Source organism: Lissotriton helveticus, chromosome 5_1 (genome assembly GCF_964261635.1).
Source record: "Lissotriton helveticus chromosome 5_1, aLisHel1.1, whole genome shotgun sequence".
Lineage (NCBI taxonomy): Eukaryota > Metazoa > Chordata > Amphibia > Caudata > Salamandridae > Lissotriton > Lissotriton helveticus.
Window position 1 is genome coordinate 890543902 of NC_136065.1, and position 288358 is coordinate 890832259.

General features: G+C 42.8%; 1 long non-coding RNA gene across 1 annotated transcript; it reads left to right on the forward strand.

Annotated features, from left to right (window-relative positions):
• The first annotated feature begins 62288 nt into the window (after positions 1-62288).
• On the forward strand, positions 62289-190628 carry LOC144753438 (uncharacterized). The gene is made up of 3 exons (XR_013594360.1): positions 62289-62351; positions 107626-107658; positions 190449-190628. It is a non-coding gene; the product is annotated as an uncharacterized LOC144753438 (long non-coding RNA).
• The last annotated feature ends 97730 nt before the right edge of the window (positions 190629-288358 follow it).

The window sequence follows — 288358 nt, forward strand, 5'->3', positions numbered from 1 at the left end:
GGCAAGAAAGGCGAGTTCAAGTTTCTCCCCGCAAGTGTGACCGTGTCCTTACACGGGAGCGCACATATATATATATATATATATATATATATATATATGTATATATATATATTCACAAAAAAAAACATAGGTTTCACAATTGATATAGTTAGGAATTACCATTTAAAAAACCTTTGAAATTCACAGAAAAAACCATAGGTTTCACACCAGTTATAGTTAGCTGAACATTTAACTCATACAAAACCATTGAAATTCCCACGTTATAGTTAGTTGGACTCACTATAACTCGCGCATCCGCAATCCACTGCTGATGATGTCACATATTACATAATTCATGACATGGTCAGTGACATCACTGATGACATCACTGATGACATCTCAAATGACATCACTGATGACATCATCCATGTGATAATATAATGCACCTCCTCACACTCTAATCTAACCTTTGATACAACCATTGTTGAAAACTGACTACCATTCCTGAAACCATTGACACACCAATAATGCTAATTCCTAACTATACCAATTGTGAAACCTATGTTTTTTTTAGTGGAGTTGAGAAGTGTGGCTCAATGGTTAGAGCGGCAGACCCTGATGCAGAGGTCTAGCCCAGGACCAGGGCTCAAAAATTTCACGGACCTGATCATTCTCGCCTCGGTGCCTATTCCAATCATGTAGTCCCACTCTGCAACTCTGGGCAATAGCTTGCTTAATCTCCACAACGGCCCCACAACGCTAAGGATGCCTGGCCTCCACCTTGGGGGTGCCCAGGAGTGGACACCTCACAGGGAAAGCCAGGATGGGTTCCACAGCGGTATACGTACAAGCGCCTTTAGACCCTTGCGGGTGAGTAGTGCGCTATACAAGTATCAATTTACATTTACATTTTAGTGAATTTCAAAGGTTTTTTAAATGCTAATTCCTAACTATAACGATTGTGAAACCTATGGTTTTTTCAGTGAATTTCAAAGGTTTTTTAAAAGCTAATTCCTTTGTATATCGAGTTTGTAACCTAAAGTGAATTATTATTTTTTTTAGTAGCTGTTTTTTATAACTATTAATTTTTTTTTTTTTGTTTCAAAAATTAAGTTTTTCAATGTATTTTTCATGTAGTTTTTTTTTTATCATTTTGTCTCGGAGCGCTCAGGGTGCGCGCACTGGTAAGCTCACCCGAGAGCGAAGCGAGAGCGCTATTTCCGCGTGCGAGAAAAAAAAAGTTGTATTTAAAGTAAAAAATAATGCAAGACATTTAGTGACATAGTTATAAAAGTAATATTTGTGATTTTAAATACCCGTATTTTAACTTTAAACTTATTTCCGAAAACGTAGCAAAACGTCATTTAGGCGTGCCGCGTAAGCGCCCCCGGAAGCGCCTATGTTCGTGCCGCGTAAGCGCCCCCAGAAGCGCTCCGTGGGCTCAGCGTAAGCGCGTCAAGTCATGTGACCTTAAAATAACACTTTTCATTGGTTCTTTACAGTTTTTTTCAACTAATGAAAACCCCACCCATTTCCTTCACTACCTCTTTTACTTTGGAGAGAGCAAGACCTGTTTCCTGTTTCTCTACATTAGTTTTGAAAGAATGGCTGCAAGACCACCTAGCAGCAGTGAAGACTCGGATGAGTTTATCCAGGAGGAGCCTCCTCAACCTAAGGTGAAGGAGCACTTTATATGGAAATGTTTCACAATTCCACCAGGGGAAAAGAAGGTTAATGCTCCTAAGGTGGAGTGTAAAATTTGCCAAACAGTTCTTTCTCGGGGTGACCCTAGAAGGAAATATAGTTTTGGCAACTCAACTATGATCAGGCATGTTCAGAGGAGGCACCCCCAGAACTATGCCCATGAGAGTGTGAGGGACCTGGCACGTAATCCCCCAAGGGATGGTGCCTCAACATCCACCGGAGGAGCAACAAGAGCAGGGAGAGGAAGAGCAGTGGAGCTCATTCCTAACATTCAACCTGTATTTACAGATATCACCATCAAATGTAAGCAGTGTGATGAACTGCTTTGCTACGGAGAGCAAAGTATCATGCTCATTGTACACAAAAGAGAAGACCATCGGTGCCCTCCCCAGCCTTAATTTTTCCCCTTTTTTTGCTCCTATTGAGCAGTTTTGCATTCCCTATTTTTGTTTTTGTTGAGAAAAAAAAACAAAAAAAGAAGAAAAAACTGTTCTTTTTAGAACTACCTCCAATTTTCCAAAAAGAGCTGTATTCTTTACAAATTCAAAAGGACTGAGTGAAGTGGAGTGTAGTGAGAGATGAAAGGAAAATGAGTGAGGGAGCTAAGAAAGGGACGAGAGGGGAAGGGAAGTGAAGTAGGGGGATTGAAAGAAGGTGAGTGTGGGAGTTGAATGAGGGGAAGGGGAGTGAACATGGGGAATGAGGATAAGTGAAGAAAGCGGAGTAAGGGAGCGGGGGTGAGGAAAGGTAAGAGAAGAGCAGTGAGGTTGAGGAAAGAGGGGTGATAGAAAGTGGATAAAGGCAAGTGAGCGTGAGACAAGGGGAGTGAGGGAGTGAGGAGACAGAGGAAGTGAAGGAAAGAGTGAGAAAAGAGGACTGAGTGAGAGAGCAAAGAAAGATATGTGAGGGAGTGTGGCTGAGTTATAGGGAGTGAGTGTAACAGAAGAGGAGTGAGAGACTAAGAGGACGGAGAGAATGCGGGTAACAGAGAGAGAGTGACGGAAGGGGAGTGAGTTAGTAAGAGGACAGAGGGATTGAGAGAAGGAGTTTTTGAAGTGGAGTAACAGAGTGTAAAAGAGTGAAGGAGTGAAGGAAGGGAAGAGACAGGAAGGGAAGTAAAACAGGAGATCTGAAAGAAAGTGAGTGAGGAAGTGTGGCTGAGTTTTAGAGAGTGAGCGTGACAGAAGAGGAGTGAGAGACTAAGAGGACGCAGAGAATAAGGCTAACAGAGAGAGAATGAGAGAAGGGGAATGTAGAAGTAAGAGGACAGAGGGAGTAAGAGAAGGAGTTAGTGAAGTGGAGTAAGGAGAGTAAGTGAAGGGAAGAGAGTGAAGGAGCGAAGGAAAGAAAGAGAAAGGAAGAGAAATGAAGGAAAAGGTCCAAAAGAAGGTGAGTGTAGAAGGGGAGTGAGGAAAAGGGGAGTAAACATGGGGATTGAGAATAAGTGAGGGAAGCGCAGTAAGGGAATGGGGGTGTGGGTGGGTGAGAGAAGAGTAGTGAGGTTAAGGAAAAGAATGTTGAGAAACTACATTTTGTACGTCAAACTTACCTTAAAGGTAATGTAAATTGACTTACCTATTTTTAGTAAATTTAATATCTGTGGAAGTGAAAAAAAAGTAAGTTATAAAATGTATAATATATATTTTACAATACAAGAGAGAAAGCAGGAGATTAAAAGTCATAAAAGGGTAGTAAGAGATAAAGTAGGAGTGAAGGACTCAGAAAGTAAAACAAAGGAATGGTGAAGGTTAGAGAGGGTGAAAAAGAAATATAGGGAGAGCAAATTACAAAGAGGATAATGGCATTGATACATTCAATGAACAAGAGAAGGAGAGAGAAATGAAGTGAAAGTGAGTAAGATTGTAAAGGAATGTGCATTAGAAAAACTAAAGAAAGAAAGGGAAGTAAAAAAAGGAGAGTGAGTGACAGGGAAGCAGGAGTGAGTAATGGTGGATTCATGACATTGAGGGATGGAATGTGAGTGAGGGTGAATGTAGGGTCGTAAGACAGTGAGGGGACAATGGGAATGACAGTAACAGAGAGGGAGTGAGGGAAGACAAGTGAGAATATGAGAGAAGAGAGGGAGTGAGAAAAAGAGTGAGTAAAGGGGAGTTAGGTGAGTGAGGGAAGGGGAATGACTGAGGGAGCAAAGGAAGGAAAGAAGGGGAAGAGAAGTGAAGCAAAGGGACTTTGAAAAGATGAGTACTTGAGGAGAGAAAGAGGAAGGGGAGTGAAGGATGATGAATTAGGATAACTGACGGAACCGGAGTAAGGGAACAAGGGTGAGGGAGGGTGAGAGAAGAGCAGTGAGGTTGAGGAAAGAGGGAAGATATAAGGAGGATAAAGGCAAGTGAGAATGAGACAAGGGGAGTGAAGGAGTGAGGACATAGAGGTAGTGAAAGAAAGAGATACAAAAAGAGACCGAGTGAGAGAGCAAAGAAAGGTAAGTGAGAGAGTGTGAGTGAGTTATAGGGAGTGAGTGAGACAAAAGAGAAGTGATAGACTCAAGGGAAGGAGAAAGTAAGGCTAAAAGAGAGGGACTGAGGGAAGGGGACTGAGGAACTGAGAGGACAGAGAGAGTAACTTAAGGAGTGAGAGAATTTGAGTAAGGTGAGTAAAGGAAGAAGAATGAGTGAGGGAGCAAATAAAAGAAAGAGAGGGGAAGGGAAGTGAAGAAGGGAGACTGAAAGAAGTTGAGTGTGGGAGGGGAGTTAGGGAAAGGGCAGTAAACATGAGGAATGAAAATAACTGAGGGAAGTGGAGTAAGGGAATGGGGGTGAAGTAGACTGAAAGAAGGGTAGTGAGGTTGAGGAAAGACGAGTGATAGACAGTGGATAAAGGCGAGTGATTATAAGACAAGGGGACTGAGGGAGTGAGGACATAGAGGTAGTGAAGGAAAGAGTGAGAGAAAAGAACTGAGTAAGGGAGCAAAGAAAGGTAAGTGAGGGAGTGTGGGTGAGTTATAGGGAGTGACCGTCATGGAAGAAGAAAGAGATAGTGAGGGGACCAAGAGAGTGAGGCTAAGAGAGAGGGAGTGAGGTAAGGGGAGTGAGGATGTGAGACGACAGAGGGAGTGAAAGAAGGAGTGAGTGAAGTGGAGTAAGGTTAGTGAGACAACGGGAATTATTCAGGAAGCAAAGAAAGAAAAAAGGGGGAGTGGGAGTGAAGTAGAGTGACTGAGAGCTGGAAAGTGGTGGATGGGAGAGAGGGAAAGGGCAGTGAAGAAATAGAGAATGGGGATAAGTGAGGAAAGTGGAATAAGGAAAGGGAGGTCAGGGAGAGTGAGAGAAGGCTAGTGAGGGTGAGTTAAGAGGAGTGATAAAGGGTGGAAAAAGGTGAGTGAGCATAAGACAAGGGGAGAATAATATATATTTGAGAATACAAAATACAAAATAACTTGTACAACATGTTATATGGTTTATTTTTGCTGTTCTCAGAATATATTGAATTTCACTTAAAACAGTGACTTCAATACTACTCATCATAAGACAGCGGGCAAAAAAAAAACCCACAATCAAAATGATTGTGTTTAAAAAAATGTACACGGTTTCACTAAATAATGTAAAATTTAGAAAACACTTATCTTAAGTCACTTTTGATCCACGTACTTTTCCACGAGGCCAAATAGTATATGGAAAGTCCTTTTCTTTGGAAATTACTCAAGAGTGTTCTTAATCTCCCATTTACCCGAGTTTCTGAAAGAAAAGCACCAACATCTTTTACATTATGAAACAATAGTTTTATTTCCAACTCCTCGCTTAGTTTTCATTAATATTTCCTACAATACTCACATCACACACTACGTGATACACTTATACTACCTCTATGACAACTACATGTTTTTTATTATCTTCAGTACTCTCACTCGGAAAGTAATTTTTAACATCAAACTAAATTTTATTAACTGCTCCAATCTTCATAGGCCAATTACCTTCCCTAAAATTTCGGCTGTAAGAACACTAGGTAAGAACTTTGTAAGTCAGAAGGCAAACGTTTGAAAGTCAATTGAGTATCATCACAGCTACTCCAGCCTTTTTGACATTTTAAATAAGCTGTGTAATGTCCTGATGTTGTCGATGGACCATCATGGTAAATAATTGCTGCAGTTGCAAAGGTTCTTCCTGAAATTGACAATTGAGAAGCCACAACATTTTTAATTAAAGTTGTCAATTTAGTTCCATCAGGTCTACATCGTTGGAACATTAAAATTACATACTGTCCATAACTTTGTATAAATAATGTTGATAGCATTGCAGATTTACATCGAGTACAGACGATGTTTTGATTTTCTTCTCTAACTAGATTATTAAAAGACACTGATTTGCAGTCTGGTAAAGTCAAATATATAAATCTTTCAGTATCTATTGTAGTACTACTTGAAAAGGAGCAATTGTCGCAGTCATGTTGCCATTTATAAGAAAGGCCAAAAAGATTTTCTACATCTACACCTTCATCTTGCAATACAACAAGCATATACATTAGAAATTCCTGACAATCTTGCTGAATATTCTGTGAAAATTAATTTAGACCAGAACATATGTCTAAAACATTTCAAATTTCAGAAACACTTTGTATTTTTGTTCTATCACTGCTACATTTCTCAAACACAGAATTCAACAAACAACAAAATCTTTGATCTTGATTTTCAGCAATCTGCTCTTGTACAGTTTGGAGAAAAAAACAACATTAACCACTACATTAGCATAGCAGTTGACACCAGAACTGTTTTCAAACTGAAATCCAACAACATCTTTAACTGAATCCTTTTCCTTTCTGCTTACAATTATTGGTTCATCTACTTTTTTTCTTTTTGCTACAACTTCACTACAATTTTTCTCATTTCTTCTTTTTCGGCCTACTACACGCTTTTCAAATAGGATATTGAGGTAAATTTGGAGCATACTCACTTCTTAACCTATTATATTCTTTTACACAATTTAGATCTGCACTAATCTTTGTGTCATCAAAATCAATCAAGTACAATACAGATAAAGTTCTAACTCGAGATAAAGCAACATATGCCATACCCTCCTTGAACACAGAACTTGCAATAATCACCAAAGCACTATCTACACTTAAACCTTGAGATTTATGAATAGTCACTGCATATGCCAAAGAAACAGGAAACTGTTGTCTGCGGACATATAAATCTTTCACAAGCAAAAATCGGGCAGAACAACGACTGATTTGTTGTACTTCTTCAATACCATCAAATTTAATTTTTATAAATTCTATTCCATCTCTATTTCGGTAATTCACAAAATCCACAACACGACCCAGTGCTCTATTTACTAAACCTCTTTCCACATGTAAATTACATCGTAAAATTATACGACAATTTAAAGATGCATACAGAGTCTTTTCCATACCAGCAGTTTTAGATATTGTCTTCTCTAAAGAATCCAATTTTGATTTCAACTTTTCTGACAAAATAATAGTTGCTCCTTCATGTTCGATTTTATCTATAGCTTCCAGTTACACAATCTTTCGATTTTCCAACTTTAACATTTTTTTGTTGAAGATTGAACATTCTTGCAGATTTGGCATCAAGCATATGACAGATTTGTTTTCAGGAATTTTCATAAAAATATGCTCTGGGAAAATATTTTCATTTGGAAACAAATTTGAAATTAATCGTCCGTGTAAAGCTTCTTTGCCATGCTCAGTTAGTTTTCCAATTCTTACATCTTGTAGAATATTTTATAATCTTCATCCTTTGCCTGTCGCATATTTTGAAGCAGTTCTGCATATTTGAAATTTAACCATATGTTAACATTTCCAATGCTTCCTAAGCACTTCCTGGTATCTTCATGCGTAAGCATTTTAAACACTGGCTGTCCTTTCACTGGAGTTAGTTGCAGTAGATCTCCAAAAACAATGATGTGTTTGCCTCCAAATAACACATCATAGTCTGTTTTAAGAATTTCTTGCATTCTTAAATGCACAAAAGCAAGCATTACATTTGATACCATGCTTACTTCATCAATGATAAGAAGTTTCATTTTCTTTAGGACTCTTGAAACTTCACAACAAGCTTCTCCAGATAGCTTGTGGTATTGTAATTTGTTATCATGCTCTACTGGCAGCATCAATAAGCGATGTAAAGTAATCCCTATAATGTTGTGTGCTGCCAACCCAGTTGGAGCAGTAACAACACAAGAGAGCGATGACTCCGTTCTTTTCTGCAGATATGTTGCAATTGCTTTAATCAGGAAACTTTTTCCAGTTCCTGCTTCTCCACTCACGTACAGTCGGACAGGTATAAATGATGTACATGAGCACTCTTTTTTCTCATGAGATAAACCATGCTCAATGTGTTCTGTGACTTTGTCATATATTTGTCTCTGCTCAACGTTTAGTTCTTTTGCCAAATCTTCTAAGTTAACTCCATCCTCCTGAGCTTGTTCCATGGCTCTTTCATCTTCATCCATGGCAGTGGCAGCTTAATTATGTATAATTGGTCCTCCTAGTGGATCCTGACTCAATGAAGCAGAACTCTGACTATCTTGAGAACTGTCTCTAGCAATCTCTGCTGCAATTGTAGCTTCTTGCTGTATTTCCTCGTTCAACATTTGCAGATAATTTGAAAAAACAGGACATTCTATGGTATCCTTGGTTGCATTGAACGAATCTTCATAAGTAAGAAAATCTCCAAGTAGTTCCTCTTCTGTACGCCAAGGCTTAAAGAGTTGCAAAAGAGCTAAGTAATAAAATTCCCTATTGTCTGGAGATTCACAACTCAATTTTCGATGATTAATCAAATGGCCTTTTCTTTGTTTCACTAGACAGCCTTCATATCCAATTACAGCATATACACCTTTATTGAAGTCTTCTGTGATGTTCCTTTTAAAAGTATAGGTTTGCAGTACTTCATAGAGACAAACGTTCTCAAGATGAGTACTTCTATTTGGATAGTATGTATCCAACATGTTTGTCTTCAAAATATCTGTACTGTCTGGTTCTTTCTCCGCCAAATACTCGATTTCTTGTACAGATTTCAAAACTCGGTTTCGTGTTGCAGCAAGACCTAGACTCACCCAAATGATGGTTCTAGATTTGGCATATAGACTTGCTGATGATAACCGATCAGAATATTCATATGCTCCAATTTCTCGATGCGACAACATCTTCAGACTATAACTGTATAATTTCTTGCTTAGACTCTTTCATGTGAAATTTCCTCCCACATTTCCTTCAGTTCCGTCTTTTCTGATTTTGTGATGTAAGACGTCACATATCGAGCCACAGCAATAGAGTTGTCAGCCACATATTGAATATCCATGTTAGCATTCCACATGGACAAAATGACTGGGTTGTAGTCATTTATGTATTTGGACTCCTCATTTCTCCTTAGGTTGTATGTATTTTGAGGTGATTTTCTTGTCACAGTATGTCGCAGAGAAGACATAAAATTGTTCACTCTTCCTTTCGATGTTACTGGACGTGAAAATGTCCAAGGACAGTTCTACACGATATGAAACGACATTTCGTGTAGAACTGTCCCTGGATTTGTATTTACGGCGACAGTATTTTCCACAACGATGGGTTTGAAAGCGTAAAACTTGATGTCTTAAATTGTTTTCTTCTGTACTTTTCGGAACAGCACATGTAGAATACTGCTCAATGAAACTCATCACTTTCTCATCTGAATCTGTTCCAAATTTTGGTGCATCTTTAATCCATAGCAGCATATGTAAGTGAGGAGCACCTATTGCTTGATACTCCTTTCTCCAAAAGAAATCCAACACCTCTCCAAGCGGAGGATTTTTTTTGTTTGTGATAAAAGACATCATAGCTTCAAACCTATGATTGAAATACCTGCATACATTAACTGGATCCAAAGAGCACAGTTCTCCAGGTGTCTTGTATTCAATATTTTCAATGTTTTTATTTGCCTCTCGTAGAAATTCAAGTAAGTCTTCCCAAGCATACTCAGCACAGCTAATAGTGAGGAACCATGTAGGAGTTCCTAAGTTTCTTAGCATACATTTCGATTCCCCATGACAACTGTACCAATACTCGTTAGTACCACGCTGACATGCCATGAGATTAATTAGCTGAGGTTCCAAAACACTGTCTTGCAGTTTCACTTTATCTATAAAGTCCTTTGCCGAAACATTTTGTAGATGTGCTCCACTTTTCAGTATATGGTTCACTGCATAAGAAAGTCCAGACAAGTCACTCTCAAACAGTAAATGGAACAAATATGGAATGCATTGACGAAACCTTGGATCTTCTGCATATAATCCTGAAGTCTGGTATTCAGATGCAGGTACTTGTACAGGTCGGTCGTCATATCGTCCACCTTCACCTGTTGGAAATAACTGTGGAAAACAACGAGCTTCCAAACTTTCTTCCCCTACACTAATGGGACTTCCTTTTGCTTCTTTCATTTGAAACAAGTCAATAGCATTCCCCATTACTTCTTTGGAATGCAATGGATGAACACTATAATGTTCATAAATTTCTTCACTTCTAGAAACATCTACTTTTTCTATTTGCCCAGCGAAGAAATCACTGTCCTCTTCTACAGTTGTTTCCTCTTCTCCCACATACACATTTTTATAGTACTGATTATTTTTTACCAGATACAACGTTGCCTTTTTGACTTTCCTAACATCCACTAATTCTTGCCAGATTTTCTTACTCTTTGTCGGAACTCCATTAACTAGAATAACCAGAGGTTCCTCCTCTACTTTTTCTACACCAATTGTATCAATATTTTTCTTAAAATCTAGAGGCAAATAAACAACTCTTCCCTTTAATCCTCTCTGTAAATCTGAAGGAGGCAATTTCCCTGTCTTAGGCTCCATGCGAACAATAGCCTGAAAAGGATGCACACATTGAATCAGAATAGACTCATAGGTATTTAAATCCATCAATTCAGAAGGAATGTCTACCAACTCCAGATTATTATGAACAGCTCGAGCAGGCATTCTGTTTTCATTTAATTTATTATAACAATATTTACAAATACGTTGATCAGAACCCAAATCAAAACAATTTTCTTCCAACAAATGTATTTATTTATTTATTTATTTATTTGCGGGTTTATAACGCGCTCGAATCGACTCCCAGAGGAGTATCTCTGTGCCCAAAAAACACCAGAAGCACAATCGAAAACAGTCAGTAAGGAAGTAGATTAGTAGATTAGTTCTGAAACAAAAATGTTTTGAGTTGTTTCCTAAAGCTCAGATGTTCTGAGCATTGCCTGAGCGCCAGAGGGAGCTTGTTCCATAAAGTAGGCCCGACTACGGACAAAGCCTTGCCACCCTGTCTGACCTTCCTTACAGCAGGCACTCTCAGGAGAAGCTGGCTGCTGGACCTAAGAGACCTAACAGGGTTGTATGGTATAAATGTACCTGTCCAGTATGATGGCCCTAATCCATTTAAGCTCTTATGAATTAAGCAGCAGATTTTGAACTTTACCCTATTTCGAACTGAGAGCCAGTGTAATGTATCCATGAGGGGTTTTGACGGCGATCTTAAAGGGGCATTTAACACCAGCCTAGCTGCTGTGTTTTGCACCACCTGGAGTTTAGCTAATACTCCATCATTAGCTGACAGCAGGAGCCTGTTACAGTAGTCAAAACGACTAAGTATCAGGGCCTGCACCAAGGTTTTTCTGGTGAAATCAGGCAGCTGGGGAAAGACTTTCCGCAAAAGACCAATGACGTGAAAGCAGGAGCCCCCCACAAAATTGCCATGCTGCTTAAGGGAGAGCTCACGATCTCGGCGCACCCCTAGTTTTTTCACAAACTGCTTAGGTTCAGGCACTGGGCCAAGGTCCTGCGGCCACTAATCCGGGGTCCACATGATCCTAGCCTCCCCAAAAAGCATGACCTCCGTCTTGCCTATGTTACATTGGAGGCAGTTAGATGACATCCACTTAGCCACTGCCTTCATGCCCTCGGAAAAGGACGTCCTCACTTCGTCGGTGAGATCTCTGAATGGGAACAAGAGCTGAGTATCAGCCGCGTAAGATACCGGGATGAAACCGAACTCTCTCAAGATTCTAGCCAGGGGGGCCACGTAGATATTAAAGAGAGTTGGGCTCAAACAAGAGCACTGTGGCACCCCCTTGGTGATCTCAGTCTCTGCCGATCTAAATGTACCCATGCTGACAGATTGGGTGCGGTTAGATAAAAAACTCCTTAACCAGGCCAATGCTGTATTCTCGAGGCCGATCTAAGCAAGCCGTCCGAGTAGGATATTATGGGATACCGTATCGAACGCCGCCGATAAGTCTAGCAGTACCAGGACAACAGAATGATCCCTGTCCTGGTACATATGAAGGTCATCTGTCACTGACAGTAATGCAGACTCAGTACTATGTTTAGGCCTGAAGCCAAATTGAGAGTGATCTAGACTGCCGGCCTGTTCGATAAAGTTCGATAAGTGCCCATTCACATGTTTTTCTGTGAGTTTTCCCATGAATGGAAGCAGTGATATCGGTCTAAGATTAGACAGATCAGTCCAGGGGATAGCAGAATTTTTCCTGATGGGTCTAACCAATGCCTTTTTCCACTCCCCGGGAACCCGGCCTTCGGTCAATGAGAGATTTACAATGCACTGGATCCCTGGGCCCAGTGTATTCCCCACCCCCGCATCATTCTAGCCGGAATGGTGTCTGAAGGACTGACACTCTTAATCTGGCTTACAAGGCATTCAACCTCTTCCAGGGAGATAGGGGGGAATATACTGAGGGTGGTCAGGCATGGTTCTTCTTCCTCACCTAGGGGCAAAAATACACCTCCTATGGAAGACAGATTAGCATTGGTAATGCTATCATATATCCTGTCTATCTTGTTTGTGAAAAACTGTGATACTTCATCACACAGTTGCTGCGAAGACAGTTCAGGGCTTTCGCACACAACTGGTTTCACAAAGGACTGCAGGATTTGGCACAGAACCCTAGGGGTATTGCCCGCAACTGAAAGTAGGGACGCAATGTGATTCTTTTGTGCGCGTCGGATAGCCTTATGATAGATGGTGAGGGCCACCCAGTAACGGTTCTTATCGTCTTCACTGTGGGTTGCTCTCCACACCTTTTCCAGCTTTCTGGCAGACTGTTTAAGAGATCGTAGGTGTTCAGAGAACCATACTTCCTGCTTGTGTGCTGGACGTGGTTTGAACACTTTCATAGGAGCAATAATATCCACAGCAGCGAGGATAGCTTGATTGAAATTGGCTAAGGCCATTTCCACTCCCTCCGAGGAGCTAATAAGGGGCTCAACAAACCTCTCCTGAAAGGCTTCCGGGGTCACCTTATGCCATTGCCTCCGTCTACTGGGCAAAACTAGTGTCTGAGAGGGGGTTTTACCTAAATACAATGTATGGAATTCCATGACAAAATGGTCTGTCCAATTTACTTGTGTAGGGGGAGAGCACTTAATGGTATTGGGTTTATTAGAAAAGATTAGGTCCAGGGTATGTCCTGCCTGATGTGTGGCACCAGTGTTCATCTGTGTTAGGCCAAGTAATGAGAGATCAGTCAATAAAGACTGTGCCTCCCCACATTCCTTCAGTTCACTATGAACATTAAAATCTCCGAGGAGAATGAATTCGCTCTCCGAATTAATATGTCTAGCCAATGCCTCCAACAGCGAGATAGAAAAATTAGCACAGGGGCCGGGGGGGCGATAAACTAGTGCCCCTTTATGGCTGATCTTGATGGAAGTACAGACCTTAAAAATCAGAAGTTCCAACTCAGGAGTGCTACATTCCTCTAAAATAGAGATCGATAGATCGCTTCTATAAACAATTGCTATACCTCCCCCAGTTTTAACTTGGCGATCTAACCTAACTATTTTGTAGCCCTCCGGAATCCCTAAGGTGATAGCTGGGACCGAATGGGGTTATAGCCATGTTTCGGTTAGAAAACAAAGGTCTGGTTGTAGCGATGAAACTAATTCCCAGACCTCACTATAATGCTTAGGCAAGGATCTGATATTGCACAACAGGTTCCTACCACCTAGTTGCGAGTTTGGTCCTACCCCCCTTATGGGAACATGATAGTGGTCACAGGGTATTCTGTCGTGTTGAGCCTGAAAGTGACAGTTTTGACATGAGAAGGGGCCCTCCGGGGGTGCTCCCCCCTCCCCTGAACACCCCAACTGAAAGGGCGTCCATAAACCTAAAAGGTCCAATGATGAGTAGCTTACCCGAGGTGTGACATGGCAGGCTAGATCAGCAGATGTAAGAGCCATAGCCCCTTGCCCCGTCCGGTCGCGGATGGGCGCAGACGGGCTTCTCTTTGGCTTGTCTTAGGCGCGTCCTTAGGCGCATCCCTGCGCGCGACCGCTGCACACTCAGAGCGACAAGAGGGCTATGTAGCCCTCGCAGTTGGGAAAGCTAGAGCGCTAACAGCTCTTGAGGCAGAAGTGTCTGGCTCTGCCTGTCCGCTCTACGGTGGTAATCACTGAGTCGGACCGAAGCGTGCAGGCTAGTGATTGAGCTCAGACTTCCTTGAGTGATCCGTGAGAGTGAGTAAGTGAAATAAATTCAGATTACCATACAAGTTAAAAAAATTGCATCAGTTTTTAAAATTACATTAAAATGTAAATTGTGCTACTGCAATCACTTCCACTGAGTCTGGCTTACAACAGCGCTTGCTGGTGTCTAAGCGGGTCAGGGGAGACTCTGCCACTGTCCACACCTTACCGCAAAGAGCCCGCCGCTCCTCGCTGCCTATATAGCCCTCGCAATTGGGAAAGCTAGAGCGCTAACCGCTCGTGAGGCGGAAGTGTCTGGCTCTGCCTGTCCGCCCTCCGCTCTACGGTGGTAATCACCGAGTCGGACCGAGGCGTGCAGGCTAGTGATTGAGCTCAGACTTCCCTGAGTGATCCGTGCGAGTGAGTAAGTGAAATAAATTCAGATTACCATACAAGTTTAAAAAATTGCATCAGTTTTTAAAATTAAATTAAAATGTAAATCGTGCTACAGCAATCACTTCCACTGAGTCTTGCTTACAACAGCGCTTGCTGGCGTCTAAACGGGTCAGGGGAGACTCTGCCACTGTCCACACCTTACCGCAAAGAGCCCGCCGCTCCTCGCTGCCTATGTAGCCCTCGCAGTTGGGAAAGCTAGAGCGCTAACCGCTCGTGAGGCGAATAAGTTGCAAAATCCTTCCACTCATTATTATTTACCTTTTCGCTTTTTACATATAAATCAACTAGTCTAGTCTGATGCTTATAATGAGTTCGTCGACAACATACACAAGTAAAATTAGGCCTTTCACTTGAATTCACCTTAAACTTTGTAATTTCATGTTCAAATTGTTCTGTACTTGAAATCTCTACATTCTCTTCTACATTACCTTCTATTACTGTATCAATTTTTGCACTGTCCTCTTTTTCACCAAAGTAACAAAACTCAATTTCTTCACAAATGTTTTTCACATCTAATTCAGTCCCATGCAAAAGAGCACTATTTAACTGTTTTAGTTTAAGTGCTGGACTTTTTGCATAATACAACCTTCTCACTAATTTCCTCACTTTATTATGATGCACTGCTAACATCCTAAAATGGTGAAAAACACTCTGACATACTTTTTTCGAAAGACAAGCCAGTGAATGCCCTTGCAAACCTGTTTTTCTCTCACTCTACAAGGATCTAACTCTTGCAAAATTTTCATTTTTTGTTTTAGACTTTTCTCAGTATATGTCCGTAAGAAACTGAGAAACAAATCAATTGAATCCTGTCGCACACTACAAATACTACTACAATTCCAAGTATACACTGGAGCCTTAGGACATCTCCCTAAAACTTCACCAGCTAACACCTCTTCTGTATTTCTAAGCACAATCTTTTCTTTTTCAACCGGACAACCGTCCTTCACCTCATATGCTCGACCACTGGTGTCAACTGCATGCACCACATCATTATCCTGAAAGTAACTTTCTTCATAAAAAAATGGCTCACAACTTGAACTATGCTTCCATTCTCCAGAAAAAACACCACAAAAATTAGTCCAATTAATTATTCTTTTCCACTTACATTTTGATTTGAACACATTGATTACCTTATCTACTGTACGTATTCTATTCATTACTAATCCATATAACTTATTTTTGACTTTAAATGCTTCATCCACAATCTTTACTATGTTTTTTTTCTTGTAAAAAGCGGTCTTTTTTTGATACCTCTTTACTTTTTTTAATAAATTGAATACCATTCTGTTATAAAACATTTGTCAACAAATTTCAATAAATTGATTTCTCCTTCATCTCCTTTTACATGTCTAACATTTTTTGAGGAGCACAATTTCTTCTTTCTAATTGAAGGTGTAATATTCTTCTTAGAAACATCATCCTTTTTTTGACATTTCAATAACTTCCTGAGAAAATTCTTAGTTTGCTTACCAGGAGCATTATTTTTTTTCACTGAAGATTTTGTTTTGGATGAGTCTTCTATTTCGCTTTTCTTGGACCTTAAATCTTTTTTATATTTTTTCTGACGTCGTTCCTTGGATGGCATATTGTTTGATCAATGTATAGATGATTATAATCTGTGGTAAAGAAAAAATAACATATTATAGACCACTACAAACATATTACATAGCAATTACAATAAGTAAACAAAATAAACATTAGCTTACAACATAAGCCTGATTTATATTACATATACTGTGCTTTGTGTAAAAAACGATTTACTATGGAAAAAGTTTTCTGGTAAAATGTCTGGCTTTTAAATTTTGGTCAAGGTTCACACTGAGTGTCTGTTTGAAAGAAGGAATTACATTTTCAAATTTTTCAATAATGTCACTTGTACCTTCTAACAGTTTGCCTCTCTTAGCTTAAAGGGTACTCTGTGTCTGTGTCTCATGTCACTTTGCACGTACATAGTCTCTCTTTTTCTGTGTGTCATTTCTCTCTTTGTGTGTGTGTCATGACATGTGTCTCATGTGCCTAAGATCACACTGTGAGTCAAGCTTGATTTTAAATGGATCTGGGTGAATAATACGCTTAGTTGATGTCTTTAAAAATATGACAGTACATGTTTTTTTAAATTCAGTTGGGCTTTAGTATATGTTCTAGTGGGGAATCTTAGGCAGTGTCTGTGTTAGGCCTCTTACTTCAGAAATAGGCTCTAAGCTGTGCAATCAAGATCCAGGGTGTGCCTTTCAAATGAAAAAGAAATGTTATGTGTTGCTTATATATATGTGGTCTGTTTTTTGACAGTAGAGTCAGTGAGTTAGTATTACCAGAGACACACATATTGCATGCAGAGACAGACATGGTAGATTACATGTAACATCCTGGTTATGTGCCTAAGATTACACTGTGAATTAAGCTTGATTTTAAATGGATCTGGGTGAATAATATGCTTAGTTGATGTCTTTAAAAATATGGAAGTACATGTTTTTTTAAAGTCAATTGGGCTTTAGTATATGTTCTAGTAGGGAATCTTAGGCAGCGTCTGTGTTATGCCTCTAACTTCAGAAATAGGCTCTAAGCTGTGCAATCAAGATCCAGGGTGTGCCTTTGAAAAGAACGAGGAATGTTATGTCTTGCTTATATATATGTGGTCTGTTTTTTGCCAGTAGAGACAGTGAAATAGTATGAGCAGACACACACATATTGCATGCAGAGACAGACATGGTAGATTACATGTAACATCCGGGTCATGTGCCTAAGATCACACTGTGAGTCAAGCTTGATTTGAAATTGATCTGGGTGAATAATACGCTTAGTTGATATCTTTAAAAATATGGAAGTACATGTTTTTTTAAAGTCAGTTGGGCTTTAGTATATGTTCTAGTAGGGAATCTTAGGCAGCGTCTGTGTTAGGCCTCTAACTTCAGAAATAGGCTCTAAGCTGTGCAATCAAGATCCAGGGTGTGCCTTTGAAAAGAACGAGGAATGTTATGTCTTGCTTATATATATGTGGTCTGTTTTTTGCCAGTAGAGACAGTGAAATAGTATGAGCAGACACACACATATTGCATGCAGAGACAGACATGGTAGATTACATGTAACATCCGGGTCATGTGCCTAAGATCACACTGTGAGTCAAGCTTGATTTGAAATGGATCTGGGTGAATAATACGCTTAGTTGATATCTTTAAAAATATGGAAGTACATGTTTTTTTAAAGTCAGTTGGGCTTTAGTATATGTTCTAGTAGGGAATCTTAGGCAGCATCTGTGTTAGGCCTCTAACTTCAGAAATAGGCTCTAAGCTGTGCAATCAAGATCCAGGGTGTGCCTTTGAAATGAACGAGGAATGTTATGTCTTGCTTATATATATGTGGTCTGTTTTTGCCAGTAGAGACAGTGAAATAGTATGAGCAGACACACACATATTGCATGCAGAGACAGACATGGTAGATTACATGTAACATCCTGGTCATGTGCCTAAGATCACACTGTGAGTCAAGCTTGATTTGAAATGGATCTGGGTGAATAATACGCTTAGTTGATATCTTTAAAAATATGGAAGTACATGTTTTTTTAAAGTCAGTTGGGCTTTAGTATATGTTCTAGTAGGGAATCTTAGGCAGCGTCTGTGTTAGGCCTCTAACTTCAGAAATAGGCTCTAAGCTGTGCAATCAAGATCCAGGGTGTGCCTTTGAAATGAACGAGGAATGTTATGTCTTGCTTATATATATGTGGTCTGTTTTTTGCCAGTAGAGACAGTGAAGTAGTATCAGCAGACACACACATATTGCATGCAGAGACAGACATGGTAGATTACATGTAACATCCTGGTCATGAGCCTAAGAACACGCTGTAAGTCAAGCTTGATTTTAAATGGATCTGGGTGAATAATATGCTTAGTTGATGTCTTTAAAAATATGGAAGTACATGTTTTTTTAAAGTCAGTTGGGCCTTAGTATATGTTCTAGTAGGGAATCAACTTCCCTGCTGACTCGCCATATTCAAAGTGGGAGAGTTTACTGGCCTGCCAACATTTGTTTAGTCTCTCCTGTAGTAATGTTTCTAGCTTATCTTTTATCTCTCTTTTCTTTTCTAAATTATTAGAGGGCGCTTGATCTACCTAATCCAGCCTTGCCAAATCTTGCTCTATTGACAGTAGTTCCTCTCTGTATTTCTTTTTTCTGTAGGATGCCCTATTGGTGATCAGCCCCTGATGTACGCTTTCCATGTCTCCCACACGCTGACCAAAGGGGCAGAGTCTAAATTCAGCTCTAGGAAGGCAATGGTTTCAGATATAAGGTATTCTCTTTCCGTTTCCTCTAATAATAGAGTACGGTCAAAAGACCATGAGGCAAAAGTATGTTCGCGATCTAGTGTTAACGAGAAAATGATGGCAGAATGATCCGATAAGTGCGGTGGTAGGTATGTAATGTTCATTATCAAGTCTTTTAGAGAGAAACTAAATAGAGCGTAGTCTATTCGGGATTTATGCTTGTACTTGTAATTGTGGTAGGAGACCCCCAATGTTTTCCCGGCACACCCTGGATCTTGGTGCACAGCTTAGAGCCTATTTCTGAAGTTAGAGGCCTAACACAGACGCTGCCTAAGATTCCCTACTAGAACATATACTAAAGCCCAACTGACTTTAAAAAAACATGTACTTCCATATTTTTAAAGACATCAACTAAGCATATTATTCACCCAGATCCATTTAAAATCAAGCTTGACTCACAGTGTGATCTTAGGCACATGAGACAGATCTCATGACACACACACAAAGAGAGAAATGACACACAGAAAAAGAGAGATTATGCACGTGCAAAATGACACAGTGTGATCTTAGGCACATAACCAGGATGTTACATGTAATCTACCATGTCTGTCTCTACATGCAATATGTGTGTCTCTGGTCATACTATTTCACTGTCTCAAAAGGCAAAAAACACACCACATATATATAAGCAAGACATGACATTCCTCTCTCATTTCAAAGGCACACCCTGGATCTTGATTGCACAGCTTAGAGCCTATTTCTAAAGTAGGAGGCCTAACACAGACGCTGCCTAAGATTCCCTACTAGAATATATACTAAAGCCCAACTGACTTTAAAAAAATGTACTTCCATATTTTTAAAGACATCAACTAAGCATATTATTCACCCAGATCCATTTAAAATAAAGCCTGACTCACAGTGTGATCTTAGGCACATGAATAGGATGTTACATGTAATTTACCATGTCTGTCTCTGTATGCAATATGTGTGTGTCTGCTCATACTATTTTACTGTCTCTACTGGCAGAAAACAGACTACATATATATAAGCAACACATAACATTCCTCATTCATTTCAAAGGCACACCCTGGATCTAGATTGCACAGCTTAGAGCCTATTTCTGAAGTTAGAGGCCTAACACAGACGCTGCCTAAGATTCCCTACTAGAACATATACTAAAGCCCAACTGACTTTAAAAAAAACATGTATTTCCATATTTTTAAAGACATCAACTAAGCATATTATTCACCCAGATCCATTTCAAATCAAGCTTGACTCACAGTTTGATCTTAGGCACATGAGACACATCTCATGACACACACACAAAGAGAGAAATGACACACAGAAAAAGAGAGATTATGCACATGCAAAGTGACATGAGACACAGACACAGAGTACCCTTTAAGCTAAGAGAGGCAAACTGTTAGAAGGTACAAGTGACATTATTGAAAAATGTGAAAATGTAATTCCTTATTTCAAAGGTGTGAACCTTGACCAAAATTTAAAAGCCAGACATTATACCAGAAAACATTTTCCATAGTAAATCGTTTTTTACACAAAGCACAGCCCATTTAAATGACCACTACAAAACAAAGCAGAAACCTAGCTCATTTCCAAAATACATTTCCAATATGCACCATTCAATTTTTAAACAGCATTACAAAAAAACATGACACACAATACTAGAATTAAGAAGCACACTATGCTTCTTAATCTTCCCCATAGTACATACAGCAGTCTATCTCTATTAAAAGAATCATTACTCACCTTTAAAAATGCTTTGGAAGATGGAGAACAGTGTCAGTCACACACACCAGATTTTCTTAAGCAGAATCTCTGAATAATGCTTCTGTCACTGGAGCCTTTCAATAATGGCACAGATTCCCTCTCATTTCAGACCCATATTCTTGTACATAACCAATCAAAATTCTTCCCACACAAATTCAAAACCAAACTGCACATTTTAATTTGTTGTATATTTCAACACTTTGAAACTCACATAATATTCACCCATCCCCCCAGTGCTCATTCAGCCTGTTACCATGGTAACTCCCACCTAACCCAGCAAACAGTTCAAAAGTTCATCATAGAATGTTGCAAAAGAATCCAGCAAGGGTGTTTGACCTCTCAATGTACTAGCTAATCATGTGCAATGTTTCCTTAAATGACCTTTTCTCAACCATTAAAATGACACAAAAAAAGCATAAACCCTAATTTTCAGTGGTGAATTTTAAGAAAGCACCAATCATTTCTTGTTTTTCAAGTGCACTGAATCTCAACCACTTTTTTTCATAATTCCTACTTTCAAACTGCCATTTCATTTCCACAACTCATCTGACTAGAAGCACATCTACCTTCAAGATGCCAAAAGTCGGGTTTGTGGGTCATAGCTTTGTCTACTGGAGTGAAAAATCTGCAAGTAACAGAGGTATTTACAACCTTGATTTACCAAATGTGGACATTGTGTGGATTGGACAGAGAGGATTAAGAAGTCACCAATTGATACCATTGATAAAATCCTTTATGCATCTACCACAGCCTGACCTCATAATTGTGCACTGTGGTGGAAATGACCTGGACACTTTGACTGGGCTAGGTCTGGAAATGCTTTTAAAGGACATCTTTGGGCAATTGATGTCACTTTTTCAAAAACTGCCTTGGTATTTTCTAATATATGCCAAAGGCAAAAATGGACCTGGTCCAACCAATTTTGTCCACAGATTGAGAAAGCAAGGAAACATGCGAATAAATCTGTTTCTGCTTTCCTCAGAGACTATGGTATGGGTACCATTTACCACAACAACTTGCATTACAACATGCAAGGCATCTATATGAGGGATGGTGTACATTTTACAGATGAGGGGAATAGAGTCTTCCTCTTGAATTTGAGACTCTGCATTGGTACCTACTTGTAGGTACATAAAACACCCACATAACACAACAGCTCTTTCCAGAGCTACTCTATCTCTAAGCACTCTAAATTATTTTTTACTTTAATTTTTTACACTGTTTTTCCCCGTGGTGCGCTCAGGGTGCGCGTACCGGTGAGCGTACACGGGAACGCACCCAGCGCTCACCCAGCGAATTAAAAAATATATATATATTGTTTTTTTGCCCTTCAGGGTTCTTCTAGGCCCCCCTCAGAAAACCTAGGGGGTCAGGGGGTGTCTACCCTGCCCCCTTTAATATTTTCCCACTTTTTATTATCACCTCTTGTGTCTCGATTCTACCGAGACACAAGATGGCGGACTCTCCGGACTGTTTGCAATGTTGACAGACCCCCGGGAGCCAATCAGCTTTCAGCTCGCGCACTTCCGTGGCACGCCGGGTGCGCTCCCCGGTACGCATACCGATGAGCGCTCGGAGCGCGCCTACAGATATATATGTGTGTTTTTCAAGTTCCTTTTCATTAAAACCACTGGAGCAATTTCAAACAAATATGGAAAAGGCCCTACTACGTACCAGTGCCTATCATTTTACCAAGTTTGGTGTACTTACATTCAGCCATTCGGGCTGTAGCCGTGTCTAAATGTCCTATAGAAAATTGCATGAGGAAAACACATTTGAAAGTATTGAAATTTAGAACCAATCAAAAAGTTACTTTCATTTTGAATTTGTGTGTGATGAAGTATGATTGGTTATGTATATATCTTAAATGAGAGGAAAACACGGCCATTTTGTGATACTCCTGTCTGAGGTACTTTTGAGAGGAATTTTGGGTGCTCAATTTCTAGAGTTTGATTTACACAGTACTAACTCTTCTCCTACTTTCAAAAAGGTGAGTTGTTAATTTGTAAGAGGAACTATGTTGTACACTTTAAGATAATTTGGAAAATGTTTTCTGTTAGCTATTTACAGTCATTCTGTTATAATTATGGATTAAGATATGCTTCATCACATGCAGTTCTTTATATTTCTAGTTCCTGCCTGATACTATACACTGCCCAAATAATTTTAAAGAACTAAATACTTTATTAATCTACTTTTATATTATGTATTACTAAAAACAATAAATAAAAGTGATTACTTTTTTCTGCAATTTACAGCAAGAAATTTCAAAATTAAATGAATCAGAATGAGGAGACCAAGGAAATTTCTTTTGAAATTTCAACTACGTTTATTGAAATTCAAAATGTCACGGATATCGACACCACCATTTTATCACAAGGAGGAGATGACATAAATAATTTTTGGGATGAATCTCTTGACGAAGAATTAATCGAAGGTTTGGATACAATAGAATTCCAACAATCACCATGGCACACTTATAATGAGGACATTCCTGATCATATGATTGAAGAGGAAATTCCAGATGAGGACATGCTACAAATTCTATTAAATTATGAAAATTCTAAACAATAATTTAATATTTACAAATTAAAAATTAGTTGACATATTATTCATTTTTATTTCTAATTTATGAGGTAGTAGCGAAGTGATTGTATTGAAGTGAATTTTAGACTCTGCATCGGTACCTACTTGTAGGTACTAATATCACCCACATAACACAACAGCTCTTTTTAGAGCTACCCTACCTCTAAGCAATCCAAATTCTTATTTTAAACTATTTTCTTTCAATGTTTTTTCCTGTGGTACGCTCTGGGTGCGCGTACCGGTGAGCGTACATCGGAACGCACACAGTGCTTACCCCGTGAAAATTGCAAAAAAAAATAATAATTTTTTGCCCTTCAGGGTCCTTCTAGGCCCCCCTCAGAAAACCTAGGGGGTCAGGGGGTGTGTACCCTGCCCCCTTTTAATCAGTTCCCCCTTTTTTTGTCAACTCTTGTGTCTCGATTCGACCGAGACACAAGATGGCGGACTCTCTGGACTGTTTAGAATGTCGACAGCCAATCAGCTTTCCGCTCACGCACTCCCGTAGCGCGCCGGGTGCGCTCCCCGGTACGCATACCGGTGAGCGCTGGAAGCACGCCTATAGATATATATGTGTTTTTGAAGTTAATTTTCGAAAAAACCATTGGAGCAATTTTCACCAAATATAGCAAAGGCACATCTGCGTACCAGTCCCTACAATTTTGCAAAGTTTGGCGTAATTCCATTCAGCGGTTCGAGCTGTAGCCTTGTCAGAACGTCCTATGGAAATTAACATGGGGAAAACATGTTTTGGGACCCCACTTCACGAATCGACCCGAAACTTTCAGGGAAGGAACGGAGCGGAGCGGGCCAAACTTTTGGAAATTTACACACAAATTCCTCAACCGGCGCCAGAGTTATTCCCAATAGAATGTTGCAGATTTCCTATGGTAGCTAGGTCCTAACTATAACTACCTACTGGCGACTGCCAGTAGGTAATATATATATATATTTATATATATATATATATATTCACACACAAGGTTGCCCAAATGGAGAGAGCTGACTAGCAGATAAGTATTTCAATCCTTTAATTGGAAAAGACTTGCATAAAGGCTGCAGCATGAGTATCAGCATCCGAAATAAATGCCAGGCCCGACGCGTTTCGGGAACAGGGTTCCCTTCCTCAATGGCTTGTATTGCTGGATTGAACAAGTCTTGTTCAATCCAGCAATACAAGCCATTGAGGAAGGGAACGCTGTTCCCGAAACGCGTCTGGCCTGCATTTATTTCGGATGCTGATACTCATGCTGCAGCCTTTATGCAAGTCTTTTCCAATTAAAGGATTGAAATACTTATCTGCTAGTCGGCTCTCTCCATTTGGGCAACCTTGTGTGTGAATATATATATATATATATATATATATATATATATATATATATATATATATATATATATATATATATATATCCAGCAGGATCCTGTCAAAAACATTCATATCCCCTCGAGCATTCGAAGAAGGAAACAGGTACAGACCACAAAATGGCTCATGAGTAGGTGCTATTTTATTTTCACCATGACCTTCCTTGCATGACGTGATCATATGACGTGCCTATACATAGGTGAGTCTTAAATAATGCTTAAAAAACAAGTAGCCACTCCTACAGGAATAATAAACATAGAAAACATCTTGTTGTGTAAATACAAATGATAGCAAAAAATGCATTTAAAACTGCAACATAAATTTTAAAACATTACAGTTAACAATGGATTCCTCAGCAAAAGTACTGTCAGTAAATACAGTGACAAACTGCAGCATCAATGAAAATAAGGTAAGGCCAAGTGGCTTCAAATTCATAATGCAAAAGGAGAAAAAAATAGATTGTAAACAAACGCTTGCTAAATACACATAGCCAATTAAATACAGTCATATTCATAATATAGGAGTACAGGCTAACTAAGTGCATGTGCTGAAATTGTGCTAAAAACGTGACACAAATTATGTAATAAAAAATATATAAGATTACGGGAAGTCTTACTGTTGACATAGTGCCAGATGTCAAAATAGACCATAGGAATCAGAGGATAAATCCATATAGGTAGATGACAGATACTAAATAAATAAACTGCATGTAAACTGCATGTAAATTGAGTGGTAGTTAAAACATGAGTGGTGTTAAAACCAGTCATGCAGTGGGCTCAACAATGTTGAGGACGCAAAACAGAAAAATCTGCCAGATTTATGAAGTTGAATAGTAGCATAAATGCTTGTTGATAATCTGTCCGTGTCTGAGGATATAAAATATGCATAAAGTGCTTCAATGCCTAAAGTGCAAAGATGTGCAAAGGTGTGCAAAATCAGGCAAAATCAGGCAAAATCAGGCAACATATTACAATACCAACATAATCACTAAATCTCCTTATGGCAAAAGCATCTAATTCATAGCAGCAATATGGTGAATGATAAAGTGAATTGTATAGTATCCATAGATGGAATCATGATGTATGGACATAAATTCGAAAAGATATATGACTATAAACATGTGATGACATAAAATCCTAAATAAGATCAGGCTAAAATCTAGGTATGCAGATGTATATCAAAAATTGTAATAAATATAGATAAAAATCTCCTATATCTTGAAAGTCGGGAAGAAGCACCATACCCTAGTAAAACTTGATAAAAGGCCAAAAAAAATCCATGTTCCTTCAAAACAGCTAAAACCCCCCAGGCTATAAAACTGTAAAATTAGGACTTGGACCATGACTTAAAATCTCTGGAATATAAAGATTGCTAAAACCTCCACTTAAAAAACTGCCTTACATAAAACATGTAAAATACCTAAAGAATATATGTAACATACCATCATAAATAAATTAAACATCCAATGCATTACAGATAGTTGTGCAAATCTTCACCAGTGTTCATACCATTAGGCCTCATTGTATCTAGCTTCAAGATGTAGTATGACTCTAGATGCCGCAGCTGTCTCTCTCTATTACCACCTCTTTTTGATTTGGGAACTGCATCAATAACATAGTACGATAAATCATTTAAGTTGTTCTGGTGTACTAGGTTAAAGTGCCTGGCAACCGGGTAATTGTGATCAGTGTTGACAATGGCCCTTAAATGTTGAAGGATGCGATTATATATCTGCAGTTTTGTGCTTCCCACATACCTCAGATGACACGTGCACTTTAAAACATATACTGCACACTCAGTGCGGCATGTGTACCGGCCTTTAATCTGAACAGGTAGCGATTAAAAAGCATCAATGTATTCTGTTGAGTTCGTGCCAAATTTACACGCCCTACATACATTACATTTAAATAAGCCGTTTTTGGTAGACAACCAGGTGGCAGGGACCTCAATTACCTCAGGACAGGTTTTTACCAGAGTGTCCCGCATAGATGGAGCCCTTCTGAATGTGATGGAGGGACTGTCTGGTAGTAATTGAGAGAGTGTTAAATCAGTTTTAGTGATGTGCCTGTTTTTGAGAATGATTTTCCTGACCTGATGTTGTTGATTACTATAAGTAGTAATAAGCCTGACTGTTTGGGCTCTGTGATCTCAAATTCTGCTGGCTCAAGATCATGCTCCCTCACACTGGAGTCTGCTGCATTGGCCTTAGCTAGTGCTGCCGTCAGGTCCTGAGCCTTATGCCTCTCTGTAGAAATCTCTCAAACGCTTCTAACTGGCAAACGTTACAATCTGATTGTAAGCTGCAAATTCTCTTAATCCTAAGGAATTCTCCATATGGAATACTTCCTATAAGGTGATGAGGATGACTACTGTAAGCATGTAGAGTGGAGTTGCCAGCCGTGGTCTTTCTATGTAACTTGGTTTGTATAGTCTCATTGCATATATACACCTCCACATCTAAGAACTGAACTTGCAACTCACTAATGTGGGCGGTAAACTGAAGGTTGGAATCATTCACATTAATAGTGTCTATAAAGTTTTGTGCAGATTCAGCAGACCCTTTCCATATAATGCAAATGTCATCAATAAACCGCCACCATTCGACAACGTGTGCCCCATACACCTGCCCATGGGTGTGTCTGAGGAAGTGCCCCTGCCACCTGCCAACATGTAAACATGCGTAACTGGGGGAGAAGCACGCCCCCATAGCCACCCCGCGCACCTGCCGTTACACTTCCCTGTCAAATTGGAACAGGTTATTGTGTAAACAGATTTCAATCATTCTTAGGATCATGGCATTGTGATTATAGAACTGGACATTCTTGGAATTAAGGAAATATTTGATAGCTTTTAGTCCGTCACTATGATTGATACTAGTGTACAAGGAACAAATATCTATAACGATTAACAAATAATCATTTTGCCATTTGACTTTTTTTAGTTTGACAAGAAATGCCCAGTGTCTTTAATATAAGAGGGAAGTGTTGTTACCAAATCTTGTAAAAAGAAGTTCACATATTTACTCATTGCTTCCAAGAGGCTCCTTTGTGCCAAAAAATTTGGACGCCCTGGTACTGGTGTTTCATTTTTTTGTATTTTGGGTATCAAATAAAACACGGGAGTAATAGGATGGTCATTCTTTAAGAATTTGTGTTCGTTTTTGCTTAAAAGTCCCTCTCTTTTCCATTGTGCCAATGTCCCATGTACCAATTCCTTTGTGTCTATGATAGCCTTGTTGGTAACTTTGACATAACATTCTCTGTCTGCAAGTTGGCGTGTAGCTGCTGCCATATACATTTGTCGTGGCCAAAAGACAATGTTGCCCCCTTTGTCTGCTTTATTGATTATGACATCCTTTGCTTTTCTCAGTTTGTTCATTAGTTTAGAGTATTGATTGTCCCTGTAGTTGTGTCTCATTTCTTTGCCTAAAACATGTTTTATGCCTTAAGTTCTAGTGTGACCACATCGTGGAACGTGTCTATGCAGTCTTTAGGCATCATAGGGACAAAGGTTGAAGCTGGACAAAAGGGACTACAAATAGCACTATTGCAGGATATATTCATCTCTTGGAGCTCCGTTTGTGTATCCAAAATGGAATCATCCAGGTTAGAATAGAGTGAGTGAACTGTCTTCAAAGTAGAGATGTCTGATACCTGAACTTTAGTGCTTGGTTGGTTTGTTATAGATATGGTAGTTGCTGATTCAGCTGCACTATTTAGTTTGAAAAATGTCCTCAGTTTTAATTTTTGAATGAATTTGAAGACATCAATGCGTGTTTGTGCATATTTAAAATCATTCTTAGGGCAATACGATAAACCCAAGGACAGGAGTTGTAATTCAGCTTTGTCCAGATTTATTTCAGACAAATTGATGACAGTGTTATCTGAGCTAGAAACGGTTCCTGATTTGTTGTTAGCTAGTTCTTGTGGTAGGCTCTTTCTCTCCTGTTGTTCTTTTTTGCGACTGAGTTTGCGCCTATGTTTCCGCTGCTTTTTCCCCCTTCTCCTGGTTTCTCTTGGACTGGTCTCGGCCGCAATGTCTGGCGGAGGTCCTCGATTAAAAAACCGAGCTTCTCTGAAGGTGTGTAATTAGTTGGCACTAGAGAGTCTTGCCTACACCGGATATTATCCTCAGAATCTGACCTGGTAGGTATTGAGCTCAGATCCGTGTTTGAACCATCTTCATTAGTGATAACAATTCGTTGGCGTTTGTTCTGGTTGTAAGCCAAAACCTTCCTTTTTACAGTATCGAACTTGCGAGAGAAGGTGAAAATGCGACCGCATTCATAATCTTGTTTATCTCTTGCAAACCTGTAGATCTTTCTTGTTTTTATTGTTTCTTCATGTTTGCTGAGCCTTGCCTTTATCTCTTCTATGCTTTTTTTAATTATGTCCTTGTCCTTCGCATGCCTCTAACTCCTCATTGAGTTGCTCAATCTGTTTAACTATCTCAGCAAGAATTTTAACCATGTTCATTGAGGCCGCGAGATTGTTAGAGGCCCACTCTTTTAACATCGCTGGATTGGGATTTTTAAATGAAGGTGCTATGATATTTATATAAAAATACACACATATATATTACCTAATGGCGGTCGTCAGTAGGTAGTTATAGTTAGGACCTGATTTCCATAGGAAATTTGCATTTTATTCCGAATAACTTTGGCGCCGGTTGACGAATCTTCGCGCAAATTTCAAAACTCATGGGGCGCTCTGGTCCGCTCCTATTCTGAAAGTTTCGGGGTGATTCAGGATGTGGTGGCCGAGAAAAAAAGGGGTCCGTAAATGTGTTTTCCCCATGCAATTGTCCATAGGAAACTTTAGACACGTTACAGCCTGAACTGCTGGACGGAAATACACCAAAGTTGGCAAAAAGGTTGCCCTTGGTTCAGAGAGATCCCTTTTTGTTGTTAAATGGTATAAATCCGTTCAGTAGTTGCTGAGAAAATTGAAAATAAAAAGGTTTAGATATCTATGGCCGCGGAGGATCCACGCACCCTACAGATTAGTATCCATGCACCCTGAAAAGTACAATCCGTGCACCCTGCGGATTCCGAGCTGCATTCTAATTGGCTGGTACACTCTAAACCAGGACCTGTTGACAGCCATCTTGTGCCCTGACCCCGTAGGTCTGCTTAGGGGGTCCTAGAAGGACTTCTAGGGCTAAAAAAGCATTTTTCTTTTTTGTTAATGCCGTGATGCGCGCAGGGTGCATGGATCCAGACGCGAAAATGAAAAAAATGAAGCGCGGGCTCCCGTGCTTTGTTCAATTAAAGCACCCGGGTGGGCCAAGTCCACAAAAGTGTGTGGGGCCCCATTCCCTCCCACACTGCTCCGGGGACTGCCACCCCCTGGGGCAAAGTATGAATATTTGCGGGGTGCACACGCCCCTCCTGCAGCCCCGGGGACTGCCACCCCTGGGGCTTGATGGTTTAAAGATCAAGGGCCTCTAAGGACCCCCAAGCACCAGGGACCACTACACCCCGGTGCTCTAATTAATTATTATTGCGGGGTGCACGCTGCCCACTGCAGCCCTGGGGACTGCCACCCCCGGGGCTTTTTTAAAATAAATTTAACAGGTGTGGAGGGGCTCGAGCCCCCCCACATGCCCTGGGGACCGCCACCTCCCCGGGGCACTAAATATTCAAAATAGGAGGTCTGTTATGGACCCCCAAGCCCCAGGGACCACCAACCCCCCCAGGCTTTGCATTAAGTGGGAGGGGAGCAACGCAGCCCCCTCCTGGAGCCAATGATGGCTCTGGGGACCACCACCCGCCAGGGCTGGCTCCTGCAGTGTCTCGGGGTGCCCACCCTGGGACACTGCTGTTTGCTATGGCAGGGCAGGAGCCTCGCTGCTTCTGCCCAGCCATAGCAAACTTGGTTTGGATTTTGGAAGAGAGAGCAGGAAATCTGCTTCTACTAAAGTCCAGGGAATAGTCGTGCCTGTCTGCAATCACACTTTGAGACTGTGTCTTGTCTTAGAATCATCCTGACAGAACCATGTGCTTATTTAATCTCTCTCTGCAGAGATGTAACTGCTTATAAACATATTGTGATGATAACTATTAGCACTATGAGAATTCAGTCACTGTGTATGCACTTGGAGAATGAGCCAGGCATTTAGGAAAGCTGTGGTACAGTGAAATGCGCACAATGTATGCCATCCCCAAACCCTCTGCAGACTACTGAGAATCTTCTACTAAAGTCCAGGGAATAGTCTTGCATGTCTGTAATCACACTGTGAGTCTGTGTCTAGTTTTAGAATCATCCTGACAGAAGCATGTGCCTATTTAATCTCTCTGCAGACATACAAGAGCTTATAAACTTATTGTGATGATAACTATTAGCACTATGAAAACTCAGTCACTGTGTATGCACTTGGAGAATGGGTCAGTCATTTACGAAAGCTATGGTACAGTGAAATGAGCACAATGTATAGGGTCCCCAAACACTTTCCAGACTACTGAGTGTCTTCTACCAAAGTCCCGGGAATAGTCATGCCTGTCTGCAATCACACTGTGAGTCTGTGTCTAGTCTGAGAATCATCCTGACAGAAGCATGTGCTTATTTATTCTACCTGCAGATATATAAGTGCTTCTAAACGTATCATGATGATAACTATTATCACTATGAAAATTCAGTCACTATGTATGCACTTGGAGAATGAGTCAGGCATTTAGGAAAGCTATTGTACAGTGAAATGAGCACAATGTATGCCGTCCCCAAACCCTTTCCAGACTACTGAGTCTCTTCTACCATAGACCTGGGAATAGTCTTTTTTCTTTTTTGTCCCCATTTGCCTTGCCCTCCTCTCAAGTAGCCGCCAACCACCTAGCGTGTCATACTCCGAGATACGAGGTTTTTACTATCGCCCACTTGGTGACACGATTTCTGAGGATTGGCAGTAGATGAACTTTAAGAGGTAGAGGGAGTGAATGGGAGCCGGCTTATGCTTACTCCATCTTGGTATTTTTAACCTGTAGGACCAACCATGAAACGAAGGAAAGGGGCCCTGGTCCTTGGAGTAGATAGGCATAATCATAGGACTGGGGGGAAAAAAAAGAAAAAAAACCCTGGCAGCTATTTCCATTGAACCAACAGGTCCCAAATAGCCAAGTTACGTTTACTGCAAGTTCTGGCCATATCCACCTTAGATGTTTCGTACATAGATGACAGCCAGCTTGCGTGTGATGGCACCGTATTTTCAGCCCAGACTTTACATATCTGCCTCCTGGCCAGCAAAACTGCGTAAAACAGAAAAGACCTTGCATGGCCAGTTATACTAGCATCCAAGCCAAAGATAATAAGTGGCAGTGTGATGGACAAGGATATATTTAAGATAGAATCTAAAGTTACTTTCACTTTCTGCCAACACTGGGCAGTGTAAGGGCAGTCCTTGAACATATGCACGTCCGAGGCCTTGATGAAGTTACACTTATTGCATTTCTTGCCTGGGAAGAATTTAGACAATCTCAGGGGTGAGAGGTAGGCTCGGTGTATCGTAAAAAAATGATTACGTCTCAGCCATGCTGGTTTAATAATTTTGTATAAGAGGGTACAATATCTTACCCAAGTTTCTACACATTGGCCGCCTAACTCTTCCCCCCACAATTCCTCCGGAACAGTAAACTCACCATCAACCTCCTCTAGCAAACTCCAGTACCACTGAGCCACCTCTTTACCCCCCCTTGTTGTTCGACCAACTGTTGTTCCAGGATACTAATCTTGCAAAGTGGTACCCCTTTCCAACACAGAGCCTTGACCCAGCTGTCTAATTGTAGGAACTAAAATCTAGAGAACCCAGGGCCCAGCTGTTCCTGTAACTCCTCCCAAGACCTCAACGACCTTCCTGCCATCAATTCTCCCCATCTTGTTATATCTCCATCCATCACCGGGATTGCTAGCCTGTCTTTCAGACATAGTGGCAGGCCAGGGGAGTCCCAGATAGGTGCATAGTTTGAAAAATACGGCAAACCTAATCTTCTCCTTATCTGTACCCAGGCTTTCGCCTGAGACATAAGAATTTTTAACTTGACTTTTTTAAAGAATTTTTGGTCCCCAAATTTAAACAGGTATCCGTCGGTTGGTAACGCAGCCCCTACTAGCATGGCTTTAAACATTGTCCCGGCAGGTGTATTTGATGGTGTTTTTAAAAGCATTCTAGAGTGGGACAACTGAAAAGCCCATGCATAGTATTGCAAATCCGGCAAGGCAAGCCCCCCCTTTTCCCTCCTCCTCCTCAACTTCTTACATGCCACCCTCGATGATTTATATTTCCAAATGAAGGAATGTATCTCTCTCTGGCACTTATCCAAGGTTTTACCATCAAAGGCCAGGGGGATGGTATTAAAAATGAATGTAAATTTCGGGAGGATAGACATCTTTATCAGACTCACTCTGCCCAGTATGGTAAGTGGAAGATTGGACCAAGTTTTTAGAAATTTCCTACATTCATTATAGACTCTCTCTAAGTTAGCTTGAGCGATGCCTCCTACTTCTTGAATCACCCGAATTCCCAGATATCGCATAGAGTTCGTCACATCCAGCTGTAAATTGGGGATGTTCCATGCCATGATGTCAGTTTTACTGGCATTAATCTCATACCCCGAGATGCGACCAAACTCTTCAGCCCTCTTGATAACCACAGGGAATGATGACTCAGGATCGGATGTTAGAATAAGGATATCATCTGCATAGAGTGCGACCCGCCTCTCCCACTCCCCGAATCTGAATGATGGAATGTTTTCATCTCCCCGTAAGATCTGAGCAAACGGTTCGATGTACAGATTAAAGAGGAGGGGAGCGAGCGGGCAGCCCTGCCTCGTGCCCCTCATTATTTTGAATGATTCTGTCAAGGCACCATTAATTAGCAGCCTTGCCGATGGGGCATTATACATGAGGGTTACGGCCTGACAAAACTTCTCACCGAAGTTAAACTTCTTCAGCACTGCAGCCAGATAGGGCCAATTGACCCTATCGAATGCTTTGGTCGCATCTAGGGTGAGTGTTGCCAATGGAAGAGAAAAGGTAGAAGCAATATCTATTGCCCCCACCAAATCGTACGTCAGGTCAGATAACTGACGCCCTTTAAAAAGAAAAACCTCTGATCTTGGTGGACAATTTCCCCTATTACTGACCCCAATCTTGCTGACATAATGGAAGCGAAAATTTTATAATCGCTATTCAATAACGATATCGGGCGATAGGACCCACACAAGGTTGGGTTCTTTCCTGGTTTGGGGATCAAAACTATGGTCACCTCACCCCAAGACTTTGGGGGATGTTGCCCCTTCCCTAGGATCCCATTGAAAAGAGCAGTCAGTGTAGGGGCGATAACATCCCCCAAGGCGCGATATAGTTCACCTGGTAGCCCATCTGGGCCTGCCGCCTTCCCATGCTTAAGTTGCCTAATAGTTTTTCAAACTTCGGCCTCAGATATTTCCATCTCCATACATTCGCTCTGTACTGATGAGAGAGACGGTAGGGAAATCTGGTCCAACCATGTATCCCTTACCAGCTGGTCGTTTGGGGTATCTTCCCTATAAATCCCCTCGAAAAACTCCCTAAAAGCAGTACCTATCTCCTGGTTAGAAATCCTGGCTACGCTCTCACCCTCAACCATGATTTCTATGATGTAATTTTGGGCTTGGTCAGCCTTAACCTTCCATGCCAGTATCCTGCCCGCTGCCTCCCCGAACTCGAAATGGGAGATCTTACTCGCCTCCCATCTCTTCGTGACTCTTTCTTGTAAGATGTTCTCTAATTGAGTCAGTGTCTAGTCTCAGAAAACATCCTGACAGAAGCATGTGCTTATTTAATCTCTCTGCAGACATATAAGTCCCTATAAACTTATCGTGATGATAACTATTAGAACTATAAGAATTAAGTCACTGTGTATGCACTTGGAGAATGAGTCAGGTATACAGAAAAGCTATGGTACAGTGAAATAAGCACAATGTATCTGGTCCCCTAACCCTTTCCAGCCTACTGAGGCTCTTTTACTAAAGTCCTGGGAATTGTCTTGCCTGTCTCCAATCACACTGTGAGTCTGTGTCTAGTTGTAGAATCATCCACACATAAGCATGTGCCTATTTAATCTCTCTGCAGACATATAAGTGCTTCTAAACTGATTGTGATGATAACTATTAGCACTATGAGAATTCAGTCACTGTGTATGCACTTAGAGAATGAGTCAGGTATAAAGAAAAGTTATGGTTCAGTGAAATGAGCACAATGTATGCGGTCCCCTAACCCTTTCTAGACTACTGAGTCTCTTCTACTTATTTCCAGGGAATAGTCTTGCCTGTCTGCAATCACACTGTGAGTCTATGTCTTGTCTTAGAATCATCCTGACAGAAGCATGTACTTATTTAATCTCTCTCTGCATACATATAAGTGCTTATAAACTTATTGTGATGATGCCTATTAGCACTATGAGAAATCAGTCACTGTGTATGCACTTGGGGAATGAGTCAGGCATTCAGAAAAGCTATGGTACTGTGAAATAAGCACAATGTATGCAGGCACCTAACCCTTTCCAGACTACTGAGTCTCTTCTACTAAAATCCAAGGAATAGTCATGCCTGTCTGCAATCACACAGTGTGTCTGTGTCTAGTTTTAGAATCATCCACACATAAGCATGTGCCTATTTAATCTCCCGGCAGACATATAAGTGCTTCTAAACTGATTGTGATGATACCTATTAGCACTATGAGAATTCAGTCACTGTGTATGCACTTGGAGAATGAGTCAGGTATAAAGAAAAGTTATGGTTCAGTGAAATGAGCACAATGTATGCGGTCCCCTAACCCTTTCTAGACTACTGAGTCTCTTCTACTAAAGTCCAGGGAATAGTCTTGCCTGTCAGCAATCACACTGTGAGTCTGTGTCTAGTCTTAGAATCATCCTGACAGAAGCATGTGCTTATTTAATCTCTCTGCAGACATATGAGTGCGTATAGAATTATTGTGAAGATAACTATTAGTACTATGAGAATTCAGTCACTGAGTATGCACTTGGAGAATGAGTCAGGCATTTAGGAAAGCTATGGTACAGTGACATTAGCACAATGTATGCAGTCCCCTAACCCTTTCCAGACTACTGAGTCCCTTCTACTTAATTCCAGGGAATAGTCTTGCCTGTCTGCAATCACACAGTGAGTCTATGTCTTGTCTTAGAATCATCCTGACAGAAGCATGTGCTTATTTAAACTCTCTCTGCAGACATATAAGTGCTTATAAACGTATAGTGATGATAACTAATAACACTATGAGAATCCAGTCACTGTGTATGCACTTGGAGAATGAACCAGGCATTTAGGAAAGCTATAGTACAGTGAAATGAGCACAATGTATGCCGTCCTCAAACCCTTTCCAGACTACTGAGTCTCTTCTACTAAAGTCCAGGAAATAGTCTTGCATGGCTGTAATCACACTGTGAGTCTGTGTCTAGTCTTAGAATCATCCTTACAAAAGTGTGTGCTTATTTAATCTATTTGCAGACATATAGGTGCTTATAAACATATTGTGAAGATAACTAATAGCACTATAAAATTCAGTCACAGTGTATGCACTTGGAGAATGAGTCAGGCATTAAGAAAAGCTATGGTAGAGTGAAATGAGCACAATGTGTGTGGTCTCCTAACCCTTTTCAGACTACTAAGTCTCTTCTACTAAAGTTCAGGGAATAGTACTGCCTGTCTGCAATCACACTGTGAGTTTGTGTCTAGTCTTAGAATCATCCTGATAGAAACATGTGCTTATTTAATTTCTGTGCAGACATATAAGTGCTCATAAACTTATTGTGATGATAACTATGAGCACTATGAGAATTCAATCACTGTGTATGCACTTGGAGAATGAGTCAGGCGTTCAGAAAAGCTGTGGTACTGTGAAATGAGCACAATATATGCGGTCTCCTAACCCTTTCTATACTACTGAGTATCTTCTACTAAAGTCCAAGCAATAGTGTTGCCTGTCTGCAATCACACTGTGAGTCTATGTCTTGTCTTAGAATCACCCTGACAGAATCCTGTGCTTATTTAATCTCTCTCTGCAGACATATAAGTGCTTACAAACTTATTGTGATAATAACTATTAGCATTATGAATATTCAGTCACTGTGTATGCACTTTGGAGAATGAGCCAGGCATTTAGAAAAGCTGTGGTACAGTGAAATGAGCACAATGTATGCGGTCCCCTAACCCTGTCCAGACTACTGAGTCTCTTCTACTAAAGTCCAGGGAATAATCTTGCCTGTCTGCAATCACACTGTGTGTCTGTGTCTAGTCTTAGAATCATCCTGATAGAAGCATGTGCTTGTTTATTCTCTCTCTGTAGACATATAAGTGCTTATAAACTTATCGTGATGATAACTATTAGCACTATGAGAAATCAGTCACTGTGTATGCACTTGGGGAATGAGTCAGGCATTCAGAAAAGCTATGGTATTGTGAAATAAGCACAATGTATGCGGGCACCTAACCCTTTCCAGACTACTGAGTCTCTTCTACTAAAATCCAAGGAATAGTCATGCCTGTCTGCAATCACACAGTGAGTCTGTGTCTTGGCTTAGAATCATCCTGACAGAACCATGTACTTATTTAATCTCTCTCTCCAGAGATGTAAGTGCTTATAAACGTATCGTGATGATAACTATTAGCACTATGAGAATTCAGTCACTGTGTATGCACTTGGAGAATGAACCAGGCATTTCGGAAAGCTATGGTACAGTGAAATGAGCACAATGTATGCGGTCTCCTAACCCTTTCCAGACTACTGAGTCTCTTCTACTAAAGTCCAGGAAATAGTCTTGCATGTCTGTAATCACACTGTGAGTCTGTGTCTAGTCTTAGAATCACCCTTACAAAAGCGTGTGCTTATTTAATCTCTTTGCAGACAGATAGGTGCTTATAAACTTATTGTGATGATAAATAATAGCACTATAAAATTCAGTCACAGTGTATGCACTTGGAGAATGAGTCAGGCATTCAGAAAAGCTATGGTACAGTGAAATGAGCACAATGTGTGTGGTCTCCTAACCCTTTTTAGACTACTGAGTCTCTTCTACTAAAGTTCAGGGAATAGTATTGCCTGTCTGCAATCACATTGTGAGTCTGTGTCTAGTCTTAGAATCATCCTAACAGAAGTATGTGCTTATTTAATCTCTCTCTGCAGAAATATAAGTGCCTTATAAATTTATTTTGATAATAACTATTAGCACTATTAAAATTCAGTCACTGTGTATGCACTTGGAGAATGAGTCAGGAATACAGAAAAGCTTTGATACAGTGAATTGAGCACAATGTATGTGGTCCCCTAACCCTTTCCAGACTACTGAGTCTCTTCTACTAATGTCCAGGGAATAGTCTTAACTGTCTGCACCCACACTGCGTGTCTATGTCTAGTCTTAGAATCATCCTGACAGAAGCATGTGCTTGTTTAATCTCTCTCTGTAGACATATAAGTGCTTATAAACTTATTGTGATGATAACTATTAGCACTATGAGAATTCAGTCACTGTGTATGCACTTGGAGAATGAACCATGCATTTCGGAAAGCTATGGTACTGTGAAATGAACACAATTTATGCGGTCTCCTAACACTTTCTATACTACTGAGTCTCTTCTACTAAAGTCCAAGGAATACTGTTGCCTGTCTGCAATCACACTGTGAGTCTGTGTCTTGTCTTAGAATCATCCTTACAGATTGATGTGCTTATTTAATTTCTCTCTGCAGACATATAAGTGCTTATAAACTTATCGTGATGATAACTATTAGCACTATGAAAATTCAGTCACTGTGTATGCACTTGGAGAATGAGTCAGGCATTTAGAAAAGCTGTGGTGCAGTGAAATGAGCACAATGTATGTGGTCCCCTAACCCTTTCCAGACTACTGAGTCTCTTCTACTAATGTCCAGGGAATAGTCTTGACTGTCTGCACCCACACTGTGTGTCTGTGTCTAGTCTTAGAATCATCCTGACAGAAGCATGTGCTTGTTTAATCTCTCTCTGTAGACATATAAGTGCTTATAAACTTATTGTGATGATAACTATTAGCACTATGAGCATCCAGTCACTGTGCATACACTTGGAGAATGAGTCAGGTATACAGAAAAGCTATGGTACAGTGAAATCACCACAATGTATGCGGTCCCCTAACCCTGTCCAGACTACTGAGTCTCTTCTACTGAAGTCCAGGGAATAGTCTTGCCTGTCTGCACTCCCACTGTGTGTCTGTGTCTAGTCTTAGAATCATCCTGACAGAAGCATGTGCTTCTTTAATATCTCTCTGTAGACACATAAGTGCTTATAAACTTACCGTGATGATAACTATAAGCACTATGAATATTCAGTCACTGTGAATGCACTTGGAGAATGAGTCAGGCATTTAGAAAAGCTGTGGTACAGTGAAATGAGCATAAATGTATGCGGTCCCCTAAACCTTTCCAGACTACTGAGTCTTTTCTGCTAAAGTCAAGATAATAGTCTTGCCTGTCTGCAATCACAGTGTGAGTCTGTGTCTAGTCTTAGAATCATCCTGACAGAAGCATATGCCTATTTAATCTCTCTGAAGACATATAAGTGCTTCTAAACCTATCCTGCTGATAACTATTAGCACTATGAAAATGTAGTTACTGTGAATGCACTTGGAGAATGAGACAGGCATTTAGAGAAGCAGTAGAACAGTCAAATAAGCACAATGTATGCAGTTCCCCAACCCCTTCCAGACTACTGACTCTGTCCTACTAAAGTCCAGGAAATAGTCTGGCCTGTCTGCAATCACACTGTGAGTCTATGTCTTGTCTTAGAATCATCCTGACAGAAGCATGTGCTTATTTAATCTCTCTCTGCAGACATATAAGTGGTTATAAACGTATTGTGATGATAACTATTAGAACTATAAGAATTCAGTCACTGTGTATGCACTTGGAGAATGAGTCAGGTATACAGAAAAGTTATGATACATTGAAATGAGCACAATCTATGCGGTCCCCTAACCGTTTCCAGACTACTGAGTCTCTGCTTCTAAATCCATGGAATAGTTTTGCCTGTCTGCAATCACACTGTGAACTGTGAGTCTCTTTCTAGTCTTAGAATCATCCTGACAGGAGCATGTGCTTATTTAATCTCTCTCTGCAGACATATAATTGCTTATAAACTTATTGTGATGATAACTATTAGCACTATGAGAATTCAGTCACTGTGTATGCACTTGAAGAATGAGTCATGTATACAGAAAAGCTATGGTACAGTGAAATGAACACAATGTATGCGGTCCCCTAACCCTTTCTAGACTACTGAGTCTCCTCTACTAAAGTCCAAGGAATAGTTTTGCCTGTCTGCCATCACACTGTGAGTCTGTATCTTGTCTTAGAATCATCCTGACAGAATCATGTGCTTATTTAATATCTCTCTGCTGACATATAAGTGCTTATAAACGTATCGTGATGATAACTAATAGCACTATGAGAATTCAGTCACTGTGTATGCACTCTGGAGAATGAGTCAGGCATTTAGAAAAGCTGTGGTACAGTGAAATGAGCACAATGTATGCGGTCCCCTAACCCTTTCTAGACTACTGAGTCTCCTCTACTAAAGTCCAAGGAATTGTCTTGCCTGTCTGCAATCACACTGTGTGTCTGTGTCTAGTCTTAAAACCATCCTGACAGAAGCATGTGCTTATTCAATCTCTCTGAAGACATATAAGTGCTTATAAACTTATCGTGCTGATAACTATTAGCAATATGAAAATGTAATTACTGTGTATGCACTTAGGGAATGAGACAGGCATTTAGAGAAGCAGTGGAACAGTCAAATGAGCACAATGTATGCAGTACCCTAACCCCTTCCAGACTACTGACTCTGTCCTACGAAAGTCCAGGGAATAGTTTTGCCTGTCTGCAATCACACTGTGAGTCTGTGTCTAGTCGCAGAAACATCCTGACAGAAGCATGTGCTTATTTAATCTCTCTGCAGACATATCAGTCCCTATATACTTATCGTGATGATAACTATTAGAACTATAAGAATTAAGTCACTGTGTATGCACTTGGAGAATGAGTCAGGTATACAGAAAAGCTATGGTACAATGAAATGAGCACAATGTATCTGGTCCCCTAACCCTTTCCAGCCTACTGAGGCTCTTTTACTAAAGTCCAGGGAATAGTCATGCCTGTCTGCAATCACAGTGTGAGTCTGTGTCTAGTGTTAGAATCATCCTGACAGAAGCATGTGCTTGTTTAATCTCCCTGCAGACATATAAGTGCTTCTAAACTGATTGTGATGATAACTATTAGCACTATGAGAATTCAGTCACTGTGTATGCACTTGGAGAATGAGTCAGGTATAAAGAAAAGTTATGGTTCAGTGAAATGAGCACAATGTATGCGGTCCCCTAACCCTTTCTAGACTACTGAGTCTCTTCTACTAAAGTCCAGGGAATAGTCTTGCCTGTCAGCAATCACACTGTGAGTCTGTGTCTAGTCTTAGAATCATCCTGACAGAAGCATGTGCTTATTTAATCTCTCTGCAGACATATGAGTGCGTATAGAATTATTGTGAAGATAACTATTAGTACTATGAGAATTCAGTCACTGAGTATGCACTTGGAGAATGAGTCAGGCATTTAGGAAAGCTATGGTACAGTGACATTAGCACAATGTATGCAGTCCCCTAACCCTTTCCAGACTACTGAGTCCCTTCTACTTAATTCCAGGGAATAGTCTTGCCTGTCTGCAATCACACAGTGAGTCTATGTCTTGTCTTAGAATCATCCTGACAGAAGCATGTGCTTATTTAAACTCTCTCTGCAGACATATAAGTGCTTATAAACGTATAGTGATGATAACTAATAACACTATGAGAATCCAGTCACTGTGTATGCACTTGGAGAATGAACCAGGCATTTAGGAAAGCTATAGTACAGTGAAATGAGCACAATGTATGCCGTCCTCAAACCCTTTCCAGACTACTGAGTCTCTTCTACTAAAGTCCAGGAAATAGTCTTGCATGGCTGTAATCACACTGTGAGTCTGTGTCTAGTCTTAGAATCATCCTTACAAAAGTGTGTGCTTATTTAATCTATTTGCAGACATATAGGTGCTTATAAACATATTGTGAAGATAACTAATAGCACTATAAAATTCAGTCACAGTGTATGCACTTGGAGAATGAGTCAGGCATTAAGAAAAGCTATGGTAGAGTGAAATGAGCAAAATGTGTGTGGTCTCCTAACCCTTTTCAGACTACTAAGTCTCTTCTACTAAAGTTCAGGGAATAGTACTGCCTGTCTGCAATCACACTGTGAGTTTGTGTCTAGTCTTAGAATCATCCTGATAGAAACATGTGCTTATTTAATTTCTGTGCAGACATATAAGTGCTCATAAACTTATTGTGATGATAACTATGAGCACTATGAGAATTCAATCACTGTGTATGCACTTGGAGAATGAGTCAGGCGTTCAGAAAAGCTGTGGTACTGTGAAATGAGCACAATATATGCGGTCTCCTAACCCTTTCTATACTACTGAGTATCTTCTACTAAAGTTCAAGCAATAGTGTTGCCTGTCTGCAATCACACTGTGAGTCTATGTCTTGTCTTAGAATCACCCTGACAGAATCCTGTGCTTATTTAATCTCTCTCTGCAGACATATAAGTGCTTACAAACTTATTGTGATAATAACTATTAGCATTATGAATATTCAGTCACTGTGTATGCACTTTGGAGAATGAGCCAGGCATTTAGAAAAGCTGTGGTACAGTGAAATGAGCACAATGTATGCGGTCCCCTAACCCTGTCCAGACTACTGAGTCTCTTCTACTAAAGTCCAGGGAATAATCTTGCCTGTCTGCAATCACACTGTGTGTCTGTGTCTAGTCTTAGAATCATCCTGATAGAAGCATGTGCTTGTTTATTCTCTCTCTGTAGACATATAAGTGCTTATAAACTTATCGTGATGATAACTATTAGCACTATGAGAAATCAGTCACTGTGTATGCACTTGGGGAATGAGTCAGGCATTCAGAAAAGCTATGGTACTGTGAAATAAGCACAATGTATGCGGGCACCTAACCCTTTCCAGACTACTGAGTCTCTTCTACTAAAATCCAAGGAATAGTCATGCCTGTCTGCAATCACACAGTGAGTCTGTGTCTTGGCTTAGAATCATCCTGACAGAACCATGTACTTATTTAATCTCTCTCTCCAGAGATGTAAGTGCTTATAAACGTATCGTGATGATAACTATTAGCACTATGAGAATTCAGTCACTGTGTATGCACTTGGAGAATGAACCAGGCATTTCGGAAAGCTATGGTACAGTGAAATGAGCACAATGTATGCGGTCTCCTAACCCTTTCCAGACTACTGAGTCTCTTCTACTAAAGTCCAGGAAATAGTCTTGCATGTCTGTAATCACACTGTGAGTCTGTGTCTAGTCTTAGAATCACCCTTACAAAAGCGTGTGCTTATTTAATCGCTTTGCAGACAGATAGGTGCTTATAAACTTATTGTGATGATAAATAATAGCACTATAAAATTCAGTCACAGTGTATGCACTTGGAGAATGAGTCAGGCATTCAGAAAAGCTATGGTACAGTGAAATGAGCACAATGTGTGTGGTCTCCTAACCCTTTTTAGACTACTGAGTCTCTTCTACTAAAGTTCAGGGAATAGTATTGCCTGTCTGCAATCACATTGTGAGTCTGTGTCTAGTCTTAGAATCATCCTAACAGAAGTATGTGCTTATTTAATCTCTCTCTGCAGAAATATAAGTGCCTTATAAATTTATTTTGATAATAACTATTAGCACTATTAAAATTCAGTCACTGTGTATGCACTTGGAGAATGAGTCAGGAATACAGAAAAGCTTTGATACAGTGAATTGAGCACAATGTATGTGGTCCCCTAACCCTTTCCAGACTACTGAGTCTCTTCTAATAATGTCCAGGGAATAGTCTTAACTGTCTGCACCCACACTGCGTGTCTATGTCTAGTCTTAGAATCATCCTGACAGAAGCATGTGCTTGTTTAATCTCTCTCTGTAGACATATAAGTGCCTATAAACTTATTGTGATGATAACTATTAGCACTATGAGAATTCAGTCACTGTGTATGCACTTGGAGAATGAACCATGCATTTCGGAAAGCTATGGTACTGTGAAATGAACACAATTTATGCGGTCTCCTAACACTTTCTATACTACTGAGTCTCTTCTACTAAAGTCCAAGGAATACTGTTGCCTGTCTGCAATCACACTGTGAGTCTGTGTCTTGTCTTAGAATCATCCTTACAGATTGATGTGCTTATTTAATTTTTCTCTGCAGACATATAAGTGCTTATAAACTTATCGTGATGATAACTATTAGCACTATGAAAATTCAGTCACTGTGTATGCACTTGGAGAATGAGTCAGGCATTTAGAAAAGCTGTGGTGCAGTGAAATGAGCACAATGTATGTGGTCCCCTAACCCTTTCCAGACTACTGAGTCTCTTCTACTAATGTCCAGGGAATAGTCTTGACTGTCTGCACCCACACTGTGTGTCTGTGTCTAGTCTTAGAATCATCCTGACAGAAGCATGTGCTTGTTTAATCTCTCTCTGTAGACATATAAGTGCTTATAAACTTATTGTGATGATAACTATTAGCACTATGAGCATCCAGTCACTGTGCATACACTTGGAGAATGAGTCAGGTATACAGAAAAGCTATGGTACAGTGAAATCACCACAATGTATGCGGTCCCCTAACCCTGTCCAGACTACTGAGTCTCTTCTACTGAAGTCCAGGGAATAGTCTTGCCTGTCTGCACTCCCACTGTGTGTCTGTGTCTAGTCTTAGAATCATCCTGACAGAAGCATGTGCTTCTTTAATCTCTCTCTGTAGACACATAAGTGCTTATAAACTTACCGTGATGATAACTATAAGCACTATGAATATTCAGTCACTGTGAATGCACTTGGAGAATGAGTCAGGCATTTAGAAAAGCTGTGGTACAGTGAAATGAGCATAAATGTATGCGGTCCCCTAAACCTTTCCAGACTACTGAGTCTTTTCTGCTAAAGTCAAGATAATAGTCTTGCCTGTCTGCAATCACAGTGTGAGTCTGTGTCTAGTCTTAGAATCATCCTGACAGAAGCATATGCCTATTTAATCTCTCTGAAGACATATAAGTGCTTCTAAACCTATCCTGCTGATAACTATTAGCACTATGAAAATGTAGTTACTGTGAATGCACTTGGAGAATGAGACAGGCATTTAGAGAAGCAGTAGAACAGTCAAATAAGCACAATGTATGCAGTTCCCCAACCCCTTCCAGACTACTGACTCTGTCCTACTAAAGTCCAGGAAATAGTCTGGCCTGTCTGCAATCACACTGTGAGTCTATGTCTTGTCTTAGAATCATCCTGACAGAAGCATGTGCTTATTTAATCTCTCTCTGCAGACATATAAGTGGTTATAAACGTATTGTGATGATAACTATTAGAACTATAAGAATTCAGTCACTGTGTATGCACTTGGAGAATGAGTCAGGTATACAGAAAAGTTATGATACATTGAAATGAGCACAATCTATGCGGTCCCCTAACCGTTTCCAGACTACTGAGTCTCTGCTTCTAAATCCATGGAATAGTTTTGCCTGTCTGCAATCACACTGTGAACTGTGAGTCTCTTTCTAGTCTTAGAATCATCCTGACAGGAGCATGTGCTTATTTAATCTCTCTCTGCAGACATATAATTGCTTATAAACTTATTGTGATGATAACTATTAGCACTATGAGAATTCAGTCACTGTGTATGCACTTGAAGAATGAGTCATGTATACAGAAAAGCTATGGTACAGTGAAATGAACACAATGTATGCGGTCCCCTAACCCTTTCTAGACTACTGAGTCTCCTCTACTAAAGTCCAAGGAATAGTTTTGCCTGTCTGCCATCACACTGTGAGTCTGTGTCTTGTCTTAGAATCATCCTGACAGAATCATGTGCTTATTTAATATCTCTCTGCTGACATATAAGTGCTTATAAACGTATCGTGATGATAACTAATAGCACTATGAGAATTCAGTCACTGTGTATGCACTCTGGAGAATGAGTCAGGCATTTAGAAAAGCTGTGGTACAGTGAAATGAGCACAATGTATGCGGTCCCCTAACCCTTTCCAGACTACTGAGTCTTTTCTACTAAAGTCCAGGGAATAATCTTGCCTGTCTGCAATCACACTGTGTGTCTGTGTCTAGTCTTAAAACCATCCTGACAGAAGCATGTGCTTATTCAATCTCTCTGAAGACATATAAGTGCTTATAAACTTATCGTGCTGATAACTATTAGCAATATGAAAATGTAATTACTGTGTATGCACTTAGGGAATGAGACAGGCATTTAGAGAAGCAGTGGAACAGTCAAATGAGCACAATGTATGCAGTACCCTAACCCCTTCCAGACTACTGACTCTGTCCTACGAAAGTCCAGGGAATAGTTTTGCCTGTCTGCAATCACACTGTGAGTCTGTGTCTAGTCGCAGAAACATCCTGACAGAAGCATGTGCTTATTTAATCTCTCTGCAGACATATCAGTCCCTATATACTTATCGTGATGATAACTATTAGAACTATAAGAATTAAGTCACTGTGTATGCACTTGGAGAATGAGTCAGGTATACAGAAAAGCTATGGTACAATGAAATGAGCACAATGTATCTGGTCCCCTAACCCTTTCCAGCCTACTGAGGCTCTTTTACTAAAGTCCAGGGAATAGTCATGCCTGTCTGCAATCACAGTGTGAGTCTGTGTCTAGTGTTAGAATCATCCTGACAGAAGCATGTGCTTGTTTAATCTCCCTGCAGACATATAAGTGCTTCTAAACTGATTGTGATGATAACTATTAGCACTATGAGAATTCAGTCACTGTGTATGCACTTGGAGAATGAGTCAGGTATAAAGAAAAGTTATGGTTCAGTGAAATGAGCACAATGTATGCGGTCCCCTAACCCTTTCTAGACTACTGAGTCTCTTCTACTAAAGTCCAGGGAATAGTCTTGCCTGTCAGCAATCACACTGTGAGTCTGTGTCTAGTCTTAGAATCATCCTGACAGAAGCATGTGCTTATTTAATCTCTCTGCAGACATATCAGTGCGTATACAATTATTGTGAAGATAACTATTAGTACTATGAGAATTCAGTCACTGAGTATGCACTTGGAGAATGAGTCAGGCATTTAGGAAAGCTATGGTACAGTGACATTAGCACAATGTATGCGGTCCCCTAACCCTGTCCAGACTACTGAGTCTCTTCTACTAAAGTCCAGGGAATAATCTTGCCTGTCTGCAATCACACTGTGTGTCTGTGTCTAGTTTTAGAATCATCCTGACAGAAGCATGTGCTTGTTTAATCTCTCTCTGTAGACATATAAGTGCTTATAAACTTATCGTGATGATAACTATTAGCACTATGAATATTCAGTCATTGTGTATGCACTTGGAAAAGGAGTCAGGCATTTAGAAAAGCTATGGTACAGTGAAATTAGCACAATGTATGCAATCCCCTAACCCTTTCCAGACTACTGAGTCTCTTCTACTTAATTCCAGGGAATAGTCTTGCCTGTCTGCAATCACACAGTGAGTCTATGTCTTGTCTTAGAATCATCCTGACAGAAGCATGTACTTATTTAATCTCTCTCTGCATACATATAGGTGCTTATAAACTTGTTGTGATGATAACTATTAGCACTATGAGAAATCAGTCACTTGGGGAATGAGTCAGGCATTCAGAAAAGCTATGGTACTGTGAAATAAGCACAATGTATGCGGGCACCTAACCCTTTCCAGACTACTGAGTCTCTTCTACTAAAATCCAAGGAATAGTCATGCCTGTCTGCAATCACACAGTGAGTCTGTGTCTAGTTTTAGAATCATCCACACATAAGCATGTGCCTATTTAATCTCCCTGCAGACATATAAGTGCTTCTAAACTGATTGTGATGATAACTATTAGCACTATGAGAATTCAGTCACTGTGTATGCATTTGGAGAATGAGTCAGGTATAAAGAAAAGTTATGGTTCAGTGAAATGAGCACAATGTATGCGGTCCCCTAACCCTTTCTATTTATTTATTTATTTTGTGCATTTATATGGCGCAACAGCTACCCGGAGGGTTTCCCGGCGCCTTGGATTTAATTAAAAAGAATGCGTCTTAAAGGAGGAAGAACTATTGATCAAAAAGCCAAGATTTAACTCCCCTACGAAATTTAAGGTAGTTCGGTTCCAGCCGCAAGTTAAGGGGAAGGGTATTCCACAGAACAGGGGCCAGGTAAGAAAAAGAGCGTCCACCCATGCGTACTCGCTTAACTCTAGGAACAACAAATTTGGCTTGCGTCATGGATCGGAGAGCTCGTGAGGGTGTATATTTCAAGGCCAATCTACACAAATAGGATGGGGCCTCATTCGCACTAATCTTAAACATAAAGCAGAGTGCTTTAAATTTCACTCTGTTGGTGAGTTTCAGCCAATGTAATTTCTTCAGATGGTTAGATATACTGGTACGTCCTGGAAGATGAAGAAGCACCCTCGCTGCGGCATTCTGCACAATCTGCAGACGATTAACAGTGCCTTTATTGGCTCCTAGGAGGAGGATGTTTCCATAGTCCAATCGTGACCCTATTAAGGCCTGCATTACAGTCCGTTGTGCCCCATCAGGCAGTTGCCACAGAATTTTCCTTAACCATTTAAGGATGGCAAAACAAGTTGCGGCCGTTTTAGTAACATGGGCGCACATCGACAGTTTGTTGTCAATAATTATACCCAGATTACGGGCCGATTGGACCGCAACTGGGGGCGGGCCCATTTCGACTGGCCAGTGAATGGGGCCCCATAAGTTCTCCTGATTGCCAAAGATAAGAAGCTCCGTTTTTTCAGCGTTCAGCTTCAATTTATTATCATAAAGCCAGTTAGCCATTTTCAAAAGTCCAGAACGAATGGGAGAGGAATCAGATTTATCCGTCGATGCTAAGGAAAACACCAATTGCGTATCATCCGCATAGGAATAAATAGTAAGGCCCATTTCTTCCGCAATCTTAGCTAATGGGGTAACGTATATATTAAATAAAAGTGGGCTCAATATGGAGCCCTGAGGTACCCCATAAAAAGATTTATAAATGTCAGAGGAATTATTTTTTGAGAAGACTTGGAAAGTACGGTGGAACAAAAATTGTTCCAGCCATCTGAGGGCATCACCTTGTATTCCGATGTCCTCCAACAAGTGAATCAGGATCTGGTGGGAGATGGTGTCAAACGCAGCACTCAAGTCTAAAAGAATGAGTGCCGCTGTACCCCCTCCATCTAATTCCTTGCGGATGATCTCAGTGACTCCCAGTAGGGTAGATTCCGTAGAGTGTCCCTTCCTAAAGCCAGACTGTGAAAAGTGCAGCCGATTGTTGTCATTGACAAATTTGGATAGCTGGTTGTTGACATGCTTTTCCAGAACCTTCGAGCAAATAGGTAGCAATGATATTGGGCGAAAGTTTGAGAGAACTTCCGGGTCCCCCCCTGCCTTTTTTAGCAGAGGGACGACCATAGCGTGCTTCCAGTCATCAGGAATTACAGCCTCCGCTAGTGAAGCATTTAGTAGAGATCTAATTACATCCAGAATAGGGGGATCCAGCTGCTTTAAAATGGACGCAGGAAGAGGGTCCAGCGGAGAACCAGATTTTATGCTTTTAAGGATATTTCCAAAAGTCAGCATGTCCATGGGTTGCCACTCTGTTAGCACATTCAGGTTGGAGGTTACCATGTGACTTTTCTCGCCAGAGAGGGAGGTATTATTTATGGGGACTGTGTCCTTTTCCTTATTACTACTAAACTGAGAATAAATATTGGTAATTTTCTCATTGAAGTAAGTGGCTATATTATTACATCGTAAGGTAGATAGGATCGGTGGTTCTGGTTGGGAGGATGCTCCAGCCAAATTTTTTAAAACTTTAAAAATAGTACCAGAGTTACTCTGTGCTGCTAAAATAGTAGTTTTAATATGAATCCCCTTAGCTGTTTTACAAGATGAATGGTAAGCGTTAAGCGCTTGCTTGTAAATCTCTTTATTGGTGGAGTTATAATCTTTCCTCCACAGCCTCTCTAATTTTTTACAGTTTCTTTTTTCCTCACATAATTTTTGAGAGAACCATGGGGCTGGGGGGTGACAGGAGGTGCGTTTGCTTAATGTAAGAGGGGCTGCAGTCTGTGCAGCAGTCGCAAGCCAGGTATTGACGATTTTATAGTCACCAATTCTAAGATTACTTGAGGCAATGTTAGGGCTTGAATGAGTAAGCTGAGTGTTTAGATCATCTATACTAACTCTTTGCCAGTTCCGAAACCTTTCTTCTGATCTAACCAAGTTTTTTGTACTATGAGCCCAGATGATGAAATGGGTGAGAAAGTGATCTGACCATAATATCGGAATGGCAGGCCTACAAATAATTTGATTAAAATTGGTGAGGATCGGATCTAATAGGTGGCCCGCAGAGTGCGTAGGACCATTATTCCTCAAGTGTACATTAAGTGCTTCTAAGTCTGCGAGGAAGTTGAAGATCATAGGACAACTACTATCCTCCAGATGCAGATTCAAATCTCCAAGGATGGAGAACATAGCGGCCTCCATCGAAAGTGGGGCAAGTAGGTCAGGCAGGGCTGACATCCAGTCACCAGCCGCTCCAGGTGGTCGATAAATCAGAATACCCGAGAAGGTAATTTGGGGCGTTAAGGAGAGTTTAAAAAGGCCGGCTTCACAATCGGGCCAATCAAGTTTTGTCCATTTGCATTGATAGCATTTTTTAAATATTATCCCTATGCCACCTCCGACTTGATTAACTCTATCTCTCCTTACTATAGCATAGTTAGGAGGAAGAGCTGAGGCAATATCTGGCCCTGAACTATCATTCAGCCATGTTTCTGTTAAGAAAAGAGCATCTGGCTGTACATCAGTTAAGAGATTAAAAAGATCCTCTTTATGCTTAGGCAATGACCTACAGTTAGTGGTAAGAAAATGGAACTGTTTGTCACAGACAATGTCCGCGACGGCAGTCTTAATCTGTGCATTCCCATTTTCCCCAGTAATGCCTAAGTGCATATGTGAAGGGGAAAACATACACATAGAACAACAAGCTGTGGTATTGTCTAGAAGGAATGGCTCTTGGTTCAGACAGTGTTGAGATCTGAGTCTGAGAAGCTCCTCACTAGAATAACCCTGAGCAAATCGCAAACGGGAAGGGGAAATAGCCCCATGCCCCGTCCTGGCGCGGACGGGCGCAGACGGGCTTGCCTTTGGCGCGCCTTCGGCGCGCCGCCGGCGCGCCCGCTGCGCTCGCCCGCTGCGCGACGATCCCATACCAGTTTAAATGGTGTTTCTGCAGGGTAGTTCCCGCCCCCCGACCTCTGCCCCGTGACTCGAACCTAGTCCCGCCTACGCTCCCTCCACGTCAAGCGGGAGAACCCGTGGTGGAACGGGGAGCCGGCGGACTGGTCAGTGGGCGTTTAAAAGAGGTGAGGTTTAACACATTTACAAAGTTAATAACACTTTAAAAACATAAGCAGCGTTTTTTGTGTTTGTTAAAAATTGCTGTTTAAAAAATGCTCGTGCCTCCTTAAGGTTTCAGTGCAGTTCAAGGTGTGCAAATCAGCAGATTATCGTCAGTCAAAACCCGCCACCTCGCACCCTTAACAAACATTAAATCCAGCGAGTGCCTCCGAGATCCACTCCTAAATGGTGGTTCTGCAGGGTAGTTCCCGCCCCCCGACCTCTGCCCCGTGACTCGAACCTAGTCCCGTCTACGCTCCCTCCACGTCAAGCGGGAGAACCCGTGGTGGAACGGGGAGCCGGCGGACTGGTCGGTGGGCGTTTAAAAGAGGTGAGGTTTAACACATTTACAAAGTTAATAACACTTTAAAAACATAAGCAGCGTTTTTTGTGTTTGTTAAAAATTGCTGTTTAAAAAATGCTCGTGCCTCCTTAAGGTTTCAGTGCAGTTCAAGGTGTGCAAATCAGCAGATTATCGTCAGTCAAAACCCGCCACCTCGCACCCTTAACAAACATTAAATCCAGCGAGTGCCTCCGAGATCCACTCCTAAATGGTGGTTCTGCAGGGTAGTTCCCGCCCCCCGACCTCTGCCCCGTGACTCGAACCTAGTCCCGCCTACGCTCCCTCCACGTCAAGCGGGAGAACCCGTGGTGGAACGGGGAGCCGGCGGACTGGTCGGTGGGCGTTTAAAAGAGGTGAGGTTTAACACATTTACAAAGTTAATAACACTTTAAAAACATAAGCAGCGTTTTTTGTGTTTGTTAAAAATTGCTGTTTAAAAAATGCTCGTGCCTCCTTAAGGTTTCAGTGCAGTTCAAGGTGTGCAAATCAGCAGATTATCGTCAGTCAAAACCCGCCACCTCGCACCCTTAACAAACATTAAATCCCTAGACTACTGAGTCTCTTCTACTAAAGTCCAGGGAATAGTCTTGCCTGTCAGCAATTATACTGTGAGTCTGTGTCTAGTCTTAGAATCATCCTGACAGAAGCATGTGCTTATTCAATCTCTCTGCAGACATATGAGTGCGTATAGAATTATTGTGAAGATAACTATTAGTATTATGAGAATTCAGTCACTGAGTATGCACTTGGAGAATGAGTCAGGCATTTAGGAAAGCTATGGTACAGTGACATTAGCACAATGTATGCAGTCCCCTAACCCTTTCCAGACTACTGAGTCCCTTCTACTTAATTCCAGGGAATAGTCTTGCCTGTCTGCAATCACACAGTGAGTCTATGTCTTGTCTTAGAATCATCCTGACAGAAGCATGTGCTTATTTAAACTCTCTCTGCAGACATATAAGTGCTTATAAACGTATAGTGATGATAACTAATAACACTATGAGAATTCAGTCACTGTGTATGCACTTGGAGAATGAACCAGGCATTTAGGAAAGCTATAGTACAGTGAAATGAGCACAATGTATGCCGTCCTCAAACCCTTTCCAGACTACTGAGTCTCTTCTACTAAAGTCCAGGAAATAGTCTTGCATGTCTGTAATCACACTGTGAGTCTGTGTCTAGTCTTAGAATCATCCTTACAAAAGTGTGTGCTTATTTAATCTATTTGCAGACATATAGGTGCTTATAAAATTATTGTGAAGATAACTAATAGCACTATAAAATTCAGTCACAGTGTATGCACTTGGAGAATGAGTCAGGCATTAAGAAAAGCTATGGTAGAGTGAAATGAGCACAATGTGTGTGGTCTCCTAACCCTTTTCAGACTACTAAGTCTCTTCTACTAAAGTTCAGGGAATAGTACTGCCTGTCTGCAATCACACTCTGAGTCTGTGTCTAGTCTTAGAATCATCCTGACAGAAGCATGTGCTTATTTAATTTCTCTGCAGACATATAAGTGCTCATAAACTTATTGTGATGATAACTATGAGCACTATGAGAATTCAATCAGGTTTTAAGTCTTTATTTCGATATCAAAATCATAAAAAGACAATATTTAAAACACATTACATTATAATAACATTTTTCCTTTTAGAAATAGCAACACCATTATCATAAAAAGTTATTAAACATACAGAAATACAAAGACTAACCTGAACGTGGCATGTTAAAAGTTATAACACAAACAAAAGTATACAAAAGACATACCTCATACTATATACAAATTTTTCCTGAATTTGGTTAGAAGAAGCATGGGCAAGCCTTTATGAGCGGATTAAGAGGCCCTGATGAAGGTTTTGTCTGCTTCTTGCCCTGATAGCCCAGGCCCACCCTAGGAATTTAGCTGTACTCACCACAATCAACTCTGAGGTATTGGTTTTAAAAACCTAAATAGCCTCCGAAGACCTTCTAAAAGAGAGGTGCTGGAACAAAGGTTTTAACCATTTTGTTCGAGGCACAGAGTAGATCGGGCAGGCAAACAGAAAATGACCCTCAGTTTCTTTATGACTTGTGCACCAACTGCAAAATTCAGTTACTCCATTAACCCATTTTTTTGTGAAGGAATTCAATGGCAGAGATCCTACCCGAAACTGATGGTAAAGTTCTTGTCCAGCGGTTTGGTGATGATATCCCAGTACGTCTCGCGGGAGGGATCCAACTTAATGGTCAGAAACCTTCCCGTAAGACCAACAGAGCTGGAGGCCGTTATTAACAATAAACGGACCGAGGCCCAGTATAATGCCTTGAAGTCCTGTTTGGATGGAAAAGCATTGGTGCTTGGAGATATCCACAGATGTTCTAGTCCCATTTCAATCAGAATGGTTTTTACGCTTTTTAACCAAGGGATTCTCCCTAATCCCCCAATTGACCTAACTTCTGTCAGTTCCTTAGCAAAAAGGGTACGGTCAGGGGATGTCCATATGCGCCTCCAAAGGGCCACCAGTCTAAATCTTGCCATCTCATTGATTGGGTAACATCCCATATCCAAACATAGGGGTATGGAAGGTGATGATTGGGGTAGCCCAATCAAGCTCCTTAAGAACTTACACTGAGTTTTGAATAGGCTGGAGAGGTCGGTGTATCCCCAGAGATCAGCACCATATAAAATTGCGGTGTTGATCTTGGTGTCATAGATTTTTAGCGCTGGGGTAACCCGTTTAGTAATTGATCTCCTTTGCTCATTCAGAAGGCAACCAGTGAGTCGGGCAAGTTTAAGCTGTTGGGCACCAACCTGATCTTTCCATCCCAAGCGACGATCCAAAGTGACCCCCAAGTACGTCATGGTTTCAACCTGTTCCAAGTTGACTCCACTCAAACTTACGGAGCTACGGACAAGGTGCCTCCTATTGAGAACCATGAACTTGGTTTTACCAACGTTTACCTTAAGGTCGTTGATGGCACAGAACTCCTCAAAGCGGTCCAGCGCCCGCTGCAAACCACTGCGTGTTTTTGAGAGGAGTAGGGTGTCGTCAACAAAGATAAGCATCGGAAATCTTGTCCCTGCCAACAAGGGGGCATCAGTGGGGGTGTCTGAAAAGAATTTGACCACTTGATCAATGAATAGCAGGAAGAGTGTTGGGGCCAGGACACAACCCTGACGTACACCACGGGTCACGGGGAAGGATTTTGACACTTGTCCCTGGCTTCCCCACCTCACCCTTGCGTGATTGTCCTCGTGCAATTTAACTATCAGATCAAGTAGTTCCCTAGGTAGGCCCAAGTCCCTCAGGACACACCACAATGTATCCCTCGGCACAAGATCGAAAGCAGACTTCAGATCGATAAATGCGGCAAAGATGGTACCACCGCCGAGCAGGACCACCTTCCAGTAGATCAGACAAAATCTGAACACCTGATCGATGGTGCTCGTTCCAGATCTGAAGCCTGCTTGCATGGGAGATAAAATATCCTCTTGTTCAATCCAGCCTTGAACTCTACTCAAAACCATGCGTGCAATAATTTTTTGGAGGGAGTCGATGAGGCTAATCGGGCGGTAGTTGCCCGGATTAGACCTGTCGCCTTTTTGTGGATTGGGAGTATCTCCGCGCCCTTCCACGACCTAGGGATTCTTGCCCCTTTAGCTATTGCATTAGCGATCTTTGTTATGTAGGGCACCCAAAGAGCGGGGTTGGCTTTAAACAGGTCAACAGGGATTAAGTCCATCCCTGGTGCTTTTCCCCGCTGAGTCAGGCCAAGTGCTAGCTCTACCTCAGTCTCTGAGAAGATAAGTTTCTCCCCTCGAATGGATGGATGAGGTGCCTCGTCCAGTTTAAAGGGTGGTTCAGATGTTTCAGCACTAAATTGAGCCGAGTAATGGGTCACCCAAACTTCGGGAGAAACATGGTTTGTGGGGGTACGTGAGTCAGGGTCCTTGCCCTATTTCACTAAATTCCAGAACTTGAGCTGGTTATTTGAGGTGGAGGCGTCCAGAAGATCGGACCAATACATATCCTCCCACTCCCGTTTGGCTTCCCACTGGGCTTTCTTATATCGCACCCTTGCTGTCTTAACCGCACTCATGTTCCGGGACTTAACCACATTAACAAGATGTCTGTGGGCCTCCCTGCACTTTTTATTATACCATTTCTGGCGGGTTGCATTCTGTTTAACAGTACCCTTCTGACCTGGTAGAGAGAGAAGGAGTTTGAGCTCATTAAAACAGCGCTCATGAAGGTCAATAACAATGTTTACAGAGCCACCCCCCTGTAATTCCTCGCGCATAATTTCATTAAACATGTTTGAGACCACGATCTCAACGCTCTCCTGGAAGATCTCATCCCCCGCTAGCCTGGACCATTTTAGCCTCCTGCAATCATTGGTCAGAAGAACGTCCCCTGTCCGGGGGGTGTCAGGTTCTTTTAGTCTCTTCAAACCTGGTAACCTTAAATTAAGTGCCAGAGGGTTATGGTCGCTTTCTGGGCGGGGTACCACTTCCATATCTACCAGCAATGACCAGTATTCCAGCTTTAACAAAAAATAGTCAATCCGGCTTTTCCTTAATCCGTTGTCAAAGGTGTAATTTGCACCCAAATCCGATCTTGACCGACCATTTATTGCCCTTAGCCCCTGGGTAAGACACAGAGCCATCCAGTTCAATGCGGCCTCAGTAGCTTTAACAGTTTTATTTAGAAACAAGTCTGGGATGTTCCAAGCTGCATCTTCTGCAGAGCCCCAACTGTCTCCGGCTACATATAATGGCTCAAAAGTGCAGTTTAAATCACCTGCCAGGAGGATAAGGTCTTCTCTGACCTGTCCTACGAGAAGGTGGTCCAATACATCCAACACAACAGGGCAGCGACCCCCTGGCAGCCCTCGTGCATATACATTAATAACAATCACGTCCCGATGGCCATCTTTGCTCAGTTTGATTACCAGGAGGTCCGGATTGTCTACAGGTATCTCAGATGGGTGGTATCCGGATGACTGCTTCACCCAAATCAGCAGACCCCCTGAGGCTCGCCCTTTACCACCACTTATAGCTGGTTTGAAAAAATTTATGAAACCTACTCTATGAACTGGGTCAGGTGCCCAAGTTTCCTGTAGCAGGATAATATCAAATTTGTCCACAAACTCCAGCCAGTCTTCTGAATTCATGCTTCCCCTGTCCCCTGCAACATTCCAGGACAGAATGTTAAATATTTCCGATGGGGGAATTGCTAGGGGGATCGTTAGTACTGGCGCAACAGGGGGCGGTAATATACATCCCCTTAGCCCAGCTGTGTCACGGGAAACCACCATGGGCAAATTCACTAAATCTCTAAAAGGTGTTACCTCTGATAAGCCTGCATCTTCAACCCTAGTCTCAACGAAGCCAATTACAGGTTTTGGGACGGATTGTGGGCCTTCCAAGGGTGTATCACTAACAACATATGTTTCAGGTGGATTAGAGATGGTGAGACTAATTGCAGGACTTGGAACAGGACGTGCTCCTTCAATGGGAGCAACATTTTCTACGCAAACTTCTGGAGGGGTAGAGGCAGAAAACACAGGGATAGGGATGGAATCAGGATTATAAGCTGGGACATTAGCCCTCCGAAGTCAATCGACCTCATCCAGACAACCAAACCTATTCGAAGTGGGAACCCCTTCCCACCAGCCATTATGACCCTGCCAACCTCCCCTTCGTCCACCCCGCGTAGTATTATGGACTATGGACCAGTTCCCTCCTAAGTTTGTGTGTGGTCGTGGGGGGTAAAAGAATGTAAGTGGCTTAACAATAATACCAGAGTTATCGCCACATACATCCCATGAGCATAGATGGTGAGCTGTCCTTGGATCTGCAAAGGAAATAACAATGCAATCACCCGAGATAGACTTAGATGAAGGGCCTACCCAAGGTACCCTGCGAACCATTAAGATGTTACTTCTAAGGTGGTTCGGTAGTTGTCTATTTGCATTAAGCCAATAAATAACCTTGTTCTTTAGTGACCAGTGATCCTCTTGGGACTGTGGCTCCAAAGCAGGCACACCTGCCAATACTACAACAAAAGGCCTGGCATCTGGTGGTAAGTCAATATAGCCCCCACGAAAGTTATGTCTGTTTCCATTTCTAGATCCCTGGAAGTATGTACGTGGGTTCTTGCTCTTATTTGGTTGTTGGACAATAACCTGAGAACCCATTTTTATAGGTGCTTTATCTTGTGGAGGACAGGGGATTGGGACAATGGATGGGGGCTTAGTGACTAAAGGGTTGCAATCCTTAGTGCGAGGTTTAGGTATAGGTTTAGGGTTAGGCGGGGCCGATGTAGGTACAGCTGGGGCCTGTGGGATGCTCTCAACACCCTGTAGGGTATTTGCCTCCATCTGCTTTAGGCTAAGACTAGCTAGAGTGACAATTGTCTTATCCATTTCTAATAGATTATTTTCAATGCGTGAGAGTCGAAGTTCCAGGGGGGATAAAAGCCTCTTCAATGTGTCCCATACAATTTTAAGAAAATCTTCATCACCCCCCTGTAACTTACCAGACTCACCTAGCAATACCTCAGGGACTCCCTCAACAAGATTTGGGAGTGACTCCCCCATTTTTATATCTAAATCTGTACTATCTATACTGATACCAATGTCCACACCAGTAAGGCAGGTATTGGCCAGCGAAACACTAGTACCTGCTTTATTTGGGGCCAGGAGACGACGATTATTGAAGAAATGTGCCCTCGCAATTTTGGCCTTTTTCCGGGCATAGGCTGATCTGGCAAGACGTTTTCTTATATGTGCAGCATCCCTTTTATTAACACTAGCTGGCTGCTTTAGCATGTCGAATTGTTTGGGGATACCTAAGTTTGCGCCTTGGGTTTTAGACAACAAAATCTGGGTGGGCTTAGGAGATATCAACAGAGGAATAGATGGTAGCTCCGGTGGAGGGGTTGGTGAGGAGTGATGGATATCCGCCTTTACTATCAAGGGCTGGGGGCCTGACAGGCGTTCAGGAGTTTTGGCCGAGGCAATGTTGCCTAAGGATGATTTTTTAGAAAATACTAAATCCTGAGATAGTCTTCGCGCTGCCTCTAAGTCCAAAGATACTCTATGTTGCATTTTAGAGATTTCATTGTCAATGGCTATGTTAGTCTTGACAATGAAATCATCGAGTGTCCCATTAGGTTTTAGCCCTCCCTTAGCAGTTTTGCTACGAGTCCCCCGTGAACACATGATAAATATCAGAATAAAATACAGTTAAAACCTGTACATGTGATTACAATTTAAACAAGGGGGGTGGCCCAGTCCAGTCCTCTCAGTCCTCGAACGGCCTCAAACGGCCCGCTCTTTGCCCGGTCTTCGCCCCGGGCGCTCCCGCGCGCTCCCGCGCAGCGGTACTGAGAGACACTGATGAGGAAATAGTAAGGCTGGGGCGGGGCAGGCAGGGAGAGCGACCCAGATGTTACGGGTCTAGACCTCACGCAGGGACTCCTGGTACTTTGAGTCCCTGCGGGTCTGCTCGCAGCCCTGCGGTATTTCCCACCACACACACAGCAGTTGGCAGTTCCAGGCCCCTCCGGTGATGGTTCGCTCACCCCAACAGGCGAGGAGCTGCGGCGGTCCGCTGAGGAAAAACAGCCGAGCACGCAGAGGATCAGTCAGTGGGTCCAGGGGTCACAGCATGCACAGAAGGATTCCGACGAGGATTGCAGTCACCAGGTATTTCAATGCTGAGGCTGGGGCGGGGCAGGCAGAAAGAGCGACCCAGGTGTTACGGGTCTAGCCCTGCGGTATTTCCCACCACACACACAGCAGTTGGCAGTTCCAGGCCCCTCCGGTGATGGTTCGCTCACCCCAACAGGGGAAGCGGGACCCGCGCAGCGGGTCCGGCGAGGAGCTGCGGCGGTCCGCTGAGGAAAAACAGCCGAGCACGCAGAGGATCAGTCAGTGGGTCCAGGGGTCACAGCATGCACAGAAGGATTCCCATCAATCACTGTGTATGCACTTGGAGAATGAGTCAGGCGTTCAGAAAAGCTGTGATACAGTGAAATGAGCACAATATATGCGGTCTCCTAACCCTTTCTATACTACTGAGTCTCTTCTACTAAAGTCCAAGCAATAGTGTTGCCTGTCTGCAATCACACTGTGAGTCTGTGTCTTGTCTTAGAATCACCCTGACAGAATCATGTGCTTATTTAATCTCTCTCTGCAGACATATAAGTGCTTACAAACTTATTGTGATAATAACTATTAGCACTATGAATATTCAGTCACTGTGTATGCACTTTGGAGAATGAGCCAGGCATTTAGAAAAGCTGTGGTACAGTGAAATGAGCACAATGTATGCGGTCCCCTAACCCTGTCCAGACTACTGAGTCTCTTCTACTAAAGTCCAGGGAATAGTCTGGCCTGTCTGCAATCACACTGTGAGTCTATGTCTTGTCTTAGAATCATCCTGACAGAAGCATGTGCTTATTTAATCTCTCTCTGCAGACATATAAGTGGTTATAAACTTATTGTGATTATAACTATTAGAACTATAAGAATTCAGTCACTGTGTATGCACTTGGAGAATGAGTCAGGTATACAGAAAAGTTATGATACATTGAAATGAGCACAATCTATGCGGTCCCCTAACCGTTTCCAGACTACTGAGTCTCTGCTACTAAATCCATGGAATAGTTTTGCCTGTCTGCAATCACACTGTGAACTGTGAGTCTCTTTCTAGTCTTAGAATCATCCTGACAGAAGCATGTGCTTATTTAATCTCTCTCTGCAGACATATAATTGCTTATAAACTTATTGTGATGATAACTATTAGCACTATGAGAATTCAGTCACTGTGTATGCACTTGAAGAATGAGTCAGGTATACAGAAAAGCTATGGTACTGTAAAATGAGCACAATGTATGCGGTCCCCTAACCCTTTCTAGACTACTGAGTCTCTTCTACTAAAGTCCAAGGAATAGTTTTGCCTGTCTGCCATCATACTGTGAGTCTGTGTCTTGTCTTAGAATCATCCTGACAGAATCATGTGCTTATTTAATATCTCTCTGCTGACATATAAGTGCTTATAAACTTATCGTGATGATAACTAATAGCACTATGAGAATTTAGTCACTGTGTATGCACTCTGGAGAATGAGTCAGGCATTTAGAAAAGCTGTGGTACAGTGAAATGAGCACAATGTATGCACTCCCCTAACCCTTTCCAGACTACTGAGTCTTTTCTACTAAAGTCTGGGGAATAGTCTTACCTGTCTGCAATCACAGTGTGAGTCTCTGTCTAGTCTTAGAATCATCCTGACAGAAGCATGTGCTTATTCAATCTCTCTGAAGACATATAAGTGCTTATAAACTTATCGTGCTGATAACTATTAGCACTATGAAAATGTAATTACTGTGTATGCACTTAGGGAATGAGACAGGCATTTAGAGAAGCAGTGGAACAGTCAAATGAGCACAATGTATGCAGTACCCTAACCCCTTCCAGACTACTGACTCTGTCCTACGAAAGTCCAGGGAATAGTTTTGCCTGTCTGCAATCACACTGTGAGTCTGTGTCTAGTCTCTGAAACATCCTGACAGAAGCATGTGCTTATTTAATCTCTCTGCAGACATATCAGTCCCTATAAACTTATCGTGATGATAACTATTAGAACTATAAGAATTAAGTCACTGTGTATGCACTTGGAGAATGAGTCAGGTATACGGAAAAGCTATGGTACAATGAAATGAGCACAATGTATCTGGTCCCCTAACCCTTTCCAGCCTACTGAGGCTCTTTTACTAAAGTCCAGGGAATAGTCCTGCCTGTCTGCAATCACAGTGTGAGTCTGTGTCTAGTGTTAGAATCATCCTGACAGAAGCATGTGCTTGTTTAATCTCTCTCTATAGACATATACTTGCTTATAAGCTTATTGTGATGATAACTATTAGCACTATGAGAATTCAGTCACTGTGTATGCACTTGGAGAATGAGTCAGGTATACAGAAAAACTGTGGTACAGCAAAATCAGCACAATGTATGCGGTCCCCTAACCCTTTCCAGACTCCTGAGTCTCTTCCACCAAAGTCCCGGTAATAGTCTTGACTGTCTGCAATCACACTGTGAGTCTGTGTCTAGTCTTAGAATCATCCTGACAGAAGCATGTGTTTTTTTAATCTCTCTTCAGACATATAAGTGCTTATAAACTTATCGTGATTATGACTATTAGCACTATGGGAATTCAGTCACTGGGTATGCACTTGGAGAATGAGTCAGGCATTTAGGAAAGCTATGGTACAGTGAAATGACTGAACTCCTTCCAGACTACTAAGTCTCTTCTACTAATGTCCAGGGAATAGTCTTGCCTGTCTGTAATCACACTGTGAGACTGTGTCTAGTCTTAGAATCATCCTGACAGAAGCATGGGCTTATTTAATCTCTATGCCGACATATAAGTGCTGATAAACTTATTGTTCTGTTAACTATTAGCACTATGAGAATTCAGTCACTGTGTATGCACTTGGAGAATGAGCCAGGCATTTAGAGAAGCAGTGGAACAGTCAAATGAGCACAATGTATGTAGTACCCTAACCTCTTCTAGACTACTTATACATAAGCGCTTCCCAACTTATCTTGCTATCAACTACTAGCAGTCTGAGAACCTGTTCACTGTGTATGTATTAGAAGAAAGAGTTAATCTTCCAGACAAGCAGTGGGACAGTCAAATGTACATAATGTAATAATTTTATATATATGTATTTTTTACAGATAATATTTATCATCATTAAAATATACTCCTCATGACTAAAAAAAACAGAAAAGAAAAAAGAACGGAAATAGGACTATTATTTGAAGAAAATTCAACAACAAGTATTGGATGACCAACAACATGTGGGGAAAAAGAAGAAGTCTTCAGGTAAGAGAACAAAATAATTTATTAAAAAACTTTCAAAGCCTACAAGCAGTGTGCACATTGAGGAAAGAGGAAAGAATGCCTCAACAACGAAAAAGAATAATAAGAAAAGAGAAGTACATAAAAGGAAATTACATTCAAAAGACACATAGAGGTCGATTCCGATCCTGGAAAAAATTCTGCCGTACGAATCGTATTCGTTGCCGAATCCGTACGAATGGAAAAATTCCCTCCGAACTGCGAAGTACAATCCATTTCCATCTTTCTCCGTACGATTATCAGCGATCCGTATGAACCGCAGTCGAAGACGCGTACGAATAAGCATCGGAAATCAAACCGTACGATTTGTAAACCTGCCGTACAGACATTCAAGTACGATGCACTGCGGCAACCCAGTACGCGATTTGTACGGACCAAAGTAGTCGCGTATGAAGAATGATTCGTATGGAAAATATCGCGTTTCAGCAAGCCGCATCAACATATACGAACCGTTTACCCCTCGATCAAGCGGACGCGAACCCCCCCACCTCCCAACGGCCCGTATAAGTCACCCGCACCTACAAGTACGACACGCACACACCCCAATCAAGCGTACACGAACCCCCCCACCCCCAACGGCCCGTATAAGTCACCCGCACCAACAAATACGACCTGCACACACCCCGATTAAGCCTAGGCGAACCCCCCCTACCCCCCAACGGCCATTATAAGTCACCCGCACCTACAAGTACGACCTGCACACACCCCAATCAAGCGTAAACGAACCCCCCACCCCCCAATGGCCCGTATAAGTCACCCACACCAACAAATACGACCCGCAAACACCCCGATCAAGCCTACGCAAACCCCCCCGACCCCCAACGGCCCGTATAAGTCACCGGGACCTACAAGTAGGACCCGCACACACCTCAATCAAGCGTACACGAACACCCCCACCCCCCAACGGCCCGTATAAGTCACCCACACCAACAAATACGACCTGCACAAACCCCGATCAATCCTACGCGAACCCCCCCTAATCCCCAACGGCCCGTATAAGTCACCCGCACCTACAGTACGACCCGCACACACCTCAATCAAGCGTATATGAACAGCCCCACCCCCCAACGGCCCATATAAGTCACCTGCACCAACAAATACGACCCGCACACACCCCGATCAAGCCTATGCGAACCCCCCTACCCCCCAACGGCCCGTATAAGTCACCCGCACCTACAAGTACGACCCGCACACACCCCAATCAAGCGTACACGAACCCCCCCACCCCCAACGGCCCGTATAAGTCACCCGCACCAACAAATACGACCTGCACACACCCCGATTAAGCCTACGCGAACCCCCCCACCCCACAACAGCCCGTATAAGTCACCCGCACCTACAAACGACCCGCACACACCCCAATCAAGCGCACATGAACCCCCCACCCCCCAACAGCCCGTATAAGTCACCCACGCCAACAAATACGACCCGCGCTCACCCCGATCAAGCCTACGCGAACCACCCTACCCCCCAACAGCCCGTATAAGTCACCCGCATGTACAAGTACGACCCGCACACACCTTAATCAAGCGTACACGAACACCCCCACCCCCCCAACATCCCGTATAAGTCCCCCGCACCAACAAATATGACCCGCACACACCCCGATCAAGCCTACACGAACCCCCCCACCCCCCAACGGCCTGTATAAGTCACCCGCACCAACAAATACGACCCACACACATAACAATTATAAAGCGCACGTGAACCCCGAAACCAGCACAAGGAGGTCGCAAACGAGTCGCACAACAACACAAAACATGTCTCCTGTGTACACACCATTGGGAAACAATGTCCTGGCCACATGCAAACAGGCAAACAGAGGGCCCAAGTAACACCCACCCCATATAACACACCCACCACTAATACAAAATAAGCCACACCCACAAATGGACCAATAAAAGGGTCCACACATACAACCCATCACCCTTTGCAACACACCTATTTGCAAAAAGAAGACACTGCCCGCACATCAACAACTGCACCCATTAACCCTCACACATATACCCTATCTCATCTACACCCACAACACCCCTTCACAATCAGACCCACACACCCCCATCCATACACACCATCACCCCCTCAATCACATACACCCCACACCATGACCACACCAAAGAATCCAAAGTTCACTAACCCGGAGATGGAGGTCCTTACAGTTGAAGTCATCAGAGTGGAGCCACAGCTGTTTGGCGCATTGGTCAGACAGACCAGCATAGCTGAGAAAACACGCCTGTGGGAGAGGATCCTAGACCGGGTCAATGCTGTTGCACCCATCAAGCGCACCAGGCAGGAATGTCAGGTCAGGTGGTATGATCTGCGGAGGATGGTCAAGAAGAAGATGGACCAGGACTACCTCCACAATACCATCCCTGGGAGGAGAAAGTCATGGCCCTGCTACCACCGGTGGGAGTTCGCAGAATCGAAGGAGCTGTGGAGCCTGGTGAGTATACAAACAACTTATGTAATATGGAGGGACACCCACAAGTGCCCAACAGTATGGGGGTGGGATGGATATGATTCCCAGCAGTGCCCAACGGTATGGGGATGGGTGGCCATGAGTCCCAGCAGTGCCCAACAGTATGGGGGTGGGTGGCCATGAGTCCCAGCAGTGCCCAACAGTATGGGGGTGGGTGGCCATGAGTCCCAGCAGTCCCCAATGGTATGGGGGTGGGTGGCCATGAGTCCCAGCAGTGCCCAATAGTATGGGGGTGGGTGGCCATGAGTCTCAGCAGTGCCCAACAGTATGGGGGTGGGTGGCCATGAGTCTCAGCAGTGCCCAACGGTATGGGGGTGGGTGGCCATGAGTCCCAGCAGTGCCCAACGGTATGGGGCTGGGTGGCCATGAGTCCCAGCAGTGCCCGAAAGTATGGGGTGGGGTGGATATGAGTCCCAGCAGTGCCCAATGGTATGGGGGTGGGTGGCCATGAGTCCCAGCAGTGCCCAACGGTATGGGGGTGGGTGGCCATGAGTCCCAGCAGTGCCCAACAGTATGGGGGTGGGTGGCCATGAGTCCAAGCAGTGCCCAACAGTATGGGGTGGGTGCCCATGAGTCCCAGCAGGGCCCAACGATATGGGGGTGGGTGGCCATGAGTCCCAGCAGTGCCCAACAGTATGGGAGTGGGTGGCCATGAGTACCAGCAGTGCCCAACGGTATGGAGGTAGTTGTAAGTGGGAGGGTGATTGTGTGGAAGGTGTAGGGTAGGAGGCTGCCCTCATCCCATATGTCCAAGGTACACACCCAAGCACCATGCCCAATGCACAGGGAGTGTGAAATTATGCACAAGATAGCAGACAATGGGCCCTGGTGTAGGCAGCACAAGGCCCTCCTGTGACCAGTGCAAACACAAACACCAGGACGAGGTCAGACATCCTGTGCAGGAACCCACAACCACGATCATGGCAGCATGCTTCATGGGGGCACAGCCTAACCACGAAGGATGGACGCTTGCAAATCACACTCAAACAACTAGCATGGCCTGTCACACACACCCCTTACAGTAACTTATCCCCTGGGGACAGGCAATGGAGTGCATCACTGTCACAATTGTCATGTAACAATAAAACAATCACTGATATGATTACACATCCAAATTTAACATGCACAGTGCTGATTCTCAATTCCATTGTACCTCTCACACAATGCACTTGACCCATCTCATGAACGTTGTGGATGCACTAAAGTTGCACCATGGACATGGGTATTGACAAGGTGATGCGTCTTGGAGAAGTGCCACGTTCTAAAGCCATGAGCTAGAAGTGGGTGTACAGGTCCAGGGGGGTTGGCATCGTTTGGCCATCATGGAACAGCAACACCTATCAAAAGTAGCTGAATTGAATCAGAACAATTCTGCTCTGTCTCTTACATTACCATGCTGCATCTAAACCCTGTGCATGCTTGACGCTGGCATAAGGATTGACACTGTATTGTGAATATTGCATCAAACAGAGCACTGCTGTATCTGTGTCGTGCCGGCAACACAAGCCACAGCAATGGCTGTGTCAGTCATTGTCAAGAAAATGGAACATGGCTAATACCCCTGAGCACATGTTAATTGGATCCCACTACTGACACATACACAAGTGAACAATGACAACAATATAAAGCAGGTTGAACTGTGATTCTGACAATGGAGAACAAAATAAGATGTGTCATGATAGTGCATTAACAGTGTCTGTCTCTCACACCCACAGGGCAACGTGTGGAAACCACCCCCAACAAGGGGGAAGAAGAATCCCAGTCCCAGGCTCAGCAGGACCCTGACCCCACCGACAGCGACGCCTGACAACACACCGTGGATGACCCCAACCAACCTGGCCCCTCTGGATCCCAAACCCCTGCAGCAACTGGATCAGATACATCTGTGCCAACCACCAGACCCATTCCCACCACATCCCAGCAGACAGGTCAGAGCCCTGCCCATAATCCACCAGAGAGCCAGTCTGAAAATGAGGGACACCCTTCGGCGGGCACCCTGGAGGTGGCAGATAACATCCACCCTGCCAACACTCGGGGGTCCCGTTGATCCGATGTGCCCACAAGCGCAGGCCGTGCTCATGTGGGTCAGGGTGGTGTGAGTGGCGCAAGCGAGATTCTGGCCAGGTAGCTGCAGGCACCGGTATGTCTCAACTGAGTACCATCCTGGAGGCATACCGGCGGGACACCAAGGAGGTCAGCCAGGTAGTGGAGGCCCTCAACGAACTGAAACAACAGCAGGCTAAGCAACATGCCAGGCAAGAACGACATCATGGACGGGTGGAGGTAACACTGGCTGAGCTCTTGACGGTGCATCGGGATATAAGCCAATCTCTCCATCAGATGTCTGCCAACATGCAGCACCCTCCCTGTGTCACCAGGCCACAAACGTCAAAGCAAAGTTCTACTCCAGCCACAGGGAGGGAGGAGGAGGAGGAACAGTCTGACAGAGCGGCCCATGCATCGTCAAGGCCTGCATGTGAGGGTCCCCTAAGGAAGGTGGGTCGTCCACGGCGAAGACGTTGAGTGGCAATGGGCCATGCACAACTCCCAGGACACCTGGCCTGGCATATTGCCCTTGGGTGCAACAGCATCACCTATTTGACTCTCCCACATGGACTTGCTGGTCACAGTCTGCCCAATGATGCCAAGCACTGTGGCCTGGACTCTGTTGACTGAAACTGTAAAGCATCTCATCTCCAGCTGTGAACTTTGGATTCCCCCATTTTTGTACAGCACCTACTCACCTTTCCTGCACAAAATCACCAAATAAATCTAGGAAACATCATACACATTGGTGTAGTAATCTTGTACCCAGAGTCTAAAACATATGTGTGTGGAAATGTATGAAATGCTAGAGTATTTAACAAACTGCAGCCATCCACACACTTGGATCTGAGTCCGGTTGAGGACACACATAGGTCAACATTTTCAAATAACTAGATACATGGATGGCAATACACACCCGTGATGGTTACTAAATGCTGTAGGGGGGTTTGGCTTGAAATACTGCAATTACAGACAGGCACAGGAGAGTCACTTGTAGGTGTATAGATCAGGGTTAAAATGTAGGTGTCCACGTAGGGAGTACCAACATCTGTATCCTGATGTATGAGAACAATCATCAGCATGCAGCTATACTGTGGATGTGATGAATGGTGCACAGGCCAAGGGTGGCAGGACAAACTGTGGGCAATGACCTGTTGCACTCTCTACAAGCTCACCTGATCACGTGACCGCCCCCTATGCAGCTAAACAACCAAACTCATGTGACGGGTGCAACGCATCCAGAACGCCTTGCCACGTCTGAGAAATCTCTTCACCAGACCGGCCACATCACACCACACCCAAGAGACGTGGTTTTGGTGTGAGTTCCTGGTGGCTATTTGACTGTCTGTGATGGCCATGTTAAAGTGGTGTTCTGCCACGTTACTGTATGGAAGGCGAGGTGTGCTGCTGTGGTGTTGACAAGGTAACACAGTACAATATTGTGCTGCTGGAAGGTGTGTGTGTGCTGTACGAGGCACAAGACCTGGTTGTACGTAGACACACTGTCATGTAGGGCAGCATAGTCTTGCCAGTATGTGTTGCACACACAGGCAGAGAAGCTGTTATGGGTGAGTTTGAGGTATCGTGATACCAGGTGGATGAATGTCTGGTGTTCTCTGTGTGTAGGCTGGCTGGAGCATGCTCTACAAATGGATGGAAGGAGGAGTATCCTGTAGGCGTGTGGGGTCCAGGATCTGGCCACTCGGTGCTGCATTGTGGCTGTGGATGTGTCTGGGTGACTCAGGGTCACTGCAAGCAAAATGGCAGAGTAATCACCAAATATCACGGTCACAGGATCAGGCCCCTTAGGGCCAAGTGGGGCACAGGGCACACAGCATCAGCAGGTGTAGTCTGCACGTAGTGGGTAGCAAGGTAAAACAGCACTTACACAGCCATCTACCTCACGCACAATATTGAACTTTTGTCTTTACCAACACCATGCATGTTGTCACTGTACACGTATCCACATATGAACAATTAATTTACATTAGGCCATATTGAATACATGCACATTAGAAAGACATGTGCATTGACAGCAAGGAGGCACAATGTTCTGTGGAAATCACACGTCATACACAACATGATGAAGTTCCTTGGGAGGCCATGCAGCATTATCCAATGTACATGGCCAGTGGCATTTCCCTGAACACAATAACAGTCATGCAATGACGTCACCTGTAATGCTGCAGAAAGATTCTCCACTCGACTGCCAGGGACTGTCCGTACCTTTGATCATCAGAGTGGTGCGATGCTGAAAGGGTTCCACCTCCAAATAGCCCCTTGGTCTGAGTACAAATGACAGACACAAAAGGGTGATCAGGCGAGGGAAGGAGAGGATTGGAACTGCAGGGAGGGAGATCTGAAACAGACGCAAACAAGCATTAGGATTGCATTCTTAAGTCACTGATTCTACAAATACCTCATGAGATACACTGTACCAGTCACACCTGTGAAGTGTAACCACTGTACCCTATTTGAGATCACAGATAATGCTATGACATAAGATCAGATGCATGTACACAGACACATAAAATATAGTCCAGTCTGTCACCTATTAGAATCTTGTGTAACGCTCACAAGTCTGCTACTATGCAATGAGATCCATGTTGACAAAAACTAAGTCACAGTGTATGATGATGTGTCCCAAAACAACAAATCAAAATGTATGGCAGTGCTACTTACGCAAAGTTAAATATCTGTATTTGGCCCTGTGTATCCGTAAGGGCCATGAAGGCAAACTTGACATCACCCACAACAGCTGTAAGCATCTCATATGATGAGGAAGCTAATGACCTAAATCCAATGAAGCCCCTCTGGAGGCAGTCTGTTGCTCTTGCAAATGAGCCTCACTGTGCTAAACATGACAAGCAGGTGGAAATTAAGTCAACAGCAAATAATGAGGAGCTAGGCCACATAAAGAACCCTACCGTCACCATGAGATGCTGCACGGGACTGGAGAATCATGTGATTAACCTCGCTCCACTGGTGCCACGGAATATTTTACATGTGATTCAGCCGACCATTCTAATGTCATCAGCCCAACATACCTGGCATCATGGGAATGGAAAGTGAACTTCAACTCGCTCTGAAAGCAAGCGTAGCAGTATTCTCAACCTGCACTGAGGTAATGACATGCCAGTGACATGACATACTGGCACAAGGGGCAATGCATCCATGCAAACAGACTCACACGACAGTTGTCTTAACATGAGGGACATACACCGGCCCACACCTACACGACATGGTTTTTGGGAAAGCAAAGTGTACTAGCCCACAGAGTTGAGGGGATTATCCAGACACATCCTGCTGCACACAGTGAGGCTGCAATCCCCCACAGAGTCCGTGGTTGTGATCTCCCACACAATGTCCAACCATGGTATATGCAATGTTTCAGTGTCAATGTTTACACACATTGATGCATTCACCAGAGTTAAAACTCAACGACAGATGACTGTCAGATAAGGTGACTATCCTGTCATGGGAGTGGGCTACATGGAATCGGAAACCTGATGTTGTTGCATGTATGCATGGTCCAACAACTTGCGCATGAACATGTACCACACAATTGAAACCATACCAAGACAAAAAAGCCTTATATGAGTCCTTACCCAGACTGACATTTCCACATGTCCGTGCATGGTTAGTTGATTTGGCTGATGTTGCTATCATCATGAGCAATAGCAGGCTGACCAAGATGACACCAAAGGACATCAGGCAGCAGGACCTGGGAATGAAAGGCACACAAGGGGTTAAGTACAGAATAATTTCATTCAGACATGGTCATGTTGAATAGACTAAGGTTGTACTACACTTGTACATTCCAAGTTCACACATAGCACGTCTGTGTGTGGCATTACATCTGCACCTGTGTGACCCTGCACAACAAACATCAAAGTGACATTGCATACAGTCAGCTGGACACACAGCATGCTACCCATTCAACTCTATGGTACATGTGTGAACAAAATGCACCTAGGACTCACCATTATGAAAAGAAGTTGCGGATGAGGTGACTCCGGATATCATCTTCAACCTCCTCGTCACTGGCATCCTGGCCAAGTCCTTCATCCTCCATGGGCAGATGTTCCAGCTCATCAGGATCTAGGATGAGTGGCACGGCCTCCTCCACTGCCATGTTGTGTAGCATGCAGCACACCATGAAGATGTTACACACCTTGACTGGGGTGTATTGGAGGGCTCCGCCTGTCTTGTCGAGGCACCTGAACCGGCTCTTCAGGAGTCCAAATGTTCGCTCTATCACCCGCCTGGTCTGCCCATGAGCATTGTTGTACCGCTGGTCTGCAGCTGTTCTGGGGTTGCGTAGCGGAGTCATGAGCCACGGCATGTTTGGATATCCGGCGTCTCCTGCAAATTGACATCATTGAAATGAGTGTGTAATATGATGCAGATAAGGAAATAATGACATACAGACATACATGAGTAACAGAGTTTACCCACCAACAAGACATGCCCGATGGTTGCGCAGCTGCAGCATCATCTGTGGTACCCTGCTACGCCTCATGATGAATGCATCGTGGCACGATCCTGGAAAATGTGCACAAACATGGGAGATCAGCATGTTGGCAAGACACACCACCAGGGCATTTATCGAGTGGTAATATTTCCTGTTGCGGTACGCTTGCTCCTGAGCCTGTGGTATTATACAAGACAAGGGAAACCCAAAGTAGGAATAGGTCTGGGACCTTGGGATTATGCAGTATTACAAGAGACAGTGGTCCCAAACTTCAGATCAAATAGCAAGGCAACAATAAATATAGACCAAGATTGGAATCTATATTAAATGTCCAGCCGGACAAATTTAATAATTGTTATATTCAAATGTAGTAAAGGTATTCAACAATTTCCAAGTAGGACACAGCCTGTGTCCAACTACTAGATGAATACAAACAAGAAAACATATAAATGCAAGGCAAAAGCAAACGGTCTGTAAATAGGTTCACAATAAAAACAGACAATTAAGAACGCTTTGTGTGATTTCGTGATAAACAGATTTTGAAATCATCAAGTGTAAGTTGTCGACGACGTTTCGATCCCTGGTTAATATGGGATCATCATCAGGACATATAAATTAATGCCTTTACTCGATGTAAAACGGCCAAATCTCTAAATACATGGCAACAAGGGCCAATGTATACAGTAATCACTAATGCGATCCAAGCAGTACTTAATGATTAACGAGGTAGGATCAGGAATGGTCAAGAGATGCCAGCCGTAGTTGCATGTGACTCCTAAATCAAGTCCGAAAAATCTGCAAAGCAGCTAAAAAATCGGGAGTCTGACGCGCCGTGTGAGTAAATGCTCATTAAATCCACCGGTAAATTCAAGAATGGACGCGACGCCTGAGGCAATGCTCGATAGCGTCAGAGCCTGTGGTGGCACCAGAGAAACATGTGTTCCATCAATAGCACCAATTACATGTGGCATGCGTCCCAGGGCATAGAATTTCCCCTTGACATCTGTCAACTGTGCAGGAGTAGGGAATGTTATGAATTCATCTATGTGCACCAACATGGCTGCCAATACATCACGTAAATCCCTGCTGAACATTGTTTGGGACATCCGCCCCACATCACCTATGGTAAATTGGAACGTACCTGTGGCAAAGAAATGTAGTGCTGCCGTCACCTTTACCTTGGGTGTCAGCGCAGTTGGATACCTGTGTCGTGATTGGAGATGTGGTTCCAGCCTGTCCGTCAGGTCCTGAATCAACTTTTGTGTGAAGTGGTAACGCCGTATGCAATCACTTTCCCTCATGGCATCCAAGTCTGGCAACGGCCTTGCCAGAGGGGATGCCCTGCACAACATATTAAGAAAAAAAGTGTACAACTGTCAGACAAAGACAATTACAATGTACATGGCACAAGCAACACTGCTTCAACGCATCTAATCAATTTTGAGTCTGGCATGGGCAACACATTGAGGACACATGTGCCAGCTGGCTGCCACTCCTCCATGATAACTGATAGACCTGTTGTCTGTGGAATGGACATGACATGCATACAAATGATCTGCTGGGCTGGTCTGAGTGAGCAGGACCATGTATCATGTCAGTGACACACATCACGTGAACTGCATGAGGAGGTTGTCTGCACATCCAGACAGCTGACAGCAATGCACACGCCCACATCACATGTGCCATAATTTGCACATATCCGACATATTGTGCTGGAGGTGTGCATTTGCAACAACTACAACATGGACATTATCAGACTGCAGATATGTATGTTTGGGGACAAATGGTCTATAATGCCATCACACATATGAGCGGATGATTTGCACCAGTGGCATGGTGTGCGTACATGTGTAACCCTGTCATCACGGCAAAGACCCATCATAGATGCTCCTACAGCATACAAACAGCATGCACAATTTTGTACATGGCACACACATGACGTGGTCACACACGGTCATGCTGGGCGTCAATTTTACATCTGTGACAGTGGGCATGTTGCTGTCATCATGTGACAGATGCCTGTACTGAATGGTGTGCCATACCAGTGTTGATGTGCATCACAATATGTTCAAGATGTAACTCAGGTGAGAAGTGTTGAATGTATGTGGAACACATGTACACCGTGATTAATTACATGTCTGAACAGCTCTTCCCACATCAACTGTGCCACAATATCACATTCCCTGTGCTATATCACCGTCTGCCACACCTAGGGCCTGCAGATGTAAGGATGCCATGCAAATCTATACATCCACATCCTCAACATGAGCCTACACCTACATCCCTGCCATGTGATTTCCTGGTATCACTCTCCCAATGTTGCCATGAATGAGCTTATGAACGCAGCCTACAGATGCATTCATTTGAGCATGTCAAACGCACAGTACCCCAATTGAACGTGCGTGTGTACGGTTCGTTTCCCTATTGCATTGTAGCTATACGCGAGCAGAGCGTACCTCGATTGAACGTGCGTTTTGTACGGGTCGTTTCCCTATTGCATTGTAGCTATAAGCGAGCAGAGCGTACCCCGATTGCACGTGCGTGTGTACGGGTCGTTTCCCTATTGCATTGTAGCTATACGCGAGCAGAGCGTACCCCAATTGAACGTGCGTGTGTACGGGTTGTTTCCCTATTGCATTGTAGCTATATGCGAGCAGAGTATACCCCGATTGAACGTGCGTGTGTACGGGTCGTTTCCCTATTGCATTGTAGCTATACGCGAGCAGAGCGTACCCCGATTGAACGTGCGTGTGTACGGGTCTTTTCACCATTGAATGAGTTGCAATCGCGACGGAAATCGCACCGTATTTGTGCGTGGATACCAGAAAATACATAGGAAACATGTAGGGGAACAGTGGAATGGGCAGAATGCAGCCTGGTTGTCAAGGAAACAGAGATTTGAGAGTGTTCTACAGGTGTTCTGGAAAATTCAGTTGGGCAAAACTATACAATGTAGCAACAGTTGTTGTTCAGCTCAGGCTCAGTTTTTAAACCATGCAAATGTGTGTCATGTCCTCATGTGTCATGGGATTGGATGAAACATAGGATGCAAACTATTCTGGCCTATCACACAGTACTCCTTGGACTCACATACCCTCAGCAGCACAGATATAAGGCAACATGTGGCTGTGAGAGGGCACTTGCCTGTACATCATTGGAGTGGACAACACAGCTGCTGTCTCGGTATCCTCTGGACCCTCATTTTGCTGAGCATGGGGAGGGCACCTGCATTCAGTGAGGGGGAGAACAATGCCCTGCTGGATGCCCTCCTGACTAACTACAGCAAGCTGTATGGGAGAGCAGAGGAGCAGGTGAGTGATGAGTGCACTACCTTGGACTGTGCACCTGTTGTGTGTGTGACACTACAGCCATTGTGTATTTATTGTAAAGAGATGCTATGTTGTTTGGAGTGAGTGCCGGTGTGTACAGTGTGGTATCTCACATGCAGTTAATGATGTGGTGTAATAGTGTTTACTGCTCCTCAGCATTGTGCTAACTGTGACATTAACTGCAATGTGAATCACACTTTCTGCTGTGCCACACCTTGCATGTTTTTTTTTAATGGTTTCCTGAGCTGTTGCAGTGTTCCCCCCCGAATGACAGATGAATGTACTCAGTGTAGATGGATTTGTTCATGACCTGTGTGCTTGTTGGACAATAGCATGCTTTGAAGTGATGTACATTGGAGAGTGTGATTGATCTTTGTCACCTGGCAAATAGTGTAGGTGATGTTTAGCAAGACTGGTGCATGACGTATGCCACAGCTATACCCATGTGATGAGACATGTATGCAGCGCCGTGTGCATGACTTGGACAGTTAGCATGAGGCCTGTGTCACATCTTTCGAAGATATGACATGTGCTAAGTGATGTTGTATACACTGTTGACAATGACAAGCAGATGAGCTGTGCCAGGGTGTGCATGTGTGGTCTGAAGAGGGTTCTTTGGTGTAGTGGGGTATGTGATAGCATGTCGCGTGCTGCAGTGCACCCTGAAGTAGCATATATTGCTCAGTGTGTGCCATGCTCAAAGAGTGGTTTGCACCCCTTATGGCATCTGTGGCCTTTCAATGGCATGTAGTGCATTGTTGTTTGCTCACAGGCCACATACACATGGACAATGATGCATGTCTGCTCAGCATCCTATGCCCTGTTGTCATAGTCTATTTGGTGCAAGTGTGTGTCTTTGGGGCATGGACCAGGTGTACTGATGTTGTATCACTTTATATTCGTGACAGGTATCTGCCTATGAGAAGGCTGACATCTGGCTGGACATCGCCAGGGCTGTCAGGAGTGAGGGGGGCCTCGCAAGAGGCTCTGTAACATCAGGAAGAGGTGGCAGGACATCCGGTGCTGGACCCGCCGCATCACCAGGGTCCAACTCAAGCTTGAAGCTCCACGCAAGCATCGTGGCACCCGCCCCCTAACCACCCACATGCTCCGGGTCCTGTAAGTGGTGTTCCCAGACCTCCATAGGCAGTTGCAGGAGGGGTAGCAGCAAGAAGGGGGTAGGTACATGTCTGTTTGTTATCATGTGTGTCACATGCTACCTGCAGTGCTCCGAGGCATGATAACACTCCCACAGTTGGGGTGGTGTGGTCAGACAGGCACTTAATGCATTGGCATTAGAATGGCCCATATTCAGCAGGTGCTAGTTTACATGCCTTGCCCTACTCCACATTTGTCCAGCGCTTTGGTTATGTATTGTTTTTCACATGTACTCCTATGGTGCTATGTCTCAGTATGCATATTCCTTGGCACATCATCATGTTGGAGGGAGGTCTGTGACACCTGTTGGTACCTTACCTGTTGCACCACCGGTGCACTGTGTCTGCCATTCTTCATATTTTGGCACTGATCAGGAGTCTCAACATGTTTTTCTGCACGAATCAGCCTCAGTGGCCTTTGTCCATGGTAAACTTTCTAATTCTCATGTGTTAGCTACAGGTGCACACTGTCCATGTATACTAAATTTAGCTTGTGCAAACTCACTTTGGGCAGTGCGTGTGTACATATTCACAAAATATATTGCAGGTTGTTTGGTAATAATATTGATGGTCAGCTACACAATGTGAGTTTGGGTGTAGACAGCTGTGATGCCAGTGTGAGGTGATGGAACACTTGTTTCAGGTCCCAGGATGGCATCACTTGGCAGTTCGGGCAGGACTTTTCCCATGGGGCACAGGGTCAAACCGATTCAAACATGACCAGGTCTGGATTTGGGTGGCAGGGTGGGCAAATGAACAGTGATTTATCATCAGCTATCCTGTTGTCAGGCAGTGGCTCATCATTGTGACTCTCATACAAGTTGTGTCCTTGCCTGTTACTTGTATCCTACTATACATTGAGCGTTGTGTCTCTTACAATTGCCCATTACTAGGCTTAGCATTGTGCAGAGTTCAGTGGCATGTGACTCATGATGCATGCCATGTTTAGAAATGCGCCCAAATGATTTGTAGCTGACATGTCTGATGTGTACAGGTGACTGATATATTTTTCTTATTCTCCTTTCCAACCGCATCATCACCACAATCTGGAGGAGACACAGGCGCGGACGAGCCAGAGTGACCCAGCGACAGTGCCACCAGCTTTGAGGAGTCGGAGGAAGGCAGTGGCACAGAGGGTGAGGAGAGTCAGACGGCCGGACCTCATGGGCACGACACCTCCTACCATGCGGACGGCTCAGAATCAGACTCTCCGGAGGAGGGGGAATATGCAGCTATGCCATCTTCTACATCTTTGGCTGTCCCCTCCTCATCCAGTACCATCTCCACCCTCCCAGTTGTTAGGGTCCCTAGGGTCCGTGCTAGCCCCCGTGTCTCCATTGTTCCCGGCACCTCAGCCTCTGCCCCTGTCTCCCCTGCTGCCCTCAGTGCTGAGTCTGTGGAGCTACTCCGGCAGATTCAAGTAGGTCAAACATCCATGTTGACTGTCCTCCATGGACAAACAAAAATCATGACACAGTTGTTGTCGTTCATGGAGGGCATGTCATCTGCCATGTCTGATCTACATCGGCGTGTGGCTGGTATAGACTCAACACTGACGGCAGCAATGTCCATCCTGCAGCATCTGCCCCCCCCCCCTTCAGACCCATCCACCTCAGCCACTCCCATTCCTGCCCAACGTACACGCAGACGCCACAGGTCAGACACCACAACAAACACACCCAGCACACCCACACGGTAAGCATGGGCGTAAAATCCGCTCCGATCGCGGATTTTTCGGATTTTCGGCAAATTCGCAATCCGCGAACTCTCGCGAATTTGTCGAAAATCCGTGAATCCGCTCGCGGCGGATTTTTTGCTTGGTTGCGGCGCGCGGCATGGTGCACGGCATTCACTTTCCGTCATTTAGCGTTTGCCGAGTTGTTTTTCTTTCCGAGTGCCGCTCAATTTTGGATCTTGCTGCGTGATCCCGCGGGAGTTTGGCGCCCGCGAATACGTAATCGCGGCTTGCCACCTTGCACAGCACACCTCGCGAGAGTTCGCAATTGCGAACACGTAGTTGCGGCGGAAAGGAACAATCTCGCACTCGCGAAATAGAGATTTTGCAATTCTGCACAAGAAAATCACCAGCAAACAGGATAAACCTTCAGAAAATTATGATTTTTATCAGAATCACTGCTCAGGCTGACATTTGCATGGCCTTTTTTTTGCAAGGAGTCCATTTTTGGGGGGGGGGGGGAAGGAAGTGCCCCACAGTCTCCAACTTCCTGTTCCTGTCCAGCAGGCTCCTCCCAGTGCTTTGTCCATCTCCTGGTCACTTTCATTTGGATCTGGAGCTGGAAGGATTACTTTTTGTGGGTGCTGCTGGATATTTGAATTTGAGGCCTTTTTGACTGTCTTTGGATCACTTTTGGATTAGAAATCAACTTTCACAAGTAAGTTTGTTTGGGGCATTACAGTTGCTGCAAGTACAATTTTGGAACTTTTTCAGAACATTAAATTAATTATATTGTGGGTAGCCACAGTATCCAGTAGGACCAGGGTTGGTTAGGGGTGCATGATACAACTGTTTTGTTGAATTTAAACACCATTGAGGCCATGGATGGGCTGGGATTGTGCTGATTTTATTGTTTTTTGTCGTTTTTTGGGGGCTGCTGGTGTGGCCTTTTGCCCAGGGGTGGTGGTGCATGGACTGAGTGTGCCTGTGGTGTGGTCTCACTCTCTTTAATGTAAACATCATGGATGGCATTGGATTGTGGTAATTTCTGGCTGTTTTTCTGTTTTTTGGGGGTGTACTGTTGATGTGGACTGGCCATGTGGGTGGTGGTGGTGGCCATCTTGAGTGCTGCTGGCTGGTACAGGCAACATGTGCTTGGGGTGTAAGGGGCCATTTTGAGGAGAGGCAGTGTCTGAGGCCTGCACTTATTTTGCCTACTTTTCATCCATTATGCCCAGGGGTAGTGAGTGTTGCATGGGCCTAGTGTTTCTGAGGGGTGTCTTCTTGAATTTAAACACCATTGAGGCCATGGATGGGCTGGGATTGTGCTGATTTTATTGTTTTTTGTCGTTTTTTTGGGGCTGCTGGTGGGGCCCTTTGCCCAGGGGTAGTGGTGCATGGACTGAGTGTGCCTGTAGTGTGGTCTCACTCTCTTTAATGTAAACATCATGGATGGCATTGGATTGTGGTGATTTCTGGCTGTTTTTCTGTGTTTTTTGGGGTGTACTGTTGATGTGGACTGGCCATGTGGGTGGTGGTGGGTGGCCATCTTGAGTGCTGCTGGCTGGTACAGGCAACATGTGCTTGGGGTGTAAGGGGCCATTTTGAGGAGAGGCAGTGTCTGAGGCCTGCACTTATTTTGCCTACTTTTCATCCATTATGCCCAGGGGTAGTGAGTGTTGCATGGGCCTAGTGTTTCTGAGGGGTGTCTTCTTGAATTTAAACACCATTGAGGCCATGGATGGGCTGGGATTGTGCTGATTTTATTGTTTTTTGTCGTTTTTTGGGGGCTGCTGGTGTGGCCTTTTGCCCAGGGGTGGTGGTGCATGGACTGAGTGTGCCTGTGGTGTGGTCTCACTCTCTTTAATGTAAACATCATGGATGGCATTGGATTGTGGTAATTTCTGGCTGTTTTTCTGTTTTTTGGGGGTGTACTGTTGATGTGGACTGGCCATGTGGGTGGTGGTGGTGGCCATCTTGAGTGCTGCTGGCTGGTACAGGCAACATGTGCTTGGGGTGTAAGGGGCCATTTTGAGGAGAGGCAGTGTCTGAGGCCTGCACTTATTTTGCCTACTTTTCATCCATTATGCCCAGGGGTAGTGAGTGTTGCATGGGCCTAGTGTTTCTGAGGGGTGTCTTCTTGAATTTAAACACCATTGAGGCCATGGATGGGCTGGGATTGTGCTGATTTTATTGTTTTTTGTCGTTTTTTTGGGGCTGCTGGTGGGGCCCTTTGCCCAGGGGTAGTGGTGCATGGACTGAGTGTGCCTGTAGTGTGGTCTCACTCTCTTTAATGTAAACATCATGGATGGCATTGGATTGTGGTGATTTCTGGCTGTTTTTCTGTGTTTTTTGGGGTGTACTGTTGATGTGGACTGGCCATGTGGGTGGTGGTGGGTGGCCATCTTGAGTGCTGCTGGCTGGTACAGGCAACATGTGCTTGGGGTGTAAGGGGCCATTTTGAGGAGAGGCAGTGTCTGAGGCCTGCACTTATTTTGCCTACTTTTCATCCATTATGCCCAGGGGTAGTGAGTGTTGCATGGGCCTAGTGTTTCTGAGGGGTGTCTTCTTGAATTTAAACACCATTGAGGCCATGGATGGGCTGGGATTGTGCTGATTTTATTGTTTTTTGTCGTTTTTTTGGGGCTGCTGGTGGGGCCCTTTGCCCAGGGGTAGTGGTGCATGGACTGAGTGTGCCTGTAGTGTGGTCTCACTCTCTTTAATGTAAACATCATGGATGGCATTGGATTGTGGTGATTTGTGGCTGTTTTTCTGTGTTTTTTGGGGTGTACTGTTGATGTGGACTGGCCATGTGGGTGGTGGTGGTGGCCATCTTGAGTGCTGGCTGGTACGGGCAACATGTGCTTGGGGTGTAAGGGGCCATTTTGAGGAGAGGCAGTGTCTGAGGCCTGCACTTATTTTGCCTACTTTTCATCCATTATGCCCAGGGGTAGTGAGTGTTGCATGGGCCTAGTGTTTCTGAGGGGTGTCTTCTTGAATTTAAACACCATTGAGGCCATGGATGGGCTGGGATTGTGCTGATTTTATTGTTTTTTTGTCGTTTTTTTGGGGCTGCTGGTGGGGCCTTTTGCCAAGGGGTAGTAGTGGTGCATGGACTGAGTATGCCTGTAGTGTGGTCTCACTCTCTTTAATGTAAACATCATGGATGGCATTGGATTGTGGTGATTTCTGGCTGTTTTTCTGTATTTTTTGGGGTGTACTGTTGATGTGGACTGGCCATGTGGGTGGTGGTGGGTGGCCATCTTGAGTGCTGCTGGCTGGTACAGGCAACATGTGCTTGGGGTGTAAGGGGCCATTTTGAGGAGAGGCAGTGTCTGAGGCCTGCACTTATTTTGCCTACTTTTCATCCATTATGCCCAGGGGTAGTGAGTGTTGCATGGGCCTAGTGTTTCTGAGGGGTGTCTTCTTGAATTTAAACACCATCGAGGCCATGGATGGGCTGGGATTGTGCTGATTTTATTGTTTTTTTGTCGTTTTTTTGGGGCTGCTGGTGGGGCCTTTTGCCAAGGGGTAGTAGTGGTGCATGGACTGAGTGTGCCTGTAGTGTGGTCTCACTCTCTTTAATGTAAACATCATGGATGGCATTGGATTGTGGTGATTTCTGGCTGTTTTTCTGTGTTTTTTGGGGTGTACTGTTGATGTGGACTGGCCATGTGGGTGGTGGTGGGTGGCCATCTTGAGTGCTGCTGGCTGGTACAGGCAACATGTGCTTGGGGTGTAAGGGGCCATTTTGAGGAGAGGCAGTGTCTGAGGCCTGCACTTATTTTGCCTACTTTTCATCCATTATGCCCAGGGGTAGTGAGTGTTGCATACTTGCATGTCCCTAGTCTTTCTGTGGGGTGTCTTCAATGTAAACATCATGGATGGCATGGGATTGTGCTCATTTTTCTGTGTTTTGTCGATTTTTTGGGGTGTATAACTGAACTGATGTTCCTCTGTCTTCCATTGCTTTTAGGTGCACAAGACTCAAGAGAACCACCAGTGCCAGGAAGAAGTCCTGCAGCGGTGTGTGTGTGCAGCATAACGTCACGCGACGTCACGTCTGGACACAGACAACTCTGCAACTCGTGCAACTGCTGCCTGCTGTTCTGACCTGCTCTGAAGAAGATGGCCCCAAAAAAAGTAACCCGTAGCTCCTCTAGCAAGAAAGGTGCCAGTAAGGAGCAGAAGAAGCAAGTTACCAAGGAGACTGGTGTGCCGCCCGCCCCTTTTTTTGGTGGTAAAAAAAAAAGTATGCCTGCAGCAGCAGCGGGATCTGCTGGGGACCAAGCTGGCAGCAGCACCCCCGCTCCATTGGGCTCAGTGCCACCACCACCACCACGCCAACTTAAGTCCAAGCCCTTGAGTGCTGCAGAGGCAGCCAGTATAGTTGTTCAATCACCATCGACCAGTGATGTTGGCTCATCGCAAGAAAGCAGCAGCAATGTCCCTCAATCAACACAGGTTGTTGTAGCTCATCTGACGAGTGTTGAACAACCACAGCCGCAACAACAATCACATGTGCAAGTACAAGCCCAAGTACATGTGGAAGGAGAGGCAGCGCAAGGAGATGCGCAAGCAGAGGTGCATGGAGGGTCACAAGTGCCCACAATAGTTGTCCCTCCCGAAGTAGGGGCACATCAGGAAATCGACAATCAAGGCGAGGTATCATTTGAGGAAGCCACTCCTCCTGATGATCCTTCATTGTCTTCCACACCCCTAGCAAGGAAGAGATCAAGGGTGGTGTCTACATCTTCTTCAAGCACACCTCCTTCTGATGATACGGATCAAACTTGGGGACCAGCACCACTGCCGTCTGAGAGTGAGGCACACCATGATCCGACAAAGGTAGTTAAGCGTAAAAGGAAGCTCGTCCAAAGTCTCAGAGTTATGGAGTGTGATGAGGCTCAACAAGAAGTGGCGGATACTGCTGCTGATGAAGACTCTGCCAATGACGACCCAGTCATCATAAAGGTCACTGCAGCCCCAGCGGGCATGCAGCAAACAGACATTTTGACCCTAGCCCGAAGAGCTGCTGAGCGTGATGATGATGATGTTGTCGATGAGGAGGCAGTGGAAACACCACAATCATTGGAGTTAAGTAGTACACCAACTCGTCCCGCTTCCATATTTCTTTCTGGCAAGAAGAGACCTCCATCCACCTCGACCTTAATTAGTGGCGGTGAAAGTGCACAACGTACAAAAGTTGGGCAATCCAGATCCTCCACTTCATCTGGCATTAGCTTCATGACCACCACCACCAGTATCGCCGCCTCCTCCAGGTCCCACAGACACTTCAAGTCCCCAGTTTGGGACTTCTTTACTGTTTGTCAAAAAAATCCAAAGTTTGCCATTTGTACCCTTTGTAAGCTTGCAGTTAGTCGTGGTAAGCCAGGTACCAACTATGGTACCGGAGGCCAGAGAGGTCATCTTAGGAGACAGCACACTGTCCAATGGTTTGCGCACCTAGATGCGATCAAGAAAGGCCGAATTCAAGGAAACGTTGATGTTGCATCTGATGATGACGAGGAGGAAGAAGACGTGTCAAACACTTCCCTTACACCCAGTACCCCTGTCAGCAGCACACCCAATGTGAGGCACACTAAGAGTGTTGGAGCGAGTGAGACACCAACGCACAAAAGTTCACCAGCGAGCAAAATTGGGTCAACGAAGTCATTATCAGCCCGTAAATGCTTGGTCCAGGGCAACATTAGAACAATGCTTACTTCAGACGTGCCATATGAACGCAACCACCCACTGACGCGTCTGTATAACACTAAGCTGGCTAAAATGATAGCTGTGGACATTCTCCCTTTTTCTTTTGTAGAAGCGGTAGGTTTTCTAGAATTAGTGGCAACGCTCTGCCCTAAATGGAAGGTTCCTAGCCGGTTCTATTTTGCCAGAGTTGCGGTCCCAGCACTACATGAAGATGTGCTGGAGGCGATTGGGGCAGCTTTGCAGAAGAGTGCTGTTCACACAATACATCTGACAACAGACATGTGGACCAGTGGCGCAGGCGCTGATTACATGTGCATCACTGCACACTGGGTCTCTTTTTCAGGTGTTAAAGCAAAGCTAAACGCAGGTGTTGACCCGGACAAAGTTTTCAAAGCTGCTCGGAAACATGCAACACTAGCCATGTTTGGCTTGGAGAAAAGTCACACATCCCAAAACATTTTGGACGAGTTTGACAAAAAGGTCTTGAAAATGCTATCTCCAATAAAACGCAAGATTGGTTATGTTTCCACGGATAATGGCGCCAATATAGTTAAGGCCATGTCGCTGGGTGACTATGTTAGAGTGCCGTGTTTGGCGCACTGTATCAACCTGGTAGTTCAAAAATTCTTGAGTGATAGAGACAGTGCAGCGTTCGCGGTAATGGCCACCTGCCGCAAAATGTGCAACCATTTCAGCCATTCTTTTAAGGCCCGGAAGCATCTGAGGAGGCTGCTACTTCAAAGTCGAATACCAGTGAAAGCACTCATCCAGGAGGTGGCAACACGTTGGAACTCAACCTTCTACATGCTTGAGCGTCTGTATGAGCAGTATACGGTACTCGATCACTATTTCTTAACAGAGGGTACAACTCAGAAGGAGGACCTGCGGATGGCTGCGGCGCAATGGGACATAGTTAAAAGCCTGACAGACATGCTTCGTCCTTTTGAGTTCTTCACGCGTGCAGTCAGCCAGGAGGACTGTAATTTGGGAAAAGCTATCCCATTGTTGTGCATGCTGGAGCACCAACTGATGGCGGTGTCTTCTGAGTTTCAAAAAGATGTACAAAAAAAGACCATTTTATTTTGTCTGAGAAATTATTAGAGCGCCTACGTGGTGATGAACGTCTTCAAAAGATCAAGTCAGATCAGCATTACATTTGTGCTACTATTCTGGATCCACGCTACAAAAAGGCGCTGGCAGGTGAAGCATTCTTTCCTTTTGCTGATGCAGATGTTCAAAAGTACAAACATTGGTTAGCCTGGTCAGCCAAGAGGTTTGAAAAAGAACGGCAGGTTATTGAAGGAGAAGACAGTACATCAGCATCAGCAGGCCATCCCCAGTCACAAGAATCCACTTCTGCACCTGTGGCTGGGGCACAAGTGACCTCTCAGCCGTTAAAGACACCGGCAACTGGATCATCTGCACCACACACAACACTAACAGTGGCTGCTGAGGAGGATTGGCTAAGTTTGCTTGGCTATGGTTCTCGAAAAAATGTCAAAGGCACAGCAAAAAGTAAGCAAAGTGGAGGAACCGTTGATGACCTTGAGTCGATGGTGCAGGACTATATGAATGACTCAACAGAGGTCTTTCTTAATGATGAGCCATTGCAGTATTGGCATGGCAAAAAACAATTGTGGCCACAGCTCTCCAACCTGGCTATAAACTATTTGTCTTGCCCACTCGCAAGTGTGTCTTCTGAACGTGTTTTCAGTGCTGCTGGTGGCATTGTAACTCCCAAACGGAGCCGCCTCTCGCCCAAAAATGTGGAGCGGCTGACAATGATCAAGATGAATCAGCACCTCATACCACCAGATTACAAAGTACGAGAAAGCACGCCGCATGAAGACGAGGAGGACGGCAACGTAGATGAGGGGATTTGTTCTCTGTTCGGTGGCACTGACCTCATCCTGCCTGAATTCGCAGAGTATGATGACGAAATCTTCTTCTTATTCCCTGACACCGAGCCCTGAAAATGAGACAATGAATAAAGAACTTTCTTTTTCGTCCTTATTCACTTTTATTCCTGTGTGTCTCTCTTTCTTTGTTTTGCACAGTTAATTTAATTCAAACTTTAATCACCTAATCCCAAAAACAAGACCATCAGCAGAACTGTCTTCACTTGTTTGCTTATTGATTTGAAGGTGCCGCAGTCTACATTCCTCAGGTTCACAAGTTCTGAAGAACATGCTCCTCTATCCTCCTCCTCCAGACTGCGATTTCCCTCAAAGCAGAGTGCTGGATTACGCCCAATGAAGAAAGACTCAGCACTTGTGGGGGTGTTGTACTTCTTTGCGGGTGAGTTGACGGATTTGGGCCCATTGCTGTGAAGCTCTAATAATGGACAAAAGTGTTTTGGACCAAATATGAGGTGGAAATTTCTTGCCGTTTTTGCTGACTTGCTTGCCTTTGAGGTGCTCTTTGGCGGGGTTCCGGGTGTTTGTGGGTGATTTTTGGTGTCTGGGAGCACTGCTGCGACAGTCTAATCTTGACTGCATTTTCTTTTCAGGAAATCCGTGGTGGAAAACAGGAGTTATGATGATTGATGATGATGACCTAGCTGCACAGCGCCGCGTTTGGACCGAAGGCCGAGAGATATTGTAAGTATGAGATTTAGCATTTTCGCTGTTTGGGGGTGTTGTCGGGTGGTTTTTTGCAGGTGGGTTGGCGGGTCTTGCCTGGGGCATTCCTGGGAAGGCCTAATACCGGATAGAAGTGTTTTGGACAAAATCCTTAAGGAACAGCCTTTTTTTTGCTATTTCTTCTGACATCTTGCTCAATGTAGCGTTTTGGGGGGCTTCCTGCTGTTCGTGGGTGGGTTGCGGCCGGGGTCTCTGTCGAAGCACTGCTGCGACAGTCTAATCTTGATTGCATTTGCTTTTCAGGAAATCCGTGGTGGAAAAACAGGAGTTATGATGATTGATGATGACCTAGCTGCACAGCGCCGCGTTTGGACCGAAGGCCGAGAGATAATGTAAGTATGAGATTTAGCTTTTTCGCTGTTTGGGGGTGTTGTCGGGTGGTTTTTTGCAGGTGGGTTGGCGGGTCTTGCCTGGGGCATTCCTGGGAAGGCCTAATACCGGATAGAAGTGTTTTGGACAAAATCCATAAGGAAACACCAGTTTTGGCACTTTTTGTAAGTTAGGATTCGTTAGGGTTCGCCCTAGCAGCAGGATTGCATGTGTTTCGGGGGGTTCTATTGCAACGCAGTTCTGGGGTTTTAGAGCACTGTTGGAGCGATGCTGGCTATGGATACTTTTGCTTGCTTGCAAGTGGTTTGAATACAATCCACGGTCTGTATTTGGGCCTACTGTTACTTTCAAAGTACGTTTTGTCACCCTCACCATTTTTCTGCTAGGCATCGTTTTTGGAGATCTGATTGGGGGTCTTCTACATTTTTGCGACTGGCTTTAGTAAGGGTCTTGGTGGGAGCATTGCTGGGAAGGTCAAATTTTGTTCTAAAACACAGTTTACAGTACACCTACCTTGAGGGGAAAGATCCGCTATAATATTTTGGCCATACTTATTTATCCTTAAAAAGGTGACTCAGACAGAGCACGCAATTTCAAAAATATTGTACTGTCTATTAGGGAAATCAAAGTGTCACTTTTTGCACCACACAGCGTACATACCTTTCATTTATTTATCAGTGGTATTGTAATAGCACTTCCTGTTTTCCGTTCAATAATTACAGGCCGGGTTTCAGTCAACATCCGCCAGGCAGGCAGTGGACAGGGTGTCTTCTGTCAGTGGTCACCAACATTGATGGACGAAGCGTCAGCTGGAATGGAGGAGTGCCGCCAATAAGAGGAATTGTTTGCTGCATGCAACTTACTTACCAAATTCAACAGGACAACTCCAACAACATACGCAATACAGATACAGTATCCATTGTTTTATTCTATGAGTGTGACTGCATGTGCTTAGCTTTAGTTTGTACCCAAAGATTCTCTTTATCTTCAATTATTGTTTGTCCATGCTGTGCTTTTTTTTTCTTCTCTCAACAAAACCTACCCAAAAAGAAACCCCCATTCCCATCCATTTTCCAAACCCTAACCCTCTTCCCCCGGGCTGTGTTGTTTTGCTTGATGTCTGACTAAAATGACATCAATAATTCCACACACTTGCTGGGGAGGATAAGGTCATAGCAACAGGCTGGTGAAGGAATACGAGGATATCTTCTAGACTTACTCAGCTTCAGTACTATATCTTCTAGTAGTAGGAGCCAATGTCAAATAAATTCAACGCAAGTACTAGTTATACTTGCAAGCAAATACTTTACCATTTGTTAGGCTACATTATGGCACTGTTCTAGTGTACTGTCACCTGCTATATTCTCGATGGTACCGTAACCGTTGTAATGCTACAGTAAGGACAAACCAGGTTTCGTTTTCTTTTTTTCCATAGGCATGCAACTGCCACTGTGTCACACCACTAGTACCACCGCAATGAGGAAATTTCACCCGCCCAGGATTGCCAACGTTAATCCCCATTTCACGTGGATCCAGCCCTGGGCCTAGCCCTAATTTCTAACACAAATTACAGGTAAGATAAGCGTTTGGTGGGAGGTAGTATAATGGAGTATTATTTAGGACTAGACGAGAGATTGACGGTAGTACTACTAAAGTCCTACGACTGTTCAGGAAAACAAACTTACTGTTACACCCCCGTCCCTCACCCACCAGACTGAAAAGCAGTAAAAAACAGGTATGGTCAAATAAAGTTTAAAAATGTATATTTATGTAGCCCTAACAAAATAATCTCCCTCAAGACCCACCCTAACCCCAACGATTGTCTTTGAAAAGTCCCAAAACGATCCCAACTCCCAAATCCCACCCCCCAAAAGTCTATAAAAAAAGGGCAAGGGACACTCCACTACTGGAGGGTGCTGGACCTGGTGCATTTTGCGGCATGGGCATCATACTCCTTGCGGAGGGTGGCAAGCTCGAAGCGGAGGCCCTCTACCAAGTTCTTATAGTTCTGGACCTCCTGCTCCAGGTAGGACATTCGGACTCCTAGGCGGCGTTGGCATGCCTTGCAGCTCCTGTGGGGGGCAGCTGGTCTTTCTGTTGCTTGGCGGTGACGGTTGTCTTTGTTAGCCCGGCTCGGTCCCGCTGGAGCACTGCGCATGCTGGCGTCCCGTGGGGTCACGGAGGAGGATGCAGCGGTCCCAGTCGAGGATGTTGTTGTTGCACCGGTCGACTGTGTGTCCTCCTCCTCCTCCAGGGCCACCAGCCGCCGATATTCGGCGACAGTGGCATCCAGCCTCCGTTGCCGGGCCATTCGCGCCTGCTCCCTCCGTGATGTTGATTTGGAAGGAGCAACTATATGAAGAAAGAAAGACATAGTCTGTAACCAATGCTCCTTAGCATTAATAACACAAAGTGATTGAGCCGAAAGTTGGGTCACAGTACAAGTAGCAAATTGAAAGCACAGTACATAACTATTGAGGACAGTATCTATGTAACCTCCCACTTCTGCATCCTTGCTCTAACATTAGTGGTAGTTTAATGAACAAATTCTACGACCACTATGGACTTCCATTACAGTCGACTATGACAGTACACCAGTCTTATTCTTCTTCTTCTCTCTTGTTTAGGAAAATTGGTACGTTATCTTATGCAAGCCGGCAGAATGGCAGCACAGTGAACTTGCACCCGAGAAAAACAGTTGCACACCATGATGAGTGAGACAGACTTGCGTTACTGTACCCGTCCAGTACATGCGGGTGGTGAAGCTATTACTTTTCTATTACGGGTGGCACTGAGAATACTCTGTTACAAGGGCTACTGCTTAATTAATTTACCTTTCACCCTACAGTGCAAATGAGTACTAGAAAAGGAAAATGAAGAAGATAAATAATTTGATTATCTATCACTTCACATGGGACGTATTTGATGACATATGGGATGACTTTAGGTGCTTTGCTTAATATTGAGTGAACAGTGATACACCCACACATGAATGACGCACTACAACTAAACTAAAGTTATTAAGAGAGGTACGGAGTGTCCACCGTAATAACCAGATATATGCTGTGCTTGCAGTTGCAATACAAAGTACAGCTACTATTCATGGTAGTATTGGACACATTTACAATTTCTTTTCCTTGCCTTCCCTACACTGGAACGGACGTGCGGGTGCGGTGGTACATGCTCTTCAAGGTAACACTTAGTTCATCCAGCGACCATCTACTCTCTATAGATACACATGTGCTATCTAAGAGTCAGAGAATACCATGCTCCAGGCATCCATTCATTCAAAGTATACGCACACATACAGTTTCTGTTTCACCCACCCAGGCTGATGTCCTTCAACCCATCCTTGCTTCATCATTGACCCAGCCATGCACCATACCATATTCTTTCCTTCCCAGCCACCTCGGGGGCCAAGCAAACACATATCGATCTTCTTTGCCAGCCATCATACAATTTCGCGTCCCACTTACTTACACCCTTCTTTCGCTTTTCGTTCATCCCATCCATCACGTTCGTCTAAGAACTTATTGGGATTCTTCTCACCAAAAACTTCACAGCTAAGTCGAAGTACATTTTGAGGAGGCTACTACCTGGTTGATTTGTAATACACCCGTGCAGAAAGCACACTATGCAGTCTTCAATCTCAATAAGTAAGGAATATATAGCTTACCTGTTCCCGCCACCACCGTGCGAACCCCCACAGGACCGTCCGCCGGCTCTTGCACCGCCTCCTCCCCAGAGTCCTCCGAGTCCTCGCCCAACACCGCCACCTCCGCGCTGGCCCCGTCACCAGATGTTACACCTACAAAGTACATTTAAGAATGTTAGAATACACCACTCACTACTATATAATATTTGGTCTAGGAGAAATGTTAAAAAAACAGAATACAATGTAATAATTTGTGACTGTCTACTCTAAAGTAAAAATGTCCCTTTTTCCAGGGAAGGCTGTTGTCTTGCTGCACTTTTATGCACAACTGATGAATGCTTGCTTTTTATTTTTAACACGCACCACTTTTTCTCCTAACAGACAGAAGCTTGACTCCTAAGAACACGACCAGGATCAAGTTCAAACCAGGTGAGAGCTCGTCTCGACCACAAGAAATGTGTCCAATTAATCGTCAGCACTAAGCACTTTTCCGTTTTCAGTTAAATAGTTTTATGACAAAGTAGATTTTAATAAATGTGTTTACTTTTAATAAAGCTTTTAAACTTAAATAGACTCTGTGGTTTTTGGTCCTCCAGACTAGAGTGGATGAGCTAAAGGTTTTGGAATTTTTGCAAGCATGAGTGCCTCTGACACTTCTTGACTGTGCTGTGACTCCGTACTCTCTTGTCCTGCGTACGATAATCTAGAGATCATTGGGGATCAATCATCGGTGACTTCGGGAGCTGAATGACTCTGCCACACTATCTAGTCAGTAAGGAGACAGTGCATAGAGCTATTGCTGAATAGAATGGGAGTCCAATGGAATTGCCAAATGTCCAATCTTAGTTAGCTACACAGACAGACTAATAAGAATAATCGGATAAGAATTTATATCCAGTCTACAAGAAGATCAAAGACGATTTAGAAAAAATCGAATGAGGAACGCTAGGAAAAAATAGGTACTCTTTATTACAATTAAAACTTACTGGGGCCAGCAAAGGAGCCCTCGCCTGCCCGATCCTGGCCTGCATCCTGAACAGCACCCTCCTCCTCCTGTGTCCTCTTGCCCTTGGGGGGAGCTGATGTACAACATGAAAGAAAGAAAGACCAGAAAACATGGATGAGATTTGTCAACCAAATCAACCATTTCAAAAGAACAATAACAACATTTTTTGGAGAAATAGCAAATAGATAGACAACTATTCCACGGGATCTATCTCATGTGGTATACTACGTTATTCGTATTGCCTGATTTGCGGACCGTTGACTTAGAAAGTTCCTATGTAACTCAATAAACAGACTACTAAAGAGGTTTGCCTAGGCCTGGCACTGCAGGCAGCAGTCCGCAGCACGCGAAGTGACAGACAAAGTCCATCCTGCTTGCACATCAGTGAATACTCAAACTATCAATCCACCCACCACCACCACTATTTCTTCTTATAGCCATGTGTCTAAAGGAAGGACTGGACTTCAGTCTGTTGGGGCTGATTTAGAAGTCCCTTGCGGCTCATTTTCCTCCATTGCTGCGTGACTTTTGTGACGCAGCGGCAGAACAAAAGACTCGCCATGGTGTTGGTGCGGCGTATATATTAAAAAAAAAAATTATGGGCGATGCATCACGTTGTAAAGCCCTGCGCCATCAGGGGGCGTTCCGGCGCAAGGGAGGGCGTACCTGCACAGGGACGAATCCTAAAAGTGGCTGAGGGAAATCTACAAGATGTCAATCAGTCACTTTTAAGACAATGATGCATGAGTCAAACCCTGCGCGCTTGAAGCCGACGTACGGCTTGATGCAGCATTGGGGAGATAGGGTACCCCAGAGCATTGCTGGAGCTGCGCCATCGTTGGCACGCAACTCCAGCAATGCGCCGCCTTTACGGCACAGATGCGTAAGGCTTCTGTGACGTTTTGGGCCAATGGGTGGTGGTGGCATGGCACACAATTACTGCCGCATCCCTGCTACTTTGCAGGGATGCGCCGGTAATTGAAAAAATGACCCTTAGTGTCTAGCATTACGCAGTTCTTATCTTTACACTACACTCATACATAATTTCTCAGGCCAATGAAATGAACACAATTTAAAAAACAAATAAGCATAGTAGCAAGCAAGGCTACTGAGAAGGAGAGCAGTGCACCTGAAATGCATAGAAGATTTTGAAATATAATTTACCTACAATGTAATCGGCAGCATTATTGCTCTTGGTAAAGAACAAAGATTTGCAAATAACAGAGCCGGATAAAACAGAGTAGTGATGAATAGCTACTACTACTCACCAAGCCCGGGGACCTCTACGCCGAGTGCGTCCAGCAAGTCCCGTTCCCGGTCCATGACATCGGTCCAGCGGTGGGTGGCCTGGTTATATGTGCGCCGGACCCCAGAGAGCTTATACATGGCCCGGCACACCTTCTCCCACCGCTTCCGGCGCTCCCGGATGCCATAGCCAGTTGCAATCTTGCCGCCTCCCAGGATCGTCTTGGGGAGGCGGCGCTGGACGTGGAAGATGAGCGCGGCCACCTCCTCCGCGCTGAAGATCTCCCGTGGCACCACTTGCTCCCCCCTCAAACGCCCGCACGGGAGCCGGGCACGGGGTGCGGGACCCTTCCCCTTCTCAGGGTGCTTCCCGGCTCCCTTTACCATGGTCTGGGCAGAAATAAACTTAAATGATAAAGAAGAAATAGAATAGTGAAGAAGAAAAGAAAAGAGTTTAAAAAAGTAGTTTAAAAGTAACTAAAAGTAGCAGAAAACACAAAAATATACAGCTAGAAAAATAGAGGGATAGATAATAAGTAAAATAGATTAAATAAACTTCAAACAAGCAAAGGATGGCAGAGATTCAGCGAGGATACAGAAAGCATGCCCAGAACCATAGCAATGAATGAGAAACAAGATGGCCGCGCCCGTTCACGACCGCGTGGGTAAGTTCGCGCGAGATTTTCCTCGCGAGCACGCGCGAAATTGTACTAGCGAGCAGCACAGTTTGCGAGATTACACATAGCGGCCGGAAACGGAATTACGTCACGCAAACAAGATGGCCGCGCCCGTGTACGACCGCTAGGGTAACTTGGCAAACGTATAGCTACAAGCGCCTCGCGAACACGCGCAAAAGCACGCGAACATACACGTCGCCAAAAAAAAATTAGTGTATTCGCAAGCATTCGCGGATCCCGAAATCGATCTCGCACGGATTCGCGCCCCAAAAAACGCGCGAAATTGCAGAAAAAACGATTTTTGCTAAACTGAAAGCAATGAGCAGGTGCAAAAGTTCAAACTTAACATTTGTAACATTCACTGTAGTGCTTCCTGAGGGGCCCCTCCAGAGTTTGCAACTATTCTATGACCCTGCTATGACCCAAACAGCAGGCTCATAGAATAGCTACAAGTAGACCATAAAGGTCCTGTGAAAAAAAATTTCACTGCAACAGAAAGCAAATTACAGATAAGGAAGGAAGCAGGTGCCAGCCAGACTGGAACTTTCTAAATAACTGACACATTAATCAACCCCAAATTAATTCATGGCAGTTGAAGTAGGGGAGGTGTGCTTGCTTTTTTCACCCCCCATAAACTACAGTGATAAACAAACCTAATGGGTGGCAGTGAGGATGTACCAGAGGGTGGCATGGGTGTCCCAGAGGGTGGCAGTGGTGAAACAGAGGGTGCTGTGAACCTGTGATGATAAACCAGACGTAGAAACAACATAGTCGCGGCCGTTGCGTGCCGAAAAGTAAGTTCGCAATTGCGAAATTGTCCCAAAATCGGCGCGAACGCTCGCCAACACAAAAAACGGGAAAATCCGCGAGAGTTCGCGTATCTTCGCGGATTGCGAATCCGTAAATCCGCAATTTCGCGTACGCGAGATCCGCTAGATCCGCCCATGCTTACCACACGGCAGACTAAGCGCAAATCTCCACGCACCCAATCTCAAGGGGATGTAGGCACACCCACAGGGAGAGGATACAGATGTCACACACGCATCCACAGACCCACAACAACAGACTCACAGCCCCCACCTCCACCCCCAATGTGTCCCCGGGTTCAGGTGTTAGTTTGTCAGAACTGGCTGAAGTGTGTAGCCAAGAATATTTACCCACATTCAGCGAGGCAACGCCTCTCCTGTCCCTGCGGTGCCGGAGGATTCCCCAGATGATACCCCCACTGTTTCCACGGACAATTGAACTCTATGTGCAGGCAAGTTTGGGTGTGACAGCATCCAGAATGCCACAACCTTTTTTCCCCGTTATTTGGACTGGCCATTGGCCTTCTGTGAGAATGGACTCATACCTCCGTTTTATCTTTTGGTGCAGCTGAATAAAGCTTTTATTTTTTGCTACTGTACTTTTGCTTTTCTGGTAATGGCTTAGACTGCTGTGTGCCTGGGAGATGGTGTGATGTTCATATTTGGGTATTGTAACATGTGTCTATTTCCTGATGGTAATGAGGTTCACCATGGTATGTTTCTGCTTTAACTGCTGGGCACTGCTGGGCACTGCTGGGGGTCTTAGTCACAATCACCCTCTACTGATGGGCACTGATGGGCACTGCTGGGTGTCTTAGTCACACACACCCTCTACTGCTGGGCACTGCTGGGGGTCTTAGTCACACACACTCTTTACTGCTGGGCACTGCTGGGCACTGCTGGGGGTCTTAGTCACACACACACTCTACTGCTGGGCACTGCTGGGGGTCTTAGTCACACACACCCTCTACTGGTGGGCACTGCTGGGGGTCTTAGTCACACACACCCTCTACTGGTGAGCACTGATGGGCACTGCTGGGGGTCTTAGTCACACACGCCCTCCACTGGTGGGCACTGCTGGGGGTCTTAGTCACACACACCCTCTACTGCTGGGCACTGCTGGGCACTGCTGGGGGTCGTAGTCACACACACCCTCTACTGCTGGGCACTGCTGGAGGTCTTAGTCACACACACCCTCTACTGCTGGGTACTGCTGGGGGTCTTAGTCACACACACCCTCTACTGCTGGGCACTGCTGGGCACTGCTGGGGGTCTTAGTCACACACACCCTCTACTGCTGGGGGTCTTAGTCACACTAACACTCTCTACTGCTGGGCACTGCTGGGCACTGCTGGGGGTCTTAGTCACACACACCCTATACTGCTGGGCACTGCTGGGGGTCTTAGTCACACACACCCTCTACTGCTGGGCACTGCTGGGGGTCTTAGTCAAACACACCCTCTTCTGGTGGGCACTGCTGGGGGTCTTAGTCACACACACCCTCTACTACTGGGCACTGCTGGGCACTGCTGGGGGTCTTAGTCACACACACCCTCTACTGCTGGGCACTGCTGGGGGTCTTAGTCACACACACCCTCTACAGCTGGGCACTGCTGGGGGTCTTAGTCACACACACCCTCTACTGCTGGGCACTGCTGGGCACTGCTGGGGGTCTTAGTCACACACACCCTCTACTGGTGGGAACTGCTGGGCACTGCTGTGGGTCTTAGTCACACACACCCTCTACTGTTGGGCACTGCTGGGGGTCTTAGTCACACACACCCTCTACTGGTGGGCACTTCTGGGGGTCTTAGTCACACACACCCTCTACTGGTGGGCACTGCTGGGCACTACTGGGGGTCTTAGTCACACACACCCTCTTCTGGTGGGCACTGCTTGGGGTCTTAGTCACACACAGCCTCTACTGGTGGGCACTACTGGGCACTGCTGGGGGTCTTAGTCACACACACCCTCTACTGCTGGGCACTGCTGGGCACTGCTGGGGGTCTTAGTCACACACACCCTCTACTGCTGGGCACTGCTGGGGGTCTTAGTCACACTAACACTCTCTACTGCAGGGAACTGCTGGGGGTCTTAGTCACACACACCCTCTACTGCTGGGCACTGCTGGGGGTCTTAGTCACACACACCCTCTACTGCTGGGCACTGCTGGGCACTGCTGGGGGTCTTAGTCACACACACCCTCTACTGTTGGGCACTGCTGGGGGTCTTAGTCACACACACCCTCTACTGGTGGGCACTTCTGGGGGTCTTAGTCACACACACCCTCTACTGGTGGGCACTGCTGGGCACTACTGGGGGTCTTAGTCACACACACCCTCTTCTGGTGGGCACTGCTTGGGGTCTTAGTCACACACAGCCTCTACTGGTGGGCACTACTGGGCACTGCTGGGGGTCTTAGTCACACACACCCTCTACTGCTGGGCACTGCTGGGCACTGCTGGGGGTCTTAGTCACACACACCCTCTACTGCTGGGCACTGCTGGGGGTCTTAGTCACACTAACACTCTCTACTGCAGGGAACTGCTGGGGGTCTTAGTCACACACACCCTCTACTGCTGGGCACTGCTGGGGGTCTTAGTCACACACACCCTCTACTGCTGGGCACTGCTGGGCACTGCTGGGGGTCTTAGTCACACACACCCTCTACTGCTGGGCACTGCTGGGGGTCTTAGTCACACACACCCTCTACTGCTGGGCACTGCTGGGGGTCTTAGTCACACACACCCTCTACTGGTAGGCACTGCTGGGGGTCTTAGTCACACACACTCTCTACTGCTGGGCACTGCTGGGGGTCTTAGTCACACACACTCTCTACTGCTGGGCACTGCTGGGGGTCTTCGTCACACACACCCTCTACTGCTGGGCACTGCTGGGGGTCTTAGTCACACACACCCTCTACTGCTGGGCACTGCTGGGGGTCTTAGTCACACACACCCTCTACTGGTGGGCACTGCTGGGGGTCTTAGTCACACACACCCTCTACTGGTGGGCACTGCTGGGGGTCTTAGTCACACTAACACTCTCTACTGCTGGGCACAGCTGGGGGTCTTAGTCACACACACCCTCTACTGCTGGGCACTGCTGGGGGTCTTAGTCACACACACCCTCTACTGCTGGGCACTGCTGGGGGTCTTAGTCACACACACCCTCTACTGGTGGGCACTGCCGGGGGTCTTAGTCACACACCCTCTACTGCTGGGCACTGCTGGGCACTGCTGGGGGTCTTAGTCACACATACTCTCTACTGCTGGGCACTGCTGGGGGTGTTAGTCACACACACCCTCTACTGCTGGGCACTGCTGGGGGTCATAGTCACACACACCCTCTACTGCTGGGCACTGCTGGGGGTCTTAGTCACACACACCCTCTACTGGTGGGCACTGCTGGGCACTGCTGGGGGTCATAGTCACACACACCCTCTACTGGTGGGCACTGCTGGGGGTCTTAGTCACACACACCCTCTACTGGTGGGCACTGCTGGGGGTCTTAGTCACACACACCCTCTACTGGTGGGCACTGCTGGGCACTGATGGGGGTCTTAGTCACACACAGCCTCTACTGGTGGGCACTGCTGGGCACTGCTGGGGTTCTTAGTCACATACACCCTCTACTGCTGGGCACTGCTGGACACTGCTGGGTATGTTTTCCACACATCACTTAGATGTGACGCAACATACACATACATTTCTGACGTATGTCCCACACGTCTCGCCATTCCACTGGTGATATGCGGTAGCGTGTGGCGCACCGTACCCCAAGGTTGATGACGTAGGTGCGGCACGTCTCACTATTACACTGGTGAGATGCGGTGGCGTACCGTACCCTGACGTTGATGGCGTCGGTCCGGCACGTCTCACTATTACACTGGTGATATGCAGTAGCGTGTGGCGCACCGTACCCCGGCATTACAGGCGTGCAATGGTGATGTGCGCGTGTGGCGCCACATACAGGTATACTTCAGTTTTTGGGGTTCGTTGTACTCACCTTCTGTGCCGTCGTCGGTTTCTATGTATGAGGTGGTGGGCGTACAGGACTGGGATGACACGGACGATGGGGTTCATGTCTTGTTTGTCGCGTACCGGGGTGAGGTTCGGGCCGGACTCTGTTTTTATGGCAGTTTTCAGCTCTCGTAGGAAAAGAGCCGTACGGAGTGTCTTCAACACAGATCGTACTTCCTGGTACGGATAACGTGGTCTATTTACATTCGGACGTTGCGTAAAGCGTCACCCGGATGCAATTCGTATGTACTTTCGATTTGTACGGAGTTTGTTACGAGTCGTACGGAGTGACGCATTGGGTTGAAATCGTACTTGCAGATTCGTACGTGGACGTTTACGAGTACGATTAGTACGGGGATAAACGCTCCGTACGAAGAATCGGAGCGCTTTTTACCCGATCGGAATCGACCCCATAGTGTGGTAAAAGGCGGCAGAGTCAGTATGAGGAAACAAGAAAAAAGATGTTTTACAATAGAGTTGTCTTTAATTTGTTAAAAGATGTGAAGAAATACAAAAAAATAGCACTATTTTATAATAAGAAGATTGAAATAGAAATTATTGTGGAGAAGGCTTTTGAATTAAAAAAGAAATTATTCATTTTAGTTTTAAACAGAATTCGATCACTAGATAAACCAATTAATTTTATGACGGCCAAGATTAAGAAGAAAAGAGTAATTATCAGAACTAATTTTTTGATTTTTTTGGGGTGAATGGAAACACAGTTCAAGTTCAGAGCCTTTCTTTAATGAAGAGAGTCATTTTCAGACCAATAATTTATTACATGCAGGTGATACCAGTGGTGGAGCTCATGAGGTTAGAAATGGTTGTTCAATTGAGAAAGAGAAGATGGTTCCTAGAAATGTAGAAGAAGTGATAGCTGATGAAGTTCTAGGGAGATGTCCTTAAGCCCCAGTGTATACTTGGGACTGCAGTAATATTTGTAGTATACGACAGGAATCTATTGATATTTTACGCAATTTCTTACGAGAATATGCTAAAAAAAGTGTTAAACAAAATATTAAAATGTTGCAAGGACTAGATCCTTGCAGAGTGAGAAAAATACTTGTTTGCAAGGTCATTCTCTGGCTTGTATTTCTAGGCAAGTATGTCAAAGTGTTTTTCATCATTTCAGGATGTTAGCAGTACATTATTCTCAAATGCGAAAGTTAGTCAGAAGATTGCATTATACAAAAATTCCAGCACTAATGTTAAATGAGTTGTAAAAATGCTCTTTTGCGTAGGTCAGTATCAGATGTGAAGAAGGTTTGTGAAGAAATTGAGTTTTGTTACTTTGGTCCTGAACAGGAGAGTTTAGAAACTGACACATTAATAGATGAAAATGTTGAAGAGAATGTGCAACATAGTACTACAAAACATTTTGAAGAACAAATAACAAATTTTAAGGGGATTTCAGGTGAAAGGCCATATTATTCTTAAATTTGTTGCCGGCGAACTCACTATAAAAATCAGACCTGGGCTGTTGACCTGTATTTAAAAAGTAAAAGAGAAAATAATGATAAGTGGAAGGAATTTGCAACTTATTTGTTGGCAGAGAATTGTTTTGATTTGGGTTCTGTTCAGGGTATTTGTAAATATTGTTATAACAAATTAGACGAGAATAAAATGCCTGCTAGAGCTGTCCATAATAATCTAGAGTTATTCCTCCAGAACTGATAGATTTAAATATGTATGAGTCTATTCTGATTCAATGTGTGCACGCATTTGAGGCTCTTGTTTGTGTGGAGCTAAAACATGTAAATTGCCTTCTACAGATTTACAGAGAGGATTAAAAGGAAGAGTTGTATATTTACCTCTAGATTTAAAGAAAAATATTGAAACTATTGGTGTAGAGAATGTAGAAAGTGAACCACTAGTTATTCTAGTGAATGGTGTTCCTACTAAGAATAAGAACATCTGGCAAGAGTTAGTTGATGTTAGGAAAGTGCAAAAGGCAACATTATATCTTATAAAAAAACAATGAGTACTAAAAAAAGTGTATGTGGAAGAAAAAGAAATACTTTCAGGAGATGATACTGAAACGTCAAGTGGTCAAATTGAAAAAGTGGACATGTCCAAAAGTGAAGAAATCTATGAACATTACAGTGTACATCTATTTAATGTGAAAGAAGTGAATGGGAATACTATTGAATTATTCTAAATGAAAAAAAGGGGAGTCCCATGAGTGTATGGGCAAAAAATTTTGGAAGTTCATTGTTTTCTGCAGCTGTTGTCAACTGGAAAAGGTGGACAATATGATGAACGATCAGTTCAGATTCCTGCATCTGAATATCGGACAACACGATTGTATGCAGAAGATTCAAGATTTTGACAATGTATCCCATATATATTTAATCTTTTGTTTGAGAGTTACTTGTCTGGACTTTCATATGCAGTTAACCACATATTAAAAACAGGAGTACATCTTCAAAATGTTTCTGCAAAGGAATTTATAGATAAAGTACATCAGAGAGACGATCATTTAGAATCTCAGCTGATTAATTTGATGACATGTCAGCGTGGTATTAATGAGTATTGGTACCTTCATCATGAAGATCTTAAATGTATGATAAGGAACGTCCTGTAATATCCAAAGGAAGAGTAAACAATTTTATGTCAGCTGTGAGACATACCATAAGTAGAAAATCTCCCAAAATACATACAATTTGAGAAGAAGTGAAGAATCAAAATATATCAATGATTATAATCCAGTTATTCTCTCAATGTGGAATGCTAATATGAATATTCAGTATGTTGCGGATAATTCCATTGCTGTGGCCCGATATGTGACATCTTATAACAAAACCAGAAAAGACGGAGTTAAAAGAAATGTGGGAAGACATTTCTCACTAGAAGAGTCTTAGTAAAAAATTGTACAGTTTCAGTTTGAAGATGTTATCCCATCGAGAAATTGGAGCATATGCATACTCAAAATCCAGAAGAATCATTTGGGTGAGTCAGGGTCTTGCTGCAACGCGAAATCAAGTACTTAAATCTGTACAAGAAATCGAATATTTAGCAGAAAAAGAACCGGGAAGTACAGATATTGTCTAAACAAACATGTTGGATACATATTATCCAAATAGAAGTCATCATCTTGAGAACATATGTCTTTATGAAGTGCTGCAATATTACACTTTTAAACGGAATACTACAGAAAACATAATTGAAGGATAATATGCAGTGATTGGTTACGAAGGATGTTTGGGGAAACAAAATAAAGGAAATTTAACGAATCACAGAAAACTGAGCTGTTATACTCCTGATAAAAGGGAATTTTACTATTTAGCACTTTTGCAACTCTTCAAACCGTGGCGTACAGAATTGGAATTACTTGGAGATTTTCAGAACTATGAAGATTCCTTCAATGCTTGTAACGATACCATAGAATGTACTGTTTTTCCAAATGATCTCAAAATGTTGAACGATGAAATTGATCAAGAAGCTACTATTGCAGCTGAGATTGCTAGAGACAGTTCTCAAGACAGTCAAACAGTTCTCAAGACAGTACAGCACTAAGTCAAGATCCACTAGGACAACCAATTCTTGAAAATGAAGCAGCAATCGCAATGAATGAAGTGGAAACAGCAATGCATCAAGCCCAAGAAGATATTATGGACTTAGGAAACTTGGAAGAACAACTAAATGTTGAACAGAAAGAAATATATCACCAAGTGAGACAACAGATTGACCATGGATGTTTCATGGAAAGAATGAAGGAGAAGTCTTACCAAAGAGTAAGAAGCTGTCCTGAGCACTCTTTGAAGCACGATCGTGCGTAGTATAAAGTTAATTGTTAGGAAACTGATGAGTTTTTGGAAAAAGGTTTATTCCTTATTGTAAATCCAAATGCAGGTTCATGGTAACAAAAAGCTTATTTTCATATTTCATAAATCCATTTTAAAGCAAATCCATTGTAAATTCATGGGATAAAGTTAACAGATGGTAAGATGGAAAAACCCCAATGCATTTCGTTCTACATTAGAACTTCTTCAGGGGGATATAGTTTCTAAAAAGAAAAGAAGAAAAAAGACTTTGTCGATCGCTGTAATGTACAGGAACTTGAAAAACACACAAAAGTGCGCCCAGTGAAAAAAGAAGAGTTAGGAGGGCCACCACCCGTCATGTGATCAAAACACCATGTGAAAACGCCAAGTTAAACCGGTAGAATAGGTAAATAAACTGGATAAATATGAGAGTAGACATCAAAAGTGACAAATAAGGGTTGTAAACCACAGTGTATGAAATGTTAACAAGTGAAACGGCAATTATTAATAATGTGCAGAAAATAGTCAAAAAGAACCAGGGGAACGCGAAGTTGACAAGAAGCAAAGCCCAAGAATTACACCCGGTGATATTGGTAACTCACCACCATGAAATAACAAAACGCGTGAAGAAACTTACCCATTACCAAAGACGAACGCGCGTGTATAGAAGAACACGTCGGTAGTGCGGGACACAACCCGGAAGACGCCGGTGAAGGACTAGCATCCGTAATCAAGAACCCCAGGTGAGTAATCAAAATAGAAGTAGGACCAGAAACAGTGACACGAGATGACTTGAAGTAATAATAGAAAACGGACCAGAAATACAGAAACAAACCCCCATGGGTGAAAGAATAGACAGAAAAGAAATACTCTAAACAAAAGGAATGTGGGCACTCACTCGAAACGCCAAAGGAAAATATGTGTGAAAAGGATAAAGAATATAAAGAAATGCATAATCAGTATCTAAATAACCACTATAGGTCTTATATACAGTAAAAACGAAATCATCAATAAACAAAGTACTGGGCACAGTAAAAACAGTATAAACAACACACAGGTCAAAGAGAGATCTCATGACTCATAGATTAGAGATGGCAACTAAGTTCAATTTTATCATTTAGCCCCTTCGGTTGAAGGGCTTGTAAAAAGTAAATCCAGTGTAGCTCACGTTGCAGCATGTGCTTGGTGTTGTCTCTGTGTGGAATTTTTTCGACCATTTCCAAAATTAAGTAGCGGATTTGACTGGGATTATGCGAGTGTGACACAAAGTGAGCAGCCAGACTTGATTTCAAGTTCTTAGTCCTGATGTTGCTGCGATGCTCATTCAGTCTGATTTTGATTTTTCTTTCAGTTTTTCCCACATATGGGAGGCCACACGGGCATTTAAGCATATAGATGACATTAGCCGAGTCACAGGTGGCAGAGACTTTAAGATGAATTGGTGTTCCTTTAGAAGGGTGACATAGTATATTGCCTGGTATGATGCTATTGCAATGGCCACAGGAAAGCAAAAATAGGAGGTTTGCTTACCAACGGTCAAAAAATGTACAATCACTATTGAAACATCCTCCGTTGCAAAACGTAGTGACATACAAAGGCACTATTCCTTGCCACAACTGTGGCCATTGCAATAGCATCATACCAGGCAATATACTATGTCACCCTTCTAAAGGAACACCAATTCATCTTAAAGTCTCTGCCACCTGTGACTCGGCTAATGTCATCTATATGCTTAAATGCCCGTGTGGCCTCCCATATGTGGGAAAAACTGAAAGAAAAATCAAAATCAGACTGAATGAGCATCGCAGCAACATCAGGACTAAGAACTTGAAATCAAGTCTGGCTGCTCACTTTGTGTCACACTCGCATAATCCCAGTCAAATCCGCTACTTAATTTTGGAAATGGTCGAAAAAATTCCACACAGAGACAACACCAAGCACATGCTGCAACGTGAGCTACACTGGATTTACTTTTTACAAGCCCTTCAACCGAAGGGGCTAAATGATAAAATTGAACTTAGTTGCCATCTCTAATCTATGAGTCATGAGATCTCTCTTTGACCTGTGTGTTGTTTATACTGTTTTTACTGTGCCCAGTACTTTGTTTATTGATGATTTCGTTTTTACTGTGTATAAGACCTATAGTGGTTATTTAGATACTGATTATGCATTTCTTTATATTCTTTATCCTTTTCACACATATTTTCCTTTGGCGTTTCGAGTGAGTGCCCACATTCCTTTTGTTTAGAGTATTTCTTTTCTGTCTATTCTTTCACCCATGGGGGTTTGTTTCTGTATTTCTGGTCCGTTTTCTATTATTACTTCAAGTCATCTCGTGTCACTGTTTCTGGTCCTACTTCTATTTTGATTACTCACCTGGGGTTCTTGATTACGGATGCTAGTCCTTCACCGGCGTCTTCCGGGTTGTGTCCCGCACTACCGACGTGTTCTTCTATACACGCGCGTTCGTCTTTGGTAATGGGTAAGTTTCTTCACGCGTTTTGTTATTTCATGGTGGTGAGTTACCAATATCACCGGGTGTAATTCTTGGGCTTTGCTTCTTGTCAACTTCGCGTTCCCCTGGTTCTTTTTGACTATTTTCTGCACATTATTAATAATTGCCGTTTCACTTGTTAACATTTCATACACTGTGGTTTACAACCCTTATTTGTCACTTTTGATGTCTACTCTCATATTTATCCAGTTTATTTACCTATTCTACCGGTTTAACTTGGCGTTTTCACATGGTGTTTTGATCACATGACGGGTGGTGGCCCTCCTAACTCTTCTTTTTTCACTGGGCGCACTTTTGTGTGTTTTTCAAGTTCCTGTACATTACAGCGATCGACAAAGTCTTTTTTCTTCTTTTCTTTTTAGAAACTATATCCCCCTGAAGAAGTTCTAATGTAGAACGAAATGCATTGGGGTTTTTCCATCTTTCCATCTGTTAACTTTATCCCATGAATTTACAATGGATTTGCTTTAAAATGGATTTATGAAATATGAAAATAAGCTTTTTGTTACCATGAACCTGCATTTGGATTTACAATAAGGAATAAACCTTTTTCCAAAAACTCATCAGTTTCCTAACAATTAACTTTATACTACGCACGATCGTGCTTCAAAGAGTGCTCAGGACAGCTTCTTACTCTTTGGTAAGACTTCTCCTTCATTGTTTGTGCCACACCTCACGGAACCGGAAGGTGTTATCCTGAGCACCTAAAAATTATTTTCACCTGGTTTTACCATTTGACAATTGACTTACCTATTGGAGTGCAGCGGTTTGCTCTTTTGCTACCCTCATGGAAAGAATGCACATGCACATCATTTTAACCTATCCGAATGTATGTCAGTGGTCAAGCTGGAACAGGAAAAAGTTTCTTAATTAGAGTATTGACCAGTTATCTACAGAAAAAAACCTGACTCACATTTGTCTTGTGTTGTAACTGCTCCAACTGGGTTGGCAGCACACAACATTAAAGGAACTACATTACATCATTTACTTATGCTAACTGTAGAGCATGAAAATAAATTGGAATATAAGAAACTGTCTGGAGAAGCTTGCTATGAAGTTTCAAGAGTGCTAAAGAAAATGAAACTTCTGATTATTGATGAGGTAAGCATGGTCTCAAACCTAATGCTTGCTTTTGTGCATTTAAGAAGGCAGCAAATTCTTAAAACAGAGTACGAAGTCTTATTTGGAGGAAAACATGTAATAGTTTTTGGAGATCTACTGCAAATTACTCCCGTAAAAGGACAACCAGTATTTAAAACACTTGTGCATGAAGAAACTAGAAAGACTTTGGGAAGTGTTGGAAACTTTAACATTTGGTCATATTTTAAATACAATGAACTCATTAAAAATATGCGAAAAGCTAATTATGTTGATTATGGAACTATTCTTCAAGATATAAGAATTGGAGTACTGACAGAACATGGAAAACAAGCTTTGCAAATTCGACTACTTACAAACTTATTCCAAATGAAAATATAGTTCCTAAAAAAATATATATGAATATTGCAGAAAATAAATCTATAATCTGCTTAATGCCAACCCTGCGCGAGTGTTTTGTATTCAATGGACAACTTTTGAAGCTAGAAAATGAGCAAATAATAACATTGAAAGATATTGATAAAATAGAGCATGAAGGGATCACTATTATTTTGATGGGAAAATAAAAAAAAATGGATCCTTTATCTAAAACTGCTGGTTTAGAGAAGAATCTATATGTATGTGTACACTGTCAGGTAATTTTAAGGCATCATTTGGATGTGGAAACAGGTTTAGTAAAGGGAGCAATGGGTAAAGTTGTTGATTGTGTCAATTATCAAAATAGAGATGGAAAAATCAAATTTGATCAAATTGAAGAAGTAAAACATATTGGTTGTTGTTCAGTTCATTTTTTGCTTGTTAAAGATGTATATGTTCGTAGAAAACAATTTCCACTTTCTCTGGCATATGCGGTGACTATTCATAAATCTCAAGGTTTAAGTGTAGACAGTGCTTTGGTGAACATTGGAAGTATCATGTTGAAAGAGGGTATGGCATATGTTGCTTTGTCCCGAGTCAGAACTTTATCTGGATTGTATTTGATTGATTTTGATGAGAGAAAGATTAGTGCAGATGCAAACTGTGTAAAAGAGTATAATCGGTTAAGAAGAGCGTATGCTCCCAATGTAGGTTAATATCCTGTATTTGAAAAGCGTCTAGTAGGTCAAAAAAGAAGATATGAGAATATCTGTTGTGAAGTTATAGAGAAGGAAAAAAATCAAGATAATGTTGAGATTGCAAGCAAAAAGAAAAAGGACACAATTGAAGAGATTGTTGGGTATCAGTTAGAAAATAGTTCAGGTATCAACTGCTATGCTAATGTAGTGGTCAATGTTGGTTTTTTTCTAGAAAGTTTGCAACAGCAAATGATGGAGGATTGTGAAAAAAGATTTTGTTCCTTGTTACATTGTATTTATGAAAAATTAAGAACTGATAAAAGGAAAATAGAAAGTTTTTCTGATATTCGTAATCTTTTGGATGTATGTTCTGGTTCTCCACAATTTACTCAGAATATCCAACAAGATGTTCAGGAATTTCTAATGTATATACTTGCAGTATTGGAAAATGAAGGAATAGAAATTGAAAATATTTGTAGCCTTCGTTATAAATGGGAAAATTGAATGTGAAAATTGTATGTTTACATGTAGCACTAACATATATACTGAAAGATTTATATATTTGACATTACCAGACTGTAAAACAGTGTCTTTTAAGAAACTAGTTAAAGCAGCAAATCAAAACATGGAGTGTTGCCAATGCAAATCAGAAATGTTATCAACATTATTTATACAAAGATTTGGACAATATATCATTTTAATGATACAACGTTGTACAGCTGATGGAAGAAAATTGGAAACTTTAATTAAACATTTTGTATCAAGTCAAGTATCAATATCAAGAAGAACTTTTGTGGCAGTAGCAATTATTTTCCATGATGGTCATTCTACAACAACTGGACATTACACTATTTAAAATGCAGTAAAGGATGGACCTATTGTAATGATGCTCAATTGGTTTTTAAAGAACGTTTTCCTAACGAATTACCAAATCCTACCTAATATTTTAAAAGCCAAAGTTTTAAGAAGATAATTCGGCCTATGAGGAATTTATTTACATTTATTAATACGATTACTATTGGACAATTTCAGTATAAAGGATTTCAGGAATACCATTTGGCCAAGAGGAAAGTTATACATTTGAATTAAGGACTTTTTCTTGGATATTCTCACAGCATATCTTTTTAACGAACATCATTTACAGTATATGGAAATTATAAAGAATTGCTCATTGAATTATTATTTCAGTTATTTCATATTCAAGTAAGAGAATTCTCTTAGAACGAAGCATTTTATACATGTGTGATTTGTATAATATGGTATGTTATTGAGGATATTGTTTTCCTGGAATGTTGAGAAATAGTGGAGTATATTAAAAATATTTTTGACACAGATTTGTTTTTTATAAATAATCTTATTGATTGGTTTTTTTGCCCCCTGTTATGTGATGAGTAACATTGAAATCACTGTTTGTGGTGAAATTCAATATATTCTGAGAACATCAAAAAAGGCAAACAAAATAATTTATATAAAGCTAAAATTATGTTGTGTTGTAAAAAATATAATATTATATATTATAACTGTATTTTCTCTTCTCTTTCACAGCTCCTAATTCTAAAATATGAAATTTTCAGAAATGTAAGTTATAAAAAACAGCTAAAAATGTTTAGCATTTTTTCATATCTACTACTGTCAAGGTAAGATTAACTACTTATTAAAACACACAATGGGCTGCGTTTGCACACTGGTGAAGAAAGGGAGGACTGAGTTGACATGTGTGCAAACACGCTTTGTGGGTGTTTTAAGTTAGGGGATATAGTCCCCTTGAATCCTGAGGGTCCCTGGGGGGCAAATAACCCATCAGGTATGTGCACTAAGTGTCACAGAGTTGCTTTGCAGAGAGGTGTAAAATGGGGCAAGGCCTTGGACCACCTCTCTGCAACACAGCTCTAGGATGTTTAGTAGAGGGACATGGTGGGCTAGTAGGACCCAGGGAAATTCAGTATTAAAGGGGACTTAATTTTTCAACTTAAAACACGCACAGGGTGTGTTTGCACATGTCACATCAGGCCCCATCCACTCCCTTCACCACTGTGTAAACCTTTATATGTTGGGAGATTAGGTCACATTGAATCCTGAGGGTTCTTAGAGACCAACTAGCCCACTACGTATGTCCAGTAAGCACCACAGAACTCTGTTGCTGAAAGATGTAAAAAGGAGCACGACCTAGACCACCTGAATGCAACGCGGTGCAGTGATGCTTACTGGAGGCATGTATTCACTTTGAAACAATGACATTATTTTTATTATCTAGTCAAGTATCAAAGGAATGGCCCAAACATACAAATCAGTACACCTACAATATTCTGTGCAGTATGTATGCATAGAATTGATACACTCTTTTAAATACTCAGTTAGTAACTAAGCAGTCTAGGAAACCTTCTGCATTTCCAAACCACTTGTCCATTCATCCATCCAGAACTATGTATGTATCCTATCACTTTGCCAAAACCTAAGTACTTATAAATGTATCTTGTACTCTCTTTGCAGTACTGAAATTACTCTAGTTATTAGTTATATACTTAAGGATTGGCCTAGCCACTGACCCTAGTACAAGTCAATTTCTTTATATACTGTGCATGCAGACCTGCAAAAAGCTTCAAGGTATTGATACACTCTTCAAAATACCCAGTTAATATCTATGTAGTGTTGCAATCCTTCTGTCATAGGATCCCATGTGACCTGAAAAAAAGATTTGATTGGTTCATAACATTTCCCATTGCACCTATTGAAGGACTGCAACCATTTCAATCATTCTTCTGTGAGCATCTTTGGAGAGATATCTCTGTGCTTACCTCCTGTCACTCTCATGCAAGTCTTTAATCAACCAACTAGCAATACCTAAGCACTTATGGGGCAGATTTAGAAGCATCCTGTACCATTTTTATGTCACTTTTTGTAACATAGTGATGGCGCCAGACACTCCTTCATATTTACAAGGAGAGGAAAAGGCACCCTGTGTAGCTTTTCTTCTCCTTGTAAATACGACCTCTTCATACACACCACTTTGCATTGAAAGGGCGTTCCATAGGTGTTGCTCTGGGTGTTTCCACACAACACTCAGAGAACAAGACACATCTCCAGATTTATCATAAATCTGGAGATGTGTGAATGCTGCACCATTCTTCAGTTGGTGTAGCAAGGCACAAGAAGGAGAATTGTTTTAATTTCTCCCCATGTTTTCTCTTTCAATATATGCTGCATTGCACAGCATACTGATTGTTTTAGTGCAGCAAGGTGTCCCTTCCTGCACAAAATTTAAAAGTAATATAAGTTTATTACAAGTAAAAATATATTGATTTTATGAATACCTTCGATAATGTCTTGCCCTACTATATATATTAAAGACATATAGGGTGGTGGCAGCACTCACGAGGGTCCGCTTGAGCATTTGGGGACAGATTGCGAGCTGTGAGAGGCGCGGAGCTCCTCTGTTACCCATTTTACCACTGTACCTCATGTTGCTTTTTAAACTGAATTTACTACTGTTTTGTACTTTTTAAAAAACTTTCCACTCCCCTCACTTTATCTGCCTGACTTATTCCGGGATACAGCGCAGGTGATTTACTACCTGCCTCCTCTCCAGGGTGTGCCTCCCTGCCCCGTTCCACCACGTGCCGATTGTTGTGGAGGGCAGGCGCCATCTTGGGTGAGGACCCGGATCCCAGCGGTGCCGCTCGCTGCGGTCTAGCTGGGGGTGGGGTTAAGTCATAAATTGCAATGGCCTGCCGGACGCGCAGCGGACGCGCCGCTGGCGCGCCAAAGGCGTGCCAAAGGTAAGCCCGTCTGCGCCCGTCCGCGGCCGGTCGGGGCAGGGGGCAGGAAACCTTGCCAATGTTATCTCTTACCCTGCCTCTGAACTGATATGTCTCCACGACCATTGGCCTCTCTGCCCCACCATTTCTTTCAGATTGGATTCAATGGGACTTCTCTGCCCCCGGAAGGCTTTCCTGGAATTCGATTCCCCTCTGGCCATGGCACCACCACCTGTGATGCAGTCCTCCCGGGCTGCTCCTTTCTTTCCGACCAAAAGAGCTGTAAATGCCAACTTTAAGGTGAGCTACCTGAACACCCGCTCGCTGGTCAAACATCAGTTGGAGATCTTTCAGCTCCTGGAATCAGAGAAACCCGACATAATGTTTGTTACCGAGACTTGGCTTAACGAGGAGTCCTTCCCGGATATTCTCGCGGCGGTCCCGCTTGGCTATTACATCCTTCAAGCCAATAGATATTCGGCCAAACCGGGTGGTGGGGTTGCAGCCATTATTAAACACCTTATTAGATTCTCCTCAATGGATGTTGCCAGTATCCCTATGGTTGACTGCCTTATTCTTAGACTTGAATCCTCGGTGGCTTCTTTTATTTGCACCCTCGTATACCGGCCCCCTCAGCCTATGCCTAGTTTTCCGTCAATGTTCGGCGACATACTCTCTCAGCTGGTAATAAACAACTCAAAAATTCAGATTTTAGGGGATTTTAATTATTGGCCTTCTGACGCTAGAAGTGTCAGTTCATCCACCTTTACCGACCTATTAGTCGGTATGAACTGCTCTCAACATATCCACTCAGCCACCCACGTCAAGGGGCATATTATAGACCAGGTCTGGACTTCTAATCTGGATATTTCTATTTCCCTTACTCTTCCCTGCCCTTTGGTCGGACCACTTTATTATCACTTTTTCCTTTGTCATTACCTCCCACGCAAGTCGTAACCTGGAGGGAAACCTCTTGGCTAGGAACTGGAATAGGGCCGATCTCAATGAATTTGTCACCTTACTCAGGGCGTCCCCCCGCTGAATGTGATTCCCCAGACACCCAGGCCTTAGGCTTAAAGCAATGGCTCAAATCAGCAAAAACGCGTTAAGCTAAAGCGGCCTCATGATGCGCAAAGATGGTTCTCAGAGGAACTCAAAGTAATGAAACTTAAGCTCAGACAGGCTGAGCGCTGCTGGCGGCGAGACTACGCCCCCCGAGAAGAAGCTGGTATTCGCGGCTCTGCTCAAAGGTTATAAGCAAGACATTATACAGGCAAAAACTGCTTACTTTTCTAAAAAAATCGTAGACTCAGCCTCTAAGGCAAAAGATATTTTTTCCATTGTGGAAGAACTTTCGCACCCAGATAGGGTCACTATCAAACCCCTTCCCTCTCAGGCACTTTGTGACTCCCTCCCTCAATTTCTTTTTTGTTGACAAAATTGCTAAAATTAAAAATAGCATCTCCTGCCGTGCCCCCTCAGCCTTACCTATTCCAACCATTACCCCTGCCATTCCCAACCCCCATTCAGTCACACAGATACCCTCGATTTCGGAGGACGAATTCCTGGTCCTGTTAAAGAAGGTTGCCTCTGGTTCCCCCACTGATTGCTGTCCTCCCCACGTCCTACGCGAGGCCTTCACTGCCTGCCCTATACCCCCTCTGACACTTCTCAATAACTCACTTAGAGTGGGCTTGGTTCCTAGCTCTTTCAAGACCGCTGAAGTAGTGCCTATCCTAAAGAAACCCAATGCTGACCCGTCCCTTATGAGTAATTTCCGTCCCATCTCCCTGCTCCCCTAACTCAGCAAAGTACTGGATGCCCATGTTACCAACTTTCTGAGTTCATTCATCGAACGCACTCAGTTTCTCGATTCCCAACAGGCCGGTTTTAGACCCGCCCACTCAACTGAGTCTGTCATCCTTTCGGTGATGGAGGAGTTGCGGAGGGGGGCGGACCTCAAGATCAGCTAGGCTCTGGTGCTCCTGGATTTGTCGGCTGCATTTGACACGGTCGACCATGATATTCTGGTCGGCCGTGTTGGGGATGCAGGCATCCAGGGGCCGGCCCTTGAGTGGGTCCGCTCCTTCTTGAGCGACCGTCACCAGGCTGTCCGTCTTTCCCACTTCTCTGCTGATAAAGTTAGGTTGACATGTGGCGTCCCCCAGGGCTCTTCCCTTTCCCCCCTCCTTTTTAATTTGTACCTCACCCCCCTCATCCGCTCCCTACGAGGCAGTAATGTCACCGCGTTTAATTACGCGGATGACATTCAGCTGATCTTTGACATTGATTCCTCGGACCAATCCATCCGCAATTTTCAGTCCACCCTGTGTCTCATCAGTGACTGGATGGGAGCAAACCACTTGAAGCTCAACCCCGACAAGACCGAGCTGGTCTTGATCGGGGGTGCCTCCAACCCATGGAGCTCCAATTTTTGGCCTCCATGCCTGGGCCCTCCTCCTCGCCCTGCTGATTCTGCCAAAAGCCTTGGGGTTATCATTTGTAAAGACCTCTCGATGAAGCCCTACATTAACACCGTGGTCTCCTCTAGTTTTTTCCACCTACGTAAGATTCGCAATATATCTCACTTTCTCACCACGGAAGCCCTCACCCTAGCACTCCTGGCCCTTGTAATTTCCAGGATAGATTATGCCAATTCCCTCTATGTTGGTATCCCTGCCAACCAGCTGAACCGTCTGTAGCTGGTACAGAACCAGGCTGCAAGACTGATCTTTCACCAGCCCAGGCACCAGCATGTTCTCCCTCTGTTAAACACTCTCCACTGGCTCACGGTAGCCAAGCGCTGCAAATTTATACTGGGTTGTATCATCTTTAAAGCCCTGGCCGGGCTCGGCCCTGTCTTCATCTCCTCCCTCCTTCATCATTACTCACCATCACGCAACCTTTGGTCTACCCTCCTTGCTCTGCTCACGACGCCCACCTTTAAACGCAAGAAGCATGGTGGGCTCAGATTCTCGTTTCTTGCTCCTTCCTTCTGGAATGCACTTCCTTTGGAGTTCAGACTTATCGCCTCCTATGTCTACTTTAGATCTCTTCTGAAAACCTATCTGTTCCGCAAAGCACATGATTAGGTTTGTTCCTTTCCCCCTCTCTGTTACCCTCACTTCTTTCTGTCCGTCTCCTTTTGCCCATAGCACCAAGAAACCGTTGGGTGTATGTGCGCTTTACACGAATTTTAACATACATACATATATATATCATTTTAGACATTTAAAAAAATGTACGGAACTCACGCACCCACCGCGCCCAACACATATATGACGTCAAGCGGAACTTGTCACCGCGCAAGTGTCGCGTACAGTAATGCACATGTGTCTCAAATGCACGGGAGCTGGATCGCGTACCGGTCGCATAGCTATCGCGCACATCTCGGAAAATACGCACCCGTCGCACACGTGGATCCTTCACAACATTTTTACAATGGCGACTAGAATCCGAGCACCGATCGTGAAAGGTACGCTTCGGGTGCGCTAATCGGAAAAAAAATTGGAAAAAAAATAATACAGAAAATAATATAAATATATTATAATAAAAATATAAAACAAAAAACAAAACAAGATTTCAGTTTCAATATTTTTTAAAAGTGTTTTCCCTTTATATTAAATGTATATAATGTAATTTAAAAAATAAAATATGAAAAAATAAAAAGTAAAAAAACTGTAGAAAATCATTATAAAAAATACACATAACTATTATTAAATTTATAAATTATCATTTAAAAAACCTTCTAAATTCACTGAAAAAACCATAGGTTTCAGACATGTTATAGTTAGGAATTAGCATTTAAAAAACCTTGAAAATATACTGAAAAAAACCATAGGTTTCAGGGCTGTTATAGTTAGCTGGACATTTCAGTCGTACAAAACCATTGAAATTCATCCGTTCTAGTTAGTTATGCTAACTATATCTCACGCGCCCGCAATGCACTGCTGATGATGTCACATATTACATCATTCATGACATGGTCAGTGACATCACTGATGACATCACTGATATATGGGGTATGATCGCTGTTAAAGACTGCAAATACCAGCATGCAAAGCGTGCCAACGCCCACTGGGGTGGGACTTTCAATTAAGAGCGGAGGTTTAACAACGCGCCTGCTGAGCCATTGATTTAATTTTGCCTGTGATCAAGGACGAAGAAGTCTGAAACGCGTTAGGCTGTTATTATGCTGCACTGTGGCGCGAGCTGACTCACTGTGATCCACATTAAAAGGAGGAGAAAAGCTCCCTGAGAGTGGCGTCTTCACTGGGGTAACCTGTGTTTTTGATGAATATATATATATATATATTCACTAAAAAAACCATAGGTTATAGACCATATATAGTTAGGGCTTAGCATTTAAAAAACCTTATTTTACTCACACAAAACCATTGAAATTCCATATATAGTTAGTTGCACTAACTATATATCGCACCCGCAATCCACTGCTGATGATGTCACATATTACATCATTCATGACACGGTCAGTGACATCACTGATGACATCACTGATGACATCTCAAATGACATCACTGATGACATCACTGATGACATCTCAAATGACATCACTGATGACATCATGACACACCAATACCAGTTACTACATACGCACTCACTGATTCCTACGTCTACACACACATTCACTCATTCACCCATACAATGACTCATACATACAGTCACTCATTATTACAACACTATCATATGCACTCATACACCTATGCAGACACTCACACACTGCCACTCATCCATGGAGTTACTCACACACCTAGTCAGTCCTGTAAAGAATCAATCACACTTCCATTTCCTCATCTATACAGTTAAACACAGAACACCATACTTCAGTGACATCACTGATGACATCACTGATGACATCTCAAATGACATCACTGATGACATCATGACACACCAATACCAGTTACTACATACGCACTCACTGATTCCTACGTCTACACACACATTCACTCATTCACCCATACAATCACTCATACATACAGTCACTCATTATTACAACACTATCATATGCACTCATACACCTAGTCAGTCCTGTGAAGAATCAATCACACTTCGATTTCCTCATCTATACAGTTAAACACAGAACACCATACTTTTCACACATATACTAACACATACTTACTCTCTTATACAATCACTGATACAAGTACACATTGATATGCACAGAGTCACACACCTCCCAGCCAGCCACACACACACTCAGTCTTCCATACATCCACTCATTCTTCAATATGTAAAGCATATTTAAACTTTACAAAAACACACAGACACTAGATGATGTCATCAGTGATGTCATTTGAGATGTCATCAGTGATGTCATCAGTGATGTCACTGACCATGTCATGAATGATGTAATATGTGACATCATCAGCAGTGGATTGCGGGTGCGCGATATATAGTTAGTGCAACTAACTATATATGGAATTTCAATGGTTTTGTGTGAGTAAAATAAGGTTTTTTAAATGCTAAGCCCTAACTATATATGGTCTATAACCTATGGTTTTTTCAGTGAATTTTCAAGGTTTTTTAAATGCTAATTCCTAACTATATATGGTCTCTAACCTATGTTTTTTTCAGTGAATTTCAATGGTTTTTTAATAGCAAATATCATAAGCTGTCGAATGTCAAGTACGTGGTAAGTAAAAACATTTTCGTGTTTATGCACACTGATCTGCTTTGAATGCTGCCCCCCCCCCTCATTTCTATTAGGAGTACTCTCTCTTTGCAGATAGTGAAGGGTAGTTAACGCAGGCCTTTGCCCCCGTTGTAATCCGTCGTGCCTGCTTCTCTCTCCATTTGATTGATTGTTATCCAAGCATTTACTGTTTTAGAATTGGTTCTCTTTGGTTCATTCTCTATTTACAAACAAGCACAGAGTCGCAATACTCTGTTTAGTCTTTGCAGATAGCGAAAAATCGTGTAAAAAAACAAAAGGAATCGAGCAAAATCAGTAGGCCACTAATGGGATCTCTTTTTGACCTCGCTAAAATAGAAACATTAGGAACAACCCCTCATGACAAACACGAAACTATTGAGATGAACTGAACTCCACACCATGATGGCTGCAATACAGCTCGGCTCCGCCACCCACCCCGCCCAAAATAACGATAAACTCTATGCAAATATTACAAATATATACAACACACCAGCAAAGTAACAGGGTAAAACATTTTATTAAACAACTATTTACATAACTATTTTATACTTTTTGTTGCCCGATCCGGCTAGCTCAATCGAGTACATGAAACTCATGCACTCTGATGGTTAAAAGTTTTGAGGAGTGCTTGTAACACTGTCTGAAGCCTATTTGCATTTGCTTCAGCTTCACTATTGTCAAAGTAAAGTGGGGACTGTTTGAGGACGTGACTGCATTTGTGAACAATGTAATGCGGTGCCACCCTGAACCGCTTGACGGAGGCCCCCGAGGGACGGTGTGATGGCGCGGACTCGGAGGGGGCGCTTGGCTCCGGCTCCCTCCCCAAGTCGTGTTCTCCTGGTGTAGCCTGAGATCGCCCCCGACATAGGTGGCCGGCTCCCGGGATCAAGCGGAACTTTTTGCCTTTTGGTAACTCTTCCATTCTTGACCTTGTCCCACAATCCGTTTCACCTAAAGACACGCTGTAGTGGGGTGCCCCTTTACCATTTCAGTTGCCATTCTGCCCGCTTTTGCTACACTGTGCCTCTTCCGCTATTCAGCTGTTTACCGCCCGCTCTTTCGACTACAGCGTCTCGCTCACCATGTAGTTGAGTTGCTCCCGCTCTTGCGGTGCAGCGATAGCCGGCTGCCACAGTACTCTCAAAATGGCGGCCGGCTCTTCAGATTTGGGCGTGGTCCACTAAAATTGCCCTGCGACACCTTGGAACTTGGACGCTTGTCTGCTAGAGATTGGGCTCCATTCTCGAAAGCGTCCCCTCAGCCTTGAAGATTCTACAAAAGTCTTGGGGGCCCCCGACTCCCGCAGGCTTCTGGTGGAGAGCGGCTAGCATTATTGCTCGTCGAATGGCCACGACGGAGCTACGAAATGGTGGTGCTCTCATGCTAATGCCAGCTTCAGTCTGAAACATCCAGAAACACTGTAGACTACCAATTCGATCAGTTCCGGTAGCGCCCCAACGTGACCCGGTAGAGAAGAACTAGCCCTCCCCTCTTTCACTGATGGTTCTTGTTGCCTGTCCCTTCTGTTGTCATTTAACAGAACTATTTAGCCTGCTGAAAGGGGTTGTGTTCCGACCGCTGGTTGGTGGAGACATTTTGACTATATTCTAGACCTGCGTTGTCGCGTAATGCGTCATATGACGCGCCGCGTTAGCGCATCCGGAAGTGATCCGGGGCGCGACGCGCAGCGCGTAACGTAAGCATAACAGGTCATATGACTTGTTAATAAAACTTTTCATTGGTTCATTTTACTTTTCTTATTCTAATGATGCTTTCGAACATTATTTTTTCTTAAATATATGTTATAATGTTCCAGGCTAATGTACTTTCCCGGAAAATTTACAACTGTCCTGCAAGTAAAATATATTCCTTTTTCGAGAAAAAGGGCGTTTCTTCGTCCCATGACGGAGCCGTTGAGCAAAAGAGGGTCGGCCTGCTGTCTTAGTCGCCGATACGCCTGAATATCAGATTCTTATCGATCACTTTATGTTGCAGGAGTAGAAAACACAACAGCCCTTGACCATTTATCTTTACTGCGTTCCTGCGTATTATACCTTTTACCCTTCATGTAATTGGACTGCTTTATTTCACTTGCCTTTTAATGATTCGAAAACAGTGACTATTATTAAAAACTTTACCAATGTATATACTACTACCATGTTTTCTTTTAAAAACCTTTATTGTGAAAATGTCATTATACAAATACGGGCCTATGACCACGTGGGCCGGCCACGGAGCAAACTGTAATCGTATATGATGAGTAGACATTTACACTGTAGAGGAACGTAACGGGCGGGCTATTAGGTTGCAAGAACTAAAGTGTCTAACAGTTACGGAATCGGTGGACGTACATTTTATAATTAAAATACGACAGGGCCAGTTACAATAAAATTATCTAGATATACATTTGCGGGCAAGTACCATGGGTGACGTTAATTCGAACTTTCAATAGTACAGTAATCAATAACACATCAGAACTTAATATCAATAGGGATGTCGAAATATTCAATCAATTCTCGTCCCCGCCTGCCATGTGCTTCAAAACTGCATACGTATCTCGTGATTTCAAGGTTCTGCAACCAGTACACAACAAGGAGTTACGAATCCCATTTATTCCGGCGCCATTTTGGGCGAGGACGGGCAGGTCCAGGATATAGTCAAAATGTCTCTACCAACCATCGACTATGATGATGTTCATATGCTGTATTTATTAGAGTAACACTCATCTGTCCACATGAAATTAATTTGCCACAATCTAAACATGTCATTTTAATCTTTCCAAAGTTCTTCTAAATATTTGGGACCGTTTCCCTTGCCTCTGATGCTGTCAGTGCCACTTCTTTGATGAATGTACTAGCAGGTCAGGGGTTCTCCTCCAAATCTCTCTTTTATGCAGCACTATAATTAATTGGTGCCACCTCTCCATATGACGATGCATCGTATAGTTACCATAACTATATATTTTTTTCGGTTCCTCTGGAGAGTTCATCGTGGCAGATGAAGCGTGTAACGTACCGGGCATTTACCTTTTTTTGCATGTACAGGAAAGGAAAAAAAAATCGAGCGTCCGAGTTCTAAGGTGTCCCAGGGCCATTTTAGTGGACCAGGCCCAAATCCAAAGAACAGGCCGCCATTTTGAGAGTCCTGTTGCAGCCGCCTGTCGCTGTAGCATCAACAGCAGCCGAAACTCAGCTGAATGGCAACTGAAACGGTAAAGGGGCGCCCCACTACAGCAGACGAGCCTCCACCTAGGAAGGCCCGTTCACGCCGCCTTCCCCCCCCCCTTCGGGCACCCCACGCCGTTATTCGGAGCAGTATTGTAGGATGGCCACACCAGTGCGGCAACTTGCTAGACATCACCTCGGTGGTAACCGAATCTCAGCGCCTTGTGGTGTCTTCTATTCAGAAAACATTGTTGTGCTGCCTTCGACCTATTCGCCGCAAGTGCGCACGCAACTCAGCTGCATAGCTTGCTAGACACCACCTCGGTGCTAACCGAATCTCAGCGCCTTGTGGTCTCTTCTATTCCAAAAATATTGTTGCGCTGCCTTTGGCCCCATTCGCACATTGGTCCGCTACTGCCGCCATCTCACAGGCCAACGGGGCGCCCCACGCCGTCTTTCAGCATTGTAGGATGGCCACACCAGTGCACCTTACTAGACACCACCTCGGTGCCATCCGGATCTTGGCATCTCAGCGCCTTGTGGTGTTTTCTATTCAGAAAATATTCTTGCGCTACCTTTGCCCCATTCACACATCGGTCCGCTACTGACGCCATCTCACAGGCTAATGGGGCGCCCCACGCCGAGTTTCAGCATTGTAGGATGACCACACCAGTACAGCAACTTGCTAGACATCACCTCGGTGCCATCCGGATCTCGGCGCCCCACTGCAGATGAAGTGCCTCTCAACTATGAAACCACCACGGTGACATCCGGATCTTGGCGCCTTGTGCTGGTTCCGGCCTATTCACACATCGGTCCGCTACTGACGCCATCTCACAGGCTAATGGGGCGCCCCACGCCGAGTTTCAGCATTGTAGGATGACCACACCAGTACAGCAACTTGCTAGACATCACCTCGGTGCCATCCGGATCTTGGCATCTCAACGCCTAGTGGTATCTTCCATACAGAAAATATTGTTGCGCTGCCTTTGGCCCCATTCGCACATCGGTCCGCTACTGACGCCATCTCACAGGCCAACGGGGCGCCCCACGCCGACTTTTACCATTGTAGGATGGCCACACCAGTACCACAACTTGCTAGACACCACCTCGGTGCCATCCGAATCTTGGCATCTCAGCGCCTTGTGGTGTCTTCTAGTCAGAAAATATTGTTGCGCTGCCTTTGGCCCCATTCGCACATCGTTCCGCTACTGACGCCATCTCACAGGCCAACGGGGCGCCCCACGCCGACTTTCAACATTGTAGGATGGCCACACCAGTGCGGCAACTTACTAGACACCACCTCGGTGCCATCCGGATCTTGGCGCGTTGTGCTGCCTTCGGCCTATTCGCACATCGGTCCGCTACTGACGCAAACTCACAGGCCAACGGGGCGCCCCACGCCGACTTTCAGCATTGTAGGATGGCCACACCAGTGCTGCAACTTGCTGGACACCACCTAGGTGCCATCCGGATCTTGGCGCGTTGTGTTGCCTTCGGCCTATTCGCACATCGGTCCGCTACTGACGCCGCCTCACGTGCCAACGTATTTTCTCCGCATTTTATACCCTATGCCGCATAACAGGTCATGTGACTTGTTTATAAAACTTTTCATTGGTTCATTTTACTTTTGGTTTCCTAATGATGGAAGGCTTGATCATATGACCTAAAAACAACACTTTTCATTGGATGAAAACTTTTTTTTTTCCCAAACGATGAAAGCCCCACCTTGTTTCTGGATGTTTCAGACTGAAGCTGGCGTCAGCATGAGAGCACCACCATCTCGTGGCTCCGTCGTGGTCATTCCGCGAGCAATCATGGCAGCCGCTCCCCACCAGAAGCCTACAGGAGTCGGGGGCCCCCAAAACTTTTGATGAATCCTCAAGGCGGAGGGGACGCTTTCGAGAATGGGGTCCAAGACCTAGCAGACAAGCGTCCGATTTCAAGGTGTCCCAGGGCCATTTCAGTGGACCAGGCCCAAAAAGGAAACAGCCTGCCGCCATTTTGAGAGTCCTGTGACAGCCGCCTATCGCTGCACCGCAAGAGTGGGCGCAACTCAGCTGAATTGCGGCTTTTGACACAGTGGACCAAAAGCGGACGGAATGGCAACTGAAACGGTAAAGGGGCGCCCCACTACAACAGACGAGACTCCACCTGGAGAGGCCCGTTCACGCCGCCTCCCCCGGGGCGCCCCACGCCGTTATTCGGAGCAGCATTGTAGGATACCAAAACCAGTGCGGCAACTTACTGGACATCACCTTGGTGCCATCGTTCTGCTGCCTTGGAACTATTCGCACAACAGTTTGCTACTGATGACCCACCCCCCGCGACGCCCCACGCCAGAAATCTGGACGTTGTGCTGCGTTGGGACTATTCGCACAGCCGACCGCTACTTCGTTGTTTTTTTGCCTAAAAATGTTTATATGTTATTACTGTTTTTGTTTTCTTGTATATATTTATAAGTTATTAAAGTTTTATAATCTTACTACTTTGTTGGAGTGCTATATATTTTTTATGTGACACATAATTGTAAAAACTTTGATGTACAAAGAGTCATCCCTGGAATCTTCCGCTTCAGGCTCGGTCCCCTCCCCAATCACAATACAGGATGGTTTTCAGATAATAGGAACGCGTCTGCTGTGACGGATCTCATCGAGTGTGGGCCTTGATCTACTATAACTCCTTTGAAGAGGGGTGATTCTTTACAGCTGGGGCCATAAACTACATCTGCAGGGCTAGCTGATACCCTAGGACCGGCCTGGACAATCGGACACAGAGGAAAAGGAGTGTCAGAGGGTGCGGTAGTGAATAGGGCGAAAGGGAGGTGTCGGGCGGGCACAGGGTGTGATTCTCAGGGAAGAGCAGCGCAGATGGGGGGTGGTTTATTACCCATGCATAAGACAGAGAGCGGGGGTGACCACTGCCTGGGGGAGATGCTTGCGAGGGTGGGGAGCCATGCTAAGGATCGACAGCGTGCACAGAGTGGGTCTGGTCAAGGCATCTAAAATGACTGCCGTGCACAACAAAAGTGTGGCATTTGAAAAAAGGCAAGATGGCGCAGACAATGTTTTTCAACACTTCCTGATTTCCTTCGAATCGAACGTTAACAGACGTTGGGGCATATTACCAAAGTTAAGCGATATTTATCCCTAACGATGCTTAGCAACGATTTTTTTACCGCTAAGCATCGTCAGAAATTATCGCAGATAAACCTTGCTATTATCAAGGTTTATCGCAAATACGATAAAAAACGACCGCAATGCATTAATATCGCTGAAAACTCAGCGATATTCATGCATTACCGAGCTAATGCTCTTAGCCATGTTATCCACCTCCCATTGGATAACATGGCTAAGAACTGCTCAGGGCAGGTGCTAGCTTTTGGAGATATTCACGCTTATCGCGAATATTTCCAAAAGTTGATAATAGGAGATAGCGATGTTAGCGACTGTTTCCAGTCGCTAACATCTTGGCATGCCCACTTTGCATGTCATTAGTGATAAATATCACTCACATGCAAAGTGGGGCCCAAGATGGTCGCTATCTCCTACTAGCCATCGCTAACTGGTGTTAGCAACAGCTAGGTAATACAGATATAATTTTATCTCCGCGAAGCGGAGCGCTGTTACAGATAGATATCTTCTTTTTGAACGTTAATTTCTCAAAATCCACTGAAGCACATATATTGAGACCTAGCAAAGGCACATCGAGCTACCAGTCCCTACAATTTTGCCAAGTTTCGTGCAAATCCATTCAGCCGTTCGATTATTATTATTATTATTTTTTTTGCCCCGCGGGGCCCTTTTAAAACCTCCACATCAAACCTAAGAGGTCAAGGAGGATCTACTATGCCCCCTTATGGTCATTTGCCCCTTCGCTTTGGCCTCCTCTTGTCTCTCGATCCTACCGAGAGACAAGATGGCGGCCGCTACGGACTGTTTGCAATGTTTACAGACGCCGGAGAACCAATCAGCTTCGCAAACCTCCGTTACGCGAAGCGGAGCGCTGTTACAGATATATATCTTTTTTTGAACGTTAATTTCTCAAAATCCACTGGAGCACATATATTGAGACCTAGCAAAGGCACATCGGGCTACCAGTCCCTAATATTTTACCAAGTTTCGTGCAAATCCATTCAGCCGTTCGATTATTATTATTATTTTTTTTTTTTGCCCCGCGGGGCCCTTTTAAAACCTCCACATCAAACCTAGGGGGTCAGCGAGGATCTACTATGCCCCCTTATGGTCATTTGCCCCTTCGCTTTGGCCTCCTCTTGTCTCTCGATCCTACCGAGAGACAAGATGGCGGCCGCTACGGACTGTTTGGAATGTTCACAGACGCCGGAGAACCAATCAGCTTCGCTTCACAAAGCTCCGTACCGCGAAAAGTCCGCGAACCGGAGTGCTGCCCGGTCCGCTGTTACAGATATATATCTTTTTTTGAACGTTAATTTCTCAAAATCCACTGGAGCACATATATTGAGACCTAGCAAAGGCACATCGGGCTACCAGTCCCTACAATTTTGCCAAGTTTCGTGCAAATCCATTCAGCCGTTCGGGCTAAAAGTGAGGCCAACCGCCCTATGGAAAACTCAATGTTAAAAACACGTTTTGGGACCCCCCTTTTTTCTCGGCCCCCCCTTGACGAACCCCCCCAAATTTTCAAGGGCTGCTCAGAAACAAAATGTGCCATTTTCCGGAAAATTTCAGCCAATTCCGTCCACAAACGCCAAAGTTATTAGACATAGAATTTTCAAAAATCCCATAGAGAAAAAATCCTAACTATATATACCTACTGGCGACCGCCAGTAGGTAATATATTCACTGAAAAAACCATAGGTTATAGACCATATATAGTTAGGAATTAGCATTTAAAAAACCTTATTTTACTCACACAAAACCATTGAAATTCCATATATAGTTAGTTGTACTAACTATATATCGCGCACCCGCAATCCACTGCTGATCATGTCACATATTACATCATTCATGACATGGTCAGTGACATCACTGATGACATCACTGATGACATCTCAAATGACATCACTGATGACATCACTGATGACAACATCCAGTGACTGTATTTTTCTGTAAAGTTAAAATATGTCTTAAAATATTGAAGAATGAGTGGATGTATAAGTGTCTGGATGAAGGATTTAGTAGGGGCATGACTGACTGTATGAGTGACTGATTAAATGTGTCTCACTGAGTGCATGGGTTAGTGACTAAACTGTCTTAATTTGTGCATCATTATGTCTGTTGTTCTGTAAACTGCTGCATGTGTTGATCAGTAGCTATATGATTAACTATATGGGTCATTGATTGGTTGCCCAAGCATTTGTATGGGAGACTGAGTGTGTGTGTGGGTGGCTGGGAGTTGTATGACTCTCTGCATAGATGTGTGAGCAGTTGATTGACTAGATGTATGGGTTCAAAAGTGCATGTGGAAACAGCTGTATGGGCAGTTGACTGTGTGCATGAGTGTATTGGTGAGTGAATGGATATCTCAGTGCTACATGTTAAATTAAGTACATATGTAAAATACAGTACATGTGAGAGTTGACATATATAAATAACTGTGCATAAGAGCCAGTGAATGTGTGAGTGGCTGTATGGATCATTGTGAACTTGTATCCAGGATTGTATAAGTGAGTAAATATGTTTTAGTATATGTTTGAATAAGTAAGGTGTGTATAACTGTATAGTTGAGGAAATGGAGGTGTGATTGATTCTTTGTATGACTGACTAAGTGTCTGAGTAACTCCATGGATGAGTGACAGTCTATGAGTGTCTGTTTACACTGATTGTATCTAAGGTTATATTAGAGTCTGAAGAGGTTCATCGTATTATCACATGAATGATGTCATCAGTGATGTGATCAGTAATGTCAAATGAGATGCCATCAGTGATGTCATCAGTGATGTCATTTGAGATGTCATCAGTGATGTCATTTGAGATGTCATCAGTGATGTCATCAGTGATGTCATTTGAGATGTCATCAGTGATGTCATCAGTGATGTCATTTGAGATGTCATCAGTGATGTCATCAGTGATGTCACTGACCATGTCATGAATGATGTAATATGTGACATGATCAGCAGTGGATTGCGGGTGCGCGATATATAGTTAGTACAACTAACTATATATGGAATTTCAATGGTTTTGTGTGAGTAAAATAAGGTTTTTTAAATGCTAATTCCTAACTATATATGGTCTATAACCTATGGTTTTTTCAGTGAATTTTCAAGGTTTTTTAAATGCTAATTCCTAACTATATATGGTCTATAACCTATGGTTTTTTCAGTGAATTTTCAAGGTTTTGTAAATGCTAATTCCTAACTATATATGGTCTATAACCTATGGTTTTTTCAGTGAATTTCATTGTTTTTTTTAAAAGCTAATATCTATAGCTGTAAAATGTATTCTTCTTTAAATCCAAAAATATATTTTATATGTTTATTAATAATTTTTTTTTAAATATTTTTTTTGTTTCGCTCCCGGTTCGCGAACCGGGAAGCTTCCCGTTAGCTCATCTTGATGCCGCGACCCAGTCCGCGAACCGGTAAACGTTCCGTTAGCGCAACTGCCGTGTTAGAAATCAACATCGTGACGCGTCGCGGAAGCGCGACGTATCACGTTGTCGCGTAATGCGTCTTATGACGCGCTGCGTTAGCGCACCCGGAAGTGCTCCGGTACGCGAACCGAGGCGCGAAGCGCAGCGACCCGGAAGCGATCCGGGGCGCGTTCCGCAGCGCGTAACATAAGCGTGAGAGGTCATGTGACTTGTTAATAAAACTTTTCATTGGTTCATTTAACTTTTGGTTTCATAATCATGTAAGGCTAGGTCAGGTGACCTAAAAATAACACTTTTCATTGGTTTAGAACTATTGTTTTTCCCAAATGATGAAAACCCCTCCTTCTTTCCTCACTCTGACTTTCATCTTTGTGAGAGGAAGACCTTATTTCATACTAGAGCAATGGCTTCAATGGTAGCTTCAGCTGGTGGACCCCCACCACCACCACCACCTCCTCATGGGAAGAGAGGACCACCTCCCCAGGTCATCACCAACACAGAGGAGGAAGAGGAAGAAATAGAGGAAGAGGAGAGAGAAGGACCACAGTTCTTGGAAGAGGTGCCCCGGGTTTCCCATAGGAAAGCCAGTTTCATTTGGCAGTTTTTTTCAATGCCTCCAGGCCAGAAGAAAGTGAATGCGAGGTATGTCACCTGCCTCAATTGCAAAGAAAAATTATCAAGAGGAACTGATAAAAAGTATAGTTATGGGAACTATACTATGCATAGGCACATGAGCAGGTGGCATCGACTCAATTACAGCCGGGCGGAAATACGAGACATGGAACAGAACCCAACAGCAACTCCTGTGGCCAGGTCAACTTTGTTGATTTCTTTGACAGCAGCAGAGGCACGGGAAACCGTGCCAAACATCCAGGATAATTTTGGGCATATGAAGTTTACTTGTCTGCACTGCGGTGCATTGATATCATGTGGCAACATGAGTATCAATTCAATAAACCTAGCTTACAACAATCATAATTGCCCTAAACGCCCCACACAGTAATTTTTTTTTGCTCCTGTTGAGCCCTTTTCAATGCCTGTTTTTTGTTGTTTCCCCCCCCCAAAAAACAAAAAAAATATAAAATTGTTCAAAAAATACAAAAAAAACAAAAAATGTTCAAAAAATAAAAAAAATATAAAACAACAAAAACATTAAAAAAAAAGTTCTTTTCAGAACTACCTCCCCTTTCAAAAAAAATTGCTAGAATGTTTAGCACTCTAGCAGGCTCTATTTCTTTTAGTTCGCTCCCAGTTCGCTTCCCGGTTCGCGAACCGGGAGCGAACCAAAAAAAAAAAAAAAAAAAAAAAAAGAAGAGTAAGTATAAGGAAAGTAAACAGAGAGTGATGTTAAAAGAAAGACAGCTATAGGGAGTAAACCAGAGATACTGTTTAATAGATATATTTACCGAAGAAAAGACGGAAGAGGGTATAATTGTGGAAAACAAAATAGATAAGGAAGTGAAAGAAAAAAAAGAGAGTAGAACAATAACAAAGAAGAGTTTCTTGGAGAATGTGAGTGAATGTTCAAAATAAGATTAAAACATGGGGAATAACAGAGAGAAAAAATAGAAAACAGAAAACAAAAAATAACAGAAAAAGATTAATTGAAACAGCAAAGAAATGTAAATAACATAGAGCCATATCATCAACATAGGCAATAAAAGTTTTGCAGCTTTTATCGGCAGAAATATGTCACCAAAGCCGCTTTTGCGGCAGAAAACTGCAGCTAAAACCACTTTTGCACCAGTTTTCTGCCAATAAAAACAGCAATAATTTTATTGGCTGTGTTCATAATATGCCCCTTAGTGTGCTTCAACTACACAGAGAAAGCATTATGAACAAGTAGTGAAAAAGTGATCAGTCAAAGACACTAAGAGTAATAGAGACGGAGTGAGTGAACAAGAGTGAGGAACTATGAGAAGAGAGGGACTGAGAAAAGGAGTGGAAGGAGTTGAGTAAGTAGGTAAAAGAGAAAAGAATGAGGAAAGTAGCAAAGGCAGGAAACTGAGGGTTAAAGAAATAAAGCTGTGGAACTAATAGTAGGTGAATGTGATAGAAATGTAACGAAAAGAATACAAAACATTTACCTTATAATTGTCGTTAAATTACTCACTTTTTGTTTTTATACTTTCAATCTGTGAAAGAGAGAACAGACATTTGAAAAATATTAAAACATGTATTTAAAAATTACAAAAGACAAGGGGAAAGATTGAAGGACAAACAGTTTTTCAACAACTTTGACACTGACAGAAGCTTCTGCTTCTCCAGGCCCCCTACACAGTCCTAAAGATATACATTTTAAACTAACAGTATCTTGATGCAGATGAAGTGAGGCCTATCTTAAAACATGGTGCATCTTTTGCACTGCTGTTGTCTCAGAAAAGTGTCGCAAGACACTAACATTTTAAATGATTGCTTCAGGATGCCAATAAGATGTGTCCTATCCAGAGGTTTGTTTGAGGTGAGACCTACTCAGGGTTCCAAATGAAATTTCGAGTTGTTTGAAGAGAACAGAGGACATAATACATGTGGAGGCCTACCAACGAAGTGATTAATGTCCACTGCACTCTTGAACAAATGTCAGACCTCCTCTGTCTCCAGGAACAGGCCTAAACCTCATCTACACAATGTGGTGTGTAATGTTAGGAAACACAGGTAATATAATTGAAAAACATGCAAATTTTTTTGCTCATTCCACAATCATATGACCTGTGTTTCCTTTGCTTAGGTATCTCATTGTGGAAATGTAGTCTATCATATGAAAGACTACGTAGAATATGAGCACTGTATGCAAGAACTTTGACACTTACAGAAGCCTCTCCTTCTCCATCCCTCCTACACAGTTCTAAATGTACATCATAAATGGAAACAGTACAGAATTAATTATACATGTTAAATGGTTTATTTTTGCTGTTCTCAGAATGTATCAAATTTTACTAAAAACAGTGACTTGAAGGTATTCATCATATAACAGCGGGGAAAAAAAAACACAATCAAAATGATTGTGTTTAAAAAACCCATACAACATAACAAATCAGAATTCAGAACTCCTTAAAGTTAACTTACTTTCCATGACGTCAAAGGATGTCCTATGAACAGCTTACACTCTGTTGTGCTGTTATTACTTTCAGCCCGCCACTTTCTGAAAGAAAACCTCCATCGTTTTGAAAAACATGTTACATACAATAAATGACTTCTTGCTCTCTACCACAAGTTTCCACAAGGCCAAATCTTGTCAGAGCCATTTATAACTCTTGGATTTCTTGTAAGCCAATCCCGTCATTTGGCATTTCCGCAACTTTCAGAATTAAAATGTTGAAGATCATTTTCACAATCCTGGACTAGTAATATCTTCCCCTTCTTCCTCAGTCATGTTCTACATTTCCTATGACACTGATACTGCTTACTATGAAGCAGACTTACACTACCTCTATGACTACTACAATTATTTAATTCTCTACATCACTTTTAATCACAAAGCAATGTAAAACAGTAGACAGCATTGCAGACTTACATTCCCTCTACTCTATGTTTTGATTGGCTGCTTCAATTAGCTTATAAAAAGAAATAGTTTTTCTGAACTCATTCAAAGTGCACTTATTTCTCCATGACGTCCAGTCTTATGGTTAGAAGTTATGTCTCTGAACTACACTTATCCTCAAGGCCAAATCGTGTAGGAGCCATTAGAACTTCTTGAAATTCCTCAGAGCACATCCCGAGATTCTTTCCCTAAAATTTTGGTTTTAAAAACACCAGGTAAGAGTTTTTAAGGTCATACGGCAATTTTTTTTTGAAAATTAAAACAGAATCATTGCAGAATGACCAGCCATTTCTAGACTTTAAATAAGCTGTGTAATGTCCTGATGTTATTGAAGGACCGTCATGATATATAATTGCTGCAGTTACAAAAGTCCTTCCTGATATTGACAACTGCGAAGCCACAACATTTTTAATTAAAGTTGTCAATTTTGTTCCATCAGGCCTACATCGTTGGAACATTAAAATGACATACTGGCCATATGTTTGTATAAATAATGTGGACATCATTTCAGATTTACATTGGCTACACTCCATGTTGTGATCAGCTGCTTTTACTAGCTTATTAAAGGAGACTGATTTACTGTCTGGCAAAGTTAAATATATAAATCTTTCTGAGTCTACACTAGTAGTACTTGATACCATACAGTTCTCGCAGTCATGCTGCCATTGATAAGAAAGCCCAAACAGCTGATCTACATCTACACCTTCAGCATGCAATACATCAAGCATATACATTAAAAACTCCTGACAATCTTGCTGAATATTTTGAGAGAATTGTGTTTGGCCTGAACATCTGTCTAACAGATTTCGAATTTCAGACACACTTTCTATGTTTGTTCTATCAGTGCTACATTTTTCTAAGACAGAATTTAACAAACTGCAAAATCTTTGATCAGAATTGACCACAATCTCTTCTTTTACATTTTCTAGAGAAAACAAAACATTAACCACTACATTAGCATAGCAGTTGACACCAGAACTGTTTTCAAATTGAAAACCAACAACATCTTCAACAGAATCCTTTTTGTTTCTGCTTATAATTTCAGGTTCATCGACTTTTCGTCTTTTTGCTACAACCTCCCTAGTATTGGTCACATTTCTTCGTTTCCGGCCTACCACACGTTTCTCAAACAAAGGATATTGAGGCAAATGTGGCGCATACTCTCTTCTTAACCTATTGTATTCCTTAACACAATCTAGATCCGCACAAATGTTTGTGACATCACACTCAATCAAGTACAATCCCGATAAAGTTCTAACTCGTGACAATGCCACATATGCCATACCCTCCTTGAACACAGAACTGCCAATATTCACCAATGCACTGTCTACACTTAAACCTTGCGATTTATGGATTGTCACCGCATATGCCAAGCAAACAGGAAACTGCTTACGGCGAACATATAAGTCTTTTACAAGCAAAAATCTAGCAGAACAACGACCAATTAGCTGTACTTCCTCAATGCCATCAAATTTAATTTTTAAAAATTCAATTCCATCTCTATTTCTGTATTTCACAAAATTAACAACATTACCCATTGATCCATTTACCAGACCTCTTTCAACATGTAAATTCCTTCTTAAAATTATACGGCAGTTCAAGCACACATTCAGAGTCTTTTCAAAACCTGCAGTTTTAGATATACTCTTCTCTAATGAATCCAATTTTGTTTTCAGATTCTCAGACAAAATAATTGTTGATCCCATATGCTCTACTCTGTCAATAGCTTCCAGTTTCACAATCTCTTGCTTTTCTAAATGCAACATTTTGTTGTTGAATTTGGCACATTCTGCAAGAGTTGGCATCAAACATATTCCAGATTTCTTCTCAGTAATTTTCTGAAAAATATTCTCAGGCACAACATCTTGTTCTGGATATAAATTTGACAGTAATCGTGCATGTAAAGCTTCTTTCCCATGCTCGGTCACTTTTCCAATTCTAACATCTTGTAGAATAGTCTTGTAAACTTCATCCTTCGCCTGACGCATATTTTCATGCAGTTCAGCATAATTGAAGTTTAACCATATATTGACGTTGCCAATGCTGCCTAGGCACTTCCTGGTATCTTCATGCGTGAGCATTTTGAACACAGGTTGCCCTTTCGCTGGTGTCAGCTGCAGAAGATCTCCGAAAACAATGATGTGTTTGCCACCAAATAACACATCATACTCTGTTTTGAGAACTTCTTGCATTCTCAAATGCACAAAGGCAAGCATGACATTGGAAACCATGCTTACTTCGTCAATGATAAGAAGTTTCATTTTCCTCAAGATTCTTGAAACTTCAAAACAAGCATCTCCAGATAGCTTGTGATATTGTAATTTGTTGTCATGCTCCACTGGCAGCATCAGTAAACGATGTAAAGTAATCCCTTTAATGTTATGTGCTGCCAGTCCAGTTGGAGCGGTGACAACACAAGACAGCGATGACTCTGTCCTTTCCTGCAAATAACATGAAATTACTTTAATAAGGAAACTTTTTCCAGTTCCCGCTTCTCCACTCACGTACAGTCGGACAGGCTTCAACGACGTACATGAGCACTCTTTCTTGTCATGACTTAATCCATGATCAATTTGCATGGTAACTTCGTCATATATTTTCCTCTGCTCAACGTTGAGTTGTCTTTCCAACTCTTCTAAGTTAACCGCATCCTCCTGAGCATGTGCCATGGCTCTTTCCACTTCATTCATAGCAGTGGCAGCTTCATTTTCGATAACAGGTCCTCCTAGTGGATCCTGACTCAATGAAGCAGAACTCTGACTGTCCTGAGAACTGTCTCTGGCAATCTCGGCTGCAATCATTGCTTCCTGCTCAATTTCCGCATTCAACATTTCTAGATATTTGGGAAAAGCAGGACATTCTATGGTCTCCTTGGCGGCATTGAAAGAGTCTTCGTAACAGAGAAAATCTCCAAGCAGTTCCTCTTCTGCACGCCAAGGCTTGAAAAGTTGCAAAAGTGCTAAATAGAAAAACTCCTTTTTTTCAGGAGATTCGCCACTCAATTTTCGATGGTTTACCAAGTGGCATTTTCTTTGCTTGACCAGACATCCCTCACTTCCTATTACAGCATACACTCCTTTCTCAGTATCTTCTTTGATGTTCCTCTTGAATATGTAATTTTGAAGAACCTCATATAAACAAACATTCTCGAGGTGAATGCTTCGATTTGGATAATATGTATCCAACATGTTGGTCTTCAAAATGTCGGTACTGTTTGGCTCCTTATCCGCCAAATACTCAATTTCCCGCACAGGTTTGAGAACTCGATTACGCGTTGCAGCAAGACCAAGACTCGCCCAAATGATACTCCTGGACTTGGCATAGAGACTTGCTGAAGACAACCGGTCAGAACATTCGTACGCTCCAATTTCTCGATGCGACAACATCTTCAGACTGAAACTGTACAACTTCTTGCTGAGGCTCTTTTCATGGGAAATGTCCTCCCACATATCCTTCAATTCTGTCTTCTCTTTTTTGGTGATGTAAGACGTCACATACCAAGCCACAGCCATACAGTTATCAGCCACAAACTGTATATCCATGTTAGCATTCCACATGGACAAAATCACCGGGTTGTAGTCGTTGATGTACTTGGACTCTTCGTTCCTCTTCAAATTGTATGTGTTTTTAGGTGATTTCTTCATCACATTATGTCGCAGCGAAGACATCAAACTGTTTACTCTTCCTTTAGAAATCACCGGTCGTGGAAAGCCGAAACGACATTTGGTGTAGAACTTGTCCTTGTTTCGGAATTTACGACGACAGTACTTTCCACATCGATGGCTTTGGAAACGCAGAACTTTTTCTCTTAGGCTTTTCTTCTCCTTTGCGTTTGGAACAGCACACGTAGAATACTCTTGTATAAAACTCATCACTGAGTCTTCTGGATCCGTTCCAAATTTAGGTGCATCCTTGATCCACAGCAACATATGTATGTGAGGAGCACCTCTTGCTTGGTACTCCTTTCTCCAGAAGAAATCCAACACCTCTCCAAGAGGTGGATTCTTCTTATTCATGATGAAAGACATCATAGCTTCAAATCTATGATTGAAGTACCTACATACATTGACTGGATCCAAAGAGCACAGTTCTCCGGGTGTCTTGAATTCGATGTTTTCTACGTTAGCATTTGCCTCTCGTAGAAATTCAAGTAAGTCTTCCCAGCCATACTCGGCACAGCTCAGAGTGAGGAACCATGTGGGAGTTCCTAAGTTCCTCAGCATACATTTTAAATCACCATGACGACGGTACCAGTACTCATTAGTACCACGCTGACACGCCATGAGATTAATCAGGTGAGAATCCAAAATACTGTCTTAGACATTGACTTTATCCATAAAGTCACTTGCCGAGATGTTTTGCATGTGTATACCACTTTTCAAGATGTGGTTCACTGCATATGACAGTCCAGACAGATCGCTTTCAAACAGGAGATGAAACAAATAGGGAATGCATTGTCGAAACCTAGCATCTCCTGCATACAATCGCAAAGTCCGGTATTCAGAAGCAGGAATTTGATGAGGTCGCTCATCATATCTTCCTCCCTGACCTGTTGGAAAAAGCTGTGGGAAACACCGAGCTTCCAAACTTTCCTCCCAAACACTAATGGGACTCCCTTTGGCTTGTTTCATTTGAAACAACTCAATAGCATCCCCCATGACTTCCTTGGAATGCAAAGGATGAACACTATAATGTTCATATATTTCTTCACTAGTAGAGGGTTCTACTTTCTCAATTTGACCAGCACACAAATCGCTATCCTCTTCCTCACTTACTTCCTCTTCTGCAACATATACATTCTTATAGTATTTATTATTTTTTTTCAAATACAATGTTGCCTTTTTAACTTTCCTAACATCCACTAAATCTTGCCATATTTTCTTATTCTTTGTCGGAACCCCATTAACTAAGATAACCAGAGGTTCCTCTTCCACTTTTTCTACTCCAATTGTGTTAATGTTTTTCTTCAAATCTAGAGGCAAATAAACAACTCTTCCCTTTAATCCTCTCTGTAAATCTGATGGAGGCAATTTCCCTGTCTTTGGCTCCATTCTTACAATAGCCTGAAAGGGATGGATACTTTGAATCAAAATAGATTCATAAGTATTTAAATACTTCAATTCAGAAGGAATCTCAACCAATTCCAGATTATTATGAACTGCTCTAGCAGGCATCTGGTTTTGATTTAATTTGCAACAACAATAAGTACACACACGTTGATCCAATCCCAAATCAAAACAATTTTCTACCATCAAGTATGTTGTGAAATCCTTCCATTCACTATTATTTTCCCTTTCACTTTTTGCATATAAATCCACTAACTTAGTCTGATTCTTATAATAAGTGCGTCGACAACATACACAAGTGAAATTTGGCCTCTCACTTGATTTGACCTGAAACGTCGCAAGTTCCCTCTGGAAATTATCTGTACTGGAAACCTGTACACTATCTTCCACATTACCCGCTTCTTCTTGGTCAATTTCAACATTCTCCTCTTTACTTCCAAAGTAACAAAACTCAATTTCTTCACATATATTCTTCACATCTATTTCAGAACCATGCAAAAGAGCAGCGCATAATTGTTTAAGCATAATTGCTGGACTCTTAGCATAATACAACATTCTAACTAATTTCCTCACTTTATTATGATGCACTGCTAGCATCCTGAAATGATGAAAAACACTCTGGCATACTCTCCTGGAAAGACAAGCCAGTGAATGACCATGCAAACCTGTCACTTCTCTCACTCTGCAAGGATCTAATTCTTGCAACAACCTCATTTTCTGCTTCAAACTTTTCTTATTAAATGACCGTACAAAATCACAAAGCAAATTGATGGAATCCTGTCGCACACTGCAAATACTACTACACTTCCAGGTGTACACAGGACCCTTAGCACGTCTTCCTAAAACCTCATTACCTAACACCTCTTCTGCCTCTGTTGTCACAAGTTTTTCTTTTTCAACTGGACAACCATCTTTCACTTCATAAGCACGACCACTGGTGTCAACTGCATGCACCAAATCATTATCCTGGAAATAACTCTCCTCATTAAAAAATGCCTCACAGCTTGAACTATGCATCCATTCTCCAGAAAAAACTTCACAAAAATTACTACGATTAACTATTCTCTTCCATCTACTATTTCTTTTGAAATCATAAATTGCCTTGTTTAGCTTCCTAATTCTATTGATTATCAAAATAAATAACTTACGTTTAATTTCAAATGCCTGATCAATACCGTTCTCAACTTTTTTTTTTCTCTTATAAAAAAGCACTTTCTGTTGACCTTTCTTAATATTTTTTAACAAATTGCCAATTATCCTGTTGCGGAACATTCGTTTACGAATGTCCCTAAACTGTTGTTTCCTTCTACTATCATGCACAGAGTTATCTCTTGCTCTAGCAGTAACATTTTTGATTGGCCTTTCCTTTCCGTTTGAATTGCTTCTCTTTTTCTGGACTGAAACATTTTCTGTAGTAATATTTTTTTTACTACAAATATTTCTTATGAATGTTTTTGTACTCTTACCCGGTGCTTTCTTGGTGACTTGACGATTTTTTTTTTGTAGAGGACTGCTGCTGTAAATGATGGACCTGCTGTCTTTGATGTTTTGTAGCCTTTCTCATTCTCTCCTTAGTTGGCATTCTCAAAATTTGAAATTATCTGCAGTTGAATCTGTGGTAAAATATAATAAAAAATGTTATTAACCACTATTACCAAACAGTAAATCAATAACAGTCAACAAAAACTTAACACACTACTTAACATTTTTACATATAATATTTTTTAGTGCTTTGGCAAATTTAGAATACAGAAATAGCAGAAAAGAAATGGAATTCTTCTTCATTTACCTGTCCTGTTTTATATGTGAATCTGATCTAATTTTATGAGCATATTTTAATATTTTATTGAAGACACTACACATAACCTGTTTTTGAAGGTGTGTTTAATTTAAAATTAAACAGTTTACATTTTTACTTTTCATTTATTGTAAATTTTAAAAATAAATGTTTATAGTTCCATAGGCTCAAGCAGGTCAGCTTCCCACCCTATGTCATATAATTCGGACAAATCTGCATCCTCATCACGTCTTCTTCATCCTCAGGATTTAAATCATCCAAGGGATCAACATCCACTGATGTTTCAATTACGAGTTCAATGATGAGGTCGAAATCAACTGATTGCTGATTGTCGCTCATGTTGATGTTGTCTTTATCTTTAAAGAAAGATAACAACAATGAGATGTTGCAGAGTAAGAGACAAATCTCAGAGATTATAATAGTAAAATTGTTTAACAAGAGTAACATTTTGCAGCTATTATTTAGCCATGTCCAGCGATGCTGAGCAGGTGAAGCCTATGTCTAATTTTTCAGTGAACAGGACTCATCTCTTCTTAACCTTGGATAAGCCTCACCGACTCTGTGTCCCCTGCACATACTTAAATGTAAAGGGGCAGATTTATGTTAAATGGCACATCCCCAGGCATGCACCAGTTAACGTGCACCACTGCTCTGCCACCCATGGTGTGCCGTATTTACAATCAGATAGGAAAAAGCTGCGTCAAAACCCTGCGCCTGCTTTAAGCAGGCATAGGTCTTGACACAACATTGTGGAGATGGGGCACCCCTGAGCCTTGCTGGAGCTGCATCGCACTTGCGATACAACTCCAGCAATGCGCCACCTTTACGGCACAGATGCGTCACGCATCTGTGCCATTTTTGCCCCATGCTGCGCTGCATTGTAAATGCAGCACACCATGGGTGGCGGAACAGTGGCGCAGGATGACTGGCACATCCCTGGTGATGCGCCAGTCATCATAAATCTATCCCTAAGCTTCTTATCTTGTTAGAGATGAACCGCCATATGTATCATCAAACTATTTTGCATTTCCTAAATAGCGAATTTTAAGGGATAGATAGCGATTCTTTACCATTCCTAATTTGCGATGAGCAAATTGCTAATTGCAAATTACCCATTCATTTCCATGGGCCAGGAGGCCCATAGGAACGAAGGTGCAATTTGCGATTAGCAATTAGCTCATCACAAATTAGGAATTTTTCCAAAGGTGCAGGGGTGTCTCAAGAACACCCTGCTGCACCCCTGAAAAAGAAATTTGGGGGCATATGGCACACATACATGCCCTAAGGGCATGTATGGGCGTCATATGGCACCTTTTGTTTTTTGGAAAAAAAGCTTTTTGAAAAGAATTCGCAAATTACCACCAACTAGAAGTTGGTGGTAGTTTGCAAATCCTTAATGGCATTTTTTGCATGTTTTTTGTTTGATACATTGCATTTAAGGAATCGCAAAATTTGCAAATCCTTCAGTGCATTCGCAAAATAAGTAATAGCAAATTTTGCTATTCCTTATTTTGCATCAAACTTGTTTGATACATACCATTTGTCTAATTAGCATTCGCAAAGGCCGAAATTCGCAGAATTTTGACCTTTCCGAATGGTAATTAGCTTGATACATATGGCCCCAAGTGAGGCCTGTCTTGCAACATGGTGCATCTTTTGCATCACTGCTGCATCAGTTTCATGTGGCACGTTTTTTTTACACCATGACACATCTGCCTAAATGCATCAATTTGTAATTTTGTCGCCTCATAGCAAATCTTTTGCACCACCGCTGCATCACAAAAGTGACGCACAGTGGCGCAAAAGAGGCATACACCTACCATAAATCTGTCCCTAGCATTTTAAATGATTAATTCAGGATGATGATAAGGTGTGGCCTATCCAGAGGTTTGATTAAGGTGAGGCCTACTCAGGATTGCAGATTAAAGTTACGCTTGATGAAGAATACAGAGGAGATAATACATGTAAAGGCCTACCAATGAAGTAAGTAATGTCCACTTCATTGCGCCAGTCATCATAAATGTATCCCTAAGCTTCTTATCTTGTTACAGATGAACCGCCATATGTATCATCAAACTATTTTGCATTTCCTAAATAGCGAATTTTAAGGAATAAATAGCGATTCTTTACCATTCCTAATTTGCAATGAGCAAATTGCTAATTGCAAATTACCCATTAATTTGCATGGGCCAGGAGGCCCATAGGAATGAAGGTGCAATTTGCGATTAGCAATTAGCTCATCGCAAATTAGGAATTTTTCCAAGGGTGCAGGGGTGTCTCAAGAACACCCTGCTGCACCCCTGAAAAAGAAATTTGGGGGCATATGGCGCACATACATGCCCTAAGGGCATGTATGGGCGTCATATGTCACCTTTTGTTTTTTGGAAAAAAAGCTTTTTGAAAAGAATTCGCAAATTACCACCAACTAGAAGTTGGTGGTAATTTGCAAATCCTTAATGGCATTTTTTGCATATTTTTTGTTTGATACATTGCATTTAAGGAATCGCAAAATTTGCAAATCCTTCAATGCAATCGCAAAATAAGGAATAGCAAATTTTGAATTAATGACATTTTAAGTCATTTCCCCATGTACAGTGTTTTCAAATTATGATTTGAAAATCGTTTTTAGGGAAAAGGAATGGTTTGTAAATTTATGACAAGGACATAATGGTGTATGCTTCTTTATAAGGCATTTCAGTGTCTCTGATGTCATTTTTCCCATATTACATTAAAATACCTTTCCCCGTGGAGCACATTCCTTGTAAATATGCTCCCACCTGTGCATGGTAAATTTAGATTTTGACTGTTTGAGTTACATAGCCATGTTAAAAGTGACCCAAAAAAGTTGCAAAGGCTTAAAAAAAACACTTTCATGTGTCTTAAGGACATTTTAAGTCATTTCCCCGTGGGCAGTGTTTTGTAAGTGGCGCAAAAGAGGCATACACCTATCATAAATCTGTCCCTAGCATTTTAAATGATTAATTCAGGATGACGATAAGGTGTGGCCTATCCAGAGGTTTGTTTAAGGTGAGGCCTACTCAGGATTGCAGATTAAAGTTACGCTTGATGAAGAATACAGAGGAGATAATACATGTAAAGGCCTACCAATGAAGTAAGTAATGTCCACTTCATTGCGCCAGTCATCATAAATGTATCCCTAAGCTTCTTATCTTTATACAGATGAACCGCCATATGTATCATCAAACTATTTTGCATTTCCTAAATAGCGAATTTTAAGGAATAAATAGCGATTCTTTACCATTCCTAATTTGCAATGAGCAAATTGCTAATTGCAAATTACCCATTCATTTCCATGGGCCAGGAGGCCCATAGGAATGAAGGTGCAATTTGCGATTAGCAATTAGCTCATCGCAAATTAGGAATTTTTCCAAGGGTGCAGGGGTGTCTCAAGAACACCCTGCTGCACCCCTCAAAAAGAAATTTGGGGGCATATGGCGCACATACATGCCCAAAGGGCATGTATGGGCGTCATATAGCACCTTTTGTTTTTTGGAAAAAAAGCTTTTTGAAAAGAATCCGCAAATTACCACCAACTAGAAGTTGGTGGTAATTTGCAAATCCTTAATGGCATTTTTTGCATATTTTTTGTTTGATACATTGCATTTAAGAAATCACAAAATTTGCAAATCCTTCAGTGCAATCGCAAAATAAAGAATAGCAAATTTTGCTATTCCTTATTTTGCATCAAACTTGTTTGATACATACCATTTGTCTAATTAGCATTCGCAAAGGCCAAAATTCACAGAACTTCGACCTTTGCAAATGCTAATTAGCTTCATACATATGGCCCCAAGTGAGGCCTGTCTTGCAACATGGTGCATCTTTTGCATCACTGCTGCATCAGTTTCATGTGGCACGGTGTTTTTTACACCATGACACATCTGCCTAAATGCATCAATTCGTAATTTTGTCGCCTCATAGCAAATCTTTTGCACCGCCGCTGCATCACAAAAGTGACGCACAGTGGCGCAAAAGAGGCATACACCTATCATAAATCTGTCCCTTGCATTTTAAATGATTAATTCAGGATGACGATAAGGTGTGCCCTATCCAGAGGTTTGTTTACGGTGAGGCCTACTCAGGATTGCAGATGAAAGTTACGCTTGAAGAAGAATACAGAGGAGATAATACATGTAAAGCTCTACCAATGAAGTAAGTGATGTCCACTTCATTGCGCCAGTCATCATAAATGTATCCCTAAGCTTCTTATCTTGTTAGAGATGAACCGCCATATGTATCATCAAACTATTTTGCATTTCCAAAATAGCGAATTTTAAGGAATAAATAGCGATTCTTTACCATTCCTAATTTGCAATGAGCAAATTGCTAATTGCAAATTACCCATTCATTTCCATGGGCAGGAGGCCCATAGGAATGAAGGTGCAATTTGTGATTAGCAATTAGCTCATCGCAAATTAGGAATTTTTCCAAAGGTGCAGGGGTGTCTCAAGAACACCCTGCTGCACCCCTGAAAAAGAAATTTGGGGGCATATGGCGCACATACATTTTAACAACATTCCTTTACGTCAATAACGATTTTCAAGTCATAATTTGAAAACACTGCACCCGGGGGGAAATGACTTAAAATGTCCTTAAGACACATGAAAGTGTTTTTTTAAAGCCTTTGCAAGTTTTTGGGTCACTTTTAACATGGCTATGTAACTCAAACAGTCAAAATCTAAATTTACCATGCACAGGTGGGACCATATTTACAAGGAATGTGCCCCACGGGGAAAAGTCTTTTAATGTAATATGGGAAAAATGACATCAGAGACACTGAAATGCCTTATAAAGAAGCATACACCATTATATCCTTGTCATAAATTTACAAACCATTCCTTTTCCCCAAAAACGATTTTCAAATCATAATTTGAAAACACTGCACATAGGGAAATGACTTAAAATGTCCTTAAGACACATGAAAGCGTTTTTTGATTGCCTTTCCAGCATGGTTGGGTCACTTTTAACATAGCTATGTAACACAAACATTCAAAATCTAAATTTGCCATGCACAGGTGGGAGCATATTTACAAGGAATGTGCCCCACGGGGAAAGGTCTTTTAATGTAATATGGGAAAAATGACATCAGAGACACTGAAATGCCTTATAAAGAAGCATACACCATTATATCCTTGTCAAAAATTTACAAACCATTCCTTTTCCCCAAAAACGATTTTCAAATCATAATTTCAAAACACTGCACATAGGGAAATGACTTAAAATGTCCTTAAGACACATAAAAGCGTTTTTTGATTGCCTTTGCAGCATGGTTGGGTCACTTAAAACATAGCTATGTAACACAATCATTCAAAATCTAAATTTGCCATGCACAGGTGGGAGCATATTTACAAGCAATATGCTCCACAGAGAAAGGTCTTACATTAAAATGGGAAAAATAACATCAGAGACACTCAATTGCCTTATAATGAAGCATACACCATTATGTCCTTGTCATAAATATTATAACCATTCATTTTCCTCAAAAACGATTTTCAAATCATAATTTGAAAAGACTCCACAGCTCCTATGCACAATAACACCCTGTCAGTACTAATACTTCACATTTTCTCCAATTACATTTTCTCAAAGAAACAAAATCTATTTGTAAAACACTTGAGACAAAGCAACATTTGAAGAACACAACTTTCTTCATAATTTTCTCCTTAAAGCACACTATTCTCTATCTAAATTAAAGAAATCTTTTCTCACCTTAGCAAATACTTTGAGTTTCAAAACAGTCTCAGAAACACACCAATTTGTCTTCAGCAGAGCAAAAGGTATGCACTCCAGAGTCTGCAGCTATCAAAAGCACAGAAATGCTGTAATTCTTCACACATATCTCTCATGTCACCCAATCAAAACTCTTCCCTCACTTTTTTTCAAATGAAAACCCTTCCCCCCTCTGCCATTTCATGCCTTTTCTGCATGGCAACCACCTCTTGGAAGACTTCTGGTGTTTGCAAGTTCACACAACAATGTTGCAATTGAACTCTGAACTCTCAGTGCACCTCATATCCAGTGCATTCTTTCATTTAATGATTTTTTCTTGACCACTCAAAATACATCTTTCAAACAACTCATCCATGCACCCTAACTTTCTGTTTTCAGCAATCAAAATCCACCAATCACTGTTACTGCTTCATTAACACAGAAACTCCACAGTTTTTTTCATTTTAAACTCTTATTTTTTCAACTGCCATTTCATTGCCACACTTCATCTGACTGCAGGAGAACCTTCTCTCACCATGTTTTCTGTCTGGATTGTTGGACATAGTTACATCTATTGGGCTCAGAGGTATGCTGAGAACAGGAATTTACCTAACCTCAATTTACAAGATGTGGAAATTAAGTGGTTTGGCCACAGAGGATTAAAATGTCACCAATTGATACCATTGGTGAAAACCTTTATGCATTTGCCAAAACCTGACCTGTTAATTGTGCACTGTGGAGGTAATGATTTGGGCACTTTGACTGGGGTAGGTCTGGAAATGCTTTTAAAGGACACCTTTGAGCAATTGATGGCACTTTTTCCTCAGACTGCCTTGGTATATTCAAATATATGCCAAAGACAGAAATGGAGGTGGTCAAACCAATTTTGTCCACAAATTGAGAAGTCGAGGAAGCATGTAAACAAATCTGTTTCAGCTTACATGAGAGACCATGGAATGGGCTCCCTGTACAACAATAACTTGCGTTACTACATGCAAGATATCTACAGAGGAGATGGAGTTCACTTCTCAGATGAGGGCAACAGAATTTTCATTCTGAATTTAAGACTGTGCATTGGTACCTACTTATAAGTACCTAAATGTACCATAAACCCAAAAGCTCTTCTCAGAGCTACCCTACATCTGATCACTCACAATTATTATTTTACTCTAACTTTTTTCACTAATTTTCAACAAAGTACGCTCCCTGTTGCGCTTCCCGGTACGCGAACCGGGAGCTAACCTCGCTAAATTAAAAAAAAATATAAAACATTTCGCACATATGGGCCTCCTCAGCCACCCTCAGAAAACCTAGGGGGTCAAGATAAGTCTACCGTGCCCCCTTCTACCCATTCTGAACATTATTTGCCCTCCATCTTGTATCTTAATTCGACCGAAACACAAAATTGTGGACTCCCGTAACGCTTAAGGTTCGCGAACCGGGGCGCTCACCAGTTCGCGTACCGGGTCGCTCCCTGGGAAGCGCACCATCAAAAAAGGTGGGAAAGTAGTTTACAGAAAAGCGACTGGAGACAATTTCACCAAATATAGATTAGCTCATACTACATACCAAAGCCTACCATTTTCACAAATTTGATTGAAATTCCATTTAACCATTTAGCCTGTAGACCTCTCTAAATACCCTGAGGTAAATTACTTCACAAAACACATCTGAAGTGTTGGAATTGACAACCAATTAAAATGTTACTTTCATTTTCTACTTTTTTTACCTGACATTTGATTGGCTATGTACCTGAATATATATAAAGGAAGAGAGAGAAACACAGCCATTTTGACTACTACTTCCTGAACTACATTGCAAGATCATTTTCACTCACAACTTAAACTTCTTTTTAGAAGGTGAGATATTATTTTATAAATTTGAAAACATTTTCAGATAGTTATATACTATCCCTCTGTAAGAGTTAGACATTGAGAAAGGCTTCTTTATTATAATTATGGATTGATTTAGGTTTCTGTGGTATAATTATGAATTTACTTAGGCTTTTTCACAGGCACTTTTTAATAGTACTACTTCACGCCTGAAACCATACAGTGCCCATAGATTACTTCTCTGTTATAAACTCACAAGTACCTGTCTGAATTTAAACCCAACAGTGCCCTATCTCTACTGATATATTTATTTTTTATGCAAATTACAGCAATAAAATGGAAGGTGAGCAGAATGTTTCCTTCGAAATTGTTCTGGAGAACAACACAGAAAAAGATATTGAGGACAATGATGACTCAGATTTCATGGATGAATCACGGGACCATGAATTAGTTCAATGTGTAGAATCTGTGGATCATTTACTTCATTATGATGACGGTCAAATGTGGGAACTTATGTTCACTCAACAAGAGGACATATCGGACAGTCAAATGCTAGACGTTCTATTAAATTTTGAAAAACAATCCGAAAAATAAAATTGTATGTAATATTAAAAAATTGTTTGAGTCTTTAATCATTTTTATATGTAATTCATAAACTAGTTAAATGTTAGAAATGTTATTACATTTTGAAACACAATCACAATAATAAATAATTGCTTAAAAAATAAAAAAATTAAAAAATAATCAACAAAACCAACAATCAATTAACATACAGTATTTGAAAAGTCTATCATTCTTTTTTCCTTATAGTACGCTGCCCAGAACGCTTCCCGGTTCGCGAACGGGGCCCTTTTAAAGCCTCCACATTAAACCTAGGGGGTCAGGGAGGATCTACTATGCCCCCTTATGGTCATTTCCCCCTTTGTTTTGGCCTCCTCTTGTCTCTCGATCCTACCGAGAGACAAGATGGCGGCCGCTCCGGACTGTTTAGAATGTTGACAGACACCGGAGAGCCAATCAGCTTCGCTTCGCGAAGTTCCGTTACGCGTAAAGTCCGCGAACCGGAGCGCTGCCCAGAGCGCGCTTACAGATATATATCTTTTTTTAAACGTTAATTTCTCAAAATCCACTGAAGCACATATATTGAGACCTAGCAATGGCACATCGGGCTACCAGTCCCTACAATTTTGCCAAGTTTCGTGGAAATCCATTCAGCCGTTCGGGCTAAAAGTGAGGCCAACCGCCCTATGGAAAACTCAATGTTAAAAACATGTTTTGGGACCCCCCTTTTTTCTCGGCCCCCCCTTGACGAACCCCCCCCAAATTTCCAGGGGCTGCTCAGAAACAAAATGTTCCATTTTCCAGAAAATTTCAGCCAATTCCGTCCACAAACGCCAAAGTTATTAGACATAGAATTTTCAAAAATCCCATAGAGAAAAAATCCTAACTATATATACCTACTGGCGACCGCCAGTAGGTAATATATATATATATATATATATATATATATATATATATATATATATATATATATATATATATATATATATATATATATATATATATATATTACCTACTGGCGATAGCCAGTAGGTATATAGTTAGGATTGATTTCCATAGGGAAATCGCAACATTCTATTGGGAATAACTTTGGTGCCAGTTGAGGAATCTGCCTGAATTTTTCAGCAACTTTGCCTCGCGGCGCTCCGGTCCTTCCCTGAAAGTTTGGGGGGGATCCGTCAAGCGGGGGCGGAGACAAAAGGGGGGTCTCAAAACGTGTTTTCCCCATGTTAATTTCCATAGGGCGGTCTGTCGCACTTTTAGCTCGAACGCCTGAATGGATTTTCACCAAACTTGGCAAAATTGTAGGGACTGGTAGCCCGATGTGCCTTTGCTATGTCTCAAGATACGTGCTCCAGTGGATTTTGAGTAATTTAGGTTAAAATAAAAGTATATATCTATAGCAGCTTACGTGTAAGCTTACTGTAAGCTTACTGTAAGCTTACCTTTTGAGCTCGAGATGCATTCTGATTGGTTGCCAATGTCTGTCAACACTCCAAAACAGAAACTGTTGGCAGCCATCTTGTGCCTCGGTAGACTGAGGCACAGGAAAGCAGAAAAACAAACATGTAGGACTCAAAAAAGGGCCAGGGTAGAAGCACCCCGACCCCCTAGACCTGCTCAGGGGGTCCCACAAGGACCCCCAAGGCAAATTGTATTTATTTATTTTTTAAATCGCGGGGTACGGTACGCGTACCCCGACATTTACCAAAAAAAAATTTAGTTTTTTTTTGCCTTTGGGGTCTTTGTGGGACCCCCTGAGCAGGCCTAGGGGGTCGGGATGATTCTACTCTGGCCCCTTTGCGAGTTTCACACCTTTGTTTCACTGCTTTCTTGTGCCTTGGTTCTAACAAGGCACAAGATGGCTGCCAACACTTCCTGGTTTTGAGTGTTGACAGACAGTGGCAGCCAATCAGCATGCCTTCCCGAGAAAGCTGCATGGTCATTGGCTGTCAACACTTCTAACCAGGAGGTGTTGGCATCTATCTTGTGCTAGTGTTGACAGACAGTGACAGCCAATCAGCATGCCTTCCCGAGAAAGCTGCATGCTCATTGGCTGTCAACACTAACCAGGAAGTGTTGGCATCCATCTTGGGTCTTAATAGACTGAGGCACAAAAAAGCAGAAAAACAAACGTGTAGAACACAAAAAAGGGGCAGGTAGAAACACCCTGACCCCTTAGGGTGCTCAGGTGGTCCCACTAGGATATTAATATATTTAAACGTTATCCGCTAATAGAATTAGCATTTAAAAAACCTTTGAAATTCACTGAAAAAAACATAGGTTTCAGGCCATATATAGTTAGGAATTAGCATTTAAAAAACCTTTGAAATTCACTGAAAAAACCATAGGTTTCAGGCCTTATAAAGTTAGGAATCAGCATTTAAAAAACCTTGCAAATTCACTGAAAAAACCATAGGTTTCAGGCCTTATATAGTTAGGAATTAGCATTTAAAAAACCTTTGAAATTCACTGAAAAAACCATAGGTTTCAGACCTTATATAGTTAGGAATTAGCATTAAAAAAAGTCTGAATATATAAAAATGTTATCCGCTAATAGAATTAGCATTTAAAAAACCTTGCAAATTCACTGAAAAAAACATAGGTTTCAGGCCATATATAGTTAGGAATTAGCATTTAAAAAACCTTGCAAATTCACTGAAAAAACCATAGGTTTCAGGTCATATATAGTTAGGTATTAGCATTTAAAAAACCTTGGAAATTCACTGAAAAAACCATAGGTTTCAGGTCTTATATAGTTAGGTATTAGCATTTAAAAAACCATTGAAATTCACTCAAAAAACTATAAGTTTTAGTGGTGTTATAGTTAGCTGGACATTTTACTCATACAAAACCATTGAAATTGCTCCTATATAGTTAGTTGGACTAACTATATTTCGCGCACCCGCAATCCACTGCTGATGATGTCACATATTACATCATTCATGACATGGTCAGTGACATCACTGATGACATCACTGATGACATCTCAAATGACATCACTGATGACATCTCATTTGACATCACTGATCATATCACTGATGATATCATTCATGTGATAATACGATGCACCTCCTCACACTCTAATATAACCTTAATATAGCCTAGGTCTACACACACATCCACTCATTCACCCATACAATCACTCATACATACAGTCACTCATCAATACAATACTATCATATGCACTTATACACTTTAAATGCTAATACCTAACTATATATGACCTGAAACCTATGGTTTTTTCAGTGAATATATATATATATGTATATATATATATATATATATATATATATATATATATATATATATATATATATTATTACTTATTATTACTTATAGTTAGGACCTACTTTCTATAGGAAATCCACCACATTCTATTTGGAATAACTTTGGCGCCGGTGGACGAATCTTTGCGAATTTCTCCAAGAAAATGGCCTGCTCGATTCCGCTCCTTCTCTGAAAGATTGGGGGTGATTCGTCAAGTGGGGGCCGAGAAAAAAGGGGAGTCTCAAAACGTGTTTTCCCCATGCAATTTCCAATAGGGACCTTTAGACAGGGCTACAGCCCGAACTGCTGAACGGAATTACACCAAATTTGGCAGAGAGGTAGAGTTCGGTTCACAGATTGTGCTTTTTGATAAATGGTGTAAATCCGTTCAGTAGGTCCTTAGAAAATTTAAAGTAAAATCATAGCGCTATCCAGAGACGGAGTACAGCACGCGTACGGAAATCCGTACAATTACTTGCACGAGCCGCATGCTGATTGGCTGTCAACTGTGCATGAACACTCCAAACCAGGAAGTGTTGGCAGCCATCTTGTTCATCGCTAGAAGCGACTCACAAGAAAACAGTAAAACAAAGGTGAGAAATAGGGAAAGGGGGCAGGGTAGAAGCATCTGGACCCTCTAGGCTTGCTCAGGGGGTCGTACATGGATCTTTAGGATCTTTTTTTTTTTTAAACAAAAAATCGGGGGGTACACGTATGGTATACGTAAGCGGTGGAAAAGGGAAATAAAAAATAGAAGTCCGTTTTATTCATTAGGTCCTGGGGGCAAATTTCGGGGGCAATTTTTTTCATAGTGGGGGCTTGTAAGGTGCCCTGAGCACCGGGGAACGCCACCCCTCTGTGGTTTTCTTTTTAAGTATGCGGGGGGTTACGATCCACTTCCCCTCAGTCTCGGGGACCGTCACCCCGACAAGGTTTTTTTTTCTTAAATATTTTTTTTAAAAGTGTGTTTTCAGCTCTCCCTCTCTCTCTCCCCGTACACGTCGTGGGGACCGCCACCTTCCTGGGGCCGTAATATGTAAAATGACCTTCCAGCCCCGGGTACCTGCACTCCCCGGAGTTTTTTAATGTTGGGAGGGGGTCGCGCTGCCCGCCTCCTGGAACCGTTGGTGGCCCTGGGGTCCACCATCTCCCAGAGTCGGTTCTTGCATTGTCTCAGGGTGCGCACTTCCGGGACACTGCTGTTTGGTATGGTAGGGCGGTACCGTCGCCGCTTTCACTTTACCACAGGAAACCGCTTTCCTATTTGAAAAAGAGAGCAAGTTAATCTGTTCTCTCTTTCAAGAAAGCAGATTGTTTTTCGAAAGAGAAAGCAGCATATAAGGTGATGTCTCTGATTAAGCAATGCGGGCTCACGAAGGATGCGGGGAGCAGTATGCGATCGTGGGGCTATTGGGGAAAAAAAAAAAAGAACTAACTTTACTGGTCAAAAAAAGAGCTATATTTCTATGATAGTATGTAAACCTTTACGTGGTTTTTTTTACGTGGTTTTTTTGTGCACCAGTTGTACTCTCTATGCATGCGCAGCCTCGTTTCCTTTTTTTTTTTTAAATTTTTTTATTTATTGCAGGAAAAAGAAAACAGCATCACATTACGTACAAATTTCAGAGGTAAAAATATCCAAACAAACAAAGAATTTAGCCATTAGATAGATAATTGAATAAATACAGAGGATAACACTGTACATTCTCAAAGATAAAAAAGAAATCGTTTTAGTTGCTGCCGGTACATATAGATCAAATAAAAGTATCCCAAATTTTTTGCCTCGCTTTCAATGACTTAATACCCCTTAGTTTGGCCAACAAAAGTTCCATTGTGTGTATTTCATTGATAAGATTCCACCAGTCCATGATTTTGGGTGCTTCCTTAAAGATCCAAGTCCGTGCAATAACCATCCTAGCACATGCAATAGCAATAGTAATCAAGTCTTTATGTTTGTAGTTTGTATCTTGTATGTCTAGCAATACTAAATGTGCCGACAGTGTTGGAAATACAATTTGTCTACTATTTAAAGCCACGGTAAAGTCTTTCCAAAAGGTTATAAGTGCCGGGCATTGATAAAGCATGTGTTCTATACCGGCGGCTTCTAGGTTGCATTTGGGACATTTAGTTCGCTCGCTAAAAACATTTCCAGAGGCCCAACTAGCAATTCTTTGTGGAGTATAGTATAATTGAGTCACTGTTCTATATGGTTGAAGCCTCAAGCTGGACGATTGAACAACTAAGTTTATTTGTTTAAGCGAGCGTGCAATCTGACTAGGGTTAATATTCACATCTAGTCGATTAGTCCATTTTTCGGCCAGGCTTTCGCAGTCTCCTTGCTTGTGGCTACATAAGTGAGCGTAACTCTTGCTAATAAATGATTTAGTATGTTTAGAGTAGAGATGTTGTAAGGTATCCGAGTTTTCTATTTTCTCAATTTTCATTTTATTAACCAAAAAGTCTTTCATCTGTATGTATTTAAAATACATAGTATCTCTAATTTTGTAGATTAATTTTAGTGCGTTGAAACTCAGAAAACCATCCGGACCAAATAAGTCACCTAGTATACAAATACCATGCTCCAGCCACAAGGCTGCTGAACCATCTGAAGAAAAACCTGGTAACTCGGGGTTGCCCCAGATCTGCAACTCTGCATTAAAGAAGGGTATCTTACCAAAGATCGTTATTTGGTCCCAGATTCTTTTAATATGTCTCGCGGTCTTAAACTTAACTCTCTTAAAATAGTTGGGGTCATGCACACGGTACAAGAACTGATTACTATCTTGTCCCAACATAAATTGATGGAAAAATAAGGGAGCTTCGTTGGTTATTAAACTACGTATACGTTGAAAAAAAGTTGCCAAAAAATATAGTTTAAAATCCGGAAAGTTTAAACCCCCTTTTTCAATTAAAAGTTTCAAACATGCCATTGATCTGCGAGCTTTTTTATAGCTCCAGATGTAGCTGCTACATATACCCTCTATTTTTTTTAATATATGTGTTATTTAGTTGTAAAGGGATGGATCTAAATAAGTACAACAATTTTGGTACAATCTTCATCTTAATTAAATGTATACGCCCTACCAGGCTCAAAGGTATCTTGTGCCAGTTTTTCAAAGATGTGGCTATTTGCTTAAGTAAGGGGTCATAATTCAGAGCAACAATTTTTTCTGTTTCTGCTGCAAGCTTAACTCCCAAATAGGTAGCATTAGTGCAGAGTCCCAATATCTGTTGAGCAGGTTTGTAATTGGCGATTACTTGAGTTTTGTTAACATTTAGTTTATACCCTGATATCTCGCCGAATTTACTAGCTTCTTTGATTATCTCAGGGAGTGCCAAAACTAAGTCAGTGGTGTATATAGCTATATCATCCGCAAAAGCGGTAATTTTCAAACACTTGCCCCCATGTTGTATTGGTATTATATTCTCTTGAGCCGACAATGCAGTTAAAAATGGCTCCAGTGCTAGAGCGAAAAGCAGGGGTGATAAAGGACACCCTTGCCTTGTCCCCCTTTTAACTGCAAAGTTAACTGAGTTGGATCCGGCATAGCTAACTATTGCCATTGGTAGTTCATACAGAGATCGAACCCATCTGAGATATTGTCCCTGTATACCGAATGCTCTCAGCGCTGCCCATAAGTACTTCCACCCCACTCGGTCGAACGCTTTCTCCGCGTCCAGCATAACCATTCCGAGTGGGGTGAGAGTAGTGGAAGCTACATCGAATGCAGTCACAGCAGTATTAATATGAGTAGTGGTGTCTCTCCCCACCACAAACCCATGTTGTTGGCAATTTACTAAATCTGGCATCATAGGGGCAAGGCGGTTAGCCAAGATTTTGGCAAAGACCTTGGCATCAGTATTTATTAATGAGATAGGCCTATATGACCCTCGATCCTCTGGTGGTTTGCCTTTTTTCAGGAAAAATATTATTTTTGCGGTTCTCCAAGATATAGGAGCATTTCCTGTTTGACCTACAGAGTCTATCACCAAGTGTAAAAGCGGTACAAGTTCTTTCTCGCAAATTTTATATAGTTCTAGGGGCAAACAGTCTTCTCCCGTGGCCTTACCTAAAGGTAGTGCTTGGATGGCTGTCTCTATTTCAGTTATAGTAATCTTAGCACCAAGTTGTTTAATTGCTTCAGTAACTGATCTGCAAGGTAAATATTTATCTAAATAATTGGTAATGTCTTCCTGGGAGGGTGTAATATCTGGGGTATATAAATGGCCATAGTATTCCGCAAATTGTTCTAAAATTTGCTCAGATTTTTTATATTCGATTGAGTCTGACCCTTTTATTAATTTTATAGTAGATTTAGCTTTTTTATCGGCTACCTTATAGGCCAAGATCTTGCCAATTCGATCTCCCCCTTCATATTGGGCTAGTTTGTATTTGTGTATTTTAAAGCTAAATTTCTCCCTGAGAGTCTTTTTTAGTGCCGACCTCAATGACATTAGTCCTTGTCTCAGTTCTTCAATATTTGTCCTCCCCTGTGTTACTGCGTCGATCAATTGTTGTTCAACTAGAAGAATATTAGATAGAGTTAGCTTATCTGCCCTCTTCCTTTCGGTATTTTTCCTTAAAATGTATTGTTGTGCATATCCTCTAATGCTGCATTTGCACGCATCCCACACAAAATTAACCGTAGTTGAGTTAATATTAAATGTTATAAATTCATTGATATGCGCTTTAATACCCATGACAAATTCAGCATCTGTACATAAATATCTAGGAAATGTAAACTGTCGGGGGGATTGCTCTTTGTTGAGAGTTTTAAATTCAAACAATATAGGATTGTGGTCAGATGTTACTCTCGGACAGGGTTCTATATTGCAGTTATCCAAGATACTATCAGTTGTCCATACCATGTCAATTCTAGAACAGACTCTGTGGGGGGCCGAATAGTATGTATATCCCGCAATAGTAGGGTGCTTAGTACGCCAAACATCTTTCAAATTGTGCAGCCTACTCAATTCCACTACAGCTGCTCTAACTCTACGCATCCTGATTGTATTATTTTTACTTGTAGAGTCCTTCTTATAGTTCATAACACAGTTGAAATCTCCCATTATAAATAGCTCACCCTCCCACTCTAGTAATTCAATATTTAATTGCTCATAGAGTGTGGGTACGTCAACATTAGGGCCGTAAACCACGCAAAATACATAGTATTTTTCAGCAATTTGCGCCTGAGCAATTGCCCACCTTCCTTTATCATCAGCTGCAGTTTTAATAATTGCCATTCTTGTATGTTTCTTTTTTAAAATAGCTACCCCCCGGATAGATGCCCCTAACGTTGAGCAAACAACAAGGTTGTAGCCCATTTGAGATAAAAGTTTACGATCTTGAAAGCTAATGTGGGTCTCAGAAATGAGTGCCATATGAGGTCTATACATATTAATTTCTTCTTGTACCAATCTCCTTTTGTCTTTACTATTGAGACCAGCAACATTCCACACCAAACATCTAAAAGAAAACATTGCTAAAAATAAGTTTTTCATAATCCTCCGTATTATGTATCATTTTATGTGAAAACACAAAAGCTTTGTCTATATATCTGTCCATCTTTTTTTCCTGCAATACAATTTTTCCCCTTTTAACCCGACCGAAAATAAAAAAAACACAAAGCCATCCCGCCCCGCCCAACCCAAGGATCCTCCACCCTGCCCACCAACCCATGTCCCCTCCCCCCAGTGTCTGCCAAGAGGCCTACCTCTATCTTCTACTGCCGCTCAAGGGGCAGTCTAACAGAGAGGTCTCCCCAGGGTCCCCCACACTCCGTATTATTATCATACGAGAAAAAATTCAAAATATATGTCCAAATGCCCTATTAAATTATTCTGTGCGATTTATAGTTGAACATTAATCTTAATTTCTATGCATCTTAAACAACCTTCCCCCTCCTCTCTCGTTCATTGTTTTTTACATTTTTTAATTTTTAACTATGTATTTGAAGTCATTTTTACAAGAAGTTGTTTCGCCTCCTTAACTTCAGTACAAAAATAAGTATGGCCAGCTTTCATAATCTTGAGGCGGGCTGGTTCTTGGAGATAAACAGTTGCCCCCAGTGACTTGAAAGAGTCAATCAATTTGCGTAGCCCCCATCTTTTGTCCATAGTGGGTTTGCTAAGATCAGATTTAACAAAGAAAGATATATTGTCAAATATCACTGGGGTATTTGGTCGAGCCTTAATTGAGACCGCTTGTCTTAACAAATAGTTGCCAAAGTAGACCATAATAGGTCGTGGATATTTACTCTCTTTGTTCTTTAAAGTGGTAGGCAGTCTATGTACCCGTTGAAGTTGGGAGTCCCAATCCCAGTCGGAAAGGTCTGGGAATGCTTTTTGAAAAAGATTAACCAAGTAAGCCCTGGCATCCGAGCCCTCTGACCCTTCGGGTATTCCAAAGAGTCTCAAGTTTTGTCGACGCTGTCTATTTTCCAATTCTTCAATTTTATTGTATAGTAGCCCTATATCCTCTTTATGTTCCTTGGTTTGAGCTGAAGTGGTTGCAAGCGTCTCCTCAGCTTCGACAACCCTTTGTTGTAGCTCTTCGATGTCTTTAGTAACCCCACTCAATTTATTAGTAACTTCCTGTAGACAGTTATGAACCTTAATATTATCTTCCCTTAATTGAAGAAAGCTCTGTTGTGTTTCTTGACGATGTATCATCAAAGTTTTTAGAATAAGGTCCAAGGAGGAAGTTTCAGAGGGCGTCTTGGAAGAATTAGAGAGAGGTGCAGGTGGAAGTGGAAGTGGTATATCTTGTGATACAGGTATGGTCTCCCTGCCTAGACTAATACCAACATGGGATGTATCATTATTTTTACCAATAGAATTCGATTGTGTTAATCCAATAGGTAGTGTATTAAGTGTATTTGGTATGTTAGATGGTAAACTATCAGCAGAGTCAGCAGAGGTTTTGATCAAAGGTGTCACCAGCAACCCTAAGTCTGTGTCTTGGTCTAGCAAGTCCACATTAACTATAGATTGTTGTAGATTTTTAGAAGCATTGACTTCTGCAAGAGTAGCTACAGGGCCACACAGGGGCATACTCTTGCACCGCCCTTTTGGTTGCATCCATTTAAGCAGGGGGGTTGGGTCTCTTATCGACTTCCTTTCAACGATTTCTGGGGCTAGAATAGAGGTTAACACGGCCGGTTTCAATTTTTTCCCTCGTCTCTTTGATTTGACTCTTAGCTTTCCCCATCTCTTGTGGCTCGAAGAGTGATTAGCTACTTGTAATTTAGAATAGTCGTGCTTTTCGAGCACCCCCCCTTCCTCAAAAAACTCTTCATATTCATCATTTGAATCCTGTTCTTGGCTTTGTGAATCCTCTTGCAGCTCTGCACCATCTCTATTGGCTCTCTGCTCTCCCAAAGTTAAGACTGGTAATTGTGTTTTCGCTGGGGTGGATGACTTGGTTGATGATTTGGTTAATATTGAAGAAGTTGACATTGGGGGAATGGATGTTGTTACAGCTCGAATTGTACCCTCTATGTCTGTATCTATAACTTTGGTTGTATCTTTCATGACTCTAGCCATTGCCATTGCCGTAGTTGCTGTAATTACCCCCCCAGTAAGGCTAGTTGGTCCAGTATCAATGGTAGTGATGCTGCCCGTGATAGTAGCAGATTGGGTGGGTTCAGCGGGGCCATTATGTTGGGGAACACCATTTGTTAAAGATAGATCAAGCTCGTCGTACACATCCTTATCGCCTTGTCCCATGATTGGCGCTCTAGGAGTCATTACAGGTACGCCCAACTTCTCTGAAGGTGCCTCCAAGCCCTCCAAGCCCAACATTAAAACGTCCCTGGGCACAGCAGCTTCATTTAATGTAACGGCTTCCATGGTTTTATCAGTATCATCAACATCAATAGTGACAGAGAGAGATGGTGATGAAGGGCACCCGGCACAATCTAATTCTATCTCATTTTTCTTTTCGTTCTCCTTAGTTTTTAAGTTCTGCATCAGCGTTTTATCCTTAGAAAATACAGGAGGGGTAGTAAAAGATAGAGAAGGTTGAGCAATAGAGTGTAGCTTACCGGTCAGCTTCTCCACGCCAGCCGCATTCTCAGGAGTCTTTAAGGCAGAGCGCGACATTCTCGCGACCACTGCTGGTGAAATTGGCTTAATAGATTTTAAAGCCAGGTGTGTTTCCTCTGCATTATCTCCTGTAGGGGCGTCCTTCATTGCTCTATTATTGCGTAAGGGATTTTTGCGAGTCATGTTGTCCGGGTTATTATCACCAATTAAGTAGTAGCTTTGTGCCTCTCCACCTTCGTCCCGTGAACTGTGAACTGCAGATGTGTGTCTCTCCTTCACTGAGAGCCGACAGCCAGCCCTCACCGCCCGAGTACTGTCGGCTTGATCGACACGCCCCAAACACACAGAGCCACCGCCGCCGCCCGGGCAGAGCAAAGCAGAGCAGAAACGCTCAGGAGACAGAGCAAAGCAGCAAAGCAGCAAAGCAAAGCGGCTGAAATCTGAAGCGGGAAGCGTCCCGACACCACAGCAGTCGCGGCAATCCCGAAGTGCTGAGAGATGGTGCAGCAACCCCAGCAGCTCAGTGCCTCAGTATCTCAGCAGGCCCTCCCCACCGAGGCGCACCGATACTGCAAAGCTCCGTGAATCGGTAAGTTGAGCCAGCACTTTCTCGTCAGCTGCCAATAGGGTAGGGGGGCTTCGGTAACCGTAAATCCAAGGGCAAATCCAAGGGCAGTTCTAACAAAAGTTTAACGACGAGCCATTTCAGCGAAGAACGCCGGTAACTTCCACGGAGTGCGGATACCTGGGGGAGTGACCTCTCTCGGCGGCGACCTCAGTCCGCCATCTTTGCAGAATGAAATCTCAGGTTGTTTATCATGTCACGCAGCCTCGTTTCCAAGCCCACGTTTTTTCCTTTATCTTCAAGTTCGCCAAGCAAACCTCTCCTCATTTCAGGTATTAAATTTGCCGCTTTCTTTTCCTGGGCCATGTGTGTCATCCGCTGCTATACATTTGTAAAAGATTAATAAACATATTGTATCTATATTTATTTGAAATGTAGTGTCGAGGTGCCAAACGTTGATTTCATACTCCGTCCAGCGCCATTTTAGTAGTTTTCCTCCGCTATTTTTATTATACCTGTTACTTTCATTTTACCTTCTGCATATTTTCTCTGTGATCGATGAGATTTCCTGCCACAGACACCACAGTGTTTGTCCTTGGCCTCCGATCTTATCAGACTTGGTTACACGTATTCCTAGAAACTAATTTGAAGGACGTAAGCCACAGCCATTACAACGCATGTTCGTCAACACAAAGACATGATTAAGATTATTCGTTTATCATGCGTGGTAAATGCATACTAGTTGTAAAAGCATGTGTGGTTATGCCATATGCGTGCTAATGGCTTTGTGGTGACGATCAGGCATTGTAATGGCTGTTTCCCCCCAGGACACTGCAGAAACCGGGTCTGGCCGTTTTGGACTCCAGGGCACCAGGCGGAGGGCCACGCAGCCCCTCACATACAATATGGAAGTGTTTGTGGGGTTATTGTGTCCGTGGTTTGAGGGGCGTCATTGAGGTGCACACACTTAATTTTGTAGGGGGGTAGGCATTGCATGGGGAATGTCTCAAGAGGTTTGTTAATGTGGTACACATTGTTTCGTATTACTTTGATTTCTTTACCATGTTGCAGTGTATCCAGAGAAAATATAACTCAGTACTTTTCAATCCTAGTCTTGAACATCTTACTATAGTACTTCAACATTTTAAATATTATTTTTATTGTGGATCGTCACCCCCCCACAAAGAAAAAGTAGTATGTACTTTTTTTATTAAGTTTTATTAAAAGAATTGTAAACGAAACTTAATGATAATAAAGAACTAGAAAAATAACTTTAAAAAAACAATAGTATAACAAATCGTGAAGTTGACTCCAAAAGACGTACGATTGGTAATCTGCAAAACAAAAAAGAAAATTAGAGTTTAGAATTATGTAGATGCGACTAAATGGGCTGAAGCATTACAATTCAAGATAACACTACGATTTTACGTGTGCAGTGTGCCTGCTACATTTCAGTTCTGTTATAGTGCAGCGATCAAGTGGTGTCTATATGGAAGTGCCTACTGCGTTACTGACACAAAAGTGGCAGAACGGTATTGTAAATATGCCCACTTATTTCTAATGCATTGTAATGCAGGCATTGTATATCTAGGCCTCTGTGCTTACCGTTGTATAAACAGTGCGGCCACCGGAGTTCACAACTTGAGTTCAACTGTTGTTCAAGACGTCAAAGCAGACAGCAGTGTCTATAAGTTTAAAAGATAAAGAGAAATGATGTCACAGAGTGAGAGAGAGAGAAAGAAAGAGAGAGAAAACAACATTAAAACTGTCTCGCAGAGTCTGGAGTTGAGATTTTTTCTTGAAAAGTCAGACGTAGATTTAAAAGTTGCTTGCGTCACTTTTCCCACGTTAAAAGTGACACAAAAGTAGCGTAATAAGCTTGTAGATCTGTTTGTCAAACTGTTGTAAGATATGTGTTGTCACTGCTCGGAGCTAATTTAACCTTTTACAGTGAAGCTGGTGCACACTACCAACTCACTCCTTTCACAGAAAATTTGTTGTTGTTTTGGAAACAAAATTGTTTGTCACCTAGTGCCATTGGCGTGATTGATACTTGGTGCTCTACGTGTGGAAGAACCCTTCACTCTAATCAAGAGAGTTAATCATTTCAATTCAGATAAGATTGTATACAGCAGAGTGGAGATAGCAGCATCCAAATCTTTAAAAAAGAAAGAGAAATGATGTGAGAGAGTAGGAAAGAGAAAGGGAAAAAAGGATATTAAAACGTGGGAGAGACACACACGACAGGGGAGGGGTACGTGAAGCCAGAGGCGCAATCAGTCAAAAATAACGGGTGAGGGGGGTAGAAAAAATTTGGGGTGGGGGCTTTAGTTCAAGCAAAAAGAAGAGTGGAGCTGCAGGGGCTGTAAGCAGGGGGGGGGGTTATCAAAGCCTCATTAACATGCAAAATGTCTTTAAAAGACCTGTCACATACTCGGGTGCGAGTGTGTGTGGGCCCAGGAAGCTATGTCATCCTTGCTGAAGCCCCATTAGCCCAATGTTTTTTTGCAGCTGCTGCATACTACATATTCTCTCCTTTGACAGATAACTTGTCGTTGTTTCAGAAACAAACTTGTTTGCTCACCTTGTGCTATTGCCGTTGTCCGTGTTACATAATCCATCCTGAAGCTGTACATCTAAAAGATATTAAAAGAAAGATGTTATGATTGGTAATTCTTGCTATATTAAGTTGGAGTTAGATAATATTGGGCTTTTATAGATGATTGATTGTCGGATTTCTACGAACTGTTTGTATTGTGAATATATTCCGGACATTTCAGCGATTATAAAAACGTTACTGCTATTGGGGAAAACAAATAAACTTAAAAATTAATACATTATGTAGCAGAGCGTTCGTCTAAAATACTAAGTCGCATTTTTGTATGTAGTCAGCTACAACCATTTGACTCCTTGCCATGCATACTCAAGTCTCACTGCTCACCTTTTCGTGGAAAAGACACCTTCTTCATGAGGTAGTTCCGATTCCCAACAAAGAAGTCTCACATATGGTGCCGAGTCTTGATATCTCTATGGCTAACAATATATTTGTGCTCCCATCATCATCATCGCAGGTTCTTCACCCGCTCAGGGCTTCGGGCACCACTAACTCAGTGACTAAAGAGGCCACACATGTGGTACTGGGCCCCTTGTTCGGTGCTTTGGGAACAACTCTAAAATGGTGTAGAACACGTCCGCTCCGTCATTTTTATACATAGGGTCACGTGTGTAGTGACGGATGTGCTGGATAGGTGTGGTGTGGGTGTATACCAGCCATGAGAGAGTGTGCTTCGATCCGACAACTAGACCTGCAACTAATAAATCACTACAATGGAAATCTGGGCTTTGTACTGTTGTTGTGTTTTTCTGGTAGCGTAAGCACAGTAGGCTGTACTAACATATTCAGTCTCGATTAATTTACCACCTCCCCCAGGGGGTTTTAAATGTTGGGAGAGGGGTCAATAATTGTGTTGACTTTTCTTCTTTAGTGTGCAGTGCTATATTGTTTTATAAAATGTATAAGGCTTCAAAGTATCTTTACTCTTACGATGTACGTGCGATATTTCCGTAGTTGATTTTAAAAGTAATATACGCTTTTTTACAGTTTAAAAAAACTATTTTTATGATTATCCCAGATAATGTTTTCTCCTAATATGTACATTAAATACATAAATATATGTTTTTGAATACTAAGAATCTTACGTGAAGTACGTGTACGGGACGCCGAATATGACGTCACGCGGGATATATATATTTTTTTTATTAAAAAGACGCAGGGAGCGCGTTTTGGGTGAAAAAGAAAAAAAAAAGGGAAATCCGCTTTATTGTTAATTAGCCTCTGGGGGGGTCAAATCTCTGGGGCTATTTGTTTTTCATAATGGGGGGCCTAGAGGGTCTCCCCTGCGTGGGGATTCCTAACCCCCCGGATGTTTAACTATATGTATGCGGGGGGACTCATGACCCCCCAGAGTTCCGGGGACCGCTTTCTCCTCCACTCGATTCCCTCCCCCATCCTCCACCTCCAGGGCCTTTTTTTATTTAAATGTGGTATTTTCGTTTCGTTTCTGTCTTGTAGAGGATCCAAGGGAAATATAAAGCTTTTTTGTACAGCCACTACCTTTCTGCCTGTTACCATAGTAACAGTTCATGGATCACTTGTGTGAGTAGAGAGGTTAGAAGTTCACCACAATATGTTGGTAATTGAAATACTTACTGTGCTGGAGATTTATATATATTTTTTTTCATAGGAACTATTAGTCGTAGAAGAAGTTTGTGGAAAAGTTTTATTAAGGATTCCTTCCTGTTCGGTGAGTATTAGGGTAACGTGCTCCAAGCGGGACTTTATGAAGTTTAATGTTCATTGGCTGTAAAGTATTAAAAGTAGAAGGCTAAGCAGTCATTCCTTGCTCGTCTTTGGAGAACATGGACATTTTATTAGATAAAGTGTTCCGAACGCAAGTTTGCTCCTTATTGGGTGGGAACGGTACACTGTTGTCAGTGATATTGTGATGCATTTTTCAAAGGAGTATGGGGAAAGAAAGTAGTAGAGGGTAAGTTAGGAAAACTATTAACTATGTACAGTGCCCATAAGGTGGTGGAGAGGAATTATGAGGTAAAGAATTTTTTATATATGTTTCAAGGGCCATTTATATAATTGTCGTGTGGTGTATAAATCACGTGGAAAAATTACAGTGCTTTGCTCTGTTTTCTTTTATCAAGTGTGTAGGTGACATACTTCTTAGTACTACTATTTACTTATAATGTGGTGTTTACTTTCATGATCGGGAGGTGTGGTTGCGCGGCAAAAAATTCAGTCTAGGTTTTTATTAAGCAAATACAAATAAACTTTCTTCAGAAACTGTTGCAGTATATATGAAAGGGGTGACAATTAAAAATGGAATTTCATATATTATCAGTTAAGCGTGGCTATAAAGTTCATTTCTGTGCTACAGTTTGTAAAAGTGTAGCCCCACATTCTTGTTGATGTAAGAGGGCATCAGTTACTTTTAGATAAAGTAGAGTAGAAGTGCTACAACAAACACTACTACATTACATTATCTCAGATCAAGAGAACAAGTAAAACAGTAAAATCTAAATTGTTTCATATTACATAGAAATGCATGCATTATTATTTTTAAAATTTGTATTCTGTACAATTCAGAAACATGCTGTCGTAGTGTTTACAAGTTGCAGACTGTTCTGTTAATAAATCACATACTCACCAAAGAATATATAGAATGTTACTCTTATAATATACAGTGCAGGTCCTATATATTCTTTAGGGAGAAGGTGAATAGGAATCTCAAATAAGAATAGAAATTAGAAAATAACATTCAGAAATGTAGGGTTTATTAAATATTTAAAGTAAGAAAGTATGCATGATAGCTATATTTTAATATATATAAAAATATCTGATCAAGTTTTTGTGAATATTTGATAATTATATTACAGATGGCGCTGAAAAATCTCCCATTCCTCTTCTGTAGCAATAGGACAATCTATTATAATATAACGATTGATACCATTGTTACAGTAAAAAGAAAAGGCTGTTGTCGCTATGAAAACAGAATAAGACAAGCACATAAGTAACTGCCGCTCGTTGTGAGAGCTTCGTGTCACTTCAGCCTGACCCTTTTGCTACAGGAGTAGCCCTGAACTTGAACCTGTTTGCCAAGCAATCGCCTCTATAGCGTGTGGGAAGGACCATCTGTGTGGCTGCAGTGGAGGTGAGAGGCGCCGCTCCGGGACTGCGAGGACCAGCATTCACCAACAAACAGCTGGTCCTCTTCCCGCGTGAGCCGCGCCCCCTCCCAGTGCCACGCCCCCATCAGCGCGTAGAAAACCTCTCGCGGCCCCCGCTTCGCGGGAGCCGCTTGTTGTGAGAGCTTCGTGTCACTTCAGCCTGACCCTTTTGCTACAGGAGTAGCCCTGAACTTGAACCTGTTTGCCAAGCAATCGCCTCTATAGCGTGTGGGAAGGACCATCTGTGTGGCCGCAGTGGAGGTGAGAGGCGCCGCTCCGGGACTGCGAGGACCAGCATTCACCAACAAACAGCTGGTCCTCTTCCCGCGTGAGCCGCGCCCCCTCCCAGTGCCACGCCCCCATTAGCGCGTAGAAAACCTCTCGCGGCCCCCGCTTCGCGGGAGCCGCTCGTTGTGAGAGCTTCGTGTCACTTCAGCCTGACCCTTTTGCTACAGGAGTAGCCCTGAACTTGAACCTGTTTGCCAAGCAATCGCCTCTATAGCGTGTGGGAAGGACCATCTGTGTGGCCGCAGTGGAGGTGAGAGGCGCCGCTCCGGGACTGCGAGGACCAGCATTCACCAACAAACAGCTGGTCCTCTTCCCGCGTGAGCCGCGCCCCCTCCCAGTGCCACGCCCCCATCAGCGCGTAGAAAACCTCTCGCGGCCCCCGCTTCGCGGGTGCCGCTCGTTGTGAGAGCTTCGTGTCACTTCAGCCTGACCCTTTTGCTACAGGAGTAGCCCTGAACTTGAACCTGTTTGCCAAGCAATCGCCTCTATAGCGTGTGGGAAGGACCATCTGTGTGGCCGCAGTGGAGGTGAGAGGCGCCGCTCCGGGACTGCGAGGACCAGCATTCACCAACAAACAGCTGGTCCTCTTCCCGCGTGAGCCGCGCCCCCTCCCAGTGCCACGCCCCCTCTCCGCCCAAGGGAATATCAGCGAGATCAGCGACACGCGCAGCGGGACGCGCGCGGGTCGCAGCCGGGGCAAAGACCGGGCAAAGAGCGGGCCATTTGAGGCCGTTCGAGAACGTGAGGAGACCGGGCCGGGCCCTCCTTCTAAGTCCTTACTCCCACAGCACCCAACTGTATATCACCGATTGTAATATCTCCTAATCCATCTCATTGAAAATGAATACTAGGAGTCACAAACTGAAGAAATTAAAAAAGGGAGGGATAGGAGAACAACTTTTAGGTCCAATGGACGATTTTCTTACTAAGGCTAATTCCTTTATTGATCAAAGCATTAGTTTGATAGAGCGAAGAGTATCTACAGACCTCGCGAACGCGAGACGCTCCTCTATGGGCCCATTGGCCACTGCAAGAACTCCAGAGGTAGAGAACGCCTTAGCTGAAACACCACAAGGAATCAAAAGGCTCAGCCTCCCGAATAACGTAGATCTCTCAGCCTCTCAACTTTCTCTTTCATCTACTAACTCCGACCTAGAAAAAAACACCTGAACTCTTACGTGAGCACACACCAGAAGAAGTAAGACAAGCAAGAGGGAGGAGGGAGGGGGCTGTTAAGAAGAGGAAGGATAAGGGAAAAGTAGACGCAGTCAATGGAACCGAAACATCTGAGACAACTGACCTAATTACGCCCCCAAACCTGGCATGTTCGCCCCCAAGAGTGGCGGATACTACTAATCATCAGGTCTTAATACACCATTCTTCATCTAATAATAACACAAACACTACTGTTATAAGTTCACCTGTTATAATTCCCCACAGCAATGAACCAGGCACTTCTGACATGGTAAACAACATTATCTCGGTAGTAAAATCTTTATTTCAACCTCTTGAAAAAAGATTAATAAATATCGAGACCCAAATGTTAATAATTATCAATTCTCTGCAATCTAATTTAACATGTGAAATCCAAAAAAAGGGAACAAATAACCAACCTGTATCCTCCTTACAACCCAAAAAAGCTATTCAAACCTGCCCCGTAATCAAACCAAAACCGGCTGCAAAAGATCCTGTAGCAGGAAAAATGCTTCCGGTAACAACAATTTCAACCCCAAACCCCAATACACTTCCAAAAGCTCCTGTCACAAAACCAACAAAAGTAGCCACGCCAGTCCCCAAAACGCCAGTTGCCATAAACATTCCTCAGAGTAAACCAAATTCTATGGTAAATAAAGGTATCACGCGAGGAGTCCCTGAAGCTAGATCTTATATGCATCTACCACCTGAAGCATCGCCATTTGTGGTTGTAATGACGGGGGTACCAGAATTAGTAGGGGAGACAATAGAGCCAAACTGGTCCTTAAAGAATAAGGTCCAGTATTGGCTGAATATAAATCGCCCTTCTCCTCCTAATTGTATAAGTAGGATAGCCACAGTTAGGAGGACCCCATGGGTGGGACATACAAAAAAAGCTATACAGGGTGATTGCATTGTTATCACTTTTGAGGACCCCAAAGTCGTTGAATATATATGCTCTTGGGATCAACATAATCCAACTGGGGGTATAGACACAAAGAGTCTTTCCTTTTTCTATCCCAAAAAGCACTATAATAATCATTTCAACAAACAAAACAACTTGTGGCGTAAAGCAGTCCCACAGCCCTGGGACTTTACGAATGCTAGATTCAAAATCCCCCCACAGCAAAACGGCCAAGAGCTCTCCTGGTGGTCGACTGACCAAAGTTACCATCAACAGGACGGCCCATGGCAGGTAATGGGACCCCGCAACAGAAGAAGAGACTAGGAACAATGGGGTGTTCAACCACAGAGGCAGTTCAGACCCAGATATGGAGACACACCATACTGGGAAAACTGGCAGGGCATTCCAACAATGAATAGATATAGCAGCCTGGAGATGGTCGATTGACCATCACCAGATTCCACCAATGATAAACTAACTATATCACCTCGGGTCTCGGAAAGGAAAATGACTAAAGGGGAAGATAACAGCTCACGTTCATTGTCGGTCATTTTCTGGAACATAGCGGGACTCCGCCCCAAAATAGAAGATGGTTCAGCAGCCAAATTTTTAGAGCATGGCAACATAATATGCCTCCAGGAAACATGGGCCACAAAAGAGCTACATATTGCAGGCTACAAAACTTTTTTCTCCCCAGCCCTTCCTAGTATTGCGGGCAGACCCAAGGGGGGTTTGACCACCTACATAGCGAATACAATCCCTAACTAGAAACTTCTTAAAAGTGAGAATACACCAAACTACCAATTACTCTCTATTTGAGTTGGCAAAGAAACTACTATCATCCTAGTAAACCTCTATAATAACTTAGAAGAGGACAAGTTTATCAAAATTCTTCTGACAATCCAGGAAAAAATCACTAGATCTATTAAACTATACAGAAAAAAAGCCGCCGTCCACTTACTATGGGGAGGTGACTTCAACATGCATCCCTGCCCACATTTGAATAACCATAATTGTGGGATAGAGGACGAACAGGATAACCCTCTCGCTCATTTCACTCATGACGGACAAGGGGAAGCGCTGAACAATCTCCTTACAGACCTGGAACTGTCAATAATAAACAAGCAAAACCCGGATGATAATACTTTCTGCCCCACATATCTAGGGAGGGGACACGAGACCACGGTCGACTATGTCCTCTCAACGGATGGGCTGAGACAGCTTACCACGGACTTTATCTTATTGGCAAATAATCTAAGCGACCACTCAGCCCTTAGAGTGGATTTGGACCTCCTAAATCATCCAACACAGACAACCATAATCGCACACACCCTCTCTCAAAATCGACTAGAGGTGGGCAAAGCAAATGGTTTCACGGTGAAATGGGGCAAAATCGATCCAATCCAATTAAGCAGCAATATAATAAAGACCCTATATCCCTACATAATACAATGCCTAGATTTGGACTCTGATGATAACATTGTTCTTGTAAACTTCAAGATCATCTTGGATAAAATCAAACTACTGCTGACTAGGGAAAGCAAACCAAACAACTCAACAATTCCAGGCTGGTTTAACCACGACTGTACTATCTCACTAAACAAGTTAAAAGAGGCCCTCAGACAAACAACAAGAGACAAACAACTGATTAAACATCTAAGACTCCAGTATAAAAAGGTCAGGAGACAAAGAAAACAGGAGTTGAAACAGTCCTTATGGAACGATTTACATAAAAGCACACTCACAAAAAACAGTGAATCTTTCTGGCGGATTGTGAAAACCCCTTTTCTCTCTGACTCCAGCAGACCTCAGATTGACGTAGCGATAGAAGAGGAAACCTGGGTAAATCATTTCTCCCACATATTCAAATTGACATCATCAAATGAAGAAACAGCTTACTCGCACCCTCCTGTCGACTTTCCAATAAACTTGCAGTTTGATATCCCTGAGGTTCTGAAAGCGCTGAACTTAAGTATAGGGGGCAAGGCCCCAGGGCCAGATGGGGTCCCTGTGGATCTTTTCAAACAACATCTGGATCTTTGGGCTCCTATACTCACCAGAGTATGCACTGCAACAGCGAGACTGGGCTTAATGGAGTCTTGGTCCAACTCCATTATGGTACCTATTTTTAAAAAAGGGGATCGTCAAGATGCTAAATGTTATCAACCGATTTCTTTACTAGACTCCACAGGAAAAGTAGTTGGCAGAGTAATCCTGGAACAACTCCAGCAATGGGCTGATGACAGTAAGATTTTATCGGACCTTCAATTTGGTTTCAGAGAAGGGTTTGGAACCGTAGAACAGGCTCTCAATCTAAGTCTAATTGTGTCCAAGTATATTCGCGCAAAGCGGGGGACAATGTACATGGTTTACGTGGACCTGTCCTCCGCTTTCGACTGCGTTTCCCATTCAAAGTTATGGACTCTTCTGCGAAACATGGGGGTAGATCCCCCACTACTGGACTTCCTAAGGGAACTATACACGGACGCTTCCGCGCGAGTGCGCTATGGGACAAAAAGGGAGAGCTTACTGCGTCATTCAAGGTAGAGCGAGGTGTCAGGCAGGGGTGTGTCTTAGCCCCCTTCCTTTTCTCCCTATATACAAACGGGTTGGAAGAGAAAATGTTGAGAGGGGGGCAAGACCTCCCAAGACTAAAACAACGCATGATCCCGGCACTGCTCTACGCGGATGACGCGGTAATTTTGGCTCGCACTCCCATAGAACTTCAGAAATCCCTAAATAAATATGCTGATTTCATGGGTGCACTAGACCTACACATAAATGTGAAAAAAACGTTCATAATGGTGGCTGGTGGAGAAAAAAAACTAATTAAGAATATCACCTTAAATAATCAAAACCTTGAGAGAACCCCACAGTATCCTTATTTGGGCATAATGATCGATGAGAAACTAAACTGGAAAGCGGCTATCGAGTCGAGAAAACATCTATTTAGGAGAGCTAACACTGCCCTGATTAGTTTCTCACAAAGACTTGGAAGGAGATCACCAGTGGAGATGTTACAAATCTATTCCGCAAAATGCTTGGCCATTGCCTTATATGGGGCCGGCGTCTGGGGACACGTTGACGCTGGATCTCTTCAAATAGCTGAGAATTCGTTCATAAGATTTCTTTTATCTGCCCCCAAGTGCTCATCAACATATGCATGCCACATGGAACTAGGAATCCCCTACATAGAGGATTTAATAAAAGTCCAGCCACTGCTACTATGGAGGCGCATATGGATATCCGATAAGAACACGCTGACCAAGGCCATTTTAGAGGACTCAATGGCCCTGGATAACGCGCACAGGATAGCCTGGCTTACCTATGTTAAACGATTCTTTACGGACATGGGCCTAGAAAGATTTTATACTACTCCACAAGCATTGATCGAGGTAAGCAAGAAAGAGCTGAAACAGAAAGCAATGAGCCACCTAGAGTCGCTCAGAATTACTCTGTTATCAAATAAACAATCTGTACAGCATGCAAATATGGTACAGTTAACGCCACAAATTCAGCCTTATCTTGCATTGGAAATTAACTCATACGAAAGGATGCTTTTGACTAGGCTCAGACTTAATCTGTTTCACAGACTAGTAGCTTTTCCGCAAATAAATACTTGGGAAGGAAAATTGATCTTATGCCCCTGTGATGAGACCTCGGCACAGACATGCATGCACACGATACTGTTTTGTAAATATCATCTCCCTCACAGGAAAATGTGGCTATTTCCATTACTAAAAGCTTGGGGTTTCAGACAATGTCGTCCGGCCATGATTTCCTTGCAGATGTTAGAGTCTGAGCGCACCTGTTATCATATATTGAACTTTTTAAAATGTATTATCAGGCACCGAAGGAATCTGTAAAAAAAAATTTGTGTGATTTAGTTCTATGCTGTAAATTTTATATTGTTGCTTTTATGGTTTTATAATGACAAAAACCGAATAAAGAAATTATATATATATACAGTGCAGGTCCTATATATTCTTTAGGGAGAAGGTGAATAGGAATCTCAAATAAGAATAGAAATTAGAAAATAACATTCAGAAATGTAGGGTTTATTAAATATTTAAAGTAAGAAAGTATGCATGATAGCTATATTTTAATATATATAAAAATATCTGATCAAGTTTTTGTAAATATTTGATAATTATATTACAGATGGCGCTGAAAAATCTCCCATTCCTCTTCTGTAGCAATAGGACAATCTATTATAATATAACGATTGATACCATTGTTACAGTAAAAAGAAAAGGAAAATAAAGTTATTTATTTCACGGAACATCCATTATGAAATAGTTTCGAGCGGTAATTATTTACTGCACTTCTTTTCTCCGGGAGGTGAAAAAATTCAATCTTCGTGGCAATGGGTCATAAACTCCTCTGAGATCATGACGGTGAGAATAATAATATGTATATATTCTCACAGCATATGCTCACAAGAGGAAAATAGACTGAAAGCCGCAAGTCAGTAACCTTGCTTACTTATTGTTACTCTTTGTGACGACGGATCGTGAACTCCACTAATATCACGAAGACTGTTAATGTTATAATATACATATTCACAGTGTGTGATCTCTAGGGAAAACACAATAATAAGTGGAAGATGGTGACATTGATTGTAAATGTTTAGGGTTTGCGTCGACGGGTCACCAACATCTCTCGAGCGAAGTACAGTATCAATATTATAAAATAAAAAGTCACTATATATAAGGTAAAAGGATCCAGAAAATGAGTAATATTTGTTACAATATATCTATTTCTAAGAACAAGCTGCTGACGTTACAGAGAAAAAAGGACAAACATGTAATAACATTTTTTTCTACATATACATGTTTAAATATTGACAAATAGTAACAATTTATAACTAAGTACTATGCCTATGCCATCTTGAAACAACTTACAACTCTGGAATATGTTTGTTGACGCAAAAAGAGAATCGAATGCTGGAGAATGGAACCTGCAACATAGATTGGCGATTTAGAAATAACTCAGGAAAACGAAACTAATTGCACAGTAGGTGTGTTTTATATAGTTTTTTGTTGTTTAGTAGTCTATGGAAGGAAGATGTGGCTCCGCCTATGTAGATGGCACGTTTTGCAGTTTACACGTGCTCACGTTTTAACTGTTTTTTGTCTGCACGTGTTCGGAAAAGTTTCAAACTGTGAAGCTGTAAAGGTTTCGATATTGATAGTAACACGTATAAGATATTATTATCTACATACGTTGGAGAGTTTAAAAACTGTGAATCTGTAAACTGTTTACTTTGCATTTTCATAATTAAAAGCATCTAAATAGAAGACGTATAAAAAAATATCGTTATCATTAGAAGAAAAAAAAGGTTTAACATTTGTTATTCTTATGGTTCTTAATATAAACAATGCTAGCATTTGTAAATCGTAATCCTACCCTCGGAAAGGTATGCTGGCGCTTGTGGCTTTGGGAAGGTTATTAAATAATTAATGCCCTTTTCTATGCACCTGTAGACTTGGCTTTTAAACTTTCAATTGCCTAGTCTGTATATTTACACTTCCTCCAAACATTTTGGTACTGCTATTTTAGTATTGCAGTGAGCCATTCAGCAGTATGTGTTTATGTATACATTGTTCTAAAAGTGAAGCTGCTGTACATTTTGCCAGACATTCTCCTTGCAGAATTGTAATAATTCAACCAGTACCCAAGTAGTCATGGTGCAAAGTGGGCTTTAGGGCATGGACTGCTTCAAAGTCCTATACACTATACATGCACTCTTCTATGCACGGGCAAACTTGCCTTTTATAGCTTTTATTATCCAGTCTATGTTCTTACACTTCTAGCAAACTCTTTGTGATTGTTGATTCTGTATTGTAGTGAAGTATTCAGCAGAATGCCCTTATGTATGCACTGTGCTCAAAATGAAGCTCTTCCAAATTCAGACTGACACTCTTGTTGCAGAACTGCAATTATCCAGTCAGTACTCAAGTAATCATGGTGCAAAGTAGGCCTTAGGCCATGTACTGCTTTAAACCAGTATAGAGTATGCATGCACTCTTCTATGTAGGTGTACATTTGTTTTTTATACATTCAATTGTCCAGTCTGTATCATTAGACTTTCACAATCACTCTCACTCTACTGTTTCAATATTGTAGTGAGCCATTCAGCAGTATTTTCTTATATATGTACTGTGGTAAAACTGAAGCTCTTATAAATTCAGTCATGCACTCTCTTTGCAGAACTGTAATCATGCAGTCAGTACCCAAGTAATTATGGAGCAAAGTAGGCCTTAGTATATGGATTGCTTCAAACTCCTATTTACTATGCATGTACTGTTCTATGCACCTGCAAATTCACCTTTTATATTTTGAATTCCCGTCTCTATCCTTACACTTCCAGCAAACACTCTGTCATTCCTCTTATAGTTTTGTAGTGACTCATTGAGCAGTGTGTAGTAATCCATTCTCTACATTGGAACAGTAATCAGGAGATGTACAATAAGTGGTACATTCCCAGAGATATGGCAAGTATTGTGCACTGTGATATCAGCACAATGGATGCACCGTATTTACAATGTAGTGTATTATGGAGCAAAAACGGCACAGATATGTTATGTATTTGTGTTGTGAAGGTGGTGCATTGCTTGACTTGTGTTCCAAGTGCAACGCAGCTCCAGCAATGCTCTTGGGGTTCTATGCTCACAAAGCTGTGTCAATCCTTACACCTGTTTCAGGCAGGAGCAGGTTTTTTTTGATGTAGCATAGCACTAAAAGTGACTGAATGAAATATAATAGATTTCACTCAGTCACTTTTAGGAGGTGTTCCTATGCTAGAACACTTGCACTCCCCCCCCCCCCCGCGCAGGAAAGTCTCTTTCTGGCGCAGGGCTTTAGAATATGGTGCACTTTTCCATATGCATCACATTGTAAATATCAGGTACTATGGTACATCTTTTGCAACACCGCAGCACCACAAAAGTGACAGAAAAGATGTGTAAAAGAGGTACAAGGGGGTTGTAGATTCGCTCCTAACACATACAAAAATTCACCCAGTCAGTTTCACTAGCAGTGCAAATTCAAGTATAGACTTCTAACATATTTATATGGATGTGTTACATTGAAGTGCTTTGGAGACACTACAGTATAGTATAGGTAAACACCTTATACATTTATGCTGTAGCACTCTCTTATACTTTTTGCACTTTCACATTCAGCATACACTACTGATTTGTTCATTCATTTATGCACTACACATTCATTCTGACAAAGTTTTACACACTAATATAGAAATATAGTTCTTTTTTAAGCCAGTGGAGGTAGGTCTGAAAAGAAGTGGGGTTTTTTTCTATTTTTTTGTATTTTTTCAGGAAGTTTTTAATTGTTTTTTGTTTAAACCAAAAAATAAAACTGGAAGCAAAACAACTGTGGAACAGGAAGAAAAAATTAAAAAAAATATTGTTTTGGGCAACGGTGCTCTTCTTTGCTCTTCACAATGAGGTGAATAGACTGCTCACCGTAACAAAGGAGTTCTCTGCAAAATTTACAGTGAATTGTAAGATTTGCAAACTGAGGCACAATAATAGGATGCGGAATGTTCGGAGGAGGTGGTGGTCCTTTTGAGGTAGAAGGAACTGCAGGTTGAGGGTTTTCCTGGAACCTTTGTGTTGTTATCCTTCCATAATTATTTGGATGCAAATTTTTGACATGGTGAACCATTGAGGCTGTACCAAGAGAGTACTTTTTAGTGGGGTCAGCCCTAGAAAGTATAACCTCACTGATCTTGTATGTTACTTTCGGTACATTCACATTTTTCTGTCCCTCCGGAAATGAAGAAAACTTCCAAATGAAAGCTTCTTTTCTCTTTTTCTGAGGTGGCCTAGTAACAAAATGACTCTTAGAGGAATGTACTGATGAAGTCACTAAAAGAGCAGCCATTGTAGAGTTTGGTTGTAAAAGACTACAGCTCCACAGAATAGATGTTTTTCCTGGTAGAGTCGAAGTAGGATAATCAAAATGAGAGGGGTCTTTCAACAGTTGGAATAGGAAGTATTATGAACTGATCAAAACTCTCCTTTTATGGTCAGATGACTTTGCGTACGCTTACAGTGCTCTTACAGTGCTCTTAAGATGCGAGTATGTACGAAGTACCTTTCCGATTCGCGTAATTGCTTTTAAAAGTAATAATTGCTTATTAAAAGTTAAAAAAAAGTATTTTCATGTTTGTCCTAGATACTATCTTCCCTTAATATGTACATTAAATACATAAATATATGTTTTTGAACAATTAGAAACTTTTGCACCGTATGATTACGGGGCGCGGTATATGACGTCACGCAGAAGCGTTGATGCGATGCGCAAGGTCAAAGCGTATCTGTAACGAGTGCGTGGCTATGCGCAGAGGACCATTTGCCGTACAAAGTGTGGTGTGATCACTGTACGCGTACGGTGCGATTATCCCCCAAAAATTTGAAAAAGAAATTATAGTGATTCTAATTGTAAAATATGGAGAGAAAAAATTGAGATTTAGTTTTGTTATTATTTTACATTAAGAATATGAAATATAATTTAAAAAATTAAATTAACATAAATGTTTTTCAAAAAAAAATAAGAAATTAGTATAAAAAGAAAGAAATGTAATAATTTATACATTTAAAAATTATCATTTACTAAACCTTTGAAATTCACTGAAAAAAAACATACGTTTCGGCCACATTATAGTTATGAATTAGCATTTAAAAAACCTTGCAAATTCACTGAAAAAAACATAGTTTAAAAAACAACTAATAACCCATATAGACACTCATGTAGCTACTCGCCAACCCATGCAGCCACCTATACACAAAGTGAGACACTGATACAGATATCTAAATATTTAAAAATTACTCTGTAATACTTGTGTTCACTAAGATACACTTAATCAGTCCGTTATACAATCAATTTTACAAAAAAAATCATCCATTTAGACACTTATATACCCATTTATTCTTCCATCGACTTTGAGATGTAAATATATAAAACATATTTATTTTTCCGAAAACACACATTCACTGGATGATGTCATCAGTGATGTCATCAGTGATGTCATTTGAGATGTCATCAGTGATGTCATGAGTGATGTCACTGACCATGTCATGAGTGATGTAATATGTGGCGTCATCAACAGTGCATTGCGGGAGCGGGAGTTATAGTTAGCTGAACTAACTATAACGGGGGAACTTCAATGGTTTTGTATGAGTGAAATCTCCAGCTAACTATAACATGTGTGAAACCTATTGTTTTTTCAGTGAATATATATATCTTTTATTCTCTTGCTTGGTAATATATATATATATATATATATATATATATATATATATATATATATATATCCAACGAAGAGGTTGTCACTCAGTATCCAAAAGACAACAAGCTGAGGCCCAAATGCATTCAAGGTGAAGTTTTAATAGCAATAACACCCAACGCGTTTCGCAGCCGCAGCCACTTGATCACGAGTGAAAGTCAGTGTTAGAACAATAAAGATATATACAAAAAGACATTTAGTCATGTGACCAACAGAAGTGAAAACATACTCTCATTTCTATCTTCATATCGTGATAGTTCAATACATCGTTTTTCCTATCACACAAGTCAAAATCATTTCAATCAATGATTTTAAAGGTTTGTATACAAAAGAACTTATATACATACTGTTGTTATATCTCAGTTTACTTCGTAATAAATCTTATAAGTTCAAAACTACACATCCCATAATTCTTAGCGAGCTTGTTCTGGTCATGTGTTTGTCCCGTACGACCATTACTTGTTATAGACCATCCTAAAGTAAATACAGCCACAGTGGGCAAAAACGATTCGCAAAGGGAAGGGATTTTCATGTATCACACATATATATCCATACTGTTATGAAGTCACCTCCAGTCTTATATCTGTATAAGCCTTCCTGCATCCCTCCTATTTTGCGGAAAGTCGCATAGCCAAATATAATCATTATTGATCCCCAGTGGGCTTTACCAAAGTCTATTCCAAACATTTTTAAATGTAACGCTCCGATGGGTATCTTGATACAACAAGTCATTTTTTTCAGATAATGTCCCAAATCTCATTGGCATTCCATGTCATATTTTGCGATTCTCCAAATGGAGTTTCCATTACAGAGCAGGAACTTTCATTGATTCCAAAATCAGCATCAAATGTCCAGATATATATCCTCAGTGGACACCAATCAGCCATTCCCTCATGGAGATTGTATCTATATAAATCAAAGCTCTAAGTAATCCAGTGAAGTTTAACCACAATAATAGTGATATTTACACTGTACAAAGTGTAAAATTCGATACTTTTGCTCTTCAACATCCAAGGACTGTAGAACCACCAGTTATCTGTAATGAGAGAGTAAACCCAATAAAATTCAATCTAACAACACTTAACATAATTAAAAAAGACACAAGCCTGCAGCAATTTACTCAAAAATATCACTAGACACATCTTTGAATTTTAACCAAGTTGGACCGCTAGTGCCACATCTCCGTTATGTCCTGATGGATACAATGTTTGATATTTAATTATCATTCTTGATTCTAATTTTCGTAACTCCTTCAATCTGTCTCCTCCTCTTTCCCTTTTGGGAATGCTGTCCAATACTACACATGAAAGGAGACTAGTATTTTGTTTGTGTTTTTTTTAAAAGCGGCGAGCAATAGGATATTGTTTGTCATGGTGATTAATTGCCCTTAGGTGCTCCAAAACTCTTTTTTTAGCTTTGTGTTTCGTACTGCCAATGTAATACAAATTGCATGGGCACCTAAGGGCATATACAGCATATTCAGTGTCACATGAAATATGCTTTTGAATTTTGAAAGGACCACAATTGACTGATAGCTTGACTGATTTACAACTGGAACTGTATTTACAGGCCTCGCACCTCCCACATACAAAAAACCCCTGTACAGCCCCAGTTTAAATTTTTGTAGTATTAGGCAGCATTTCTGGACTTACCATATCTTTAAATGATTGTGCTTTCCTGAACGTAATCTGAGGTGAATTACTTACTGCTTTCTCTAGGTCTGGATCTGTCTGTAATATGCTCCAGTGCTTGTCTAGGCATTTTCTCATCTCATATGCTTTGTTGCTATATGTTGCCACAAATCTCACTTTCTCAGAGTCGGAGATAATATTCTCTTTGATTTTTAGTAAATCATCTCTTTGTCTTGCCTCAACTTTGCTGCACGCTGTAGCTATACACTGATCACTGTACCCTCTATCTTTGAACCGTTTGATCATAATATTGCATTCAATTTGGTATCCCTCTACAGTACTGAAATTTCTTTTCACACATAGTAATTCTCCATACGGGATGCTTTGGATCAAATTATTAGGGTGATAGCTCCGGGCATGCAACATACTGTTCCCAGCTGTACTTTTACGGTGTAACGATGTCTCAATTTTGCCTTTCTGCACTTCTAACATCACATCCAAAAATTCAATTTTTTCTGAATTAATTTGATGTGTAAATCTTAAATTCAACTCATTTTTGTTCAGAGTGTCCACAAATTCATCAGCTTCCTCTCTTGTACCATCCCATATACAAAAAACATCGTCTATAAATCTCGACCAACTTCTAACATGTTTTTTGTAGGGTTCCAGGGTCCGGACCACCTGCTCCTCCCACCAGCCAAGGTATAAACACGCAAAGCTGGGGGCGAAACAGGTGCCCATTGCCGTGCCCATGATCTGCCGGTATATCTGGTTATCGAAGATAAAATAATTCTTCGTGAGGCATCTAAGTATCATGTCCATTAGTACTTTTGTGTGCATTAGATAGGATATTGATCTTTCACCTAGGTAGTGCGTACATGCCTTTATCCCCAATTAATGCGGGATGCTTGTGTACAAGCTATTTACATCAAGACTAAGCATTAAGCAGTTAGCATTCCATTCCACATTAGCAATCAAACGTAAAAAATCCCCTGTATCCTTAATGTAGGACGGCAATTTTTTCACCAGAGGCTGAAGGAAGTAGTCTACATATCTAGATTTATTCTCCAGCATTGAGCCTCTAAATGAAACTATTGGTCTGCCGGGGGTTTCTCTTTGTCCTTATGAACCTTTGGTAAAAGGTATAAGACAGGTGTCTTCGGAAATTTACAATCTAAGTAATCATATTCATTTTGTTCCAACCATCCCTTCTCCTTCCATTCCTGCAATTTATCATGATATTCCTTGTTCGATATATCATAACAATTCTTAGAACTTTTCTCATACTGCATTGTGTCATTTAATTGTCTTAGACCCTCCTCCACATATCGTTCTCTCCCCCACACCACCACATTGCCCCCCTTGTCTGATTTTTTTATTACAATCGTGGGGGTCTATTTGTAGTGCTTTGATAGCTCCATTTTGCTGTGGAGTCAGCATTCTTTTACCTCGGAAAGGAGTATTGGCCAATTTTTTAAAACCTTTTTTCACTCCTTTTTCGAAAATATCCAAGGCCTCATTTTGTGTCTGTGGTAGGAATATAGATTTTGGCTTGAAATGGCTCTTAAAACTGAGGTCCACTGTAATGTCATCATTCATTAAATTTAAGAAGGGATCTGGATTGAAATCCAATTGGTCTCCTAATTCATTCACCATATGTAATGTTTCAACATCATAAATACAGAGATTTCTGACCTCATTTCCGCTTATTGTTCCTGTTCCAGTACTCACTTTAGTGGAATACCATTTCCTAAGTTTAAGTTTCCTTGTAAAGTGGAATAAGTCAATTCTAGCTTGTGTATAATCAAACTCGTTTGTCGGGCAAAAAGTAAGCCCCAATGCCAGTACAGTAATTTCATCATCCGTTAGTAATTGATCTGATAAATTCAGAACAGTTTGTTTCTTTAATTCTGCTTGCTCCATTCTTTGGTCCTTTTTTGCCACCTTGTTCGAGACCCCACAGGACTGTCCGTTGAGCATTTGGGTGTCTCTTGTAGCCTTTCGCGCCTCTTCCTCCGCGACCACGCCCTCGACCTCTTTGGTTGACCATTCCCGGATTTCCCTGGACCGTTAGCCTCTCTTGGGCCATCAGTGAGAATTCTTTTAAAATGTTGTCTTTTCCCGACATTTCTTGTGCTTGATCTTTTCCACTGGTAGTTGCTATGGGTTCAGGAGTTTTGTTTGAAATCATGACACATTTATCATCGTTTGTTTCTCGAGTGGCTGTTGCTGTTCCACCCATCAATTGCCCTGTTTGTCCTCTCAGACGATCAAACTTTCTGGCAAACGTTAAAATTTGTCCCCTTTCATAGTCTACAAAGTCTCCCATAAATGTACGTTATTTCTTCTCTTTAATCTCTTTTTCAATGCGGACTAATCTGCTCTCAATTTTCGCCATATCACGATCAAATTCCTCTGTTTCACACATCGATTTGAGTTGTGCTACAATGTCGTCGATTAATTCAGTTAATTTCTCACAGTCACGAGTAGCATACTTTACCAGCAATTTCAACATTACCGTTGAGCATTGATGATTATTATCTGCCCATTCTTCGATTAGGTCCGGGTCTGGGTCATTGAATGTAGGGGTGATAAAGATGCGCAACCCTCGTGGTTCTCGGCCCGCATCTACATATTTCTGTAGCGTGGTGGATTCCCACCATTTATTTTGTTCTAGTTTTAGATATTTCCAGAGGCGGTCCCATGAGGCACTTTTAGACGGACTACTGTTTCCAACTTTTAAACTCGTAGTATTTCCATCCTCTCGTGCTAGTGTTACAGGTTCAAATATATATATATATATATATATAATATATATATAATATATATATATATATATTTATATGTATATATATATATATGTATTGATAGATAGATATACAATAAATTTAAACATTAAACTATTTAAAAATCTTTAATCTTAAATGAACCAATCCAGTCAGTGCACAGTAGGGAAAGTGTTGGATAGCAGAGAGGTAAAAATGACTATTCCCACTCCAGTGAGTGCAACAGTAGGGAAAGTGTTGGATAGTGGAGCAGTAAAACTTACTATTCCCACTCCAGAGAGTGTAACAGGAGGGAAAGTGTTGGATAGCTGAGGTGTGAAGATTACTATTTCCATCCAGTGAATGCAACAGTAGGGAAAGTGTTGGATAGCAGAGAGGTAAAACTTAGTATTCCCACTCCAATAAGTGCAACAGTAGGGACATTTTTGGATTGCATAGGGGTAAAAATTACTATTCCCACTCTAATGAGTGCAGCAGTAGGGAAAGTGTTCGACAGCGAAGGGGTCAAACTTACTATTTCCACTCCAGTGAGTGCAACACTAGGGAAAGTGTTGGATAGTGGCAAGATAAAATATACTATTCCCACTCCAATCAGTGAAACAGTAGGGAAAATGTTGGATTGCAAAGAGGTAACAATTAATAGCCTTAACAAGAAAAATATTTAAAAACCAAAATAAATAAAAATATGTATAAATATATTAAAATTCAACTATATTTAATATTACAAATTTAAAAGAAAACATATTATAATGTTAAATGCATACGGCAGATACCTACAACTAATATATTACATTAAACAATACATAATTTTCAAACAAATAAATATTGTTTATTCGAAATTATTTAGAATTAAAAACATTAAATATTACATAAATTTACTTTTTTTATTTCCTACCCTGTAACACCACACAATTCACAACCCGCATCTAAATTTTATTTAAAAAAATACTTACATAGTTACCATATTTGATTACCAATTAAAGAAATATTATTAATTAAAAAACAACCCCCAAACCACTGTTAAAATTAAACTAAAATAAGATTTCCACAATTAAAACTTAATTTCAATTAAAAAACTAATAATATATAAAAAATAATTATAAAGTTAGTAAAATTAATTTACTCTCCACCCTTTACCCTAAAAAAGTAAAACCTACAGACAAAAAATATAAACAACTACCCTAATTAAATTTTAATTAATTAATTAACATTAATGATCAAACAATTATTTCCCACACTTTACCCCTATAATCCCCATAACCATACCTAAAACTATTTACACAATTTCCATAATTAATTACCAATAAATTGTGGAGAAGTGTGGCTCAATGGTTAGAGCAGTAGGTATCAGTATACAAGGGAACCCGTAAAATTGGCCAAGGACCACGGGTGGAACTACTTATTTTTATTTAACAAAGGTCCTAGGTTTTTAAGTAATACTTAGAGAAATAATTTACACAGGCTCGAGATAAAGGCTGTGTTTTTCTTCTTCAATGTCCAGCCGGACCTAGAAGCGTTTATTTGGAAAGCAATTTTTAGTATAGGCAGAATAGGGCGAGACAAGTCGCACATTTGTAACTGGGCACAAGCCTGTACCTAGTCAGAAGAAAACAATACAAGGGAAAAAGAAAAAGAGTTTACAGGCAAACAAGGAGAGCAGGGTGACTTATAATACAATGCAAACAATTTTTGAATAAGCACAAACCCACAGTAACTGCCGTGAAAATTATAAATCATGAAACGAGCAGTACTGCAAAACAGTCGACGAACGTTTCGATCCCTATCTCCTACAGTATAGTGGGATCATCTTCAGGACTATAATTGACTTTGCCTGATTGGTCGAGTGAGCCACAAGTGAGGCAAGGTTGGCCGGGCGTGGCTGAAGACACTTCAAATGAGCAATAGGCTTCCGATATAGCTGATGCCGTTTCCGCTTCGTAGTTGGGCGGCGTCAGAGAATGTGTGGATATCAACCCAGTTGGGTCGGTTCAATTCAGACCCTTGAAGCCTAGCATCTAGCGTGGGCTCGACGGGGAACTTCAATGGAAGTTTAACCGTAATATGCGGTTTGTGATCTCCGCATGGCGTTCAATAGCGTGGGCCTTATCCGTGCGAGCCGTAATACGCTCGTAGTGGGGCCGCAATGGGTTCCCGTCTGGAGGCTCGATGGCCTGGTGCGAGCAAAAATTGTTTGCATTGTATTATAAGCCACCCTGCTCTCCTTGTTTGCCTGTAAACTCTTTTTCTTTTTCCCTTGTATTGTTTTCTTCTGACTAGGTACAGGCTTGTGCCCAGTTACCAATGTGCGACTTGTCTCGCCCTATTCTGCCTATACTAAAAATTGCTTTCCAAATAAACGCTTCTAGGTCCGGCTGGACATTGAAGAAGAAAAACACAGCCTTTATCTCGAGCCTGTGTAAATTATTTCTCTAAGTATTACTTAAAAACCTAGGACCTTTGTTAAATCAATGGTTAGAGCGGCAGACCCTGATGCAGAAGTCTGGCCTGGGACCAGGGTTCAATTCCCGCCTCGGAGGGTCTTGGGCTCAATTTCCTCGGACCTGATAATTCTCGCCTCGGTGCCTATTCTAATCATGAGTCCCACTCTGCCACTCTGGGCAATAGCTTGCTTAATCTCCACAACGTCCCCAACAACGCTAGGATGCCTGACTTCACCTTGGGGGTGCCCAGGAGTGGGCACTTCACCGGGAATGGCCAGGAAGGGTTCCTCAGCGGTATTTTTGTACAAGCGCCGAGAGGCCTCCGGGTAGTCGTGCGCTATACAAGTACCTCTACATTTACATTTACATTTACCTAAATTAATTAATATAAATTCACAACTAATTATTAATTATTTAAAAATCAATTACTTCCCACACTTTACCCGTATTAACCCCACAACCCACACCAACATTTATTTACAAAATTACAATAATTATGTATCAATGAATTAAATATTATTAATTATCAACCAATTAATAATTCATTACAAGTACATTACTTCCCACAATAAACACCATAAAATATAAATTAAATACATTAAAAATAATCATTAATGTATTATAATTAAATTACTTCCCACCCTATTCCCATATAAACCCGCAACCTGCTTCAGAACTAAAAAACGCAAAATGTAATTAAAATAAAATTGCTAACTACTAAATAATTAACACATATATTACAAAACATAAGCAATACTTATACAAAAAAATACATCACATACATTTAAAACATAAAGTGAAATACATAACACAAATTAAAAAATCGATATTTTAAACAACTATATTTTTGCAAACAATATTCATCACTTCTATATTTTTAAAAACAATATTTTTGACCTTAAATTTCATATTCTTGACCATGATATCTTGCTGTCGATATTTCTGAATCATGATATTTCCAACACGATATTTGTATAAGTTGACATTTCCAACTCGATATTCTGTCTCAACACACCCACGACATCTAAAGACACTAATACAGCATGCAACCTCCACCGATGAGTTTCCAACTGCGCCATCACACTGCTTTTCCTCAAGAAAACCCTAGGCAAACACGACTCCAAGAAAGCCAAATGGTTCTTCCCCGCCCTTCATGAATCCAGATGCATCTGTAGATGGCTTGAGAAGAGATGGAGGAGCAGCAAAACCCCGGAAGACCACTCAGCCTCCAAAACCGCTGTCACAGCACACCACCTCCTCATTAGAACAGTGAAGAAAGTGGTTCAACAAGAAAGGATCAATGCAAATTCACTCAGTAGCAAAGCATGTTTCGATGTTGTCAAATAATTCATCAAACCAGCACAGAGACAACAGACATCCTCCCCTCCCAAGACCTCTGTAACAGCCTCAGCAACTACTTCCACCCCAAGATTAGGGAGATCTATAACAGCTTCGACAGCCTCAATAACCAAGACCCTCTCACCCCTCCCACAACCACCGCAACCACCAACATCTGACCCCATGAGACACTGCTAAGCTGGACTCCCCTCACTGCTGATGACATCCTCAAGATCATGAAAAGCATTAACTTTGGAGCACCTTCAGAGCCCTGCGCGTACCATATATTCAACAGTATCAGCATCTCTGTCGCCCCTGAATTGTTCCTCACCGTCAACTGCTTCGTCCACTGCTCCACCTTCCCCTGAAGACTGGAAACCCACAGAGATCAACCCCACGCTAAAGAAACCTTCTGCTGGCCTGACAGACCTCCAGAACTGCAGACTTATCTCTCTGCTCCACATCCCAGTCAAAGTCATTGACAAGGCCATCAACGCCCAACTTTACGAGTTCATCAAACTGAACAAGATACTGGACCTCTCCCAATCCACCTTCCGAAGCAACAACAGCACAGAGACTGCCCTCTTTGCTGCCACTGACAATGTCCGGACCCTTCAGGCTTTTCCTCCTGGACCTCTTGGCAGCCTTCAATACTGTCTCCTACCGCACCACTATGCACAAGACTCCATGACGCCAGCATTCACAACAAAGCCCTGGAATGGATTCGCTCCTTCCTCACCGGTTGAACACAGAGAGTCACACTTCCACCGTTCTACTCAAAACCCACAGTGATTAGCTGAGGTATGCCTCAGGGCTCCTCCCTGAGCCCCACTCTCGTCAAAATCTACATGGCTCCTCTCGCAACCACTGTCAGGAACCATGGAATCAACATCATCTCCTATGCTGACAACACCCAGCTGATTCTCTCCCTTACCAACAAACTGACAAGCAACAAGAGCAACATCCACAACGAGAAGAAGGCTGTCACCTCCTGGATAAAGAACAGCTGCCTGAAGCTCAACTCAGAGAAGACCAAAGTCCTCATACCGGGTTCCACCTGGGATGCTCCTGGTGTCCCGCAGCCCTTAGAACCCCCCACACACATGGACTGTGAACAAAACCTCTGCATCATCCTGGACTCCTCTCTCACCAAGAGGCTCTAGATCAACACTGTCTCATCATCCTGCTTCCACATGCTACACCTGCTCTGAAAGATCTTCAAGAGGATCCCCACCTAGTCTAGAAAGATGGTCACCCACACACTCTTCAGCAGCTGACTAGAATGCGGCAACACACTCTCAGCTGGCATTGCCCAGAAATGAATTTCCGCTCCTGGGTGTCTCACAAGAGGCCTGCAAGATCGTAAAAAAAAGGACCTCATCTACAAGAAAATGGTGTGGTGCCAAAAGCCATTTCGCAACCCGTGCTGCGTCATTTTCAAAGCACAGGATGCATCATATTAACAATAATATGATGCATCCCTGTGCTTCTCCCGTGCTGGTGCACAATCAGCTACCATGCACCCGCACAGGCACTCTTGCGTCATTTTGCAAGGGAACCTGCACTGCAGGGATGATTGTTTTTGTGCAGGAAGGGACACCTTCCTGCACAAAAACAATAATTAATGGTATTTTCATCTTTCTATTTGTGCTGCAGAATGCAACACGCATAGAAAAAGGAAAAACGAGGAGAAATAAAAGTAATTCTCCTCATAGCACCTTTGCATGTTTACAACGCCATGAAAAGTCAAGCAGGGAGACTTTTTGTGGCCTTGTAAATACTGACAAGCCCATTGCACCACATGTGCGTCCCAAAAATGTGATGCACTGTTGCGCAATTGGGCTTGTGAATTAGCCCCAGTGAACTTTCTAAATATCTCAAATGCACCAATGTTTGTTGTTGGCCTACCCGTGAATAAATACTTTTAAGCCTTTAGTGCCCCACCTTCATTTATCGTGTGGATGGAATGTTGGTAATATATATACATATATATATATATACACACCACTCTGCAAACGCGGCTTCTGGTGGACTGCTGCTGGGCAATGATACTCTTGTGTCCCGAGGATCTCAGGACACAAGTGGACTACATCCTCCGAGCAGCAGTGTGCCAGAAGTCACGTTTGCAGTGTGGAGTATAGAGGGGCGTGGCCTCAGAACACCTCTCTGCAACACAGCTCTGTGGCGCTTACTGGAGGTACCTGGTGGGCTAGTTGGCCCCCAGGAACCCTCAGGATTTGAGGCTACACCCCTTTTTACACCACACTGAAAACGAACCTCTTGGTGCACTGCTGGTGGGGCGATGAGGTCCTCTTGTGTACTGAGGACCTCAGGACACAAGTGGACTTCATGCTTCAAGCAGCAGTGAGCCAGAAGTTTGAAATTCACTGACAAAAACCATAGGTTTCAGGGACGTTGGGCCATATGTAGGTGTCCAAATACCGGTCGGTAACACCGAAAATGGGTCGTTTTTGGCGTTACCGACTGGTATTTGGCCATGTGAGATGTAGGTAATACCGAATTGAATCGATAATAACGAATCAATAAAAAATCACCGATTCCTTATTTACCGATTGGAGAATACCAAAACAATGAATACCGATTCGGAAATAACAATTCGGTAAAAACCCCAAAAAAGCGATGTAGCAAACCTCGGTATTACCGAATATAACCAAATTCGGTAATAATGATTCGGTAATTACCACTTTTCCAGAGCAGGTAGTAATCAGGTGCAGTGCATAAAAACAGGCCCAAAATACATCTGTGTGAACCCAATGGCGGCCCTCTACCTCATAGCAAGGCGGCTACGCTTGAGAGCAGCAGGAGTGAGGATCTGGAGACGGGAAGAGCAGGTGTACAGACTGCGCATTACATTGTTCCAATTGACTAAACCAGAAATCCATGAGAGGTACAGACTGCACCCAGATACCATCCTTGACCTAATACGGGACCTAAAACCCTATCTGGAGCATCAGACACCAAGGGCCACGCCATCCCCACCCATGTCCAGGTACTCTGTTGCCTGCACCTCCTTGCATCAGGAAGTTTTCAGGGTGTGATAGCCGCAGTGGGTGGTGTGTCACAGAGCTGTCTATCCCGATTCCTCAACACCTTCCTGGATGCCATGATGGACAGAATGGAAAATTACATTACCTTCCCCAGTACACAGGCGGAGCTGCAGAGGACAAAGCTGGAGTTCTAACAACTTGCGCAGTTCCCACACGTAATTGGCTGCATCGATGGGACCCATATACCCATCTGCCCACCTGCAGCAAGTGTATACATCTACAGAAACCGCAAATCCACCCACTCCATCAATGTGCAGGTGATATGTAATGCCAAGTACATTATAACTGACATCGTGGCCAAATTCCCCGGGAGTAGCCACGACTCGTACATCTTTCGGAACAGTGGTATCCATACACGTCTGCTTGCTGGTGAATTTGGAGACGGATACCTACTAGGTAAGTCAATGTGACACACCCTGATGTACACCCTGGCTCGAGCTGTTGGTCACACAAATTAATGCCACTTTCATCCGTACATAGGTGACAGCGCATATGCCCTCCGGCCTTATCTACTCACACCATATCTCAACCCAACCACCCCAAGGGAGAGGAGATACAATGTGGCACATAGGAGCACACGCAACGTGGTGGAGCGCACATTTGGATTGCTCAAAAGCAGATTCCGTTGCCTCCACAAAACTGGAGGTGCACGTCTGTACAGCCCCATCAAATGTTGCAAGATAATTGCTACAGGATATATGACGTTAAAACGCATGTTTTTACAACGCATACCGTTACAACGAGACTTTTACAACGCCAATACTATTACCACGCATGTATTTACAACGCATTTTTTTACAACGCAGGTACTTTTACAACGCATACCATTACAACGTAAGTATTGGTAAGTATATATATTTTTTTAATTGTATATTATTTAAAATTAATATAATGTAATGTAATTGTATTTAATTTAATTTAATTTAATTTAATTTCATTTAATTAATTTAATTTAAATTTAATTTTATTTTATTTTTACCCTGTACCCTTTTACCCAAAAACCCAAAACTGACCCTGAACCCTAAAAATACCCCTTTACCCAAAAACCCCAAACTGACCCTGAACCCTAAAAATACCCCTTTACCCAAAAACCCAAAACTGACCCTAAACCCTAAAAATACCCCTTTACCCAAAAACTGAAAACTGACCCTAAACCCTAAAAATACCCCTTTACCCAAAAACTGAAAACTGACCCTGAACCCTAAAAATACCCCTTTACCCAAAAACTGAAAACTGACCCTGAACCCTAAAAATACCCCTTTACCCAAAAACTGAAAACTGACCCTGAACCCTAAAAATACCCCTTTACCAAAAAACTGAAAACTGACCCTGAACCCTAAAAATACCCCTTTACCCAAAAACCCTAAACTGACCCTAAACCCTAAAAATACCCCTTTAAAAAAAACCTAACATATAACATTTTTAATATAATTATATACTTACCAATACTTACGTTGTAATGGTATGCGTTGTAAAAGTACCTGCGTTGTAAAAACATGCGTTGTAAATAAATGCGTTGTAATGGTATTTGCGTTGTAAAAGTTCCGTTGTAATGGTAGTGCGTTGTAAAAAATGCGTTGTAATGTGTGTTTACCATTGCTACATGTGCAATGCTACACAATCTGGCCACAAAAAAAGGAACAGCAGTGGAACTAACTGACTCAGAGGATGAGGACGAGGACAACCCTCAGCCAGAGCCCTGCGCAGCTGGTGTTGGAATTGAACATGATGGTAGACAGAGACGGGCAGAGATTACGCCAAACTATTTCTGAGTGAGTAACGAGACAGAGCCAGTAACAGTTACATGTTAAGGTGTTTATTAAGCACACCTCCAGTATTGTGATCAATGTCTAATCGGACTTGGGTTACATCACCCTGAATGTATGGCAACAGGCATAGGTCTCTACTTCTTGCGTCCACGCGCTGCACGTGCACGTTCCCTATCAACACTGTCTGGTGTGTTGGACTGTTCCTGTGCAGCCCCATGCGTTCACTGCGCCTCCTGCACTCGGTGGGTGAGGGCATAATGCTACCATGGCTGGTAGCCTCCTCACTGTCCTCCCCTTCCATTGTGGCCGCCTTAGCAGTTTGCAGGAGCTCTAAAGCTGAGGTCATAGACACCATCCCCCTGGCCACATCCCTGCTGCAATGCGCCATCTCCTCATGCATGGCGATGGACCTGCGACACATCAGTGATGTTGCAGTGGCCAGCCGGTTCACGGACTTGGCATAGGCCTGTAGACTCTGCCTCTCCCTGCGCCTGCCAAGAAGGTCCTGCTCCAGCTGGCTGCAGAGGTTGTCCACAGAGGTCGCTACTCTCTCCATTCCCGCACACATGTTTTCTCCCATTGCACTGATGACCTTTTCCATCCTGTGCATGTGCTTGTTCATGTGTGCCACCTCCCTGTGGATTGATTTCATCTACCTCCATTGAAGGCGCTGGACCTTCAGCATGTTGCCTTCCAGTCCAGCGAACACACTTTCACCCTGCTCGGATGCTTCTGGACTGTCCGGCCTTGCCCTGCGGCGTCTGGATGAAATGTGGGTGCCCTCGGATGGAGTACCAGCCCTCTCCCTGGTGGATCTCTCACGTATTGGACTTTGTTCGCCCACTGTGCCCTCCTCTGATGACTCCTCCATCTGCTGGAGGGTGGCCACAGCCTGCCTCCTGCCTGACTGTGGTGGTGGTGGTGTTGGTGATCGTCGCAGTGGGGACTGGGTGAGAGGGGATTGCGGACTTCCCTGGCACTGTGGTGATGGCTGTGGTGGAGGATTTGATGGCTGTGATGGGGCCGAGCTTGTGGTCCCTCCAGGCATGCTGTCATCCTCATTTTCCCTCCCCTCTGGCCTGTCTGACTTGGCTCTGCTGCCCTCTGCTGCACTGCGAGATGACTCGCCTGCAATGACACAAATGTAGATATACTCACTGCTCTGTCTGCAATTGAATTACATTAAACATCTTGCCTACAGAGCACAGTGATTGTCCTGACGTAGCCAATTACTTTACCATGCTATTGTGTTTGCTAGCCTAACTGTCCTATACATTAGATCACTCTGACTACATCACCCATAATGCATTGCAGGTAATCAGTAAGACATGGAGTGGAGTGGGAGCTCACATGCCACTATGGGGATTGGGGGTAGGAAGGGGGTAGCACAGCATGCTGGGCATGCTTCTTACCTTGTTTTCTTGCTGTCTGCATCCCCCACGCCACTCACACTCTCCGGCTGGATGGTGGACTCCACCATCAGTTCCAGTGGTGTTGGTGCTGGGGCTCGGTTTTTTCCTCCACCTGTTTTGCCAGCCTGCCTCTGTCTCTCTGCCATCCTTAGTTTTGCGGTCTTCCTGAGGTCGTACCACCTCTTCCTGATGTCCTCTATGGTGCGCTGGGTCACATCTATGCCATTGATTTTGTCCCGAATGCCACTCCAGATTTGCCTCTTCTGTGACTCGGGCACTTGGTGGGACTGGGCTCCAAAAAGCTTGTGGTAGTCTTGGCTGACATCCTGGATCAGTACCTCCAGCTCCTTGTCACTGAACTTCAGTTTTCTTTTCCTATCACCTCCCTCCTTCTCCCTGTCCTGGCTTGCCATTTCAATGCTTGATGTCTTGTTTTTAAATTTCTTGCTAGTAGCTGTGAGGCTCTGTTGCTGCTGGCTCCTCAGCTCACCTGCCTGCCTGCCTCACAGTGAGCGGTACAAAAGGGGGTGGTGGTGATGGACGGAGCATCTGAATCAATCAAACACTCACACCCAGTCAAAAGATCTGGGTTTAATCCATCACCGTTCTTTAGCCCACTCTGCCACCCCAGTTCAGACATGGCTATATGCAAATCAGTCTGACCCTGTGCCTCATGGAAACAGTCCAGCCCGAACTACCAATCCATGTCTTCCCTGGACCGGAAACAAGCTTCCGAGGACCGGTTTCTGGCATTCCAGCCGTCTTCAGCCCGGCTTGCTTGAATCCAGTGGCAAAGTGAGGAAGGGACTCACGTCTGAGCATACCCTGCCACACTTATGGTGGCCAAAAGCGGTACAAAAGGGGGTGGTGATGGACGGAGCATCTGAATCAATCAAACAATCACACCCAGTCAAAAGATCTGGGTTTAATCCATCACCGTTCTTTAGCCCACTCTGCCACCCCAGTTCAGACATGGCTATATGCAAATCAGTCTGACCCTGTGCCTCATGGGAACAGTCCAGCCCGAACTGCCAATCCATGTCTTCCCTGGACCGGAAACAAGCTTCCGAGGACCGGTTTCTGGCATTCCAGCCGTCTTCAGCCCGGCTTGCTTGAATCCAGTGGCAAAGTGAGCAAGGGACTCACGTCTGAGCATACCCTGCCACACTTATGGCGGCCAAAAGCGGTACAAAAGGGGGTGGTGATGGACAGAGCATCTGAATCAATCAAACACTCACACCCAGTCAAAAGATCTGGGTTTAATCCATCACCGTTCTTTAGCCCACTCTGCCACCCCAGTTCAGACATGGCTATATGCAAATCAGTCTGACCCTGTGCCTCATGGGAAAAGTCCAGCCTGAACTGCCAAACCATGTCTTCCCTGGACCGGAAACTGTGAGGCTCTGTTGCTGCTGGCTCCTCAGCTCACCTGCCTGCCTGCCTCACAGTGAGCTCCAGGTCCTGTGCACCTGCCTGGGTGTGGCCACTTCCTGTTTGGGAGGTAATTGGGTGCACAGGATTGGCTGATTCCACGAATTACGAATTTTTGAATTACCGATTCGGTATTTACCGAATCGGTAATGTATTCTGTAACTCAGAATCTGTATTTGTCTTTCGGTATTTTATTTTTTTACAGATTCGTTCACATTCGGTATTTATTACTGAATTTTAACGAGTCGGTATTGTTTACCGATTTTTTATCTACATCGCGTTTACCGAATTCCTAATACCGAATCGGTAAAATTCGGTATTAAGGATTCGGTATTCTTGATTTACCTACATATGGCCCTTTATAGTAAAAAATTAGCAGTTAAAACACCTTAGAAATTCACTGAAAAAACACGGGTTTCAGGGATGTTATAGTTAGTCTGACATTTCACTCGTACAAAACCAGAGAAATTTGGCTGTTATAGTTAGTTGAGCTGACTATAACTCGCCCCCTTCAATGCACTGCTGATGGCATCACATATTACATCACTCATGACATTAGTCAATAGAAGTAACTGTTGCACAGTAGTTAGTGGACAATGGATATATACTTCTTGTACAGAGTCTTTCTTTATTGAAGAAAGATTTTTACAGGATAGCAAATTAGTTAATTGTATTGATTAAAGAGGATGGTTTTCTGAAAGGAAAAATGGTAGCCCTATGGCAAAAAAGGTGACGGTACTTAGAAATGTAGAAGGAATTATTGCAGAAGAGTTACAAGGAAGCCGTAGTCAGGGTACTGTATGCAAATGAAATTTTAGTAGTGTTTCCAGTATTAGACAGCAATCCATTGATATATTAAGAAAAGTCCTACATATCTTTCCATGGAGAAGTTTAAAACAAAAAATGAGTTATACCACTCAACAATGAGGACTTTAAGTAGGAGGCTGTATTATATAAAAACTCCTGCTTTATGTGTACTAGAAATAAATAGAGCACTTTTTCATGGCAATGTGAAAGACGTAGCAAAGGTTTGTGGTGATGAACAGTTTTGATTCTTTGATCCTGAGCAGTTGTTAAGAGGAGGAGTTGCAGAACAACACACATATATTACAGTTGATAGTTTTAAATAGAGATCATACAATTTAACAAAGTGTTCTGTAAAATAACAGAATACGTTTGTTTACGTTGCTGATACACTTACTAGAAGATTTAAATACAGACTCTTTATTTATATTTAAAAGGTGAGAAAGTAAATTATAATAACTGGCATAAGTTACCTGTGTGTATATTTGTAGAGGGACAGTTTGACTTGTCTATACCACAATTTATATGTAAGTGGTGCTAGAATAAATTGGAAGAAAATAAAATGAACACAAAGATATTAGATACCCATTATGTAAGATAAAAAAATGCCTGCTAATGTAGAAAAACTATGAAGAGCCACAAATAAAAAAAATCTATATTTAATATTCTTTCCAGCATTGCGATGGGCCATTATGGACTGCTCTCCAGCACTCACTACAACTCCACAATCCATACAGTATGATGCCATCACTGAAAACTGTGGAGTCAAATCTTGAAGTTGAGATTGGACTTTTGAATTGACTATCTGCTTTGGCTTTGTTGTGCTGCTATTTAAGTTGAGGGTTCTTCAGCTTTGCGTTGCCTTCTTAATGCTCACTATGAACTCCTCTTATGAAATGTGAAATAATTATAAAATGGGAAAAAAATATCATGTGCGATTTTTGACAACAATGCAAATAGCTGTAACACACTGCTCACCAGCTCTTATAACAACACTACAGTCCATGCAATTCGAGGCTATTCTTTAAAACTCTGGATCCATATCTCTTGTAGTAATCTGTACCTCTGAAGGGACTTTTTGGCCAGGAATTGTTGCTGCTGCCACTGATGTAGATAGTCCTTTCTAGGATAAGTTTGAGGATAATGTAACATGAACATCGTCCCTCCCGTTCTTCTCCTTCCACTTTCTGTTAATGAAAAAGTTTTGAAAAGTTAAATGCCAGCACAATATTTAAAATCAGTTTGGAGGGCAATCCTTAGGTTTGATGAGAGTTTGGTAGTTATGTTATATTTGTTAATTTTGATGTTGAAAGTTATTTTTTTTTAATTTTTTTATAAATGTGTTGCTAAAATAAAGTTAAACCAATATGTTACTTAACAGCTAGACTAAGATTTTGTGTAAAATATGTCTATATATATGTTTTAGACTTCATTCATGACTACTGATTTCATTGGGACCTTCAGTGATGCTGTGAAGAAGAAAATGTTTTTTTGATTTAGTTATTTCAACAAATGAATACAAAGGGTAAAATTAAATGTGTATCTTACTAAATAGCTACACTGAAACCTTATGTTAAATATAGCTATATATATGTTTTACACTTTGCTAAAAACACCAAGTATTCACTGTGTATCCTTGGCAATGGTACTCATAGAATCATACAGGGAAAACCTGTACATTCATCAAGGGTGTCCTTTCTCCACCACTCTGCAAACATGCCTCCTGGCATAGTATATTTGGGGGATGAAGTCTCCTTGGCTATTGAGGGCATTTGGTGGCCAACTATCCCTCTTGTAACCTCCAGCAAGTTCCACACAGTCAGTTTGCTAAGAGGTATTTGGAGGCCATGCCCTATTTTCTGTACCAATCTACAAACGCACCTCCTGACACACTATTGGTTGGGGAATAAAGTTCTCTTGGATGCTAAGGGACCTTGTGGAACAAGAAGCCCTCCTGGTACTTTCTGTAAGTCCTACTCCATGGGATTACTGGGAGCTGGTCAGAGGCCCGCCACCTTTCCACAACTTTCTAAAAACACCATTGCTACTTAAAAAAAACATGGACATTCACTGAAAAAAGCAAAGGTTACAGGGCTAATATAGTCAGGAAATAGGATTAAAAAACGTTAAATATTCACCAAAAAAACCAAAGGTTACAGGGACGTTATAGTTAGGCTCAGATTTCACATGCACAAAACCAGAGAAATTCAGCAGTTATAGTTAGCTGAGCTAACTATAACTCATGCCCCTCCAATGCACTGCTTATGAGCTCACATATTACAACACTCATGTTAGTGAGTTTTTTTGTATAGCGCATGACTCAGCGCTTAACCTAGGGGATAGCAAAAGGCGGGTCAGGATAATATTTACTCGAGCAAAAATCCTAGTTAGAACATGACATAGTCAGTAACATTACTGATGACATCACTGATTACATCAACTAGAGAGTCTTTGATGCACCCACTCACATCCCAATATAACATGTCATACTCCCACTCCAACTTCCACACAAGCATTCACAAAACCATTGACACACCCATACCCATACTTACACACCCATTTACTGATTCATAGGACTACACACACATCCACTCAGTCACCCATACAGACACACATACACCACCTCACTTACTAATACAGCCACTGATATCGTCACTCATTCATCCCTACAGCTATTCACATACAGCCACGCACATACAGTCAGTCACTCATAGAGTTACTCACATACCTACTCACTCACCTATAGAGTCAATCTTCCAGGCATTTACTCACCTATACAGTTATACACAAACTGACTCATTTATTCATACAGATATTAACACATTCTCAGTCACCTATGCAGTCACTGACACAAGCACATACTCACTCATTCAGCCAATATTGCAATCTCTCAGTCACACATACACTCACTCATATACTCCAACACTCACCTATAGTCCCTCAATTACCACTGACACCACCATTCACTCACTGACACAGCCATATACACACTCACCACACCACACAGCCCCTTACACACACACTCAGTAACCCATAGAGCCACTTACTCACCCACTCACTCTGCAATACAGGCAATTACACACCCTCCCACCCGCCCCCACAGACATTGAGACACCAATGCACGTCCTCATATAACCAATCACTCACCCACTCACACACCTATACAATCACTTAGACACCACGTGACAGACTGATTCACCCAAGTCACTCACTCATACATTCACTGAGACACCGAATCACTCACTTAAACAGTTAGTGATGCACCCACTAAACCATATATTCAGGCACTAATACACCCACTGATTCATCAATACACCTTGGAGTATATATATTTAACACTCATGGGACAGATATACGACAGTTCTTTGCGGTCTCAAACAGGAAATTGGCCCGTTTGCAACCACAAATTAGGTCTTCCCTATGTACAAACCCTATTTTGTGAGCAGAGACCTATTACCGACTCGCAAAATAGAGTTTGCAAATCGCTATTAGGAAGGGGAGAGTCATACTTCAATGAATGATTGTTGGTTGTAAAACACACATAGTTCACCTACCATTTCAACAGGGTGGTAAGCCTCTCGCAAACAGGAAGGGGTCCCATGGGACCCCTTCCCCTTTGTGACTTGCAGTGAAAATATTTTTTAAGAGCAGGCAGTGGTCCCACTGACCACTGCCTTCTCTTAAAAAATTAAACAGAAACATTTAATTTTTCATTTTTACGTGCATCCCATTTTCATTTAAGGAAAACAGGCTGCATTGAAAAAAACCTGCTTTATTTAAAAAGCAGTCACAGACATGGTGGTCTGCTTACCCCAGCAGGCTACCATCCCTGGGTGTGCTAGCCATTCCCAATGGGGACGCAAATTGCACCTGCCTCATGAATATTAATGTTGTAAATTCCATTTTGTGAGTCGCAAATTACGAGTAACAAACCAATCCAATTTGCAAAATTGGAAGGGTCGTACATCTGGACCATAAACTTTTTTTAAAACACTCAAAGTTACCGGATGATGTCATTAGTGATGTCTTCAGTGATGTCATTTGAGGTGTCATCAGTGATGTCGTCAGTGATGTCACTGGCCAAGTCATGAATGATGTAATAGATCAGATCATAAGCAGTGCATTGCAGGGCCGCAAGTTGTAGTTAGCTCATCTAACTATAACTGCAGAATTTCTCTGGTTTGGTGTGTGTGAAATCTATATATATTCCATAGGAAATCACATACTTCTCCTCTAGTACCGTGTAAACAGGCCCAATCAAACATGCAATAGTGATGATTCTTTGTTTTGGCAGGTCTAACTGCATTACGAGAGTGCATATATATTTTCTCTTTTTAAACATAAATCCATGGTGATAAAAAAGGACAAGTAATCTGAGCATTGCAATCGGAATTCAAAGTGTCAGTCCATGATAATAAAAAAGGACAAGGAATCTGAGCATTGCAATCGGAATTCAAAGTGTCAGTGGAACAGTTATTCTGAACTTTAAACATAAATTCCAGGGCGAAAACAGTATCTACTTTTAAAGTTCAAAGCAATTGTTGATTCATTCGAAATGCAGTATTTCACATTTGCCACTTTTTCTCACTGAATTCACTTCACTTCATTAATTAATAATACCAGGACCACAACACCATAATGGTTTGTAGTTGTCTCTACAAACAGCCCCACTCCTTCAATGTCTTATATTCAATTGACTTATTCCTTCTTTGTTACATGTACCAACATGACCCATAGATGCCTTTAAAGGATACAATTCTGTGTGTGGCAGAGTAATTTGTCAACAATGCGCTTTCAAAGTTACATTCACTGTCATTTTAGAACCAGTTTGTTTCACAGTTCATGACTTGCTTGTGTTCAGTTTCATCAACATGAAGTGCAAGGGTATAATACCCCAAAAAGCCCCGGCTGTCCCAAAAAGGTTTCCCAAATCGGGGCAGGCCTCACGAAGTTGGCCCTGCCATCCATACTCCGTCCGTATCCTTAGATTACAGCCGGTGGGCAGCCACTCCAACAATATCCAAAAAGACATGAAAAGCTAGGGACTCACAGCCTTTCAGGTTGGGGCCTGTGGGGCACGTCAATCACCAATATTTTCAGTAGGAGAACACATACTCCTCCTCTAGTACTGTGTAAACAGGCCCAGCCAAACATGCAATAGTGATGATTCTTTGTTTTGGCAGGTCTAACAGCATTACGCGTTTCGACTTTCCGGAGTCTTAATCATATGCAGGTAATAAGAGTGCATACATGTTTGCAGTTTTTAAACATAAATCCATGACAAGTTTAAACACAAATTCTAGTGCGAAAACAGTGTCTACTTTAAAGTTCAAAGCAGTGGTTAATTCATTCGAAAGGAATGAAATGAACCAGTTCGTTTCACAGTTCATGACTTGCCTGTGTCCAGTTTTATATGTAAATATATCTATTCCACAAACAAAAGGTTACCCTTGAGGAAGAGCTGCCAGGTAGGTTGTTATTGTACTTTTTTTATTGCGATACTGCACGGTTACCTTTGTTTGAGGAGTAAATATATCGATATATATGTATCATTCAATGCGGTGTACACTACAACCTGTGGTACAGAAACGGTATGTGCGCATAAAGTGAATATAACAGTTGAAGAGGTAATCACTAACATGGTTTGGTGACAATTTCAAAATCTTGTGAGGGACAAAGTGTTGGTGTCTGTGAAGAAGATGGTAAACAAAAGTAGAACTTAATTGATTTATGAGTGTGTTGGATGATCTGGCCTAAAAATAATGGTCAGAAAAACATCCAGAGGATGACATATTCTGAATACTACCCTCATTTCGAAGCATGTTAATGATTGAGTTGTAACATCTTTATTTCAAAGAAACATGGATGAGTTTCTTGCAGCCATGACCGTCCTAGCCACACCCCAGGGATTTCAAATAAAACACAGCCAGTGACCAACGCTGGTGTACAGCATAGACACAATGGCATGTACATCAGACTTCCTCTCCAACATGTCTCCACACACAATCTTGGACAAAGTCTGATATTTAAGGCATAGCCAAAAATATTTTAGAATAACATTTTCAGTACTTTATTTTTTCTAGTTACAGAAGCAAAACCATGAAAGAAAAGAACACTCCATGGCAAGAGAATTTCAAATGAACAGTGCAATTGAGAACAAAACCAAAAACTAAAATGTATCTAACAAATTGCATGATCCATAATTCACAGTTAGCTAAAACAATCAAAACAAGATAAAACAGTCCTAAAATGTTACTGCTAACTCTGTAGAATACAAGGAAATAAAGATCATAACAATGTATAAACAGTCACTGGTCAAGAGTATCTTTTTCTAAGAATTAGTTAACATTTAATAAAGCTAATAACAACACAGTAAACGTCAGCCAAACCTAACTGTTGTAAGTTCGAGAAGCCCTCTTTGTACGATCTAAAATTGAGGAGACGTAATACTGGAACTAGAACAGGTGAGCTCAAGGACTTGTATAAAGACTAAAAGAGCATGAAATGTACTGTACTTTGCTGAGAGCAGTTATCATATGTGTAGTTCAGTAGTTCAGAAGGTTTTCAAATAAAGCTCCTTAGAGAAAGGCTAGGAGAAAGTGTAAAGAGTTAAGGCATAAGTGGGTTAGCTATATTTTAAAGCAGTGTTTTTTTATATAGGTAAGATAAAATTCCAATTTATTTTTAGGTAACAATACAAAATAATTTGTCATTGAATACAGCTGGAGAGCATTTGTTCGGTGCTCACTTTGAAGCTGGTCAAGAAACAGGGTCCTGATCTGTGCTCTTGCACGAACCCCTATTGAATCTGGAATGGTAACATACTGTTCAACTCCAATCTTGTAAATGTCAATCAATCAATCAGGGAATTATGAAGCGCACTACTAATCTGTAAGGGTCTCAAGGCACTGGGGGTGGGAGCAGCTCCGGTCAGTCAAAGAGCCGTGTCTTGAGGTTCTTCATAAAGATGGGCAGAGAGCGTGCACATCTGATGTTGATCAGGAGCTTGTTCCAGGTCTTAGCCGCAATGTAGGAGAAGGATTTCCCACCAGTTCTCACTCTGAATGCGCCTTTAATATAGGCAACCCAGGGGAGGGAAACAACCCTTACAACGCAACTATAACAACGCACACCGTTACAACGCACACCATTACAACGCAGGATCCGTTACAACGCATGCCTTTACAACGCATGACATTACATAGCAGATGCTATTACAACGCATGCCATTACAACGTAAGTATTGGTAAGTATGTTATTTTTTAAAAGTATTTTTTTTAAATGTAAATTAAATTAATTAATTTAAATAATAGTATATATTTAGTTTTGGGTTATGGGGTACAGGGGTATTTTTAGGTTTCAGGGCTAGGTATGGGTTTTGGGGTACAGGGGTATTTTTAGGTTTCAGGGCTAGGTATGGGTTTTGGGGTACAGGGGTATTTTTAGGTTTCAGGGTTAGGTTTGGGTTTTGGGGTACAGGGGTATTTTTAGGTTTCAGGGCTAGGTTTGGGTTTTGGGGTACAGGGGTATTTTTAGGTTTCAGGACTAGGTTTGGGTTTTGGGGTACAGGGGTATTTTTAGGTTTCAGGGCTAGGTTTGGGTTTTGGGGTACAGGGGTATTTTTAGGTTTCAGGGCTAGGTTTGGGTTTTGGGGTACAGGGGTATTTTTAGGTTTCAGGGCTAGGTTTGGGTTTTGGGGTACAGGGGTATTTTTAGGTTTCAGGGCTAGGTTTGGGTTTTGGGGTACATGGGTATTTTTAGGTTTCAGGGCTAGGTTTGGGTTTTGGGGTACAGGTGTATTTTTAGGTTTCAGGGCTAGGTTTGGGTTTTGGGGTACAGGGGTATTTTTAGGTTTCAGGACTAGGTTTGGGTTTTGGGGTACAGGGGTATTTTTAGGTTTCAGGACTAGGTATGGGTTTTGGGGTACAGGGGTATTTTTAGGTCTCAGGGCTAGGTATGGGTTTTGGGGTACAGGGTTATTTTTAGGTTTCAGGGTTAGGTTTGGGTTTTGGGGTACAGGGGTATTTTTAGGTTTCAGGGCTAGGTTTGGGTTTTGGGGTACAGGGATATTTTTAGGTTTCAGGGCTAGGTTTGGGTTTTGGGGTACAGGGGTATTTTTAGGTTTCAGGGCTAGGTTTGGGTTTTGGGGTACAGGGGTATTTTTAGGTTTCAGGGCTCGGTTTGGGTTTTGGGGTGCAGGGGTATTTTTAGGTTTCAGGGCTAGGTTTGGGTTTTGGAGTACAGGGGTATTTTTAGGTTTCAGGACAAGGTTTGGGTTTTGGGGTACAGGGGTATTTTTAGTGTTCAGGGTAACGGGTATTTTTAGGGTTCAGTTTTTAAATAAATAATTTTAAATAATTTAAATAATTAATTTTAATAATTTTATTATTTTTTAATATTAGTTATTTGATAATAATTGTTCTTTTTAAAATAAACTATTTTTTAAAGTATATATATTTACAAATTAATTATTAAAAAATAATTTAATTTATTACATTAATTAAATTTTAATAAATTACATTTTTTTTAAAAATAATATACTTACCTATACTTACGTTGTAATGGTATGCGTTGTAATAGCATCTGCTATGTAATGTCATGCGTTGTAAAAGCATTCGTTGTAAATGTATCTGCGTTGTAAAAATTGCGTTGTAACGGTGTGCGTTGTAAAAGTTCGCGATGTAACGTCATACATCCCCCAGGGGATATTTGCAGTGTTATCCAAAGCCATACAATCTGTTGAGATTAATTTAGTAAATCCTAGCATGCCCAAGTAAGTCTTCTAAATGAGTTAATCCGGCCTCGGAATTGCAACAAAAGGTGGTTATCCCAGAAAGAACCACCAATAATCTGTGAAAGAAACAATTGTAACTTTTCAGCAAGGGGGTGGCAGACAGCAAATGGGCTGGTTTGACTCCACATATAGAGAGAGAAAAAAACTACTGAGGAGACAAGAAAGAAAGATGAAGTTAAGATATGATCAGGAGGGCTATAACAATTTATTAAAATTGAGGAAGCAATACAAAATGTTAGGGAGATCTAAGAAAAGAAGTATGTTGGGCCTCTTTACTTGAAACCATTGAAAGTAAAAACATTAAAGTTTTCTGGAGGTTGATCCAAGACTCAGCGGGTCAATGTCCGGGATCCATGAATTGTGAAGTCGATGAGGCTTCCTGGGAGAAGCATCTAAACCAATTATACAAGTCTAGTAATGGGCCAGAATTTTGTGAGGAAAGATCCTGTATGCGATATGTAGTAAAAAAATCGAATTCCTTTATGCTCTCTTGAAAATGTGAAGAATACCAATAGGAAGCTAAATTTAACCCGTGCAGCAGTGCCTGATAATTTACCTGCCGTAATAATTAAAACAGAGCTAAACTGGTGGGCCCAATTTTTCTCAAAGATGTTTACAGCTGACCTGCAAGAAAGTGTTTTCCAAAATAATCCTGGGAAAACTGAAGGAATGGGTCGAATTAAATGCGATTGTCCCGGTAGAACAAGGAGGGTTCAAAGAGGGGCATTCAACACTCGATCATTGTTTTGCCTTGTAGGCTGTGGCTCGGAAGTCGGTGGAACAGCAGGGTAGATTACACTGCTGTTTTGTTGACTTTCGGGCAGCATTTGATCTAGTAGATAGAGAATGCTTGTGGGAGATGCTAAAAAGTTATAATATCCCGAAGACCTCTTAGGAGTCATTCAATGGCTGCATACTGAGAATTGGGCACAGGCTATTAAAGATATAGCAGGAGGTTTGACTCACGAGATAGAAATCAATAACGGTTTAAGACAGGGTTGCGTGTTGGCCCCACTTCTTTTCTCAATTTTTCTTGCAGATTTACCTAATCTATTAATAACGGAAAGAGGAGCAAGTCCAAAGGTAAACAGAAAGCCTCTGTCGTGCCTACTGTATACAGATGACCTAGTTATCTTCGATCTAACAGAACTAGGACTGCAAAGAAAGTTAAATGCATTTGAGTCATATTGTTTATCCAAACACCTAACTGTGAATATGGAAAAAACAACAATTTTGTGTTTTGGAAAGAAAAATCATAAATATAGTTGGTTCCTGGTTCAGACAAAATTAGAAGTCGTTAATGAATATAAATACCTGGGAATATGGTGCAATAGAGCTTTGAATTGGGGCATGCACTTACAGGCCCAGAAAACAAAAGGCCTAGCAGGAATTTGTGGGTTAAAAAAATGTAATAGTAATTACAGAGCTAGGTCACACAGACCGGTGTTGAAGGCATTTAAGGCTATGATCCCCTCACAGATGCAATATGGAGCAGAAATTTTGTGTTTAGGGGGAAATGTTCATGGGATATTGAGGAAGGGAAATGCTTAAAAACCCTTCTTTCTTTGCCCAGCTCTTCAAGGATACAGCCATTAGGCTAGAACTTGATTGGCCAGCATGGAACATACAAGTCCAGGTAAATCTATGTAGATTTTGGAAACGACTAGGATCAGGAGAGGAGGAAAAGGTGTCTTGTTGGTGTAGGAGGGAGATCCAACAGAGTGAACTGAATTGAGCAAAAGCTACCAGAAGGAAACTCCACTCCATTTGTGATAATATAAAGGTGAAAATTGACCCGGAGTCGTTACGTATTGAAGAACGGAAGAGTGTTCTAAAAACCTTGGGAAATGAAAAATCTAGACAAATTGATATGGATTACCTGAAGCAAAAAGAGTCTGTGCATTTTATGTTAAATAGCTGGAGAAATTATAACTGGTATCCGTATTTAGATACTGTACCGAATCATTGGTTGAGATTGGAATTGCTAAGGTTGAGAATAGGCATTAACCCTACACGTTCAAATGAGAAAATAAAAAGCATATTAATGGATGATGACGGTAAATGTACATGCAGGATAGGCTCAAAATTTACCTGTGTCCATATTGTAATGGATTGCTAAAAATTGTTATCTGTACGGCGATTGATTTTAAGGCCAGTTTTTTTAAAATATGGAATAAGGCCAAGGACGCAAGCAATCGAGCTCCTCATTGACCCACAGTTCTTTGACATTGCAATTGCTTTGGCGAAGTTTGTCCAAGAAGCTAAGAGATTTTTCATGGAATAAGGAAATGGAAAGTATGTTCCATGGAGGGACAAACAGAGCCAAATCAGACAATCTGAAATATTTTATGCATTCTCCAAAACTGAATTTTTTTGCACTTGGACCTAGGTTTGCGGTATGATATTATGAAAACAAGTCTTTTATGAGAAATAATGAACTCTTGGTTTTAGGTACTTTTATAAACCTCAATTATTGTATTTTTTGCTGTTTTATGATGGTATATGTAGTTTAAAGACCAATTGCTCATAATAAACTTATTTTTACTTGATTGAATTGTAACTTTTGGATAATATCACAATATCAAGAAACCCACTCACCAGCCCCATAGGTGGCAAACGAGATGCTTTTCGATTTGAAAAGATTTAACATCTCCTTCACTGGTCTGTTCCTAAGTTTTCATGCAAAACAGAATAATGCTTCGATCATTTTCCAGATTTGTTGTGATCTCAACTTAAGCAGGACACTCCATTTATGTTGTGAATCAAAGGGGATTCATAGATAATTAGAGCTGCCTTCTCTAGCAAAGGAGCACAGTCTATTTGGTGAACTTTCGATTTTATACCTATGTGTCCGGAGACCATGGTAAAGGACTTTGAACAATTTACCTTCAAATCCAGTGTGTCCATAAACTCATAAAGGCCATACATCAACCTCTGTACACCATTTGCTGTCCTGGCTATGAGGACCATGTCATCCGCATTAAAAAGCATGGGAATATGAATAATAATAATAATAATAATCCACATTTGTAAAGCGCACAATCACCCGTAAGGGTCTCTAGGCGCTGGGGGCCGTCGGGAAGATTAAGCGAGCTATTGCCCAGAGTCACATGGTGCTGGGCTAACCTGCCGCTGGAGCCGGGGATCGAACCCTGATCCCCAGATTCCAGCGTCAGTCGCCCTGGCCGCGGCGCCACACCTCTCCGCGATTACCCACCTTTGGAATGTCAGGCCTATTTTGCAATAAATACCCTTTTAACGTGTTAATACAGATCAAAATGTATTTATTTATTTTATTTTAATTTTATTTAATTTATAATGCACACAGCTACCCAAACAGTGTTTTCCGGTGCCAAGGGACAGCCTAAAAGAGTGAACAGAGAGACAAACTTAGTTTACTGCATGAAAAGCCATGTCTTAAGGTTCTTCCGAAAGCTGGTGTATGTAGAAGAGTTTTTAAAAGAAATAAGTAGCGAATTCCACATTTTAGGACCTAGATGGGAAAAGGAGCGACCACCCATTCTCACTAGTTTGAATAGTGGGATCACAAAGTCACCGTGAGTGGAAGAAGGGAGAGTGCGAGCTGGAGGGTGAGTATAAACTAGTTCTTGGAGATATAGTGGCGCCGTACCTTGTTTTATTTTAAAAATGTAGCAAAGAGCTTTAAACTCAAATCAAAACAAAACAGAGCTGCAATTCAGCCATGGCAAACTCCCTGATTACTACTTAATGGTGTTGTACATTCCACCCTTATTCCATACCAAATTGTGGCCATGGACTCTCAATGGAGGCAGAGTAATAGTGTTACCAGTGCTTTTTTCACCCGCAAGTTTTCTAACATTGTCGATAATTCAGAGTGATTCACTGTGTTCAAAGTGCTCAACAGATCCATAAAGCTAGATGCAGGGTGATTTTCTTTACTTGGACATACTTGCCAATCAAGAGTGTATGGATTAAACATTGTTCTAATGTGCTGTTTCCTTATCTAACACCATATTGAGCATCTGAAAGGATATTATTTGTCTTGCCTGCTCCTCAAGCCACACAAGAAGCACCCTATCCAGAATTTTTACCTTGGAGTCCATCACCTTTTTTGAAAATAGGAATAATAATTGCTTCTTTCCATCTGGGTATTAGAGTGCCATTTGTGAGCAAAGGGGCCCATAAATCAACAATTCCTTTGAAAACTCCATAATTATTCTTAATATTATTATCAGTAGCTTATATACAGCAAACAGCTTCCCACAACAGGGTTTCCCGGTGCTAGTGACAGATAGGGTGCAGTCATATCTAACTACTCAAACAACCAGGTCTTCAACAATTTCCAAAAGGAGAAAAAGAAGTGCAGCCTCTCAAAGGTAGCAGCAAACTGTTCCAAAGCTTGGGGTCTGTATAGGTAAAGAACTGTCCTCCCAAGCAAGTCTGTTTGACTCTAGGAACTAAACATAGAGAAAGATCACTTGAGCATAGTGAATGAGTTAGAAGGTAAAGATGCATGTGTCCGTGGAGTTAGCAACGGCTGACTCCTGATCTAGCACAGTGCACAAGGTAGAGACTTTTAAATTGAATATGCTTCTTCACCTTAAGCCAGTGCAAATCCTTCAGGAGAGAAGAGGCTGATGCACTTTTTGGGAGTCTGTAAAGTAGCCTGGCTGCCAAGTTTTGCACCACCTGCAATCTTTTTAGAGAGGCTTTATCAGCTCCCAAATAAAGGACATTTCCGTAGTCGAATCTGGATAGAATAAGCGACTGACCTTTGAGCAGAGGAAGGATTCTTAGCCATTTCCGAACCCCAGAACATGTTGCAGCCACCTTCACTCCCTCAGGCTTTATGGACAAATGATGGTCCAGTAAAAAAAAAAAGATTTTTCATCTTTGGAGCCGGAGCAAGAAATGCGCCTACATTTTGAGGCCAATGCTATGGGCACCATAAGCCTGGGTTTCTTTCCCAGTTCCAGATCCTCAATCTTTTCCCCATTCAGCTTCAAGGCATTTGAGTTCATCCACAAAGCAACCCCGGCCAGGCATGGATTGAAGGCCTTTGAGGAGTAATCCCGAGCAGAAGACACAGCATGATTTGTGGGTCATTCGCGTAAGAAAATATGGTCAGGCCAAAGCTCGCCACTAGGCCAGCCAAAGGTTGAACATAGAGGTTGAACAAGGCGGTACTTAGGACAGCACCCTGAGGATCCCTTGATCCTCAGGGCATGTCATGTGGAGGAAACATTAGCTGAGGAAACCTGGAAGGTACAGTCTATCAAGAAAGATGTCATCCAGGATAAGGATGTGTCTTGTGGCCCTATAGAAGCCAGTCTTTCCAATAGCAGAGCATGTGACTAGGTATCGAAAGCAGCACTGAGATCTAAATAAATCAGAACTGCAGTCTCACCCTCATCCAGGAGCCGCCTGAGATGTTTTGTGTACTCCTTGTAGGGGGGATTCTGTACTGTGTCCTGCTCTGAACCCTGACTGAAAGGGGTGTTACAGGTTGTATGACTCCACAAAGACCACCATTTGTCTGTTGACATGCATTTCAAAGATTTTAGCCATTATAGAAAGCATTGAAATGGGTCTGTAATTGGACCAATTCAAAGAGTCCAAGTTAGGTTTCTTCAGGAGAGGCAACACCATGGTATGTTTACTGAGAAACACACACTGCCTGTAGGGAGGCATTCAGAAGGTCCAGCAATAACTGCACAATGTGGGTATCTAAAGCAAGACGTTTGGTTGGAGTGAGAGTGTCTTTGGGCGAGCCTGATTTTATGGACCATATTAGTGATCTGAGTAAGGCAGATCCAACGTATCCCATGTGTTGAGTTTCTGGCCGGCAGGGGTAGGGGATGAAGAGGTGGAAGTTATGACTAATCGGATGTGATCCTCCATAGCTCAAGGTGATGTCATGAGGCCGAACATGCCCCTCCAGTTTTAGCGAGAGTTGAATACCTCTACCTTCCTAACAAAAAAACAGGGCCACTCCTTCACTCTGAGCTTGGGAAAGTAAGGTGGGAGAGCTACTTTATAGGGGTTCAGAAGAATATTGGACGGCCCTAAGCAGTGTTTTGGGGTAGTTCTCTACAGAGGTAATTTGGTCCGAATTAAAGGTAGTGCGGGCAGTTCTACAAAGTGCGTGATAGCGTTTCAGATCATATTTACACGTAAGTCTGGCTTCTTCATTATATTTAGACCTCCAAGCTCCCTCTAAACCTTTGCATCTAGTTTTCTCCGCACAAAGCACCTCAGTGAACCAGGGAGCCAGAGGATGAGTCTGGACCCGGGGCCTTTCCCGATTGGCTATTCATAATTGCATCAGAAATGTCCTTTGCCCCGGGGTAGTTCTAAACTGAGCAGCCACCTCTCTATCAGGCATTAACATTTCCCCATCGTCTAAATCTCTCAGGACCAGTGTTCGCTAGTAGCGAGTGAAACTGAAGGGTTCCTAACTCTCTGCAAAAAATCAGCCATTTTTTAAATAATAAAGAACCCATTAATACAAAAAACACCATTTGTTACCACATCTGCTCCAGTAACATGGTTGAAGCCATTTTTTCACATTTACGTGTTTCATAATATAGGCTACAGCTGACCAATTTAACAAGAAAAATACACTTATGAAGCATAAAGCTGGCGACAAATGGTGTGTTCATGGCCACCAGCTGCTGTTCGGTTCCATTACCGAAGTATGATTTTGGCAAAAATCTCCTTATCTGAGCTCTGCTTCCTCGGATCACCAAAGGGAATTCTGTACTTCAGTACGTGTTCGCATAATCTCGAAATTTACAAAACGTAGCCCTTTAAAATAAAAGCTCAGGGAATCCTTCAGGAAACAATATCTCCAAGAAGTAAAAAGCCGCCTCAAAAAGCCCACTACAAAGCTGTCTCCCAAACAGCCACATGCTGAAATATTTATAATTACCGCTTGCTGGCATACAGAAAAGGAAATTCGGAAAGGAATTGGTTTGCTGTGCTGCTCTCAGCATCGGTGCTCATATCAGTGTTTGATCTGTGGGTGCACTGAAGCCCTGCGAAGTGAACATCTGACTTAGTAGTATACATAGTGCGTGATACATCAATGCTGTCATGCCATCTGGTAGATTGTGGGCAAATAATAATGATAATCGTTATTTAAAAAACACTGGAGCTCTTCACATCAAAATGAAAGATTGCAACAGAAGAATTAGATGAATTGCTCATGGGTAGTGTTGTATAGATCTGTTTGTCAACTATTTTATGTACCACAGCTGTTCGTATTTTTTCTCTAAACGCCGATCAGGAATGAAAATCACATAATTGTATATTTCTGGGGCAGTCCATAATTCAATGGATTTAGATAAGGGAGTTGCAAAGGCGATTTCTGGTTGCCTGTAGGTCTTCTGCTTCCTTGCCTTCACTAAGGTATAATTTCATTCCTATTCCAGCCTTGTCAGATGTCCTGTTTAGAATTATTTGATGACATACTGGTAATCTTATGTTTATTTTGTGTTACAGCAGTCTTTATAATTGCTTCTCTGAGCTTCTGTGTACATCTACAGGACTACATGCAACATAGGTTTAAAAAAAGGTTCTTAGATGATTTTACTTTTACATATTTTGTGGCATGGATTACATGTATTGCGGTTTTTCATGTTTAGATGTGTCAGAATTGCATGTAAGGAAGGGTTGCATAGAACCCTTAAACAAATTTACTTCTTCTTTCTATCTGCTCTGAGTTATATTGGCCATAGCATTTCTCATAGACGGTCACAGTTATTTTATCTATCACAACAAACGAATGAATGAATGAATGAATGAATGACGGGCTTATAGAGTGTGACAACAACTTCAAGGAGAGCCCCAACGTTTGACAAAGACCAGAGTACCAAATCCCTCCCAGTCAGTACATTGTGAATAATCAAGTTTTAAGGGCCTTCTTCAATAATCTCATTGTTGATACGATTAAGATTTAGAGGGAGCTGATTCCACCACTTAATCACAAGTACTGAAAAGGAGCAGCCTACCATCCAAGAGCCTCTAAACCTAGGAGTCTTAGCCAACAAGATTGTGAACGGTCTGGGGCCACATGCATCAAAGTAAGGAATTGCCAATCCTAAATTGTGATTTTTAAGCAATCGCAATTTAGGAATCGCAATTGCCTATGCATATTGGTTTTGCTAAAATATTAGTGATTCCTACACATTCCTTAATTGCGAATCACAACTTGCGATTCACAGTTAAGGAATGGCTTCCTATTCATTCGTATGGGCCTAGAGGCGCTTAGGAATGAATGGGATTGTATGCCCAATTTGCGAGTACCAAATAGGTACTGGCAAACTGCGCATGCAATTTGAAGGGTGCAAGGGGGCCAAAAGACCACCCTGATGCACCCCCTAAAAAAGGTAAGTATGCACTTGTGGTGCACACTCATACCCTATGGGCATGTGTGTGCACCACAATGCACTTTGAAAAATGCATTGATTTGCATTTTTCAGAGGAATTACAAATTTACATCAACTTGAAGTTGTTGGTAATTTGCGATTCTAAATTGCGAAAACGCAATTTTCGCTTGCATAATGCATTAGATTTAGGGGATCGCAATTTGCGATTCCCTAACTGCATTCATAATTAAGGAAATCGCAAAAAATTGTGATTTACTTAATTGCGATTTGCAAAAAAGGTGCATGCATCTCAAAAGGCCCTTTTGCGATTGCAAACGCCCAGATTTTGTGATTCACACTATTTCTGATCGCAAAATGGTTTGATGCATGTGCCCCTAGGAGTTCTAGATGACTTATTGTGAGCGACACGGTCTGAGTGATATTTACATACAGACTTGTAAAAAGCCTGATAGACCAAGAGTAGGCCCTTACTGAGAATGTGTTTTTGGACTGGCAGCTAGTGCAATGACTGAAGGTGATGCGATACGGAGGCCCATTTTATAATATCCAGAATCCGACATGCAGCAGTATTTTAGTCACTTTGCAGTCAACTAACCAGTTGTTCTGGTAGACCAAGAAAAGGTATGTTAGTGTAATCCAGGCTGAAGGTAATCTTTCTGTGGACCACCATTTTGCATGTCGGCAATGGTAGAACAACTAATAGCTTTTTGAGTGAGTGGAACTAGGAAACACATCTCCCACTACAGACAAAACTGGCAGATGGAAGAACAACTTGTTGTCCAACTACATTTCTTGTCACCACAGCAGGCAGTGGTGAGGATAGCAGATCATCAGACCAGCAGCTCTTGAACCAAACCAATTCTCCTTGATGTGCCCGAAGAGTAAAATTTAATTTTAGAGTTGCATTAGAGATATCTCTCTTACATCCAATCCAGAACTTTAGAAAAGGAAGATTTTTGAAGTTTCCAGTATCATGGCCAGTGCTGAGTCGATGGTAAGAATTAGCTGTGTGTTATCCACATAGGACACAACCTTAAAGCTGAGGGACTCATCCGGCGAAACTGAGGTGGTCATGTAAATGTCTAACAATGTGGGCATAAAGATGAGCCCGGTGGGACCCCAGAGTGAAGCTGTGTACTGCCTGAATTGTGTTGTGCAAGGCACACAACTTGATCTCTGTCACCTAGAAAGTATTTGATCAAATTCGGAGCTAGCCCATCCATTCTCATCCAAGTCAACGACTGCAAAAAGTTGGTATGGGATACAGTAGAGAATGCCGCTGAAACATATAGGGATAAAGGCAGTGTTCTTGCCTTGGTCCAATGCAATTATGATAGTGTCCAACACTCCCAAATAGCTGTCTCAATACTGTTTTGGGGGCTGAAACAAGACTGACTCAGGTGCAATCGGTTATTACTTTCCAAATATTCAGACAGTTGAGCTTTGAATAGTATTTCTAACATTTTAGCTATCAGCGTCAACAGTGAGATTGGTTTAAAATCAGAAAGAATCAATAGGTCAACCAAACGTTTTTTAAAGTGAGACCATCATTGCCCTTTCCCAAAGTTGAGGCACCATTGATGATTTCAGAAAGCTAATAATAAGCTTATTAAAAACTGGCACCACAGCATCTTCTGATTTTACCAAATTCTACAGTGGGCATGGATCGCCAGAGGAGCCTGACTTGCAAGTTTGAAGAGGATGCAAACTTGTTCTAAAGATATGGGGCTGAACTTTTGAAGGGAGCAGATTGATTGGGGATTTTTAACTTTTCTTCAAAAAATTATGAAAACTGATTGCAGGCTTTTGGGCTGTAACAAATATTTAGAAATAGTAATTTTTTCTTGTGAATCATGTTTTTTTTAGTTTAATCTTTTGTGCACAGTATGAAGACTGTGCCACTTTAATTATTTTGGAGTAACTCTTAAGCACCAATATATATGTACGGTTATCTTCCAGTAAATGGTTATGTTGCCACATTCTAATTGCTTACTTTCTTTTTTTTCTTTAATGTCTCAAGCTCGGATGTCGGCCAATGGCTGACACCCCAGTGCATGTCTCAGCCACTGACCAACACTGGGGAGAGCAAAGCACCAAAGGGATTCCCTTTATGTTATTTTTAGCTCAAGCTGCTTGGAAAGAACTTCCTGGGCAGCTTGAGTTTATTTTTTCCTTTACTGCAATGACGATGAGCACGCAGGGCGCACTGAAAGTGAAAGTAAAACAAGCAGATGGACTCAATTTTCTTTCAATGACACAGTCATTTCTCAGCCCTGAGCACTGATTCTCCCAGGAGAGATATAATTGGAATAGGGGGAATCTCCCCTTTGCACTGACATCTCTGACCACTGGGTCACTGCTTGGGGATTGCCTGAGAATAACAGTCCTCAAGCAGGGATCCACCATTAGACTCCAGAGATTTTTGGGTAATTGGCCCTTGGTCAAGGGCTTATGCTCCCCCATAACCCTTTCCAAAATCAGTCTTTCTGCCCCCCCCCTAGGGGCGGATGAGGTGATTACCCTCAATCTGCAAGCCAGGTGCAGACAACCCACTAGACACCAGGGAAACATTTTTAAACAGAAAATGTAGAGGTAGGGGCTGCCTTCAATGTGCATGTCCTTGCCTCCACCCAAAAATAATAATTCCCAATCTTCTCACCCAGGGGGTGAGTAAGCCTACTAGACACCAAGGAAATAAATAAAAATATAGTGATGGGGCTGTCCACCATGGGGAGGGCATGCCCTTACCCAAGGAGCAAGGCATTCAGTCTTTCTGCCCCGCAAGAGGGGTGGTTGGGGGTGATTACCCTTATCTGGCCCCCAGGGGCAGAAAGCCCAATAGACACCAGGGCCTATTATAAAAAAAACTATGTTAGAAGCTGCCCATCAGGGACATGACCATGCCCCATCTCCAAAAAATTGTCAACAGTTTTTCTTCCACTCAGGGTTGGATGGGGTGATTACCCCCAATCACCACCCAGTGGAAAAAACCCTCTGAACACCAGGGATTTTGTTAACAAACTATGGTTGGGGTGCTAGTCATGGGCATGTCCATGCCCAAACCTCAAAGACAAGGCATACAGTAGTTCTGCCCCCTTGGGGTGGATGGGGGTGATTACCCCAAATCTGCCCCAGGGGCACCAAGCCCTATAGACACTGGGGGCATTTTGTTAACCAAATCTATAGGGGTGGAGGTTTCCCACCATGGGCATGGCCATGCTCCGACTCCAAAAAATCAAGCCACAGTCCTTCTTCCTTCCCTGAGGGGGAGTGGGGAAAATAATGCCCAATTTCCCCCACCTGGGGGGGGTAAGCCCAAAATAGACTGGCAAAATGTGAACGTAAAATAGGGGTGGGGGCTGCCCACCACAGGAAAGGCCATGATTCCACCCCAATAATAAGGCATACAGTAATTCTGCCCACCATAGCACACAGACTACTACACACCCTCAAACCCATAGGAATATAAGAAATCAATTCATTGCGACCTATGTGTTATGACTTTAGGGGAACTATGGACCGATTGTAGGCTGTAAAGGTTCTACTGTACATACAAGCAATTGTGCCTATGTCACAACACCTTTACCCTGCCCCTCACTCTTCCATTCACCCCCATTTCACCCAAAAACCTTCTTTTTCTCTCTATTACACTATGAGCACTGTAAATATCACATGAAATTGAAGTATATTTAAGTAGTTACATGAAGTAACATTAATGCTTTGAATTGCAAGAGCATCTAATGAATGTTTCACTTAGATAAATAAACCTGTGTTCCGGGTGAACACACTTGGAACTGTTTTGTGGTGAATTGTTTGTGTAAATTTAAGAATATTGATACTACTTTGACCCTTTCTCGAACGTATTGCCTCTGGGGAGCAGAACGCCCATTAGGCACCTGAGCATATATTATAAAAAAAATAGGGTTGGGGCTGCTCACCATAGGCATGGCCATGCTCCCACCCCACTGGCAGTGTTTCCCCCCACTTTGGGACAGATGGGGATGATTACCCACATCTTCCTGGGGCAGAAAGCCCTCTGGACACCAGGAAATTTGTTTAAAAATAACTATAGGGGGAGCAATGCCATCACCTCAAAAATGAGGCTGCCCCTGGGGGTGGATTGGATGATTACCCCTAATCTGTGTCTTAGTGTAACAGAAAGCCTATTAGACTCCAGGGCCTGATGTTATGCAGTATTTTGGGGGGAGGAGTGGCCTCCTTGTGCATGGGCCTGTGCTTTTCCCCAACCCACTGCCAAATATAGTTTTTGCCCCCCCAGGTGGATAGGGCTATTTCACCCTCATCTGCCCCCCCAAGGGAGCAGAAAACAGGAAGGATTTCAAAACAGAGCCAACACAAACAGAAGGAGGGGATGGACTACCACAGCAAAAAGCCATACCTCCCCCCATATGGGCACAAGTGTATCTATGTATCACTGGGGGCAGGTTGGAGGTTTGTTCCAATTGGTGAGGTTTCCCAAATATGTTCCTCGGGGAGGGTAGACTGTCCAGCTGACACCAGGGATTTTGCCTTATTGGGAAAAAGAAAGTGGTGCAGGTTTTGTATGCTGGTTCGTCCCATTTAGGATGGGGAAGTGACCCAGATAGATTACAGTGTAGTGGGATGGGCTGGGGTCCCATGTCCTGTGTCTGAGTAGAGGGAGTGAGGGTGCGCTGAGTCCCAGGATGCCCGAAACCCAGTTCCAGAGCCTGGTTGTTTCCATGAGTAAGCTCCAGGAGGAGGTTCTAGTCTCTACCTGGAGGCCATGCCCTGAGGTGGATCCCAAGTGTCAGGTGAGCTGGGGGGATTGCTTTAACAAGCGTTCCACCAGTTCTGGTGTCTGGCAGCACCACTCCAGTTGGGAGGGTGCATGAGTCCAGACAAAGGGGTGATGGGGGAAAGTCTTCAGTGGAAGGACCAGTGTGTCAGAGGTTGCAATATCTGAAGTCAGAGCCCCATACGACTGACCCTGTTGGGGTCACTTTTGGCCTGGGGGCTCTTTATGCTCCGTCAGGTGGACAGGAAGCTGGAGATCTCTGCCAGGCATACTCTTGTACAATTCATGAGGAGTGTGTTTCCTTTGGTGGGTGTTGATGTGCTCTCCTGGAAGTCCTGGCTTGACGGGCACACGTCCAGCCTAAGGGTACAGACCCTGGGTTGGCAGGCCTAGTTCAGGGTATCCCCTCTGACCTGGAGGAAGGGGTGACTGCTAGCAGTGCCCCTGCCCATTTGCCTTCTGGGAGTACTGCTCCAGGTGGGAGGGTGCAGAGCCCCAGGATGGGGGGACAGGGAGCCTCACCTCTAAACCCTGTCCAGCTTAAGGGTACATGCCCTATTCTGGTATACCAGTTGGAGGATAGCACTCTTCAACTGGTGGGAGAATTGTGCGAGACACCAGCCACAGGTGCCCTGACAATTCTTGAGTCTGGGGGTCATGCTCCAAATGGGAGGGTACCGAGCCACCCGAAGGATGACAGGGTGTTGGAGAGCCCACCCCAGCCTCCTGTCCAGTGTCAGGGTTCAGACCGTGGACTGGTGGGTCAGTGTCAGGATGTCATCCCTGACCTGACAGGAGGTAGAGTGGACAAAGGGTGTCAGGCACCTGGGGCTACTGCCCCCCACTCTCTGATGCCACAGAGGCTAGAGAGCACTGAGAGGCATGAGACCTGTCTCTCGTCACTGACAGCTGTCAGTAGCCGCTGTGGCTGGCGGTCCTGGTGGACAGAGTTGCCCCTGGGAGGGGGACAGAAGTCACACCACAGCGGTGGACTGGGTCACACCACTGTGTTGGCCAGGTTGGTACTGTCTGCCTGCTGGTACACATCTGTGAGCAAAGTAAGTTTAGGCGCTGCGCAGATGGGGCCTGCAGGTGAGGAGAAGGGTTCCCCATAGGTTAGCTTAGTGGGACCTGAGAGTATGGATAACGAGATCCAACTGGGTTCAGGGAGGCGAAGAACGGCAATAGACCCCTGCTGTTGCGGATAAGGTTCCATGTTCTATTACTCAAGCAGGGAAGCATATAGAGGAATGGATTTATCCTGGCTTTAGGCTGGAAGGGGGTTGTGTTGGAAATGGCCCTTTTTGCAGGGTTATCCCAAACTTTTTGCTTCTTCCTCCTATTTTTCCTGACCTGTTTTTTTGGCTTTAGGACTCCGGGCACTTTACTACTGCTAATCAGTGGTAAAGGGCATATGCTCTCTGTGTAAACTGTTATCACAGGACATATCCTTTACAATGCAGTCATTACATTGCACTACCTTTACAATGCAGTCATTACTACTCAACATCCTTTACATCGCATGCCATTACAATGCAGCCATTACATCACATGTCACTACAACGCATACCATTACTACGCATAACCATTACAATGCATAGTTTTTACCCCTACACTATCCAACACTTACAAACTGTTGCACTCACTGGAGTAGGAATAGTAATTTTTACCCCTACATGTGAAAATAACAACCTAGGCCATTAACAGTGAGCTTGTAATTTATGATAGAAGAGAGGCAGTAAATTCATCGACATAAAAAGTTATTGCTTTTTTATTAGTTCCGTGAAATTAACAAACAGAATTAAACATTATAAAATATGTATTATTAAAATAATATCCTATTCGTAAAGCAAAGTGCGATAAACAGTAAAATTCATAAGTTCATACAGTTATACAAAAAGGAAAATTTATATAAAAACACATAAGTGGCACAGTATTATTATCTCGACGCGCGTTTCGGCGACCAGCGCCTTCTTCAAGAGTAGCCACGTTCAATTAGATAGCAGAATAAAATAGTTTAATTAGCTTTTTTCTTTCTCCCATGAAGGATTAGATTTTTCTTATTCTTTCAATTGATTTCAAAATCGCTGATATTAGCTGGAGTAGTTCTTTTTAGCTTGCGCAGATTCTATTCATGTCTTCACAAATCTCATTTTTCTTGTGATTACTGACAGTCGAAACCTGACGTTATATTCTGTGTACGGAGCTCATCATGATATTGTGAGTGCCGGTCAGATAAACTGGGCTACGAAGTAGGACGAAAAATGGAGCTCCTAATGAAACGATTTCAAGAATATTCAGACAATATAAAATCTGCAAACTGCAATATTTAGAATTGCCACCTGGTCTGCAATCAAGGATACTGAAAATTCTCTTTTGATGTATTCTAATATTATGTATTAAACGGTATCCTCCTGATATGGCGGATATTCAGATATTCTCTTTTGGTTGAAAAATAAATACCGTTTAATACATAATATTAGAATACATCAAAAGAGAATCTTCAGTATCCTTGATTGCAGACCAGGTGGCAATTCTAAATATCGCAGTTTGGAGATTTTATATTGTCTGAATATTCTTGAAATCGTTTCATTAGGAGATCCATTTTTCGTCCTACTTCGTAGCCCAGTTTATCTGACCGGCACTCACAATATCATGATGAGCTCCATACACAGAATATAACGTCAGGTTCCGACTGTCAGTAATCACCAGAAAAATGAGATTTGTGAAGACATGAATAGTATCTGCGCAAGCTAAAAAGAACTACTCCAGCTAATATCAGCGATTTTGAAATCAATTGAAAGAATAAGAAAACTCTAATCCTTCATGGGAGAAAGAAAAAAGCTAATTAAACTATTTTATTCTGCTATCTAATTGAACGTGGCTACTCTTGAAGAAGGCGCTGGTCGCCGAAACGCGCATCGAGATAATAATACTGTGCCACTTATGTGTTTTTATATTAATTTTCCTTTTTGTATAACTGTATGAACTTATGAATTTTACTGTTTATCGCACTGCTTTACGAATAGGATATTATTTTAATAATACATATTTTATAATGTTTAATTCTGTTTGTTAATTTCACAGAACTAATAAAAAAGCAATAACTTTTTATGTCGATGAATTTACTGCCTCTCTTCTAACATAAATTACAAGCTCACTGTTAATGGCCTAGGTTGTTATTTTCACATGTTATATCCCTGACCTAGGAATTATTTGCAATTGGTCAATCAGGGGGTCCTTGTTGTTCTCATTCAATTTTTACCCCTATACCATTTACTAGAATTTCACTACACTAATCCACCACTAATGCTTAATGAGTTCTGGAGTAGCACGCTATTCGCCAAAAAGCACATCAACGCCTCGTCAGGGGTAGTAAGTGCTATATAAATGCAATTACAGTACAGTACAGTAAAAATGTGCCTGGTGTATTTTCCAATACTTTGGGAGCATCCTTGGTTAGGGCACACCTTTGGTTCCAATAACTGGACTCCTTTCAAAAATTGTTCCTTTTTCAAAACCTTTATTTTATTTCATGCTTTCATTGTATAGATCCTTTATCACTTTGAATTATTTCATTCTTTTTTTATGAACATATCATAGACTTGACATTCTTGTTGTCTTTAACTCATGCTCCAATGCATTTCGGGCATATGTGCCCTTCATCTGGGAGCTCTACAAACAGAAAGGATATAGCAGTTTGCTTTTTGATCACTTGATCAAGTGCGTTGCCAGTAAGCAAAGGAAAGTGGGCATATAGGAAAGAAAAGGAACATGGGGTAGCTACAAAATGTATTTCGCTAAAAAGAAAGGGGCATATTAACAAAGAACTTAAAATTCGTTCGTTAGTCCACCATTTTCTTCCTCTTACGTTACGTTTCGGTTCTTATTGGAGTCAACAAACTGTCGTATGGCCCCATCCCTCGTCTAGCGGCTACATAAAAAAAAAAATAACGAGATAGCCATTTATATATTTAGTTCTTCGGGTCTCTGTGTAATATAACTGGTGCTCATGTAAAGCGCTCCTGCAGTACCTTCGGCCCGAGTTCGCGCTATTTAAAACTACAAAACAATTCAATATATTATGAGGTAATACTCCCTATTCACAATTTAGTTAGGTCCTCTAAGCCTACTGACGATGTTAACCCACCGAATTAAGCAAATAAACAGTTTTTGAAAGTTTTTTTCTTTTAAATATTGAGTGCCTGCTTTGCTTCAGAGTTACAGATACATAATATTATACACAACCTCTCGAGGCTAGAGACGCTGTTTGCTTGCCGCCAGAGAGACCAAGGACATTGCCGCTTTTCACTCGGACTTTGGGACCACAGTGAGAGGATCTTTACACGGGTGAGCAGCGGGACTGCGAGGACCAGGGGGCCAAGTACAAGCTAATCGGCCACACCTGGGTTCTCTTCTCGCTCCGCCCCTACGCCCTTCTCAGTGCATCGCGGCCCCCGCTTTGCAGGAGCCACTCGAGGCTAGAGACGTTGTTTGCTTGCCGCCAGAGAGACCAAGGACATTGCCGCTTTTCACTCGGACTTTGGGACCACAGTGAGAGGATCTTTACACGGGCGTGCAGCGGGACTGCGAGGACCAGGGGGCCAAGTACCAGCTAATCGGCCGCACCTGGGTTCTCTTCTCGCTCCGCCCCTACGCCCCACCCCTTCTAGTCTCTCATTCTTCATTAGGAGCAACCCTGATGCGCACGCGGGACGCGCACGGGACCAAGCTCGGGGCTAAGCCCGGGCAAAGTGCGGGCCGTCTGAGGCCGTCCGAGGTTGACATAGGTTGTGTTGGGCCACCCCTTTTCCAATTGTGTATTGGTTTTTGAGGTTATAGAATTTTGTGTATTTAGAGTTTGTTAGAATTCCCCTATAGTTCTTGTTGTTGTAGTCCCGCACTAGGGTAGACATGTGTACATTATAAAAATGACCCTATGATCTGGCAAAGAAAGATTGGTTCAGGTATCGACATCGAATGGGGTGTTTACAGGTACCATTGATCACTTTTTCAAACGAACCACCTGTATATTGGAGAAAGAAATAGCTCTCGCCGAAAAACGCTTATCTACTGACTTGGTCACTGGGAAGCGTTCTTTCGTTAGGGAAAATTGGTCAAGCAGTTTCCCCAGTTCCATTAACCCAACTGGAACAAAGTGACATTAATGTAACGATCCCGGACATTGTGCTAGTGGACCAGGAGTTGGACGAGGGCGCTATTGTTCTGGACTCATCGTTAAGTAGTTCTCTATATAACAACCTAGTGAACATTGAGACAGATGACTCCGAAACCTCTGGTACTATATTGAGCCCCGAGCCCAAAACCCCTTCCTTAGATAAATCCCCCAAACATACATCTAGCAAAAGGAAACGGGAAGAGATAACTAGGAAGGGGGGCATTGCGAAGGTTTTGAAAACAAAATATACTGTAACACCTACGAAAGACACTGTAGCTCTTCCGACCAACTCCCCAATGAATATTATAAGTCACCCCCGATAAACGACGTTGAAGGTACCCTTATGGGTAAGATAGAACTAGTGGTTAAATCCCTACTTCTGCCGTTATTAGAACGGACGAGGCTGTTAAACGATAAAATGGACCAGATGGAGGCATTAGTAAGAGATAACTTGGTTATCCTGAAAAAGATATCAAATGCATCTGACCATGCAGGGGTTGCCCCATTCAGTAACCTGCAACAGCCAAATATTAATAGTGGGAGGACAGGACAATCGGCCAAACCAGTACCATTAATTTCCAAAGTTTCACAGCAGAAGGAGGGTACTGGTAGGCCAGAGAATAAACCAGTAAAAGATATACCTCGCAAAGAAGGTCCAGTTACTAAACCCCAGCCTGCCCCTAGTAGGTCATCCAAAACCACCCGTCCACAGGATCACGAAAATTTGGCTAGGAAGAATGCTTATCCCAGACAACAATGTGTTAATCTCCCACCGAGTCGGTACCATACACTATTATCTTAACGGGAGTGGTCCCCCTGGAGGAGGGGAAGGTGGAATCACCTCGGTACCTATATAATAAAGTACATTTCTGGCTCAACAAGAACCGAACACTTCCACCAATGTCCAAAACAGAGATTCTTAACGTTAGGAGAGTAGACTGGGTGGGTCATTGCCAAAAAGATCTAGAGGGGGACTGTATAATTGTTAGTTTTAGGGAGCCCTGGGTGGTGGACTTTATTCGTAGGAAACCAAGATATGGAAAGGTGGCAGACGTTCAAACATTATACCTACACTATTTTTATCCTAAACTAGGTATATCTAGTGACCATCCTTTCCAAACACCATCCTATCACAATAGTAGACCCAGAGGAAGATATCCCCCAATCTGGCTACATATCCAATGTTCTTCCCTCATCTCTCGAATCGATTTGCACCGCTTAGCGGTCTGGACAGTGTTGACTGACTCGTTAGGGGGGTAGCTGGCAACAATAGAGAGTTTAAAACAACTTGCAGATCAGTGACTCCTAACTCCCCTGAAGCATTGGGGTGGATAGTTGTACTCTAAGGGCCAGATGTAGGTAGGGAAAATTTACCGATTCTTATTTACCGAATTTTACCGATTCGGTAAATAAGAATCGGTAAATAAGAAGGGGGGAGATGTAGGAACATCCAGATGTTCCTTTTACCGGATCGGTAAAAATCGGTATTTACCGATTCGGTAAATACCGACCGGTAATGCCCATTCATTCCTATGGGCTTTGAAGCCCATAGGAATGAATGGGCATTACCGGTCGGTAAATACCGATTTTGACAAGGGTGCAGGGGGTGTCACTTTGACACCCTCTAGCACCCCCAAAAAAGGTTCGGGGGCCATGTGGCAGGCAAGGGCAGGTCTGCCTGTCATATGGCACAGGTGTGCATGCACACATGTGCATGCACACCTGAATCGGTATTTTACCATCAAATTGAATTTGATGGTAAAATACCGAATTTGTAGGGCTTGTGGGACTCAGAAGAGTCCCACCTACATCTCAATTTACCGATTCTGTAAAAATACCGGTCGGTAAATTTACCGACCGGTATATTTACCGATTCGGTAAAATTACCGAATTGGCCTGTTTCCTTCCCCCTACATGTCAAAATTCCTGACCGGTATTTGGCTACCTACATCTGGCCCTAAGATCCTGCACTGTCGATGATGCAATAGGGGGTGTACCAACTGGAGTCGTTCCAATTGGTAGCCATATGGTGATGGATCTGAAAGCGGGTCGCCGACAGATGAGAGAAGGAGGGGGCTCACAGATCCAATTTCTAACGATCTATCCGATCAGGTGCAAACCCTCAAGATAGCTTCTTGGAACATGTTTCCGCCGAGGACTGGGTTGAGCATTTCTCATCCCAGTTCTGTGGCTTGGTGATGGGAACAAATGACGCAGGGGAGAGAGGTCTGTCATCTATACCCAAAATCACTCGTGTGCCCCTAGTCTTTGATAATAATGAGGCGGTGAAGGCGTTAAGTTTGGTCCAAGCCGGTAAAGCGCCCGGTATGGACTGCGTCCCGGCCGATCTTTTCAAACATGATCTGGATAATTGGGCTCCATATATTACCACTTTAGCCAATGCCATCGCTAATGGAGCCAGGGTTCCAGATTCATGGAAAGGAGCTGAAATCCTCCCTGTTTTTAAAAAAGGCGATTAGTCTCTCCCAGGGAATTATCGTCCCATAAGCCTTATAGACGCCCTGCAGAAAGTTATTGCTAGAATGCTTTTGGGAAGAATCCAGGCTTGGATGAGTGAGGAAAATATCTTATCCCCGATGCAAGCTGGCTTTAGGTCTAGCACAAGCACAGTCGACCAAGTGCTCAGATTTACTCTGATATATTGGAAGATAGTGTTCTTCGGTGAGGGCACCATTTATGCAGCGTTTGTGGACCTCAAATCCGCGTTCGATTTGGTCCCTAGAGAGAAGATGTGGGCTGCTTTGAGAAAAATGGGAATGCCACCTGAACTTCTAGAGTTAACTATAAGGCTTCATGATAATAACTTTGCCAGAGTAAGATGGGGCAGACAGGACCAGGTGACTGAGACCTTCCCAGTGACTCGTGGTGTAATGCAGGGATGCGTTTTGGCACCAACCTTGTTTTTATTATTTATAAACCAAGTAGTGCAGTTCCTAGTAGATACCCCGACCGATGCACCAGTTTTGGGTGGGATAAAGTTTCCCCTCCTTATTTTTGCCGATGACACGTTGATCTTGGCAAAAACCCAGGTGGGGTTGCAGACCGCAATAAATAAATTTGTGGAGTTCTGCAAAATTAATTACCTTGAGATCAATGTATCTAAAAATAAATTCATGGTCCTAACAAAGAACAAACCATCGCGGAGTCAAGTTACTATGAATGGTACTAATTTAGAACAGGTAGGGGTTATGACCTACTTAGGGGTGGTCATAGACTACAGGCTACGTTGGAAGGAGCAGATCGAGGCCCTTTGTTTAAAATTCGCTCGTTTAGTGGGATGTTTAGTAAAGGAGCAGCGATGCTCCCAAACTAAAAGGATTCTGCCAGCATTAAAAATCTATAATGCAAAAATAAGCTCGGCTATCCTCTATGGAGCGGATTTATGGGGTACTGTGGATCTTGCTCCTTTGGCTAAAATCCAAAACAAGTTCTTACGCAGCTTGGTTGGACTTCCACAATCAACACCAACACTTCCCCTTCTGTTAGATATGGGCTGTCACTCCATCAGAGACCAGGCACTATATAGGATGGTAGCCTTGTGGAGACGCATCTGGTCTACTCCAGATCTATCTCTGTTTCCTAATGAGATCTTGGATGTGAGATCGATAATAGGGTCAGGAAACCTACCTTGGTTTCGGGATGTGAAGTCCATCCTACAAAAAATGGGCCTGAATCTACAGTGGTCAGACCCGGGAAACCAGGTGTTCCCGTCGAAAAAAGAATTTAAACTATTATACTGGGCTACTGTAAAAGAAGAACATGTCTTGCTCTCACAGTCCACAAACTTGACTGGTCTCTTCCTGCTTCATAAGGTTGACATCTATACCGAGACTTATTGGGATAACATTACCAAAAGTCTAGATAGAAACCTTTACCACCAGTTTAGAGATGGCACGTTACCTGTAAGGGAGTTTACAAACAAATGGCGTAGCCAATCAACCGTGTACTGTCCCTGGTGTAGCGGGCAAAAGGAATCCATTGGCCATCTCCTCTTTGCCTGCCCAGCCTATTCCGCACCCCGTCGCAGATGGCTTAAGCCCATTTGCAGGAGGATTAATTTACGGGTGTGTGAGGAAGCTCTCGGAGTTTTAAGATTTAACACCACAGAGTGGGTGTCTATAGGCATGGCTAAATTCTTAGGGTGGGCATGGACCATTAGAGCAAGGTACCTACCTGGTAATAAATTAAATTGATGAAGGTTTTATTTTTTTTTACTACCTTGTAATCTTGAATGAGTTTTAAATCTTGATTGAATTTCTGGAACGTCTTTTCGATACTATTTAATTCAGTTTTATTGTGTAATGAATTGCATTGTTAATGAATTGTTTTTTTTAATGATGAATTATGTATGTATTTTATTGCTGTCTTATATGATGAAATATTCGAAATAAAGACGTATGAAACTGAACTGAAACTGGATAAAGAACATGGAAAATTAAATGCTAAGGGTGCTTAGCGTTAATTTTTTTAACGCCCGCTATCGCTGGATAAAATCGCCTGGTTATCGCGTTATTAACAACGCTAACCTCCTAGGCAATAAAAAATCCAGCGATAGAGGTATTTTGGGAGGTTATCGCTGGTAATGCAGCGATAAAACTACAAGGAAAGGGATATCCTTGTTGAAAGCCCATGGTGGATTTAGCCATGTAATCCACCTCCTATTGGATTACATGGCTAAGTCTAAAAATTAGCAGATGTAAAAAAGCAGCGTTAACCGTGGTTAGCGCTGCTTTTTTTGTCTCTAACAGGGTTAGCGTGAAGCTTGATAATAGGAGAAATGTCGCTTAGCGACATTTCTCCCGTTATTTTGCACTGGAATACCCACTTTGCATCTCATTACAGAATCAAAGGGAAGCGTAGTGAAAAAGGGTGCTAACATGCGATTTTGCAGGTAATCACCCTGTTGTTGATAGGGCGATATTTTTATCTCTGCTTCTTTGGCTTTTAAAGCCAAAACAGCGGAGATAAAGCCCTTGTTAATATGCCCCAAAAGTTTTAAAAAAGTACTAACAAATGATATTATTATGGCTTGAAAATAATCTCAATCACTCGCTATTTCTCTGGGGTACAGCTCAGTCCAGTATTGTTTTCTCCTTTTCCCACACATAACGGCGACCATTTGTACGCAAATCAGCCATGGTTCTGTACCACTGGAACTGACCAGACCAAAATGCTAGCATTCATCGCCTCTGACCAGGAATAAAACCAACCAAAGATTATTTTCAGCCTTTTTGGGTCTCATCAGTGAGGTGCAGCTTTGAATTGCACTGCATGTCAGAAACATATGTCCTTAAATTCATGTTGCCAATGTAGCAATCACTGGCCTTAATCATCGCAGAATATTTTGACACTTTGGATGAAAATGGTGTGGTATTTTTATCATTTAAGCAATTATTGAAACATTACATTTCAAACCATTGGGAACCAAGGTCTTTGTAAAGTGTCTGGATAGTCATTAAGGTTGGACATGTGTGATCACTTTTGAATTAACTTCACATTTGGAATCTTAATATATGTAACCTCGCAACTTTCCACTCGTTCATTTTTATCATTACACTTCCAGACATATATGTCAAATTTGTACTTAGCTTCATTCAGAGACACATGGACACCAAACACTGACTTTCATGCAGTTTGTTCTGTTTATACGGTAAGTGACAAATTTAACTTTTCAAGTGAGCACTGCCCCCAGTCATACAAGAGAACCTGGGCTAAATGTGCAAAGGAAGCATAATGTGGTCTTAGTGATAAACAGCATTTTGACAAATCCCTTCATGTGCAAAATGACGGATGCACAAAGCCTCCCCTGAAGAAAGAGGGTGTGTCTAATGAGGCACGCATTACAAGACCCATGAATGTTAATAAGAGTGAGTCTGGGTTTTGTGTCTCATTGTTTATCAAAATGAGGACAGAGACAGAGTCCTACATAGAACTGCAATGTTCTGTGTCGTTTTACCACGTTCTCAGTGTGTTGTAAATGTGACCCCCAGTCTCTAAAAGGGACACGTTTCAGTCACAGTGCAATAATGAGTGGTGTATTGTGAAATGGAGTGGCTGCATGCAGCACTTGCCTGTCTCTCTGGTGCAGGCAGTCTCAGGACACCCAGCGAATTGTAAACAGAAAATTATATAGAAATTGCTTCTAACTCCCCTAATCATGTAGGAATCAACTTTTTTAGGTCGAGCCCTGAGCCAGCCCACAAGCGCTTCTCTCTGGTTGATCTGTGGTAGTAGAGTACGGAAGCGAAGCCATGCCCACCCGCCCATATTTTTCATTGGCTTCCGTCTTTTTCCTTAAATGCTGCCTTACGAATGGTTTATAGGCTTGTTAGTACCTCCTTATTACGTCCATGTCATCATTTGTATCCTTCCATGGCTACTGCTCTCATTACTTCGAGTGTTGCCCTGTATGTGTTATGTAGTTTGTGAGCACTATTTTCTTCCTGTGCCTTTTCCTCCCTCCCGCAGACTATGCCTTCTGGCCCGCCTGCACTCCCATTGTTCTGCCTTCTTGCCCCCATGCCCTCGCCCCTACTGTTTGCAATGCAATAGGTCTCGCGTAAATGTGAGTCCTTTTGCAGTGCAAATGCTTGTTTGACTTACTGTAGTGCAGCCCATACGCCCTTTGCCTGCCCACTAACCCACATTGCTGTATGCACCTCACTGGGCTGCCACATCTTCTTTTGACGTTACTGACACTTGGAGGCCAGTGGTGAAGGGCCAGGGTCCTTCTTGTGTGGCTTAATGTGTGTCCTGGGCTCTGTATGAGCTGGCCTCATTCCCTGGCCTTGGAGACCCCTCCTCCTGCACAAGCGCCCAGCCGACGATGATCCCTAGCCTGCGTGGGTTATATCCGTGGACACAAGATACTGCATTAGGTTACTTTTCCCTGGGAAACCCACAGGACACTGTGCACACATGCGGGAGACCTGTGTACAGGGCCTGATAGAACGTTGGTCCCTCTGAGGCACCTTTTTCTTCCTTCCGTGGCTGAATTTTTTTCCAGACGACATCACCACGAAGGCCTACTCCACCCCCACAAATGGTAACAGCATTTGAGGCCCTCTGAACTCCACCCCTCCACTGGTGATATGCTGTGAAGTCCCCCTCTGGCTGCGCTGAGGCTTATTGGTAACTGCTCATCTCCCGTACCACGATGGCCCATCAATGAGTAAAGCATTATACCACCTGATGCACATGCAGGCCTCCGGGGAACATCTCCCTGCTATGGCCCACTGATACGGGTCATAGTGGAGAGCCTTGATCCTTACTTCCAGGGGGGTGTTTGGTTGAGATGCACTGCACCGCCCCGCCATTACGAACTTCCTAAATCCTGGCATTCAAGCTTACCTTCCCGCTGAGTGACAGTGTGCTCAAGACCGACGTGCTGCGTTGCCCTGGGAATAAGCAGGAGCATCTACAAGCGGGTCTCGTACATCTACAGAGACTGTGGTAGTCCCTGACCAGCACCAGAAATGGCCGCTAACCATCTGATCCTCTGGCAGAGATCAAATCCTCCACTCTGCCCGACATCAGCTGATTGCAGCACTACCTAGCATGCGTGTGCCCTGTGTGCCTCAGGCAGATGACCTATGGCAATTAAGATTCCCTTATATGCCCTGGCGGCCAGGGCCAGACTGGGAACCCAAAGCAACCCTGGCAATGCTGATGGACCAGCCCCTCCTGCTGCTTTTGCTAATAGAGTCCGATACAGCAGCACCGCTGGAAAACCGGCCCTCAGTAACAACAAGAATTTGCAATGCAATAGGTCTCGTATTTGCGAGTGTTTGAGCTATTGGCATTGTAATTGACAATGCATTTTATCTATGTGTTGGTTTTTAAGACATAAATAAAAGACATTATCACTTACAAAGCCAATAGCTTAAACTCTCGCAAATGCGAGACCTATCGCATTGCAAATGCTTGTTTTAAAGTGAGATCATCATATATCCATTCCCTTTTGAGTTTGGTCAACAACCTTACTCTAGTGATTTGCAATGCGCATTCAAAATGTAAGGCAAATTTTCCAAACTTTTAAATTGAACTTTGCATTTATCCAGCCAGGAATTTCACGCTGCGTTGGATTTGTTAATGCAATTATCTTTGCACTTTTAGCCCATTTTCTTTATTATCAATAAAACCACCAGAGTTGATCAACTTCCTCCCATTACAATATAATACCATCTTACATGGTGTGAGGAGAAACATCTAAACCTGAGAATAGTCTCCTAGAGCAAACGTTAGTATGTGTTCTTGGAAGAAAATTTCTTTGGACGTGTTAGAGACTGATCTGAACAGCAAATTACCCGCTTTAGGTTGGAACATCAGCAGTCCACTGCTCTCATAAACATTTTCATTTGTGTACTCTAGAAGCCCTTTACGAATTAGTATGACAGGAGATCACTGCTGCAACAGAAAGAAATGCTATCCTTGGAGCACAACCATGACTGTGGCAATGACTGGGGAGCTACAATTGCATGTCCTCAGCTGCTGTGCCATTATAGTTCCTAGAGTTGTGCCCAGCTATATTACGATGGAAATCTAGAGGCGTGAAATATTATGACCAGAATATTGAGGCCGAAATATCAAAAGGTAAGTAATTAGTTTTTTTTATATATCTAGCTCCCCATATGTGTAACTTGGTAATATATATCATCATCATTGATGTGATGTGGTGGTGGTATATACACACAAAGGTGTGGAGTAAAGAATAGTAAATCTATACTAGTTCTTTATGCATTTTCCTTTCTGTAGTTTGTCCCTCGATATTCTGTCTACGAAATTCGAATACAAAGATATACCTATGCTCGATATTCCATTTATGATATTTAGAACCAAAAAAAGAAGCAGGATTGCAAAAACAACTCATTCTGCTCCAAGGAGATACTGCGGCGGCTCCTCTGCTATGGCAGAGGAGCATTGCCCCACTAAAAACAACAGGAAAGGTAAAATTAAACTATAATGAACACTCTATTTATTTTTCCTTTCCTACCGAGTGTTGGGGGTGGGGCCTGAGAGTGACAGGTGCTGAGGGGAGTGGTAGTGCAATATCATCACTGCGCATGATGGTTTGGCTGGCCCTCTCAGGCCGACCAAAACCCTCATGCAGGGTGAAAGCTCTCTCCAACCCAGCAACTGAGCTGGGTTGGAAAGAGCAGGCACAGATTCCCAGTCTGTCCTGGAAAGCAAATCGAGGGCAACCAGGCCAATTCTGAAGCTGCTCTGATGCGTGAAAGCAGCTTCAAGATTGACGGCAGGGCATTGTGGGAGCCTGTGCCTTCCCTTCCTGCAGTGAAGAGTGCGACAGGGACGGCTGCAGGTAAGTTTTTTTTCCCCACCCAGTGACCCTGATACCATGCCTTCCTCCCTCCCACCCCATCGCTCATCCAGCACACCGGCCGCTACTGATGAGATACCAAAAAACAGCAGCATTAATAGCAGCAGTCTCACTTTTGAAATGCCCAAAATATTGTCCATTGTTTCACCACCAAAATCACATCAATTTTTCTAAAATATTACCGTCCAGTACTCTCCAGTCATTGGTTTATAGAATATGCGCCCTGTCTCCAAAGAAGAATACTGTGGTGGAGTGCAAGCCCCACACGTGGCTCAAATCCACCTGAGCGACTTACCTCACTCATCTATCATTCTCATATAATAAGCCAGCCAGGCAGTGGAGAAGGATTAGAAATATATTTATTAGGACATAATGTTCATCTATAGATGGGCCCTGTCAGGTCTGCACCCCAGAGAATGCATCGAGAGGACTGACTCATCCTATCATGACAAAACATTATAACATAACATGGCAGGGTAAAGACACGCCCAGCCTGGAAAATTACAGAACTAGCAAAATGGTGAACAATGAACTCACACATGAGGCATCTGCGCCTGCGAAGGCAACACTGTTATCACTTCCCAAGGCCGCGGAGCCAGGCCTCAGCATCTCCAGCACATGAGAACAGTTTGATAAGGAGTTTCGTTAGGAGGAGTTTCAGTCACAGTAAACCAAGAAACAAAGACTGCTGACATATGGAATATTTCTATTCCTACGGGAGGGGGGATGAGCAAGTGCAGCTTGCACGCAGAGAGAAATGCTTCAAAATGGTGGCACACAAGCTAGGCTAAGGAGACTGAAATAATGTCACACGCATAAATAATTAACTAGATGAAGAATATAAACATAAACGCATAAATGAATATCATTAGCTAGACACATTCTGCTAACTCATAAGCGTAATGTATACAGTGGGCGGGGCATGGAAAACTGAAACCTATCAGACCCTCCTTTTAGCAGACTGTGGCTAACTTTATTAACCAAAAGGAGAGCCTTTACATCAAATTCTAAGGGCCAAGACACTATACTAATCAAAAATATCATCATCAATAAGCGTTAACCAGTGCACATCATGAAGTTCAACAGCATTGGAAACAAGATATTGTCTTGTTGGCCTTCTGGAAACTCGTATATTGCTGGCACACATAGAACAACAAGGGGGAAGGTAATAGACGCAGAGGCAGCAGGTCAGTAATACACCCACAATTCCTACAACCCCCATCAAAATTTTCCGACCAGTATCCGTCTGATCTACGTCCTCACCTTGGGGAGCCCTCCTTTTACGCTGCCCAGGCATTATAGCAAACCGTCAATGAGTCTTATGATAGTCCGAGGGTGCTACATAAACAGGGGGAAGTAAATAAGCCAAATAACAAATCCCACCCCATCCCTCAGGCAACCACAGATATCCAGTGTCCCCACACACAAAGTAAATGTTCGGGGGAGTAACTAAGGAAGGGCTGAGGGGCAGGCGAATTGAAGCAGTCACATTGCAGGAGCTGTCCCCCACCCTCATAGGACCCCTCCCCATAATACAGGGAAAAAGGTGAAGGGCTAACAACTGCCAGGGGTACCAGAGAATGACCACTACTATTTGTCGCAGGAGGATGTCTATAGGCCAAGGAAGAGTTCAACTGTAGAAAACTTTCCCTCACGTTGTCAGTGTCGTTGGGTGTCACAAATCGTTCTACCTTTTTCGGGCATGTCTCTAAGAATGTCTGATCAAAACGTCCATCACTAAACAACCGTCCAAGGGATGAAGTGGGCATAGGGCGTACTCGCATCATCAACGTCGACCCTGTACCATGTAATCGGGGACTCAGAAAATCTGGCTGCTGGAAAAATTTCACCATACCAATCAAAGTGTACCAACCCACACAACTATTCACGGGTGTTAAGGGAAGTGCCAGCAACCTATCTTTCTCATATGCGGCTGAAGGGAGCAACCCACAAACCCAACAATCTGTCACATTATACACAGCATGAGCATGGTCACAGAAGTAGTGCAGCATACTATAGGGCAGGAAATGCAGAGGCAACAAGTAAAAGAACAACCCCTGCAATACCTACTAAGACAATAATTATTCTCTGGGTGTGAGGCACCCTCCCTTTTGACTAATCTAAACATATGTTCTCAGGGTACCATTTCTCTATAACACTATGTCATGATCGGACTACTTACATCACATTTTAAGTCATGAGCAGGAATTAATGCAAATAATATCAAACTGTCACTATCAGGGAGAAATATTTTTGCTGTTCTATAAATAACATGTGTCAGGTGCTACATTTGAATACCACATCATCCTAATGACCTTCCCAGTGCTCCTCTTCGTGAGGATCTAGAGTACCAATGACATTCTCAGGTGACGTTGAAATAATACTCATGAAGGTATGCATCAAGCAACAATAAACTAATTCTCTAAAGAGAAATATGAAAGCAACAGTTAGGATACAAACAAACACAATATTAAATTTGTAGACCATGAGAACCAAATGATCAGGGACATCTGGAGAAGGAGCTGCAGAGGCTGCTCCTCCTTGGGAGTAGGCACATTTAAAAGCACTCATTTTCCTAGCTAAAATGTCCAAATTAAACTAAAGGAAACAATCTGCAACACAGCCAGCCAGAGGGGAGTCTTCTCCCTGTGTCCGTCTGAGCCTCACAGGCAGGCTCGTATTATCCATCAAAAATTCTAAAATCATCTGCGTTGGAGCTGCACTTGCTAGCAACTCAAATGGAAAACAATCTTGGCCAATGATGCAAAGTCTTTCTTGCAGAATTTTAGCAACCACCAATCCAGGTAGTGCCCTCTACAAATTCTGTCCAGTGTCTCGCTCAGTACAACAGATATGAATCTAACAGATATTGAGAGCACTGTAGCTGTACCCTAAGACTAAAGTCTCTCTCTACCTCCTACTTTTCTTCTCCTGGTGCACCCCTGTTCTGTCGAGGCCATAGATTGTATTAAGTGTGACCAGGTACCTCAGCAGACAAAACTGTATATTCCAAAACAGATGGGGAACAGGGAAACCTGAAGCATAACCACTGGAGAACTGGCGGCAGCCTTTTGCACAGACAGAACTGCCCCTCTCAAGTATTTCTGAGAAACCGTTTCCAACCATTGGGAAATGGCACAAAAGCGAAGAGTGAGTCCTCCATCTCGGTCAGGCCTGCCCTTTTCTTACCCAGGAATCACACACCTACAGCAGCTTCAGCGGTACCTTGGTTCCAAGCAAGACTTCCATTGGTATCTTTTGACGACAGGACTTGACTTACACTTGAAGTTGGATCCGATGCTTGGGTCCCCTCTGGCTCCGGCGGTGTGACACATTTCTATTGATGAACAGAACAAAGATCTTTAGACAAGGCATATGAATAAAATTCAAATTCAAAGAAACCAAATGAGGTCTATTCTGTGCTTTCATATTGCTCTACCAATGTCAATTTGAAGGTGAACACATCGTACCTATCAATAAATGTGTGCACTGACAATAGGTAATACATTACATATCTGACTTTTCGCTGTATTACCTGTGGACGGACGTATGCATTTACTGAATTCTAAGAGAAGAGAAAAAATAAAACAAAACAGACATGTTGTATTGCCCCATTTGCACTTGAGAAACAGCAAAAAGGGAAGTTCAAACCGCTCTTCCTATAGCGAGCACACAGCGTCTACTGTATGAACCTTCACTGTTGTGCAAAACTTCAAACACTTCTAATATTCTTTTTCTTTACTCAAAACAACTATATTTTTGCTCATGACCATGCTCACATATTATAGAGGCAGCAGGAAACTAACTTCTACAAATCTTTAATTTCTAAAAATATTTTTGCTGAGGATCCCACAAGCATCTTTTCACCTTTCTCACTATTTAGACCATGTAACATTTTATTTAGGGGAAAACCTGTTCACCAGCTCTAATAGGGAATATCAGCTCAACTATACCGGCTAACTGATAAGAAACTTGTACACCTTTACTTAGTGCTGCACAATAATGATGTTGTTACCTAGGAATGTGACACAAAAGTACCGACCTATTGTTCCCTTCAAAGGTCAAATAAGGAAACACTAGTCAGGAGACAACTCAAGACCTGGCTGTTCGAGCAGTAGCGGACCCCTTCCCCCAAGCGCCTTGGGACCCTCCCGGGTGAGTAGCGCGCTATACAAGTGTTATGATTGATTGATTGATTGGACTGTTCCCTTCCTTTCATCCCTATCCAATTAAAATAATTCTCTAATAAAAACTCTCAGTTTACCCAACACTTGTAGAACAAAACTACCCACATCTAATTCCCCTTTTAGATCAAAGCAGGACAGGAGGGAGCAATACACATTTTACCTAGTTTTTAGTTTATATGAGAGCTAGCGGGGAGCTAGCCTCCTATCCCATTTTGACAGAAGGAAATCTGAAACATATTTCACTTCAGTCAACACCATCAACCACTGGGTGTAGCACTGAGCATAGGTAATGGTCAGGCTTGTGACACAACACAATGAGTACACCGTAGAACTCTCGTATTTTCCCTCTATACCCCTTTTAACCAAATAGACATACACTGCTGAAGTGTTGTCTGTGAAATTTAGGGACCAGAACAAATTCCCCATAGAGGAGCTTGTTCTAGTATCAATAATAGAATTGTCGAAACAATACAATACAGAAACATACATAAAATAAAAACAAGCATACCAAGGCAGCAGGTATACTTGCTGTGCTAAGCACAGAAAGCATAGACAAATCACAGTAACACATGCAAATGAGCTGTGACACACAATACGATGCCATGCATTTCATGCACAGTGAGCCTGTGGCCCAAAACCCAGCATGCTGGCCTACTTAATTTGTCAGGCTTAAGATCAATCAGCATACCATCCACGCAGAACAGAACAAGCAATGCACAATAAGCCAAAGAAAACATAAAACACACAATAGCACAAAGGCCACAAAAGGAAAACACAATATTAGTTACTCAAAGGACTATATTTTTCTCATGCATATCATGCATATCATGCATCATGCGGTGTCAGTGCACACTTAATCTGTCTAGCACAAAGCTGCATCAATACTCACCGTAACACACAGATAAAAATATTTCCCATTGCACTGAAACGAAACAAATCAAAACACACACAAAAGAAACAACAACACAGAAAATATTGGACAAAAAAAGCAACCACTTAGTAAAAATACCTTCCACAAATACTTACCGTAAAACCTATGCTTGGAGCTCATTCACACCAGTTCATCTATATTATCCATCATCACCTTATATATACTAACCGTTCACTTTCCATTCTGAAAACCCTGTCTGCTGTCTTAGTCAAGAACCAGTCCTAACCTCTTTAACCGTCAGCCAAGAATATAAAACATTTAGCAGCATTGAAAATCACATGACAATCTGGTAATGGCATTTAATGCAGCATCAAAAAGGGAAAAAGATATACATTCACGTTCACATCATTCACTTGTCATGAACCAGGAATTTCCATATTTGCGTAAAAATTTTATTCTTGTTATTAAAATACCACATATTTCTACACAGTCATCTTTCGCTGTCTAAATGAGCCCTCTTATAACCAATGCCATTTCTTAACTTTAAACAAAAAGGGCGCCATATTCTCACCTCCAGAACATACTAAATACTCCAGTGCACACTAGCAGACATTTGCACACTCAGCGGGTGGGGCACTGGGCCCACTGTAATGGTGTCCCATGGACAAACTGCTTACAAATACTGTTACACACATATAGACATTACACACATATATACATTCCCACCAGGCCGCTCCTATGAGCAACACAATCAATATTTTTACCTGCCCTCGCATCATCAGTACTCTCCACTGGTATCCACTAGCAAAGACACTAATCAGTATGCCAATCAGGGACCCCCCAACTCAATTATTATTGAACTAGAAAAATGTTATACTAGGACATGGTCCAACAGTGAAACAAAAAAAATCAACAACAAAAATGGACACAACAGACAACCAATAAATCTCTCTGATGCTGGCTCCAACTGTGTATCTCTGCTGTCTGTGCCAGGAGCTGAGCCTCCTAGCCCCCCCCTAATCTTCTGCCTGTACTCTTCTCTCGCTCTCTGCTCTCTGCGAACCCATTGGAATGTGCTTATCACACAAGGTCACATCTACTGTGCTGTGCTGCTAGCATCTATATTTCCATTTTACATAATCTTCCCAGCTCTGCTCACATTCTCTCTTTTCCATTTAACCCTTCCAGAACTTAATAATATTCCCACACTGTTATTCTAAACCTTACCAACTCAGAGTTCTACAACCTCTTTTATTTTATTGTGGACTGAAACACATTCATTCAACAAGTCATGTTTAAAACTAACTAAACAACTGCATTTCACTCTCCTTCCAAGAGCTAAGAATTCTGGGCTGCTAGCCAGCCTTCCGCCTCCCCTGGCATTCACCACCAAGGTCAAATCTGCCTCGCACTCGTCGGTCTGGCGCTGACAAAGCCAATAAGCCTTCCTAACTCTTTCTAACATTCAATAATTAACACTATTTTGGCAAATACATTTTTCTTTCTTTTTTTTCTCTTCCTTCTAACTTTACACTTTCCCTACATTCTATTAATATACATTCTTATTCCTGGTAATCAAATCCCTTTTTCTTCATCTTCTACTGTTCACAAATTAAGGGATGGAAGAAACCAAATTCTTTTCCATAGAGCACAGCCCTGCATGCACTTTTAAACTACATGAAAAACACACTGATAGTCAGGCACACCCATCTCAGATAGCTCACAAGGACCAGACAATCTAACTTATGCAACAAGACGCACTCACTTCATTCAAACAAACATTTACACAAACAAAAGGCAGCCCACAGACTGCTCTCAACCCAAACCAATTATAACAAAATAAAACATGTTACATGAAATACATACCCCCATCCTCTTAATCACTGCTCACATTGGCTCACTGAGCCACTAAAAGCAACTTTAAGTGTACACATTTTGTCTTCTTTTAAAACAAAAATTTCCTCTTTCTGCCACAACCTTAGGGAATCAAACATGCTCTGACAGCAGTGCCTAGCAAACAATCTCTCTTGCAAGTGATCTATCTTAACTGCATCAGAAATATTAAACAAAATCAAGAGTCTTCTACAGGAGCGGGTTGGCTCTCGGCCAATCTGACATCAGTTAAACTGCAGCAACACCTAAAACATCGCAACTTACTGAAACACGGCATCTTGCACACTCAATCAAACACCACCAAACTCACTCAATCAGATACCGCCAAAGAACCCACACATACCCAGACACAAAAGAACCAAACAACTATCTCCACACACAACCACACACGCACACGCACGTCCTATGCATTGAGTCCCTGCCAAACACGTGTTACCATAATGGGACAAGGCCCGTCGACCAAGTCCTGGGGAACCTGGACCCTACCGCAGACCGAACAGTACACTAACTGTTCTGAGGTTGGAGGACACATTCGCCACCCGGGCGGCACTGCAGACCGTTGCGCACTTTACCCCGGAAGAGCTGGGACTCTTCCATCAAACCTCTCACACTAGGGGTTTGGGTCCTTTCTCAGTATTTAACCGTGATGAGCCACACTCCAGTCTCAGTACAACCCGGTCGGATGCTCTAAAACAGACATCCACCCGAAACCCTCATCACCAATAGTCTGTCAGAGCGCCACTTGCACTCTGAGTTCCCCGGAGCACACTAGCCCCAGGAGCACACCGGCTCCTCCAATCACCAGAGACACACCGGTCTCAGAGACACACGGTCTCATGGAGCATCCCAGCTCCCTCAATCAACAGTCGGACCACTCACCTTCTGCTCGCAGAACCGACATCCACCGTTCTCCACCGCCGGCTTCTGGGACCAACACGTTCAGCTCCAAGGTTCCGCCTTCTGGACTCCGGCGCAGGATCATGAACCGGGACCTCTCCCGATCAGCAGGGTGGGGCAGCGCTGCGAGAACCAAGCTCGGCATCAAAGTGGGTACCCAGACCCACCGTGCCGACCAGAGGGTCCCCGGCCTTCTGCTACCCACTTACGGGTGAGAAAGATCCTTATCACGGAGTCCCTATTCGGGCGCCATCTGATAAGCGTGGCTCAAATCCACCTGAGCGACTTACCTCACTCATCTATCATTCTCATATAATAAGCCAGCCAGGCAGTGGAGAAGGATTAGAAATATATTTATTAGGACATAATGTTCATCTATAGATGGGCCCTGTCAGGTCTGCACCCCAGAGAATGCATCGAGAGGACTGACTCATCCTATCATGACAAAATGTAGGTAGGGAAAATTTACCGATTCTTATTTACCGAATTTTACCGATTGGGTAAATAAGAATCGGTAAATAAGAAGGGGGGAGATGTAGGAACATCCAGATGTTCCTTTTACCGGATCGGTAAAAATCGGTATTTACCGATTCGGTAAATACCGACCGGTAATGCCCATTCATTCCTATGGGCTTTGAAGCCCATAGGAATGAATGGGCATTACCGGTCGGTAAATACCGATTTTGACAAGGGTGCAGGGGGTGTCACTTTGACACCCTCTAGCACCCCCAAAAAAGGTTCGGGGGCCATGTGGCAGGCAAGGGCAGGTCTGCCTGTCATATGGCACAGGTGTGCATGCACACATGTGCATGCACACCTGAATCGGTATTTTACCATCAAATTGAATTTGATGGTAAAATACCGAATTTGTAGGGCTTGTGGGACTCAGAAGAGTCCCACCTACATCTCAATTTTACCGATTCTGTAAAAATACCGGTCGGTAAATTTACCGACCGGTATATTTACCGATTCGGTAAAATTACCGAATTGGCCTGTTTCCTTCCCCCTACATGTCAAAATTCCTGACCGGTATTTGGCTACCTACATCTGGCCCTAAGATCCTGCACTGTCGATGATGCAATAGGGGGTGTACCAACTGGAGTCGTTCCAATTGGTAGCCATATGGTGATGGATCTGAAAGCGGGTCGCCGACAGATGAGAGAAGGAGGGGGCTCACAGATCCAATTTCTAACGATCTATCCGATCAGGTGCAAACCCTCAAGATAGCTTCTTGGAACATGTTTCCGCCGAGGACTGGGTTGAGCATTTCTCATCCCAGTTCTGTGGCTTGGTGATGGGAACAAATGACGCAGGGGAGAGAGGTCTGTCATCTATACCCAAAATCACTCGTGTGCCCCTAGTCTTTGATAATAATGAGGCGGTGAAGGCGTTAAGTTTGGTCCAAGCCGGTAAAGCGCCCGGTATGGACTGCGTCCCGGCCGATCTTTTCAAACATGATCTGGATAATTGGGCTCCATATATTACCACTTTAGCCAATGCCATCGCTAATGGAGCCAGGGTTCCAGATTCATGGAAAGGAGCTGAAATCCTCCCTGTTTTTAAAAAAGGCGATTAGTCTCTCCCAGGGAATTATCGTCCCATAAGCCTTATAGACGCCCTGCAGAAAGTTATTGCTAGAATGCTTTTGGGAAGAATCCAGGCTTGGATGAGTGAGGAAAATATCTTATCCCCGATGCAAGCTGGCTTTAGGTCTAGCACAAGCACAGTCGACCAAGTGCTCAGATTTACTCTGATATATTGGAAGATAGTGTTCTTAGGTGAGGGCACCATTTATGCAGCGTTTGTGGACCTCAAATCCGCGTTCGATTTGGTCCCTAGAGAGAAGATGTGGGCTGCTTTGAGAAAAATGGGAATGCCACCTGAACTTCTAGAGTTAACTATAAGGCTTCATGATAATAACTTTGCCAGAGTAAGATGGGGCAGACAGGACCAGGTGACTGAGACCTTCCCAGTGACTCGTGGTGTAAGGCAGGGATGCGTTTTGGCACCAACCTTGTTTTTATTATTTATAAACCAAGTAGTGCAGTTCCTAGTAGATACCCCGACCGATGCACCAGTTTTGGGTGGGATAAAGTTTCCCCTCCTTATTTTTGCCGATGACACGTTGATCTTGGCAAAAACCCAGGTGGGGTTGCAGACCGCAATAAATAAATTTGTGGAGTTCTGCAAAATTAATTACCTTGAGATCAATGTATCTAAAAATAAATTCATGGTCCTAACAAAGAACAAACCATCGCGGAGTCAAGTTACTATGAATGGTACTAATTTAGAACAGGTAGGGGTTATGACCTACTTAGGGGTGGTCATAGACTACAGGCTACGTTGGAAGGAGCAGATCGAGGCCCTTTGTTTAAAATTCGCTCGTTTAGCGGGATGTTTAGTAAAGGAGCAGCGATGCTCCCAAACTAAAAGGATTCTGCCAGCATTAAAAATCTATAATGCAAAAATAAGCTCGGCTATCCTCTATGGAGCGGATTTATGGGGTACTGTGGATCTTGCTCCTTTGGCTAAAATCCAAAACAAGTTCTTACGCAGCTTGGTTGGACTTCCACAATCAACACCAACACTTCCCCTTCTGTTAGATATGGGCTGTCACTCCATCAGAGACCAGGCACTATATAGGATGGTAGCCTTGTGGAGACGCATCTGGTCTACTCCAGATCTATCTCTGTTTCCTAATGAGATCTTGGATGTGAGATCGATAATAGGGTCAGGAAACCTACCTTGGTTTCGGGATGTGAAGTCCATCCTACAAAAAATGGGCCTGAATCTACAGTGGTCAGACCCGGGAAACCAGGTGTTCCCGTCGAAAAAAGAATTTAAACTATTATACTGGGCTACTGTAAAAGAAGAACATGTCTTGCTCTCACAGTCCACAAACTTGACTGGTCTCTTCCTGCTTCATAAGGTTGACATCTATACCGAGACTTATTGGGATAACATTACCAAAAGTCTAGATAGAAACCTTTACCACCAGTTTAGAGATGGCACGTTACCTGTAAGGGAGTTTACAAACAAATGGCGTAGCCAATCAACCGTGTACTGTCCCTGGTGTAGCGGGCAAAAGGAATCCATTGGCCATCTCCTCTTTGCCTGCCCAGCCTATTCCGCACCCCGTCGCAGATGGCTTAAGCCCATTTGCAGGAGGATTAATTTACGGGTGTGTGAGGAAGCTCTCGGAGTTTTAAGATTTAACACCACAGAGTGGGTGTCTATAGGCATGGCTAAATTCTTAGGGTGGGCATGGACCATTAGAGCAAGGTACCTACCTGGTAATAAATTAAATTGATGAAGGTTTTATTTTTTTTTACTACCTTGTAATCTTGAATGAGTTTTAAATCTTGATTGAATTTCTGGAACGTCTTTTCGATACTATTTAATTCAGTTTTATTGTGTAATGAATTGCATTGTTAATGAATTGTTTTTTTTTAATGATGAATTATGTATGTATTTTATTGCTGTCTTATATGATGAAATATTCGAAATAAAGACGTATGAAACTGAACTGAAACTGGATAAAGAACATGGAAAATTAAATGCTAAGGGTGCTTAGCGTTAATTTTTTTAACGCCCGCTATCGCTGGATAAAATCGCCTGGTTATCGCGTTATTAACAACGCTAACCTCCTAGGCAATAAAAAATCCAGCGATAGAGGTATTTTGGGAGGTTATCGCTGGTAATGCAGCGATAAAACTACAAGGAAAGGGATATCCTTGTTGATAGCCCATGGTGGATTTAGCCATGTAATCCACCTCCTATTGGATTACATGGCTAAATCTAAAAATTAGCAGATGTAAAAAAGCAGCGTTAACCGTGGTTAGCGCTGCTTTTTTTGTCTCTAACAGGGTTAGCGTGAAGCTTGATAATAGGAGAAATGTCGCTTAGCGACATTTATCCCGTTATTTTGCACTGGAATACCCACTTTGCATCTCATTACAGAATCAAAGGGAAGCGTAGTGAAAAAGGGTGCTAACATGCGATTTTGCAGGTAATCACCCTGTTGTTGATAGGGCGATATTTTTATCTCTGCTTCTTTGGCTTTTAAAGCCAAAACAGCGGAGATAAAGCCCTTGTTAATATGCCCCAAAAGTTTTTAAAAAGTACTAACAAATGATATTATTATGGCTTGAAAATAATCTCAATCACTCGCTATTTCTCTGGGGTACAGCTCAGTCCAGTATTGTTTTCTCCTTTTCCCACACATAACGGCGACCATTTGTACGCAAATCAGCCATGGTTCTGTACCACTGGAACTGACCAGACCAAAATGCTAGCATTCATCGCCTCTGACCAGGAATAAAACCAACCAAAGATTATTTTCAGCCTTTTTGGGTCTCATCAGTGAGGTGCAGCTTTGAATTGCACTGCATGTCAGAAACATATGTCCTTAAATTCATGTTGCCAATGTAGCAATCACTGGCCTTAATCATCGCAGAATATTTTGACACTTTGGATGAAAATGGTGTGGTATTTTTATCATTTAAGCAATTATTGAAACATTACATTTCAAACCATTGGGAACCAAGGTCTTTGTAAAGTGTCTGGATAGTCATTAAGGTTGGACATGTGTGATCACTTTTGAATTAACTTCACATTTGGAATCTTAATATATGTAACCTCGCAACTTTCCACTCGTTCATTTTTATCATTACCCTTCCAGACATATATGTCAAATTTTTACTTAGCTTCATTCAGAGACACATGGACACCAAACACTGACTTTCATGCAGTTTGTTCTGTTTATACGGTAAGTGACAAATTTAACTTTTCAAGTGAGCACTGCCCCCAGTCATACAAGAGAACCTGGGCTAAATGTGCAAAGGAAGCATAATGTGGTCTTAGTGATAAACAGCATTTTGACAAATCCCTTCATGTGCAAAATGACGGATGCACAAAGCCTCCCCTGAAGAAAGAGGGTGTGTCTAATGAGGCACGCATTACAAGACCCATGAATGTTAATAAGAGTGAGTCTGGGTTTTGTGTCTCATTGTTTATCAAAATGAGGACAGAGACAGAGTCCTACATAGAACTGCAATGTTCTGTGTCGTTTTACCACGTTCTCAGTGTGTTGTAAATGTGACCCCCAGTCTCTAAAAGGGACACGTTTCAGTCACAGTGCAATAATGAGTGGTGTATTGTGAAATGGAGTGGCTGCATGCAGCACTTGCCTGTCTCTCTGGTGCAGGCAGTCTCAGGACACCCAGCGAATTGTAAACAGAAAATTATATAGAAATTGCTTCTAACTCCCCTAATCATGTAGGAATCAACTTTTTTAGGTCGAGCCCTGAGCCAGCCCACAAGCGCTTCTCTCTGGTTGATCTGTGGTAGTAGAGTACGGAAGCGAAGCCATGCCCACCCGCCCATATTTTTCATTGGCTTCCGTCTTTTTCCTTAAATGCTGCCTTACGAATGGTTTATAGGCTTGTTAGTACCTCCTTATTACGTCCATGTCATCATTTGTATCCTTCCATGGCTACTGCTCTCATTACTTCGAGTGTTGCCCTGTATGTGTTATGTAGTTTGTGAGCACTATTTTCTTCCTGTGCCTTTTCCTCCCTCCCGCAGACCATGCCTTCTGGCCCGCCTGCACTCCCATTGTTCTGCCTTCTTGCCCCCATGCCCTCGCCCCTACTGTTTGCAATGCAATAGGTCTCGCGTAAATGTGAGTCCTTTTGCAGTGCAAATGCTTGTTTGACTTACTGTAGTGCAGCCCATACGCCCTTTGCCTGCCCACTAACCCACATTGCTGTATGCACCTCACTGGGCTGCCACATCTTCTTTCGACGTTACTGACACTTGGAGGCCAGTGGTGAAGGGCCAGGGTCCTTCTTGTGTGGCTTAATGTGTGTCCTGGGCTCTGTATGAGCTGGCCTCATTCCCTGGCCTTGGAGACCCCTCCTCCTGCACAAGCGCCCAGCCGACGATGATCCCTAGCCTGCGTGGGTTATATCCGTGGACACAAGATACTGCATTAGGTTACTTTTCCCTGGGAAACCCACAGGACACTGTGCACACATGCGGGAGACCTGTGTACAGGGCCTGATAGAACGTTGGTCCCTCTGAGGCACCTTTTTCTTCCTTCCGTGGCTGAATTTTTTTCCAGACGACATCACCACGAAGGCCTACTCCACCCCCACAAATGGTAACAGCATTTGAGGCCCTCTGAACTCCACCCCTCCACTGGTGATATGCTGTGAAGTCCCCCTCTGGCTGCGCTGAGGCTTATTGGTAACTGCTCATCTCCCGTACCACGATGGCCCATCAATGAGTAAAGCATTATACCACCTGATGCACATGCAGGCCTCCGGGGAACATCTCCCTGCTATGGCCCACTGATACGGGTCATAGTGGAGAGCCTTGATCCTTACTTCCAGGGGGGTGTTTGGTTGAGATGCACTGCACCGCCCCGCCATTACGAACTTCCTAAATCCTGGCATTCAAGCTTACCTTCCCGCTGAGTGACAGTGTGCTCAAGACCGACGTGCTGCGTTGCCCTGGGAATAAGCAGGAGCATCTACAAGCGGGTCTCGTACATCTACAGAGACTGTGGTAGTCCCTGACCAGCACCAGAAATGGCCGCTAACCATCTGATCCTCTGGCAGAGATCAAATCCTCCACTCTGCCCGACATCAGCTGATTGCAGCACTACCTAGCATGCGTGTGCCCTGTGTGCCTCAGGCAGATGACCTATGGCAATTAAGATTCCCTTATATGCCCTGGCGGCCAGGGCCAGACTGGGAACCCAAAGCAACCCTGGCAATGCTGATGGACCAGCCCCTCCTGCTGCTTTTGCTAATAGAGTCCGATACAGCAGCACCGCTGGAAAACCGGCCCTCAGTAACAACAAGAATTTGCAATGCAATAGGTCTCGTATTTGCGAGTGTTTGAGCTATTGGCATTGTAATTGACAATGCATTTTATCTATGTGTTGGTTTTTAAGACATAAATAAAAGACATTATCACTTACAAAGCCAATAGCTTAAACTCTCGCAAATGCGAGACCTATCGCATTGCAAATGCTTGTTTTAAAGTGAGATCATCATATATCCATTCCCTTTTGAGTTTGGTCAACAACCTTACTCTAGTGATTTGCAATGCGCATTCAAAATGTAAGGCGAATTTTCCAAACTTTTAAATTGAACTTTGCATTTATCCAGCCAGGAATTTCACGCTGCGTTGGATTTGTTAATGCAATTATCTTTGCACTTTTAGCCCATTTTCTTTATTATCAATAAAACCACCAGAGTTGATCAACTTCCTCCCATTACAATATAATACCATCTTACATGGTGTGAGGAGAAACATCTAAACCTGAGAATAGTCTCCTAGAGCAAACGTTAGTATGTGTTCTTGGAAGAAAATTTCTTTGGACGTGTTAGAGACTGATCTGAACAGCAAATTACCCGCTTTAGGTTGGAACATCAGCAGTCCACTGCTCTCATAAACATTTTCATTTGTGTACTCTAGAAGCCCTTTACGAATTAGTATGACAGGAGATCACTGCTGCAACAGAAAGAAATGCTATCCTTGGAGCACAACCATGACTGTGGCAATGACTGGGGAGCTACAATTGCATGTCCTCAGCTGCTGTGCCATTATAGTTCCTAGAGTTGTGCCCAGCTATATTACGATGGAAATCTAGAGGCGTGAAATATTATGACCAGAATATTGAGGCCGAAATATCAAAAGGTAAGTAATTAGTTTTTTTTATATATCTAGCTCCCCATATGTGTAACTTGGTAATATATATCATCATCATTGATGTGATGTGGTGGTGGTATATACACACAAAGGTGTGGAGTAAAGAATAGTAAATCTATACTAGTTCTTTATGCATTTTCCTTTCTGTAGTTTGCCCCTCGATATTCTGTCTACGAAATTCGAATACAAAGATATACCTATGCTCGATATTCCATTTATGATATTTAGAACCAAAAAAAGAAGCAGGATTGCAAAAACAACTCATTCTGCTCCAAGGAGATACTGCGGCGGCTCCTCTGCTATGGCAGAGGAGCATTGCCCCACTAAAAACAACAGGAAAGGTAAAATTAAACTATAATGAACACTCTATTTATTTTTCCTTTCCTACCGAGTGTTGGGGGTGGGGCCTGAGAGTGACAGGTGCTGAGGGGAGTGGTAGTGCAATATCATCACTGCGCATGATGGTTTGGCTGGCCCTCTCAGGCCGACCAAAACCCTCATGCAGGGTGAAAGCTCTCTCCAACCCAGCAACTGAGCTGGGTTGGAAAGAGCAGGCACAGATTCCCAGTCTGTCCTGGAAAGCAAATCGAGGGCAACCAGGCCAATTCTGAAGCTGCTCTGATGCGTGAAAGCAGCTTCAAGATTGACGGCAGGGCATTGTGGGAGCCTGTGCCTTCCCTTCCTGCAGTGAAGAGTGCGACAGGGACGGCTGCAGGTAAGTTTTTTTTTCCCCACCCAGTGACCCTGATACCATGCCTTCCTCCCTCCCACCCCATCGCTCATCCAGCACACCGGCCGCTACTGATGAGATACCAAAAAACAGCAGCATTAATAGCAGCAGTCTCACTTTTGAAATGCCCAAAATATTGTCCATTGTTTCACCACCAAAATCACATCAATTTTTCTAAAATATTACCGTCCAGTACTCTCCAGTCATTGGTTTATAGAATATGCGCCCTGTCTCCAAAGAAGAATACTGTGGTGGAGTGCAAGCCCCACACGTGGCTCAAATCCACCTGAGCGATTTACCTCACTCATCTATCATTCTCATATAATAAGCCAGCCAGGCAGTGGAGAAGGATTAGAAATATATTTATTAGGACATAATGTTCATCTATAGATGGGCCCTGTCAGGTCTGCACCCCAGAGAATGCATCGAGAGGACTGACTCATCCTATCATGACAAAACATTATAACATAACATGGCAGGGTAAAGACACGCCCAGCCTGGAAAATTACAGAACTAGCAAAATGGTGAACAATGAAATCACACATGAGGCATCTGCGCCTGCGAAGGCAACACTGTTATCACTTCCCAAGGCCGCGGAGCCAGGCCTCAGCATCTCCAGCACATGAGAACAGTTTGATAAGGAGTTTCGTTAGGAGGAGTTTCAGTCACAGTAAACCAAGAAACAAAGACTGCTGACATATGGAATATTTCTATTCCTACGGGAGGGGGGATGAGCAAGTGCAGCTTGCACGCAGAGAGAAATGCTTCAAAATGGTGGCACACAAGCTAGGCTAAGGAGACTGAAATAATGTCACACGCATAAATAATTAACTAGATGAAGAATATAAACATAAACGCATAAATGAATATCATTAGCTAGACACATTCTGCTAACTCATAAGCGTAATGTATACAGTGGGCGGGGCATGGAAAACTGAAACCTATCAGACCCTCCTTTTAGCAGACTGTGGCTAACTTTATTAACCAAAAGGAGAGCCTTTACATCAAATTCTAAGGGCCAAGACACTATACTAATCAAAAATATCATCATCAATAAGCGTTAACCAGTGCACATCATGAAGTTCAACAGCATTGGAAACAAGATATTGTCTTGTTGGCCTTCTGGAAACTCGTATATTGCTGGCACACATAGAACAACAAGGGGGAAGGTAATAGACGCAGAGGCAGCAGGTCAGTAATACACCCACAATTCCTACAACCCCCATCAAAATTTTCCGACCAGTATCCGTCTGATCTACGTCCTCACCTTGGGGAGCCCTCCTTTTACGCTGCCCAGGCATTATAGCAAACCGTCAATGAGTCTTATGATAGTCCGAGGGTGCTACATAAACAGGGGGAAGTAAATAAGCCAAATAACAAATCCCACCCCATCCCTCAGGCAACCACAGATATCCAGTGTCCCCACACACAAAGTAAATGTTCGGGGGAGTAACTAAGGAAGGGCTGAGGGGCAGGCGAATTGAAGCAGTCACATTGCAGGAGCTGTCCCCCACCCTCATAGGACCCCTCCCCATAATACAGGGAAAAAGGTGAAGGGCTAACAACTGCCAGGGGTACCAGAGAATGACCACTACTATTTGTCGCAGGAGGATGTCTATAGGCCAAGGAAGAGTTCAACTGTAGAAAACTTTCCCTCACGTTGTCAGTGTCGTTGGGTGTCACAAATCGTTCTACCTTTTTCGGGCATGTCTCTAAGAATGTCTGATCAAAACGTCCATCACTAAACAACCGTCCAAGGGATGAAGTGGGCATAGGGCGTACTCGCATCATCAACGTCGACCCTGTACCATGTAATCGGGGACTCAGAAAATCTGGCTGCTGGAAAAATTTCACCATACCAATCAAAGTGTACCAACCCACACAACTATTCACGGGTGTTAAGGGAAGTGCCAGCAACCTATCTTTCTCATATGCGGCTGAAGGGAGCAACCCACAAACCCAACAATCTGTCACATTATACACAGCATGAGCATGGTCACAGAAGTAGTGCAGCATACTATAGGGCAGGAAATGCAGAGGCAACAAGTAAAAGAACAACCCCTGCAATACCTACTAAGACAATAATTATTCTCTGGGTGTGAGGCACCCTCCCTTTTGACTAATCTAAACATATGTTCTCAGGGTACCATTTCTCTATAACACTATGTCATGATCGGACTACTTACATCACATTTTAAGTCATGAGCAGGAATTAATGCAAATAATATCAAACTGTCACTATCAGGGAGAAATAATTTTGCTGTTCTATAAATAACATGTGTCAGGTGCTACATTTGAATACCACATCATCCTAATGACCTTCCCAGTGCTCCTCTTCGTGAGGATCTAGAGTACCAATGACATTCTCAGGTGACGTTGAAATAATACTCATGAAGGTATGCATCAAGCAACAATAAACTAATTCTCTAAAGAGAAATATGAAAGCAACAGTTAGGATACAAACAAACACAATATTAAATTTGTAGACCATGAGAACCAAATGATCAGGGACATCTGGACAAGGAGCTGCAGAGGCTGCTCCTCCTTGGGAGTAGGAACATTTAAAAGCACTCATTTTCCTAGCTAAAATGTCCAAATTAAACTAAAGGAAACAATCTGCAACACAGCCAGCCAGAGGGGAGTCTTCTCCCTGTGTCCGTCTGAGCCTCACAGGCAGGCTCGTATTATCCATCAAAAATTCTAAAATCATCTGCGTTGGAGCTGCACTTGCTAGCAACTCAAATGGAAAACAATCTTGGCCAATGATGCAAAGTCTTTCTTGCAGAATTTTAGCAACCACCAATCCAGGTAGTGCCCTCTACAAATTCTGTCCAGTGTCTCGCTCAGTACAACCGATATGAATCTAACAGATATTGAGAGCACTGTAGCTGTACCCTAAGACTAAAGTCTCTCTCTACCTCCTACTTTTCTTCTCCTGGTGCACCCCTGTTCTGTCGAGGCCATAGATTGTATAAAGTGTGACCAGGTACCTCAGCAGACAAAACTGTATATTCCAAAACAGATGGGGAACAGGGAAACCTGAAGCATAACCACTGGAGAACTGGCGGCAGCCTTTTGCACAGACAGAACTGCCCCTCTCAAGTATTTCTGAGAAACCGTTTCCAACCATTGGGAAATGGCACAAAAGCGAAGAGTGAGTCCTCCATCTCGGTCAGGCCTGCCCTTTTCTTACCCAGGAATCACACACCTACAGCAGCTTCAGCGGTACCTTGGTTCCAAGCAAGACTTCCATTGGTATCTTCTGACGACAGGACTTGACTTACACTTGAAGTTGGATCCGATGCTTGGGTCCCCTCTGGCTCCGGCGGTGTGACACATTTCTATTGATGAACAGAACAAAGATCTTTAGACAAGGCATATGAATAAAATTCAAATTCAAAGAAACCAAATGAGGTCTATTCTGTGCTTTCATATTGCTCTACCAATGTCAATTTGAAGGTGAACACATCGTACCTATCAATAAATGTGTGCACTGACAATAGGTAATACATTACATATCTGACTTTTCGCTGTATTACCTGTGGACGGACGTATGCATTTACTGAATTCTAAGAGAAGAGAAAAAATAAAACAAAACAGACATGTTGTATTGCCCCATTTGCACTTGAGAAACAGCAAAAAGGGAAGTTCAAACCGCTCTTCCTATAGCGAGCACACAGCGTCTACTGTATGAACCTTCACTGTTGTGCAAAACTTCAAACACTTCTAATATTCTTTTTCTTTACTCAAAACAACTATATTTTTGCTCATGACCATGCTCACATATTATAGAGGCAGCAGGAAACTAACTTCTACAAATCTTTAATTTCTAAAAATATTTTTGCTGAGGATCCCACAAGCATCTTTTCACCTTTCTCACTATTTAGACCATGTAACATTTTATTTAGGGGAAAACCTGTTCACCAGCTCTAATAGGGAATATCAGCTCAACTATACCGGCTAACTGATAAGAAACTTGTACACCTTTACTTAGTGCTGCACAATAATGATGTTGTTACCTAGGAATGTGACACAAAAGTACCGACCTATTGTTCCCTTCAAAGGTCAAATAAGGAAACACTAGTCAGGAGACAACTCAAGACCTGGCTGTTCGAGCAGTAGCGGACCCCTTCCCCCAAGCGCCTTGGGACCCTCCCGGGTGAGTAGCGCGCTATACAAGTGTTATGATTGATTGATTGATTGGGCTGTTCCCTTCCTTTCATCCCTATCCAATTAAAATAATTCTCTAATAAAAACTCTCAGTTTACCCAACACTTGTAGAACAAAACTACCCACATCTAATTCCCCTTTTAGATCAAAGCAGGACAGGAGGGAGCAATACACATTTTACCTAGTTTTTAGTTTATATGAGAGCTAGCGGGGAGCTAGCCTCCTATCCCATTTTAACAGAAGGAAATCTGAAACATATTTCACTTCAGTCAACACCATCAACCACTGGGTGTAGCACTGAGCATAGGTAATGGTCAGGCTTGTGACACAACACCATGAGTACACCGTAGAACTCTCGTATTTTCCCTCTATACCCCTTTTAACCAAATAGACATACACTGCTGAAGTGTTGTCTGTGAAATTTAGGGACCAGAACAAATTCCCCATAGAGGAGCTTGTTCTAGTATCAATAATAGAATTGTCGAAACAATACAATACAGAAACATACATAAAATAAAAACAAGCATACCAAGGCAGCAGGTATACTTGCTGTGCTAAGCACAGAAAGCATAGACAAATCACAGTAACACATGCAAATGAGCTGTGACACACAATACGATGCCATGCATTTCATGCACAGTGAGCCTGTGGCCCAAAACCCAGCATGCTGGCCTACTTAATTTGTCAGGCTTAAGATCAATCAGCATACCATCCACGCAGAACAGAACAAGCAATGCACAATAAGCCAAAGAAAACATAAAACACACAATAGCACAAAGGCCACAAAAGGAAAACACAATATTAGTTACTCAAAGGACTATATTTTTCTCATGCATATCATGCATCATGCGGTGTCAGTGCACACTTAATCTGTCTAGCACAAAGCTGCATCAATACTCACCGTAACACACAGATAAAAATATTTCCCATTGCACTGAAACGAAACAAATCAAAACACACACAAAAGAAACAACAACACAGAAAATATTGGACAAAAAAAGCAACCACTTAGTAAAAATACCTTCCACAAATACTTACCGTAAAACCTATGCTTGGAGCTCATTCACACCAGTTCATCTATATTATCCATCATCACCTTATATATACTAACCGTTCACTTTCCATTCTGAAAACCCTGTCTGCTGTCTTAGTCAAGAACCAGTCCTAACCTCTTTAACCGTCAGCCAAGAATATAAAACATTTAGCAGCATTGAAAATCACATGACAATCTGGTAATAGCATTTAATGCAGCATCAAAAAGGGAAAAAGATATACATTCACGTTCACATCATTCACTTGTCATGAACCAGGAATTTCCATATTTGCGTAAAAATTTTATTCTTGTTATTAAAATACCACATATTTCTACACAGTCATCTTTCGCTGTCTAAATGAGCCCTCTTATAACCAATGCCATTTCTTAACTTTAAACAAAAAGGGCGCCATATTCTCACCTCCAGAACATACTAAATACTCCAGTGCACACTAGCAGACATTTGCACACTCAGCGGGTGGGGCACTGGGCCCACTGTAATGGTGTCCCATGGACAAACTGCTTACAAATACTGTTACACACATATAGACATTACACACATATATACATTCCCACCAGGCCGCTCCTATGAGCAACACAATCAATATTTTTACCTGCCCTCGCATCATCAGTACTCTCCACTGGTATCCACTAGCAAAGACACTAATCAGTATGCCAATCAGGGACCCCCCAACTCAATTATTATTGAACTAGAAAAATGTTATACTAGGACATGGTCCAACAGTGAAACAAAAAAAATCAACAACAAAAATGGACACAACAGACAACCAATAAATCTCTCTGATGCTGGCTCCAACTGTGTATCTCTGCTGTCTGTGCCAGGAGCTGAGCCTCCTAGCCCCCCCCCTAATCTTCTGCCTGTACTCTTCTCTCGCTCTCTGCTCTCTGCGAACCCATTGGAATGTGCTTATCACACAAGGTCACATCTACTGTGCTGTGCTGCTAGCATCTATATTTCCATTTTACATAATCTTCCCAGCTCTGCTCACATTCTCTCTTTTCCATTTAACCCTTCCAGAACTTAATAATATTCCCACACTGTTATTCTAAACCTTACCAACTCAGAGTTCTACAACCTCTTTTATTTTATTGTGGACTGAAACACATTCATTCAACAAGTCATGTTTAAAACTAACTAAACAACTGCATTTCACTCTCCTTCCAAGAGCTAAGAATTCTGGGCTGCTAGCCAGCCTTCCGCCTCCCCTGGCATTCACCACCAAGGTCAAATCTGCCTCGCACTCGTCGGTCTGGCGCTGACAAAGCCAATAAGCCTTCCTAACTCTTTCTAACATTCAATAATTAACACTATTTTGGCAAATACATTTTTCTTTCTTTTTTTTCTCTTCCTTCTAACTTTACACTTTCCCTACATTCTAATAATATACATTCTTATTCCTGGTAATCAAATCCCTTTTTCTTCATCTTCTACTGTTCACAAATTAAGGGATGGAAGAAACCAAATTCTTTTCCATAGAGCACAGCCCTGCATGCACTTTTAAACTACATGAAAAACACACTGATAGTCAGGCACACCCATCTCAGATAGCTCACAAGGACCAGACAATCTAACTTATGCAACAAGACGCACTCACTTCATTCAAACAAACATTTACACAAACAAAAGGCAGCCCACAGACTGCTCTCAACCCAAACCAATTATAACAAAATAAAACATGTTACATGAAATACATACCCCCATCCTCTTAATCACTGCTCACATTGGCTCACTGAGCCACTAAAAGCAACTTTAAGTGTACACATTTTGTCTTCTTTTAAAACTAAAATTTCCTCTTTCTGCCACAACCTTAGGGAATCAAACATGCTCTGACAGCAGTGCCTAGCAAACAATCTCTCTTGCAAGTGATCTATCTTAACTGCATCAGAAATATTAAACAAAATCAAGAGTCTTCTACAGGAGCGGGTTGGCTCTCGGCCAATCTGACATCAGTTAAACTGCAGCAACACCTAAAACATCGCAACTTACTGAAACACGGCATCTTGCACACTCAATCAAACACCACCAAACTCACTCAATCAGATACCGCCAAAGAACCCACACATACCCAGACACAAAAGAACCAAACAACTATCTCCACACACAACCACACACGCACACGCACGTCCTATGTATTGAGTCCCTGCCAAACACGTGTTACCATAATGGGACAAGGCCCGTCGACCAAGTCCTGGGGAACCTGGACCCTACCGCAGACCGAACAGTACACTAACTGTTCTGAGGTTGGAGGACACATCCGCCACCCGGGCGGCACTGCAGACCGTTGCGCACTTTACCCCGGAAGAGCTGGGACTCTTCCATCAAACCTCTCACACTAGGGGTTTGGGTCCTTTCTCAGTATTTAACCGTGATGAGCCACACTCCAGTCTCAGTACAACCCGGTCGGATGCTCTAAAACAGACATCCACCCGAAACCCTCATCACCAATAGTCTGTCAGAGCGCCACTTGCACTCTGAGTTCCCCGGAGCACACTAGCCCCAGGAGCACACCGGCTCCTCCAATCACCAGAGACACACCGGTCTCAGAGACACACGGTCTCATGGAGCATCCCAGCTCCCTCAATCAACAGTCGGACCACTCACCTTCTGCTCGCAGAACCGACATCCACCGTTCTCCACCGCCGGCTTCTGGGACCAACACGGTCAGCTCCAAGGTTCCGCCTTCTGGACTCCGGCGCAGGATCATGAACCGGGACCTCTCCCGATCAGCAGGGTGGGGCAGCGCTGCGAGAACCAAGCTCGGCATCAAAGTGGGTACCCAGACCCACCGTGCCGACCAGAGGGTCCCCGGCCTTCTGCTACCCACTTACGGATGAGAAAGATCCTTATCACGGAGTCCCTATTCGGGCGCCATCTGATAAGCGTGGCTCAAATCCACCTGAGCGACTTACCTCACTCATCTATCATTCTCATATAATAAGCCAGCCAGGCAGTGGAGAAGGATTAGAAATATATTTATTAGGACATAATGTTCATCTATAGATGGGCCCTGTCAGGTCTGCACCCCAGAGAATGCATCGAGAGGACTGACTCATCCTATCATGACAAAACATTATAACATAACATGGCAGGGTAAAGACACGCCCAACCTGCAAAATTACAGAACTAGCGAAATGGTGAACAATGAACTCACACATGAGGCATCTGCGCCTGCGAAGGCAACACTGTTATCACTTCCCAAGGCCGCGCAGCCAGGCCTCAGCATCTCCAGCACATGAGAACAGTTTGATAAGGAGTTTCGTTAGGAGGAGTTTCAGTCACAGTAAACCAAGAAACAAAGACTGCTGACATATGGAATATTTCTATTCCTACGGGAGGGGGGATGAGCAAGTGCAGCTTGCACGCAGAGAGAAATGCTTCAAAATGGTGGCACACAAGCTAGGCTAAGGAGACTGAAATAATGTCACACGCATAAATGAATAACTAGATGAAGAATATAAACATAAACACATAAATGAATACCATTAGTTAGAAACATTCTGCTAACTCATAAGCGTAATGTATACAGTGGGCGGGGCATGGAAAACTGAAACCTATCACTACCCACACCCAAAGATTGTTTTAACGTCTTAAAGCTTTCCGTTTAATTAGTTGGTAACAAAGACCAATTACGTCCTTTAAACATAACCAATCAGGGGACCTAGATAACCCGCAGCAATGTTTTAATCTGACGATATTATATGCCAATGCAAAAGATAACCTCTTCTAAAGAACAAGATCCATTGTTAATTAACTCCCAGTATCGAAACACTTTTAATAGGCAAAATATTGTTACGGTCACTTACTAAACAATTGTCATTCTTTGTCAGATCCGTTAGTTGAACATTTCCGTTTTCAGAAGTTTCTTAGAGAATTGACAAATATGTTGCACTCTTATGGATCTGTTAAGTATGCTTCAGAATCAAGTTCCTGTATTCTTAGGGAAATGCTGCCAGGACTTTGAATTTTTTTTATAGAAGATTGTATGCACTGGTTGATTGTTGCTTTTATTAAGAATTAGTAGGGGCACTTTTTGTTTGTACCCAGTGCGAGAAGAGTACAGCACTGAATTCAACCCTGGCTTTAGTGGGAACCGATGTAGTTTTGAGGGAGCTTTTATGTTGTTTTAAGTTTGATAGAGTGCCGCCTTGCTGGTTTGTTCTGCGCTTATTTTCTGTCACTGGACTTTTGGGTAGGACCATGTCAACCACATGGTAGTTGCAGTATCATGCAGTAGTCAGGAATATGGTCAGTAGTCCTCAATAGCTTGATGGGAGTAACTGTAGCAGTATATCAAATAGGTACACTTAGAAGCTGGTAGAGTTGACAACTGCTTTCATTAGAAATGAAGACCTGGTTAAAGAATTAAACACGGATGTCACTTTGTCACAGTACTGCAGCTATCGCGACAAATGAAGGGCTTGTTCTTGAAATATTCCATCCTTTGTTAAGCTCAAGAGCAGATTGTCAATATTTGAACCTTTCAGACACATGAAATTTTCCCTTAATCGAGTAGTAGAAATGGTCCAGGCATCATGTGATAATCGTTCAATTATATGCTTTGTCAACTGATTTAATTGTCCTCTTCACTCATGTGCAGTTTTAGGCAGATATGATTAAATACTTGAAAAAGTGCCATTCTTTTACTTAAAAAAATGAAAGTGATAGGAAAGCTCTCTCCGCCGGTCTTATGTACAGTCTCTGCTAAAAAAAGGTGAAAGGATCCAATCCATATCTGCTGGCTTTGATTATATAGGATTGTTCAGAATTTAGATTCACTTTGAGGCAGTATTTCACGCTCACTGCACTCTTTTAGTCTTATAAGTAGGATGTCGTAGCTTGTGGTGTGATATCCTACACATAAGTCAGGTGATCTCTATTATTACTATTATTTGAAGAATACATTAAGGTCTGGGCTATACATTTTAAGTATTTCCTGCTTTGGGAAACTGAGACTAATTTTTCTGGCTGACTGGCGCACTGATATTGTATGCTGTGTTTCCCTACTAACATTTTCTGAGCTGTGAGCAGAGAAACAGAGGTTAGTTGGTGAGGGGGGAATAGTAGCATAGGGTATGCGGTGGGCATTATTTTCAATGATCTCTCACTAAATTACTTGTTCCTGTTCAAAATATAACAATTAATCCACACAAAGGTCTGTTGCAGCTCAGGGCCTCCACTGCACAGATTTCATCATTAGTGAGTACATGGAGATTATTGAATGTTTGTCTTGATTGATTAATGATTTTTTGATGCAGTTGGCTTGCTACACACAATGTAGATTAGCCGCCATGTCGTTTCAAACTGTTGTACAGTGGGAACAGTGTAACCAATAGAAAGAAATAATGCCAGTCAGTCACACACCAAGTGAGTCATTGATTCATATCATCCTTCCTCCCCTGAGAGGCTTTTCTTGCAAAAATGCAAATAATCTCAGATATAAAAATTGTGCATCCACATGTGGCACAAATTGCATCTTGCGTGACAAAGCACTTGATTGTATCAGAACTGGGTAAACACCCTGGGGAAATGCACAGCATACAAGTTGGCATCGTAATATGTATTAATTTCGAGATTCCCCTGGGGCACTGCTGACAAAGGCCAACAGCCAGAAGGGTAATTGGTATTACTGAGTTGGACAAAGATATTGGGTGTGACGGAAGAGGCAGCATCGAGAGGAAAGCTTGCAGTGGCACATATATTCCCTATATAGTATTGCGTCTAAGGGATGAAAGAATTGCATTCATTTAGTAAGAAGTTACGCTGTTAGATCTTGTTCGTTACTGGTAGTTTATGAGTTAGCCACTATGATAACTTAGGGAGGGTGGCCGCTGGCTGCAAAGATCTCTTCGGAACTTCTAGCCCACAGGCATGGATTAATACACGACCAACTCATTCCTTTATCATTCTGTACGTATTAAAAAGAGAATCATTAAATTGAATATTACCAAAAATCACCCTCTTCATGTCAAGATATGGTCAATTCAGATTATATTGTACACCACATAAATAGCTATACTATTGATGCAATGACCATAACATATTAAAATATAACTTCGGATTTTGAAAAAAAACTATGAGAAAAAAAGTATGGTAGGCACAGATAAGAAACACTACAGGCTTACAAACAGAAGAGAAAATGTTGACACGTCTGCACAAACACAAACAGGTATGAGTTAGAAATGCGGATCTCTAGTTTGCAGTGGAATGCACCCTGTCCATGTAGGGACCCTACCCTCTAGTCAGGATAAGGGAGTAACACACTCAAAATAACCCCTGCTCACCCCCTTGGTAGCTTGGCACAAGCAGTCAGGCTTATCTCAGAGGCAATCTGTAAAGTATTTGTATATAACGCATGCAGTAACACAGTCAAAACACTACAAATTAACACCACACCAGTTTAGTAAAATAACCAATCTTAATCTAAACCAAACAAGACCATTTTTGATTCTAGCGCAAAGTACAGCTGATGCATCAAAACCCACGCAGAAAAACAGCTGCAAAGCAGGAAAGCATCAGAAAACACATTGATGCGTCGGTTCTTGAGTCCCGGGGGAATGGAGTCGTCAGTTCTGCTGCACGCAGGAGAAGTGTTGTTTTTATTTATTACTGTGAGGAGAACTGATGTGTCGCTTTCCAGAGGCAACTCCTTTCTGTGGAGCGATACATTGGAAACTTGGTGCACAGATGCAATGCATGGAAATCTTTGTGCGCTGGGGTTGATGCAGCAGCGCCGAATCAGGGGCTGAGTCCAGTCTTGCAGCGGCGGACCGTGGACAAGTCGATTCCTTCAGCCATACAGAAGGCCCTGTATCGGAGTCGGAGTGGGGGTCCCAGACATCAGAGACACGGTGCTCTGGACTCGGGCTGCTGCGTATCTTCTGGCCACAAACAGGCGCTGCATCGATCTTTCCACTGCACCGCTGTGATGCGTTGGTCTTTCAACTGTCCAGCAAGCTACGCTTGGGCTGCGGCATAACTTCTGGCCACAAACAGTTGCAACATAAATTTTTCAGCCGCACCACACCGATGCAGTGGTCTTTCAACTGCCCGGCAAGCTTGCAGCTGGAAAACAGTGCTGGACAGGCGATGCATGGCATTTGAGTCTTTAAAGCAGCCAACCCACATCCAAAGGCCCAGAGCTGGCATTGGCACCACTTGATAGGTCAGAACTGGCAGCAGGGGAATTCAAGGGGGCTGCAGATGAAGTCTTTAATGTCCCTGAGACTTCTTAACAGGAGGCAAGCACACACACAGCCTCAGGAATTCTTCTAAAACAAGCTACGAAAACAACGTCAAGTCCTCGTCCTCTCCAAGAAGCAGCTACTGCAGGCCAACCCAGAAAAGCAACACAGCAAAGGGGCAGTATTCCTCCTAACAGCTCTCCAGCTCTTCCTCTTGGCAGAGTCTGGGGTTACAGTCCAATACAGATACCCCTTTTGGCCTTTTAAATAGGCATACTTCAAAGGAAAGTCTGTGTAGTGCACAGATCCTACCCTGCCCTGTTTGCCCCCAGACATACTACAGGGGTGGAGACAGCAGTTTGAGAGGCCAGGCACAGCCCCATTCAGGTGTCAGTGACAACTCCTCCCACCACTGTAGCTCAAGAAGGCCCATCAGCTTGGTGATGGGCCATCAGGTTCTGCAGACAAACCTCAGGTTCCTTTGTGGGACTGTCTAGAGTGAATGCACAAACAGCCCAACTATCAGTAATGGATTTCACAGGCATTCAGAGGCACAAGATATTTAAGCAAGAAAATACAACTTTCTGAAAGTGGCATTTTCAAACACACATTTTAAAAACCACCTTCACAGAAAGATGTGTCTTTAAATCCTAAATTCAGAGACACCAAACGCCAAATCTCTATCTCTTCCCAATTGAAAGTTACAATTGGAAAGTGTTCCAAGGCAGCTCCAATGATAACATATTATTGAGAAAGGCCTTTCAATAGTGAAAAATGAAATTAGCAGCCATTCACTATCAAGACTTGTAAAACACACCAATACATGTCCTATCTTTCACATACACTGCAGGGCGCCCATAGGCCTACCTTGGTTCTAACTTAGGGGTGCCTTACATGTAATAAATGGGAAGGTGAAGTGCCTGGCAAGTGGGTGTACTTGCCAGGTCGACATGGTAGTTTAAAACTGCGCTTGCAGAAACTGCAGTGGCAGGTCTGAGACATGTTTGCAAGGCTACTCATGGGGTTGGAACAATTAGTGCTGTAGCCTCACTAGTAGCATTTGATTTACAGGCCCTGGGCACACACACTGCGATTTACTAGGGACTTACCAGTAAATCAAATATGCCAATCTTGGATAACCAATCATAATCACAGTTTTCACAGGAAGCACTTGATCTTTAGCACTGATCAGCAGTGGTAAAGTGCCCAGAGTTCAAACACCAGCAAAAATAACGTCCAGCATACAGTCAACACTACTGCAGGTAGAGGTAAAAAGACTGGGGAAACCACACCAAGGGTGCCAGGTCTAGCAGTACCCTTGCTTACTCAGATAACGGTATAGTCCCACATGTGTGAATAGATATAATTATCAAATTATAATTTATTTTGCAGTACATAGATTAGAAATATATTAAGGGACCTCACATAAATTGATTTAGTTATATAGAATACTTCCGTTCTCAGATATATGTGTGCCATTGAGGGAGCTGCATTTCTTTCTTGCTCTCTGGAAACCTTTATTACAAACACAACTACCGCAGTATTTCTCCAAATATAGATCAAAGGTGAAATACAAACATGATATACACCATTTAAAACTGTCAAAGCATTAATCAACTCTTTAGTGTTTAGCCAACTAGACTATTGCAGTAGTTTTCTAGTTGGCCTACGCAAACGCTCTATCATTTAGAAAAGTCTGTCATAATCTGAGGTGAATGCCACCAACCCAACAGTTTACTTCAAGAAAGCAGGCATTCCTCAGGTTCCATGACACAATATAGATAACAACAATATCCAATGACAAGAATATGGTATCAAAAATATTGTCTACAAATATTACGTTTACATTCTCTGTAAACTAATAAAATATTGTGCCAAAAAAATGTGATAAAGAATATCATCTGAAAGGTATAAATATTGAATAATTCTTATATGTAATCCTACAGCAACACAGTTAAGTTATTGAAAATATTAAAGTACTGAATAATATTATAATTCAAACTATAACAGTCTAATAAGTAATAATATATACGTATGTATAATCACATTTATATATAGGCAGGGTTGGAGACTCTTTTTTGTGGATTACATATATTTTCTATGGCGGTCGCCAGTAGGTAGTTATAGTTAGGACCTTGATTCTATTCAAAAGGCATTTTTTCTTTTGCCAATAACTTTGGCACCGTTTGATGCATTTTTGAGAAATTTTCAAAACTAATTGGGTGCTCCAGTCAGCTCCTGTCTACGGGTGATTCGTTAAGAGGAGGTAGAAAAAAAGGAGGCCAAAAAATGCATTTTCTCCATGTTAATTTCCATAGGAGGTACAGCCCGAACTTCTGTTATGTTATAATGTTATACCTAGCTTATATAGCGCACGTTCACCGGGTTGGTTTCTTGGCGCTGCTTGGAAGGGTGGTGGGGGTAAATTAATTTGCATGATTACTCGAATCCCTGTCTAAACAGCCATGTTTTTGGGAGTTTGCGAAAGGTCATGAGGTCTGTACAGGATCTGATTTCAAGGGGCATGGAGTTCCAGTATCTTGGGCCCAGTGTGGAGAATCTTGATCCCCCATATCGTTTCTGTTTGAAGGAGGTTGTTGTCAGGAGGTGCAAGTGGGCAGATCTCAGATTGCGGGTAGGAATATGTCTGTTGATAATACTGTTAATGAATTTGGGGTTATTGCCATTCAGGGACTTAAATATAATACATCCCAGCTTGAAGGCGCATCTCTCTGAAATAGGTAGCCAGTGGAGTTTTTCCAGAAGGGGGGAGACATGCCTGCATTTGTTTTCCTGCAGAATCAGTCTGGCCGCCTGGTTCTGTATCAGTTGGAGGCGGTGGGTAAGGTATGCCGGGATGCCATAGTACAGGGAGTTGGCATAGTCGATATGTGAGATCACCATGACGAGGACTGCCTGGAGTTTAGCTTCCTGTGTTAGGAACCTGCTGATTTTCTTTATTTTCCTTAGTTGGAAAAAGCAGGTAGAAAGGACAGAACCAATTTGGGATTTCATGGTGAGGTCACTGTTGACCACGATTCCCAAGGTCTTTGCATGATTAGATGGTATCGGGGATTGTCCCAGTTCTTTAGGCCAGAATTGGGAGTTCCAGGGGTTGAGTGGGCCAACCGTGAGGATCAGTTCTGTTTTGTCCGGGTTAAATTTCAGTTGATTACTGTTCATCCAGTCACGGATGAACACCATTGTCGACTGAAATTCGTGGACGGAGGTCAAGGAATTATAATAGGGGATACTAGTTGGAAGTCATCCGCATAGTTGAAGGTTTGGATGTTTCTCTCTTTTAGCGCGTGGATTAGAGGGAGAAGGTAGAGGTTGAATAAGGGAGGTGACAATTAAGATGCCTGGGTGAATCCACATGTAGTTTTAATCATGGGGTCGTGAAACCGCCGAGTTTGACTGACTGGGATCGGTTTGTAAGGAATGATCTAGTCCATTCGAGAGCTGGCCCTTCGATACCCGCAGTCCTGACACGGTCGATTAGGATGTTATGATTGACCGCGTCAAAGGCAGCCGAGAGATTCAGTAGCACCAGTGCTTGCGGGAGGCCTTTGTCCGCTTTTCTCTCAGCGTATCCAATACCTATAGGATCACTGATTCTGTGGAGTGGGCTGGATGGAAACCTGCTTGGTGTGTATCTAGATATTCTGATTGCTTCAGAAAGATGGATAAGCATTTAGCTACATGGGCTTCAATCAGTTTAGCTAGGTAGGGGAGCAGTGAGATCGGTCGGCAATTAGTAAGGTTTTTTGGGTCAGCTCCTGGCTTTTTTAGCAAGGGAATGATTATGGCCTCTTGAAAAGACTCTGGTACCTGACCCTGGATCACAGACTCATTTAAGAGGGTCACGGCTGGGCTTGGACAGGCGGTGAATGCTTCCTTAAGGATCCAAGGGGGGCAGAAGTCCCTTGGAAAACCCGATTTTATTTTAACTAACAGATCTGTGAATGTTTCTTGGCTTATTAATGGAAATTGTTCCATCTTTTGTAAGTTCTTGGGTTTTGTGGGGCATGCAGGACTTGGACAGTTGGGAATTCTATTTTTAATGGTTTTGATTTTTTCAAAGAAAAAATTGTTTAAGGATTCACATAAGGATTGGGAGGGAGTGGGTTTCATAGTTACCCTATCTGAGTTGGATAACTCGTTAATGATTGAGAAAATGTCTTTGGAGGGATTTGTGATGTTGATGATCTTGGACGAGAAGTATTTGGCCTTAGTAGCCATTATAGCCTTTTTATACGTACCACGTACCTCTAGGTAAGTGCTTTTGTCGTCAGGTGAGTAGTTATTTCTCCACTTTCTCTCTGCTTGACGTAGATCCAGTTTAATTTTTTTTAACTCAGGGCAGAACCATTTTTGGGCTTCGTGGAGACGAGCGTGGCGTAATTTCTTGAGGGGCCATGTTTATTGCTGGCTGTCATCAGCCAGTCTGAAAGTTCTTTCTTGCTTTGACTGATAGATGAGTGACCGGTAGGGATAGTGTTGGTCAGTGACTCTATGAATTGGTCTTTATTGGTAGTGTTCCAGCTCGTACGTAAGCCAGGCTCATCATGAGTTGTTTTAGAGTGGGTAGGGATATTTATGGTGAATTTAATAAGATAGTGGTCGGACCATATGCATGGAGTGACATCTAAATTGGTTATAGACAGGTTGTTGAACCATACCTGATCTAATATGTGCCCTTTGAAGTGAGTCGCCCTGGATATCTGCTGGCTCAGGTTAAGTTCTACAAGTAAGTCTGTCAGTACAATTGAGTGCGGTCCCCCTGCTGAGTCGTTGTCCCAGTAGTTGAAGTCACCGACCATCAGTATTTTGGCATGATTAGTTACAAGTTGTGATATTTGTTCACTCAGGGACCTTGGGAACTGCGGCATGATCTGTGGAGGTCTGTAGAGTAACACGCAGGCCAAAGGAGTAAGGTCGGATTCTAATTTCAGTACTAGGTTGTCTATTTGAGGTAGATATAGTGAAGTGAGTGCCTTAAATGTACGTTTTTGATGCACAATGGCTGCTACTCCTCTTCCCTTTTTTCCCTATGGACGATTGGCTTGCATGATATAGAGCTCGTCAGGTAGTGCGGCTAAAATGTCGGGTGCGGATTCCTATGTTAACCAGGTCTCAGTTAATAGTAGAATATCGGGTTTCTCTGACGCAGGTTATGCATATCAAGTTGGTGTTTTGCCAGGGAGCGGGTGGCTAAGTCTATGATCGAGAGAGTCTTGTCTTCTTTCCTAGCTAGAGGAACAGTATGTTCCATAGTGGTCGTGGGCCGGTTAAGTTCTGGGAAGGAGGATCTGGATTTCCTTTTCCCATTTCTGCCTAGTTTGGCTGGTGAGAGGTTGTTAACTGCTACCTCTTTTGAATGAAGTTTTTTTAATTCAGCCGTGGAGTAAGTTGTGATTTTGGCATGGTGACTTGACCCTTGTCCCTGCTGGCCGCGGATGGGCGCACACGGGCTTGCCTTTGGCACGCCATCGGCGCACCCGCTGCATGTGTCCGCTGCGCTCCCGCGCTACGACTGGCATTAGTAGCCGTAGTCAGCCTTGGCTCCTCCCCCTCTTCCTGATTGGAGCTCTGCGGTGGCGTGTCTACCAGGAAGGGAAGTCGGTCAGCAATGAGTTATAGTGAAGCGCGGCGATACAAATTCAATAGTGACAGTTTAAAAAGTGAAACAGTTCAAAGTGCTCAGATCTTTTGCTCAGATCAATGTAAGATTCTTCCATTTTAAAAACAAGTAACAGCGTGCGCGGCAATAGTTTCAAGCGGCAGCATCCTTTCCAAGTGATCGTCCCCGCGCTGCTACCGGCATTAGAAGCCGTAGTCAGCCTTGGCTCCTCTCCCCTCTTCATGATTGGCGCTCTGCGGTGACGTGTCTACCAGGAAGTGAAGTCAGCCAGCAATGAGTTACAGTGAAGCGCGGCGAATCAAATTCAATAGTGACAGTTTTAAAAGTGAAACAGTTCAAAGTGCTCAGATCTTTTGCTCAGATCAATGTAAGATTCCTCAATTTTAAAAACAGGTAACAGCATGCCCGGCGATAGTTTCAAGCGGCAACACCCTTTTCAAGTGATCATCCCTGCGCTGCTACCGGCATTAGAAGCCGTAGTCAGCTTTGGCTCTTCCCCCCTATTCCTGACTGGCGCTCTGCGTTCACGTGTCTACCAGGAAGTGAAGTTTGGTTAGCAATGAGTTACAGTGAATCGCGGCGATTCAAATTCAATACTGACAGTTTTAAAAGTGAAACAGTTCAAAGTGCTCAGATTCTTTGCTCAGATCAATGTAAGATTCTTCAATTTTAAAAACAAGCAACAGCGTGCGCGGCGATAGTTTCAAGCGGCAGCACCCTTTCCAAGGAATGGAATTACACCAAATTTGGCAGAGAGGTAACCCTTGGTCCAGAGTGCACTCTTTGCTTTAACTCCTCCCATGCCCATGACGAGCTCAGCTCGTCATGAGCCACGGTGCTCCGGTGCTCATGACGAGCTGAGCACGTCATGACTCGTGGAACGCTCGCACGCTGGGCTAATTGCCCTGCTATGCTGAGCGTTCCATTAAACGGGCATGGTCGTCATGAGCACCGTGGCTCATGACGAGCTGAGCTTGTCATGAGCATGGGGGCACTGTACGCGCCCCCGCCCCCCAGCACAGGAGGGTAATAGCCCCCGCAGACAATGGGTTAAAGGGTGTAAATCCATTCAGTAGTTTCTGAGACATTCATATATAAAAATATTAGTATCTTGTGACTGGTTGATCCACAATCCCTCCTGATCACAAGCCTGACTCTGATTGGCTGCCCACACTTCAAACCCGGAAGTGTTGGCAGCCATCTTGTGAATGGGTTTAACAGAGTCACAGGAAAAACAACCTGACTCCCTAGTCCTACTCAGGGGGTCCGATAGGAACTCCGGGGGCCCAAAAAAGCATTTTTGTAAAAAAGATATTCGGCTGGATTCCTGTATGGTACGTAAATCCTGCCAAAAAAAACAAAGCATGGTTCACCGCGCTTCATTTAATTATGCCCCCGGGTGAGCCATGTCCCAGGGCAATGCTCAATAATGATGCAGGGGCCCTCGAGGCCCCCACAGACCCGGGAACTGCCATCTCCCAGGGTTATGCTAATGACATATGCGGGCCACATGGCCCCCGCCCAGGGGACCGTCACCACCCCGGGGATTTTTTGGGGAAAGAGCATGGAGGCTCCTACCCCAGAGACCACCACCGCCAAGAGGCATTGAATATTTATGGGTGGGAGGGCCTCATGGGCCCCCAAAGCCCCGGGGACCACCACCTCTCTGGGACTTTAGTCTTTAAATACGAGGGCCTCGGATCCCCAGAAGCTCTGGGGACCGTTATCTCCCCTGGGGTTCATTTTTTAAATTTAAGTCAGCCTCCCCACTCTGCCCTGGAGATCACCACCTCCCTGGGGCTTGACATTTGATGGAGCAGGGCCATGCGGCCCCCCCTTGTTGAGCCCTCCTGCCACCCCCAAGGCCAGCTCCAGCAAAGTCCTGGGGACCATCCCTGGGACATTGCAGTTTGAAATGGCAGGGCGGGAGCATTGCTGCCAAAGCACACATCTATACTACACCCATCCCTGAACCCTAAAAGCCCTTTCTACCCTAAACTCCACCCATCCCAGAAACCTAATACTAAGGATGGGCGGAGCTGCTGTAGTGCCTCTATGCGTATTTCCACTGAGTTTGAAAAAAACACTTGCAAGACAATGTAGTGGTATTTTCAATGAAGAAGGATGCGAGAGGAGCATGAAGGCCCTGGACCTTTGCAGCCTTAAGTAGATAAATGAGGGTAGGGTTGTGAGCAACTTCTGGTGCACTGTTCAAAGACCTGTATTGCCCTTGCACCACACAATGGGGCATAAGAGCAATCCAACGCTTAAGTTAAATTTATCAAGTCAGGTAAGGCTGCCTTGCGTGGCAGGAAAGATCTACAGTAATGCAATGCAGCGCAAATCACTGTGTTGCATTACTCTACCCCAGGAAGGCATTCCAAGGGTGGAGCATTAGGTGTTCCTATGGATTTTGCCGCATTCCCATATTTACCATTACTGGTAGACCTGGGAATGCATCAATATGCTATGCCTCCTCAGGTGAAGCGTAATGAGGAGAAATATCTTTATTTCTCATCGTTAAATCCGCTTTCTATGTGTGGGCTTCAGAAAATGCCTCTCAGGGTTGTTTTTGTGTTGGAAGGTGTCCTTTCCTGCACAAACACAATCCTTCTTACTACACAGGCACACTTACACTATGGTACAAGTTTGTCTGCGTTGGTGCTAGGCTGCACATTGCGCGCCAATGCAGATAAAAGACAATAATGCGCTGTATAATGTCAGATGCAGCATATTCCTGCCCTTTCCCCATCACGCAGTACAGCAAGGTGACTTGCTGCTCTACGGTTTGCGATTTCATACTAAATATGCCCCTTAATCCATTGTCTAAGAGGTTTGTAGTGACTCTTTAGTTCTGTACAAATATTAATACATACTAGGGATGAAAATGTCTAGTGTATTCTGTAAAATATTGATACAAAAAATCATACTTTTTTTTATCACAATTAAAGTAAAATGCTTAATCTTGGGTATAAGCAGCTATTGTGTAAACAATTGTGAGTATGGCAATGACATTCTCAGCCACTTCCACTGCTCATCTGGAGCAACTTCTGGTGGAATGTTCAAGGATCTACCAGGAAAGTAGAATTAACCTTTCAACACTATCACAACCTCTCTGCCTAGTGCAGAGCACAGAACTCACATGTTATACATGTGGAAAGGAAGTTTTGCTTACCAACTATGTTATTCAGGGTTGATGGTCTTGGTAGAATTAAGGGTTTTTCCAGACTAGCTTTAACAGCCACTGAGCTGAAACAGAGTACTATCAGCCTGATTCATCAAGCCGAATTGCGCTCGCTAAGGGCCAGATTCTGAGAATCTGGCCCATTGCGAGCGCAATTTTTGCATTTGGGATTCATCATCCCAAATGCAAAAATCGGTAATTGCTAATTCGCTAAATTGCGAGGAATTACATTTAAGGAATCTCTATTTGAGATTCCTTAAATGCAATTCATCAACCATTTTTAAATTGCTAATTCGCAATTTCGGGCCGCTATTTACCGAGAGGTCAGACCTCTCGGTAAATAGCAAAAACTTAGAAAAATGCTTTTTAAAGCATTTTTCTAAGTTGCATGTTGCACACACACATGTCCTTTGGGACATGTGTGTGCGCAACACCTGTTTCAATTTACATTTAAGGGGTGCTACAGGGTGTCCTTTGGACACCCCTGGCACCCTTTCAATCGCTATCTTATTTGCGAATAGCTAATTGCTAATCGCAAATAAGGAATACTCCCCATTCATTCCTATGGGCCTTTTGGCCTATAGGAATGAATGGGGAGTTATTCCTTATTTGCGATTAGCAATTTGCTACTCGCAAATAAGGAATGTGTAGGAATCGCTATTTATTTAGCAATTCCTACATGAATACCGTTTTGCGAGTCCTAAATAGCGATTCGCTATGAATCGCTATTAGGGGCTCGCAAAACGGCCCGTTGATGAATAAGGCTGTATTTTACAGAGCCAGAAACAATGGGGTGGATTAAAAAAGAGCCTCTGCACTTGTGGCAGACAATCTGCAGAACCAGTGGGATCTTCAGGCTATTAGCAGGATTTCTATACTGTACTTCCTCATTGGGAAGATTCCCCATGAGTTCAAAGCCTCCGCCACTCGTGTGGAGGTTCTTTAATCAGGCCCAATATTTTTTAAGAAAATATGCTGTCTGCAGAGATCTGTCAGGGTCAGCTGATTTGCATGATGAATCTCACACCTTAAGGTAATGAATATAAATATTTAATCACAAGATAAATATATGAAAATGGTAGGCATGCATGAAGCCTTCACCGTACACACTTGGGGTAATGTCACAAAGGGTACATCAACACTCACACATATAAGATCTTTTAGATTTGGGGGTCTCTGGTTGGCACAGGTAGGCACTTGTGACAAACCGGGACCCTCTTCTCTAGTCAGGGAAAGGGGATTACACACCTAAAATAACCCCTGCTCACCCTCTAGGTTGCGTGGCACGAGCAGTCAAGGCTTATTTCGGAGGCGTTGTAAGTTAAGCAGTTGTGACCACATACTGTAACCCAGTGACAACACTACAAATGGACACCACATAGGTTTTATATAAAAAATAAGCAAACTTTATATAGAGTTACCACAAGACCATAAACAACAAAAATCACACTATGATTACTTTAAGATGGTAGATTAAGCTTAGTTCAGTTCAGTTCTTAGATGCGACGCTCTGCGTCAATGTACCTTAAGTTGTGTTGCGCTTTCACGACAAGCAATGTCTCAGCGATGGGAAATGCGGCAAAAGTCAGGTGCAAAGAAATAAAGACGTGAAGATTTTCCAGATGTGGCATGCTTCTTGGGGATGCGAGAAACTCTCGGTTCGATGCGTGGACTGCAGCGGCGACACCCTCACGATGCGACGGCAACAGCTCCAGCGGCGATGCTCTTCTCCACGATGCGTGAAGCTTCCACGCGATGCGACAACTACAGCGGCGACATCCAAGATGTGACGGCAGCAGCTCCGATGGTAGCGCACTTCTCGGGGATGCGAGGTGCTCTTGGTCGATGCGGTGCAATGCGACAGTTCTAGCGGCGACAACCTCCGGCTTCGGAGTTGTGATGGCAGGTACAGCGACAGTGACACGCTCTGACCTCGTTCCGAGATTCTTCTCCTGATGCGGTGCAGTGCGACAGCTTCAGCGGCGACACACTCCTTCTTCGGAGTTGCGACGGCAGCAGCAGCGACGGCGACACGCTTCCTCTTTGTTGCGGCGTGCTTCTCTCGGATGCGGTGCAGTGCGACATTTCCAGTGGCAACACCCTCCTTTCTCCGGAGTTACGACGGCAGGCACAGCGACAGCGACATGCTTCTTCTCGTTGAGTCGCGCTTCCAGCTCCTTGCGACACGCAGTTCCTCAGAAGGCCCAAAACAGCAGCAGGCCCTTCCAAAAGAACTCTGGGGAGCTGGGGGGTGAAGTATGTTGTCCCTGAGACTTCAGCAGGACACAAGCTCTTTTCCAAGCCCTTGGAGATCCTTCACAAGTTGAAAGCAAAATACACAAAGTTCCTTTTTCCTTCCTTTGGCAGTAAGGCAACCACTGCAGGCCAATCCCACAAGCAGTACTTCAGCTTGGGAATAGTCTCTCCTCAGTTTCTTCAGGTTCCTCTCCTCAGTAAAGGTTTCTTCTTGTAGTCCAAAAGTGATCTAATTTCATGGGATCAGGGTCCCAATATTTATACCCAGAAATCCTTTGTTCTCTGAAGGGGAGAGGGGCCTTTGCCCAGTCCAAACCAGTTCTGAAGCACTCTGTTTACCAGACTTCTCGTTTCCTTTCACAGTGCAGGGCATGCACATCAGACGCCCCACAGGCGGTGGAGCCAGCATTGTGGAAGGCAAGTACAGTCCTGGAGCACTCTGTTTACAGGACTCCTTCTTTCAGTGTGCAGGGCAGAGACATCAGCTGCTCCCCAGTGGGTGGAGTTAGCATTGTGGAAGGCAGGCACAGCCCTATTCAGAGTTCAGGTGCACTCCTCCCCCCCATCAAGATGCAGATCTCTCTATTCACCACTGGGTGACTCAGCCTGTCTCCTGGAATTCCCCAGCCCTGTCACTCACAGAAACCAGACATAGGAATACACAACCTAGCAGAGGCAGGTTTGAATGGTTAGACAAGCAAATACCTACTTTCTAAAAGTGATATTTGCAAACACAGACTATTAAATAAACTTCACTAAAAGATGTATTTTATTATTCTGTGTTCAGGCATACTAAACTCGAATTTCTACCATGTTCTCTGAGCCTGTTAGGATTATAAAATGTAACAAATCTAACAGCCCATTCTGGCCTATGGAGAACTGGTAGCCTTGCAAAAGTGAAAAACGAAAATAGCTGTAATTCACTATTAGGACATGCCACACACATCAGGGCATGTCCTACCTTATACTTACAATGCACCCTGCCCTTGGGCCTACCATAGGGGTGACTATTATGAAGAAAGGGTATGGTTTAGGGACTGGGAAGTGGGTACACTTGCCCAGTCAGCATGACAGTACCAGACTGCACGCAGGTTCTGCAATGGCAGACCTTAGACACATTTTACAAGGCTGCTTCTGTGGGTGGCACAACGAGTGCTGCAGGCCCACCAGCAGCATTTGGATTACACGAAAGGTTTTAGTAAAAACTAATGCCTAAAAGATAAATGCACCAACCGCGGACATCTAGTCGCTCGAGGCTGGGTCTATGTTCAAAATTATAGCTGATCATCGGTCAAATTGAAGAAGTGGATTAGGTCCGGCCAAACGTTACCTTCGGACTTAGAAGAATTTTCAAGGAAAATGTTCAGAGAAAGTCAAGTTTACCAGGCAAGCCTGCACGTGGTGTCCGATAAAGAAGCATTGTCATCGGGGAGACGCTGTATGAAGTCATGGTGAAGATTTCTATGTTTGGACTTAGTCATTTTTTTGGCAGTCAAAAATCTCCAGCAGGATGTGGCAGGAGGCTGTAGCCAAAGACATTTCCAGGAGGAGGTAACCCCTTTGGCTAAGGACAGCTGAACTAAACTTGCTGCTGCAGTGAAGAACATAGCAGGAGCAGTCACAAAGTCAGGCCAACAAGCGATGCAACTTGGGTGGATCGACAAGCAGGTTGGTCCCGATCTTCTGTCAGTTCTCAGAAACGTTTTGGATTTTGGCTATCTGGGAACATTTAGAACCACAACCAAGGGTCCAGGACTGGAGCGACACCACCTGGTGGTTCAGGACAAACTCAGTCTGGGTCCAGGTGTGGATTTAAGATGGTCAGAGCCATTTATGTACTGTAGGAGATGGCTGTGCACTACTGTAGTTATGTTTGAGATTTAAGGCGTACTTCGTGCTCCTTGGGAATACCCCCCGCTCGGGAGTATATGACAATACTAAGAGATGGCACTGGCACAGATTGTGCAAGTGTCACCTAGGGCACTGAAAGATTAGTGCTGAAAATGTCAGCGTTTGTATATGCTCTTAGCAGAGCCATTTATGTCCCAGAGGTTCTGAAGAGGAGACCAGCAGACTAGCCCTTGGAGCCACTCTGGTAGTCCTAGGTTCAGGTGAAGATGCAGGACTCAAACAGCTGGACTGGCCTGTACCAGGAAGTGAAGCAGTCCTTTAAGGGGCAGCAAAGCAGTCTTGTGGAGTACACAGTAATCCACTGCATCAGACAATCCTTTGAGAGTCCTATAAGAGAACTGAATAGCGTGTCTGAGGTTCAGAGGGCCCTATTTTTATACCTAATGCCTTATTTGAAGTTGTGAGAAGGTTCTAGATGTTTCTCTTTGAAGTGCTTGGAATTTCCTGACTCCCATGCCCTGGCTCCAATCTATCTGTAGAAACAATGTGGAGGTGACAAGCCCTTTGTGTGAAAGCAGAGCACAGCCTATTCAGTTGAAAGTGGCACTGAGCCGAGCTCTGCCTTCTGATCCTGTTAGCATATGGCCCATTCAGGCACACCTAATTCCTTTATTGTGTGACTGTCTAGGAGGAATTCACAAAGAGTAAATGTCAGTTACACCCAGTCATGTGACCCAGAGGAGACGGTAACGGCAGGTAAATTTCCACTTTTTAAAAGTGGCATTTTCAAAATTGTAATTTAAAATCCAACTTTACCATTATAGAGGAATTTTAATTAGAATTTCATATGTACCAAACATGAAATGCCAACTTGTCACCAATCTGCATTAGCACATTTTAAATATATAATGTTGTCCTATGGGACAGATAGGCCTCACAATAGTGAAAAACAAATTTAGAGGTTTTTCACTACCAGGGCATATAAAACCTAGAAAGTACACCCTTCAATTACAATACACCCTGCCCTATCGGCTATCTAGGGCCTACCTTAGGATTGACCTATATGTGATAACATTGGAGTTTAATGCTTGCGTGGCAGGTATATGCCAAGTCGAAGTGGCAGTTTAAAACTGCATTCAGGCTGCAATCGCAGACCTGGAATATGTTTTAAGGGGCTACTTGAGTGACTGGTACAATATGTTCTGCAGGCCCACGCGTAGCATTTGATTCACAGGCCTAGGGAATATGGTATACTACTCTGCAAGGGATTGGTAACTTAAAAATGCCAATCACGTCTAAACCAATATAACTATATTTTGGGACATGAGCATACGCATTTTACCATTAGTTAGCAGTGGTAAAGCGCACAGGGTCCTAAGACCGACAAAAATTAATTCCAGTAAAAATGGAGGGAAACAGGCAAAACAATTGGGGAAGACCACCCTAAGCTTGATAGGTCTAACAGGGAGATGTCAGCCATTAGCTGGAGTAATTAGTTTGTGATTCTTTTCAGGGTGAAAAGGGGAAGCAGAGGAGTTAGTGAATGCTGACAATCATACATTGTTGTGGGCATTCACAAAGTTCCAAAGCTAAATAAGCCTTGGAATGCCTATTTACAACTGGGTGAATTGAATGAACATAATGGGAAAACTCTGTACTTGTGGTGGAGAACTCTGCACACGTAAATGGAATACACCTGCCATGAAATCCTTGAGAATTCCTGGCCGGTAAATACTGTCAGAAAATGTTCGCAATCATTACACCAAAAAAATAAATAAAGCCCAGCCTTACCTCCCATCTACTGAGGCCTCTGAAACTAATTTACGTGGAGTAGCCATTTAGCAACTCCCTGTGTGCCCTAAATTAGTGTAAAAAAATAAGAAGTGCTCCCAAACCAGGTTTTAGGCGTAGCGGAAAAAAGGGGCCATCCGTTTGAGACTGAAGGCTGGGGAATACAATTGGGTCCCTCGATCCATTAATGGGCACCACACTGGCAGTTTGATGTACCTCTAAGCATTAAGTGAAATGCAAATGCTGTAAAAATGCAAAAATTGAGAACTCAACAGACAAAGAAAACATCTTCAATATGGCTCAGCCACTGGGCTGGCTCTGGACTTTTGTCCCTACAAATGTTCAGTACCTGATGTTGTGTTGACTGCACAAGCTCAGTGATACACCTACAGCTATCACTGTTCGATCTGAAAAACAGGGTTCACAGATGTATAATTAAGTTGCAATTTAAAATTTTGGCACACTTTGTATTGTGGTATAAAACACATTTCTCTGTAAGTGTAAGGTTGCTGTTTTTATGGAGGGAACAGCATCCTTCTTTAACAACAGTCTCAAATATTGCTTGTGGAGCGTACACAGTGGTAAACCGATTACATTACTCAATACAGCATTGTACTGTCACAAAGCCAAGTCCTTGGGCCTCCAAAGCATTAAAGCCGTGGACAGAATTTCAATGACTTGCAAAAAACACGGACTATTAAGTGTTTACCAAATAATGTCTGAAAGGAGAATTCCTCTAAATGCATCAAGATAAGACATTTCAGTTAAAGAACATCTCTGGCGGTATATTAGCTTGGGGAAATCTGTAATTAGAAAATTGGAACTCTATAACAAAAGGCACTTTAACCAAGGACTTTTCTTGCAAAGTAAACAGGAATGAATTCTGTGCAAGGGCAGCCTTTGGAGGAAACAACCAGACAAGCAGGTTTACAAATGTTCAGGAGTTGTCTCAAAATATTGAGAGCAAACGAGATTTTGCAATTCCCGCCTGATAGGACTCATTTTAGAAATTATGGACCTTCTGCAACTTGGCTGAATTAGGTTTCAATGCAAGGACACCAATAATTAAAAAAAGACTTGACTGATGTATTTGTACTGAAAAATATGACAAAAGCTTCGGAAATCAGCATCAAAATTGTCTAAAATACATTCGTTTCAGTTTCAGAATAAGTTGCTTTTTGGTTCAAAACCCCGACAAGGTTTCACATCTAGACTATGTGGCACCTGCTATTGCCTGCAGTGTTACATCCTGGATGAGTCCCACCATGATGTGCACCTGAAGGAGGGGGAGACTTTAGAGATTCCCCTGGGAGCGTGTTGCTATAAGGTTTAGCCTGATGCTCTGTGTTAATATATTGGATTCTGGGGAGGGTGAGTTAAGTCATAGAAACCACCGTGATACTCACTTAGCTTCCGAGTTTTTCTTGGTCAGGCCTACCTGCATCATTTGACATTGGCGGCGAGGTGGCTGCACAGACCGTCCATGCACTCTGGCACCTCGTCAGTCAGTGCAGTTCCTGGTGCAGCCTCCCACTGTGACTGGCTGAAGCCTGCCATATTCCTTATTCTCTGTAGCTGCCCGGCTCACCCAGTGGCCCGTGGCCCATCTGCCGACATCCTCGGCTAAGATGGAAGCCAGCCCATAGTCAGGCAAGGCCTTTGCACCACATGGCCCTGCTGCTGAGGTTGGCGGCCAGGCCAAGAGTCGCCATTACCACACAGGAGTGCCCTCCTCCACCGTGGTACATCGGGGTCACATACCCAAAACTGCTGCACGCCCACTCTTCCTGCGCCGGGGAAGGCTCTGCTCTGCCTTGTGCTCGGCAGGGTTTGGTTTGAAGTGCAGTGGAGCTTGTCCATCATCCGTTGTCCAGAGCCTCAGGCAGACAATGCCACATCTGTTCCCAGCAGGCTGCCCCTAATCCTGCAACCAACACCAGCTGATCCCTAGGTTATATGTTATTACAACGAACTCCGTTGTAACGCATGCCTTTACCACGCATGTGTTACAACGGAATACTATTTTCACGCATAACCTTCTCCACGTTTTTTCCGTGGTGACGTGTTACGTAATAAAAAAAACGGGCGTTTCCTTCCTCTACGATGCCGATTCCCTGCACTTCTCTAATTAAGGTTAGTGGGTTTTTTTGAAGGGGGGGACACCCCACCCACCCCCCATTTTTTAATTGTACCCTTTACCACACATGCCTTTACTACGTACCTCGTAGTAAACGTATGCGTGGTAAAGGTTTTCGTTGTAACCACGCATGCGTTGTAATGCATGCGTGGTTAAGCTTTTCATTGAAACGGCCGCGTTAGTGGCCGTTTCCCATATAGGTTATATGTTGTATTGCAAGTAATAAAGTACAATCCAATGCATTAAAAATTAAAAAGGCAATGTAAACATAAAATCAGATTATTAAAAATATCTGTCTACCATATTTTCCATTTACTGATTATACAGATAAAATCATAATATTTAAATGTGCAAATGTGCAATGTTTTTCATATGCATTCCCAAGGCCCTTACTACCTGTGTCCCTGAGTTGCATGCACCTATTGCCATGTTCTAAAGAGTTAAAGTCGTACTCTTTCTAACATAGTAAGCGGCCGATAAAATTGATGACAATCTATAACAAATTTCAAGTGTTGGCAAGGATTGTAGATACAAATAAGCAGGACGACATTGTGTAAAACCCAACTGACTTCTAATTGGTAAAATGTACTGCTTCCTATGTTGAAAAAACAATTTACACAAAAGAATCACATGCATGGTGTTTTGGGGCATCCTGTCACCACAGGGGCAGTTTATCAGATTTGTGGACCAGTCATTGATGGTGGGGAAACTGCATAATCGATGGAATATATCCATTCTTAAACGTGTAAGAACAAACCTAGGTGGTGGGTTTAAAACAGATTTAAGGTAAGACTGCATATTAAAAGTAGTTAAAATCAATTGATATTTGATACAGATAGTTTTGGGAGTTCAAATATGAAATCAAGATTCTCTAAGTGTATCCTGGCTGCTCTTTTCAATGATTTTCTGTTGATTATAACTAACCGATCCGGTTTCTCAAAATATTCGGGGTAATTCATATCATGAAAAAAATGTTGGACATACGCTAGCTGCGGAATGGACATATATGAGATTGATTTGAGACAATCTCCTATTATTGTTCGTTTGAGGTCTGTGTGTTCTGAGGACCAGATTTTATGCCACAGTAAGAGGGGTTCTAACTTGATTGAATTTAGGAGAAGAGGTGCACCAAGTTCGGAGTGGAATACATATACTGATGTGCTTTTGTGGGTTGCTAAAAGGTGTCTGAAAAATTATTTTCCTACTAATTGCAACCCTGCTCATGTCTTTTGTCCCCATATGCCCTCCCCATAAAGTGCTATGCTAATGCATTTTGCTTTATAAATCTTCATCATCATATCTGGCGGGTTGGTTCCCAAGCGCCTTGCAAAACCTCTGAGGGCACAGCAGGCCTTACTAAAAAGGATCTTTCTGTTTTCAATGGCCTTCTTCGGCCTTCTTCCACAGCCCATCCTTGATGAATAGGACTCCAAGATAAGAGAAAGTGTCTGTAAAACTAATCTTTGTTCCATTTATTGCTATGTTTCTGCATTTATTGCTATTTTTACCACACTTCATATTGAATGTTTTGGATTGGTTAAAATGAAGTCCCAACTTTTTCATGTATTCAACAAAGTTAGTTAGCAATGGCTGTAGAGCCAGTGGAGTGCTGGCCATAAGAACAGCATCATCAGCGTAGAGGAGGGCCGGGACAGGGCGCGTACCAATTTGTGGAAGATCGTTTGTGGCTACCACGAGCTCCTTCCCCACACTGTTGATATATAAAAAAAACAGGAAGGGGGCCAGGACACAACCCTGTCTCACACCTCTCTCTACACTGAAGGCTTCAGTACATTCTCCGCTTGCACCAAATCTTACCTTGGCCCTGCACCCATGTATAGGTCTCTCAAACAAACAATAATTGACATTTCCACCCCCATGTCTTTCAGTTTTAAACAGAGCTTGTCGAGTATTACGCAATCAAAAGTCAGTGAAAGATTAACAAAGGCTAGGTAAATCAGCCCCTTTTTGATCTTAACATATTTACCAATAAGCATGTTTAAATTGAGACTCTCCTCTATTGACCCAATCCCGTGGCGGAAGCCATATTGCAGATCTGACAATTTAGCATGCAATTCCGCACACTGCTGTAGTCTTTCCAAGATAATCCATCCCGCTACCTTTGCTTGAGAGTCAATTAAGGAGATTTGCCTATAGCATGCTGGATTTAACCCCTTCGCTGCTAGGCCTTTTCCCCTCCTGTGCTAAGGCTTTTTTTGGCGTTTTGGAGTAGTGCGCGCTTAGGCCCTTGTAACTTTTTGACCACATAAGGTATCCACACCAAATTTGCGTCCTTTTCTTCCAACATCATGTGGATTCTAAAGGCGCCCAGGGTTTGGGGATTCCCTTGGAGGGGTCCCAGTAATTAACCAAAATATAGTGATTTTTTTTTGTTTTTTTCAGAAAAATGTGAAAAACGGGCTGCAAATGAAAGACTCTGGGTTTTCCCCTGAAAATGGTATCAAAAAAGGGTTTGTGGGGGCTGAAATCTCCATTTTCTCAGCTTTTAGGGAATGACAGTCTTTTGTCAGAGAACCGAAATTTTTCACTCAGTTTTGGCATGCTTCTGGGACATAGCCTATTTTTGCTATTTTTAGTGCTTTCCACCTCGTTCCAGTTAATGGTAGAAATGAGTTTGAAAGCAATAATAGATCCTGGAAAGCTTTACATTTTCGAAAAGTAGACAACATTCTGAATTCAGAAAGGGGTCATTTGTCTAAATCCATGAAGGTTTCGTTATAGAAACTAACAGTTAGATATTGGAATAATTGAAAATTGTTGAAAAAAACAGCCTTTTGTCTCAACGTTTTCACCTATAACTTTTTCTAATTTTGACAGCTCTTAAAAAGCAATATACTGTTACATCCGTCAGACCTTCCTGGTTGTGGGGATATATAGGACTTGTAGTTTCACCAAGAACCCGACGAACCCAGATCCAAAAACTGAGCAGCAACTTGCAATGGTATTTTTTCATTTACTGGGTATAGTGCACTTTGTCTTGGAAAATGTATACATGGAATAATCTGTATGAAAGACACCTATGTATTTCTGAATTGGGTACAAATTATAGAGTTCAGAAACAGTATATAATTGCACATTTTCAAAATTGGGAATACTCATACTAGCATGAGAATTATTGGTCATTTTTCATAAAGATTTTTTTTTTACACAATGTCTTTCATTGAAAGGGAGAAATGCATGAAAGCTCAATTGGTAATAACAGTTGATTTACAAATCTGAATTACCCCAAGTGTCCCGATAAAAATGGCACCTCACTTGTGTGGGTTGGCCTTGTGCCTGCGACAGGAAACGGCGCAAAATGCAACGTGGTCACACCTAAATTTTGCAGTTACAAATTGACCCTTTTTTGGCAAAGTGCCTACCTGTAGTTTTTGCACCCTAGCTCTGCCGGCACCTAGGGAAACGTAGCAAACCTATACATTTTTGAAAAGTAGACACCCAGGGAAATTTAGGATGGGGTGACTCGACTGCCTACCACCAGGTTTCGTTACCCAGAATTCCTTGCAAAGCTAAGATTTTGACAAAAAAAACACATTTTCCTCACATTTCTGTGGTGGAAAGTTCTGAAATCTGCGTGGATCAACAAATTTCCACCCACCCAGCGTTCCCCCAGGTCTCCCGATAAAAACGGTACCTCACTTGTGTGGGTCGGCCTTGTGCCTACGACAGGAAACGGCACAAAATGCAACGTGGTCGTACCTCAATTTCCCAGTGAAATCTTGCGCTCTTTGGACAAAGAGACTACCCTTTGTTTTTGAGCCCTAGCTCAGCCGGCACCTAGGGAAACCTAGCAAACCTATATATTTTTGAAAAGTAGACACCCAGGGGAATTCAGGATGGGGTGACTCGTCTGCCTACCCCCAGGTTTTGTTACCCAGAATCCCTTGCAAACCTAAGAATTTGACAAAAAAACACATTTTCCTCACATTTCTGTGGTGGAAAGTTCTGGAATCTGCGTGGATCAACAAATTTCCACCCACCCAGCGTGCCCCCAGGTCTCCCGAAAAAAATGGTACCTCACTTGTGTGGGTAGGCATAGTGGCTGCGACATGAAACAGCGCAAAACGCAGCATGGTCGCACCTCAATTTCCCAGTGAAATTTAGCACGTTTTGGACAAAAAGACTACCTTTTGTTTTTGCGCCGTAGCTCTGCCAGCACCTAGGGAAACCTAGCAAACCTATACATTTTTGAAAACTAGACACCCAGGGGAATTCAGGATGGGGTGACTCGTCTGCCTACCCCCAGGTTTTGTTATCCAGAATCCCTTGCAAACATAAACATTTGACAAAAAAACACATTTTCCTCACATTTCTGTGGTGGAAAGTTCTGGAATCTGTGTGGATCCACAAAATTCCACCCACCCAGCGTGCCCCCAGGTCTCCTGAAAAAAATGGTACCTCACTTGCGTGGATAGACATAGTGGCTGCAACAGGAAACGGTTCAAATCTTACGGTGGTGAATTTACATTACCTTATTGCAAAACTACCTTGATTTTGGGGGGGGGATCTGAGTTTGTGGCCCGGGGCTCGGTGGTATTCTTTGAAAAGTAGCAAACCCAAACAGTTCTGAAAACTAGACACCCGGGGGAGTCCAGGGAGGTATGGCATGCGTGGGTCCCCCAATGTTTTCTTACCCAGAACTCCTTGCAAACCTTAAAATTAGGTGAAAATAGCACTTTTCCAAACTTTTTGGCGTGGGATCGCCGTGCCGGCAAAAAAGTCCTACCACCCTGCGTTCCCCTTGTTCTGCCGAGTAAAAGGATACCTCACTTGTGTGGGTGCCCCAAAGCAGAACACGCCAAAAATGAATTTTGAAAAAAGTAGTTTTTAGTCATATTTAAGTTTTACAAATTAAGCCCCTCAGCCTGAGTCACATGCCTTTGGCCCACCCACACAAGTGAGGTATCATTTTACTCGGGAGAACAAGGGAAACGCTGGGTGGTAGGACATTTGTGCCGGCAGCGAGATCCCACCCAAAAAAGTACGGAAAAGTGGGTTTTTTGACCAAAATTTAAGGTTTGCAGGGGTTTCTGGGTAGGAAAACATTGGGGGACCCACGCATGCCATACCTCCCTGGACTCCCCCGGGTGTCTAGTTTTCAGAACTGTTTGGGTTTGGTAGTTTCCGGAGATGCCCGCCAAGCCCCGGGCCAAAAGCTCAGGTGACCCCCTCAAAAAATAAGATTATTTGGCTAAAGGTAATTTTTTGGTCTCCACAGTATGAATTGGACCTTTTCCTAAAGCAGCCACTATGCCTACCCACGCAAGTGAGGTACCGTTTTTATTGGGAGACCTGGGGGAACGGTGGGTGGGAGGTAATTTGTGTGAGCCCAGTGATGCCACGCTTTCCCACACTAAAACGTGTGAAAAAACTGATTTTTTCCAAGCAAAAAATGAGGTTTGCAAGGGATTCTGGGTAAAGGAACGTTGGAGGATCCACGCAAGCCATACCTCCTTGGAAGCCCCGGGTGTCTACTTTTCAGAAATGTGTGGGTTTGGTAGGTTTCCCTAGATGGCTGTCTCGCACGGGGCCAAAAACCCAGGAAACCCCTCTTGCAAAAGCTGGTGGACTTGACATTGTCACCATTGTTAAATTCACCAGCTTTTGCAAGAGGGGTTACCTGGGTTTCTGGCCCCGTGCGAGACAGCCATCTATGGAAACCTACCAAACCCACACATTTCTGAAAAGTAGACACCCGGGGGCTTCCAAGGAGGTATGGCTTGCGTGGATCCTCCAACGTTCCTTTACCCAGAATCCCTTGCAAACCTCAATTGTAGCAGAAAAAAATCAATTTTTTCACACGTTGTAGTCCGGGAAAGCGTGGCATCACTGGGCTCACACAAATTACCTCCCACCAAGCGTTCCCCCAGGTCTCCCGATAAAAACGGTACCTCACTTGCGTGGGTAGCCATAGTGGCTGCAACAGGAAAAGGTCCAAATCGTACGGTGGTGAATTTAAAATACCCTGAAGCAATATAACTTTGATTTTGGGGGGGAGGGGGCACCTGAGTGTTTGGCCCGGGGCTGGGTGGTATTCTTTGGAAAGTAGCAAACCCAAACAGTTCTGAAAACTAGACACCCGGGAGAGTTCAGGGAGGTATGGCATGCGTGGGTCCCCAATGTTTTCCTACCCAGAACTCCTTGCAAACCTTAAAATTAGGTAAAAATAGCACTTTTCCAAACTTTTTGGCGTGGGATCGCCGTGCCGGCAAAAATGTCCTACCACCCTGCGTTCCCCTTGTTCTCCCGAGTAAAAGGATACCACACCTTAACAGAGTTACTCAAAAGTCAAACATTCAAGCACGGCTATCTATTCCTCAAAGACACACACATACAGGTTGGATTTGGCTTGAGGGCGAGTGATGGTTCAGTACATAAAATTTTATTAACAAGATATTTCAAAAAAATGAAATGCTCTGTCAATAAATAAATGCATAAAAACCGAACCAGTGACTCGCAACTCGTGAGCTGTAAAGCCACGACAAGGCACCAACCGTTTTACAGGCCATTCACGCACCTTTCATACCTGATACAAACCAGACCATTGACACCATCCGAATGGAAAAGCAACACATTACAACAATCACAATAAGGGACAAGGTACACCCTACTGCAGAAAGAGAAAAAAACAATTATTACTGCACACCCATCTAATCCGCAAGCACACACACATACTGGTTGGATTTGGCACGAGGGTGAGTGATGATTCAGTACATACAATTGGATACGCAAGTAATTTAATAAAAAATGAAATACACTGCGTATAATTGAAAGTATGATAAACTGAACCACTGACTCACAGCTCGTGAGCTGTAAAGCCACGTCAAGGCACCAACCTCTTTACAGGCCATTCATACACCTTTCGTATGCGTGACACATACAAAACATTCACACCGCCAGCCGCGGACCCATCACATTTCAACACTCACACCAGCAAACAGCGCCATTCAAGGGCCCATCACTTTCACACGCCCACATTTCTGACACTGCAACTACACAAAATGATGGACTGTGTGGAGTGTCACTCAACTAGCAGTATGTGTAGTGACCAACAGAAAGTAACTACTCACACACCGCCTGCCGAGCGCCAGTCCACCCACACCACCATCCAAGCATCAGACCATGCACACCGCCAGCCAAACACCACTCAGCGCACACCGACAGCCAAGTACCACTCCACACACACCACCAGCCAAGCATCACTCCACGCACACCACCAGCCAAGCGCCACTCCACAAACACAACACCAGCCAAGCACCACTCCACACACACCGCCAGCCAAGCACCACTCCACACACACCGCCAGCCAAGCACCACTCCACTCACACCGCCAGCCAAGCACCTAACCATGCACTCCACCAGCCAAGCAAAAATCCACGCACCCCCCCAGCACAACTCCAATCCATGCACTATGCCAGCCAAGCACCAGACCACGCACACCACCAGCCAAGCGCCATCCACTCACACCACCAGCCAAGCACCTAACCATGCACTCCGCCAGACAAGCAAAAATCCACTCACCCCCCCAGCACAACTCCAATCCATGCACTATGCCAGCCAAGCACCAGACCACGCACACCACCAGCCAAGTGCCAGTCCACGCACACCAACAATCCAAGCACAATCCTGCACACACCACCCTCGAAATTAGAATTTTTTAAAGAAATACCACAAATCAAATGAAGAAACCTACAAATCTGCTAACACAAATTCAAAAACTAAATGCTTTGCACTAATGCAAACCTTAAAGCAGACTAAAAAATATTACAGAATACAGACCAAACAGTACACTTACAAGCTCAATGAAACTCCCAAAACTTCTTTTGTGTGTGGTACGATTTAAAACAAGCTGGCACACACAATCCAGGATTTGAAGGACAGTCAGGGCAGTACATACGAGACTCCCTCCGCACTTCTCTTCGCCAACAGACTCTACATCTTTTAGTGGGATGGTCTTTTGCAGTTGTGGGAGGAATGTATTCTGGAAAGTGGCGATCTTTCAGTCTAGCCACTTCCTCCACCACTCCAAATCTTGGCACACTTGCCTGTTCCACTAGTACAAGGCTGCCTATTATAGTCTCCTGAAACTTAACAAAAGGCATCTTTGACTCAGGACAAGATTTCTGGAAAACAACAAAAGCATTAAAGGATGCCAAGTGGAAAAGATGGATATCCAACTTCTTGTACCAAACGTAAGCCTTTTGAAGAGCAGCATAAGGTTCCAACCTCTGATCTACTCTGTCAACACCACCCATGTACTTATTGTACTGTAAAATGCACACAGGTTTACGCACTTCAGCACTCTCACCCCGAACAGGCAGAGCTTCAGTGCTTTCGTCATGGATAGTAGTCAGCATGTACACATCTCTCCTGTCTGAAAACTTCACAGCTAGAAGCTTCCCACATCGCAATGCAGTAGACTGTCCCCGCACAAGCCTTTTGCAAACAAGTTCTATTGGGAAACCTTTCCGGTTACTGCGCATCGTGCCACAAGCAACAGTGCCCACTTTGGCCAATTCCTTGAACAAACGCACACTAGTGTAGAAGTTATCTACATATAAATGGTGGCCTTTGTTAAATAATCGTCTACCTAGTTCCCACACAATTTTCTCAGTAACTCCAAAAGTGGACGGACAAGCAGAAGTGTTAATGCTGGAATCCTTACCGGTGTACACCCTGAAATTATAAACATATCCAGTATCACTGTCACACAGCATATACAGTTTGATTCCATAGCGTGCCCTCTTACTAGGAATGTATTGCCTAAAAACCAAGCGGCCCTTGAACAATACCAAAGACTCGTCCACAGCTATTTCTTTTCCAGGAGCAAAGATCTCAGGAAAACGATCAACAAAGTGATCAAGGACAGGCCGAATCTTAAAAAGACGGTCACAATCAGGGTGATCGTGTGGCAACGCTAAATCATTATCAACAAAATGCATCATGCGAAGAAGAAGCATATATCGATCACGAGACATAACTGCTGGAAATATAGATGTTGCCATCAAGGGACTAGTGGACCAATAAGAAGACATTGATGGCTTCCTTAGCAAGCCCATCAAAAAAGTTAATCCCAAAAACTTCTTCATCTCTTCAACATATGTGGGAGACCAATGGGTAGCTCTAGAATCGGGCTTAAGGCTGGCACTGTGGTCCCTCAAATACTGCTCTGCATACAAATTAGTTTGCTCCACAATCTCTTGCAAAAACTCATCGTCAAAAAACAACTGAAAAAATTGAATTGGCAAAAAATTGTCAGTATTCACTCTACACCCTGGAACACCAGTGAAGTCTGGCAATTCTGGCTGCACCATGCCAGGGGCAACCCAGACGTCATCACTAACATCGGGAGAAGAAGCCACCCTAGCCTGCAGCCCAGATGCCTCTTGCTGCACTACATCAACGGGAACACTAGCATCCCCAGATGCCTCTTGCATCACTACACCAACAGGAATACTAGCATCCCCAGATACATTTTGCATCTCTACACCAACAGGAGAACTCACATCCCCAGCTGCCTCTTGCATCTCAACATCAACAGAAGAACTCGCATCCCCAGATGCCACTTGCTGCTCAACAACAACAGAAAGACTAGCAGCACCAGATGCCTCATGCTGCTCTACAACAGGAAGACTAGCAGCACCAGATAACCCTTGGCGCACCACAGCAATGTGAAACCTTTTGGGCGCAGCCTTTACCACACTTGCCTCTTCCCGACGAGAAAAAAAGGGAAACCTTGAGGACCTAGGCTGCCGCTCAGATGGCTCTTGCCTCTCTACCGGCACAGCAATGTCCCTCTCTACCACAGGCACTTATCAGCACTAGAAAAAGAATCATCATCCGATGATACCATGCGAAGAGAAAACTCACTGCCTGAATCTTCTGCACCTACCTCATGCTCCGAATCGGAGTCAGTGTCTAGACCAACAACCTACACTGTGCAAAGTAAGAAGTAAACAAGGTAGAGTCTACACACAAAAATCAATACACTCAAAAACAATTCAAATCTAACCAAATATAAGAACACTCACCAGCACCTACTCTGCTGAAACACAGCAAAAAGAAAGGAAATCCCACTACAAAGAAAAAAAAGTATAGATTAGACAAAGTACACATCAAGCAGCAATACAAAAAAAAAGTTAACAATCAAGAAACACAAAGCCACACAAACAGCAATAACTACTCTTTTCATAAAAACACATTCATCTAGGGAAAGTAGTACAAAAAACATTTACTTACCAAGCACATGCAACTACACAAGCTGCAATACCAGCATTAACTGAACCACAACCTACACCAATACAAACAGCAAAAGCCTGGATCAAAAACAAAGAAGAAAAAAATAATGAATACTACATTTCACAAACAACATAACAAATGAATAAACAACACACAAATTTACCCCCAAAATGACATCCACACAGATGGGCCATCAAAAAGGGCAAAACGGACAAAAGTACGGGTTGATTTGCCCACCGGGGGGGGCAGAAAATCTAAATTTAAAATCCGACCCACCTGGAAGCGACCCTTGCCCAAGGGGTCACTTCCTACAATCTAAAATAAAATCCCTGGTGCTAGTGGGGGCATTTCCACCGCACAATCGCAATGCTGTGCGCGACCGTGAGGCAGAAATGCCCTGCAAAGAGACATCAGGAGAGAGGAAATTCACTTGCCTCTCCCCTGATGCCTCTTTGCAGCCCCAAACCCCCCCAAAAATCTCAAAACCAACCTAACACCTCCAGGCGCAGGAAGCAAATGGCTCCCCGACCGCCTGGGAATCCCTGAAGATGTTGGCGCGTGCTGTGCACGCTGACGTCATCAGGGATTCTCATGGGGAGGGGGGCAGCAGAATTACTGTGGTTAACTGTGATGCTGGACAGAGGCACTTGCATCCTTGATTTTCACAAGCGCAATCCAAAAACAGTTCCTATGACCAGGAGCTTCTTTCTCCCCATCTGCTGCTCTCATCAGTCTCTGACCATTTATACACATAAAAGGCATGTGAACTCACACAGAAGACCCCCGTTTGGCCACGCCCACCAACTAGCGGAGTGCACCATCTTTCCTAAATTTACCCACTATGATGGACAGCTCACTCAAGGGACCTGTGCACACATCGGTGCGATGGCATAGTAACACACACGGTCACTGGAGACAAAGCAAGCGCTCGAGTTGCAGCACAAATTCAGGAAAACATTCATCAGCCCAAAAACATTTGTGACCTTCCCACTATGATGGACAGCTCACACAAGGGACCCCTCCGCACCTCTGTGCGATTGCATAGTAACGCACACATGGACACTGGAGACAAAGATGGCGCTCGAGTTGCAGCACAAATTGAGGAAAACAATCATCAGCCCAAAAACATTTGTGAGCTTCCCACTATGATGGACAGCTCACTCAAGGGACCCCTGCGCACATCGGTGCAATGGCATAATAACACACACAAAGGTCACTAGAGACAATTCAGGTGATCGAGTTGCAGCACAAATTCAGGAAAACATTCATCAGCCCAAAAACATTTGTGACCTTTCCACTATGATGGACAGCTCACACAAGTGACCCCTGCGCACATCTGTGCGATTGCATAGTAACGTACACATGGTCACTGGAGACAAAGATGGCGCTCGAGTTGCAGCACAAATTCAGGAAAACAATCATCAGCCCAAAAACATTTGTGAGCTTCCCACTATGATGGACAGCTCACTCAAGGGACCCCTTCGCACATCGCTGCGATGGCATAGTAACACACACATGGTCACTGGAGACAAAGCATGTGTTTGAATTGCAGCACAAATACAAAAAAACATTCATCAGCCCAAAAACACTAGTGAGCTTTGCCTAGGCAGGACAGGTGTGTTTTTTAGCCACTTCAGATAAACACAAAGTAAAAGTAATGAAGGACAGAGGCACTTGCATCCTTGATTAAAATGAGCACTATAATTATAATTTCAAAATGACCCCCATCAGCATTTTTTTTTAAAAAAACGTCCATTTATAAACATAAGAGGCACGAAAACACCTCAAAGTTACTGTTCCCCCAAAAAGGGGAGCGACCCTTCTCCAAGGGGCCGCTCCCCGAACAACGAAATCGGAAAATAAAAAAAATAAAATTTAAATCCCTAGCATTCCAGCTGCACGATCGCACGATCGTGCAGCAGGAATGCTCTAAAGTTGCATCGAGGGAAAGGAAAAGCCTTTCCTTTCCCCTCGATGCAAGTTTCAAAACAATCCCCCCCGCCCCAGCCGCAAAACGAACCTCTTTCTACAACGACGCGCAGGAAGCAAATGGCTTCCCTGCGCGTCGGTAAACAAAGGGAACCTCCAGTGACGTCAGCGCGCCTCACGCGCTGACGTCATTGATGACGCGGGCGGGGAGGGCGGGGGGAGGCAGGGGAAGGTCTTCCCCTGCCATCCCCGCAGAAAAGAAGAAAATCGGGCAGACTCGGGGGGAGCGCTGGCGCTTCCCCCGAGGGTGGGGCTCATGACGAGCTGGGCTCGTCATCAGCGTGCGAGCGCCCTGCTCCATGACGAGCCCAGCTTGTCATCAGCCCCGAAGGGGTTAAATGGTCTCCTTTTTTGTATATGGGAACAATGATTGATTCTCCAAACGATGGTAAGAATCCTACCGTACAACTAGCCCTTAATACTTGGGTCAATAGGTGTCCCCACAAGTTGATGTTGTCAACGGGGATTACATCTGCTCCTGGGGCTTTGCTACTTTTTTTTGCTTTGATTGCGCTAATAACTTCGACCAGAGAGAAAGGGAAAATGGTGGAGGTTTGGAACATGGCTACAGTCTCATTATCAATTTGTCCCTGTTCTTGTAGATTTCCTATACGGGGTGCGGAATAAATACTAACAAAATAATGAATCCATTCTTCCTCCAGTATTGCAGTCTCGTTCTTAGGGTGCCCCTCTGTGCTCCATGGTGAGGAATTAATTATCCTCCAGAATGTTCTGCCATTTTTACTAGTACTGGCCTCCTGTAGGGACTCCCAAGTAGTCTTTCTAAAATGTAGTTTCCTCCTCTTTACTACCAATTTGTAATCAGCTCTTCATTGGTGGAACTCACTATTGCTCCTGGGTGTTTTATGTAAAGCCCTCTTGAAGCACTTGTGGGCTTTTCTACAAAAGGTATCAAACCAACCCTCTTTCCCCGTTTTTGTCTTCCCTCTCATGACCAAAAGGCTTTCCTTAACGCCCTGTGTGATGGCCAAGAAAGCCATGATAAATTCTTGTCGACTGTGTATTTTCATTCAAACATAGATTACATTATTCTTTCTTATTGCATGTTAACTGGTGAGGAAGATATTTTGTGTTGATCTGAGTCCAACGCAAAGTGTATCCATTATGCCGAGCAAGTTCAATCCCCTCTACCTGTGAAATCACTTTATCCTTCCCTTGTTTAAACAAGCATTTACAATGCAACGGTTTCGCCTTTGGAAAAGATAGAGCTATTGGCATTGTAAATGACAAAATTTGTATTTATGTGTTGGTTTTGAAATCAGATAATGAAATGACATTGTCATTTACATTGGCAATAGCACAAACTTGCGTAAAGGCAATGGCTTGTAAAACTGGAGTTGCATATACACTTACAGCCTCAAAATTGATAAAAAAATGCCACATAGTTGCACAACATAATCATGTTATAGGGTTTACAATTGAAAAGACTTGGAGCATTGGGCAGACCGTTTTAAGAATGGTTAAAATATCTTCTGAAACAGAATCCTACTTGGTGTCCAGCTCTGTCTTTGGTCTCAGGCTGTAAGGCTGCCCTGGTCGTTTGATTTTGCCCACGTCGTTCCCATTAAATGGCTGTACCATCACCTTTCTCCGAAGAAGACCCTTCTGTTCGCCCCGATAAGCCTCTCTCTTAAAGCTGGAGGGCATTACTGACCAGCAGATGCCTGTGTCCCCTGGCACAAATCATACAGGGGAGATGATGTGGCGTAACAGCCAGAGCTGCCTAAACTCCAGGTTCCTGGCCAGTCCTAGCCCGACATTTTCACGTAGTGCCCCCGCACCCCCAAAGCTGCTGCCTTACCCCCCCCTACTACCTTGAGATTTAAATCTGTGATTTGCTGCTTGCAGATAGATTTGTGCAGCACGGTCTATGTAGATGGAGCTTTTCCTTACCTGTCTACTGCTCAAAAAACACCTCCTTGCTGCTAAGTTACGCGCAACTTTTACTGCCTGACCTGCCATGGAAGTCGCCATCTTCAACCGGAAGTGAGCTATGCCAAATGTCAGAACAGACAGCTCCAGCAGCGAGAACGTGGCGTGCGAGGCGTGCCTGGGGACTGGAGGCGGAGCGCTGGAGCGCTGGACTGGTGCTTCGAGGATCGATTCACTCGTTGCCATTGAGGTCCTGCGGCGCTAGAATTGGCTTTTGCAGAAGCAGCTCGAGTAAGGCTGTGTTGACTGCATTTCGTTTTAAACTATTGTTTTTAGTTTTGGCACGAGGGCATTTTAATTCGCATAAAGGGCTACAGTTAATAAAGTTAATTAAACGGGCAGTTAATAAAGTTCATTAAACGGCCGACTGGTTTTAGCAAGGGCAGAATGTCTGATACACAACACACACTGTCTGGAGAAGAGACAATTGTGTTACTGAAAAACAAAACCGAAAGTACGCGGTACTTTAATAAATATATTCTTCACTCCAACCAACATCATGCTTTAAGAAACCGAATGGAAAACGATATATTTTGTTCTAGCTCAGATACTATTCCACAAAGGAGCTCTAAAATCTAACGTAGAAGGACATCAACTCCCGAAAAGGTTCCCCCACAGATGCGTTCCCTCTTCCTCCCTGGAGAGCTGAACTGCCTCCAGCTTCCACCGGTGCTGCAGCTGCGTCCAGGAAACGCAGCACTTTAAGGCACCTAATGCAGGGTCCATCTGAGAGGCACAGATGGCGCACAAGCTACCCCCCTGCATCCACCACCTCCCTCGAGATTCAAGGCTCGGCCTGACGGCTGCGCCCCAGCGAGGCTGCCTCAGCATGGTCACAAAATCACACACACACGGTTTAGGAATTTTCAATTCCATCACATAACTGGAAGAAAGACTCAACAATACCGAGTACAAGGCTTCACGGCCTGCGCGGGCACGCACCGGAACCAGTCTGAACGTCGCCACACTGCTAATAGCGCCACGAGACCGTGAAACTGATTTAAAAAAAAGTACCATACAACTGAAACCTAACATAACATGAAACACACAAAATAAAAACACTCTTATTTATGCCTAACATAAAGCGACAATAAAGTGGGTGAGATACAGTGGCGTAACAAACACACCCCCAGCTCCAGGGGAGAGCTTCGAAGTGAGGTCGGAGGAGGTCATCTCCGTGTACTTTGCGGGGGGAGGCTTCAAATTTCGTTACGCCACTGGTGAGATGACCTGCGTTTTCTGTGAATGTAGCGTCAAAAGCAATAATTTAATGGTGAGGTTACAAATGACAAGGGCTCACAAGGCGGCAGCCTTGTAACTGATCGCCTCCTGCAGGACAGGGAATACACCTCACCGTGCACATTACAAAAACTTAACACTGCGCTGCTTTTTCTCTGACTGAGCACAGATAACATGCTAGGTTATCCCCTAATCCGGGCCATACTCAATCCCCTTGACTTCCACAATAACATTTCTTAAACTATACATACTGGACTTCGTTATCACCTCATACCACTATTCCCCGCTGTAATGACACACTCATCTCTAGAAGAGTAAGCCTCCCTCACACAGTAGCCCCCTTACAATGTTGTGCATCCACCTACAAAACCCGCTCATCCCCTGCAACGAACTTTCAAGCATTGCAATACACCCACTCCCAGTATTTGTTCTTTCCTTACCAAACTACCATACGCCATAACCAGCACCACGTTCACTCCCGACAACCAGTTGCTGCTGCCCGCCGCCATGACGCTGTGCTAGGACCCCCAAACCTGCCGAAACCCACCGCTTCCGGGCTCCCCAACTCACACCACCGCCCGGAAGAAGTCTGCATGACCCTCATCACGTGACTAAATAGGCATCGAGAGAAGGAAGCGCGAGGGTCAGTACGTCGGCAAACCGCATGGCAAATGTTGTGCATCCACCTACAAAACCCGCTCATCCCCTGCAACGAACTTTCAAGCATTGCAATACACCCACTCCCAGTATTTGTTCTTTCCTTACCAAACTACCATACGCCATAACCAGCACCACGTTCACTCCCGACAACCAGTTGCTGCTGCCCGCCGCCATGACGCTGTGCTAGGACCCCCAAACCTGCCGAACCCCACCGCTTCCGGGCTCCCCAACTCACACCACCGCCCGGAAGAAGTCTGCATGACCCTCATCACGTGACTTAATAGGCATCGAGAAAAGGAAGCGCGAGGGTCAGTACGTCGGCAAACCGCATGGCAAATTAGAGGAACCAGAGAATGAATGACGTGGAAAGAGTACTAAAGAAAACCTCCGTCCACACGAACGAGTGTGAAAAGTTAAAATGTCATCCGTTATAGA